The 280,247-nt window shown below is 58.6% G+C and overlaps 3 protein-coding genes, 2 long non-coding RNA genes and 1 other non-coding gene across 11 annotated transcripts; 3 read left to right on the top strand and 3 right to left on the bottom strand.

Moving 5' to 3' along the window:
• Positions 1 to 35,493: 35,493 nt before the first annotated feature.
• Positions 35,494 to 35,578, top strand: TRNAW-CCA. Its single transcript has one exon. It is a non-coding gene; the product is annotated as a tRNA-Trp (tRNA).
• A 19,161-nt stretch (positions 35,579 to 54,739) lies between these two features.
• Positions 54,740 to 130,768, top strand: JPH3 (junctophilin 3). The gene is made up of 5 exons (XM_030298162.1): positions 54,740 to 55,473; positions 87,478 to 88,255; positions 126,593 to 126,717; positions 128,147 to 129,045; positions 130,627 to 130,768. Exons 1-5 carry the CDS (start codon positions 55,092 to 55,094, stop codon positions 130,705 to 130,707), a joined length of 2,265 nt encoding a protein of 754 aa, XP_030154022.1. The 5' UTR covers positions 54,740 to 55,091; the 3' UTR covers positions 130,708 to 130,768.
• On the bottom strand, positions 129,019 to 131,299 carry LOC115502618. Its single transcript, XR_003965146.1, has 3 exons — positions 130,868 to 131,299; positions 130,608 to 130,703; positions 129,019 to 130,410 (listed from the first exon to the last, which is right to left on the bottom strand). It is a non-coding gene; the product is annotated as an uncharacterized LOC115502618 (long non-coding RNA).
• Positions 131,300 to 139,837: 8,538 nt separating this feature from the next.
• Positions 139,838 to 193,842, bottom strand: KLHDC4 (kelch domain containing 4). Of its 6 annotated transcripts, XM_030298858.1 has the most exons (11): positions 193,692 to 193,842; positions 189,209 to 189,300; positions 181,827 to 181,905; positions 180,990 to 181,088; positions 169,358 to 169,494; positions 150,535 to 150,627; positions 147,650 to 147,809; positions 144,542 to 144,617; positions 142,863 to 143,071; positions 141,953 to 142,355; positions 139,838 to 140,131 (listed from the first exon to the last, which is right to left on the bottom strand). In XM_030298858.1, the coding sequence occupies exons 1-11, from the start codon at positions 193,788 to 193,790 to the stop codon at positions 139,938 to 139,940; spliced, it is 1,641 nt and encodes a 546-aa protein (XP_030154718.1). In that variant the 5' UTR covers positions 193,791 to 193,842; the 3' UTR covers positions 139,838 to 139,937. The 6 variants fall into 6 exon arrangements, with proteins under 6 accessions (XP_030154718.1, XP_030154719.1, XP_030154723.1 ...); XM_030298859.1 differs by lacking the exon at positions 169,358 to 169,494 and having other exon boundaries at positions 181,822 to 181,905; XM_030298863.1 differs by lacking the exon at positions 181,827 to 181,905.
• Positions 193,843 to 217,518: 23,676 nt separating this feature from the next.
• LOC115503412 lies at positions 217,519 to 218,483 on the top strand. The gene is made up of 2 exons (XR_003965365.1): positions 217,519 to 217,639; positions 217,815 to 218,483. It is a non-coding gene; the product is annotated as an uncharacterized LOC115503412 (long non-coding RNA).
• Positions 218,484 to 234,816: 16,333 nt separating this feature from the next.
• SLC7A5 (solute carrier family 7 member 5) lies at positions 234,817 to 266,401 on the bottom strand. The gene is made up of 10 exons (XM_030298694.1): positions 265,858 to 266,401; positions 253,120 to 253,245; positions 244,288 to 244,393; positions 243,289 to 243,333; positions 242,707 to 242,830; positions 241,681 to 241,784; positions 241,158 to 241,254; positions 239,694 to 239,843; positions 237,615 to 237,792; positions 234,817 to 236,534 (listed from the first exon to the last, which is right to left on the bottom strand). Exons 1-10 carry the CDS (start codon positions 266,399 to 266,401, stop codon positions 236,479 to 236,481), a joined length of 1,530 nt encoding a protein of 509 aa, XP_030154554.1. The 3' UTR covers positions 234,817 to 236,478.
• Positions 266,402 to 280,247: the final 13,846 nt, after the last annotated feature.

Raw genomic sequence — 280,247 nt, 5'->3', positions numbered from 1 at the left:
GGGCCCTTGAGACTGAGGTCAAAGGTCGCACATCACGTCCGCCGCAATGTGTGGGCCAAAGTCCTTTGCAGATTTTCAGTCACATTGCCAAAGAGCAGGTACGCAGGCCAGCATACTGAGAGGCCACAGCTCCATGCTGAGAATCACCTTCTCCAACCGTGTGCTCCCCTTGATAACCTCCCCCAAAATCTGCAGACTTCGCTCTAAAGAGTTTCCCACTGCCATCGTCACGAGTTACCACCCACCTAGTGACTGGAAACTGCACACTTGTTGTAGAGTTCCAGAGGTCACAAGTCTAGAATGGTCTGTAGGCCCTTGGTTCTCCCGGAGGCTCTAGAGAAAAATTCCTGCTCTTGCTTTCCCCACTTTCTGGAGGTGCCACGCTCCCTGGCCTGCGCACTGCCCCCATCTTCCTGGCCAGCGGCCCCATCTCACCCCCCTGCCTGCCTCTCATATGGACAATCGGGGTTGCATTTAGGGCTTGCCTGAATCATCCAGAACAGTCTCCTCGCCTTGACATCCTTCGTCACATCTACAGGGTTTGTCTTGCCAAGTGAGGTAAATATTCACAGGTTCCGGAGCCTGGGATGTGGGCGTCACTGGGGGAGGGTATTCTGCGTAGTACAGATTCTCACATGCTTTCTTTCTAATCTGGTAGTTTCTAGACTTTTTCTAACATTCCAATATGAGGTTAAAAAAAAAAAAAGGAACGTCAACCTGGGTGGCTCAGTCTGTTAGGCATCTGACTCTTCGTTTCGGCTCAGGTCGTGGTCTCCTGGTTCGTGGGTTCGAGCCCCACAACATCAGGCTCTGTGCTAACAGCGAGGAGCCTGCTTGGGATTCTCTCTCTCCCTCCCTCCCTCTCTCTCACTCTCTCTCTCCCCCCCCACCCCTGCCTCTCTCTCTCTCTCTCTCAAAATAAGTAAATAAATATTAGAAAGGAGAGAGAGCATACTCCACTATATATAATTAAAAGCCTGGGCTCCTCACCCACACTCCCTGGATGCAAGTCCCAACCCCCCCCCCACCCCCAGCCTGCTGTCCTGGCCACACTCCTTGACCTCCTCATACCCCCGTTTCCCCACCTGCACAATGGGGGGTGCTCGCGTCCATGGCTGCCTTAACAAAGTACCACACCCTGGGTGATTTAAATAGCGGACTTCGTCTCACCGTTCTAGAGGCCAGAAGTCCAAGATCAAGGTTTCTGGGGAGGACTCTGGCTTACAGGCCTCCGCCCTCTCATCATGTCCCCACACGATGGAGGGAGCAAGCGTGCTCTGCGACGTCTCTTCTGACGAGGACACTGATCCTCTCGGGTCAGGGCTCCCCGTAGGACCTCATCTCATCTTTGTCATTACCTTGCTGCCAATTCAACCATTTTGGGGGTTAGGGCTTTGACATGTGGGTGGGGCCACGGTTCTGTCCACAGCAGGGGTAGTAACATCTCGCCGAGTTGTGTGGGGTAAGGGAGCGTGTGTCTGGGAGAGGCTTGGCGCAGGGCAGGCAGCGTGAGGGCAGCGTAAGGGCTGGCCGCTGTCGCTTCATCATTTAGAAGGCAAGGGTCTCTGCTACGCTGCTAGCGTATGCACGTTATCAAACATGAGTGAGAAGCCTCAAAGAGATGAGATGAATCAGAGTGGAAAGGATGATGGTTTCTTCGTGGGCCAGCAGATTATCCTGCGAACGCCTTGGGGTGCATGAGCCCTGCTGTGCTAGCCTGAGGGTTCAGTCACTCGTGGCCCTTCAAACACAGCTTCCTGAGCCCCACCTGAGAATCTGCCTCTCAGATGGTGGGGCCCAATATTTGCATTTTTTTTAAGTTTATTTTTGAGAGAGAGACACACACAGAGTGCGAGCGGGGGAGGGCCAGAGAGAGAGAGACCCAGAATCCGAAGCAGGCTCCGGGCTCCGAGCTGTCAGCGCAGAGCCCGATGTGGGGCTCGAACCCACAGACCGCGAGATCATGACCTGAGCTGAAGTCGGACGCTCAACCGACGGAGCCACCCAAGCACCCCCAATATCTGCATTTTAAAAACATGTTCCTGATGTTTGGGAAACTGCTCTTGCCTCCTGGGAAATCACCTGAGACCCCGGGACATCCCTCGTAGCACGAGGACCCTGAGTCACGGTCATTCCCGCCTGTCCCGGCACCGCTGCGGCTGAGGAGCATGGAGATCTTATATCCACGAGGTCCACGCCCCCGAGCCCACGTCCCAACCAACCCCACCCCTCTTCCCATCTTTTCTTCCCGGAGACGCAAAAGCATTTTGGAAGTTTGCCCTTCCGTGTAAAGAGGGTTCCTTCCCATGTTTTCCGTGTCCGGCGACTCTGGCCCTCGGGCCTTCACCGCTGACGTGAGTTCTCCCTCGCCGTGAGCCCAGTGGGTCAGAGAGACACTAGTTCTTGAGGCCCGACTACCTGGGACCTGCATTCACTTTGGAAGTGTGAGGGACACGCTTCCTCATTCCCTTCGTTCGTTCGCCGGCACTAGGTCAGCGTGCAGGCCTGTGGGCCGCGGCTGCGCTGGGGCAGGGGGGTGCCTGGTGCGGCCGTGTGGAGAGCTCTTGCTTCCCTTCACTCAGCTTCTCCGGAATCTGAAGCCCCAGCCCCCACTCCACTCAGTCAGGGGGGAAAACAATTCACAGTTTGCTCTTTGCCCTCCAGGAAGCTTTTACCAACAGCCCAGGGGCTGACACAGGCCGAGAAAAACACTCTCAGACCTGATTTGCAGTTTCATTGCCCGTGCTGGGTCCCAGATTGAAACCCAGATGGAAACCGTGCTGGGGCCCCTGTCGCCTGCCCTCCCAGCCACACACCCCTGAAAGCCAGAATGAAGATTCCTGCCTCCCCTACTACTCTCTTTCTTTTTCTTCCATTCATCTTTTTTTTTTTTAATTGGAAAGTTAATGTATGCAAATGACAAAACAAAACCCAAACACTGCAGAGAGGTATGCAAGGAAAAGACCTTCTTCTACCACAAACCTTCAGGGTACCAGACCCACCTTTCCAGAGCTAAGCCAAGTCATGTTTCTTGTGTCTGTTTTCAGAAGTAGCCTCTATGCACACGCATGTGTGTACGTGCACAGGTAGGATGTGTGTCTGCACCTGTGTGTGCCCATACACAGGTGTGTGTTGACAATACACTATGCATTTCTTCTTAGAGGAACAGAAGCATCCACGTGTCTTGTTCTTAATTTTTTTTTTTACATTTATTTATTTTTGAGAAACAGACAAAGTGTGAGCAAGGGAGGGGCAGAGAGAGAGGGAGACACGGAATCCTTAGCGGGCTCCAGGCTCTGAGCTGTCAGCACAGAGCCCGACTCCGGGCTCGAACTCACAACCTGCGAGATCATGACCTGAGCTAAAGTCGGAGGCCCCACCGACTGAGCCCCCCAGGTGCCCTCCATGTGTCTTGGACAGACACCCCCCCCCCCGCCTTCCTTTCCTCTAACTGTGTGCTGCTTGTTGGTATATGGGCACCAAGCTGGGTTTATCCGCTCCTAGCTCCAGAGAGACATGAGCCCCTTCCCGGTCTTCACTGTAGTAAACAGAGCTGTGCGGAACGGCACTCCTGCACGCCCATGGAACGTGCCTTGGCACACGCATGCCGGCGCATCAGACAGCAGGGGCCTCAGACGCAGAACCGCACCCGGGAGCACGCCGTCGTGCACCTGCCCAGGGTGTGTCAGTGCAGCGCCCTGCCACTCCACCACGCAGCAGGCCACGTGCCCGGGACCTGTAGGTGTCACGCTGCGGAGCTCACTCTCATCACAGAGCAAAGGTCTTGAATCGGCTTGATTTTCAAACGACTTAACCAAAAACCCACCTCCTCAGCCCTGGTTTGTGAATGTGAGTCCTTCCCTGGCAACACTGTTATAAAAAAATAAAAAATAAATAAAAAAAAAGAGGGCTTGTGGGGAAGAGCGTCCTCAAAACACGGACAGCGTTGCTTCCGGCACAGAGGGAGCCAGACAGACTAGAACCCACACCCGCAGACCCCAGGCCCCTTGTTCCGCCAGAGCTCCCCCGGCACAAGGCAGACGTGAAAGACATATCGTCCTTGCCAGCTCAGAGACACTGAGATCCATGCGGGTGCTCCCCTGAGCCTTCCTCAGTCCCCGAATCACCGGAACGGATTTTTAACACACACACCGCCACCCTGCCGTGGTGCAGCCCGTTGGGGTCTGAACATCCCTGGGGTTCACGGCTGGGATGGAACAGCCCCAGGTCTGTTCTCGGAAGCAGAAAGCCTGCGGGATGAGGCGAGGCTGTCCTTGCCCAGCTGGAGAGAACAGGGCTTCAGACAGACTGGCAGGCTGCGACCCGGCTTCCCGAGCGTGGCCGTGTCCCGCAAATGACGACCCGGCTGCCACCACCACGAACCGCCCTGCCGAGCCCACCCCGTTCACTCCACAACGACTGATGTAGGAATTATTTATAGATCCGAACTCCGCAGAAACCATTGTGTTTGCTGTTGCCACGGCAACAGGGATGTGGCGCAAGCCCTGGGCTTGAAGGGGCCACGGGGGCCAGCGAAGGCGTTGATTTCCAGCCGGGAGCCCCCAGCTCACATGCGCCATCGGGGGGTCACCGGGAATGAAAGGAGGCTTTCAGTCGCGTTTCCAGCGCGGGCTGGCGTGTGTCCCGGAAAACAGCACCACCTGGGTGTTCAGCTGCTGGCTGGTGGTTGGGTTTTGTTCAAACCTCTTGACGAAATCATCCAGAACAGCATCCCCTTGGCTGGCTCCCCACCCGGGCTCCTTGGTCAGTGGGGCCCAGGGATCTGTACGTTACCTTCTGGGCTGGTGGAAACGCACGTGACTCAGTGATCTAACCCTGTAGACAGTCGCACACGCACCCTTGTGCCCCTCACCGACCTAGGCACTTTTGTTAGCATCTTAATTTCTGCTGGTTTTCTGGATGGAGATGCAAACACATACCATAGAAGTACTGCCTTCCCCTTTCAAGAAATAGGGATCCTGTATCCACGCTAAGCGCCTTCCTTTTTTCACTCAACGATGTATTGTCAAGGTGTCCCCAAATCAGTAGCTGCTGCTGCTGCTGCTGGGATTTTTTATAACTGCACAGAGCTGCCCCCTCTTGTGTGGACATCCTGGATGCTTACCTGGATCTTTTCTCTTGGTACAAGTTGCCCAGAAGCAGAACCTAACCTGAAGGTCTGTTTGCAGGTGACTACTAGGAGTGCCCGTCCCCTGGAGAAACAGGCACGGGTGTGGGGGAGGCAGGACAGGAGGGAAGGAGGCCACACAGGATGCCCACATCTTGGTGAAGGGCTGCCTGGGGTGATATTAACTCCCAGGCTTTTCCGCTGCTGAGGGCAGCGTGGCTGCAGGAGCCAAAGGCATCCTCTGAACAATAGCCACAGCACTGACCTTTGGAGCTACGAACACGCCCGAGCTTCAGGTTCACAGAAATGGCAAGAACGGCCGCCCAAGACCAGGGAGGAGCCCGAGACCGCTGTCCACGGAACCAGAGCCAGTTCTGGTCTATTCGGTTCAGACAGGCAGCTTCTCAGAGGCGCCCCCTAGCTCAGGGACCATCCCCGTTCACGGAGTACCTCTGCGAACACGGGAGCCCGAGGGGCCCGCCAGGTACAGAACAATGCTTCTTCCCGCCCGAGGCCTGGTGCCCAGCAAGCAGGTGGCGATCAGACACGCTGGCCCCGTTCGCTTCGCCCTGTTGCAGGTGCTCAAGATCAGGCACCCTCTGCACCTGCTGGCCGTGGTGCGCGCTTAGCAGTGTTGCAGAAATCGCTCCAGCGTCGCCACATTTTATGTATCTGTTTGTGTAACCAGTGTAAAATACACTTATTGGTAATAACTTGGTGCCTGCTCCCTAACATCAAGGTCTTTCAGATGAGCAGAATCCTGAACACGCTGGCGTGCGTCGCATTGTCCAGGGCCTCTTAACGGCCGCCGGGTTCATCCGTGCCGAGACCCACTCAGACCCGCTGCGTGCTCTCTGTAAACCCCCTACCGCTGCAGGCCCGCAGTGGTCCTGCGTGAGCCGCCTGCTTCCCGGTCGAGATGCGTTTCTGTAGCAAGTTCCACATAAGGACTTTTTACTCTCCTGGCCACCTGTTCGTGCTGTGACCAGCTTCACCTGCCTTCCCAACCCTGTGCTGATCGTGCCCTTGGCAGGCGGGGGCCCTCCTCGTCTTCGTCTTCTCCCTCGAGTGTTCAAGGCCATGCGGCGTGTGGGGCACGAGCCTTTCCGTGAGATGTCTTAGTGCAAATGTGAGAAAAGCACGGCCCTCTGGGTGCAGGAACCTTGAAGGTGCACGTGGTGACAGGGACTCAGTGCGCCGGCTGCCTGTGCGTGTGTGCGGCCTGGTGTATTAACTCCAACAGAGAAAACCAGAGCAGCAGACGTGAGGTTTCTTTCTGCCTCTGTCACATCAAAGGCAAGCCGGTGCGGTTCAGGTACCTCCTCATGATCACTCTCCGAGTCTCCCAGTGTTGTTCTTATTCCCCAGAAGGGGTCCCCAGGCACTGCCAGGCAGAGGGGACATCTGCGCCCTCATTCAGCCTCATTCACGGGTCTCAGCCGACCCCGCAGGGAGCTCGGAGGCTGTAACGGCCCTGTGGGGGTGTCTGGAGCAAGGGCGAGGGCCGGGCCTGGTCTCCACGCAGGGACCCCAGGGGCCGTGACTGTGGACAAGGACCCTGTCCTCAGCTGATGGTGTCTCCGGACAGGTGGGGAGCAGAGGGCTGGCTCCCAGCCGTAGGCAGGATGAAGTGGGGCCTGGCCCTCACTAGGGCACAAAACCGAGCGGGCTGGCCTCTGGCTGCGCCCCAGTGTGAGGGAGGGCACTGCCCAGGCTTGAAGGGGCCACTCAGGAGCCGCACCCTCACCTCTGCTCCAACTCCTGGCCCGAACTCAGTCACGTGGCTGCAAAGAGCCCCGAGGTGCAGTGTTTACGGTGAGCACCGTGAGCCTGTTGCAAGCCAGCCAGGGGTCTCTACTGTGACAGCGGCTGGGAGGCCATGACACCTGCACTGACCCAGGCCAGCCCAGAGCCAAGGGCTCCGAACATAAATGATGGCAAAGGAGAGATTAAGGGCTCACTGCCTGCTGCAAGTAGGAAAGGTGAGATTTTTCTTTTTTAAGTTCATTGATTTATTTTGAAAGAGGAAAGGAGAGAACGAGTGGGGGAGGGGCAGAGAGTGGGGGAGAGAGAGAAGCCCAAGCAGTCTCTATGCTGTCACAAGGAGCCCAATGTGGGGCTCAAACTCATGAACGATGAGACCATGACCTGAGCCAAAATCAAGAGCCGGACACGTAACTGACTGAGCCCCCCAGGCGCCCCGGGAAGGTGGGATGCTTAAGAGGACTCAGAAGGAAACGGGTCCATTTTCTCTGCTGCATAATAAATTACCACCAGTTGAGTGGTTTCAAACACCCAGTTATCGAGGGTCAGGAATCCAGGCTTGGCTGTGCTGGGTCTCCCTCCAGACCTCCCAGGCTGCCGTCACCGTGTCGCTGGGCTGTGCTCTCATCTGGAGGGTCAGCCGGGAAGACTGATTCCAAGCTCACTCACTTTGTTGGCGGTATTTTAATCCTTGTGGCTGAAGCCCCGAGGACCTCACTTCATCTCTGGATCTCACCTGGAGGCCACGCTCAGGTCCTGCCTCTCGGCCCTCCCCGTGGGCATTCCCTGGCATGGCTGTTTACTGCTGCAAGGTCCGCAGGAGAGTCTCTCCCTCCGTCTGCTGAGACAGAGCCTTATGTAACTAAATGAGATCCTGGGAGTGGCATCCCACAGTCTGTTGGTTAGAAGCGCGTCACAGATCTTGCCCACACTTGAGGGGAGGGGATCACGCAGGGCGTGGTTCATTGCCAGTCACCCTAGGATCCGTCTGCCACAGCACAAGACTGAAAACAGTTCAGAAGGCCTGTGCTCCAGACCATTTCTGCTACTGCTGTGTGACCTCGGGCAAGCTACTCACCTTCTCTGGGCCTCGGTGTCCTCATCCATCAAGCAAGTGGTAGAGGTCAATGGTCAGTAGTTTCAACATTGAAACGGATGCACGTTTTTCTTATGTTCAGAGAGCATCTTTAGCAATGCTGTCTTTTGTGTCAATCAGGAGTGTTGCCAACTGCGGCTGGGGGGCTAACAGTCACTAAGGACTTGCCATGGTTGAATGGCTCACACACACATCTGTATGATTCTACAAGGGCAGGATTGCTGCCCTTGCTTCCCGGGCCAGGAAACCTGGCTCAGAGAGGCCAAGGGACCTACCCAAACCACCCAACTAAAAAACAGCCGGGCTGGGCACTCGGCCGAGGCAGGCCCGACTTCAAAGCGTGTGCCCTTCCCACTGTCCCCTCTATCTCTAATTGGCAGCTGTCACTGCTCTCTGATGGAGTTTAACTTTCCAGCGGGCAGGTTGGGGGGGGGGGCGGGCAGAGGCTGCCTCCCCTGACCTTGATAAAGTGCCGGAGAAAAGCCTGGGCCTGTGGCCACGCCCTCCCACTGACCCCTCCCCTTCCCCCACCTTGCTGCTTTCATCAGAGCTCAGGGCCCAGCCGCTGCAAGGAAGAGACAGTTTGACCTTCTGGTGGCAGGTTGCCCATCACCATACATCTTTATGACGTCCTGTCTCCACCGTCATCGCCTGCGAAATTGTCCTTGGAACCTGCTGGTGCCTTTCTGACTCTTCCCGGGGTTTCTGAAGGAGGGAGGCGGCCTTCGCACACCCAGAGCAGGACAGCTCGAGGAGACGTTTACAGGGTGTGATTTACAGCGACGCGGGCAGAAGGGGGCCCACGAGGGTAACGTGGTTATTCTGCGTGGACAGGGGCACAGCTGCTTCCACACTGAGCACCTGGAGGTGAGTGGTGCTGGCCCTTGGGGGAGCGCGTGGAGCCACAGCCTTGAGGCGCGTGAGCTTCAGGTGAGGGACAGCCGGCTAGAGGCGACCCTGGGGGAAGGGATCTGGAAGGGGAAACACTCAGACCTCCTTGCGCACCTTCAGGCTCCTGTCGCACCAGGGCACCCTGTGGGCAACCAGAAGCCAGACAGCAAGGATGGCTGTTTTTGCAGAAAGTACAGGTCAGCTCCTGGGGCGGAGAGCAGGGTGGACAAGGAGGGAGTGTGGACAGGCAGGGTGGTTTGGGTTACACTGTGCGGTGGCGGCCATCCGAGCGGGTGTTTGTGCAGCGTCTGCATCACGTTTTGTGGCGCGTGTTTGTGGCAGGCCGAGAACGCGGCCCAAATGGTACAGTGAGCAAGTACCCGAGCCGCTGCGTTGGTCCGTCTCTGCGACAGCGGCCTGGGGAGAGCTGTTCTGCTCTGTAGATGGAGAATTGGGGGGGGGGGCAGGCTCGAGGGAGGACGTGAGGAGGGATGGGGCAGGGAGGGCAGAAGGGAGCCAGGGGGAGGCTGGGCTGGGAAGCAGGGTAAAGAGCAGTCTGACTCTGATGGCAGCCTGCCTTGAACGGTAGTGGCCTATGACCGCCAAGTGCAAACTGTGCACAACTTCGGGGCAAAAGCCATATCCTCGTGACTTTATGGTCGAGAAGGAATTTATTTTTTCATTTGAGAGAGAAAGAGAGAGAGAGAGAGCTGGGGAGGGGGGCGGAGGGAGAGAGAATCCCAAGCACGCTCCACACTCAGCACAGAGCCTGATGCAGGGCTTGATCCCACGACCCTGGGATCACGACCTGAGCTGAAATCAAGAGTCAGATGCTCAACAGACTGAGCCAGCCACCCAGGCGCCCGAAGAGGAATTCTTTAACAAGATTCCCAAACTGTGGAAGAAAATATTGATGGCTTTGGCATTAAAAATGCAAAATTTTCTGTTAGAAAGAAAGGCCGTAAAAAACAGTGAAAACACAAGTCACAGATTAGAAGGTGCTTGCGGCATAAATAACCAGTGAACAGAGGAACATCCACGTCTGAAGAGCTTCTGAAAATCTGTGAGGAGAGGACAAGGAACACGATGGAAAGACGAGCAAAGGACACAAGCCAGCAAGGCGAGTCGAAGAGAGAACGTGCGTGGTCCACGTGCGCGTGCACACCGCGGGGCTCGCCGGTCCACGGAAATACACAAGTCACATCACAGCGTGATGCCTTTCCGTGCCCGGCAGCTTAGCAAGCGGAAAGCCCCTGACCACACCAGGCGCGGTGAGGACGGGGGAAGTGGGCGTCTGACGCCCTGCTGCAGGGGGAGTCCCTGCGCGCAGCGCCCGGCAGAGGGGAAGCCACGCCCCTGTGATGACCCAGCAGTCCTCTTTTGAGGCCAGGCCGCAGAAAAATGCTCCCAAATGCGCAAAGACACACCCACGAGCGTTCACTTGTTTCTAATAGCCAGCGGCCTGGAAGGTCAGTCGGCGGGGGGACGAATCACTCGCTAAGTTATGGTAAATTCGTACAACGTGATACTGGAGCCGTTACCCTGAATGAACTAAAGCTGTTAGGCCTCCGAACACAGTGAGTCAAAACGGCTGAATGGCAGATGTGACGCCCCTGGCATGAAGTTTGAAAGGATGCCCAGAAAAGGTGGTCCAGGGTCTCCCGGGAGCTGTTTGCGGTGCGATTCCCCCCTCCCCCCCTCGGGGAGCGCCCTCTGCACGGGCCAGGGCGGGAGCGTGGGGGACAGGGAGGTGTGTGTGAGCAGAGGCGACGGGATGTACGTGTCAGTGCGAGTGAACGTGCAGGGACAGAGGTGCACAGGTGACGGGAGGTACACGTGAGCGCGGGTGAGTGTTGGTGTGGAGCAGTGTGTGAGTGAACGCATGGGCACATATATGGGTGAGTGTGAGTGGGTGTGTTTATATGAGTATGTGGGTGTGTAGGAATGTATGTGTGTGACTGTGTGAGGTTGAGTGTGCATGTATGAGCGTGTGAATATATGTGAAAGGAAGTGCGAGTAGGAATATGTGTGCCTTGTGATGAGTGTGAGCAGTGTGTCACTGTGGGTGTATGAGTAGCTACTAAGGTGGGCCGAGTCTCGGGGTCGCAGGTGTGAAACCCTAAGTGGCCCCCCAATGCCGGTGAGTCCTGGGCCATCACCGAGGTCCCCATTACAGGGCACGGGCCACTGTGCCAGCTGGGGCCAGGAGGGGGCCACCCGCGGAACAGGGTCGCTGGCCTCTGTAGGAGTCGCCTTTGACAGAGGAACACAGTGACGGGACCCAGGCAGGAGGACCTTGCGTCCCCCAGGTTTATAGGAAGGTTCCTACCACGTGCGCTGCCTGGGCCGTCCAGCAGGTGGCGATGCCTAGGCAGGTTGCAGCAGGATGTCAGGGTCCCCGGCCAACCCCCTGCGTTCAAGCTGGGGAAACTGAGGCAAGAGGTCTCCTGCCCCTGAAGCTTTTCCTTCCACAGCAGGGAATTCATCCCTGTAGGTGCCACGTGTTCATGGGGACTTGCCTTGTGCTGGGGGCCGTGAACAGCCGTGAGCAGGGCAGGTCAGGGCCCCCTCTGGAGCTCATGTCCCTGAGACAGGACAGGTGCATGCCCAGTGGGAAGCGCCTGACTCTGAATCAGTGCCCACATCCCACACCCTGCACGGTCTGCCTGTAAGCTCCCCTTCCCCCCACCCGGGGTCGGCTGACCCTGAGCCCCCTCTGGGATTCACACTTATCACTCTGTACCTTCATCTGTCATTAGCCCCTATTCTCTTCGTGCCTGTGTGTTTCAGGGACAGGCAGCGCATTCCAGTGCACAACAATGCACATCCTTTGCCCTGCAAAGGCACTGGGACCCCTCTGCTTTATTGGAAGGTGTGATGGGTTGAATTGTGTCCCCCCAAAGGAAGTCCTAACCGTTACCTGTGGATGTGGCCTTATTTGGAAATACGGTCTTTGGAGAGGTCATCAGGTTAAGCTAAGGTCATGTTGGACGGAGTAGCATGAGCTTTAAGTCCTCAGTGTCAGGTGTCCTTATAGGAAAGGACAGAGACCGACACACACGCCAGAGAGGCCACGTGACAACAGAGGTACAGAATGGAGGGACGTCCTGGGCTGCTGGTGAGAAACGAGAAGAGACGGGAAGGATCCTCCTCCAGAGGGACTGTGGCTCTGCTCACCCTTGATCTCGGACTTGTGGCCTTCGGAATGGGAGAGAACGGACTTCTGTTGTTCTAAGGCCTGCGGCCTGCGCTGCTTTGCTCTGGCGGCCCCGGGGCGCTGGTGCGGAGGGCATGCCCAGGACTGGGAAGGAGCCTCCTGGCTCACCGCGGCCCTGACACGCAGGCTGGCTCCCTGGCCCGGCGGCCGCCGATCGTGGGCCAGGGGGGCACCTCTGGGGCAGGGGGAGCAGGCGGTTCCCGCCCAGACTCAGCCCAGGCCTCTGCTCAGAAGCTGCATGCAGATCCCTCAGCCAGCACGTTCGTGCGCACGTGTCCCTGTGTGTCCCCCGTCCCTGGCCCACGCGTGCTCTGAGCACACACCTGAGTGCTGTTCCAGACTGAGCACGGTGGGGAGCCCTGGGTCTGCCACTGGCCGAGCAGGGACTTCAGCCCTGAGCCTCAGCTTTCTCATCTGTAGAAGGGGCTAGTGAGAGCAGGCTCACAGGGCCGTGCTAGGGACGAAACCGGACACCGGCGTCCCGCACACTGGGCAGGTGCTCAGTAAACGCTGAATCGCTTCTGTGGGTACCGGGCACTGCTTCGAGCAGAGCAGGGGTGGGCACGGCAGCTCCTTGATCCCCCTCCCCCCCCCCCGGGAGGTGGCCCCCCTCAGCAGGGGTGCTGGCGGCTGGCGGGGCAGGCAGAAAGGGCAGACCTGGGGGAGCAAGCACTCGGGCGGGGAGGGCGTCACCAGAGGTTCGAGAGAAGAAAGTCCACCCGAGTATGGGATTCACACATAAAGCGCCCACGTGGTTTGTGGGTTAAAACCCGAGGATTTAAGAGAACACAGAGGTTCCAATAGAGGAGCTTTGGAAATGGACGAACAGATGCCATGAGGTTCCCGAGTGGGACATGAGCACTCCGGAGGCACTCAATCCAACCAGAAGGCTCGGGAAGTTGGGGTAGAGCGAATGGCACACGGTGGGGGGGCGGGGGGGGGTGGTGTCATGTGATTTTCTGACAACACGTGTCAGAGATCCAGTTTCAGAGACCTTAAAATCCATTCATGCGAGGATGGGGACTCACCATGGCCCCTCGGGCAGCAGCAAGTCTGCTGGACAGGGGGTGGGAGTCCAGCCGGCGGGGCAGGGGTGGGGGGGACACCGACAGCGGCCCTGGGGAGCCCGCTGAACCACCCTTTGCGGCCAGAAGTGTTCGCTTCCACTCGTAGCAGGACTAGGAGCCCCGGGGGAGAGACGTTCAGGTTGGCCTTTTGTTGCCTTTTTTAACGTTAGATATTTGTGTAAGGCCCCCTGCTGGGCGCCTGGTGGGGTGCCATACCGTCCATGTCGGGACACACAGACCACAAAATGACGTGGTTATTCATATCAGATCCGTCACTCCAGTTTAAACTTTGGTGGGGTGGCTGTTTGAAACCACCGGTCAAACGCGGGCCTCAGGGTCCCTGGGCACCTTCTCTGTAGCCACCTGGGTAAAGCCAGGCCGGCCAGAGAGCAGTCCCAGACACAAAAGCCACTTCCCACGAGCAGGTGTTCTTGTCGGCGTTCTTCACCCTGGAAAACATCGGAGGCGGTGGACACGTCCAACAACAGGGGACAGCAACGTGAACAGTGCTGCCTGCTCCAGACAGAACATCCGGGGACCGTCCACAGAGGCGGCTAGAGATGTTAGCACACGCCCTCCGAGACCCAGCGACTTGACCTCCCAGAATCCATCTCAAAGACACCCCCAAGGGAGAGCACACGTGTTTCACGATCATTGTGAAAAGCGGGAATCCGCCTCCCTGTCACCCAGCAGAGACGTGCTTGAACGCAGTTGCACACTTGGAGAGCAAATGGAAACGGATGGGCACGTTCAGAGAACGTAGCGGAGGGTCGGTTTGTGAAGGTGCGTGTGGGGCTCACGGTGGGTGACAAAGGCTGCGGAAGCCAGCGGCCCCAGCCTTCCGGGAACGCAGCCCCTGCCCGCCTTGGGGGAGGAGGGAGGGGCCCCCCTCGCGGTGCAGGGCCAGCAGAGCAGGCGGTCCGGGTCCCCAGACATGCAGCTACAGCACTTAAAAATGTATATGAGGGGGGCACCTGGGTGGCTCAGTCGGTTGGGCATCCAACTTGGGCTCGGGTCATGATTTCGCGGTTCTTGGGTTCGAGCCCTGTGCTGACAGCTCAGAGCCCGGAGCCTGCTTCGGATGCTGTGTCTCCCTCTCTCCCTCCTCCCTCTTCCTCCCCCTCCCCTCTCTCTCTCAAAAATAAATAAACATTTAAAAAACCTATATGAGGGGCGCCTGGGAGGCTGAGTTGGTTGAGCATCAGACTCTTAACCTCGACTCAGGTCATGATCTCACAGTTTGTGGGTTTGGGCCCCATTTCGGGCTCTGCACTGACAGCATAGAGCCTGCTTGCGATTCCCTCTCTCTGCCCCTCCCCTGCTCTCTCTCTCTCTCTCTTTCTCTCTAAATAAATAAATGAGCTTAAAAAAAATGTGTATATGAGTATATCCAGAACTGCTAAATGTGATGTATTTTCGTGTCTTTGCTCTCCTCTCTCGGTGGGGGTGGGGGTGAGACTATACAACCCAATGACGTTGTATGAATATAGGCATACATACATATGTACGTATATTTTATGTATTTATACATACGTACCTACATATGTTTAAAGTGAAAAATATAACAGCAACACATATGTAGGTATGACCTTAGGTTTGTAAATAAGCAAACAAATTTATACAGAGACGGTTTTTGAAATTCACAGTCTGGGGGCGCCTGGGTGGCTCAGTCGGTTGAGCGTCCGACTTCGGCTCAGGTCATGATCTCACAGCTTGTGAATTCGAGCCCCGCGTCGGGCTCTGTGCTGACAGCTCAGAGCCTGGAGCCTGCTTCGGATTCTGTATTTCCCTCTCTCTCTGCTCCTAACCCACTCGCATTCTGTCTCTGTCTCTCTCAAAAATAAATAGACATTAAAAATAAATAAATAAATAAAATAAAATTCACAGTCTGGCCTAGTGAGTAGCAAAAGGTTATCAGTGACAACCCCTAGATATTAGGGTTAAGGGTGATCTTTTCTTCGTCTCTCTCTTCATTACAGCTTTTCACTTCTGAATATTTTGCAATGGCTACGTACCGCTCTTACCACGAGAAAACTAGCTATTTGGCAATAAATACATAAATAAACGTTGCAAGGAAAAGCAGTGTTTACCAGGATTACGAAATAGCGTGGACAGACTCTTACCGACATTTGGTGGATAGTGTGTGACAGACGCAGACTTAAGCCACCCTGCCTGGGAAAGGAGACGCAGGGTGGCCCTCTGCTGGGAAGGGGCCGCTTCCGCCCTCTGTCTGCACTCAGCTTTTCTTTAAGATTCCTGCACAAAAATGAAGCAAACAGGCTTTAAAAAGAGGGTAGGACAGCTCAGCAGCAAGGAAGGGAGCTGAACTCCGTTTCTGGATAAGAGGAAGGCGTCACGTCGGATGTAGACAGTCCTGTAAGGCAGAGCAGAGTCCTCTGTCCCTGTTCCAGAAGGGTAGACCGAGGCCCAGAGGGGCTAACGCTCCTTCCTCGCTCACTGTGTTGCATTGTCTCCCCGCAAGAGCTCTTACGACAAGATGCTCTTATGATCCCCATAGCATTGAAAAAGAGCGGTTGTGCAGCTCGCCCAAGGCCGCACAGCCAGAGGCAGGCTTTGAATCCCAGAGCCAGACTCCACCAGCTCCGTGCTTGCCGCCTCCAGGAAGGGCTCGCCCTCCCGGGTCCACGGTTCAGACCTTACTGCTGACCGCCGCCGTCCTGCCTGCGCCCAGGCCGTTCCCCTGGCCTGAAATGCCCTCACGTCTCCACTCTTCCCCGCGGGGTGGTGGCTGGGCTAAGTGGGCCATGTCCCTTCCCACACACGCTGACTTGCCAACCAGCTTTGGGCCATGCCCCTCACACCCAGCCTCCCAGGCCAGCGGCCGCTTGCTCACAGCTGGGTACCATCTCCGCCTGCCGGCCGGCCAGTATTTCCCCATCCTGCCTCCACTTCCTGGAAAATGAGTGTAATGGTTGGTGACTGGAGGGGCCTGGCCCGGAGTGGCCTTCCTGGCCGGCTGGGCCCCGGGGACATGGTGGGCACAGAGACAGCCTAGCTCCTCCCCAGCTGCAGGCTCAAGGTCCAAGTGCCTGCCAGTCCTGTGTCCTCTGCTCTGGCCTGGTCCTGTTTCCCCTCCAGGCAGAACTGAGAGCACGGAGTCGGCCTGTGACCCCGAGGGTTTCCAGGCTGGGACCGGGGTGGGATGGGGTGCGGGGCAGAGGCCGTTGCTTCCAACAGCCTGGACATCCCCACCGCCACCTGGGCTCTCAAAGTTTCGTAATTCCCACTGTTCGGGAGGGCCAAGAGTCCCCGGCAGCCCCGCAGTGAGGCCTAATTCCCACTGGAACAGGGATTCCTATGGGGTTCCCGGAGAGACTCAGGGGTCTGTAAACTCAGATGGGAAGAAGAAATTACACCTTTCTCCCACCAATCTTTAACTGATACGTGCAGCCCCCAGCCTCAGCAGGGTTAGCCGGGAGGCAACTTTGCTGTCCGTGGAGACCTCAGAGGGAGTCATGTCAGCCAGAGTCAGGGCATCTCAGAGTAACGCTGTCCTCACCTCCAACCTTCCAGGCAGGTGCTGTGATCATCCCCACTTTACAGATGAGAAAACCAAGGGTCGGCAGGGAGACATCACTACTCAAGCTCGTGAACTTGAACGCAGGTCCGTCTGACCACTCCTACCCATGCATTCTCTTATTTTTTGACACATTCCAGAGTATGTACATTTCTCCCTAAATACTTCAACATGCATATCACACAAGGCGTCAGTGTTTCAGACACTTAATTTTACTTCTGCAAATGCAGATGTCCTGCCTCCTTCTTGCCTATCCCCATTTTCACCCTCCAGCCACAGGCTGAGAGACCTGGGCCGGGAACCTGCAGGACCCTCTGAATTCCTCCTAGACCCCCGGTTGCTGGAGGACCCTCTTCCTTGGGGAATCTGAGGACAGAAGCAGGGGTCTTAGTTTGCTGGGGGCTCGTTCCTCTTGAAGCCTTCAGTGCGAGCCCAGGGCCGCCTTTCCGCCGCGGAGAACGATGTGCAACTTGTTTCTTTGGATGTCCTGCCAGCTCTGGCGCTGATGTTGAGCCCCTCACCATGGACCGGGTGCTCCCATAGGTAGTGAGCCGTCCGTCACTGGAAGCATTTAAGCAAAGACTGAAACAAGCTCTGGACAGGGTGGGAAGATGTCACAGAGTAGATGGAAACCTGGGAACAGGGCTTAAAGTGCATCAGGGGTTCTCAGCCTCCGCACAGTTGAGGTTCTGGGCTGGATAACGCTGCTGCGGGGCCTCCCTGCACCCCGAAGGCTGTTTCACGGTATCCCAGTCTCTGTCCACTACATCCCAGTAGCACCTCCCACCCAACCCAAGTGATGGCCCCGCGTGCCTGCAGGGATCTCACACCCTGTGGAGAAGCCCTGGGGTAGAGGGGATTGAAGGTCCCTTCTGTCCTGAAATCTCAGGATTTATTCTGTTCCTGGGACAACCCCCTCGGTCCTCTCTGTTCACAGTGCTGCCGCCTGTCCGTTGCTATGGAAACTGGGAATTTTCTAGCCTCTCTATCTCCTTGCCCCCCTCATGTACACACTTTCAAAGCCTGTGTGCAGAGCCCAGGGGACAGCCCTCAGTCTCCTCTTCTGTCAGATGGGAGCAGCAGTCTTCTGACCTCCCGAGATGGAGTCAGGGAGGATAAGGGAGTGGTGCCGGTAAAGTGTGCACAGGGCAGTCGACTCCTAGAATCAGGACGAGAGTCTGCGCTGGTGGGAGGGGTGGCGGACCAGAGGAGGGGAGGGGTGTTGACATCCCACCGGAAGTGAGGGGAGGGGGTGAATGTGCAGAGGTGGCAGGCTTGACAGCGTGCCCCTGGGGGCAACAAGCCCCCAGGCGGCTTTAAGCAGGGGTGAGTGACATACTGGGAGGGAGAAGGGGGTGGGAGAGGGGCTAGGAGACAGGCTGGAGGCGGTTACAGCGGTCCTGGAATTAGACAATGAGGGCTGGGCCCAGTGTGATGACCAGAGGAGGGGCTGGGCAGGAGGAACGCTAACAGAGGGAGAAGCAGGTTCTAAAGGAGCATGAAGAGCCAGGGGTGGAGCTAGGCCTCCTGGGGGTGGGACTGGGCCTCCTGGGGGTGGAGCCAGGCCTCCTGGGGGTGGAGCTAGGCCTCCTGGGGGTGGGGCCGGGCCTCCTGGGGTGGAGCCAGGCCTCCTGGGGGTGGGGCCGGGCCTCCTGGGGGTGGAGCCAGGCCTCCTGAGGGTGGAGCTAGGCCTCCTGGGGGTGGGGCCGGGCCTCCTGGGGGTGGAGCCAGGCCTCCTGGGGGTGGGACCGGGCCTCCTGAGGATGGGACTGGCCCTCCTGGGGGTGGAGCCAGGCCTCCTGGGGGTGGGGCCGGGCCTCCTGGGGGTGGAGCCAGGCCTCCTGAGGGTGGAGCTAGGCCTCCTGGGGGTGGGGCCGGGCCTCCTGGGTGGGGGGCCAGGCCTCCTGGGTGGGGGGCCAGGCCTCCCGGGGGTGGGGCCAGGCCTCCTGGGGGTGGAGCTAGGCCTCCTGGGGGTGGGACTGGGCCTCCTGGGTGGGGGGCCAGGCCTCCTGGGTGGGGGGCCAGGCCTCCCGGGGGTGGGGCCAGGCCTCCTGGGGGTGGAGCCATATATCCTGGGAGCCAGGCCTTTGATTGGAGGAGGGAAACAGAAAAGGTGCTTTCCTTGCCAGCCTTCTGGCTGCCTCCCAGCCTGTTTGTCACAGGCTACCTCTGTGTTTCCATCAGAGTTTTAGCCATCTGGCCGCATAGTACCTTTAGAAGTCATTGCCAAAGTGCGTGCCTGGAATGCTTGGAGACAGCCTGGTTGTCCATCGGTGGGGGTTCTGGTTACATCACCTCAGATGATGTCACACATGAAGCACGCACATCTCCCGTAGCGTGGTCTGGGAGGGTCTAGGCGCCCCTGTGGAGTGCAGATCCGTGTGCCATGTGCCACACTCGGGGGAGAACAGCAACCTGTAATGACATGGGCTTGTGTGTGCATCTAGATTTCTGGGATGACCCCAAGAGACTGGTCATACCGTTTGCCTCTGGGGAGGCTGGGTCCTGTGACAGGGCGGAGAAGACCCCCCCCCCCCCCCCCCCGCTTCTTGCTGAGCTGGTTGGGAACCGCATGTGCGCACCGCAGGGAACAGAACCAGGCTCAGGCACAGTGGATAAGCATGTTCCAGCACGGGACCCAGAGCTGAGCAGATGTGGGTGACCTGGCTGCAGCCGCAGCTCCACGTTCAACAGCGACCTCATCCAGCTCCCGCCTTCGTGGCTGCAACAGTGGCCACACCACCGGCTGCTGTGGCCTCCACACAGGAAGGAGGGTGGTGCAAAGTGCAGAAGCCACTGAGTGGGAAGGGCTTTTCCAGAAGCCTCTTCCTGACATGCATGTGCAGTCAGCAGTGCTGGGTCCCACAGCCCAACCCCGCTGCAGGGAGGGCTGGGACATGGGGGTTTTCAGCAGGGACCTTGGTGCCCTGGATGGACCTGGGGCCCTGGTGGGAAAGACGAAGGAAGGAAGGCATGGAGACCGGATGGGCGCCCTGTGTGCCTCTTGAATTTTGTGCTAGGAAACTCTGTCGCCTGTGTAAAACAAAGTCCAGCACTGTGTGAGGACGTGCCAGCTGCCCCCACGGCCCCCAGCTCACGTCTGTCCCGCAGCCTTGGCCTCAGCACAGAGCCCCCCATGGGAGCAGGATGCATGGTTTGGAGAGAGGAGGCCCGAGGCAGTAGGGGCTCCCCCTTCCTGCAGCGGGAGGATGGGGCTATGCCAGGGACAGGTGAGATGGCAGATGGTGGCCGAGGGGGGTGGCAGTCTGCAAGGTAATGAGGTAGCTCATTATCGGGCAATTTTTCTTGGTGGCTGAGAGCCCAGCTCCAGGGTAACTCACCCAGCCCAGGGAGGTGAGGTCTGGACCTGGCCCTCCCTGCCTAGAGAAGGCACAGCGCCGTCTACCTGCACAGGGTCCTGCGATGCCCCTCCGTGATGGGCCAGCGCTCCCGCATCTGCTACCTAGAGACAGGTGTGCTTCAAAGGCAGATCCTGGGTTCCTCCGCCCAGAGAGGAAGATCCGGTGAATCAGAGTGGCCCAGCCACCTGCCTTTTTAGACAAGCTCCCGGGTGATTGTGATGCAGTCCAGTCCCTGGCTCGGCCTGAGAACCATATCCAGAGGTTTACTGAGCGCCCGTGGGGGGCCGAGCACAACTCCCTTTATATGCATTAAGTTTTGTCCAGTCGTCGGGATCACCACCCAGGGGGTAACACTGTCATTAGTCCATTTCGCAGACAAGGAACTAGAACCCGAGGACATGAAGTCCTCTGGTCAGGGTCCTGCAGCTGTCCAAGAGGAGCGTCTGTTCTGCTGGACCGGCTTGCTCTCAGGAGCAGGCAAAGCCTTGCAAAACCCCGTACCTGTGTTGCCCCGTGAAGTCCCAGCGTTCTGGAGGGCAAGTCCCGGCTGCTGCTCTGTAACAGAACGGCAGACCGAGGCCTTGGGCTGTGTCCCCGCTGGGAGCTCCAGACCTGCCACACAGTAGGCGCCTGTATTTGTCGGAGACACAGAATTAACATTACGTAACCGATGTAGGTTTATGTATATACACGTTATACCCACGTGTACACATATATATACTTATAAATCTTTCCAATATATACTTATATTTTGTGTATTTATATACCTGTGTATATGCACACACACATGCATGTATATTTAAAAAAAAATTTTTTTAACGTTAATTTGTTTTTGAGAGGAGAGAGCATGAGCAGGGGAGAGGCAGAGAGAGAGGGAGACACAGAATCCAAAACAGGCTCCAGGCTCCACACTGTCAGCGCAGAGCCTGACGCAGGGCTCCAACTCACGAACTGCGAGATCATGACCTGAGCTGAAGTCGGATGCTCAACCGACTGAGCCCCCAGGTGCCCTCACACACGTATATACATTTAAGAAGGACTTGGCTCTCACGATTATGGAGGCTGGCATTCCGGGATCTGCAGGGTGGCCTGGCCCAGGCCGGGGGCCCAGAGACAGCTGGTGCTGCAGTTCTGGTGTGTTGTGTGCTGGCACAACTCCGTCTTACTTGGAGGAGGTCAATCTTTTGTTCTAGCTAGGCCTTCAACTGATCGGATGAGGCCCACCCTCATTATGTCCACCGGTTTAAATGCTAGTCTCATCTAAAAATATCCAGAATAAGGTTTGACTGAATAAATATCTGGGCGCCATGGCCCAGGCACCTTGACACATAAAATCAAACATCACAGTGCCCAGTACATATTTGTCGAGTGAATAAATGAAGCCCGTGGGGGCCAGGAAGGCCCAATTGTGTTAGGGCAGATTCCTCTTTAATGGGCATCAGCCTGGACATGGGGAAGCCTGCTGTGTCTGAGGCCAGCCCTTGCCCTGCTGGCCACCTCTTGCTGTGGCCTCAGCCCTGGGCTCCATTTTGCTCCCCTGCTGAGGGAGCCAAGTGTAGACCGGGGCCAGCTGGGCACCTGCTCTGCTCTGCACCGGCAACTGTGTCCAGCCCTGCAGGGCGGGGTGGTGGCCTCCCCGGGGCAGCCGCCAGCTTTGCCCGCGGTGGGAAGCGTCCGCGCCTGGGCACTTACCACCCCTCTGGGAGACCGTGGGGCCTTGTGTTCCACGCATGGACGGTGAGCCTGCCAGCTCGACCTCTCTCTCCCGTTATGCAACCTGCCACCCGGGAGAGGGTTCCCAGCCGACTCTGCCATCCCCAGGGGGCACATTCAGTGCCCAGGCTACCTGTGGGGAGGCAGTCTCGGGCAGGCGGCTCTGGAGCCCGGCTTCCTGGGTTCAAATCCACGCTCTGACACTGGTCGCTGTGTCCTCAGCTGTCAAGGGAGAGCGCACCGTGTGGCTGTGAGAACCCAGTGGGTAAAGCTGCGGGCCCTGGGAGGCCTGACGCGTGGAAAGGCGCCCGGGAGCCAGCACCGTCACCGTCATCGCTGCTGTGCCATCTACAGGGGCCAGCCTTCCCTCGGTCCTGCCACGGGCATCGCTGAAGTGAGGCCGTCCCCTCCCACCGTGCTCTCCCCCACAGACACCTCACCTAAGGGCCACATCAGGCCAGCCGTGAGTACGAGTTCTGCCCCCCTGCCTGCAGGTGTGGCCTCGGACAGACTGCGCGAGCCCCATTCTGCTGCTCGTCCGGCTGGACGGGAAGCACGGCCTCTCGGAGCGTCTGGTTCCTCATCTGTGACATGGGCGCGATGACAGTCGTTACTCCCTAGGATGGTTTTGAAAACGAAGTAGGACACGGGCTCGCCCTGGAACTTGCACGTAGCAAGGACGTGAAGCACACGCTCAGGGACCGTCGACGGGGCGTGCTGACTGGAAGTCCCAGCTCCTGCTTGATGGTCCCACTTACTTTCTTACACACCCGCTTAAAGTGTGCCTTCGGGGGTGCCTGGGTGGCTCACGGGTTGAGCGTCTGGCTCTTGGTTTCAGCTCAGGTCACGACTCAGCTCTTGGGTTCGAGCCCCACATCCGGCTCTGTGCTGACAGCCAGGAGCCTGCTTGGGAATGTGTGTGTCTCTCTCTCTCCCTCTTCCTCTGCTCCTCCCCTGCTCGTGTGCTCTCTCTCTTTGTCTCTCTGAAAATAAATAAACATTAAAAATAAAGTGTGCATTCAGTGGCGATTAGCACATTCTTGGGAGTTGTGACAACTGTCACCACTACGTACTTGCGGAACTTTTCATCACCCCAGAAAGAAACCCCGTCCCCATCAGCAGGCACTCCCCATTCCCCTCCCCAGCCCCCGGCCACCACGACCCTGCTCGGTGTCTCTGGAGGTGCCCCACCCCCCGGCACAGCTCATGTGGATGGACTCATACAGGATGTGGCCAGCATATCCGCGTTAAGTTTTCCAGGCCCCTCCCTGTTGTGGCAGAAGGGTCAGCCCATTGTTCCTTTTTACCGACAAATAACATCCCGTCGTTCCCAGACCTTGTCTATCCATTCTTCGGTTGATGGACACTTGGCTTGTCTCCTTGCATTAACTCTGAAACATATTTTTATCAGCAGACCTTTTATTGAGATACGTTGTACTGGCAAAAAGCGTGCATATCCTCCACGTGATGTGCGTTGGCTTCTCAGAACAAACACACTCATGGGACAGCACCCAGATCAAGGAATAGAACATCACGGCCCCCTGAGCCCCCTTTCCTGTCCCCCTTGACACTGTCCCCCGACCCCCCACGCGTAAGCATCAGTGTGCCCTCCAACACGGACGACTGGTTTCTGAGGTTTGCACAAATGAAAGCAGACCGCACGCAGATGCTGTGATATGAGATGCAGCCCTGCCGTGTGCAGTTCTGGTTTGTCCCTGTTCGCTGCTGCGTAGTATTCCGTCGTACGGCTAGACCGCATTTACTAAGCACCCTGCTGTCGATGCACAGCCAGTGGCTCCAGGTTAAGGCTGTCCCCGTCTGTGTTGCTGTGGATGTCCACCGTCGGGTGCACGTGTTCAGCCTCCACAGAGATGGCTGGTCCCACAAAGCTGTGTAACTAAAGATTCCAGAAGTGTCTGACAGGTCCAGCAACCCCAGGTCCTTGCCCTCTGTTAACGTCTGCTGTGTTTACAGCTTTACTGAGATACAAGTCACAGACCGCGCAATTCATCTGTGTCGAATGTCAGTCTGGTGGCGGTAGTGTTCTCACAGGGCTGTGCGACCATCACCACGGTCAGTTTTAGGGCATCTTCATCGCCCTGAAAAGAAACCCTGTGTGGCCTCAGTAACATCCACAAGCCCCCATTCCGCCTGGCCCGGGCAGCCCCTGATTTACCCTCTGTTCCTGCATAAATGCAATCACCCCCGATTGTGTTGTCTTCGCTGGACAGAATGTTTCCCCCACGCATGGCCCGTGTCAGGACTTCATTCCTGTTTTTGGCCGATTAATATTCCAGTGTGTGGACTAAGGTGTGGCTCACGCTTGGTTCATCCACTCAGCAGTCAGTGGTCACTTGGGTTGGTTCCACCTTTTGGCCGCTGTGAGTAATGTTGCTGTGGACATTCTGGTACAAGGCTTTGCGTGGGCGCAGGTTTTTCATTTCTAGCCAGGTGGACGCTGGTGGGGAGGGGTGCCGGCCGCAGGGGTGTGGGCAGCCCGGGAAGACTGGCGTCTGGGGGGTCAGCAGTGTCTCGAGGCGGCATCTGGCCTAGAGTCAACGGTGGGATTTGTTGCCCGTGGCCACAGCTCTGCCCCCTGAGCTGTTCTGCTTCTCTGGTGTCAGGAGTCTCCCACAAAGGACTGTCGGTGCAAATTCCCCACGCAGGTCCAGAGGCGGGGGGCAGCCTTGACTAGGTTTGTTGTTTCTAGGGAACTCCACAGAGGCCCGGCCGGAATGTTGTCCAGCCCTGAGTGGCAGTCCCATATGCTCACGTCTCGCCAAAGCCCAGCTTTTGCTTGTCGGGGAAGGTGGGACTGACACAGCTCCTTGGTATTCAGCCACTCACAGAAAGTTCTAGAAGTTGCCTTTGCTGTGGAGAAATGCCTTGGAACAGAGGAAGGGGCTCTGGCTGCTGTGACTGCAAAGAACACCGAGGCTGCCGGCGGGCAGGTGCCACTTGGACAGAAGCATGGAGGGGTCCAAATGGGCTCTGGTCAGCGGGGGCCGCGGCTTCAGCATGAAGGCAGTGGGTGACGGGCAGTGATCACCGCTGTGCCCGCAGAGGAGGCCCTCGTCCTCGCCTGAGCTCTGTGCCTCTTGTTCAAACAGGGCACAGAGTCTGGTGGAAACCAGGCTCTGCTCAGTGGCAGGGGCTCGGACTCTGCCCCCAATTCCCTAGTGGCCTTGGGCAGGTCACTGGCCATCCTGGTCTCAGTTTACCCATCAGCAGGAGCACGGGGTCACCCCGGTGATGTTCTGGGCTCTCCCAGCTCTCGGGAAGCGGGCCCAGGTACACAGTGTCTTTGGACAGCAACCCTCCCGGTCGGCTCACGGGGCCTGTGGCCTTCCCGGAGGCCGCATGGAATGTGTTTATACTCTGGAGCCGAGGAATGCCTGGTCCCTGGAAGCTGGCCGCCCTGGCCAGTGCACGTGTCCGCTGGGGACCTCCTGGCTTCCGTGGAGCCCTTGGGCCTCCCAGTGGCAGGAGGGAGAAGGGACAGCTCCCAGGAAGCCCCAGACATTTCCATCTCAACCAAGTCAGGAACTTGCCCAAAGCAGTGAGATTCTGTTTCCTCGGTTTCGTCTAAGTAGCTTTTTGTTCAACAACCTACACTCGGTGTGCATTTGGTCAATTCACTCGCTCATTGACGCCGTGAAAATGTTGGAGTCTAATCTCAGAAACTGTGGCTGCAGAGGCAGCGGGGACTAGTTTGTCACCTGCCCGCTGGGGTGGCCGAGTTGGGCCAGGCCTGCACCTCACCCTTGTGTGGCCTCCACGGAGTCCTCGAGAGGCCGGTATCCTTCTCTCCCCTAAGAAGGAGGAAATGCCAGGGGCAGAGTGGCCAGGCTGTGGACCCAGGACTGACTGCCCCCCAGGACCTCTCTTTGCTCCACACTGCCCGTCCCCCAGACCCAACCAGGATGTGATCCTCACCTGCCTGTGCTCTGACCCCGGCCCAAGCCAGGGCAGTGTTATGGGGACCCCTGTGCGCTCTGGAAAAGCTAGGAGGGGTCCGTTCTGCCCGGAGGAGAGTGGGGAAGGCAGCACCGAGCAGGCCACCTTGTGCAGATGGCCAGATGTGGCCTGGTGACTTGGAGAGGCCGTCTGCACTGTGGCCGTGACGCTGGGCATTTAGCTCCATTTAAAGAGGTCACGTTGGGCCGCTAACTTTGTAGATGGGAGGGGGCCGGGGGACTCGGGTCTTGGGGCTGGTGATACTGAGATAGTTTAGCGGTGAGGACAACAGCACCACTCACCATTGGCGGGACCCGCATGTCCCGACAGCACCAGGGCTCTGACCCGAGTAGCTCCTGGGTAGGGACTTGAGGAGAACCCCAGCATTTGGAGCCCAAACCCACCAAAACCTCCGCTGCCTTGTGAGAGTGGCGTGTAGGTGGCTGTGTGGGCGTCCGTGGCTGCTACGGTGTGCGCCCACGGACTTGGTGGCTCAGAACCACACAGCTCATTCTCCGGCAGGCTGGAAGTCGGAAGTCAGGGGTGGCCTCGCCGGTCCAAGTGCCTGCAGGACTGGCTTCTCCTGGCGGCTCCAGGGGGACTGTGTCCTTGTATCTTCCAGCTGCCGAGGTGTCCGCACTGCTCGCCTCGTGGCCCCGGACCACATGGCCTCTGCTCTCCCTGCGTCCCCACCATGCTGCCGTCTGCCTCTCCTGCAGTCAGACCCCCTTTGGCCTCCCTTTTATAAGGCTCACCTCCCACATCCGGATCCTCATTCCCTTGGGCACACGCCCTTTGCCCTGCGAGGTCGCATATCCACAGTGCAGGGATTGGGACGTGGGCGTGGTGCCAGGCTATTATCCAGCCGACCACAGTGACATAATGAACCCCAGGAGGAAATGCGGCTCTATACTGTTCCTTTCCACTGACAAAGACTGCAGGTGGCCAGAGAAGGATCTGGAAACACAAGAGTCATGGCCTGTTCTGCCTGTCGTGTAGGGTGAGCCCCAGAGCAGGCGCCCCTCTCTCAGGGCACAAATGAGCCAGAAGTGACCCCAAGGTGAGGCCCCAGGGAGGCTGGAGATCCCAACGGCAGGAGCCCTTGCTCGCATCCAGTTTATAACCACCCCCTTCCTCGACCTCACTTGTCCCCGATGGGCCTCCTGGGCTGCCGGAGCCTTCGTCCCAGTCCCAGGGCTGGCTGCGGGCCAGTTCCTGACACTGAAAGGCATCTGTAAAATGGGTGCAGCTGCGCACTTCTTGGCGGGCTGGAGGGCGTGGGACACAAAGTCAGAGAGAACCGGGCGTCCTCTGGAAGGACCCCACAGCCTCTGTGACCCCTGTTAGCCTCCCCTCCTTCACAAAGGCACCTTTCCTGACAAGGGACAATAACGTGCTTCTTGCTCTCAGCCTGGACTTGCTCAGGGGACTTCACAGCCAAGGCCACCAAAGGAAAACCCCCTGCTGGTTCTCCTCGGACTCGAGTCCTTGAGTCGGGCTACAGGGGGCAGCTCGTCCCTCAGGGAGAGGCCTTGGCACAGAAGCTGTCCGGTGACAGAGACAGACCCACTGGGGACACAGAGCCCCCGGGGTGGTGGCTGTGGCTTGCAGGCATCTGAACACCGTCCACGCTGCCGCCAGTGTGCCTGTGTCTCTCTGGGGCCGCGTCCCAGCCGGGACGGGATCTTTTCTTACGAGGCGGACGCGCTTCCTTGTGGGTGGGGCAGGCCCGCTCAGCTCCGGGGGCGGGATTACTGGCGACCAGAAGGACCGCGGTTCAGAGGAGGATGGGTGAAGTGGGGTCAGAGGATGGCACGGGAAGTTGGGCGCAGATCATTTCTTGGGGCGAGACCCACAGTGGGGACCGGGAGGGTCCCACTAGGCCCGGGATGCAAACTCAGGCCCCCTTGAGGCCACATTAATTGCCAAGTTCAAGGTTTCTATGATTTGCACTCTGAAATCTCTGTCTCCAGTATTTCCCTACCGACCCCCGAGCATCCTTGTCGTGGCCTCTAACCTCTGACCTCTTCGGCTTCCCATCAGTACTGGTAACAACCACCACACTGAGTGGTTGAGGGACTGCCTCGTCCCACAGCCATCTGCTGCCTCGTGCCGGAAGCAGGCCTTGGTGTGGCCCTGCCCCCGCGCCCCAGCCTGTGGCCTGCGCCCCGGTTCCCGTCTGCCTCCTCTCCCGGGAAGAAGCCAGGTCCACGGCTTCTCGGGGGCACCGATGGCCCGGGAGACCCCGGTTTGGGTGACCACTGTGGTCTCTACCCACTCAGGCTTGGACGCTTGGTGCCATCACGGGGGAGAGGCACTGAGTGGGCCATTTGGCTGACCTGCCCTAGCTAGCGCCCCTAAGGCCTGGTAGATTGCCCGATGCAGTGGGTGCTGCTTCCCCTGGGGGCCGAGTCGGAAGTCTCTGGAAGGAGCTGTTTGTCACAGTGATCAGCCCACCTGCACTTGGGGGGCTATAGTTAAAGTCACCTCGTCCCTGCCAGTGTGGACAGCACATCGAGTGGAGAGATGTCCTCAGAAAGAAGAGCTGCTCACACAGAGAAGGACCAGCAGCCCTCCTTTCCTCCGTCCGCTTCCTCCTACCTGCTCTCAACTCAATTCCCTGCTGCCCCCAGCGGGCCTGACTTATTAATTACCTCTGCCTCCCTCCCGAGCCGCCGCCTCCAGTGCTCAGAAGCACTCCGCTACCTGCCATCATCCCCTGCTTTAATGCCAGTGGCCCCCGGGTATTCACACGTCAGCCACTGGGCTGTGCCCCCTGACCCCTGGTCAGGTTGGCACGCTGCAACTCTCCCCAGAGGCAGGGACGGTTCACCAACCAGGCTTGGAGAACTTAGTAACGGGCCCAGGCGCATGCCACTGTTTAAGCTCCGAGGCAGGATTCAAACCACAGCAGGGTCTAATGCTCACGCCCGTGGCTGTGGGGTCTTTTTTTCACTGATGGTTGGAGCAGCTGGATGGAGGTGGACACTTCTGTTTCTCTAAGTTTACAGTTGTTGTTTTTTTAAACAGTGTATTTATTTATTTTTTTTTTTTAATTTTTTTTTTCAACGTTTATTTATTTTTGGGACAGAGAGAGACAGAGCATGAACGGGGGAGGGGCAGAGAGAGAGGGAGACACAGAATCGGAAACAGGCTCCAGGCTCCGAGCCACCAGCCCAGAGCCCGACGCGGGGCTCGAACTCCCGGACCGCGAGATCGTGACCTGGCTGAAGTCGGACGCTTAACCGACTGCGCCACCCAGGCGCCCCAACAGTGTATTTATTTTTGAGAGACAGAGCATGAGCAGGAGGAGGGCAGAGAGAGAGGGAGACACAGAATCCGAAGCAGGCTCCGGGCTCCAAGCTGTCAGCACAGAGCCCGACGCGGGGGCTCGGATCCACGCGCTGTGAGATCGTGACCTGAGCCGAAGTCGGAGACTTGACCGACTGAGCCACCCGGGTGCCCCTGCTTCTCTAAGTTTAGATGAGCTATATCGGGGTTGGCAAACTACGGCCCAGAGGTCAAATCACGCTACTGCCAGGTTTGTGAATAAAGTTTTATTGGAACACAGCCACGCCTGTTCATTTACTTCCGGCTGCTTTGGTTCTGCGACCCTGGAGCCCAGCAGGTGCAGCAGAGACCGTGTCTGCAAAACCGAAAATATTTACTGCCTGGCCCTTCGTAGGAAAAGTTGGCTAAGCCCCGAGCTGCACATTTTGCAGGACAAAGAAAGAGGGAAAGGAGCTTTTCCCTCCTGAACCTGAGTTACTTAGTGGCTTCTTCTTGAACTGGCTCGGAGAAGGATTCCCTCTTTTTCTGGAAGGCAGACGGTATTTGATTGTCCCAAGTGTGGGGGGCACATGAGTGGCCATTGTGCACTTCACTCCACTTTTTATATGAAAATTTCTGAACTAAAAAAATAAATAATACATATAAAACATATCAGGCTAAAAATAGTCACCTAACAATCATGTCATTGTAGGTCAGTCTTACAATAATTTTACTTTGAACCACCCAGTTTATTTGGAAAACACACCTTCTTCTGAAACGACCTCCAATGAGGCTAGACACGGGCCCTCATGGGGGTAACAGGAGGGAAGCGATGAAAAAGGACACGAGCAATTCACAGGGATTTAGCAAATCTTCCTGTAGGGAGGACCTCCCAAGGGTAGGTGTCACAGTGAATAAGCCTTCCAGAGATCTCTTTCAAGAGGAATATGTAAGCGCTTAGGTTGTGAAGACAGAGCAGCGAAACCCACAAGTCAACTGGGGAGAGCCCGACCCCGATACATCGTCGGGGGAGACGTGTGTCCTGGCGAAGCGATTATCAACAGCATCTGGGATGGATCCCAACCTCACACCTCGAGGTGAGAACGAGATGGCATCTTGGGAAACCGAGGATGACGGCTCAGGAAGCGGCTCTTGACGAAGACGCCGATGTCGACCACACATGCAATGAATCTGAATAAAATTGACTCAAAAACTGTGAGTGGAATAAGCGTTACCTCTAAGTTAACGTGTTGAGTTAGAGCCGGTCAAGGACCGCATGGAGCCCTTGAGACGTTCACGTGGGTTCGTCCTTTTCTCAGATTAGTCGTAGTCGGGTGTTTGGTGGGTGGCCTTCAGAGGCCCAGGGCCCTTCGTGCAGTGGGCCCACTGTCCCCTGGGGTGTCCAGACAGCAGATGGTCTACAGGCTGGGGAAAGCTGGACGTGGGAGGTTTCTGAGGCCAGGCCTGGAGCCACACACGACCTGACTGCCCGATTTCCACCGGGCAAACTGTTGAGTGCCCGTGCTACCTGCCAGGGAGGCTGGGAAATGGGGTCAGCCTGTGTCCCCAGGAGTAAGAGGGAATCGTGCCCTGGACAATTCGCCAGCCTCCAACACATGTTCTATGCGATCTCACTAAGGATTCTAAAACTGCCTTCCTAAGGGGCGCCTGCGTGGCTCGGTCGGTTGAGCATCCGACTTCGGCTCAGGTCATGATCTCTTGGTTGGTGAATCTCAGCCCCGCGTCAGGCTCTGAGCTGTCAGCTTGGAACCTGGAGCCTGATTCGGATCCTCTGTCCCCCCCTCCTCTCAAATAGAAACATTAAAAAATGTTTTAAAATAAAAAAATAAAAATGCACTTCTAATTTAATTAAAATTTTATAAGCATTCCTGTGACTACTTCATGGACATCCAAAACACTTGTATATTCATGTTGGCCCAAACCATTTGGGAGGGTCCCATACTACGCGTTTCCCCGGATTTGAGGCTCCCTTATATCCAGGCACAGGTGTGATTTCTTTTTTTTTTTTTTTTTAATTTTTTTTTTCAACGTTTATTTATTTTTGGGACAGAGAGAGACAGAGCATGAAGGGGGGAGGGGCAGAGAGAGAGGGAGACACAGAATGGGAAGCAGGCTCCAGGCTCTGAGCCATCAGCCCAGAGCCCGACGCGGGGCTCGAACTCGCGGGGCTCGAACTCACGGACCGCGAGATCGTGACCTGGCTGAAGTCGGACGCTTAACCGACTGCGCCACCCAGGCGCCCCACAGGTGTGATTTCTTGATTGGGAAAGAGGTCTGCCCTAGGTGAGGTGGAAAGGACAAGCTGACGAACGAGAGGTTCCTGTGGCTGCCTGCTGGCTCTTGCCCTCCCTCGACGTCCCAGGGGACCTGCTCAGGGGGCTCGTGGCGGGACTGCACGCGTGCGCACTCGCAGTCTGACCAGCGAAGACATGGGAGGCAGGCAGATGGCATGTTTCCACGAGAAAAACACACGCCGATATGCACGCGAGAAGGTCTGTAAGGAGACACCGCAGAGGGGAATAGTGGCGATCCCTGGGAACAGAAACGGTAAGTCTCTATTTGGTCAAGGTGTGATTGAGCGCGCACGTGGAAAAGCCACAAGTTGTAAGTCAGACAAGCACAGACGCGCAGCCTCCCTGCTGGGCCACCACCCCAGCTTCTGGTGCTGCGGGGTAGTTTCACCTGTTTGAACTTGGGTGCGGATCATGGAGCCTTAGCGCGTCTGGCTTCCTGCTCGGGTCGGCCACCGCCGTGTGCATGATCAGGGCGGCTCATTTCCTCCCTGGGCAGTGCAGTCGGGAGGTTTTACGTTCTTCATCATGCTTATCTGTATTTTCCCATTTTTCTACAATGCATATACATTACATAATGAAACACATTTTTAAAAATCAAAGCAGGGGGGAAAGGCAAATTGGCTTCAAGGAGAATTCAAACGACAACAAAAACGGCACTGTCCTGGGGCTTCTGGTTCAGGAACAGCTTCAAAACATATAATTTCTGGCCAAGGCCAGCCTGTCTGGCGGCCAAATGGGGGGAGCGCAGGCAGCTGTCACCACAGGCGACGTCCTCCTCCGGTCCCATGACCCGACCCTGGCAGGCAGAGGAGGCCTGAAGCCAGGAAGGAGGCTGCCTCGCTCCTCCGCCCGGCTAAATATACGCGCCAGAGGCCCCGCTCCCAGCCTTCAGGTCTCTCCTGGCCTTTTTCTTTCCCACCCAAGCATGCGGCGAGGAGAGAAGGGGACCCACCCTCCAGAAGAATGAGCGGCCAGGCAGGAGCCGCCGCGGGGAATGGGCACGGCTCCGTGTGCCGTGGGCAGAGGCTCACCTGAGAGACAGAGCTCGTCCTGACGGCCGTCGTCAGAGAAAGGACGAAGCTTGTGCGGGCAGGGCCAGAGGTGGCCCTGCAGTCTGGCGGACACGTGGGGTCCGCCTCTCCTCTGGGGCCGCCGGGCTCCGGGAGGGTCTGGACCCATACCTGTCTCTTAGGGCTGTGTGAACTGTCTCCCTGGAGTCCTTCCTCTCGGTTGTCGAGTGAGCATACGCAGCGGATACACTCTGGGATTTCTTACTCGTCTGGGCTGCAAAGGAACCAGGAAAAAGGAAAGATCATCACTGACGTACAGCTCAGAAAGGAAAAGTAGATTTATGTCTTCAAATACGCGCCCCAGGGGTTCAGAATGTGGGTTCCAGAGTCAGGCTGTCTGCTCTTGTGTCCTGGTCCCACATCTACCAGCTGTGTGGCTTGAGGAAAACCACTTTGCCTCTCCGGGCCTCAGTTTCCCCGTCTGCAAAATGGGGATAATGGTAAGACTTACCTTAAAGAGTTGTGCAGATTAAATGGGCTAATAAATGTAAGGCCCTGAGGATGATGTTGGGCCTGTGATAGATGCTCAATAGTATTGTGAGGTGTGCAAGCACATACACACATGCACAGTTCACTTATGCACACACATACACACACAGTTCACTCATGCACATGCACACACATGCACACTTCACTCATGCACACACATACACACACTTCACTCATGCACACACACATATACACACAGTTCACTCTTTTTGCACACACACATACACACACAGTTCACTTGTGCACACACATACACACTTCACTCATGCACACACACAAATACACACAGTTCACTCATGCACATGAACACACACATGCACACTTCACTCATGCACACACACTTATACACACAGTTCACTCATGTACACACATACACACAGTTCACTCATGCACATGAACACACACATGCACACTTCACTCATGCACACACACTTATACACACACTTCACTCATGCACACACACATATACACACAGTTCACTCTTTTTGCACACACACATACACACACAGTTCACTTGTGCATACACACACAGTTCACTCATGCACATGCACACACACATACACGCACAGTTCACTCATACACACGCACACACATGCACAGTTCACTCATGCACACACGTGTACACATACATTCACACTTCACTCATGCACATGTACACACACGCACAGTTCATTCATGCACACACATGCACGTGCACACACCAACATAATATACTCACCTAGACACCCATGTATACACATGTATACACACATGCACACAACACACACCAACACACATATACTCACGTACCCATGTATACACACACGTATGTACAGATGCATGTGCACGCACCCACACAAACAAAAACATGCAAACACACAGTCTACAATACACGTACACGTGTCTGCATATACACGTACGAGCACACACATGTACATCCTCACACATGCGTGTGCACATGTGTACACAGGAGAGTTCTCTACAATCAGGACCAGGGCCACCAGGACGAGGGGTGATCCCCTCTAGGTGTAAGCTTGCCCTGTGGGACCCTGAGTGCGGGCGCCTCTTGACCTGTGCCCCCTTGGTGCCTTGCCCGCCTCCCCTGGTCCCAGCCTGACCTGCGTCTTCCAGAGGTGATGCAGCAGCTTGCAGCCCCACGGAACCAGAACGTGGCTGTGCCTAGAGCAGCAGCCTTGGGAAGGCCTCTTGATTCTGGTTAGTTAATCCTGGGTGAGTCTAGGTGATTAGTCATTGCTCATAATGGCGAGGCTAGTCCTCAGCTGGACCAGAGGGCACAGCTTCCCGTCTTAGACTGGGTTCCGGAAGCAGACCCTGAGTTCGTTCTAACCGCAGTGGTGGGAGGACGTGGTGGAGGCCCTCCACCCTGTCGCCTGCTCTCTGAGGGCCGCCCCTGTGCGGGCACCCCCAGCGTTTCAGCCTCCCCGGTGCCGCACCAAGCGTGCACCACACCTGCCGGGTGGCCCTGCTCCCGGATCCTCGGGCTTCCCGGCAGCAGCTTTGGTGGCCCGGCGGCTCACACCCGCGCTGCATTCTCACACTTGCAGCTGCTCGCTGGGTGTCTTCGTGCACCAGGCCTGGGCGCGGGCTGAGCAAGCCCCTCCCTGCTCACCTGGGGCTCGCAGACCTCTGTCCAGACCTTGCCCCAGAGTCACGTGGAAAGTGACTCCTGGACAACGTGCAGGCATGAAAGCACTGCGCTCTGAGGGCACGCGGGGGGCCGGTGGGCGGGGGTGGGTGTCCCCGAAAGCAAACAGACCCAGTGAGTCCACACCCAGGCGCTCCCCGGGAGAACTGAAGCCACAGGTCCACACGGAAATCTGTGCGTCGTGGTCACAGCGGCGTTATTCCTAGTAGTCGCAACGTGCAAACAACCAGATGTCCGTCCGCCGAGGAACGGGTAAACAAAGGTGGCCTACCCGAATGGCGCCATGTCCCTCTGACACAGGCCGCAACGCGGATGCACTGGGAAACGTTTTCCGGAGGGAAGAAGCCAGCCATAGAAGGTCACACAGAGCAGGATTCCTCTTAAACGAAACGTGCAAAGAGGCAAATGTGTAGACAGAAAGTAGAGTCATGGTTGCCAGGGGCTAGAGAGGGGGCGGGTTTCCTTTGGGTGATGGAATGTTCTGGAACTGCATTGTGGTGACAGTTACAACGGCTCTGTGCATGTGCTAAATGCCACTGGATTGTTCACTTTAAACAGTTAATTTGATGTTATGTGAACTTTATCTCGATAAAAAAGGAAAGAAAAAACAGCATTAGCAGCGGGTAGGAGGCAGCACGGTTCCATATGGAGCCCAGAGAAGGCCCAGGTGGGACATAGCAGGGACCGTCCCTGCTCCGGAGCACCTCCCTGCCCCACCCTACCACCTTCCAGCCACGGTAGCCACAGGCCAGCCCTCCTCAGGGGCTGGCCCCAAGCGCCTCCTGTCATCTTATTAACACAGTGACGATACCCGCACAGCACGCTCTCTGCTAAGCGCTGGCCCTGCTCTTGGACCTCAATTCTCTCACCGTCCTGGAGACAGGATTGATTATTGAGCCCACTCTCCAGATGAGGGGAGTGAGCCCGGAGGCAGCGTGGTGGGAGGAGATTGGAAACCCAGGTCTGGGGGCGCCTGGGTGGCTCAGTCGGTTGAGCATCTGACTCCAGCTCAGGTCATGATCTCACGGTCCGTGGGTTCGAGCCCCGCGTCGGGCTCTGTGCTGACCACTCAGAACCTGCAGCCTGTTTCAGATTCTGTGTCTCCCTCTCTCTCTGCCCCTCCCCGACTCGCGCTCTGTCTCTCTCAGCCTCTCAAAAATAAAGAAAACGAATTAAAAAAAATTAAAACAGGGGCGCCTGGGTGGCGCAGTCGGTTAAGCGTCCGACTTCAGCCAGGTCACGATCTCGCGGTCCGTGAGTTCGAGCCCCGCGTCGGGCTCTGGGCTGATGGCTCAGAGCCTGGAGCCTGTTTCCGATTCTGTGTCTCCCTCTCTCTCTGCCCCTCCCCCGTTCATGCTCTGTCTCTCTCTGTCCCAAAAATAAATAAGCGCTGAAAAAAAAAAAATTAAAAAAAAAAATAATAATTGGGGGCGCCTGGGTGGCGCAGTCGGTTAAGCGTCCGACTTCAGCCAGGTCACGATCTCGCGGTCCAGGAGTTCGAGCCCCGCGTCGGGCTCTGGGCTGATGGCTCAGAGCCTGGAGCCTGTTTCCGATTCTGTGTCTCCCTCTCTCTCTGCCCCTCCCCCGTTCATGCTCTGTCTCTCTCTGTCCCAAAAATAAATAAACGTTGAAAAAAAAAAATTAAAAAAAAAATAATAATAAAAAATAAAAAATAAAAAAAATTAAAACAAACAAAAAAGAAACCCAGGTCTGCCTGATTCCAAAATCTCTTGCTATGGGGAAAAATTCTAAAACGCTTTTTGTGCCAAGGATTGCTGGATTCTGTGATACGGTCTGAGTTTATTCCGTGGCAATATAGTCCCTGGAGGGCAGACGGTGGGCTGGAGGGCAGTGGCTGAACAAACAGGACCGGGAGGGGGCGTTTGCCGTGGGTGCTCACACAGACGTGCTTCTGGGGTCGGTTGTCCCGGGTACGGCTCAGCATGCTGGGTCAGGGGGCCGCACTGGTGACTCCTGGGTCATCACACTCTGACACCAGGACAGTATGAGGAAGACACACCTGGAGACTGCTGGTGGTGGAGCCAGGGGGATGCCAGAATCCGCCCGTGTCCTACACCCCGCCCCCAAGTGTGTGAGTCAGCCGTTGCCTCGTAACAAACACTCCCAAGCTCAAGGACTTAAAACAACACACATGCATTAGCTCATGGTCTTGGTGGGTCAGGAATCCGGGAGCTGCCTGGTGTTTCTGGCTCCTGGCGTCTCCCTTGGCGGTGGTCAGGAGGTCACGTGGGGCTCTAACTCGGGCACAAGGGTCCACTTCCCAGCTAACCGTGGTTGTTGGCAGGCCTCGGGTCCTCGCTGGCTGTTCACTGAGGCCTTTACTCCTTGCTATGTGTCTCCATAGGGCAGCTCCCAACATGACAGCTGGCTTCCCAGAGTGAGTGATGGTGGGGGGGGGGGAGAGGGGGAGAGGGAGGGAGAGGTAGGGAGGGAGCAAGAGAGGGAGGGAGCAAGAGGGGGGGGGGAGATAAAGAGAGGAGAGAGAGTGCTTCGACTCTAACTTCGATCCCCTCAAAAAACACTCAAAGCAAATAAGAACAAAATTAGCATTTGTTCGATCTGGGTACACAGGCGTCTGGTACGTGCTGAGCTCTTCGTAATTTGGATCTGGGGTGCGTGTTGACAATGGAGCCGCTCTGGGGGTGCTCTGGAGAGGTGGGTTGAATTCACCCCCACAGTTGCTGATGCGCCGAGACTCCCAGGGGTCATCACGCTCCCCGTGCGTCATATGTGCACGTGGGTGTGCATGTGACCGAGCGTCTCGCAACCAAAGGCAGGCGTGCCCACGTGCGGTGGCATCTGATTCCATCTTAGACTCTGCGCCGCTGGTGGCCGTCGAGCCCTACCCCCTCTCCCTGTGCCCCACGTCCCGCCCCAGCTGCTCCTCTCCTGGGGGAAGAGCCCCCACCCTCCAGCCGCAGTAAGGCCCCAGGCCCGTCTCCTTCCCTTGCTCTTTCCAGCCCTTTTGCAGCAACTCAGGGGCTGCCTGGCTCTCCCCAGAAAGCCCCATCACAGGAGTGACAACCTGTTCCCGCCCTCTGAGCGTGTGTGCGCCTCATCACTCTTGACGTCCGAACCCAACTTTGGCGGGGGTCCCCCCTGTCCCTCCAGCGTGGCCACAGCACAGCGACCCCTGGAAAGTTCTCACCTCCAGATTCTGGAAGGCTGGGGCCAGGTGAGTCGGGAATCTGGCCACGCGTTAGCATATTGGTGCTTTTGTCTCCTGGAGCAGGAGGGCTCCACCCCACCCTGGGTTAGCATTCTCTGGGGGTGAGGAGCCCTCCGTCTGGCCTCCCTCCCCACCCCACCCTGCTGGTCTTTCCCGGAGCTGACCCTCAGCATCTCGGTGGGAGAGAAAAGCGGAAGAGGAGGGGCCCCCGCCGACACGGACAGACGCCAGCGCCCCCCACCCCGGGGCCTCTCCCCCATGTTAGCCCCTCACCGGCGTGTGGCTCTGAGAAGCATACCATGAGGCACAGCAGCGCTCTTATGCTGGAAAGAAGAAACAGGAGCCCTGGCTCCCTAAAGTCCCCAGAGCTTCGTCCAGAATTTCTCAGCTGTCAGAGGGACAGAGGGACACAGAGCACCCGGCACCTGTTGGTAGCAATATGTGCGAAATATGTGATTGCATACAAATATACCAGCTTTGCGTGTTCCGAGGAAGGGGGTGGGGGGGGGGACTGTAAAAACAACCCTGAATCTGTTCTTGGGATTAACACCGAACTGCGTGAAACGGCCCTTCGGGAGCACAAAAATGGCCCAAATCGGCAATTTCGTGTGGCTGTAATGGAAAGCAAAACACTCTTTTTGTGCCCTCCGCCCACCTTTTACCAGGATTCAAGTTATCTGCTTGTTTGTCCGTTTGCCTCTGGCCTCCCCCGACCCCAGTGCAAGGAACGGGCGCTTGCAGCCTGGTGGGGTAGAAGGGAAACGGCATCTAGTCTTGTGTCTCCGTCTCCGGTTGGTTCCCCGTTGCCGGGGTTTGCGGCCGAGAGAGCCGGCTTCCGCGCTGCACGGCCGCTCCCGTCCAGACGGGGTCTCCCTCGGCCCGCCATCCTCTCCGGACCTGCTTGCTAGCTGCTGCAGGAAGCCTGTAGGCCCCGCCGCGTGCGGGGCTGGACGCCCGCCGCCTGGCCTTGGTGCAGAGAGCTGGTCTTTCCCATCCTCTCGGGGTGGATTAGATTCGCTGAAATTGGCTGCATAAACAGCCCGGCTGGACCGGCGACTAATGGCAGAGGTTCAGGCTCCTTGGGGCTGGCGGGAGCTGTGCCAAGAACCAGCCTTCTCTAGCCCCCTACGGGGACATTAACACCCTGCCTGGGGCTGTGGTCTGTGGGGCCCCAGGGGCACCAGGCTTCCTGCAGGAGGACGGTGGCAGAGAGCCCATGTGCGCCCGGGCGACCCCTACAGCTGACAGGGTGCCCCTGGACCAGCGCATCAGAAATGCAGAGTGCCAGGCCCCGCCCAGTCCTGCTGAACCAGTGCCGCCGTTTAACAAGAGTCCAGGTGACTCTGGTGCTGTGGAGGGTTGAGCAGCGCCGTGACAAAGGGGACCGTCCGACGACAGCAGCAGGTTTGCAAAATGCCCTTGACCTGGCCCTTGTACGTTTCCGAATCTATTCAACAGAAGCGAGCGGAGGGCACACATGGGCACGTTTGATCTGGTGGCACAGCTCTTACTGTGGGCGTGTCCCGTTCACAGCAACCTGGGCAGTGGCTCTCCGGGGCCCATGAATGTTGAGGAGGCCAGAGTCGTCCACCTAGGACAGGGCAGGGTTAGCAATTCGGGTCAGACAGTCGGCAGACCATTCTCCACCCCCAAGCCCCCCAGCGGCCCCACTGTGTGAGCCGTGTTATCTATGCCCGAGGGCAGGACGGTGCGTCTCCAGTGCTGGGGGCTGGCCAGGGGGGATGCACTCTGTCTATAGAACTGGGGGTCCTACTGTCCAGTTTGGGGGACCCGCAAGGACACGCGAACACCCTTCCATACCGGCCTGCAGCCTATGCCTTCTTCCCTTCTTCCCTTACAAAGTCCCAGAACCTCGGGGGCTTATGTGGCTTCCCAAGGGAAGGAGGGCCTGTTCTGTCAGTCGAGGCCCTTGCTGATGTGGCTGCCCCTGGAGTTGCTGGTTTCCACGACCAGCGAAGCCCCCGTCTGAGGCAACACAGGCCAGCATCACGATCGGCAGCCTAGGGCATTCTGGAACGTGATGCTTGAGACCAGAGGGGTCGGGAATCATTACTGCAGCTCATGCTGCTGAAGCTAACAGCAGCTCCGTGGTAAAGGGGTTTCCAGCACTTCTCACAGGTGCCAGAGGGCGCATGTGGCCGCGCAGACAGGTGCAACCACCTTCCCCACCGCAGGCTCCCGGGAACCGTGGGCACAGACGGCCTAGCATCGGTGATACGCTGGGCGCGCAGTCAGCCGGCCCTCCTGCCCCCCGTCAGGATGCCTTCCGGAGCTCCAAAGGGGAGACAGCCCGCCCCTCCTCCCCGGGGCCATCCCTGCCCCGTTCGTGCCCAGTGTAGACTCTGGAACCAGACGCCTGGGCTCAGATCCTGGCCCCCGCCGCTTAGCGGCTGTGTGATCCTGGGCAAACGGCTTTACCTCTCTGCGCCTCAACCTCCTCCTCTGTAAAATGGGTCCTAATAGGATACTTAGCTCACGCAGGTGCTGTGTGGGTTAAATGAGCTGGTATATGAGAAGCACTGAGAACATATGAGCACGAGGTAAGCCAAGGCCTCAAAAGCACAATAGAGACACCACACACGTGTAAACGTTTGCTATTATTAACGGCCACAGACGGACACCAGCAGCTATTAAGCTGGGCTGTAGAAGACAATGTAATGAAACAGGGAAATGTCCGGGACTTACTGCTGCCTGAAGAAAAAGCGAAGTTCAAAGCAGCCTTTTCCACGTGACGCTGAGTTTGTAGAGTAGATGCGTGTTCGCTGCGCACCGAAGAAAACAACCTGAAGGAAATAAATCGTTATTCCTAATATGTGTGACTGCTGGGCCCTGGGCGAGTGGTTCTCATTTCTTGTGTGTGGTTTTCCACATTCCCTAGAACGTGGGTAGTGAGTGTGACGGCTAACACAGGGACCGAGCACACTGTTAACATCTGCTCTGCAGAGAAGATGCTATAGTTCAAGGGTCCCCAACCCTTTCCACGAGGGAGCCTTGTCTGGTGCCCCCAAAGCCGAGGCCCCGCTGCAGGGCGAAGTGAGGTTGTGACAGCCAGCTCAGCGAGCACGGAGGCTCTGCGCCTCCCACGCTGGGGTGTCTGCTTCCTTTTCTGGGGGCCCTCCCACGTGGGGTTGTGCACAGTTCCGGAGTAATGCCTCTTCATAGACGGAGGGATTGTCTCCACCTCCCGCCAGGTCAACGTCAAGGCTCCCTTACAGTTGTTGTGTGCCCTTGACTCCTTACTACCCAAGTCGGGGGGCTCCTTGATGGACACGACTCCTTACTACCCAGACCTAACTGCCATTTGTCGTCAGAGCGTGTGGAGCCTCGAGTGTGATCGCTTTCTGGCCACGTGGACCCAGACCACGCCTGCTCTGCTCTCTGTACCCCTGACCCTAGCCTTCGGCTTCTCGAATGCATGTTGAGTGGTCGGGGTGACAGGTCTGTGTTTTGGAGGCAGGAAGGTGGGCGGGGAGGGAGCGGGGCACAGGAAGTATCCGATCTGCTCCACTCTTCAGGTGGCAGAGGGCAGACACTGGCTCCCGCTAGCGCTAGCTTGAGGCCGCGTGTTCTCTGGGGTGGATGGAGCTCACAGGAGCGATAATGGGCCGGGAGAGCCCCTGAGTCAGCAAGCTCCAGGCCCGTCAGCCCCCAGAGGGGTAGAGTGTGACTGGCGCCCGTGCTCTGTGGTTGTCCAGCTTCCTGCCACTGCTCCCTTCCTGCCCTTCCTTCGGGAAGCCCTGGAATGTCCATCAGCTGCAGCCACCGTGGGGGGCGTGGCTCAGAGTCTGGTCATTCCGGGTGCCTGAGATGCTTCCTCTGAGAACACACTGTTTGCGGGAGCAGGTGACCCCGATGTGGTGGGCTCAGACACACCCCCTCCTCAGGTTGTCCCTGGGAGGCCAGGCTGCCTCGCTGAGAGGACAGAGGGCAGGGGTGAGCAGTCCTCTCACAGAAGGTGGGTGTGTTCAGACTCTTTAGCCACGACCCCAGCAGCACAAGTGACACTGGGCGTGACCAAAATCAAAGTCCCAGAAAGGAAGACATTTTTTTGCAAATCATCCATCTGAGAAGGGATTTGTATCCGGAATATACAAAGAGCTCCTACAACTCATAATAAAAGCACGAGCTGCAAAAAGGAAAGGGGTTTGAATGAATATCTCTCCGGAAGACATGCGAATGTCCAACAAACACCTGCAAAGAGCCTCTGTGTCACTAGGCCTGGGTGGTGGGGCAGCTGGTCCAGAATGTGGTCTGGGGGCCCCTCAGAAGGTGATACAGTCACCACATGACCCGGCAATTTCATTCCAAGGTTTGCACCCACGAGAAATAAGAACGCACATGAAGACTTGAACACACGCGTTCAAGGCAGCTTTATCCACCGGAACCCAAGGTGGAAGCAACCCAAATGCCCAGCAGCTGAGGAACAGACAGACAAAATGTGCCCCATCTGCACAGTGGGGCATTACTCAGAAGTGAAAAGACGGGGAGTTCTGACACCTGCCACAACATGGATGAACCTTGAGGACATTGTGCCGGGTGAGAGATGTCCGACATCCTCTTGGATGATTCTGTTTTGATGAAATGTCCAGAGCCCGCACATCCATAGAGACTGAAAGCCAATCCGTGCTTTCCCAGGGCTGGGGGGTGGGCGACGGGGAGTGACCGCCAGGAACTTGAGGTTTCTCTTTGGGGTGACGAGACGGTAACATCACCCTGTGGTGGTAGTTCCCAACTTTATGATTATACTAAAAACACTGATTTATACGCTTTAAATGTGTGTATTACATGGCATGTGAATCACATCTCAATAAAACTATTTAAAAACACACACACACACACACCCCTTTGCAAGGAAAGGAAACCCAGCTCCAAGTGATGTAACCAGAAAGGGGATTGTTAGCTTCTGTGCATCAGTAAGTGGCCAGGTTCAAACATAGGCTGGCTTCCGGTTCTGTGTGGTCCAGGGGGTAAAAGAGGTCATCAGCACCTGGGTGGAGACCTACTAAGAGTGGGGCTGAGAACTGGGGGGAGGCGTGAACGCTTTCGCCGGAGTGGGGGGTAATGGATGCCGAGCAACCTTCTATCCGTTGAGGCTTTCTGTTCAGAAAGTAGCCACTCAAGAGGCGGAGAAGGAGGCCCTCCTGGCTCGCCTCTCAGGAAGGCAAAGTTGGGGGACAAGGCTGGAAGAGGGCAGAATCTGTCCCCACACCTGGTTACCTCTGAGTCATTCCCTGATGCTCTGCAAATACTCGATCACCGTATTCATTCAGTCACCCAGAACGTATTTACTGAGCACCTGTTATATACAGACAGAGCTGGGATAGGGTGTGAATGCCGTGGCCACGGTGCCTGTTGTAAGTCATTCACAGAGAATGGTGCTAGGGAAACAAGCCTGGGCCATACACTGTGCCCGGTGCTATGACTCAGAAGGTCTGGGAGCATCTGTCCTGGGCTTGGACAGGGCGGGAGTCAGGCAGGCTTCCTGGAAGAAGCAGTTATTAGCTGTGGCACGCAGGGGAGCAGAAACAGTGAGGGCAGAGCCAGCCGAGGCAGGGTGAAGTAGAGGAGGGAGAGCGGGGAGGCAGAGGGGTTGGCAGGCGCCGGTCAGGGAGGCCTTGTAAACCGTGTGAAGGAGGCTGGACGTCATCTGCAGGCCAGCGGTCTCTGTCATTAACAGGACAGTCGTGAACGCCCCTGGCCAGGCCTGTGTGTGGTCTACACTGGCCGGGCTCCAATCCACTACTGTGACTTCTGGGTGCATATCCCCAGCCTCTGAGCCTCTCCACGCTGCCTTGGACCCTCAGAGACACCCCTAACCCATGGGAGCTCAGCCCCCTGCCCACACCCCTCGCTCAGACTCTACAACTTCCGTCTTCCTTTTCGGTGAAGACGCCTGCCGCCACCCAGCTCACTCATTTTCTGGGGATGGGCGGGTCGGATACGCGGTGGGTAAGGAAGGGGCATGGGGAACCACTAGCCGCCTCATTCCGAGGAGGTCTAATCCCACTTATTAGCCCTGGGAAGTAGAGGAGGAGCAGAGGAGAGCACTCCGGCCGGGAAGCGCTTTTCTGGATGTCTTTATGTCCGACACATCATCTGCTGAGCAGGGAGAGAGTGAGGCCTCTGTCACCTCCCCGCTCCTCCACTGTGGACTACGTCCCCCAGTGCCATGTCGGTGATATCAGCGGGTGTCCAACAAGGTCAAGATGCAGACCGGAAACAGCCACGGCCTTGCGTCTTAACAGCGCCTCCGGGCTCTACCGTTCACTTCTGTGACCTGCTCCGATTCAACAAATGTTAGGGGAACGCTGACTGTTCATTCATTTATTGGTTTTTTTCGTTCACCATTTACTCGAAATTCTATGATCAGATTCCTAGTGCCGGACGTTGTGCTGGGCGCTGGGTGGGGAGGAGAGGAACCCAACAGGGTCCCACTGGGCCGCACGCCTCCCCGCCCCACGTGAGTGGATGAGGCCTTGAATCAAAAGATAGCTACGTGGCAGAGTGACATATGCTGTAATGGGGGAGCACAGGTCCTACTGCAGCTCAGAGAGGAGGCACCTGCTGGGCGGGGATCCCTGGAGAGGAGGGTTTATGGTGAGTCGTGAGAGCAGTGAGTGTTCCTGTGCACACAGAACACACGGACTATGGCCCCGAACTGGAAACAACCCAAGTGTCCAATAACAGTGGAATGGACATCCAGACCATGGAATATTGTACAGCCAGGGGGACAAAGGACCCCAGAGACACACAACCACGCGGATGAGCCTCAAGCATAATTTCGGGCAAAAAAGTATGAGTCTAGTCCAATTCCAGTCGCATAAAATTCAACAAGAGGCAAAATGAAACTACAGTGTTTCAGGACACAGAGTCACAGGTGGTAACAACAGAAGGGAAAAAAGGATGATCGTGTAAATTCGGATGGATGGTTCCGTCCCACAGGAGGAGAGGGTTATGACTGGGGAGGGGCACAAAATGGGTTTTGGGGTGGGAATAATGTTCAGTTCGTGGGCCTGGGTGGTTGATTGCTCATGGACATTTGCTGTCTAACCATTTATTAAATTATACCAATATGTGGCTCAACCACAGACAACAGGTCATCTTCCCCAGTGAGGGGACGTTGATGCACTTGAGACAGAGGAACATGGTTGTTACATGCCGTACTCTGCTGGCAGCTGCTTGGGTTCGTTTCTACTTGGGCAAGTGACTTGACCTGTCTAAGCCTCAGGTTTCCCCATCTGTAAAATGGGGATAATAACAGTAGCAGCCTCATAAAGTTGTTTTAGGATGAAATGTGATAGTGAACGTAAAGTGCTCAATACAGAGCCAGGCACAAAAATGTGAAAATTAGTCATCATCATCACCATCATCACTACCATCCTCCTCCTCATCACCACTATTATCACCATCATCATCACCATCACCATCATCATCATCACCATCACCATCATCACCATCACTATCACCATCACCACCATCATCACCATCACCACCACCATCATCACCATCATCACCACCATCACCACCATCACCACCATCACCACCATCACTATCACCATCACCACCATCATCACCACCATCACCACCATCACCACCATCACCACCATCACTATCACCATCACCACCATCATCACCATCACCACCACCATCATCACCATCACTACCACCATCACCACCATCATCACCATCATCACCACCATCATCACCATCATCCCCACCATCCCCACCATCACCACCACCATCACCACCATCACTATCACCATCACCACCATCATCACCATCACCACCACCATCATCACCACCATCACCACCATCACCACCATCATCACCATCACCACCACCATCGTCAACATCATCACCACCATCACCACTATCACCACCATCATCATCATCATTACTGTCACCATCCTCATCATCACCACCTTCCTCATCACAGCCTCCCTTTTCTTCTTGCTAATCCATCCATATCACTTCTGTATTATCCTCATTTTCCTCTTCCTTCTTCCTCCCCCACCTCTCTCTTTTTCATTAGAAATTGAATGGCCAGGACAGTGCTCCCTGGCATCGTAGACAGTTGTAGATCTTGGTAAATAAAGAAGTATAATTACGCCTACCATTTTTCAAAGCTCTTCCATTCTTAATTCCAAATCATCTGTCCCATCAATGGAACATCCCAATTTTTGCCTCAGAATGTGCTTCCTCCACTTGTGCTAGAAAGGCCAACCATGTCCTTTGCTTGCCATCGCAAGGCAAGCCCCCACTCCCTGACCACGGCTTGTGGTCAGAAACGGTGCCTGACTCAAGCTGACCCTAGCTGAGTCTCACCAGGAATCTGGATCTATAGAGTCCAGTTTATTGACTGTCAGGGACTGGGAGCAAAGGAAAGAGCAGAGTGTGCAGACTGTGGAGAGCAGACACAGAGAGCAGTCAGGCGAGAGCAGAGACGGGGGGCCCAGGACGAGGGAGACACTTGCTTTCTGACTTTTCAGCCCCTGGCTTCTGTCTAGAGCCTGCTTTCACCTCTACCCCCAAGGCTGGAGAGATCTCTACTCTACCCCCAAGGCTGGAGAGGTCTCTACTCTACCCCCAAGGTTGAAGAGGTCTCTACTCTACCCCCAAGTTTGGAGAGGTCTCTACTCTACCCCCAAGGCTGGAGAGGTCTCTACTCTACCCCCAAGTTTGGAGAGGTCTCTACTCTACCCCCAAGGTTGAAGATGTCTCTACTCTACCCCCAAGTTTGGAGAGGTCTCTACTCTACCCCCAAGGCTGGAGAGGTCTCTACTCTACCCCCAAGGCTGGAGAGGTCTCTACTCTACCCCCAAGTTTGGAGAGGTCTCTACCCCCAAGGTTGGAGAGGTCTCTACTCTGCCCCCAAGGTTGGAGAGGTCTCTACTCTGCCCCCAAGGTTGGAGAGGTCTCTACTCTGCCCCCAAGGTTGGGGAGGTCTCTACTCTACCCCCAAGGTTGGGGAGGTCTCTACTCTACCCCCAGGGTTGGAGAGGTCTCTATGTCTCCAACAACTGCCATGTTCCCATCCGTGCTGGCCTATTCGTTGCATACTATTTCTCTCTAAGTGGATCTCCCCTCACCTCCTTTCTTTTTTTAAAAACTTGGATGGATTCATCTTCAAAGAAAACTTTACATTAGTAATCTAAATAGAAAATCAGTGGCATGTGATACTCTCAGAAGGAGACTGTAAAAATTAATACAGCAAATAAGAAATAAGAAAAGATACGTTTATATCTATTAAGTTGAAATTAAGTAGTGAGCTATACGTAAAAAAAACAAGCCTAATTAATTTACAAAGTGTTTCAGAAACTCAAATTAGAATCACAATGGTATACCACTAAGGCACACTACACTGGCTAAACTTTTGAAGGCTGATATCACCAAGTGTTGGTGCGGACAGGAAGCAGCTGGAATCCTCACCCTCTGTTGGGGGTGGGGGAGGGGGCTGCAAACTGACCTGACCACTTTGGAGAACAGAATTCTAAAAATGAAATATATGCCTAGGCTAGGCCCCGGGAAATTCACTCCTAGGCATATGCCCAGGGGAGATGGGTGTCTGACAGAAGACACACATACAACAGTGCTCAGACCAGCTCCGCTCAAGACAACCCCCAGGCTGGAAGCTCGGATTCTATCCACAGGAGAAGAGGGAAAGGAACTGTAGTATATTCGTGCAATGGAATCCCATACAGCACTGCGAAGAACAAAGTGCTGTTACCCAGAGCCCATCAGATGAATCCGAGATATAATGTTGAATGAGAGAAGCAAGACACAAATGTATGAGGTCCAAGGACAAGAACTAATCTATGGTGACATAAGTCAGCATAGCTGTTCCCTGGCGGGGGCGGGGGTGGGGGGGGAGGGGGCAGATACTGTAGGAGCTACCTGAGGGAAACGTACGCTCTGTATCTTGAAGATACGCTCTGTATCTTGAAGTGGGCGGTGCTATTTTCGCCCCTGGGCTTGTCACCTGCATGGGGGGGGGGCAGGCAGAGAGAGCAGTGGCTGCAGTGACAGGCACTACTGCTGCTCCTCCTGATGCCATCATTCCGGTGGCTGTGGGGGGGGGGCGGGGGGGACATCACAGGTCAGCAGGTGGCCACATGTCTGCTGGGAACCCGGACCGCTGCTTGCTGCAGGTTCGCTCGTTGGCCCTAACCTCTGGCTCCTCACCTGTGAAGTGGCGCCCACCCTACAGCGGACGTGTCTTGGAGGAGGTCGGGTTTCGGGGGCACTGAGCCCAGTTGGGAGAATGGCCGGGGATCCGGGTTCCTGGCACTCCAGCTGGGAGGACCGTTAGTTTGGATGAGTCTGGAAACAGCTGGAATTGGAATGCCTAGCTTGGAGAACCGATTCCTGGAGAATTGACTTGCGGATCTCGGGCAAGGCATTTACCTGCCCTCTGCCTCAGTGTCTTCATCTGAAACGTGGGGGTAACAACATCGCCTTGGAGTTGTCATGAGGAATAAATGAACTAACCACTGGCACTCTGTTAGCACCCCTGTTAGCCACTGCAGCACCCACTGCATTGCCGGGGACTAAGATGCGGGGCGGGCAGCATAAGGGAAAAAAAAAAAAAAAAAGAAAGAAAGAAAGACTCTCCCAGCAGGGGGTCTGGGACTACAATTGCAAAGCTCAGACTAGGTTTCTCAACTTTTCTCCTTAGCAGACTTTCGACTCTGGAGGTGGTCATCAACTAATCAAGAACAAAGGATTCTTCTGTATCATGTCCACGTCGATCCATCCCTGGGGATGGGATGCCTGCCCAGAGGGCCAGGCGCTGGCAGCGGGCAGCACCCCAGGAGGACATTCCCCTCAAAGTTCACCTGGCTCTTCTGGGGTCAAGCCCCGACGCTGGCACTTGCTAGCTATATGTCACCGGGGGCCAACTCGCTTTACCTGCCTGACCCTCAGTTTCCCCATCTTGAAGAAGAAAGAGATGGTCAGAGTCTGGATCCCAAAGGACTGGATCCCATGCCAGGACTCAGATGAAATAAGGCATTCAAGGTCCCCCTCCCACCCAGGACTGGCACCGTTTTCTGCCTCTGGTCTGGGGAGAATCGGGAGCCCCAGCACAATCTCATGGGTGCCTCCAAGTGACCGCCATCTTGTATGGTAGGGCACACTTGGCCATACAAGTATGGGCAGGTGAAGTCCTACAATCAGGTGGTTTGGGAAGAGGACAGGGGGCACAGCACCCTCGGGGTCGTCTCCGTTCCTGGGAATGACCACCCCTGAGGGGGCAAGGAATAACAGCTGTGAGTCATCGGGGACCAGTGAGGCAGTAGGGACCCCAAACCACCTTACTCACGTGGGCTGAGCCGTGTCCTCTTTGCCCCAGCCCTCCCTGCACAGTAGGAACAGGCGTTGGTGCCATTTTACAGATGAGGAGGGAGGGGCACAGAGCCATGTGCCAGAAGCACTGGTCGGGGCGCCACTGCTCCGTAACAAACCACCCCAGAACTTAGTGGCTTAAAACAGGGTGTTACGGACTGGATGCCCGTGCCTCCAATTCATGTATCGAAGCCCTAACCTCTAGCGAGGCTGTATTTGGGGTACGGAAGTACCAGAGGTTCAATGAGGTCATAAGGGTGGGACCCTGATCCCATTGGATTAGTGTCCTTATAAGAAGAGTCACCAGAGAGTTTTCTCACTCTCTCCCTTCCCACCCCACTGCCATGTGAGGACACAGTGAGCGGGCAGCCAGTCACCTGCAAGCCGGGAGGAGGGCTCCTCCCCGAACCTGAGCTCGGTTTCCAGCCTCCAGAGCTTCGAGAAATACATTCCCATTACTGAAGCCGCTCAGTCTGTGGCAGTCTGTTACGGCAGCCTGAGCAGACGAGGACACAGGGCTCCGCGCGTTTCTCCTCTAAAGGAAAAGGTGGGGAGTATTTTAGGCTTTACGGGCCATGTGGTTTCAGTCGAAACTATTCAACTTTGCCGCTGCAGTGTGAAAGCAGCTGTCGCCGTGTGTTTGCGGATGGTCACGGCTGGGCTCCAATCACACCTGGTCTCTGAAGACCAGCCTTTGGTCCCTGAGCTGTAGTTTGCATGCCCTCTGCCTGGCTTAACATAATAGCAATCGCTTATTCTGTTCAGAAATTGAAATTATGATGGAGACGAGTGTCCACTGAGGGGTGAGTGGCTAAAGAAAATGTGGTTCATGTCTATAATGGAATATTACTAAGCCATAAAGAGGACATCTTGCCATTTGTGACAACATAGATGGACCTTGAGGGCATCTTGCTCCGTGAGATAAGCCAGACAGAGAAGGACAAGTACCATATGATCTCACCTCTATGTGGAATCCAAAAACAAAACAAAACAAAACAAACTCATCTCATAGATACAGAGAACCGATTGGTGGTTGCCTGAGGTGTGGGTGGGGGGTGGGCTGAATGGGTGAATGGACTCGAGAGGCACAGACTTCCAGCTCCAAGAGAAATAGGTCACAGAGATCTAATGAACAGCATCATGGCCGTAGTTAATAATACTGTCATATTTCAAAGTTGCCAAGAGAATAGATCTGAAAAGCTCTCATCCTAAGAAAGCGAAATGCCATTAACTATGTGTGGCAATGAGCGTTAACTAGACTTACTGGCCGTCCTATGGGTACATATGTCAAATCGTTACGTCGTACCCCCGAGACTAATACCGTGTTGCATGGCATTGTACCTCAAGTTTTAAACACTGCAGTTATGGGGCGCCCAGGTGGCTCCGTCGGTGGAGCATCTGAGTCGATTTCAGCTCAGGTCATGATCTCATGGCTCGAGAGTTGGAGCCCTCAGGTTCTGTGCTTGGGATTCTCTCTCTCCCTCTCTCTCTCTCTGCCCCTCCCATGCTTGATCTCTGTCTTTCTCAAAATAAATAATCTTAAACAACAATTTTTAAAAATTGCAATTACGACCAGGCATGACGAGGAAAGCCCCATGGGTGAGGTCCCTGCTCGGCGTGGCCACAGCTGGGGTGACCGGCCTGGAGCTGGCGGATGCCGGCTGTGGGCCGGGGTCCAGCTGCGGACATGGGCCGGAAGCCCCGTTTCTCTCCCTGGGTGCCCCTCCGTGGGCTGCACGGGCTTCCACGGTTTCAAGCACCAGCCCCTCAAGCACAGGGCAGAGGCCGTGTTGCCATGTACCTGACCTTCCAAGTGACTCTGTGTCACTTGGGCTGAACTCAGCAGCGGGAGGAGAGTCGAGGGCACACAGAACGGGGCATCCCAGGGTCCTGGCGAACATGGGCACAGCCAGAAAGACAAACAAAGGTCTGTCGCAGCTCAGTTCGTTGAGGGAACGAAACAGGCTTCTGTGGACGGAAGGGGGGGGGGCCTTTAAGATGGGGAGCCCAGGAGCCTTTCCGGATCTGAAATCGGAAAACTTGTGGCCGCGGGGAGAGGGAGCAGGCAGGGGAAAGGCAGGGCATGTGCCTGAAGGCCAGGAAGCTTCCAGGCTGGAAGACTAGTCAGCTTGGGTAGCAATCCTGCTCGGTCGCTCTGTTCCCTTCAGCCAGGCAGTTCACAGAGGCAGTCCCCAAGTCGGTCTTTCTGAAAGGTGAGTACAGAAGCCCAGGTCACCTGAGGAGTGCCCGCGAGGTCACTAAGGCAAGGTCCTCATCCCAGAGCCTGGTGCACAGAGCTGTGAAATTCTGCATGGTGCTATGGCTTTTGTTTTTATTTCTGGATTTTGTTTTGAAATTGCTGGGTGGTACTGTGTTTATAGCCTTAGAGAGTTTCCTCCAAAATGAAATCAATACCACCGGCCGTACTTTATGGGGGAATGATTTCCAAATTGCACAAAAGGAATGCCTCTAGGATCTGCATTTCAGAGAATATAAAGTCCGTCACTGCTGGAGCTAAACGTGACCACGCCTGGGAGAGGAGGGAGGGGTGGTTAGGGGAGGTCAGAAACAGGGTCTGTTGGAATTGCTGGGGGGAAGGGTATGCATGAGCCAGAGGCATAAGATGCCGACCAGTAATTGCTTGAAACCAGTCACCATTTCCAACAAGATCTCAGTTGCAATCCACTGCTTATGCGAGGAAGGGCTGCTGAATCAGCAAAAGCCGGTTTGGAAATAAAATGGAAGAAAGCAAGTGCAGAGTGTACAAAGGGACAGCAATTTGATGTCAACGAGGTTTGGAGGGAGCAGGCACAAGGTTGGGCCCCCAGGTGGGAATCCACAACCTTCAAGGAGGGGCTGGACTCCTTAATAGCACCACCGTTGCCTTCTTCACTGCTTACTACGTGCTGGGGGTCAGGTCCTTGAATCCTCATGGCAACCGTATGGGAACTAGTATCTGCCCATTTTACAGATGAGAAAACTGAGCTCAGCAGTATTAAGTGACTGCCCAAACCACACAGCTGGCCAGCCCTGGCGGCAGGATTTGAGCCTGAATCTTTTTCTTTTTTTTCTTAAGTTATTTAAGTTAAGTTATTAAGTTATTTAAGTTATTTATTTATTTATTTATTTATTTATTTATTGAGAGAGAGAGAGAGAGAGAGAGACAGAGAGAGACAGAGACAGAGCGAGCACACGCCTGGGGCTTGATCTCATGAACTGTGAGATCATGACCTGAGCCAAAATCAAGAGTCAGATGCTTAACCAACTGAGCCACCCAGGCATCCTTTGAACCTGAACGTCTGCAGCCTGTTTGTCTACACGTTCACAATATGTAATTTTTCATTTACACCAAACAGCCCCGAGACACTGCCTCTTTCCATTTAGATTAACAAAAGAAAATAAATGGAAACATAGTAGGAAGTCTGGTAACAACCAACGGGTGGCCAGGGCTGGGAGAGCCAGAAGGGGAAGGCACAGCAGGGTGAGAAGGGACCAGCTCCAACCCCTTTAAGCCCAAGATGTGCTCTACCCAACAATTCCACCCCTAGGCATCTAGAGAAACCTTCCAGGTAGCCAGGGAGGCAGACAGCAACCAGAGGCGCATTGAATCATTGTAATTGCAAATCACAAAGCAACACTGGAAACTCCCTAAATGCCCTTCTGCTTGTGGGGTGGTTGAGGAGGTGACTGCTCTGAAGGCCAGGCCCTTAGAGCTTTAGGTGGGGTGTGGGGCTTTGGTGCCCAGGGCAAGACAGAAACTTGAGCTTGAACGCTGGGAGTCTTGGGGGCCGGGGGGGGGGGGGGGGGGGGGGGGGGGGCGGGGCGGCGAGTTTTCCAGCAGGAGCCTGTTTAGCCAAAGATGGGACCAATGCAGGCACGAGAAGGTGTGAGCTGGGCCCCTGGCTGATTGGAAGGCTTCAAATCACGCCTCTTCCGTGGGCTACATCTCCAGCTCCACCGCTGGCTGGCAGTTTCTGTCTCCCCGCCGGCGGAGTCTCGGGCGCACTGCAATTAGCCCAGACCCCGTGCAATCTCCCCCCTCCCCCCCCCAGCACTCGGGCAGCGGCGCTGCCGTTTGCCGCACACGTTCCGGGGGAGCTGGGAACCCGGCTCCTGCCTGCAGATTTATGGTCCAGGAAATGCATTTTAAATTGGTCCCAGGATACTCGGATCCAGGAATCAGACACCATCGCTTGGGGGTGGAGGTGGGGGGAGTATCTGTGGAGAAAGTAACGCCCTAGTGACAATCCTACTTTGCTCCCCCAAAGCGCAACCGCTCCGGGAGTTGGGGGCTACCTGTTGGCCAGGGAGCTGGGAAGGGACGGTATTTGGGTGTCTTTACTCCCAGACATGCGTGTGGCTCGCCTTTCTGTTAATTTTTGGGGAGGGGACATTCATCAACTACATGTTTTCTGGGGCAGCTGCCTCCCTTCCTCCCACATGTGGCCCCCAAACTGTCTGTAAGGAAGAAGGATGGATTATTTGTCCTAGGGGAAACCAACCACCTGTGGTCTGCCAAGAGCCTCTCCAGTGAAGCCAGGGACAGGTGTCGCAGATAGAAGCCAGGCGCCAGGGGCGAGGTGCAGGGTGGGAGAGAGGAAACGCGAAGGGCACCCCAGAACGCCCCAGGCCTGCTCTGCCAGGCTTCACCTCCCGACTCCCGGGAGGGGGCAGAGAGCGCCCTGGGTGCTGGGCGCCTTCCCGTTACGCAGTTCCTGTCCCTTTAAATCTAAGTCCCGGGAAAGGGGGGGTGCTGGGGCGACCTGTCTGGACCCCAATTTCCAGGCCGGCCCGGCAAGGGGGAAGCGGGGCGGGCGGGAGCGCCGCGTAGGGGGTGCGGGAGGGCGGGCTCCGGGGGTCCCCGCCCGCGCCCTGCGCTCTCCGCCCCGGCGCCGCAGCGCCCCTCTCCAGATCGCCCGCGCGCCCGGGGCAGGGGGCCGGTTCGGGCGCGCGCGGGTCGGGGTTGGGTGGGGCGGGCGCGCCGGCGGGAAGCTGGTGCGGGGGCGCGCGGGTGGGAGCCGCTCGGGCAGCGGGCTGGGTCGGGGGGCGGGTGGGGAGGTGCGCGGGCGGAGGGCCCGGTCGGGGGCGCGCAAGGGCGACTCGCGAGCCGGGGAGCCGGGGAGCCGGGACGCGGGCGCGCGGGCGCAGGAGGGGAGCGGATCGGGGGTGGGGGTGAGGGAGCGCCGGTGGGGTGCGGGGCGCGCGGGCAGGGTGTGGGCCGGGGGCGCGCGGGTCGGGGGCGCGGGTGTGGTGCGGGCGCGCGCGCCGCGCCGGCCCGAGCGCGCGAGCCGGGCCCGGAGCGCACGCCGCCGCCGCCGCCGCCCGCCCGCCCGCCAGCCCGCCCCGCCGCATTGCTGCTGCTGCCGCCGCCGCTCCGCCTTCGCCGCAGCCTCCGCCTCCTCACGCCTCCCTTCCCGTCCCGCTTCCCCCAATATTTTCAGCCTCCCTCCTCCGTCCCATTGCCGTCCTCCTCCCTCTTCCCCCGCTCCTCCCTCTGTCTCCCTCCTCTCGTGCATCCTCCTTGTTTGTTTCTTCTCCCCTGTCCTTCAGCCTCCTCCTTCATCCTGCCCCTTCCTTCTCTTCCCTTCCCTTCTTTCTCTCCTCCTCTTGGCCCTTTGCCGCTGAGGTGGAGCCGTTTGCACCAGACGCTCCTGCTCCTGCCCCCTCCCTCCCCCTCCCCTCCCCCCCCCCCCCCTCCTCCCCTCCGGTCCTGTCTCCAGCGGGAGCGCGAGACGCTGGTCAGGCTCCGCGGCGCAGCTCGAAAAGGAATAATCGCCCCCAATTGACTTAAATTCCGCCGAAGCCGGCGCCGCGGCCTCCCGCCGCCCGGGATCTGCTCGCTGTGTTTTTTCGCTTTCTCTATTCTTCCTAAAAAAAAAAAAAAAAAAAAAAAAAAAAAAAAAGCAAAACAAAACCAGCCAGCCAGCCAACCAAGAATCCGGTTTGTTGATCGCCTTGTTTTTTTTTTTTTTTTTTTTTTCACCGTTTGCGGGATTTGCAAACCGAGTTACATGCATGTCCAGTGGGGGTAGGTTTAATTTTGACGATGGAGGGTCCTACTGTGGAGGCTGGGAGGACGGCAAGGCGCACGGCCATGGCGTCTGCACCGGCCCCAAGGGCCAAGGCGAATACACCGGCTCGTGGAGCCACGGCTTCGAGGTGCTGGGCGTCTACACCTGGCCCAGCGGCAACACGTACCAGGGCACTTGGGCGCAGGGCAAGCGCCACGGCATCGGCCTGGAGAGCAAGGGGAAGTGGGTGTACAAGGGCGAGTGGACGCACGGATTTAAGGGGCGCTACGGGGTGCGGGAGTGCACGGGCAACGGGGCCAAGTACGAAGGGACCTGGAGCAACGGCCTGCAGGACGGCTATGGCACGGAGACCTACTCAGATGGAGGTAGGTGCCGCCCGGGGGGAGGGGGGTGGGGGGGGGGGCCGGGCCAGGGGCTGAGGGGAGGAGGAGGAGGGACCTTCTTCTCTTGCCTCTTCTGTTTACCTCTGGGGAAGTTGAGCTTCTCCCTCCAGCGGGGGGGGGCCGTGAGCACCCCGGGCATTTCCTGGGGCTTCCTGGAGGCCACAGTTGCCCTGGCTACAGGTTGCCCCATGGCCTGGTGGGGGGACAGCGCCCCTGTGCCAGGGGAAGGGTATTGGGGGCTTTCCAGGAGCAGAGCCAGCCCCGGAGCCGTGGAGCTGAGTGGAGGGTCAGTGCATCATCCAAGCGCAGGCCAGAGACCTGCTGGAAAGGCCAGACTCGCCCTGGGCCCTGGGCTCACGGCCTCCTCTGGGACCCACCAAGGGCAGAGGGGAGCTGGGAGAGGGCCCCTCCCCCTTGCTGGCAGAGCTCCCTCAGTGCTGGCCTCCGGGAGTCGGGCCCCAGCTCTGCCTCTTGTTTTCCTGCGGTGCCGAGAGGCCTCCCTGAGTCCTCATGAACCCAAGCCAATGGAAAGGGAGCGATTGGGAGAGGAGCACAAACCCAAAGCAACACAACACGGCAATAAACTTCTAGGTGGTTGGACGCGGGCTAGCGCAGCCGGAGAGGCTGCTGGAGGGAGGGAGGAGGAGGCCCAGGAATCTCGCCTTCCAGTGGCTGAATCATTTTCGCCGTTAGTTTAGGGAATGCTCTGTGCCTTCGTTCTAACATGCCACCACATTCAGGGCTGAGCCCGCCCGCCTGTCCTGGCTGTAAGATGGTTTCCGTGCAGGGAGCCTCGGCCGGGGCTCCTTTGCAGCTGTGCCCCTGTCCCGGACACCTCGGTGTCCACTCCTCCTTGCATCCGACAGGCATGGAGCATTTTCTGTTCCTGGAAGCCAGACCCCGAACAAGCCTGCTCTCCAGATGCCCCCTTCCCCCACCTGGGAGCTTATCCTCAGAAGTGGCTCTGTGCCTCCCTCTTGGCGGCTTGCTAATTTTCCAGGCATGGATGCCTGGGAAAGGCGTGGGGCGCAGCAGTGACTTGTGTGCTTCTGCTGGGCATGGAAATCATGAACGGACGTGTGGTCTTCTCCCTGCCTGCTTGCTGCCTCCACATCTTAGGAAGCAGGCACTAGACACCTGCTCCCTGGCCACATCCAGGAGTGATGGAGGGCTGGAGAGTAATTATTATTTTGGCTTATGCAACTGAGAGGCAGGGTTCATCATTACTCAAAGGGGAGGAGGCGTGGGGGGCAGTTAATTATATAATGCTCCTGCCTGTCAAAGCCGTGCCCAGCCCCGTCCCAGGCGGCCTCTTTGCTGTTGTTGTTTTCACGGAGCAGGTTGGAGAGCCTTCTGGACCCTGGAGTGCAGGGGCTGGACCGAGCAGACAGCCTTCTCCGGGTTCTAGGCCGTGTGTGTGCATGCGTGCGTGTGTGTGCGCGCGCGTGTGTGTGCGCGCACGCGTGCACACGGCGAGGCTTGGGCAGCAGATGTGGGTGGCTGAGGTGGGCGGCTCAGCAGCCTGGAGCTCCCAGCTGGGCTCTTTGGGAGCCCAAGGGTAGTTGTCACCCTGGGGGCTCTGCCCATGCTGCTCTGCGCATCAGTCCCTCCAGAGGTGTTCCCAGCTGTGCCTGAGCCGGGAAAGCAGTTTCTAGGCCTCACATGGGAGCCTGGGGAGGCGAGGAGCCAAGCCCCTGTCTCTGTGGAACTCCCTGGAATATCTAAGAGTGAGGTCCAGCTCTCTAGGCTGCCCAGCTTCCCCAGACATCTTGGGTGGCCCACAGAAATCCGTTCTCCGTTCAACAGATATCTACTGAGCACTTGCTATGAGCGGGTGCTCTGGGCTCTGGGAAACCAGCCGCGAGTGAAGCAGACAAAAATTGTTGCCCTCAGAGAGCTTCCACTTTAGAGGGAAAGGTGATGATTCCATTGTGTTTACCGGGTGGGGGGGGGTGCGGGGAGGGGGAGAGGATCTGATGCTGTGGCTGGCCATGAGTTTAGGGTTCAATATGTTGATGTGAGAAATGTTTCCTCCCATTGGTCAGTGTTCTCGGATCTCTAGCTCCTAACGGTTGGAACCTTGATGTGTCCCCACATTACACCACCTGTAGGCCAACCGAGGCAGGCTTACAGGCACAGGACGCCAGGGCCGACTGCTCCCTTCTGGTTGGGGATACGGCATGATGGAAAATCGAATTGACCCTTTTGGCCTGGGATAATCAGGCCAGACATCTGGGGCCACCTTTCTGCAACACGGTCTGTGCTTCTCATCAGGAAGGAAGTGACTGTGGAGAATGTGTGCCCTCTAGCAGTCCGTCAGGCCAGCGGAACCAAAGTGGGGGTGTCGCAGCTCTGGGTCTGGATGCTGGTGGGCGTGGCGGCTCATGCTTCCAGGGAGGGCAGGCGGAGGCTTGATGAGTTCACGGTCCCGACTCCAGTCTGACGTTTCCTTTGCACAAGGGGTGGGAATATGGGGCAGGTATCAGCACAGCTCCTGAACCTCAGCACAGGTTCCAGTGCTGACTTGGGGAAACGGCGATTTTCATGAATGATGCACTCATGGCAAACATATTCTACATTTGGCTGGAATTGGTATGGACTCCATTTCAACTGGGGCCGCTTCTGCCAACTCCTCCCCTTCCAGGTTTATCCTCCCCCAAGTGCAAGGCAGGCGTTTTCTGTGGACGTGGGCTGAGTGACTTCTGCGGTCTGTGGGGTGACCCTGTGGAGAGGGTGAGGCCCTGGGGGCACGGGGCGGCACGAGCACATGCTGTATAGAGTTGCAGCCATTTGGGCTTTGTGAGCCCAGACAAGCTACTTGACTTCTCTGAGCCTCTGTTTCTTCATCTGTATGAAGGGCTGGTAATAATGTCTGTGAAGTAGGTGGGGATTAATTGAGGTGGCGTGTGTGGCTGTGCCAGGGATGTAGTGAGCATTGACTTTTACTTATCACTATTCTTTTAACACAGCACACGTGCAACGAGCGTCGCTTACGGTGACCGTTACCGGGACCGATAGCCAGGTGTGATCATGGTAATAACGAAAATGATGATAAGTGGCGATACTAAACACTTACCGTGTGCCAGCCGTGTGGCCAGTGTTTGCAGGATGATAGCACTTCATTCCCGTACCTGGGTTGATGCAGGGTTGATTTTCTTGTCCTTCCCATTTCCCACACTGGGAAGCAGAGGCGTGGAGAGATGAGATGATTTGGCTGGTGGGTGCAGGGCGGCATCAGGATTCGCACTCAGGACAGCGATTCCAGAGCCTGTGGTTTTGTGGGGAACACGTTCTCTAAACTCCCTTGTGCAAAACTACCTCCTCGTTCCTTCCTCTTCCTCCGCACCCTGCTTCTCCTCTGGGCGCGGCAGCCAGGAGCTGTAGGCAAAGGCACAGGCGCCCACCCGGGTGTTCCCCCCGCTGCCCCGCCTGCACGCACCGCCCCTTCTCCACTTCTCTACACCCCTGCGCTTGGCCACACAGGTAAACATTTCCTCCTGGTGCCATGTACACAGGACCCCTCGGACCAAAGTTACCCCCACAAATAAACCCTCCCACAGCCCGAAAGATGTGAGTCATCTCACGTACCAGGCCTCCCCCCTCAAATGCAGATTCCGTTCACTGGCCCAGATCCCTCGGCCCACACAAATCACACACGCCCACAGTCAAAATCCCAGGCCCTCTGCGCCTGTGCGCACACACACGCACAATACACCTGTCACCCGGAGATGTTTCCACCCCGTCCCCCAAAACACAGCCACGTGTGCCCTCCAAACCCCTCCCGACTCCAGCTCCGGGAGCCCCTGTGCCTGTGCGGGGAGAGTGCCAGCCTTACACGACGACGAGGCTCAGGTTACAGATGGAGCGAGAGGCTTAGTTTCCACTTTAAACACACGTTTATGCAGGTCATGCCCCCTTTTAAGGGGGAAGAAGCCCATATCCAATCAAAATAAATGACCGTTGGGCATATTTTTGATGCTAGGCCGTGAATATGTGAAGGCAACCTTTTTAAAAAAGAAAACCCCAGTGCCAGGTCCCAGGTTAGGGAGGAAGCAGGTCGGGGACACCAGACATAGGCCAATGGGAGTTCGTTTCAGAAACAAAAGAAGCACTCAGCTATTGGAGATAAAAGCATCTCCTCAGAGATTCTGGTTCAGCCACTTTGGCAAGGGAAAAGGCTCCAGGAGGTGAAAGCAGGAAGAAAAAGCAAATAACTAGTTCTTTGTTGCCAATAATAGCTGAGGAAGAAGTGTTACTGAGCACCCCTCACCCAACATAGCCAGAGTTGGGCGCTTTATATCAGGAGCTCTACCCAAGCTGGCAAGGAGGCCAGGGTCAGCACCCTCTGGAAATAGCTGCCCCACCGGGTAGTTAGTGAGCAGCCCTGGCTGACGGAAACAGTTAACACAGCTGTCGGGCAGGGCCAGGAGCCTCTGCTGCGTCTCTTCGGGGCTCTTTTCCCTCCCCGGTTTCCCCCCGGGCCTGCACAACCGTAAGGACAGCTGGCTATCGATTATGGGCTGATGGCTGTGGATGTAACACTCACAGTGTCCTTTGATGACCACATATCACAGGATAAGTGGATTCGTGGGATCCACAGGGGGCGATGTGTGTTTGGAATTTCCACAGTGGTCACCCTCTCTTAGACCAGCCACTTCGCCAATTTGTAGTCTCCTGGCTTGTGTGAGGCACGTGGTGGGTGAAGGCAAGGGCCGCCTGGGGTCCTGGCTGTGCTTCAAACAGGCTCTAGGCATCAGACCAGGGGTTTTTCTGGGTCCACCGAGTCTTTGCGTAGGATAGGGGAGCGGCCGGTCTCTTCAGCACCTTGGAGAGCGCCACACACATGCCGCCATGGCTTTGCTCTCCTTCCTCCCCCACACCACCTCTAACAACCAGGGTGCCCAACTGAGCCTCCCGGCCAGTGACTGCCTGGCCCTGACCCGTCCAGCACATTTGGCCATGAGAAGTTTGCCCGTTCCCACCCTGTCGGTGTCTGGGGGCCACACTCCAAGGAATGCCACCACCGGGGCATTGGCTGTTTGCATCTCAATACTGTCCTGTTTTCCAAAAAAGTTGGGTGCCTCCAGGTGTCTGCTGGTGACCTGAGAGAGCATCTCCTGGCTAGCGGGGTGGGTCCAGGTGAGGTCTTTGGTAAGACTTGTACAAGGTGCTCTGAGTCTGAGGTTCATCTCTACCTCAGGTTGTGTGTGTCTCAGTTCTCACGGACTGTGCATGGTTATAGGTGCACCAGAGGCAGGCAGAGGAATGGTCTTGTCTGTACCAACCCGCGAAAGACTGCTGGGCCACCTTCCTCCTTAAATCAGCACCACTGGAGTACTCATCTAGAACAACCCTGCCCAGCACAGTGGCTGCTGGCCACATATGGCTATTTCAATTAATTATGATGAAATGAAAGTTAGATATTCAGTGCCTCAATCTCAGCAGCCACATTCCAAGTGTTTGACCATGCGGAATGTGTCCACCGCCACAGAAGGTTCTGTTAGAGTGTGAGCTTCACGCAGGGAGGGGTGGGTCCATGCTGGTCACCACTGTGTGTCCAGTGACTACAGTGGTGCCAGCATGCTGTTTGTGGAGTGAATGAAGTGTGCCAAGGCCGTATACAGGGTAATTTCACTCACCATCCTGCCACACGTCCATCTCATTACAAGAACTTACACCCGGGCATTGATAGTTAAAGGGAAAATGTTCCCTGAGACCCTCCTGCCTCACTGAAAGGTCAGCCTCACTGAAAATTCTCTGAAGGCATCACTGTTACAAGTCCCTGATGGGGTTTGTTTTGCTCTTGGTGCTGTCATTGCTGGTAAGAGGCCCTGCCAGTGTTTCCCATGAGTGAGGCGGATGGCATAGAATGAAGTGAATCCGTCCCAAGGGTGTTCTCATGATGTGAGGCTGCGATGCAGCCATGGCTAGAGGACACGGCTGGAGCACTGTGTAGTGAGCAGCGTCCCAAAGTGCTGGAAAAGATGCAGAAAAACAAGCAGCCCTTTATCTACCCGTGTCGTAACTCTCTTTACCGCTACGGTTGCCTTGGCTCGATTTGTTGGGTTGTTGAGAAGCATTTACTGAGCCCCTACTACGTTCGAGGTGCAAAGACAGAACAGTTCAGGTCGACCTTCAGTGAATCAACCTGGAAATAGTTGCTGAGTCTGACTGTGTCTTCGTCTGTTCGAGCTGTTGCAAATTACCACAGGTCGGGGCGGGGGGGGTGGGGGTGGGCGGTGCTTCTAAATGACAGTGTGTGTTTCTCCCAGCTCTGGAGGCTGGGAAGTTTGAGATCAAGATGTTGGCCGATTGGGGGCTCCTTTATCAGGACACTGATCCCATTCATGAGGGCCCCACCCCCATAACCTCACCACCCCTGAAGGTCCCACCTTCTAACACCATCTCATTTATGACCTCTGAATTTAGGGGACACAGACATTCAGTCAGTAGCAGCCAGTGTGCCGAACATAGCTTGCAGGAATGTACAAGAAACAGGGGGATGTGACTTGTATCAAAAAGTCTGGATGTGAGACAAAAATGTGTACAATAATCAGGGGTTTCTCATTCCAGAGTTTGGGGACTGATGGAAACACTGCAGGTGAGGGTTCTGAGAAGCGAAGGGGGACGTCTGTGTCCTTGAGCAGCAGAGGCATCCCAGGGGAGGGGTCCGCTGAGCTCCGATGGTGGGAAGGGGATTTTTGCCCCAAGTCTGTTGACCCTGCAGGAGGCATGTTCTCTGTGATGGAATCCTGACACTCCTTGTCAACACGTGCCGGCTCCCAGCTTCCCGGGGGTGACCCAGGGGAGCTCCCTGGTGCTCCTGGAGGCCTCTGGAAACACCCAGGGTCATCTGCACTGCTGGCTGGGCTGCTTGTCCCCCACTGTTGCTCCTCGAGGCCAGTGCTTTGCAAACTTGACTCTGCGTCAGAATCACCCAGAAGGTGCAGAAAGCAGATTGTTGCCTCACCCCTGCATTTCTGGCCGGAGATGCTGTCTGATAATGTCCATTTCTAACAAGTTTCATTGGGTGCTGCTGCTGCTGGTCTGGGGACTGCACCTTTAGAAGCACGGCTGGAGGCTGGTGCTTCTTTATTTAATGTCCACTTATTTTTGAGAGAGAGAGTGTGAGTGGGGGAGGGACAGAAAGAGGGAGACACAGGATCCTAAGTGGGGGAGGGGCAGAGAGAAAGGTGAGACACAGAATCCAAAACAGGCTCCAGGCTCTGAGCCGTCAGCACAGAGCCCAACGCGGGGCTCAAACTCATGAGCCGTGAGATCATGACCTGAGCTGAAGTTGGACGCTCAACCCACTGAGCCACCCAGGCGCCCCAAGGCTGGTGCTTCTTAACCCCAGGTGCACAGCAGAATCCCTGGGATGGTCCCCTTGAGATCATCCCCTTAGAAATGCAGAATCTTGGCCCCTCTCTCCCACCCCTGGAATCTTGGTCCCTCTTCCCCACCCCTGCACGGGGGTCTCCAGGGCCAGAAGCTGCATGTGTGCAAGACGCCCAGGTGACTCGCATGCGGGAGCTCCTAATCTGGCTCCTAATCTCTGCTGCACACGGAATCTGGCTGCTTGGGAAAATGCTGATGCCTGGGCCCCACCCAGAGATGCCGACTGAGGGGGTCTGGGATTGGGATTCTTTTAAAACTGTCCCGGAGATCCTAACGTGTAGCTGAGGTGGGGGGGTGGGGGCACTCGTCCAGGGCATCACTGAGAGGGTGGCCGTGAAGAGCCTTGCTGGGGTTCTGCCTGGCACCACAGCAGCCTGGCTCTGGGAGGGTGGCCTCCTGGCCCAGGAACGTGATGGGAGCCGTCAGGGCCGAGAGCCGCTGCTCTGGACAGTTCTTCAAACTCCGGGTCAAGTGGCTCATGAAGTACATGTTGTATTTCATTAAAAAAAAAAAACAAACAAATAGACTTGCAGATTTTTAAGCATTGTGCCCATGTTACAGCAAGGAGGAGAGCTGCCATGTGCCGGCCTGTCGCCACGCAGCCCCTCCTGTCTCTGCCCTCTCCTCCTCCTTCCTTACGGCCACGCCAGTCCCTGGATTTAGGGTCCAGCCCAAATCCAGGACGGTCTCTCGAGATCCTTAACTTCATTGCACCTACAGGGACCCTTTACCCGTGTGAGCACACATTCACAGGCACTGAGGTTAGGGTGTGGACGTGTCTGTCTGGGGGACACTGGCCAACCCGCTACAGGGTCTCACGGACTTCAGTTTGAAAGTGCTCCGAAGCACAAGCATGCTCACGTCGAACCCCAGAGCCGTGGAGATTCCTCTGCAAGAAGGACACTCCCAGTTTTTGAGCGTCCGCTTTGTTCCGGGTACTGGCCTATGTGCCTTCCCAGAGTCCTTGCTCCTTTTGTTTATTTTATCTTTTTAAGCTTATTTATTCTGAGAAAGAGAGCATGAGAGAGCATGGGGAGGCAGAGAGGGAGGGAGAGAGGGAATCCCAAGCAAGCTCCACACTGTCCACGCAGAACCCAACGTGGGCCTTGATCCTGCGAACCTGAGCCGAAACCAAGAGTCGGATGCTTAGCCAACTGAGCCACCCAGGCGCCCCAACGTTGCTCCTTCTAGTTTTTAAAGTAGCGCCGTGAAGCAGGGCGTGCGCTCCCATGTAAGACAGGAGAAGGGATGCTCCTAGGATGGCCGGGCTTGGTGAGGTCACAGGGCCGGTGAGGGGAGGGGGCACACTAGAGCAGTCTGCAGCACCCGCTGAGGGCGCCTCCTGACAGGACAGTCATCTCGGCCACCCCCTGGCTCTCCAGTTGAGGACGCTGAGGCCCAGGGAGGCGCCCGCGGTCTCACAGTCATGCAGAGGTAGGGAAGGATGGCCCGGTCTCCTGAACCCCGGCCTTTGGTGACCCTTTGCTCAGCATTTCATAAACTTGTGGGTTCTCCCGGGTTCCTCCGAGAGCATGGCGAGGCTGAGGGTCCTCTCCCAGGACACACGCAGGGCCCTGCACACATGTGGCATTTTGTCGGTACTTGTGGGGGTTCATGGACTCCCTGAGACTTCTCTGTGGACCCCAGGATAGGAACCCTCCCGTTCTCCACAGGTGCCCAGACACACGGACGTGACCATCACCGCACACGGCAGGTGGGACACGGGAGGAAGGCCGGAGCCAGCAGGCTCTGACCTGTGGGTACAGAGAAAAGGCTGGAGGGGGCAGAGCTGGCCTCCCCACCTCCCCTCCCCTGAACACACCCCTTCTCTCTCCAAGGCCTCAGAGTCCTGAGTTTGTCCTGCCGGGACTCGGCCGTCTGCCCCACCAGGCAGCACGTGATCCTTAGAACTTCATCCCGCGCCCTCCCCACCAGGTCCACAGGCCTGGTGTCAGCAGTCTGGCCATGAGCTGGGAGCCACCTGTGCCTTCTTTCACTCGGTCCCTCTGGGAGGAAGGCATGACTCCTCCATTCTGCAGGGGAAACTGAGGCCCAGCGAGTCGTAGGAAGTTGGGGTGCTGACACGGTCTCAACATCTTGTGGTCCGCTTCAAACCTCCCACCCAGGGCCCTTGGATAGACTCCCCAGGAGGGAATCTAGCCCAGGGCACACATCTGGGGCCATCCAGGGCAAGGGTCCTGAGGACCAGACCTGAGAATCACCCACCGCTCCCCGTCCGCCTCTTTGGGTTGGGGACAAACAAGGGCAGGAAAGGAGCCTCTGAAGGTGGCTGAGGGGAGGTCTCACCGTAAGGAGCCCAGGAGGGATTTTCAGTGGGGTGTTCCCAGGAGCACCAGGTGGGGGCCTCCCTGGGAGGCCTGTATGATAAGCCAGTGCAGGCTTTCTTGGTCCTCGAGGGGCCGCGAGCTGGCGCCCCACTGTCCACCTGGGGACCGTGCGTGACCTTTCTGGGGCCCCGCCCCTGGCCAGCTGGTTGCTCGCTGGTGAGTTCAAAGGCCTGGCTCCCTGTGGGTGGATCTGGGGAGCTGTGGTTGAAACGCACTTTGGGGAGGATGGTGCGGGGCGCCCCTCCTCAGACCCCCAGAGTGCCTCTGGGCCTCTGTGCGTGCGTGCTCCCGGGCACTGTAATTACCGGCCTCTGTGGCTGTCCTGTCCCCCTCCCCATGCACTGGAGTCTCTGAGGGGGCAGAGACTGGCTCTTGCGGGTTCCTCCCTGTGGCCTTGTAGCAGGGAAAGCTGCAGAAATTCTGGTTGGCTGATGCATGGATGACAGTCCCTCCAAAAGCAGTGGGGGCAGGGGGCGGGGGGGGGGGCGGTGTGTGAAGGGAGAACAGCAGGGCAAGGGCCCTGAGACTGGAACGGGTGTGGTTCTGAACTGGAGGAAGAGGGTGAGAGGAGGGAGGGTGTGAGCACATATTCCAGGCCACGGCAGGAAGGGCAGGAAGGGCGCTGAAGGGTTTAGGCAGGTCAGCAGCACCCCGTGGTGTTCCTGCTTTTGAATAATTAAGTTTTAATTTCAAGATGCCCCTAGACTCCCACGGTTGTGCCCTCCACCCTGTCTCCCCAAAGTAACACCTGACGGAAGGGCCACGCAGCGTTGAGGCCGGGATATCAACATGGACACTGGGTTTCAGCAGCCGGGACCCCTCCACCCCCCGGCCTGCCACCCTTTCAGAGCCGCACCCTCCCCCCTCTCATCCCTGGCACCCACTCCTCTGCTCCCCATCTTGTCATTTTCTCATTTCCGGAATGTTCTATACACGGAATCGTGGGGTATGCAACCTACGGGGACTGGCTTATTTCACTCACTGCGGTTCTCGGGAGACCCATCCAGCTCGCTGTGTGCGCCCAGACTTCGTTCCTCTTCACTGCTGACCGGTGTCCGGGGTGAGCGTGTGCTTGGACCATGGCTTCCGTACCCATCACGGTTCAGGGGCATCCGGGGCGTTTCCCGTTCGGGGCTATGATGGACACAGCGCCTGCAGACTCTCACGGAGAGGTTCTTACGTGAACGTGAGCCTTGGTCTCTCTGCGATACAACTGCTGGGCCCTTGCTGTTTGTGCCGGTGTCTTTGGGTAATGAGTCTGGCTGCTGGGTGGGGAAGGAAATGGGGACCAGAGTGGAAGCTGGGGACCCCCAGAGGGTGCTCGTGTCCAGGGGAGGGGAGATGATGCCCTGGGTCTGGGTGGGGGCAGTGGCTGGGCAGGTGCGCGGTGTCCGGGACGGTGTCTGGGGGCAGGAATTGGTGTGGAAGGTGTGTGGTGTGAGAGGCTGCGTGCTGGGTGAGGCTGGAGGGAGCAGGGGGTTGTGCATCTGATCTGAATGGGGGCACCGTCCGCTGGGAGGTGGCACAAAGTCAGGAGAGAGTGGCACTGGAGGCGAGAAGCGCCAGGATCAGAATCGGGCCTAAGAAGGAGGACGGTGTGGAGGATGTAGACGGGCCGAGAGGCAGGTGGCCCTGAGGGGTGGGGGTGCGGAGGACAGCAGGAACAGAGACAGGACGTGGAGTTGTCCCAGCCCTGTGTTCACCCCTTGCATCCAGTAGGTCACCTTATGGCCCCACCACCCCACGAGGCCATTTCACAGACAAGGAAACGAAGGCTGGGGGATGGAGTGACTTTCCCGAGTCACTTGGAAGGTTTGGATTCCAGAAGCAACGGAATCACACGAGGTGGGACTGACCCCAGCCGTCAGGTCCTTGGTCACGAGCCCCGCCTTGGGGGCTCCCGGAGGCTGGATGGGAGACCAGGTGAAGGTTTGTGCGCGCCTGCCTGCTGCACGCAGATGCTCCGTGAGCGAGCTGCCGTCACGTCACGTGGTTGTTTACACCTGTGGAAGTCCCCAGCGGTGGATCGTGGCCCCGCTCTGCCGTCACCTTTTCCCTGCTTGTCATTATGCCCCCGAGGTTGTTCCGTATCAAGCCTGCACCCCGAGAGCGGATGAATGATGCCGTTGTGACGTGGTTTTGCGTAAAATTTACCTTTTGAAGCGTATAGTTTGGTGGGTTGTGGTGTGTTCACGGGGCTGCGCAGCTCCGCACCACCTGTTCTAGAACGTTTTTGTCACCCAAGAAAGAAACCCCTGGTGCGTTAAGCCATCCCGCCCTCCACAACCGCCGGTCTGCTCTCTGTCCCTGGATTTGCTGGGTCTGGACCCTTGGGGTGGACGGCGTCACCAAGGGGCCCCTGTGGCTGGCCTGTCCCTCAGCACGGTGTTTCTGGGTGCGGCCAGGGGCCCACGCCAGAGCCCGCGCCAGGTTCCGTTCCTTTCCAAGACCCAGTGATGTTCCCTGGCGTGGCCACATTTGCTTGTCTGTTCATCGGTCGGTGGACATTTGGGCCGTTGTGAACGGTGCGGCCGCCAACACTCTCGTGTAAGCTTTCGTGTGGACACCGCTTTCTGTGCCCGGGGGTGGGGTTGCCGAGTCCTCTGGGTCCTACGGCGGCCCCATGATGAACCTCACAAGCAGCTGCTGCCCCATTCTGCATTCCCGCCAGCCGTGTTGCGAGTTCCGGCCATGCCACATCTCTGTCGCACGTGTCACTGTCACCCCGTGATCGCAGCCTCCTAGCAGGTGTGAAGGGACGTCTCCCTGCGGTATGGATCTGCATTTCCTTAAGGATTAGTGACGTTGGACATCTTTTCACGTGCTCACTGGCCGCTGGGATGTCTTTGGAGACACGTCTGTTCGGGCCCTTGCTCGCTTCGGGTTGTCTTTTTATTGTTGAGTTGTAAACGTCTTAATGTATTGTAGACACCACGGTGACGTAAGCCCCAGCGTCTACTCCTGACCCCCCGGGACTCCCCGCTTGCCGGCTGCCTCTCCCATTGGATGGTGGATTCCTTGAAATAAACTGCGGATGCCTTTCTCTTGCCTGTTGAGTACCTAGCACGGTGCCGGGCACACAGTAGGTGTTGAGTAAATGTTGACTCGGGCCACTGCCCGCCGGCTAGGAGGTCAGAGGATCCTGTCCAGTTCCCGCAGCGCAGGCTTTGATGGGCTGCAGTTAGGCAGCCGTGGTGTCTGCAGGGTAGCTGGGACCCACACAGGTATTTATTGAGCACTTACTATGTGCCTGGCAATGAGCCGGCCCCGGGGATAGCAGCAAATAGCCCCAGGGCAGCGTGGGACCGTTGGACTGGCTGAGGGGGCCGTGTCCATGCACCTGTCCCATAGGTCCCCCTTTACTGCTGACGGGATGGAGGGAGCTGAACCGGGGCTGACGGTGAGACCTGGCGGGTGTGGGAAAGCCTTTGGGGGAGGGACTTCCCCACAAGCCCAGAGGATGGCAGGGCGAGGTCACAGAGGCTCCATGGGTTTTAAGTGCAGGGAGGGGGAGCAGGGCCGCCCTGGGAAGTGCGGGAGCCACTCGAGGGGCCGAGTCAGGCGGGTGGTCGGGCCTTCCCTGGCTGTGGAGGCCACAGCCCGACCCTTTGGGTCTGCACGGAACCAACCTGTCAGGACAAACAGGAGATAAACATCCTGGGGATGAAGGGCCCAGCCCGCAGCCTTGCCTGGAGGCTCCCTGGGGATCCCACATCACCCAGACAGCGTGGGGGCTGAGTGGCTGTGTCTGCGGTGTGGGGCCCGATCTGGAGGAAATTAATTGTGGATCCCCAAGAGAATGCGGCAGAAATATAGCAGAGGTCAGGGTTTTCTCGGGGCTGGAGGCGGCCCTGGTGACAGTGGCCATGAAGTGTTCACAAGCACAGAGTGTCCTGTTAGCTGGAGGCCTGAGCAGGACCGGCGGGGGGTGGGGGGGTGGGGGGGTGCAGGAATGTGCCAGACAGTGGAGAGACAGACAGGGAGGGAAAGACAGAAACAGAGAGGGAGAGACGGAGACAGAGGAGAGGCAGAGATGGAGAGGGGGAGAGGGAGAGGGGGAGAGGGAGAGGGACAGAGGGAGAGACAGAGACAGAAGGAGGAAGACAGAGAGGGAGAGGGAGAGACAGACAGAGGGAGACAGAAGGAGGGAGAGAGACGGAGAGGGAGAGACGGACAGGGAGGGAGAGACAGGGAGAGGGAGGAGCAGAGAGGCCACAGGCAGGGCAGAGGGAGGAGGGACATGTCCCTTCCTGCGGTCAGGTGCACCTGCTACTTCTCCCTGGCCCTTTGTTTTCAAGCAGCCGCCTCGCGCTCACTGGCGCCCAGCACCCTGCGCCTTACACACCTTTCTGTTGAGTCTGAGCACCAACCCCCTGGAGCTTGCTGTCCTGCTGCTCAGAGGGAGGGGGCCACACGCGGCCCCCAGCGCCCCGGGCAGGCACCCTGCCTCGGTCTCCAGCCCTGCGCCTGCCTGTCAGGACTGTGGGGAGCCAGAGCCTTAAATGGGATCGAGCTCCCCGGACGTGGGGGGCTTGGAGGTGGCGCCCGTGAACGCGGATCTCCAGCCCCGGCTGCCGGGGCTCAGCCCCCTCCAGCTAGTTCCCGTTTGGCCCCGAGTGGAGGGGGGACAATGCGGACCCTGCCTCCACCAGCCGATGGAACAGAGCCCTGGGCTGGGGACACCCCACGTGTGTGGGGGTGCAGAACCCCAGGCTGGGGACCCCAGCCAGGCAAGCTGGAGCCAGGGTGTCTGAGCTTGAGAGGCCTCGGGGCTTGGCACTGGGGGCTTCTGAGTCCCCCTCAGGGAGGCCAGCAGACCCTTGCCTCCAGGCCTTCCCTTCCACTCACAGCAGCCAGAGGGGAGGGGCTCCTGCAGAAGCATCCGGAACTCCTTCGGGGTGTCGAGCCCTCCAGCCCTGAGGCGGTCCAGTTTACTCCTCGTTGCAGGGAGGGCAGACCCTCCGGTGGGAACTGCGGTGTGAGCAGGCGTTAGAGCCTTGGGTGGGCAGTTTGGGGAGGGTCTCAGAGCGGCGTCCCCTCTGCTCTTCCTCTCCGAGCCTCAAGGACTCTGGCTGATGGCTGAGCCAAGTAGTTTCGGGAGAACCCCAGCTCAAGGGCCTGTCAGCCTGGGCTGTGACAGGCATCTGGGACTGGGGTGGGGTCTGGCCAGCTTTCCTGAGGAACTGGGCCCTGGGCCCTGACGGAAGAGCTAGGTGAGGGAGGGGACTCCCAGAGAGAGTAAGCCTGTATCAGGCCGCAGGCCAGTCCCTGCGGGGAGCCGGAGTCAGGTGGGGCTGGAAGAGGTTGAGCCAGGACCCGTCCCCTCCCCAGACATGCCCTGTGGGCTACCTCCCAGGGGTGTCAAGGCTTCTGGGGGCCAAGAGTCGTGTTGGGTGACTCACTGTTACCCCAGGTCCCCTAGGGCTTGAGGTCAGAGGAAGACCCTGGCAGGGGAGTGGCAGGGAGGGAGTGTGTGCCCCTCACAGGCCTAGCCCCGTGGACACTGAGTCATCAGGGAGGTGTAGGTGGAGGGTTCTGTGCCGGTCACCGCTCAGCCCCTCCTGCTTCCCCTCTGCCCTCCAGGTCTTTTCTCAGCGCCGCTCTGTCTGGAGACACCTGCACAGCCCCAGCGTCCTTCCCAGCATGAGCCTGGAGCTGGCATCCATGGGGTCAATGGGGACTCGGGCCCCGTGCGTCCTTGGCACAGTGCTGGCACCAGCAGGGTGGGTGTGAGGGTCCTCCTGAGCACTCTGGCCCTGCTCCGGCGGGGGCAGGCCTGGGGTGTAACCATATCCCAGATGTTTGCAACCACTCTCCCGGGACGTGCCGTTTCTATTGGTGACAAGATCACGGGTTTGGCGACCGACTGCTGTGATTTGCTGCCTGTCTAAATCTCAAGTAGAGGCCAGTGAAAATAAGGATGTAATTTCTTTCCCCACGACTCTTGATTCTTTCTGTGGCCCCCCTGGGAGTCTGCACACCCCAAGTTGGGGGCCCCTGCTCCCACCCTGCCCCTTGGGAGCAGCTGTCACGTCTGAAATCATACTGTCCCCCTCTGTCGCCTGGGGAGTCCTGACCGGAGCATTCTTCCCCCGCACGGTTCTGTGGAGGTTTGGACACCACTCGGAAACAGTCCCAGGGCAGGAGCCCTCCAGGGAGCCTGGCAAACAGGGGGATCCAGGAGGGTGGTTACTGGCAATTATGGGAAGTGGAGGTGATGGCCGTCACCCCCCTTCCCAGGGCAAAGGAAGGCTGGGCTGCCGCACGCCTCGGCCCCCTCCTTACTGGGGCTCTGCTAACCCAAGCGCAGGCTTAGTTCACATGCCACACAGCGCACCTGCTCCGGGTGCACAATTCAGTGGTTTCTAGTGTGTTCACAGGGCCGTGTGCCATCCCCCCAGAGGAACCTTGTACCCCACTGTCCTTTCCCTACCCCCCCCCCCCCCCACTGTCCCGTTGGTGGCCTCCGAAACTCCTCTGTCTCTGGATTTGCATCTTCTGGACATTTCACATGCAGGCATCGTACATGATACATGCCCTTCAGGCTCTGGGATGCTTTCTGGGTCCATCCGCTAACATGTGCCCGAGCTCTGCTTCTCCTTAAGACTCATGAGCTTTCCAGGGCGTGGACGGACCACATCCGGTTCAGCCAGCCCTCTGCTGATGGGTATCCTGTTTCCCTCCACCTTTGGCTGTTGGAACCTACTGCTGCTGTGAACACTTGTGCGCAGGTGTCTGTGGGACAGGTGTTTTCATTTCTCCTGGGTCCGTACCTAAGGGTGGAATTGCCAGGTCATATGGTCATTTGAGGAACTGCCAGATTGTTTTCCAAAGTGTCTGCACCAACGGACGTTCCCACTTATTTTTAAAAAGAATCTTCTGGAAGCTGAGAAGTCCTTACCAGCCTCCCCCCTGGGGGGTGGATCTATTCCTGGACTTGGCAGAGTTTGTGTTTGGAGAGAACCCTAACAGGGATGGAGATGGCCGTCATTCCAGGCACGGAAGCGCTCAGTGCCCACCCCCCACCCCCACCTCCACCCCCCACCGGAGGTGGTCCCGACCACGTTTCTGCCCCTCTGCCTCCATCCAAAGCCCTGCTCCAGTCCTCTGCGTACCGGTGGTGGCCACCTAATGTCTCTCCCTCTGAGTCTCAGATCCAAGGGGTTCTTTGTTTTTGGCATGGTTTCCATCTTGGCACGTGGTGGGTACTTAGCAGACTGGTTGGGTGAACGAGGGTAAGGGTCTTCTCTCTACGCTGCAGAACTGACGCCTAGGGGTGTGGAGAGGGGCCTGAAGGAAGCTTCATAGATAGCAGAGTGGTGCCCGTGACACTGTGATTTAGGGAAGGGTCGTGGAAAAGGAAATGATGTTGCTGTAGGAGGTAGCCCCAACCACTGATCAATCTCTCTTTCTCTGGGAGGGCTGACTCTGGGGGACCCCGGCGAAAAGATGGCAGGCACTTGCAGGGACCCCCAGGAGGAGATGGCAGGCACCTGGGGCCTCGGGGCCCTTCATAGTAGGAAGGTAAGGGCCTCCATGTGGTTGTACCAGGCACGTGGGGCCTCCATGGGGCTATAGCTGGCAGGTGGGGGCCTCTATGGGGCTGTAGCAGGCACGTGGGGCCTCCGTGGGGGTGTAACAGGCACATAGGGCCTCTGTAGGACTGTAACAGGCAGGTGGGGGCCTCCATGGGGTCTCCATGGGGCTGTAACAGGCATGTAGGGCCTCCATGGGGCTATAGCCGGCAGGTGGGGGCTTCCGTGGGGTCTCCATGGGACTGTAACGGGCACGTGGGACCTCTGTGGGGCTATAGCAGGCAGGTGGGAGCCTCTATGGGGTTATAACAGGCACGTGGGACCTCTGTGGAGCTGTAACAGGCACGTGGGGCCTGTGGGGTTATAGCAGGCAGGTGGGGTCCTCCCTGGGGCTATAGCAGGCAGGTGGGGGCCTCTGTTGGGCTATAGCAGGCAGGTGAGGGGACTCTGTGGGGCTGTGACAGGCACGTGGGACCTCCGTGGAGTTATAGCAGGCAGGCAGGGGCCTCCCTGGGGCTATGGCAGTCAGGTGGGGGCCTCCGTGGAGCTGTAGCAGGCAGGTGGGGGGCTCTGTGGGGCTGTAACAGCCACGTAAGGCCTCTGTAAGGCTATAGCAGGCAGATGGGACTTCTGTGGGGCTATAGCAGACACGTGAGGCCTCCGTGGGGCTATAGCTGGCAGGTGGGGGCCTCCGTGGGGCTTTACCAGGCAGGCGGGGCTTCCACAGAATACAAACACCCCGGGCTCCTTCTTCACTCTTCTCTCGGATCGTCTTCGGTTTTCGTGTTCGGTCCCTGTTCTTGCTGAAGTCCCACTGGGTTAGGTACTCCTGTCACCATCTTACAGACGTGCAAACGGAAGGTAAGTAATTTCCCCAGCCTCATGGTTGGTAGTGGAGCTAGACTTGTCCCCAGGGGGTTCGGTGGGAGTCCTGGCCCCACTTCTCCCTCACCTCTGTTCGGCCCTTGGAACGGGTAGCCCCACACAGAGGCTTTGGTCCTCCCCCTGCTTCGGGTTCTCTAGCCCAGAACTCTGGAAGCTAAGGCCTGTGGAAGTCTCCCTGGGGCTTAGAGGTGGTCTCTGGGGGTGACAGCTCTTGTTTCTGGCTGAGGGTGCGTGTCTGCCTGGGGTGAAGGTTCAAGCCCTGTCACTAAGCCTTGTCTTCACGTGGGCCCTTAGCAATGGCCCTGCTGTACTTCTGGCCTGTGTATGACGTCCTGATCCTGCGAAGTGACCCATGGGAGGGTGGAGATCTTCTGGGGAAGTGTGCCGTGGAGGCTGCTGTCTGAAGTTCGATGGAAGCTTAACCAGTAAGTGACTTTTCGGCACCGAGATCGTTGGTTCTCCAACAACATAACGTGAAAAAGGAGACATTGAGAGCCCTAAAATAGTCGTTCAAGAGGTTTTTAAAATGCTTTCCTGCCCAGGCCTCCCCCACACCCACCGAGTCTGTGCCTCTGGGTAGGCTGGGTGTCTGTGAGAACGCCTCAGTTCTCCAGATGATTCTAATAGAAAAACGTGGCTTCTCGATTTTTAGCGGCATCAGTCACCTGGGGGCTGTGGCACGTTCCAGGGTCTCTGCCTCAGGGGCTCTAGGGGCCTGGGAATCTGGATCTCCGTGAGTTCCCAGGAGAACTGTGGATTGGCAAAACAGTAGCCACTCCTGATGTAGGGCTCTCCAGCGCTGCCTCTGTGCTTGGTCGCCTCTCAAACCACCAAGGCCTTCTGACGGATTTTACACGAACGGCGTGACTGCTCCGTGCCCTCCCCATCTTGAAGTACTGACCAGTATATTCCCCATGATGACCACGCAGGGTGCTGTTCTCGTCCCTGTTTCACAGATGCGGACCAGTGAGGCTCAGAGGCCGGAGATCTCCCTGGGCTCATGGGGCCACACTCAGACCTGCCTGGTTTCTGACCACTCTGGCGACGAGCCCTTTCCTGAGAGGGGCTCATCCCTCCCTTTTTGCCCACGCCCGCTGGCTCCCACCCAAGCGTTTCCGTGAACTCCTGACCTCGGGCTAACCTTGTGGGCCTCTGGGAGTATGGGTCCAGGCAAGGTGCTCGCCAGATGGTGGGATTCAGAGTAGTTGTTTCTTCCTGCTGCATCCGGTTCCGGCCAGCCTCCCTTGTTCGTGCCCAGAGGAGAATGAGCGGGGCAGCTGGGGGTGGAGGAATCAGGGTTGGGGAGCAGGGGCGTTCCTGCTCACTGAGGCCCGGCAGGATGTGGGGCTGGAGGCTGGTGGGTGAGATGCCCAGGTTTGTCAGCCTGTGTGTCTGAACCGTTCCCCAGTCAGGGCGTCAGAGGAAACAGCCGGCCTCCTTTCTTGTGATGGGGGTACCGCTACCATGTTGGGGGGCTTCCCTTGGGGTGCATTCCCTTGCCACCTGCCTCTCCGCCATCCTGTAGGAGCGGCTGTGCACACTGTGGGCTTGAGAAGCACACGGCCTTGGTGGGGAGCCGGTGGGTGGTTGGAGCCGGAGCCCGCATTCCTCGTTGCTGACCTCACCCTTCTCTCTCGGGGAGTAGGATAGACCGTTGCCCAGAACGTGGGCTCGGGTATCGGGCACACCTGGTCGGGGCCCTAGCTCAGCTCCTTAACGTCAGGAGTCTGGGCAAGTGACTCTGGGCACCCGGTGGAAGAAGCCCTGGGCGTGGGGTGGACCTGACGCACAGTGCACCTAAGGTGCCTCTGCCCTTTCCGCGAGGTCAGGATGGTGCGAGCGGAGTTGGTGTCCCCAGGGGGTGTGGCTCGGAAGGAACCACGTGGGGCCATCTGGCTGCGGTCTACAAACCAGCTAATACTTAACGTTTGCCCTGCTGACCTCCGGGAGTGTGGACGTCCCCCGTGACGGGGACCACGGGGGGATGGAGGTTCCTTCCGGCTCTGAGGACAGCCGAGTAGGGAGACTCGGATCTCTCCCTTCCTGCTGTGTGGCCTTGGAAAAGCGTCCGTCTCTCTCAACCCCCATGGGCCCTTGTGAAGCCCAGAATCTATCGTGCGTGCTCCGCTGCCCTTCAGACGCCGTGGTCAAGGCTCTGGACGGCCGGGCTCCCCAGCAGGGCGATCCAGGTGCCCCTGAGCTGAGAAGGCAACGGATCCGGGGCAGTCTTCGTGAACGTGATAGACCCTGGACCTTAAAAGCATATCCCTTGTTCGGAGATTAGGTTTGTTTCCTTCTGTGAGAAAGCGCTTTTCCGTTACTCGTAACTGCTGAAACTCGGAAGCAACGACACTGCCCTTCACCAGGGGGTGGGTGACGGCACCGCGGCCCGCAGCCACCGGACAGCCGGACGCCTCACGGGCCGGGTGCTGCATGCAAGAGGCAGGCCCGGAAGGGCTTCATCGTGCACGACCCCAGCTGGCCCCCTGGAAGGGTGATGCTCTGGCGACGGGGAGAGCGTCCGTGCTGCCCAGCATTGGGGGGAGAGGGGACTAGGCGGAGTGCAGGATTCCGGGGCCGTGTGACGACTCTGTAGGGTGCCGTGATGGTGGATACACGTACATCTGGCCAGCAGCGAGAGGGACCCCCGCTGTGAGCTGTGGATTCTACGTGCATCACTGTGGGCCCAGTGATCGGAACAAATGCGTCGCGAGGTGACAAAATGGTGTGAAGGGCGCCGTGAGGGGGACGTACGGGAAATCTGTGTACTTCCTGCTTTTTCTATAAGTGGTTCTATAAACGGTTAAGTTTATAAGCCCTTCCCAGGATGAACGGGTGTGGGGAGCAGAGGGGCACCCCCAGGGCCGCGGAGGGGGCACGCCTGGATGGCTCCTCCTGTCCCCCTCTCCCCCCAACACGAGGCCAGAAGCACCGCCGGCGCCTGGGTCGGTCTCTCCGGGGCGGGAACTGCCTGCCGCTCTCCTCTGGGCGCTTCCTGCCTGGCGTCCTAAACGGGCTGCTGGGGCCGCCCGGCTCGGCTTCCGGCCTCCACTCTGCACGCTGTGTCTGACCCCTCGGGGAAGCGTCTCCCCTCCATCCCGAGGAGCCCGCTGGCCTGGGGCTTTGTGGCCTCTTCCCGGCTTTCCTTACCAGCCTTCTAAGTGCGGTCTGGGCGCTCACCAGGCTGGCATCTTCCGTGGGGAGCGGGGCTTCGCGTCGGCACCTCCACAGGCCCTGAAGCCTCCCTGAGCCTAGGCAGCCCGAGCAGGGTGGGTACCTGGACTGCTGAAGAATCTTCTTACGGAAGTTCCTCCCCTCTCTTCCCCCTCCAAAATGTTTCACCATTAGGGCGCCTCGGTGTCTCCATTCATTAAGCGTCTCTTGATTTCAGCTCAGGTCATGATCTCCCAGTTCATGAGATCCAGCCCCACGCTGGGCTCTGTGCTGCCAGCGTGGAGCCTGCTTGGGATCCTCTCGCTCTCTCCGTCTCTGCCCCTCCCCGGCTCATGACCTTTATCAAGATCATCTGTGCCCATAGTTGAAGGTATCCATTCGTGCCCCAAACAAAATCCTGCTTCGAGCAGGGGGTGCCTGGGTGGCTCTGTCGGTTGAGTGTCTGACTTGGGCTCTTGTGATCTCCCGGTTTGAGGGTTCCCACCCTGCGTCGGGCCCTGTGCTGACAGGTTGGAGCCTGGAGCCTGCTTCGGATTCTGTGCCTCTCTCTCTCTGCCCCTCCCCCCCTCAAACAAATGAACATTAAAAAAACCTGCTTGGATCAAAAGTCCACAGAACCACCCCCCCTTTTCCCACCTGCCCACAAATTTGAGCTAACTGTGCTTCCTGTTTTCTTCATGCTCGCAGCCGTCCTGTGTGGACTTGTTGCTGTGGTTGACGAGGAATCTTCAGTCTTCGGGACCCCATTCCCCTTCTTAAGCTTTCCGACGTCAGGTCCCATATTCGTTAACCCCATGTTCTGGGTTCTTTCTCATTACAAGACTGACGCTTGTGGAGCTAGTCGGTGCATTCGGAGTCCCTGTGCTCCTCCCGCGTCTGTCCTCACAGGGCAACGGACTGTCTAATTGCCACCTCTCTGCGGCCGCGTAGTTCTTAGATCACTCGTTCTTTCCCTGCCTTCCAAAGGGTCCGGAGAATACCTCTCCGTGCAGCTGTTCACATGAACGAAGCCTCCAGATTCCCTACCGGTCTACACCTATATGCAGCCACACGTTCTACATGACCTACGTTTTATAGCTTTTCCTCTGGTTTTTACAAGTCCTGTAGATGTTCCCTACTTCCCTCTGCTTCCTGGAAAGTCCCTTTTGCCCTTCTTGTTGGCTGGGTCTTGCTTTTTCCTGGTTTACTCCCTTGTTTTGGTGGCATACGTCCTGTAGTATCTTCCTAAGGAAGGCTGCCTGAAAGCTGGTTTTTGGGGCTATGCTGAGGAATTGGTCGTTTACAGGATTCTAGACTGAAGTCCAGGGTTTGGGGGCGGGGGGGGGGTGACTTCCGCTGACTGCTGGGTTTCACTGTTGCTGTTGAGAAGGCTCTTCCCGGTCTGATTCTCAGCCCTTCATGTGGGGTCGTGCCCCCCTCCAAGTGTTTGGGGTCTTCACTCTAGGGTGTATGTTGGGGGGGTGGTCTGAAATTCCACAGTGCCGGGTCTTGGTAGGACCTTCTTCGTGCTGGTGTCCTGAGCCCCTTCAGCCTGGACCCTTCAGTCCCAGTCGCCTTCCTATCCTGTGTCTTTGGTAACTTTCCTCCGTTGCTTTTCCGGAACTCCTAACATATAGACGCGGGGCCTCTGGCTTAGCCCACACAACTCACATTTTCTTCTATTTCCCAGTACTTTGCCTGCCTCTTCTTTTCCAGTTTCTGATTTTCTTGACTTTGTCTTCCAACTCTCTTCCAAAATTTTTATTTTGGTCATCGCACTTTTAATTTCCTGGAGCTTGCTTGTTTAATCTGAGTTTTCTGTGTGTGTGTGTGTGTGTGTGTGTGTGTGTGTGTGTTGTGTTTGCACTTTATGGATACAGTGTTTTCTCTTCATGGCTTTACTTTCTGGCCTCCCTGATGCCTGCTGTACCCTGCATTTTCCATGATTGTCTCCAGTTTCCCCCTTCCCTGTCACTTATTTGTATGTTTGGGTCCCTTTTCCTCCTGGCAGCTTCTTCCAAATGTCTGATGACCCTTGGCTGTTCATTTATTAAAGGTCCCAAGAAGCAGACTGGCCAGACTCGACCTCTTCAGAGGACTTCTCCCCTCCTGCCTACATGTGTCCGTGTACCTGCCCGTGCCTGGATCGGCCGGGAACGGGGGCAGGGTCTCTACTCAGAATGTGGTCTTCCTCCTAGATGTCCTGTGTCTGGTCCCACACTTAGCCCCCGGCTTGTCTCTGCCCGGTGTCCCCCGGCTGTGATTTTCTGGTTCTGTTTCTCCAGGAACTTTTGTGCCCTGCCCGACGAGCGTTTATATGTTCTTGGCAATCTGGTTTTTATCCTTTCTCTTGGTTTATCCTCCTAACTTCTACAGTTCTGTCACCTGGTTAGAGACTGAGAATGTTCTATTGGCTTGCGGGGCCACCGTAACCAAATGTCACACACTGGGAGGCTTAACCACTAGACCTTTATTCTGTCTCAGTTCTGAGGCTGGAGGTACAAGGTCAAAGTGCCAGGGCTGGGTTCTTCTGTGGCTGCTTTCCTGGGCTTGCAGGTGGCCCCCCTTCCTGCCTCTTCATCTGGGTGTTCTCCTCTGCACACGCCCCTGGTTTCACTTCCCTGGTTTTTTTTTGTTGTTGTTGTTGTTGTTATTTTTGAGAGCGAGCAAGAGAGACAGCATGAGCAGGGGAGGGGCAGAGAGAGAGAGACACACACACACAGAATCCCAAGCAGGCTCCAGGCTCCGAGCTGTCAGCATAGAGCCCGATGTGGGGCTCAAACTCACGAACTGGGAGATCGTGACCCTAGCTGAGGTTGGGCGCATAACTGCGCCCTCCATGAGCTCCCCACTTCTTATAGGAACATCGGTCCTATCGTATTGGGGCCCAGATGAACAGCTGCGTGTTTTTCATCGTGATAAACCCCCAAAATTTACCATCTCGACCATTTTTTTTTCAACGTTTATTTTTTTTTGGGGGGGGACAGAGAGACAGAGCATGAACGGGGGAGGGGCAGAGAGAGAGAGGGAGACACAGAATCGGAAACAGGCTCCAGGCTCTGAGCCATCAGCCCAGAGCCCGACGCGGGGCTCGAACTCACGGACCGCGAGATCGTGACCTGGCTGAAGGCAGACGCTTAACCGACTGCGCCACCCAGGTGCCCCCAATCTCAACCATTTTTAAGTGCACAGTTCACTCGTGTCAAACATCCTGAGTGCTGTGCACAGCTGTTCCCAGCACCCCCCTCCAGAAAGCGGGTCTTGTAAAAATGAGCCCCGGCACGCCTTAACCACTCCCCTCCAGGCCCTGGCACCTGCCGTCCTACTTTCGGTCTTGAATTTTAACTACCCGAAGTATCTCCCGTAAGTGGAATCGTACGGTAATTATCTTTATCCGGCTATTAGCACAGTGTCCCGAGGGCTCATCTGTGCCCTAGCTGGTGTCGGGGTTCCCTCCTCTTAAGGCTGAAAAACGTCCCATTGTGTGGACAGACCACCTTTTCTTGATCTGTCCGTGGACCCTTGGGTTGCCTCCACGTCTTGGCCGCTGTGAGTAGCGCTGCCGTGAAGGTCCTGGAGACCCTGCCGTCCGCTCCAACGGGTCTGGAGACGGGGCTGCGGTGCTTTTCTCCACGGCGGCCGCTCCGTTTCACGTTCCCACCGACGGTGCGCGGTCCCCACGCCGTTTCTTATGGTGTTGATCGTAGCCGTCCTAGTGGCGTGAGGCGAGGTCTCGCTGTGGGTTTGATCTGCGTTTCTCGGATGACCCGTGATGCTGAGGATCTTTTCGTGGGTCCGTCGCCTCACCCCGTTTTACCTTAATCCTCTCTGCGAACGCCAGGTCTCCCAGTACGGTTACCTTCTAAGGTCCTGGGGAGGGTGGGAGAGGGGTGGGTAGGACCTCACCATGTGGGATGAGTCGTTTCCCCGGAATCCAGAACACGTGCTAGTCAGTAGCTGTAGCTCGTCAGAGCCCAGCTAAAACTGATTTTTTAAAATACATCCTGGGGCACCTAAGTGGCTCGGTCTGCTACGCATCCAACTTCGGCTCAGGTCATGATCTCACGTTCGTGAGTTCGAGCCCCACACTGTGCTCTACACTGACAGTGTGGAGCCTGCTTGGGCTTTCTCTCTCTCTCTCTCTTCCCCTCCCTGGCTTGCACGCACACACTGTTTCTCTAATATTTTAAAAAACTCAGCAATAAAACAACTTATTAAAAAAATACTTCCTCGTGTTGGTGACGATGGAGGGAAATGGTCACTCTTTTTTTTTTTAATTTTTTTTTTTTTTTATTTTTGGGACAGAGAGAGACAGAACATGAACAGGCGAGGGGCAGAGAGAGAGGGAGACACAGAATCGGAAACAGGCTCCAGGCTCTGAGCCACCAGCCCAGAGCCCGACGCGGGGCTCGAACTCACGGACCGCGAGATCGTGACCTGGCTGAAGTCGGACGCTTAACCGACTGCGCCACCCAGGCGCCCCTTATGTGGACTTCTCCATGGGCAATTTATCAAAAGCCCTAAGTAAAAAGAAACTTCCCTTTGAGCAAATTCATTCTAGGAATCTATCCTGAGGCTATAACTTGTGTTCAAAGATAAGCTATCAAAAATGAGGAATGACCTAAGTACCCACAGAAGCTTGGCTTGTAACTTCTATGTTGTGGAATGTTTGGGTTTTGGGCTGGCTGTCCTCACTAATGTAGAAAAGGTGGAAAGAGGGGCACCTGGTGGCTCAGTCGGTTAAGCATCCGACTTTTGATTTCAGCTCGGGTCACGATCTCCCGGTTTGTAAGATCAAGCCCTGTGTTGGGCTCTGTGCTGACAGCACGGAGCCTGCTTAGGTTTCTCTCTCCCCATCTCTCTCTCTGCCCCCTCCCCCACCCCTGGTCACATACACACTCTGTCTCGAAATATTTTTAAAATGGAAGGAGGTCCAGGGTATGTTGTGAAAGAAGGTTCCAGAGCCTACTATGCCTGCCTGTGCTGTGATGCTGCTGCCCTGACCCGGTTGCTTATGAGCTGGGTGTCCTTGGACGAGTTTCTTCACCCCTGGGTCCTCCTCTATCACAGGAGATGCCCCAACCACTGCACATCACGTGGTCTCCTCTGGCCAGCCTGATTCAGTAGGTCAGTTAGGGCCTGGGATTGTGGCTTTCTACACACACACACACACACACACACACACACACACACACACTACGAGCACAACAGGTGGCTTTCATCTAAAGCGACATGTGGGCGGCACTCATTTCCGAGTCCTGCCTGCCTTGGAGATTCTGGGTTGGGCCCAGACGTGGACGTGTGGACATGTGGAATTGCTGGGGTGGTGGTTTTCACTCAGGGTGCAGTGCATTCTGCTATTGTTTCCAGAAACTCTGGGAAACCCACTTTCTGGGTGAAGCAGGAAGCAAAAGTTCGGGGTACAACCTGACTTCCCAGTGTGTCCCCTGCTGGTGAGATGGGGTTTGGGGATGGAGGGGCCTCCACGCATCCCCCCCCACCCCCGGGCACGAATGTGGGGACACAGGGCATCCTGTGCACCTGAGGAAAAGGGGCCTGGAGCTCTGTGAATGCCTTCTGTTCCTCCCAGGGAGATGCCTGTTCAACACGGGGCTCTCATGCCAGGCCTGACACCCCAGGCCTATTGGTGCAGGGGTCCGGGGGCACACGGACCCCAAGGAGAGGGGTTCTGGGTGTTTCAGGGACCCCTGGGCTCACTGGGAGGAACGAGGGGCGTTCTGGTGGAGCCAGCATTGGAGAATCAACTGTGTCCCCCTCTCTGAGGGAGGAGACTCTAGCTGCTTCTCTGGCCCCTCTTTCCTCCTCTGGGCAGGAAGCGATCACTCGGCCTTTCTCCCCTCTCAGGCCAGCGTCCCAGAGGGAGTCAGCCGTTGGCCACATTCTGGGATCCAGTCACCTGCGATGGGGGAGGGGAGGGGAAGGGCTGCACCCTGTGCGCACTGGGGGTAGCCGACCTCTGGGAAGGAGGCCCAGCGCAGGTGGAGTGGGAGGCTTCTGGACGGGAGAATAGGAGCTGGGCTGTGGCACCGGCCCCTGGGTAGGCATGTGTGGTGTGGGGCTAAGGAGAGGGGGGTTCAGCCACCTGCAGGCCTGAGGCCCTCCAGGCAGGCAGGCTTTGAGATCAGCTCCAGCTGGGTTCAAATCCCCCACTTGTCAGTAATATCGGATGGCTCTTTTGCTCCCAAGCCTCAGTCTTCCGTCAAATGGGCACAATGAGTCCTGACTTCACAGCAAATGTTGTTCCTTCCTCTCCTTCCATTGACCCTGGGGCTCCCAGCTGGTCTCCTGGGTGTGCCCCCAGGAAGATCTGTCCCTGCCCAGGGCATGCTCTCAGGGTGCGCTCAGGAGGGCATCTCCGCCGACGTCCAGCCCTAGAGGCCGGCCTGTGGCGGAGACTGCATTTTCCACCAGGGTGGTCCTCTGGGTTGTGTGACAAGTGCTTTGGAAGAGTGTCAGCTGATGGGCAGGGGCTTCAGATGGGAAAATAAAAGCCTGTGAGAGATGTGTGGAGCTCTAGGGAGCCACACAGAATTCGGCAAGAGCTGACTGTCCGCCCGGCCCCAGCTGCCAGAAGCTAGGGGTTGGGGCTTGCCTGGGCTCTGGCTTGCGGAATTTGGATGGCATGCCAAGCCACGTATGGAGCCTCCATGGGGTTCCAGATGCAGCGGCAGGGTCACCTGGGAGCTTGTTAGGAATGCAGAAGCTCAGGCTGCACCGCCTGACTCATTCAGGGGGTTTTATCCTGCTCCTCGGGGGATGCTGATGCTGCTCAAGTGTAAGGCAGTCCCAGGTCCCACAGCCTTGTCCTGTTGGCTCTTCCCTGCGAGTCTTGCCGGTTCTAGATAGCATTTCCCAGGCAAGGATCGGGGAGGTTTGCTTCCTCACCTGCAGTCCCCTCGGATCTCCTGATTCCAAGTTCCAGGTGATGGGGATGGAGCGGCCAGCCCATTATCTTCATCAGGATAGGCAGGTGAGGTGGGTGAAGGTGGAATCCACTCGAGGGTGCTCTGCCTTACTGAGTTTGCCTGGAGAGAAGTAGGCATGCCCCCAGCTGTCCATCTGCGCCTGAGTCTTTCTGTGACCGGTGGCCCAGGGTCAGGGTGGAGGTGCACACAGGAAGTTTCCCCTGCTCTGGGGCCCTCACAGCATCCTGCAGGGACAATACCTGTCAGGGTCACTTGGTCTTCCCATTGTACTGGGCATGTTGGCTCCTGCCTTCTCACACACAGGCTGCTTGGGGTATAAAACAAAACACTGGATTTAGGGTTTTGCAAATAACTGATTGGATTCAAATGTTGGGAGGGGCTTGAACCCTTTGTCTCCCCTGTCCCCACCCTGCCAGCCCCGGCAAGGAGGGAGAGGGCTGAGGACTCTGGGCAGAGAGGCTGGGGAGGGCAGGGGGTGGGGGATGGGAGCCTCCCCACGGCCTCTCTGGTCGCTGAGCTGGCCTGGGTCTGTTCTCTTGATTCTGTCAGCCCTTTGTGGGGAAGGGAGGAGGCTGTGCTCCCAGGCCGGTCCTAGCAGAGCTGGGCTGTGGTGTTTCCTTGATGTTGAAATCCAGTTTCTTGCCAATGTCGACTGCAGCCTTGTAGAAGAGTTCCCACTGGGGGCAAACATGCAGATACAGGGGCACCTGGGTGGCTTAGTCAGCTGAGCATCCAACTTCAGCTCAGGTCATGATCTCGTGGTTCATGGATTTGAGTCCCGTGTCGAGCTCTGTGCTGACCGTGCAGAGCCTGCTTGGAATTCTCTCCCCCGCCCCCTCCTCCCCTCTCCCTACTTGTGCTGTCTCTGTCTCCCTCAAAATAAATAGTTAAAAAACGCAGGTCCATCAAAACTGCACACTCTGGCCAAGGAACCTTCCTTGGATGTGGGTGTGGACACTCGCAGCTTGGACTGGGCACAGAAGGCCTTCAAGGGCCTGCTTGCCCCGCCCTCAGGGAAGGAGCCGCTGGGACCACTGAACCTGCTCCTGGTGTCCTCCTCATGGCCTTGGGTTAGTGGAAGCCATGGGCGCTGTCCCAGCGTGGGCCCTGGCGTGCTGGGTGGCACAGAGTCAGCCACCGCCTTTGTCCGTCCTGCCCCGTGCTTACAGCCAGGTTGACCTGACTCTGGGAGGGGTGCGGTGGATGCCATGGGGCACGTGGATAAAACCCATATCCTACCCTCCGGAGGACAAGGTACCCACTGCCTGGCACAGGCAGCCAGCCGGAGGCAGGGAGAGCTCTTGGTTGGGGCAGGGGTGGGAGGAGGGGAGAGCCCTTACTGCACTATATTTCCCCGAGTTAAGGCCGTGGGCCCGGGGCTGCTTCCCCCAGCGGGGTGCACCCCCACCTGGCTTTGCGGTTACCAGATGACCGACCTGGGTGGGGGTACAGAAGCCCTCCCCTCCGGGTGGGATGAGTTCCATGGGATCGGGCTGAAGTGCATGTGCAGCTGAGGCCGCCCTCCCTCGGCCTGCCCCATAGGATAGGTTCCCAAGAACCGTGCCCTGCTTCTAGAAAGCACCTGTGTTGTGGGGCACTTTTTAAATGGACAGGCTGCTGTCTGCTGGAGCAAAAGGCTACCTGGTCCTTTGTCCTGGCCCCGGCTGCATCTCTTCCCCCCCGGGCATGAGTCATGAGAATAATGGGTCTAGAATACAAGGCCCTTACTCTCTGGGGAGCTGGCAGCCTGGTTCAGCAGGCGGATGTGTCCTGCAAACGTGGAAGGACCCAGGCACTCTCCAGAGTCCGCCTGTGGAATGCCGGACGTCCTGTGCGGTGGGCTCCGTGGGCTGGGGTAGCCTAGGTGTTGGGAGGGGGCTCCAGCTGGGCTGGGGTGGGTGGGATCTGGACGGCGGGGCTGGGGATTAAGTAAGGGCAGGCTGCTCGGATAAGGTCTCAGACGAGCCCTTGGAGGGTCAGGACCTGTTCTGACTTGGGGGCTGTGGGTGACCGTGGTGGGTAGTGGCATATGGATGGCTGACGTCCTTTAGGGATGCCCTGTCTAGAGGACCAAGATCCAGGGTTGCCAGATCCTGTAATTTTTTTTTAGGAGAAACCAGAACTGAGTTTTCACGTGGCAATCCCTTGATTTTGAAATGTTGGCTCTTCCAGTTTTTTTATGAAAACACTATGGGGCAGATAAAACCTGTATGTTGCTTCTGTGACAGGGAGTTGGGAGAGGAAGGGGAACAGCCCCCCCCCCCATTTTCACTGAGAAGCCCTTCCCGGGTGGGGAGCCCCTCAGTGGTGCCTAGCTGAGGCCTGGCAGTGAATCTAGGAACCCTAGGGTTTTCATCCCCCCCCCTCTATCGATGAGGAGACTGAGGGTCAGAGAGGTTCCCATCACACAAGTAGAGCAACACGAGCCTGGTTTTGCCGCTTTATTTTTCCTTTTTATCCTCTTCTGTTAGGATATTACATATATAATAAAATCTGCAATTTTGATCCCTCTTCAAGCGCGCAGGTCAGTCACGTTACATTGACGATGCTGTGCCACCGTCACCCCTGTCTACTTTCAAAACTTCTCTGTCACCCCGAATAGAAACTGACCCCATTCAACAACTTCCTGTTCCTCCCTCCGCCCCCACCCCCACCCCTGGCACCTGCCGTTCTTCTGTCTGTGAACTTGACTACTGGAAGGGCGTCGTGTAAAGGTGATTGCGGTATTTGTCCTTCTGTGACTGGCTCATTTCACCGAGCGTAAAGTCGTCACGGTTCATCCCTGCTGTAGCGGGTGTCAGAGTTTAACGGCTGGATAATAATCCACTGTATGGATAGACCCTACGTTATCTGTCCATCCACGGATGGACCCTCAGGTTGTTCCCACCTGCTGGCCATCTGAATTACACTGCTGTGAACGTGGGTGTGCAAATGCTTCTTGGGAGCTTCTGCTTTTAATTCTTTTGGGGACGTCTGGTCTGCGGATTGCAATACCTTAATGTTCCCAATTCTCTTCCAAACCCTTCCTACCCACCCCCCCACCCCCACCTGCTCGTACTGGGTTTGTGGCCTGGACCTGTGTCCCTGTAGCTGGACTCCCGGACCCCACGACTGTTGGGGTCACTCGCTAACGTGCTTCCCTCTCCTTGGCTGCGTCCTCTCCCTGTCTTCTCAGGGCTGGGCCTTTGTCCCTGTGCGGGGAGAGCTCTGTAGTTCACAGCTGACTCTGTATGAGACTCGGCCACCCCCCTTCTCCCTCCCCAACTTGTAAGAGCTCGAGGTGCAGCTGTAGGAAGCAGGGCTCAAGGGTTCTCCGCCATCGGCGGTCCGTGTGCCTCAATGCAAACCGTGCCAAAATGTCTCAGGCAACCCACGGTGTCCCCCCCCCCCCCCGACTCTCAGGCAACCCACGGTGCCCCCCCCCCCCCGACTCTCAGGCAACCCACGGTGTCCCCCCCCCCCGACTCTCAGGCAACCCACGGTGTCCCCCCCCCCGACTCTCAGGCAACCCACGGTGTCCCCCCCCCCCGACTCTCAGGCAACCCACGGTGTCTCCCCCCCCCCCGACTCTCAGGCAACCCACGGTGTCTCCCCCCCCCCCGACTCTCAGGCAACCCACGGTGTCCCCCCCCCCCGACTCTCAGGCAACCCACGGTGTCCCCCCCCCCCGACCCCCGTGGCCCTGCGGGGGGCTCACCCCTCTCTCCGCTGTCTCCGCAGGGACCTACCAGGGCCAGTGGGCCGGCGGCATGCGCCAGGGCTACGGTGTGCGGCAGAGCGTCCCCTACGGCATGGCGGCCGTCATCCGCTCGCCCCTGAGGACGTCCATCAACTCCCTGCGCAGCGAGCACACCAACGGCGCCGCGCTGCACCCCGACGCGTCCCCGGCGGCGGCCGGCAGCCCGGCCGTGTCCCGAGGGGGCTTCGTGCTCGTGGCGCACAGCGACTCCGACAGCCTCAAGAGCAAGAAGAAGGGGCTGTTCCGGCGCTCGCTGCTGAGCGGTCTGAAGCTGCGCAAGTCCGAGTCCAAGAGCAGCCTGGCCAGCCAGCGCAGCAAGCAGAGCTCGTTCCGCAGCGAGGCCGGCATGAGCACCGTCAGCTCCACCGCCAGCGACATCCACTCCACCATCAGCCTGGGCGAGGGCGAGGCCGAGCTGGCGGTCATCGAGGACGACATCGACGCCACCACCACCGAGACCTACGTGGGCGAGTGGAAGAGCGACAAGCGCTCGGGCTTCGGGGTGAGCCAGCGCTCGGACGGGCTCAAGTACGAGGGCGAGTGGGCCGGCAACCGGCGGCACGGCTACGGCTGCATGACGTTCCCCGACGGCACCAAGGAGGAGGGCAAGTACAAGCAGAACGTCCTCGTGAGCGGCAAGCGCAAGAACCTCATCCCGCTGCGCGCCAGCAAGATCCGCGAGAAGGTGGACCGGGCCGTGGAGGCCGCCGAGCGGGCCGCCACCATCGCCAAGCAGAAGGCGGAGATCGCGGCCTCCAGGTAGGAGGGGCGCGGGCGCGCAGGGCGGCGGGGCCCGGGCCGCTCGGGGCGCGGCGCTGGTGTTTCTGGACTGTGCCCGCTGGCACTCGGGGCTCCTCGCAGGTTCTCGGGGAGGCGGTGCGCAGGAATTTGGGGTTCCTCGGTGGTTCTCGGGGAGGGCACAAGAACTCGGGGTTCCTCGGAGGTTCTCGGCGCAGGAACTCGGGGCTCCTCGGAGGTTCTCGGGGAGGCTGTGTGCGGAAACTCGGGGTTCCTCGGTGGTTCTCAGGGAGGGCACAAGAACTTGGGGTTCCTCGGAGGTTCTCGGCACAGGAACTCGGGGCTCCTCGGAGGTTCTCGGGGAGGCGGTGCGCAGGAACTTGGGGTTCCTCGGTGGTTCTCAGGGAGGGCACAAGAACTCGGGGTTCCTCGGAGGTTCTCGGGGAGGCCGTGCGCGGGAACTCGGGGCTCCTCGGCGGTTCTCGGGGAGGGCACAAGAACTCGGGGCTCCTCGGAGGTTCTCGGGGGGTGGGGAGGCTGTGCGCAAGAACTCGGGGCTCCTCGGAGGTTCTCGGGTGGGGGATGTGGGGGGACACAAGAACTTGGGACTCCTCAGAGTTCTCAGGGAGGTGGGGGGGGTGCAAGAACCGGGGGCTCCTCGTAGGTTCTCTGGAGGTGGGGGTGGCATGCAAGAACTCGGGACTCCTTGGAGGTTCTGGTCGGGGTGGGGGGGGGGGACACGAGCTCGGGGCTCCTCAGAGGTTCTCGGGGAGGCAGTGTGCAGGAACTCGGGGTTCCTCGGTGGTTGTCGGGTGGGGGATATGGGGGGACACAAGAACTGGGGGCTCCTCAGAGGTTCTCGGGGAGGTGGGGGGGCCGCAAGGCAGTGGATGATCTGAGGAGGTTCTGGGCCCTGCGGCCTTCCATCCGACAGGACAGCGTCTCCTTTATCTGTTTTGAGTGCTGGTGTTCAAGGAGAGGTGTTGAGGGATAAAGGAGGTGGGCTGTTCTGGGAAGACAAAAGTGTGATGTCCCCAGGCTGCGGGCCTAGCCCCGCAAGGACATGGGAGAGGGAGGAAGCTGTCTTGGCTGTCCATGGGCCCCAGGACACAGTCCTAACTGCAGGGACTGGCCGGGGGTGCCTGGAAATGGGTCCGTGTAAGACTTGGTGCTGTGGGCAAAGGCTGTTGTGAGACGCGGCCCTTCCTGAGTTCAGGGTTCCGCAGGGCTGGCGGGCACTTAACATCGGTTTCGAGTTGGCTGTTGGCAGGTGCCATGTTGGAATTCAAGGTGGCTTTGGTGTTGGTGCAGGGTGGGGGCTTCAGAGCTGGAGAAGGGGCTCAGGGCCTGGCTCCCTGGGAGCTGCAGATGTAGGTGCGTGAGCGGCGAGGCCGTGGACGGCAGGGACCACTTGCGGCTGGGAGGAAGTGGCCCTGTTGAAAGCCAAGACCCCCCCGGAGGCCATGTGCCTGGGTTCTAAAGAAACCATTCCTGATTTGAGGTACCTGAGAGCTTCCTGTCCTGCGTGTGCTTTCCTGGGTCGGGGTGGGACCTGGGGGTCTTACCCCGAGGCGCTCAGGGATGGAGCCCCCCGCTGCCTGGGCAGGAGGCTTCTGGGAGGACGGACCCCAGCGTCTTTCTGGATGATTCTGTGTTCCTGGCCGGGGGCAGGAAAACTTCCCAACTTTGCTAATTAAGGTTTTAGTGTGTGTGGTTCTAGTTTTCAATGAGCTTTGAACAGTGCGAACAAAACTGGTAGGTGCCGTTTATTGCCAGAATATGTACTGCTCCCAACATCCCAGGTTTTAGAGGGAAACGAAATCCTTTCTAAGAAGCCAAGAGAAAAGCGGAGTCCCTGCCTGAGCACCGAGGTCCAAGATGGCTGTTCGCCCCCTCTCGCCTCCCCCCAGGTACGTTCAGGCCTGGAAAGAAACAGAAGCAGCATTTATGACCACTCCCCTGGGGGGTTAAGATGAAATTAGGTTTCATAGTTATTTCTTCCGGTATAAATGTGACAGTCGCTCGTATAGAAAAATTGGAACACAGATCGTAAGAGGAAGGCGGCGTCACGAGCCCCGGTCTGCTGCGCCATCCAGACTCTGGCTGGCATCTGGCTGTATTTCCTGCCTTCCTGTCTGTCGTTCATTCCTTCACCTTTTGTATTTGGTTTATTTCGTTGACCTCCGCGGATGAGAGGTAGTTACAGGGCTGGGGGACAGCGTCGTCGAGGACCCGGGGTCCCCTCACGGCAGCTCGTCTCTGGCCTGTGGCTTAGTTCTCGGCCCAGGGTCCGTGAGGTAGCGTGAGGACGCGGGAGAGTCTGCAAAAATGACTTTAAAGTCTAGCGACCAGGAGAACTTCCTCGGGACTGAAGACATGGGACACAGGGTGGTTTTCTGACAAATCCCACAGAAATGGGGCTCTGGGTCCCATGAAGGAGTCGAGCCCGTGTTGTGGGCAGAGCTCAGAGTCCACACGCCTGAGGAGCTCCGCTTGGGGCTGGTTTCAACCTCTGAGCCTCGGTTTCCTCGTCTGTGAAGTGGGACTAATGGCCCCTGCCTGCAGCGAAGGTCTGCGAACCCGGGTGCCAGCTCAGGGAGCGTATGGACCCTGGTCTGGCTCAGGCCCATCACTGCTGAGCAGCCTGGGGAAGATGCTTCCCCTCTCTGGGCTGGGTTCCCCGTTGAGGGACGGGATGCAGTGATACGCGGTGCCCTCAGCCTGCGTGGGGCTGGTGCACGGCACTGTCACCGTCCCCCGGACCATGCCAGCCCCTCCCCTTCCCCTCCGACCCCAAGACCTCTCGGGGGGGGGGGGGGGGAGTGGGTGTGTCTGCACGTTTGCACCGTGACTGAGCTGTGTGGGCCTCTTGGTGTCCGGGGCCACCCACTGGAGGCAGGGGTGACCACGTCCTCTATCCCTGCAATAGGGTCCGGGATAAGAAGCCTCCCTTCGAGGCGCAGGAGGAAGCCCTGCTTCCTGCGTTGTCTCAATGGGCTGACGGGCCAGTTCCCTCTTTTTTTCTAACTCTGCTTGGACAGCACGGCCCACACGAAAGCTGGGTCAGCGTCCCAGAGGCCCCAAGGCCCGCCCTCCACCGGAGCGTGAAAGTGGCCTCGGCGGCTGCGGCGTGGCTAAACCCGGGAGGACCCTGGTCATTGTCACAGCCAAGAGACGGCCAGGCCGAGACAGCAGGAACAGAGAGGGGCCACCGCTCCCTCCTTGGGCCCTGGCCGGGTCCTCATCGGGGTGCCCAGGACCCTCCCCGGGGGGCGCGGGGGTCAGCTCGGGGGGGGGGGGCAGCTGTGGAGGGAGGGGACAGGCACACAGGCTTTGCTGGGAAACGTGGTGGGGGTGGCATTCTGACCCGTGGTCCCGATCTCTGGGTCATACAGCCAAGGGGGCTGTGGGGGTGGGGGCGTGTCTGCAGCCGGATCTCAGCCCCCACCTCTGTACAGGGGATCGCCCGGGACCCCCAGTCACCCTGAGGCCAGCCAACCAGAGATGCGGGGACCTTGTCAGGTGCCGCCTTGGCTCCGCTCTTCAAAGCTTTCCAGGCCACGCCCGGTGTCGCCAGCACCTGGTGGTGTATAAAACTCGCACGGCCGGGCCCAGAGCTGCTGATTCGGGGGGTCCAGGTGGGGCCCGAGAACCTGCATTCATTCTTCATGAGCCCCCGGGGGATGCTGGGAGCCTCCAGCGCTTCTGACAGGAGGCCCGCAGGGCAGAGGCGTTGGAGGGTCCCAGGTGGGTCTGTCTGGGCCGCCGAGGTCTGAGCGGAAGGCGCTGCTGTCCTTCGCCTGGGACTTCCTGTCAAGTTATGTCTGCCTGGTTGTGCGTGCCGGTGACAGGGTCCGTGATGGATGGATGCCACCCTGTCGCCAGTGGGACACCCCTGAGCGCCCCCTGGGAACTCTTTCCAGCGTGTGTGTTCTGGCCGCCCATAGCATAGACGCCTCCCGTCCTCATACGCTCGGGCGCTCCCCTGGAGCGTCCTGAACGGGATGGCAGGTCTGTCTCTTCCGTGCCTGCCTCCCTCCTTCCACCCTCCCGGTGCCCGCGGCAGGCATAACCGGTCCATCCCGGTGCTCCTGGCAGCGCCCTGGCCCGGGGCACGGGACCGGCCGGTCTTCCCAGGGCCCAGCCTGTGGTGAAAACGCAAACCCGTCCCTGCTAGTCAGGAAGACGGTGTGCAGGACGCCTGGCCCGAAGGCCGCCACACGTGAGTGTCCAGCAGCTGCCCTGTGTCGTGCAGCGATCCCGGCCCCCCCACCCCCCCAGGAGGAAAGAGCTGGTAGAAACCGAGCTGGGGGTGGGCCGGTCCACCTCCTGCCCTGTGGTGGCCCCGGGACACCTCCCAGCGGCCGGGGCTGGTGGATGGTGCTGGAGAAGGCGGCAGGGCGAGCGCTGTGAGCCCCCAGCTGTGACCACTAGGCGAGGGCGGGGAGGGGGCACCCCTCGCCTGGGGAGGGAGAGCCCGCACCGGGGTGGTGGTCGTGAGCCGGTGTCCCTGGCCGCTGCCTCTGGCGGTGGAGGAGAGCTGTCAAAGGGGGCACCAAGCCTTTGAAGTGTTATCTTGTTCTGTTGGAACATAACGTCGGGGCCAGGTGTGGTCTTGTCCCTGGATGCCTGGGTCCCTGGTGCCTGGGACCGTGTGTGTGGCTCGGTCACGTGGCGTCTGTGTAACAGCCGTGCTTTGGATGAATGTGTGGCTGCTTGGGGCCCACCTGCTCTCAGCGTCGGGGACAGCTTCCTCTGGCGCTGGGAGGTGGCAGCTTCCCGGGGGGTGTGGGGCAGCTGTGCCGTTTGAGGGGGACTCTCGCTCCCGCGGGAGCAGCACCAGCTGGGCCTGGGCGTGTGGGCAGGACACGGGGCCGTGCTGGGATGCCCTGGGGGTGAGGTGGCTGGGTGGCTGAGGACGCCTGTTCCTGGGCACTGAGCTGGCTGGGTCATTGGGGCGGACCGGTGCGCGTGCTGGCCGTCAGCTGGGGTCCGAGTGGTGTGACGCTTGGCTGAGTGAGAATCGTGGGTGGGGGGAGATGGGAGGGACCCTGACGGGGCACTTAGGTGGCCGAGGCCATTCTTGACACGCAAACGGCTGTCCCCCTCCCGCACTCAGGTAGACGGGGCTCCCTGCTCACCCCTGTCCGGATCCTTCCGTCGGGCAGACCGGCTGCTCTGGGCGGGAGCTGGGGAGGTGAGCCACGTGGACGGCATAGCCGAGAGCCGCCCCGATGCTGAGGGTGGGGTGCCCAGGTCTCCGAGCCGGGCAGCGGCACGGTCAGGACTAGATGCACCGCCAGGGTATTGCCCCTTCGGGCCTGGGCCGCATTCTGGGACCCCCCACTTGTGGACATGGGGGGGCTGGCTGGCTTCTGCAAAATGCTCTCTAAATAGACCGTGGTCGCTAGGACAGGGAGGACTTGGTGTACAAAACCTCAGGGAGGCCTGTTCTAGGAGGGGCTCCCAACTCCCCAGCCCCTGCTTGAGCGCCCGCTGTATGCCCAGCGAGCTGGTGTGTCCGCACCGGGGCCTCGGCGCCCTCCGCCGTGCGCCCTGGCTTCCCAGCCTCTGTGAGATCCGGACCTGCTCTAGGCCGTTCCTGAGGGGTCGGTACAGCATGCGGGCAGGGAGGCGGAGTCCTCCGCCAGGAGATTACCTGAGGCATGTTTCCTTCTTGAAGGAGACAAAACTTTCCAGGATCTGAAGTTGGGGGCCGGGGCGGGGGGGTTCTTTTTTTAACGTTATTTTTTATGAAGGTGATACTCCACAAAAAATATATTAAAACCATAAAACGGATTGGCATAATGTAACTGTCATGCCCAGGCCGGTTCATCTCCTTAGAGGGAATTAGAGCGATCCCCCACCCCCAACCGACCAGCCACAGGGGGTCCGTTCCCAAGACCCGCAGTGGATGCCTGAGACTGTGGATAGGAGCCAACCCAACCCAACCCTGTCCACGCCGCGTGTCTTCCTGGACGTCACACCTACGAGGAAGTTTAGTTTACGAGTCAGGCTAAGGCAGAGACGAACGATAAAACAGAACATCCGCAGCAACACTGTAAAAGTTACGTGAACGTGGTCTCTCTCAGAACCTCTTGTCCCCTTCTCGTGACGCGGATGCTGAAATGCCCCCAGAGGAGGCCAAGTGCTCCGAACGACAGGGGTATGTGACAAAGCCTTAGGCCACCACGGACCCCGGACCACACGTCAGAAGGGGATCCTCTGCTTCCAGACCTCGGTCGACGGGCTCACTGAAACCGTGGACGAGGGGACCGTGCACATTTTTGTCAGGCTTCTCTCCGCCTGTATGCAGGTGCGGATATCACCCCCTCGTGGTTTCCCGTTACAGGCATGGGACCGCGCCGTCCGCCGCGTTCTCTGGTTTGTCTTTTCTACTCCTTCTGTCAAGGACGTCTTTCCGTTTCAGGGTGTCCAGACCTGTGCGTTTCGCTAACGGCTACACGATACTGGGGAACACGGATGCACCGTGCCGGTCCACCCCGGACTCTGAATGAGTGTTGGGGGTGCGTCTGATCGCTCAGTCTTGCGGACGCGGCTGCAGGAGCCGTGGTCACCCTCCCGCCCGCCCGCCCGCCCGCCCGCTGGGCTGCCGGCTTGCACGTTCCTGCAGTGTAGCCTCCCAGAGCAGCCGCTGCCGGCTGGGAGCCGCGTGCGTTTCAAGTCGGTGGTGGTGCTGCCAGGTGGCCTGGCAGGAAGGCTGCCCTGATTTACCTTGGGGGGGCCCGCAGGGCAGCCCTGGCTGAGCGCCGTCATCCAGCGGTTTCCATCTGCCGCAGGCTGACCGTGCCCCAGAGACCCCGTCCTCCCAGTCCCCTGGGCCCGGTGGGTACGCGACTTTCCGTGGCAGGTGTGGTGAAGGATTTTGAGAGGAGGGGGTCATGCAAGATGAGGTCCCCACAGGAGGAGTGCACGGGGTCACAGAGCTACCCCCCCCATGTCCCCCCAGCCTCTGGAAGGAACCAGCCCTGCCCACGCTGTGACTTGTACCCACTGAGACTCTGGTTTCTGCCCTCTACAGTCAGACCGTGAGTGCGCGTTAAAGCCACCGTGTGTGTGGAGACCTCTGCCTGAGGGCGGGATGCGTCACCTGCGGTCCCTCTCCAGAATGGTCACGCCTGTCCCCTTCCCACCCCCCCGGGCGGCCAGCTCTCCTGGTCCCTGCGGAGCTGGGCTCTCTCTGCAGGGTACACGAGCTTCCTGCTGCGGGGGGAGGGCCGGCCACCTGCTAGGAGAGGCCTTCGGGTGGGCGAGAGCCATCTGTTCTGGCCCTGGCCTCCCGACGTGGAAACCAGAGAGACTGGGGAGTGGGGTGCCGGATCCCGGGAAGGGGCCGGGTCAGGGCCGGCCGCGTGCACCTGCAAACCTTGGGTTCGATCCCAGAGGTGCGGGGGCTCGAGCTCGGGCCTGTGTCCAGTGCCTTCTGTCTGTGTGCCTGGCAGGTGCTGGGGACCTGGGGAGCCTGCACCTCCACCCTGCACCTCGCCCTGTGGTGCCCCACCCTTGCACGTGGGGTCGGGACATGGGCTGTCGGACGTGATTGGGCTCGTTGCCCGCTTTGTTCCACTTGTGCCGCTTGACCGAACGCACGGAGCCTGGGACTCTGCCACTGGCAGCCTGGGTGACGCGGGAGACGGGAAGCCAGCCCCATGCTGGCCGAGGCCAGGCGAGCCCGGGGCCAGGTGTCCTGGGGGCCGTTTAACCTGCCTTCCCCCCGAGTTCACCTCCTCTCGAGAGAGCCCGGTGCCTTTGACGAGGCCCTGGGAAAGGGACGTCAGGTCGGTCTTGGTGATCTGTCCCCAGACTTGGTGATCTGTCCCCAGACTTGGTGAGTCCGGGTATTCCCCCTAAACTTGCCCCCCGGCCGTCCTATTGCAGCGGGAGCCCGGTTCTTCGGGAGAAAGGGCGCGTGGCCCTGCTGTCTGCAGCCTCAGGCCAGGCTCCCGGGGCCTGTGTTTCAGCTCTGTAAACCGGGTTGTAACGAGCAGGTGCCTGCCGGGTCCCAAGGAAAAACCAGGGACACCTGCTCTCCTTCCCCCGACATGCCAGAGGAGGCAGGGAGAGGGACAGAGAACTCCCCTGCCCTTGACCCTCGGCAGGCCCCGAGCCTCGGTTTCCCCACCTGAGTGGAGCACACACCCAGCGCTTGGACAGCCGTGTCTACACTAGTCAGACCTGGAGAGTTTTGTTTTATTGAAGCTTATTTCAGTCCAGCCTGGAACCCAGTAGGCACGTGGGGCAAACTGCACATTTGTTCCTGATTCCAAGCCCCGCCCCCCCCGCCTGCAACTGACCGTGCCCTTTGCCGTGTGACTCTGGGGTCCCTCCTGTTGGAGGCTCTGCCACGTGCTTTGGTCAGCAGCGTGGGGTGGGAGGGGTATCTAGCGCCCCCACCTCACCCCTCTTGTGCCCCTGCCAGCACATGACCGTGTGACCTGGGGATGAGCAATGCCAGGAAGACCCAGATGCACGGGTGAGAACGATCAAGTCCCCTCCTTTTGGGAAAGGATCGTTACGCAGCACTGTAGCTGACTGATACAGCATCCGTGAGTGGTTCTTTTTTTTTTTTTTAATCTTTACTTTTTGAGAGAGCACGAGCAGGGGAGGGACAGAGAGGGGGACACAGAATCTGAAGCAGGCTCCAGGCTCTGAGCACTCAGCACAGAGCCCGACACAGGCCTTGACCTCATGAACTGCGAGATCATGACCAGAGCCAAAGTCGGATGCTTAACCAACTGAGCCACCCAGACGCTCCGAGAGTGGTTCTTGAAGGAAGAAAGGAGTGTTTCTGCTGAGCTCCAGCCACGTTGGACTTTTGGTTCTTTTTCGGGAACATTCCCGACCTTTCCTTGTGTGAGTGCCCTGGGGCTACCATGACCACGTGCCCCTCACTGGGAGGCTTGAACCAACAGGAGTCCGTCTATTCTCTCCCAGCTCTGGGGACAGAAGTCTGAAATCAAGGTGTGGGGTGGGGATGTGCCCCCCTCCAGAGGCCCCAGGGAGGATCCTTCCTGCCTCTTCCAGCTGCTGGGGGCTCCAGGTGTCACTTGGCTGTGGCCACATCCCTCCAACCTCTGCTTGTGTCCTCATTTGCCCTCTCCCTGTGTCAGTGTTCCCTCTTACAAGGACAGGTTATCAGGTTTAGGGGCGCCCTAACTCAATCTGACCTCCCCCTAATCAGGTCTGCAAAGACCCTGTCCCGAGTGAGGTCATGCTGAAACTCTAGGGGGATGTGAATCTGGGGGTCCCCATCCAACCCACTGTACTCTGTGTGGCTACACCACAGCTAGGCTCTTCCCCGGCTCATGGACGCTGTTCCTTTTGCTCGGGGCGTCGGTAAATCACAGCTGCTGTCCGTGGAATCCACCTGCCTCCAGAGAGCTGGGGTCAGAACTGCCCCCTTGCCCCCCTCAAAAACTTTCCTTTCTTCTCTGGGTCTGTGTTCTCATGGGCCCTGCTTCAGCTTTCCTGGAGTTTTCCATGAAAAACCACCTACCTGAGGCGTGTCGTGTGATGGGAGTTCACCAAAGGCTTGGCGAGACAGAAGGGGGTTGATCTCAGTTACAGACAGAACCTGCCGTGGCTCACAGATGCCACTGTGCTCCAAACCCTTCCCCCCCCCCCCCCCCCCCGCTGCTCCTTCTACTTGAACTTCAGCCTTTATGCTCAGCGCCCCTACTGCCAACTCCCCCCGGGCTGTGACCTGGGCCTCCCCTGCCCCTCCCAGGTCCCACTAATGGGCTCTGCCAGGCACTGGGGCACCCAGCACGGCTGGTATCCAGGGAGGGCCCACCACTTGAACGTGCAAGCCCCCACCAGCTCGGGGGGAGGGGCGGTGGTGGATAGAAGGAACAGGATGGGAAATGGGAATTTCCCATGAGCACGTCGCTGACATTAGCCTCTGCTGTGGAAGGGTCTGCGTGACCAGAGCTCCGAAACATTTGCTTTGGGAGACTTTGAAGAGTGATTCTGGCCACGGTGGTTCCTGCAGACGTATGTCTGTAAGGCGGGACTTGGTGTCGGAACCAGGACTCCACTGCAAACGACAGAATCCCAACTCAAACTGGTTCAAGAGGAAAAGGGGCTGTGTGGCTCTTGTTCCGTGGCTTGCTGTCAGGCACGGCTGGATCCAGGGGTTCAGATGATGTCCGGGCTCTTGTCTGTCCCTCTCTGTGTCCATCCCCTTGTCTAGCAGGTCCCCTGCAGGAGGTGGGAAAGACCGGCAGGTCCCTGTTCCCCTGACCCTGCAGCTCTCAATCCAGAGGGAAGGAGCACCCGTGTCAGAATGATCTGGAAAGGCTGTGAGTGACCATGCTGGGTCACAGGTGCACCTCCAGCGGGGGGGGGGGGGGGTGGTCGAGGATGGACACCCCACGGGACACGGAGCGGGGGAGAACTCGTCCCTGATGGGGGCGCTGTGCTAACGAGCCCAGCCCAGACTTCGGAAGGGAGCAGTGCCGGGATCCGTTTCCTCGTGTGTGTGATGAAAGTCGGGAGTGCCTCGGTCCGTGTCTTCCTGTCGAGATGCATTGGCATCGCGTCCTCAAGGCTCATTCACGTTGTGGTGGGTGTCAGAGCTTCGTTACCCTCTGTGGCCGAGGGACATTCCGGTGTGTGGATCGCCGCGTGTGCTTAGCCACTCGTCCACGGCTGGTTTCCACCTTTGTGACGGATCCTGCTGCTGTGAACGTTCACGGCCAGGTGTTTGTGGGGACGGGCGTACCTAGGAGCGGAATTGCTGGGCCACGTGGCGGTCCTACGTTTAACTTTCTGGGGACTGGCCACACAGCCACGGCCCCGTTCCACGTCCTGATCGGCAGTGCAAGTGGGTTTCGGTTTCTTCCCGTCCCTGCCGGGAAGAGAGGGAGGAAGAGAGGATCCCAACCAGCTGAACCACCCAGGTACCCAAGCGTCGGACTCTTGATTTTGGCTCAGATCATGACCCCAGGGTCGTGTGATCAGGCCCCAGGTTGGGCTCTGGGCTGAGCAGGGAGCCTGCTTGGGATCCTCTGAATCTCTCTCAGCCCCTCCCCTGCTCACACTCTCCTGTTATTGTCTGTCTCAAGGACCCCCCCCAGCCCGCCTCGTGGTCCGTGGGATTTGGATTCATGTTTCCCCGATGGCAAGAGAACGATGTACTTGGCCATTTGTGCATCTTCCCTGGGGAACCGCCTGCGATCTGGGGCTTTAACGTTTGCTCACTCCTCCCCGTCAGCCACGTTTGTTTGTTGGAATCATTCCCTCCCCCCACCCCCACCCCCAGCTGAGCTGGAGGCCTGGCGAGTGCTGCCCGCGTTCCTTGTTGTCCATCCCCCCACGGTGTTCCTTGGGGAGCCTGGGGACAGTGTCTCTGCTGGTGTCGCCTGGGGGACTCAGTCCCTCCCTCCCCCCCGCCCTGTTGAGCTCATCCACTAGTGGTGTTATCACTTGGCCTCCCCAGCGTGGGTCCCTCGGGGCAGGAGACTGAAACTGCTCGGGACCTGGACCCCTTCCTGCACTCCGGTGCCACCCAAGCACCCTGGACGTCGTGAGCATGCCAGGGAGGCGAGAGGACCTCTGTTCCCATCTCCCCTTAGTGTCTCTGGCTCCCACACCCTCCTCCTTTGAGCCCCTAGCCCTGGGCCCCCAATGGGTGTAGATGTTAGAGCCCCAGCTCTGCCCCCCGGGCCTCCCGTGGCGGGAGGACACCTCCCCCTTGTGGCCGGCGAGAGGCCGTGCCTACGGACGGGGCCCCCAGAGCCTCGGATGGGAGTTCCACCTGCTGTGACCCCTTTACCCCATTGCTGGGGTGCTCGGCCCCTCATCTTCTCTGCTGTGGGGGAGGCCTCACCCTCAGGTCCCAGGGCACATGGGACCTGGCCTTGGCTTGGGCAGAGTCCTCCCTTCCTGTCAGCTTTGAAGGCTGCCTTGAATAGGAATTTTCCTAGGGTGACAAAGTTAAAAGGAAGCCATTTCCCTCCCTGCCCTGTTGGCACTGGGTCCAGCGTGGCCGTGCAGGGCTGGCTTGCAGCCCACGGACCCGACCCCTTCTTCCCGAGGGCACGGCGGTCCCTGTGGCTGGGGTGGCACAAGCCACACGTTCCCGGAGCAGGAACCGGAATGAAACGACCCACCCCCAGATGCCCATGGCAACCCAGAGAGCCAGTGTTGAGGATCAAAGGCCCTGAGGTCCTTGTCCCCACCTGGAAGGGAGCCACCGCCAATTAGGAACCCTTCTTCATTTAAAAACTTCGCGGTAAAACACACGTGACATGCGCTTTTCCACCAGAACGACTTTCAGGTGGACGGTTCAGGGGCTGTGAGTACGTTCGGAGTGTTGTGTAACCCGCACCACCGTCTCCGGCCCGGCTCCTCTGCCCGGACTGCAGCTCTGTGTCCGTGAAACCGTGGCCCCCGGCCCCCCGTCTGCTTTTCTCCTCCAGGGGCCTCGTGTAAGTGGAGTCCTACGGGTGTGTCCCCTTGTGACGGCTGGTTTCACCGGGCACGGTGTCCTACACGTCTGTCGGTGTTACGGGGGGCGGGGGGCACTTCCCTTTCATGGCTGAGCGGCCCCCCGTTGTGCTCGTGGACCCCGTTTTGTCCACCTGCCAGCGGGCACTCCGTTTGCTTCTACCTTCTGGCCGCTGTTGTGAACGTGGGCGTGTCTTTGCGTCCTTCGTATCGTGGAAGATCTCAATTATGTGCAAAAGTGGAGGGAAGATTCTGTGACACCGTGGACGGCTCACCTGGCCTTAGCCACTGGGAGCTCCTGACTCCTCTTGTCCGCTTGAACCCTGACCCGCCCCCCCCCCCTTCCCCGGGGTTACTTTTGGAGCAAATTCCAGGCCTCCTAAAACCTTGTCTGTAAAGATAAAAGTAATCAGGAGTGCCTGGGTGGCTCAGTCGGTTAGGCATCCGACTCTCTTTTTGGTTACTTATTTTGAGAGAGAGAGTGCGAGCAGGGGAGGGGCAGAGAGAATCCCAACCAGTTGAACTACCCAGGCACCCAAGCGTCCAGCTCTTGACTTTGGCTCAGGTCATGATTCCCAGGGTCATGTGATCAAGCCCCAAGTTGGGCTCTGTGCTCACAGCGTGGAACCTGCTTGGGATTCTCTCTCTGCCCCTCCCCTGCTCACGCTCGCTCTCAATAAACATTTAAAAAGATAAAAATAATTAGAAATGTAAGCTTAATATCCTCCCATCTGAAAAAATAGCACCAACATCTAATAGCCTTAAAAATCCAGCCAAGCCCTCATACTACCTCGCTTTTCCATTAGTTATTTTAATCCTGATTTAAGCACAGACACCGCTCCAGCTGTGGTCACCGGTTCATCTGCCTCCCGGGTCTCGTGTCCGCGACAGGCTCCCTCCTGGCAGCGTGTTTATTTGGGCAAGCCAAGTTCTGGAGAATTTTCCCAAGTTGGGGTTTTGCTGAGCGCATCCAGGGTGGGCTTGACCTGTTCCTCTGTCCCGTGGATTTGCTAGAATGGGCAGACCAGGAGGCTTCACCGGATACCGATGCTGTTTGCTTGTTTCCACGAGAATGCTCCCCAGGTGGACGTGCTCCGAGGACAGCGGGCACAGAAGGGCCGTCGTGTCTCGGTGGTGTCGGGGGTCGGTTGTGGCCGCCGTCTGCCCCGTTTCAGGAGCACCTGGTTAAGCTGAAGTCCATCCTGGTGACAGCCCAGCCCTCGGGGAGGCTGCTGGGGGCTCTCGAGGCCGCTGGCCGGTCCCCCAGGGCACCGGAGGGAGGAGGCTCCTCCGTGCACCGGCTCATGTCCAGGCGGGCCGCGACCGCCGGTCCCTCTGGAGCCCTGCGTCGTCTGGATGGAGCCGGGCCCAGCCAGCCCCGCGTGGCGTCAGAGTCCGCGTGCTGTGACCCGGGCAGGCAGAGGAGGGGGCCGTGCTGGCGGGTGGGACCCTGTGCCCGGGGCTCTGGAGCAAGTCCCCCGGACAGCACTGCTTTTCTTCACTCTATCTCAGGCCGGTCCGTGGGTCTCCAGCCTGTTCTGATGCTACGGTGTCCTGGCTCCCAGGTTTGACACGGTGACCTACAGGGCCAGGCCCCACGGCAAGGTCTGTGGGGCCCGCTCCTCTCCAAGGGGCCGAGCGCCTGCTGCTGGCACTCTGGGAAGAGGAGGGTTTCGGGGACCAGAGAGCTCAGGCAGTCGGGGTCCAGCCCCACCGGGCATTTTCAGGTTGTCAGCCTGGCCGCCAAATGCCCACAGAGGTCCAGAACGACCAGGAGATTAGCTGGAAACCACGGTGGCGGCCTGTCTCGGGGGTCTGGGACCTGAGTGGGGGATGGGCCCAGCTGCGTGGAAGGTCTGTGCTGGTGCGGAGGGGGGATGACAGCCACCTCTGCTGGGGGAGCTCCCCTGCACGTCGTCAGTGCCTCCCATCTGGTCATCTCTGCAGTCCGCAGATGGGCGCATCAGTTGTAAGAGGAGGAGTCTGCTCTCCGGGAAAAGGTCCAGATTCTTCACCCAAACGCAGGCCCCCTTGAATTTTGGCCTCGGATCCTACCGCCCCCTGGCGGACGTCCGGCACTGGTGCCCCACCACCCTCTGGGCAGCCTTTCCCTCCGCACATTCTGTTCCTTCCTGGAATGCCCTTCCTTCAGCCCAGTGAGCTCCTCTACAACCCTCGAGACGCAGTTCAGATGCACCTCTCTGAACTCAACCCCGACCCTGAGGAGGGAGTCGGCCACTCCCTTTCTGTGAGCCCTCTGTGTTGGCATGTGTCTTGAGGCGCGAGAATTTTTAACTTGTTGGGACTGTGAGCTCCCTGAAGTCAGGACTTTGCTTTTCCGCGCAGCAGGGACAGTAAGGAAGCAATTCTTATGCCGTTGACCGCATGTGAGGAGCAAGCATGGTGGGCCGCAGGGCCAGAGCCTCAGTTTCCTCCTCTGTATGTCAGGCACCACTCCTGGGGCAGCAGAACGGGACAGGAGGATGTTCGTGGAATGCTCAGCACGTCCCTGCCACCGGGAAGCCCTCGGGGATCGCGCTAGTCAGCATCACGGTTTTCACCGCGGGATCCTGCAGGCTGGTGTGAACCTGAATGAAACCCAACAATTCTCCAGCCAGCCAGGCTCTGGGTCCCATCTCTGCACACAGATGCTGTTCCCGCGGGTTCTGACCGCTGCTCCGCCCAGCCCCAGGGTGACCACGCATGATCGCTGCTCACCTGGCAAAGACTCGCAGTAGATTCCCGCCGAGTCGGGAAAGCCTCCTCCCCGCAGACAAGCGGCTCTTTGTTGCGAGCACCTGGAGGGCGTGTCTCATGGGTTGCTGGCGGTCACCTCGGCCGGGGCCGGTGTCAGCCGTGAGCCTCGGGGCTCCGAGGGGTGGTGCTCTGGGCTAGATGGGACTCGGTCACTTGTGGTGGCCCTGCTCTGCCTTCTCCTGGAAGATCTTGTCCCACATGTGGCGGGAGGGGGACCTCGGTCGGCGGCTGTCCTGTCACACGGAGGCCACCAGACTGGCTCCTGCTCGGGCCCTCGCAGAGGAACTTTGCCGCTGAGGCTCTGTCTCCCTGCGGGCCGGGCACCCTCCACTTCTGTTTGATTTTTCATTTCCTCTTTTGCCTGTGTCAGAACCTTCTGGGTAGCAGGGAAAGTATTTAACGGCCTAGCACTGGCCAGGGTCCTGGGTCCACACTCCGCTGGGCTCGCCTCCTAGGAGGCGAGATTAAGTGCAGGCACCGCCTTCCCTGAGCGCCTGGGGGCTGTGCTGGCCCCGTCCCCGCAAGGCAGTGTGGCCCGCTTGGTCTTGCCCACCCGCCCCTACGTCGCTCCTCCCTCGGCCGCTGAGGCTGCCTGTGCGTGAGGCTGTGTCTCGGGGCCTGGCGCGACCCTGGCACTGGGCAGGTGCTCAGCTAATACTTAGCACTTGATGAGCAGGGGCCGGACAGCGAGCGTGACTTCGCGAGGTCACAGACCCTCCTGATGGGCCGGGCTGGGATTTGAACCCCACGCACAGAGCCCCCGGGGGGAGAATTCTGTGTTCTCTGCCTTCGGGAAGAGCCCAAGGTGTTGGGACAGGATCTTGTCTCTGTCTCCACCTGGGGAATTCTGACAGGGCCGAGGGGGCCGTTCTTCCCAAACCTCATCCTACCTCATGCTGCCTGCCTGGGGGTCTGGACCTGAACCCCAAACCGCCATCGGCAGGCGGGTCTGGAGCTTCGTGTCTGCTCCCTGCTGTGGCCCCGGGTTCCTGCCCTTCTGGCTGAGCACCTGTTTGTTACCTGGTCAGCAGGCGGCTTGGCCGGGAGACAACAGGCTCTCTGTCGCCGTGACCTGTGTCAACACTGCGGCGCCTACGGCCAAGGCCTGAGGCGGTCCGCCCTGCGTCTGGAGTGGCTTCTCGGGGGGCGCTGGCCGCCGTCCACAACCGGTGTGGCTGCCCAGGGCCCTCGGTCGAGAAAATTTGGAGGCCAGGTCGGGGCTCGGGGGAGGGGCCCCGATTGACAGGGGTCAGTATGCGGGGGTGGGGGGGAGTATATGTGTCTCCACTTGGCTGTCGTGGGGGGGCGGGTTCAGGGCAGATCTCTCTAGAGCGAGCTCCCCTCTCTGGCCCTCGGTGCCTGTGGTGGTGGTGTCCAAAGTCCAGTGTCGTGGCGTGAAGTTTACCCCCGTGCGGCTCTTCTCGAGGCCCCCCGATCCCGCGGGGATGCGCCCGAAGCAGGACGGCCGGGACCCGCCGTAGTTCTGGGCCCCCTTCCTTGAGGACACGGCAGCCACGCCACGTTCTGTTCCTGCCGACAGGGAGCCGGGCTCCTCGTTCTCGCCAACGCTAGTTTTCCGTCTCTGACGGCGGCCGTCCTCCTGGGTGAGCGCTGGTGGTTTGCGGCTCTCTGTTAGATCTCGGCTTCCGGTCTGGGTAGGAGCCCCACCGTGGGCCCGGCCTCCTCGCCTGCCCGGGCCCTGCTGGGGTCCCCGTCCTGCCCCACGCGCTCCCCTCCTCCCCGGCCGCCGTCAGGTTCCCGAGAGGCGGACGCTGTGCTTCCCGCCTGCAAGAGGTCGGGCCCCACAGCTCTGGCAGTCCTCCCACCACCCTGCCCGCTGGGCGCTCTGGCTGGGCGTCCCCTCTGAGGCCCCGTTCTCCCTACCTTCCCTGAAGTCCCAGCACCGCTCCATCCGGACCCCTGGAGGTCTGTGGACACCCGTGAGGGTAGGTCAGGTCTCAGACAGTGCTGTGTTCCTGCCGTGGGGGTGCAGGATAAGCGGGCCCCCTGTCCGTCCCCCTTCTAGACCGCCCTCTCTACTTAGCGGGAGAAGGCTTCCAGGCCTCCAGGAGGTAGGAGGGAGCTCAGGCCCTGGGGCTCCACTCACCGCTCTGGGAAGGTGCCATCGCCTATCTGAGCCTCAGTTTCCCAGTCTGTAGAGGAGCTCGTGACGGACCCATCCCCGGGCTGTGGTAGAGGCCGGAGACGGTGGCTGTCTGGTTAGCGTCACATCCCCCCGCCCCCCCGAGGCAGGGCTCCCGGAGCCTGTACAGGGTGGTGGGCCTTTCCCCGAGTACGTGCTGCAGTGTCCCCGCAGGTGGGCGGCTGGGTGTCTGCGGGGAGGGTGGACCCGTGCAGCCGGAGCAGAGGCAGAGCTAGGGGCGCCCGAGACTCCCTCCCAGACTCTGTGCCAGAGGTGGCCAGGCTGATCAGGCCTGCCCTCCCCTCTTGCCCAGGACCCCCGAGGGTCTGTGATGTCAGCTTGTCCTCGGGCAGAACCGGGCACTGCGGCCCCCGCCGCTGTCCCGTGGTGCCTGGTGGCCAGGCGGGTGGGGACCCGTCCACACTCTGGTCCTCACGACAGCCCTCCCCTCGGAGAGGAAGCCGCACCCTCCCGGCCGGTCTCCGGCCCGGGCACCTCTTCCCAGACACGAAGCTCTCACGCCTCCCGTCACCTCCCTGAACCACGCAGTCCTGGTCTTTTTCTTTAATGTTTACTTTGGACAGAACGAGCTGGGGGAGGGGCAGAGAGAGAGGGAGACACAGAATCCGAAGCGGGTTCCAGGCTCCGAGCTGTCGGCACAGAGCCCGATGCGGGGCTCAAACTCACAAACCGCGAGATCACGACCTGAGCCGAAGTTGGACGCCCAACCGACTGAGCCGCCCAGGCCCCCCCTGTGAGCTCAGTGTCCTAAAAGCATACTCTTGCCGTTCTGGAGGTCTGAAGCCTGGCTCAGGTGTGAGCAGGGCCGGTTCCTCCCGGAGGCTCCGGGGAGCAACCGCTCCTTGCCCTGGGCTCGTGGCCCCTCGGCCATCACCGCAGCACAGCTGGTTGCCAGCGTGCCCTCCAACCTCTGTCCCGACTCCTGCTCTGACCTCCTGCCTCCGATGAGAACCTTGTGGAGTCACGGGGTCCCCCTGGAGAGTCCAGAACGTTCTCCCCACCTCAAGATCCCAGACTAAATCCCCTCTGCGGAGGTCCTTGGGCTGAGGGGATGTTCATGGGTTCCAGGACTGAGGGCGTGGAAGTCTTGGGGCCGTTACTCTGCTGTCCACACCGCTTTCTGGGCCTGCCATCTGGACCCGTGGGTGACAGGATCCTCGCTGGAGGGAGTGAGGCCTCGGCCCCGAGTGTGGACTGGCTTTCTGGGAATCAGGTTGGGGGATGCCCCTGTTTGGGGGCAGCTGTGGTGAGGGCTGGGTGTCTGGGGGCCTGAAGGCTGAGGAGAGAGTGCCCCTCGCCCCCAGAATGCCCAGCCCACCAGGGGTCACGACCAGCTCGGCTGGGAGGAGGTCACTGGCCTCAGTGAAATGTGTTTTCCCGGCCGGGCGCTCTGGTCCCGCAGCTTCAGCAGCGGAAGCCGCCGCGTTCGTGCCGCCACGGGAGTCAGGCTGCGCGAAGAGGCGTTTACCCGGCACCACGGAGTCGCACCCCCAGTCAGGCCGTGACCGGGCTGGGGTCACGTATGGGAGCACAGTGCGGGCTCTGGTATGATTTGTAAGTCGCGTTTCCAGGTAACCGGAGCTGACTCCGTGTATCGAGAACCATCTCTTGGGGGGCCCACGGGCCCGTCTGCCACCCCCCACTAAGCTTCCCCGCGGCACTGGGACAGCACAGCCGTCGAGGCAGGGGCGCCTTGGGCAGCACCTGGCCCTGGAGGTGCCCCGTGGACCTTTGAGAACCCTGTGACCTGGCGGGCCCGTCATTTCTGTCAATGGCAGACTGGGTCCCCGTGAAACAGGAGGATTTTATTCCCCGCCGCCTGGTTTTGCCAGGGTCGTGTCTGACTTCTTGAGACCATCAGCGAGCAGGCTTGGGTTATGGCTGTTTTTGGTGGAGTCAGACACTGGTCTGCCGTGTCTGACTCTTCTGTCTGGGGTGTTTTGGGTCAGGGTCCTGTGAGGTGCATGAATGGAGAGCAGTGGAAAGTGAGCCTCGACCCCTCCACGGCCAGCCCCGGGTCAGGGCTCCGAGTCCGCCGAGACTCGCTGAGGGTCTGGGGTCAGGGGCGGCTGGATGGTCCTCCCCCACTTGTCCCTAAATAAAAAAGCTGCTCAGACCCTTATCACCTGCCACCCGAGGGACCCTCTGGGACCGCCCTCACGGCAGCCCCGGGACCCACGATGGCTCGGCCGCCGGCAGGGGTGAGGGCAGGCCTCTGCAGCCTCTGGGCCCCACCTCGGGCCCTGCCAGCCTCCCGGCCCGGCGCTCAGCAGCCTTGCCGTCACGCTGTGCCGCTGGGAACAAAGGGGACAATTAGGTGAGGCGTGATCCTGTCTGCGGACCAGGTGGTGGGACAGTTTCAAGGTGGCTCTTGTGGCACAGCTTTGTTAGAGATTAGGGGGCAGTTTGCATGTCAATTGTGTGTTTTACACACGATTTCATCCGCCAGGAGCACGGGGTGAACGGACAGGGTGCACCCCGAGCTGGAGAGCCTCCCTCCCCCCAGCACCCGCCACGGCCGCCCGCCCGGGGCCGCATTCATCGTGATCCTTACGTGTGTGACCGCAGAACGTACTAGAAACCGACTAGTTTTATCAGGCTCCTGTCTGTACGTGTCCCTCACGGTGTTTGAGTTTTGTGCCCCAACTCTGTTTCCCCCACAAGCCCCACGGGTTTTGCCGTGGGAGCTCACACGGCACGGTGATCTTTAGGGACACGTGTGCTGTGTCCTAGCACTGACGGCACTGTGTTTACACCAGGGGACCCCCTTGTTCTCAGGAAATGCTGAAGAATTTAAAGCCTGAAGATAATCTCTCCCCGGCCCTGGACCCCACCTCTCTCCCCAGCCTGAGGGTGGCCGGGGCGCAGCAGGGAGTGGGGGCAGGTGAAGGCGCAGGGGCCCAGGTCACTGCCGGGGTCCCCAGTGCCTGGGGAGGAGAGTGCCCCGAATGGGCTTTGGGCAATCTGGGCGGAGACCCCACACCTCCTGGCATCTCCCGGGGTCCCGTGTCTCCTGACTTCTCTTCTCCAGATCTGCTCTCTCACTTAAAATGTGTAGCAATTAAACATCTTTACCGGTATTGAAACTTTCTGAAAACAAGTCCTTGTGCTCCCGGGCGTGGTGGTGACGACAAGAGGGACGGCCCTGGCACGTGTGTGCCGGCAGGCCCCGTGCCCGCCCCGCTTAGGCCCGCGACCACCCTCAGCGCCTGCTCGTGGGTCCTTGTGCCCCCCCCCCCACCTCCGCCCCGTCCTGGCCGTGAGGCACCTGACAGTCCGCTGATGGTCGTCCTGGCCACGTGTAATGCTTGTCCTGTCGCAGCTGCTCACGTGTATGACCCTCTCATCCCATCACTGACCTCCTCAGACGAGGAGGTAGCCGCGTGGGTGCACAGCCAAGGCCAGGCTGGGTCCCCTCCCACTTCTGGGCCCAGGTGTCTGGCTTGGGGTCCCCCCCCCCCACCCCCCCGAAGGCACAGTGAAGAGCAAACCAGCACATTCTTGTGAAGGGAGGGGCGGAGACTGGTCCCCGCAGCCGTGGTCAGAGACGCCCCGGCCCCCGCCGCTGGACGGGCCTATGTCCCAAGGGCCACCTAGTGGGTGGATGGCTGTCCCTGAATGAGCAGGACAGAAGGGACTGCAGTCCTCAAGCCCAGGGCTGGCCACACGCCCTTACTCCTGTCAGGCCCGCGAGATGGGAGTTGTGGTCCGTTGCACATGGGGGGACACTGGTCCTTGTGAGTCTGTCCTTCGCACTGAAGTCGGATCGTGTTGTCGACTCTTGACCCCGGGCGGCCGCCTGCCATCCCGCGGTGTTGGTGTACAGCTGGCGAAGACAAACCAGGACGCCCGGCTGTGTGGGACTTGCACACAAACCATTTTTACTTATTTAAAAAAAAATTTTTTTAACGTTTATTGTTTCTTGGAAGACAGAGTGCAAGCAGGGGAGGGAAAGAGAGGGAGTTACAGAATCTGAAGCAGGCTCCCGGCTCCGAGCTGTTAGCACAGAGCCCGACGCGGGGCTCGAACCCACGGAGTGCGAGATCATGACCAGAGCCGAAGTCAGGCGCCCAACCGACTGAGCCCCCCAGGTGTCCCATAAACAATCATTTTTAAAGTGAGTGTGCCCTGTGGTGATCCTCACCCAACTGTCCCAGTGACCCTGGGAGGCAGGCGGCTCTGTGTTCCCATTCTACGGGTGGGGAAACTGAGGCGAGGAGGACCGTGGCCCTCAGAGGCTCGGCCGGGATTGGGCCCGGGTGGTCTGGCTGCAGCCCGTGTGTGCCTGTCGGGCTGTGTGTCCCTGTCACCTCCGTCACGTCCAGTGCAGCCAAGCACCGTGGGCTCACGCCGTCTCCGGCTGCCACACCCTCCTCTGTGCCTCCTTCCCCTTTGTCTCTCTTCTGGGGACACTCCTGATGGCACCTGGACCAGGACGGTCTTCTACCCAGCACCCCTAATGTAATCATGTCTGCAATGACCCCCTCCCCAAATAGTCACGTTCCCAGGTTCTGGGTGCTGGGACAGGGACATAACCTTTTTGGAGTCACCGCTCATCCCACCGCGGGGCCCCAGGTCAGCCGCTGGGCAGTGGCAGGATGAGAAGGTCACATCTGATCTCAGATCCCTCCGTTTGTTGTCTGCCTGTCCCCCCAACCCCAGAAAGAAGGCAGAGTGGCCCCCCAGGCTGAAGTCGGGGGTGTGCGGGTCCCTCCTCTGATCTTTGGAGGCCTGGGGCGGATGGGGGGCACAGGACGGGCTCGCGGGCAGGGCCTGGCATCAGGAGACCCGGTTTTGGTTCTCGACGGTGACGGCCGTGGGGTCTCGGAGCCTCAAAGATGAAGAGGTTAGGCCCCGGTCCCCAGAGTCCCCTCGAGCAGGTGCGCACGCTTTCCGTCGAGAACGGGACAGCACGCCTCTCGGGCTTTGCTGGCTTTAGGGCCTCTGTCGCACAGCCGCCTCTTTTCTGCAGCCCCTTCAAATACAGAGCCCGGACCGCTCCCTGGATCCAGGCCTTGGGCCCCGTCTGCCCCCTGGGCCGTAGCGGCCGGCTGGCCTGGTCCGTAAGTGTGGTTTCCAGGCTCCGTCCCTCTGGTCTCGGGGGTGCCCTGTCTCGGACTGTGCACCTGACACCAGAGCACCCTGGCCGCGTCTGACCTTTGCCCCCTGCCCTCTTCTCCCGCTGCGCTTCCTCCGGGAAGTCCTCACGGTGTCCCCACCCCCGACCTGCTGCTTCTGGCGCCTGAACGCCGCTCTCGGAAGCTGGGCCTTCCGCCCCTCGCTGGGGCCAGGGATTGCGGGGCACAGGGTGCCCCCGACGTGTGGCCCGACATCCCTCACGGCAGACGGCTTCCTCCTCTGTAAAGCTGGGCGGGGGGGGGGCACCGCCTGCCGTGTGTCTGGGGCACTGTTGTTGACTGGGGTCCAGGTGACGCTCACCCGTCAGGCCCCGTCTTCTCCCTCTGCCACGAAGCAAGGCCCCTGGCGGCTTGGCCGGATGGGCGGTCTCCGAGGGGTCCTTTCGTGGCCCGGCCGTCACGCGCTCACCGCTGCCGACCGTGGCTGGGCTCCAGAGGCCACCCCCCTCCCTCATCCACCTTGAGGCCGGGACCCCAGCCACCGAGCCCGCGCTCCTCCCGCCGGCTGCCTGCACTTGCCTAGACCTGGTCTCTGGGGAGCTGCAGGCACTCGACAAACACGTCGTTAATCCCGTCCGGGTCCCGTGAGGTTACCTCCTGCCTTCGGAGGCCTGCACACCAGCGCTGAAACGTCTCCCAGCTTCTTGGGGGAGGACTTCAGGGAACCCGGGCCGCTCCCGGCGTCTCTTGCCAGGTCGGGTGGGTGGGTAACCCGTTTGGGACCCGGGATGCCCACCTGCCGGGAGGGGTGGACGGGTGAGGTCGATGTCCTCCTCGCCTGACTCGGGAGGGGCTGAAGAAAGGGGGACTTGGGTCCCTTGGGGCTAACGCTGGTGCCCTGACGCGTGCTCTATCATCGTGGGGAAGAGCGGGCCCCCGGGTCAGACCCGCGCTGCCTCAGTCTCTCCCCTCGGGCGGGTCGTGGGACGTCCGGTGCCTCGGTGTCCTTTTCGGTAAACCGGGGTGGTCCCGCTGCAGCCTGTGGCCCGGGGCGAAGGCTCTGGGTGGGCTCGGGGAGGAGAGGAGGCCAGGCTGTAGCCTGAACAGCAGCGCCCCACACCGCCAGGGCCTGTCCGCAGGGCTGTGTGCACGCTCCCTGGATGCCCGCGGTTTCGGGCCTCTGGGCCCAGAGAGGCTGGAGTGTCCGGCTGCACGGGGAGCCCGGCCACCTGCCTGGGAGCTGCCGCGGGGCCAGCTCGCGTGCCGGCCTCCAGAACACGTCTGCCCTTCCGGGGCTACAGACGTGGCGGGTCCGTATCAAGCCGGGCCTGCTGCTGCAAGGCCCTGACGGAGACTGGCCTCCCTCCCTCCCTCCCTCCCGCAGAAAGGAGGGCAGGCCCTAAGGAGGGGTCTGGACGGGCACGGGTGGGCGGCTGTTGCGGGATAGCCGGCAGCAGGGGCGGTGGCCTGGGGGGAAAGTTCTGGAAAGGTGGCACCTTTGCCTCTCTTTGTCCCGTGACTGAGATCCTGGGAGAAGCAGGCTAATGGGGAAGCTCCGGGGGGCAGAGGTGAGAGCACAGGGCACGGCCCCGACTGGCATCCGTGCTGCCAAGGGTCCCCTAGGGCCTGGCCTGTCTTCATTGGTTCCGCAAACACACGCTCGTTGATTCTGCCTGTGAACGCTGCTGTGCAGGCACCAGGACCCAAGTGGGGGGAGCACAGGTGAGCGTCTGCCCGCCCCCGCCAGGAGGCGCCTGGCCTTGGCTTATGCTGTCGTCTTCTCCTTTCCTTCCTCCTGACCTTCCTTCCGGTGGCTCCGTGCACCCGCGCTGCCTGCCGCTGGTCGGGCACGCTGTTCCGACGGCCTGCGGGTAGGAGGCGTTCCTGGAAAACTGCAGAAGTGTTCTGTCAGTTCAACAAATGCCCGTGCCGCGGCCTGCCCCGTGCCAGCCACCGTTCTGGGTGCAGGGGACGACGGTCCACAGTCTCGTGGAGCTCACGCGCTGACCAGGAATACAAACTGAGCTCGAAGTCCCTGTGGCTCTGGGAGCTTCTCAGCAGGGTGGAGAGTGGGAGGGGACCAGGCCAGGAGAGCCGTTTGGTCAGAGATCGAGGAGCCGGTGGGATTTAACCGGGGCTCTTCCTGAGCCAGGCAGCATAACGGTCCCCAGAGAGCGGCAAGGCGGTATCCGGGACAGGTTTCACGGGATGGCGGACGGCGCGGTCACCCCACCCCACACCCAGGAGGGCCCCGCACTGGGGGATCCGGGGCTCGGCATGGCCGTCTCGCAGTTCCCAACCCCAGCCGTCGCGGCACGTAAGTGTGGTCTCGACTCCCGTGGGACGGGCGCTCAGCTGCCAGCCCCTGGCCTCTCCGGCCCCTGGCATCCTCGTCGTCATCCACGACGGTGACCAGGTTGTGCTGGTGAGGGAGCTCCCGTTCCACCATTACCCGCTGCCCCAGTGGGGGCCTGGAGGGCGTGGCTGCTCAGGGCCACCCTGAGCCGAGGGGCTCATGGCACATCTGGTGGGCCACGTGGCAGGAGCCCCTTGTTCGGCCCCATCGGACGGTGGCAGATCAGCGCACGGAGAGTTGCCGGCCCGGTGGCCTGCCCGCTGGCGGGAGGGGCAGACTGACCGCCAGGCCCACCTTTCACCTGCGCTGGGTCTCCTGCTGGTGACGGCTGATGCGTCCTCCGCTTTGCTGCCCCGTTGACGTGGTCCCGGAGGGAACCGTGCTGGGCCCCCGCCCGGTGCTGCCCTGCCGAGCTTTCTGGAGCGCGCGCCCTTCCTCTCCTCTCCGACCCGCCGAGGCCAGCGGTCCTAGGCCCGGTCCGGACGGGTTCCTTTCCTAAATGAACGTGACGGGGTTCTTCCAAAGAGGATGTTTCAGGCAAGACGTCGAGTCCGCAAACCACAGAGGACACGGACGTGAGCTTCCCCAGCTGGCCTTTAGGTAAATGTGTGTGTCCCGTGGGGGGGGGCCCTCCCCAGCCCAGCCTTTTGTGCCCGAGGAAGATCACACCCACCACTTGGCTCTCCCTGGGGTCAGGATGTGCCGGGGCCTCTGCCTGGCTCCTTCCCCTCCCCCACATACCGCCGCCCCGTCCCCGGCCGGTGCGCCCGCCCGCGGGTGGAGGTGCGGCACCCAAATTAGCCCTCTTTCCACTTGCTCAATGGGTGTGTAGGCTACTCGCAGGGTGGCGGTTTGCCTGCTATTCCTGGCGCGTGGGGGCTTGGGTGTGGGGTGAGGGAGGAGAAGAGGGGGCGCTCCGTCTAAACATAGACCGCGGCAGGGAGGGGTGGCGGAGAGAAGGGCAAGATGATGTTGGAAAATCAGCTCCTTGAGAAAGCGGGTGCCTGAGGAGAGGAGCCTGCGGGTTGCCATGGCAACTGGGATGAGCCCCCCCCCCCTCCCCGGCAAGAAGGCTGGGCCCGATGGGCCTGTTCTCTGGGCTTCCAGCCGCAGAAGGTCAGTGCGCCCGCTGTGCCCCCAGGCCGGACTTGCCTGCGGGAGCCTCGGTTTTCTCACCTGTGAAATGGGGTCGGCGGTGGCAGCCTGCCAGTTTCTTTGTAAACTCCCACAAATTAACGAGGAAGCACCCCGCCTTGCTCCGAATAACCAGAACGCGAATTAAAACAATGCGGTGTTTCACCTGTCCGCTTGGGAAAGATTTCTTAAAAATCGACAGTCTGCCTAAAATTAGCGCAGATGTGTGGAAGCAGGCAGTCTGGAAGCGTGTCCTGGAAGGTGGATTTGCGTGTGAAATACCCAACATGCAGAGATGCCATCAGACCGCGTCGATCGGCAGGGGCGGGCTCGATTTATTTCGGCACAAAACCCGCTAAAGAGAACAAGAGAGCTCTGTGTTTGCTGGTGTGGAACAGTCTCCAGGATACAGTGTTGGGTTAAAAAAAACAAAACAAAACAAAAAAACCAACAATGAAAAGGCAAGAGGCAGAACCGAGTGGCGTGCAAACGTCTGCGTTCGGAGTTTCTGACGCGTGTGACCGTGTGAAGGTTGCTGCTTGGCCATTTGGCACGCTGTTATGCAGGCACTAAAAGCCATGAGAAATACCTTCGTAAACTTGTAAGTAGGTGTCCGTGACATATTAGCGGCAAAAACAACTAACGGGAGAAAACAGAGTATGGCCTCGTTTATATTTCGAAAATAAGGCACCGGTGCTTTTAAGTACAAGGACAGTGAGCCGCTGAAGAACGTACCGGAAGTCGGAGTGGCTACCTGTGGGACGTGAGTAGATGGGGACGCTTGAAACCTGCGATCCTCAGGCCTGCTTCCACACCGCCCGCTCCCTCTGGACTTCGCCTCCTTGTTTCTGACCTGCGAAGCCTCCCCTGCCCCTGGGCCTTTGCACCTGCTGTTCCTTCATCCTGGAACTCTTCCCCTGGCCGCGCGCCCCCGCCCCCCGTCACCTGCAGCTCGGGGATGCCCGTGTCCACCCCAGAATGCTGCTGCCGCCTGCCGCTCTGAGGTTCTGTCCAGGCCAGTCGTCGCCATCAAAAGTGCTACCTCCTCAGGGCAGGGCCCGCCCTGTGATTTGAGTCCCTGGTGCCAGCCTGTGGTCGTTGAGGTCACCAGACCCGCTCGTCCTGGTCGGGGGGAGGCTGGTGGCCTGTGGGGGCACTTGTGTGCCTGGGGTGTGTCTGTACCCCTTCTGTCTTAGCCGTTCCGGGAGGGTGGCTTTCTAGAGTTCTGTTTTCATAGCAAAGAGTTTCTTTTACTCCAACAGGAGCTCCCTAATGCAAGTTGAGAGGCGGCCTGGGTGCTGTGGGGGAGTGGGGAGCGGGCGTCACCGGGTCCTGCCCTCCCGTGCACGTCGTGTCCCCACCTGCCGGCCCAGCCCAGCCCTCTTGTCCTCAGCTCCTGCCCAAGAGACGTACTTGCAACACCGCAATGAAAACAGCTTGGGGAGCTGGGGCGTGAGCTTGCTTCTAAGGGCAGAATCGTGAAACTAGCTAATGGGGCTGGTGGCATCGAAAACCGCTGGGCTGTCCCCTCCGGGCAGCGGAGCGTTGTGGTGTACAAGCTGTATCTTGTTAGTGCTACAAAACCCACAAAATACCTGCTAACAAGAACCACCAGGCTGTGCGCCGTTTTCCTGACCCTCTGGAGGGATCCTTCGAGGATCCTTATTCTGTCCCTTCTTATGGATGAGGGAAACTGAGGTCAAGAAGCCAGACCCGGTCATCCTAGGAAGCCGGGGCACTGGGGGTGTACGGCGGGGTCAGGACCACTTCCTGGGGTGAACCTGGCCTGGGTTGGAGGTTCACGAAGGGCAGAGCGCTCACGCCCTGTAGCAGGTGGGACGGCGGTCCTCAGACTGTACCCTTATTTGGAATAAAGGAACGTGACTGCGGCTGTAATTAAGGTAAGGATCGCCAGATGAGGTCATCCTAGATGACGTGGGCCCTGAACGCAGGGACAGGTGTCCTTAGGGAGAGACGGGAAGGCCAGGGAGAATGGAAGCCGAGATGGGAGTGGCATGTCTGTGTACAAGGACCCAGGTCTGCAAGCACCGAGGATTACAGCAACACCGGAGTCCCCCAGCAGCCCTGCGGCACCGCGGTTCTGACTGCGGGCCCCCAGAGCTGGGAGAGAACACTGCTGTTCTCCCCAGGACATTGACACGGCCCCCAGCCCACCCACCCCCACGCGGGGCAGGGTCTCAGTGTCCGGCAAAGGCCACTCCTGACCCCAGGTCTCCTCAGCCCCGTCCCTAGACCGCCGGCAGCCGGAGCGCTGGCGGCTGGACGTCCATCTCCGACAACACTCCTTGACCCCCGTTGGTGTCTGGCTGCCTTTGTGAGTCAGCCTTGCTCGACCCGGCTGGTGCACCGGGCACTATTTCCTTCGTTAGTTTGCATTTTTCTCTTCGAGGATTTTTTTAATAGGAAAAAAAAAAAAAATTGGGGGTAGGGAGAGATGTGGCAGAAGAGAAGCCCGCTGTTGTGGCTTGATCTAGAATGTTCTCTGGCTTTGGAGGCTGCTCCAGTATCTGACCAGGTGACATCTGCTTTGCAGAGACCCCGGCGGGGTTCAGGCTCTACAGAGACCTCCCCCTGCCCCAGATCCTGGCTCCGGCAGAAAACCCCCTTAAAATAACTGCAGCAAGGGGCGCTTTGCTTTCAGATTATACCATCTGGCTCCGAGTTCGTGTTTGACTTGAGTAGCTCTTAAAAATCCCGCCGATCCCCCACCCTGCTGGCACACCTGAGAACTCCCAGCCTGTCTGCTGGGCTTCAGGGCTGGTGGCCCACATGATGCAGTGACACAGCACGTGTGACAAATGGTGGACCGCCAGTGCCCAGGGTGGCACGTTTCCCGTGGGGCGCAGGGCTGGGGGCCCTGGCTCAGGCTCCCAGCTCCCAGAAGAGCCCCAGGGCTGTGTTTGGCAGCCCCGGACAGAGCACCTGCCCCCCACCCCCACCCCGACAAGGTGGCTCCTCCCCCCGGGAAGGAGGGACCTCTGGGGAAGGTTTCTCTGTTGGACGAGGGGACTCGGGCTGCTATAAATCGAATTACGTGATGACTTCCCTCCACCCCGCGTGTGCCTGCAGGCGCGGCCCCTCACGCTGGGCGCCTGCCTTCCATACACCGCCCTGCTGCGCCCCCTGCACCCCTTGGCCCCAGAGGCGGGTCCCCAGAACTAACAGGGCTTATCGGCAGCACCTTGACAGTGTGTCCTCACGGGCGGTTTGTATTCTCCGTCTCAGGGAAGCTCCCCCACCCCACCTTCTAGGTTTGAGGGAACACAGGCCCCTCGTGTGCCCCCAGCTGGCAGCCTAATGGGGACTGAGGTACAGCAGGGAGCACTGGGTCAGCCTTGCTGACTCCGCGGGGCTGGGGGGCCTGAGGGTTTGTCTCCAAGCGATGCCGATGCTCCAGGTCCCGGGACCCCGCTGCGGGCAGCACGGGTGAGTGCTGGCCTCCGGCTGGTGTGTCCCATCCTGGGGCGAGCGGTTCCTTTAGGCGGGCGTCTACGGTGCGTTTGGGACCGTCAGACGTGGCCAGGGTTCCCCGCGACCTTCTGCCGGGGAGGAAACGCATACCCGCACGCCCAGGGAAGGCGCCTGGCTCTCAGCTTGTGCGAGGACTCTGATGGCTGGTCGGAGTGGCCGAACACAGGGTTCCCGGACTGTGGCCAGAAGCCCCTGGGCAGAGTGCAGTCCGGGACTGCTGGGAGATGCCTGCCCTGGGTGGGGGGAGCAGCCCCGGCCTGAATCCTAATTTGCTTTCGAGGTTGCCCATGTGGTTCCTGTAATCAGCCTCGGGGTTATGCCAGGAAGGGACGTTCCACTGTAGATGGGAGGGACCCCACGCGAGGACCCAGGACCGCCACAACCCGGGGCCCCTCTGACCGAAGCAGCTTGCTCCTATGTCTTTCATGTTTGTTTATTTTGAGAGAGAGCACCAGCAGGGGAGGGGCAGAGAGTGCGGAGCAGGCTCCACACTGTCACCCGGAGCGCGATGGGGGCGGCTCGTTCCATCTCACGAACCTGAGATCGTGACCTGAGCCCAGGTCGAGAGGCAGACGCTCGATGGATGAGCCACCCAGGCACGCCCTCCCTGCCAGTCCCTTGGGTGGGCCTGGCCCCTGGTAGCGGGGGTCAGCTCTGCACCTAGAGGTCCACGGGCCCCGGCCGGGGGCAGGGGTGGGGCATTCTGAGGGCAGCAGGGAAGGGGCTGGGAGAGGGAGCAGGGCTGACTCGAAGCTATAGCCCCCTCCCCGCAGTTGGGTGGGGCTGCCGTCCAGGGCTCCCTGCTGCTTTAGTGCTGGGGTCTCCGCGGTCCCCCGCGGGGAAGCTGGGGTCTGCCGGGGCTTGGGGACAGAGGCAGGGGGTCAGGCCCTGAGCCCAGGCCTGTAACCCACACCCAGGACTCCCTGTGCTGGTCTCTGGGGAGGCCCCATCTTCCCGGCACCCCTGACTGACCGTGGATGGAGTCCTGGTCTCCGGGGCAGCTTGGCCTTTCCCGAGCTGGGTTCCTGTGATTCTGCAGGTTGGTGGGGCCTGAGAACCCGCGTTTCTAACCAGCTCCCGGGTGGTGCCGTGGCTGCTGTCACTTGAAAACGCTCAAGCCAGCCCAGCCCCGGGGCGGTGGTGGGGCACAGTCACACGCGGGGTGCCCTGAGCACCGGCTCCTGCCCCTCCCCGGATGGGAACGTGGGGTGGGGCGGGGGCTGCGCGGAGTGGGGCCTTCTGGGAGGGAGGTGTGTTCTCGGCCACAGGAGGGGCCTTCTCCCCACTGGGCAGAAGACCCAGTGGTCTGGGCCGGACGACCCAGTGGTCTGGGCCGGACGACCCAGTGGTCTGGGCCGGACGACCCAGTGGTCTGGGCCGGAAGGCAGCTCCCGGCAGGTTAGTGACCGTAGACACAGGATAATGGCACCAGCGTGTCCCCCGGGAAGTAATGGTTCTATAAGTGTCCACGCCTGCATCCTGGCTTTGACCTGCCAGCGCCTGCTCACGGCTCTGCCAGGGCCCCACGCGGGGCGGGCTGCACACAGGTTCTGCTCCACGACCCGGGTAGTGCGAAGGCGTCTCCCGCCGCCGGGCCACGGGCTGAACAGTGACCCGCACACACGTGAGCTGTGGAGCGTGCGTGGCCCGGACCCTGAACCTGAGCTGGGTGCCCGTGTGGCGCAGGACCCTGCTCACGGGAGGGGGTGACTGCTGACGGGGACGTGGGTTCTTGGGGGAGTGGAGATGTTCCACAACTAGTGGTGGTGGCCACATAGCCCTCTGAATGCACTACAGGCCCCAGATCGTAAGAGGGTGAACTGTGTGCTACAAGAAACCGGGGCAGGGGCGCCTGGGTGGCGCAGTCGGTTAAGCGTCCGACTTCAGCCAGGTCACGATCTCGCGGTCCGTGAGTTCGAGCCCCGCGTCGGGCTCTGGGCTGATGGCTCGGAGCCTGGAGCCTGTTTCCGGTTCTGTGTCTCCCTCTCTCTCTGCCCCTCCCCCGTTCATGCTGTCTCTCTCTGTCCCAAAAATAAATAAACGTTGAAAAAAAAAATTTAAAAAAAAAAAAAAAAAAAAAAGGGGCGCCTGGGTGGCGCAGTCGGTTAAGCGTCCGACTTCAGCCAGGTCACGATCTCACGGTCCAGGAGTTCGAGCCCCGCGTCGGGCTCTGGGCTGACGGCTCGGAGCCTGGAGCCTGCTTCCGGTTCTGTGTCTCCCTCTCTCTCTGCCCCTCCCCCGTTCATGCTCTGTCTCTCTCTGTCCCCAAAATAAATTAAAATGTTGAAAAAAAAATTTAAAAAAAAAAAAAAAAAAAAGGGGCGCCTGGGTGGCGCAGTCGGTTAAGCGTCCGACTTCAGCCGGGTCACGATCTCGCGGTCCGGGAGTTCGAGCCCCGCGTCGGGCTCTGGGCTGATGGCTCAGAGCCTGGAGCCTGTTTCCGATTCTGTGTCTCCCTCTCTCTCTGCCCCTCCCCCGTTCATGCTCTGTCTCTCTCTGTCCCAAAAATAAATAAACGTTGAAAAAAAAAAAAAATAAAAAAAAAAAATAAATAAATAAAAAATAAAAAAAAAAAAAGAAACCGGGGCAGGTGACAGTTAGTGTCCAGATGCCATCTCCACGTGACCTGTCCGGGTCGCCTCTGGGGGGTCGGGGGTCCGCCTCGCAGATTGCTGGGAAGGAAGGCTGTGTAAGCTCGAGGGCAAGGCCAGTGTCCTCTGTCCACAGGCTGTGGGGGTATCATGCACGTGGACACCCCCAGTGGGAGGGGAAGGTGTGGCGCTGGGCAGGTGCCCTAGTGTCGCAGAGGTGTCCCCTGCACTGAGGCCAGGCTCCCCACGATTGCCCTGAGGCTTTCGGGGGGTCACTGGAGAGGAGGGACTGGGTAGCCCGGCAGCCTGCCTTCCTAAATGTGCCCCAAGTGTGTCTCCACTTGTGAAAGATGCTCCTCCACGTGGCTCAGGACCGCGTCTTGCACCATTTTCAGCTACAGCCCTATCGCGGCGCCCCTGGGCCATGCCCCTGGCCTGAAGCAGTGTCCTGGGGCTGCCCTGACAAAGGATCACAAGCAGGAGCCTCTAAACGACAGGAATGTGCCCTCTGCCAGCTGGAGTCCAAATCCCGGTGCCACAGGGACACATTCCCTCGGAAGGCTCCAGGGGAGGGTCCTTCCCGCCTCTTCCAGCGTCTGGTGGCCCCACCCCTCCATCTCTGCCCCCGTGGCTGCCTCCACTGTGTCTGTGTCCCCTCGACTTGTAAGGACACCAGTCATGGGATTTAGGCCCTCCCACAACTAAGTACTGAACTAAGTACATCTCAAAGACCCCACTTCCAGATAAAGTCAAGGTCCCAGGTCCCAGACGGATGTGAATTTGAGGGCAGGGGATGCTGTTCATCCCCTACAAAGCCCTTTCCAAAGCAGATGTCCTGGGAAGGTGGTGGCCTGAGTCACTTATCAGAGACTCCTGGCACCTTTCTGAGCTGGAAGAGAACTTGTGTCATCAGGCCAGACCAGTGAAGCATGCGAAAGCCCAGACCTCTGTGCCTCAGTTTCCTCCTCTGTCACAGATGTGAAAACAAGTCCTCTGTGGAAGATCCCTGACCTCAGGCCAGGGTGTCTGCGCGGTGGCAACGAATCAAGGGCTAGTGAAGGGGGAGTCCCTCCAGCACGGGGCCCCTTGGCCCACCTGTGCACGCTCAGCAAGGACCCTCCCTGGGTGCCCCTTGGTCCCACCAGAGACCCTCAGTTACCAGCACTGGTGACAGCTGGGTGCCCAGCAGCTATGTCCCACGGGGACCTGAGCGCTGAGGCCTACGTTTCGAGTAGACCTGCCCTCGGGTAACCAGGAACGGGGTGCTGTGAAGATGGGCAAATTCTGACTCGGGTGGGAGGGTCTGGCGAGGCTGGAGACCTGAGGGCAGGGGACCCATCACAGGGTGACACAGGCCCACCTCTTTGGGTCTGGGGTGGCACTGGGGCGGGAGGCCCCCGTTCCAGGGTGTGGGAGGGGGCCGCTGTCTGTGGGGTCTGGATCGGGTGCAGGGGCCCAGAAGACGGGGGGCCGTCCGGGAGGGCTGGATGCGGAAGGCAGACAGGGGTGCGGACTGTGGTCGGGGGCAGCTGGAGGGCTCTAGCCTTGGGCGCGGTGGTCCTGAGCTGGGACCAGCAACGTAGATTTCCGGGCCCGGGCCCAGACCCAGACCCTCCGAGGCCGACACTCTGGGGTAGCCAGGCTCTCTGGCTGTGTCACGCCTCACAAAGGACCAATTTCCCAATATGGTCACATTCACAGGTTGTGGACGGACGGGGGTGGGGGCGGGAAGCCAGTCCAGTCCAGGCGGTAGCGGTGGAACTGGTTGGGCGGTTGGGACGGGCACGGGCTGGTCCCCCTACGTCATGTCACCGTCCTCTGCCGCCTTGTCTTAAGCAGCCCCCGAGGCTGCCTACCCCGCGTCCCCCCCGCCACCAAAATGTCCCTCCTGCACTGCCTATCCCACGTCCTGTCTGCGCGGTCTGCCCCACGCCCTTCCCGTGCGGTCAAAGCGAGGTGGTGTTGCGCATTGGGAGGGGACCCCGCTTCCTTCCCGCCTGCTCTCCAGGTCCCTGACCTGCTTGTGGGGGTGGGGGCCTGGGGCGTCGCTCTCACTACTCCCCCTGAGACAGACTGGCCAGCCCAGCCCTGAGGGTCACAGGGAAGATCGAGCCTCATGATGTGCTGGGAGGTCTTCTCTATTAAACGCGCTCACTCTTCTCGATTCCATTTTATTTTAGGGCTGGCACGGCTGATTCTTCTTCTATATGTGTGAACGTATATATGTAAATACACGTACAGTGTTAGTGAATTAACGTTTGTGGTATTTTTACTAAGCGGAGAGGTGGAAACCAAACAGTGGCCCCTCCAGGGCTGCCGTGTGCTGGGCCGGGGACGCAACGTGTCCTCCTCTCCGGGAGTGTGCCCGCCACGGGAGGGTCAGAGGTGGGGGCGAGGCCCTGTCCACAGGGTCACGGGGCCGCACCCCACCATGCTGGCCTGGAGGTCGGGCGTCCACAGGGCAGTCTGAAAGCAGTGACAGGCTCTCACCGTCCACTGGGGCTCAGGCCACAGGAGTGAGGCGTGGACGCTGCCCGCAGATGCTGTGTCCACCTGCCCTGCCTGGAGGCACACTGGTCTCACCGGGAGGTGGGGAGGGGGGTGACTTGACTTCCCAAGGTCTGGGACAGGAACGGAAGAGAACAGCAGTCTTGTTCGCTTTTCAGACAAGCCCCCCCCACCCCCCACCGGCCTGGGAGAGGCTGCCGTGGCCAGGCCGCATGTCCCCTGGGGACACAGGACCCGAGGTGGTGACACCCACGTTTCCATGCGCGTCGCCGGGGCACGTGTGTGCAGAAACGCTTACAAACAGTGCCCCGTTAGCCCGAGTCTTGGGGGTATTTAAGTGGAGTCCTTCGGCAGGATGCCTGTATGATCACACGTGCACGCTGCTCCTCGGAATGAGGGGCCCCCAAACTCGCTGCTTTAAGCAGCACAAAACCTCGCTCTTGTTTTCCTGCGACCTCAGCCTGTGAGCCGCCTCGTCCAATCCATCAGGCTGTGCTTGGCTGTAGCTCCGAAGGCTCTAACCTCTCCTCCTCAACAACCATCTGTAGCTGCCCATTACCTCCCGTGGCCTCTCCTCTAGTGGCCACACTCGGTAACCCGTTTCTGCTGGGTGGCTGGTCCCATCTGTTGGTCCAGAGCTGTGTGGGCTCCACGACCACCCACATTTGTCTGGTCGGCAACAGTAACTGTTAGGAACGGAGAGTAGCAGCTCGGAGAGGACGTTCCCACGTTCTCGGCGAGGAGTCTGGGCAGGGGGTGTGTGCCTGCCCTAAGGTCCAAGTTCAACTTGGAGGAAGAGGAAGAAAAGAGCTACTGTGGAATAGCACGGAGCCCCGTTCCAGACTCTCGCTGCTGGTCTTTGGGTCCTTCCAGCCCCTTCTGGTTGTTTGGCCAAACTCTTTGTGGGGGCCCAGCAACCTAAACCTGTGAGGCTGAGAAACTTCTTCCAGGTCCCAAGCCTGGCCCTTGCTGAGCCACGGGTTTTTGTCTGACGTGTGCCCCAGATGGCATCCTTGCGGTTCCCTGCTTGCCTTGGCCTCCAGGGAGCTCAAGCCCTCAGGTACGTACTGTGTGTTACTGTCAGCTCAGCTGCTCTCCTTTGTTCGGGCTCCTTGTGCCCAAACCTATCTGTCGGCCTTTTACTAGAAGGTACCGGGGGCCAGGCCCGGTGAGCGGTATCACGGTCCATGGGACTGCAGCCACGAATAGGCCCGGCCATTGTCCTCAGTCTTTCCAAACTTCACTGTGCCTCCCGGTGGGTCTGGGGGCCCCTGTGCCCCTTACATGACTGTCTCTGGGGCTCGGTTTACAGGCCCCATAACATACTCCCTTTTCAGCATTCTGTCACACCGATGGCAGCCCGCCACGCACCCGAGGGCCAGGCCTTCCCAGACTTGTTGCGCGAGGGTGTCTGAGAGGCAAGGGTGGTCGTCGCCTGCTCGGGTCCCACGATTCACGCTCCTTTGCCAGACGATGACCCCAGGTCCCAGGATAAGGGCCACACCCGGTGTCGCATGCAGCAGCCACAAGCCGTCAGGCCGAGACCATGGCGGGTGCTTTGTCCACAGCAGCAGGTGGCTCACAACTGCCCACGCTGGGGCAAGGTGGGGGCGGGAGTGACAGAAGGGCCGTGCCTGTGCTCCGTGTGACAGGCACGGACCCCTCTGTGACGGACGCGTCCTGGAGCCAGGCGGAAATGGTGGACACACAGCTCAGTGAACACAGTGCCCCAGCTGTGCACTTGTGTTTCGTCATGTGAACTTCACTTCAGTTAAAATAAGTTACAGAACAGTCAGCTGGGTGGGGAGCACCCAGAGCAGGTCCACCCGGTGAGGGGGAAGTGGTGTGGTGGGTACCTCGGGCTGTGGGGAGGGGGTGACTGATGATGAAGGACACGGGGTCTCGGGGCACTGAAGGTGTCCTAAAAACGACCGTAAAGACGCTGAAAACCACTGCATCGTAGGTCTTACACGGGTGAACGGTGTGGTTGGAGTTACAGCTTAATGAAATGGTCATTATCCCAGATCAGCCCGTGGAACATTCTGTGGAAAAGCTGTATCATTTCCCCAGAGCCAAGCTCAGGGGCGGCTCTGCTTCTGGGGAGGGGGGCGTCGAGAACACTCCATCGGCAAGAGCGCCTCTCTCTCCCGGGGCCGGGCCTCCTCTCTCCGTCTGTGTTGAGGCGCCTGTCTCTGTTTCGGGGGACACGGGGGCCCATGTGAAGGCCCCATGTCAGGGTTGCTGGGCAGCGTGTGGCAGAAACGGCTTCTCTGGGGCTTCTGGAAGCCCCTGGCATGTGGGGAACAGGTCCCCAGGTAGCAGTGATCGTTTGTCAACTCATCTGTTACTGATAACAGGCTGCCTGTCCTGGGGACAGGCCACGGTGTGTTGGTTTCTCTGGGGTTGGGAAGCAGTGCCCCGGAGCCAGGACACGAGGCAGGTGAGACGCGTGGACCCCTGGTGTTATCCTACCCTGTTTGACGAGGGAAAGAGGGTCTCCTTTGGGATCGGCCGCCGAGACCCCGTGGAGGCCGGAGTCGGAGCCGCTGGGACGGCTGGGTGGGAAGGTCCTGCTCACAGCTACAAGGTGCTGTCCTCAGGCTCAGCTGGGGGCCCGTCACCGCACCTGCAACCACGCTGGGCTGGGGCATCATTGTCTGGTGTGGGCTGTCAGCACGTGTGTGTCCATGGAAGGTTCACGCACCTGAGCGCAAACCCCCTTTGCTGGAGTCCCCACGTCAGGCCTGTGCGTAGGGGCTGAAATCAGTGCTGCCTGAGTCCGTTTGACTCCCCGGGCAATACAGCTCCTCCACAGCAGGGCTGTGCCTGTGCTCCACGTGACGGTCACCCCCAAGTTTAGAGCTGATGGGAGCTGAGCCTCCCCTCTGGGCAGAGCCTGTGGGAAACCAGCTCTCTCTCAGCAGCTGGAAACCATGATTCATACAGACATAGAGAAGTTTCTCAAACTCTCTGATCTGGTCTCTTCCACACATAGAGGGCTAGTGATTGTGCTTCCAGAAGGTGCCACAGGATGGCTGGGACGATGGGCTGCGGCGACTGCCGAGGGTCAGGGTGGGTCAGGGTGGCCCCGGGGCCTGCCACGGTACACCCAGCCTCGGCTCCCCGGGGCTCCCTCCTCAGAGCCCAGAAGGTGCCGGTGATGGGAAGAGGGAGGCCAGGTGCACGCAGGGCCGGGCGGTGGGGCAGCAGCGTGTGGGGGCTTCTCTGGCGGCTGCCAGGTTGGTGCTGTCTTGGGAGGCAGGTCTGGCTCCGACGCGGTCTCCAGAATGGCCAGCCGGTGCCCTCCCTGGGCCCGGAGCCAGGCCTGGGGAAGGGGAAGGTGTGCTTTGTTCTTTCTGCCCTCAGACCCGCTCCTGACGGCCGCCTGGCCCTGCCCCCGAGCCCGGCCAGCCAGTCGCTCAGCCCACACGTGTGGCTGGGCACAGCTCTCCCCCGATTCCTTCCCGGGCAGCCCAGCATTCGCCAAGCTGCTGCTGCTCTCTGGAGGCCCAGAGCCGAGTCGGCTGTGCGCTCGGGCCCCTATCTAGGATGCGGCCACGACGCAGGGAAGGAGGAGAGCTTCCCGCAGCGGGTCCCGGGGCTCATGCAGGCTGACTGCTGCTTCAGGCCAGGCCCTGCCCTCGCCGGGATGTGCTCCGTGCCCGAAGGCGCCGGCAGGCACTCAGGCCCGGCCACACGGGGGGCAGTGTTTGCTGAGTGAACGAACGAATACGTGAGATCGGAGGCCACGGCCCTCCCCGTCTTGCTTCTGGAGCCCTTACCGCCCTCCCTGCCTCTCCCTGCCAGGACGTCGCACTCCCGGGCCAAGGCTGAGGCCGCCCTCACCGCAGCGCAGAAGGCCCAGGAGGAGGCGCGCGTCGCCAGGATCACTGCCAAAGAGTTCTCCCCTTCCTTCCAGCACCGGGAAAACGGTGAGTGCGCGTCCTCCGAGGGGCATAGGTGTGGGGCCGCGGCACACGCCTCAGACGTGCCGGTCAGGGCGTGAGGCTTCTGCACGTTCCGCCTCCGCGTCTCAGTGCGCTACTGCTGCCTTCCCCGGAGGTCACCGTCTGCCTGTTCTCCCTGCCCTCCCCACTCCTGTTGTTCTAGAACTTTCTTCTGGAACCAATCGGTCCGACCAGGTGGCTGCTAGGAAGGTAGGAGCGTTGCTAGGGCAGTTGAAGTAGGGCTTCAGTATTAACGAGCTGTGAACCGCCCCGTGTGACCAGTGGGGGCGGGTCGAGGCGGACAGAGGGGCTCTAGAACAGTGAGGGGAGCTCCTGCCCTGTCCTCCGGGAGAAGCTGGAAGTCACTGTGCGTCAGCCAGACGCGTGACCTTCTCCGTCCCTCGGGAAGCCGGCAGCCTCCCTCTGCTGGGTGGAGTCCACAGGGCCTGGTGTCCGGGCTCGCCCGGCCCCTGGGCTTAGAGGTGCAGGACAGGGCAGGGCCTCGATCACTGCGTCCTGTCCTAGGGTGCTCTAGGGACCCCCATGCAGGCGTTAGCTCTCAGTGTGGTGCTTCACAACGCTGCACTTGAGCGGTGCACTGTGGCCCCGGCCCCGTGTGCCCGGCCACAGAGGCATTTCCTGGCCACACTGTCACGTGATGGATGGGGTATGCACGGACTAGGGGGTGGGGGCTGACTCCATACCCCAGTGCTCACGGGTCTGAGGACCCCCGACCCTGCCTCCAGGACCACGTAGGGCCTCCCTTGGTCACCCTCTGTGGAGGAGACACCCTTTCAGGTGGCTGCAGCTCTGCCTCGTTCTGCCCGCTGGCCCCACCTCAAAATCCCCAGAAAGGAGACTGGGGCCGCTGTGCCTGCGGCCGACAGCATGGGGACTGGGCCCAGCCCCACCAGACCGTGGGGGGCTGTGTGTCCTGCGGCCCCTCCCGCCCAGGCTCAGAGACTCTGGCACGGAGTTGGAGAGAAGACCACTCCTGTCACGCTGCACCCAGGGAGGCCGTGAGGCCCTGGAGAAGGTCACCTAGAGCGAGAGGCTTCCTTCCACCTTCGGGAGGGAGCTGTCGGAGGTGCGGCCTAAGCCTGGAGCGGGCCGGCCTCGCCCGTGCCTGGCACCCTTGCCTGCTGAGCCTCGGGTCTCTCCTGTAGCCAGGGGGCAGGACCGGAACCTCTGCCTGCCACTGCCCCTCCAGACCTGGTCACCCTCCCGGTGGGTGTCGGGTCGGGGGCTCCCAGATCTGCGGCGCCCACCCCCCAGTGGAGAGTGCCCCGTTGCCTGTCGCCCTGGACCCAGGCCCCGTCTTGCTCCCCCGCAGCCCTCTGGTGAGGTCAGGCCTCACGAGGCACAGAGGGTCCGAGTAACCCAACCTCTGTGTGCTTCCTGCCCCCACATAAAGGGCTCGAGTACCAGCGGCCGAAGCACCCGATTTCCAGCAGTGACATCGAGGTGGCCTCCACGGGGACGCCCCTGCAGCAGGAGAGCCCCGAGCTGTACCGCAAAGGCACCACCCCCTCGGACCTGACCCCCGACGACAGCCCCCTGCAGAGCTTCCCCGCCAGCCCCACGGCCACCCCGCCCCCGGCCCCTGCCTCACGGAACAAGGTTGCCCACTTCTCCCGGCAGGTCTCTGTGGACGAGGAGCGAGGCGGGGACATCCAGATGCTCCTGGAGGGCCGGGGAGGGGACTATGCCCGCAACAGCTGGGGCGAGGAGAAGGCCGGCAGCTCCAGGGGCGTCCGCGGCGGCGCCCTCCGCAGCGGTCAGCCCGCAGACGACTTCCGCTCCCGGAGCTCGGGCCACAGGCAGCCCGGCAACCCCAAGTCCCGGGAGCGGCGGACGGAGTCGCCCCCCACCTTCTCCTGGACTTCCCACCACCGGACCGGCAACCCCGGCTCGGCGGGCGCCAAGCTGCTGGAGCTGGAGGAGGAGAAGTTGAGCAACTACGAGACGGAGATGAAACCGCTGCGGCGGATGGACTCGTGCGCGCAGGAGGCGCACCCCCAGAAGAGGCGCTCCAGCAGGGGCGGCGCCTGCCGGGGCCTGGGCGAGGACCACCGCCCCGAGGAGCGGGGCTTCGGGGCGCAGAGGCTGCGGTCCAAGCCCCAGAGCAAGGACGGCGCCAGGCCGGCCTCGTGCACGGAGCCCGCGGTGCAGAGGCTGGAGAGCCTGCGGCTGGGAGAGCGGGCTGAGCCGCGGCTGCTGCGCTGGGACCTGGCCTTCTCCCCGCCCCAGAAGTCCTCCCCGGTAGCGCTGGAGTCGGACGGAGAGGACGGGGACGAGCTCAAACCCAGCACGGTGAGTGGCGGCGCTGGCCCTGGGCCCGCGGTCAGCACGTGGCCGCCTCCAGCCGAGGGCTGGCTCCTTCCCTCCAGGAGGCCGGGGCGGGCGACGGGGTCCCCCTCCCTTTAGGTCTCAGAGAGGGCTGACCCCAGGCCTGACCCCAGCCGCCAAGGTGCGTGGGTGGTTCTGGAGGCGCCCAAACCAACTGGGCAGCCCAGGAGCCCCGTCCTCACCTAGACACCCCCGCGGTCCAGGAAGGTCAGCCCCTGCTCTGGTAAGGAGGCCGGGGCTCGCGCCTGCTTCCTCCCACGGAAGGCAGCGTGGAGGCACCTGGACTGCGTGGTGCCGGGGTGGGCCCACCCCCAGGAGGGACTTTCTGGGACCCTCTACCTGTGAGCAGACGTGTCCTGCCCCTCCCCCGGCTTCTCAGACCCACCCCGGGACTGATGCCCCCGTGTGCTCTGTGCCAGGACCTACGGCCCCAGTCCCTCAGGGCCTGATCACCTGGCCGAGTGCCACGTACCTGCCCCACGGGGACACTTCTGGGACCCCGCTGCGAGGCAGGGTCCGTGTCCACCGTCGGCCCCTGGAGGAGCTACACCACTGGCGTGTCAGGGCCCCGTGCTCCTTGAGAGAGACGCTTTCTGTGGACAGGTGCCCCCCGAGACCACCGTGAGCATCTTGAGAGCAGGCTGGTTCCTTAGTGCTCCTGCCTTCCCGCACCCAGGTCCCCCCAGACAGCAGCCCTGTGGTCGGCACTGGGAGCACCCGTGGGCTCGCTGCTCTGTCCCTGTCCCAGCAGCCAGAACCATCTGCACGCATCTGTATATGGAGCGTGTGCAGCGTGCGTGTGGTTACTTTTGGGAGCCAGATGACGGCCGGGGAAGGGACGTGGGAGGAGGTTCCAGATTTGGCCTCCTTCACCACGTTGGTGCTTCCCAATGAAGCTCCCTTGGGGTGAGGTGCCAGCCAGCGGCTGGCCTCCAGCCGGGCACCTGTATCTATTCCGTTGGGACGGCCGGTGTCCTGTGTCCTCCGAGGTCCTCTTGGGGTCAGCGCGGTGCCCTGTCCGATACGGTGGTCTCTGCACCCATCACCGCGGAGGCTCCAAGGAGAGCCGGGCCCAGGAGGCACCCGAACCTCTGCTCCAGGGACAGGAAAGGCCTGGAGGCGGCCGGTGGCCGGGCAGGGACAACACTTAGCACAGAGCTTGAGCGGCGACGGGGAAGGAGGCGCCTGCTGAGGCGCGTGTGCTTAAAGGCTCACTCGAGGGCTCGGACGTTGCCGGGTGGTGTGGGCTCTCGGGCTGAATGCTGGGGCCGTCCTGGGTGGGCCGCATCTGAAATCCCGGGCCGGTGTTCTCTCGTCCCAGTTGCGGGGCTGGGGGCGAAGGTTAATACCGGTGTGGGGATGCTGACTTAAAGCGACCTGGCGTGCTGGGAGGGAGGTCGGCACTGGGCATTCCGGGCCCAGTCGCTGCAGCTCGGGGAGCAGGAGGACCCTCTCCCGGACTTCGGTCGTCCTCTGGGAGCTCCTGGTTTGGGGGGGGGGCAGGGGCAGGCTGGGCGCGGGCTCACCTCTCCTGTCCTGTTGCAGGGCTCGGCCCCCATCCTGGTGGCCATGGTGATCTTGCTCAACATCGGAGTCGCCATCTTGTTTATTAACTTTTTCATCTGAGGAGACGTCGCGTGAGCAAAAACAGTGGTCGATGTACAAAAGGGGGACGTTAAAAAAAAAACAAAAAAAAAAACGACAGAAAGGAAAGGATGGTAACTCAGACGGCCGGACAACCACTTCTGAGACTTTTCACAGAACAATGTGATTGGGTATTACTCACAGTTTGCCTTTTTTTCTGGGTAATGTTTTTTGGATTTTAGCCAAAATTCTTTGCTTGTATAACACGATGCTGTGTGGCATGGCAGAAGGAGGCCAGCACGCCGACCCTCCAGCTTGGTGTGGAAAGGAAAGGGACCCCGGCAAATCAATGGCCAAAAAACAAAACGGTCACCGTCCTCGCCGCCATCACACTCCATCTGGGACTGGAAAAGGAGGCGGCCGGAGGAAGACCCCGGCGCGTCCAGCTGTGCCGTGAGGCTGAATGCGGGAAGTCTGTCACCTGCGCCGCTCCCCTGGGTCCTGGAATAGCGGGTGACAAGTAGGGGCGGGGGGCGGGGGGGGGAGTGGGCGCGCCTTCCCAGCAGGCAGCAGCCGAGGCCGCTTCCGGTTTTGAGTCTGTGCCGTGTACCTGAGGAAGCAGGGATCTGCCCCCTCCCCCACCACTCCCCCCTTCGTCCCACACCCCCAGCAGCAGTGGTGCGGACGGGACAGGGGGCAGGGAGCGCCGTGGGGCCACCTGGCTGCCACGCCCGGCTCCGAGTGTGCGGCCTTTCTCCACTTGGCATGCAGGATGTGTATCCCGGCTCCCCTGTCCCTGTCAGACGTCCGTGGCAGTGACCTGGCCCGCGGCGACATCATTCCCTCTCGCGGTCCCCGGGCACATGGGTTTTCACGTCTTTGTCCTGTGCCGGCCTCCACTTCCCCCACAGATATGCACACTCTTTCCAGATGCCTCGTTCATACTCCGGAGCTGGTCTGGGCCCAGGACAGGAATGTGGGTGAAACCCAGTGGCTTCAAAACACCTGAGCACTCGCTGCTGCCCCCTCTCCCCCAAAAGACACAACTCTGCCTTCTCGACCAATGTTGCACCATCATCCAAACGAGAGAACAAGGTTCCAGAATGTGCGGGCGCCCCGTGGTCCTAGCGCTGGAGCCAGCCCCGGCCAGGGCGTATGGACGTGTCTGTGGGGCATGGCCACGTCCATACCCCAGCCCCTGCGCTCACGCCCGGGACGGCCCTGACCGTGAGCTTCCACAGCCGTCCTGGGCACAGCCCGGCTATGGACTCTGCCTTGCTTTGCTTATGTTTAGCTGTTCCTCTGCTACCTTTCAAGCAGATTTCTTTACTACACTGCACTGGATTGCTATATTTTTAACCAGAAATAAACTAAAGATTAGAGCATGTTCCAGTAAAATCCAGTTTTATTTTTTCCGTTCTACATTCTCTCTCCCCATTTCTTCTCACAGTTTGGCTTAGTTTGGGGTCTTTTTGGGGAGTGGGGCACAGGAGAGGGAGGGTCCGTAAGAAATGCGTTTCTGGTAACGTTACTTTCTAAAGGGATATTACATCTTTTGTACATCTTACTCTCCGTTCTTTTTTAATATCGAGTGGTTGCTGCAGACCTGAAGTGAACCAAATAAAGATTCCTGCTCCTTGCAGCTCAGAACCCTCCATGTGGGACATGTGTTTTCTAACTGTTTGCACCTCTTCGTAAAGACCACAGCCTTTTGTACGTTCCGGTAACTGCACGACACCAAACGGTACCTCGGACCGCAGGTTACACACGCACGTGCCGCCCCGGGAGGAGATTAGGGAAGTGTGTGTGGCCCAGTGAAAGCAACATTGGTTTCATGCCCAGGGGCTCCCGCACAGGTGACTGGCTCGTGTCCCCTCACACGTCCAGCCCCTGCTACCACAGGTGTGAAAACCAGACTGCACACCCGGGGTATCCCAGCGGATCCCACCGAGACCACCGCTCCGGGTCTGAGAGAGTCTAGAAGCCGATTAAGGAGCGGGACAGCTCGGCACGGGGGAGTGCTCCTGCTCGCCTGGCGGGCTGGGCTCGTCCTACCGGCCCAGAGGCCCAGCTTTTCCCAGTGGCTGTGCCAGTCCCGGGCCGGGGCCAGAGCAGCCGACCTCCTCCCGTGCGCTCCCGGTGGACGTGCACGCACAGCAACACCAGGCCACGAGGGACGTGTGGGTCAGGGCCGGCCCCCAGGGGGGTACAAAGTGACAAGTTTTAATTAGTCCCAGAGCCACCTCGTGAGAGTCCTTTCCTCCCCTGACAGCTGCTTCCACGCTCTGGACGTGAACGCCAGAGGCAGAGATGCTGAGCCAGGGCCTGTGGGTAGGTGGGGCCGAGAGGCACCGCTCCACACCCCCCCTCGCGCCGCCCTCCCGAGGCTGGGAAACCTGCACTCACACCCTCCACCCCACCCCCCACCCCGGGGTCCTCAGGCGACTCGTCTGTGCCCACAGTCCGCCTTCACCAACGTGAGGAAACTCGCACACTGGGTTACTTGTGCTTCTGGGCACGTGCTCGATGCCCGAAGCACTCGGGTGACTTCGGGCACGTGAAGAACGATCCATTCTTCCAAGCTCCCTGATCAACAGCACCCAGGATTCCTAAAGACACAGAGCAGGGATGTGACACACGAGCCCGCGAACTTGCAAAGAGGACGTCGACGCGGAAAACCTGCGGGTAGCCACGGCAGTGCGACGCCTGCTGCCAAAACCACTCTCCCGAGAAGTCCACAACCACGTTTACCAGACCACGAACTCCCGTGTTGCAACTGCCACACAGGCGCTGAGCAAACACGTACACTGTAGGATGACGGGCTCCCCAGCGGGGCAGGAAGAGCACGGGCCGGGCTCCCCCGTCCCCGGACGCCCCTCGGTGCCAGGCTGGGGGCCCCGGGCACCCAACCCCTGACGTCCCAACCTGGCCCTAGAAATGCTCCCTCTTGTACCGTCCACAAGTCCCGGTCTGGACAGTAGATTCCGCGGCCGCCCCACTTGAAGCCAGATGACGTGACCGAGGGCCCCGAGCAGACGCATCACGGGCTTGACCTAGATGAACATCTGGGGGACTAATGGAAATAAAGTGGTGTTCACGTTTTTCAGTTTGGGATCTCGGCCACCTCGCTCTCATCTCCCCCCGGCTCCGCACCAGTGCTGCCACTGCGGGCAGGGGTCCCCTCCGAGGTGAATCTCACACCTGTAGGTGGACGCCAGGTGCCCAAAGCGGCCTCCTCCGGGAGAGGTGCTCGCTTCGCCCCCACATGCACAGGACGACACCTCTCAAGACGGAGGGGAGGGGAGAGGAGGGCCGGCCTCCACTCGGCATCAGTAATCCCGCTTTCTCCGGCTCAAAGAGGTCTCGTCTTCCGGGTTTTCTTGCCTTCGGTCTCAGAAACTTAAAGGTGCCTACTAGATTTGAAGGCCTCTATGTCCGTAGCTGCACGTGCTGCCGACCCTACAATTAACGGACGGCACTGAGGACCGCCGACGATGTCTCGCGTTTCCACTGGGTCTTGCCTGGACAGGACCTGCTCGTGTCAGTAAAGCGTAAAAGTGATTCCAGACAAGAAACGGGAAGAAGGGTGAAGTGCTCTTGTCGGAAAACCAAGGTGTCTCTTAGTTTTGTTCCCTGCCCGGGGAACCGTGTGTCACGCGATACCGTCCGTAAGCAAAGACTAGAAAAACGACCCGTCCCCAAGTGTCCTCAAGATCTGTCCCTGAGAAGTGTCGCTAATTCAGCCTTAAAAGCAAGAAAAAGTGCAGTTGCCTTTGTTGAAAAACAAAACAGCGAAGCTGTATTTTTGCCATGTTCCCATACGCCGGGACGGTCTGAAAGCTGTGGGAAGCACAGGTGGCCGTCACCGGAAGGCTGCGGAAGAGGGCGGGGGGCGCGCGGGCACCTGGAGGCGCTGCACTCGGGTGGCGCTCAGACCGTGAAAGCCCCCGAGGGCGCAGAAGCACCTCGCCGCGGGATGGCCGCGTGCTCTCCACCACCGGAGGCCGCGAGCCAGGAACCGAGGGCGCCTCTGCCCGAGAACCCACGTGGAGGGGGCCTGACGCACACGTGGGCAGCCACGTTCCAGCCTGTTCCTCGGCCTCAGAGGGGCAGGCAGCCCTGCCAGGAGGGGCGGATCCACGTGTGGCCGCGAGCAGTCCAGGGCGCGTCTGGGTGCGGCGGCCCGCGCCTGGGGCTTCGGGGACGGCAGGGAGCGGCACACCTCACACCTACCTCATCTCCGTCCGCCCCTAACACTCCCCCCGCCGCCGTGTGTGCGCACGCCCTCCCCGCCGCCCCCACAGACGCGCGTGCGGGCCTCTGGCCGTGCGGCCTCCAGCTGGTGCCACGAGGACCGCGGCAGCCCCGGCCCAGAGAGGCAGGAGGCCCCAGGGGATGGCGAGACGGGTCCCGGCCGGGCCCTCACTCCCCTCCACCTTGCCGGTAGCACCTGCCGCGGCGACTCACCCCACGCCTGCATCGAAGGTCGGACAGAGACGGGCACCCGAGCTGCTCGAGCACGCGTGAGGACACACGTCGCAGACGAAGGGCCTTCCACCAGACACTCCTCAACCGCGTCTCCCTCCCCAGCCACGATCGGCTCCCTGCGGGGCGCACCACGCAGCCGAGTGCGGCTCAGGGACAGGCACGCCCGCCAGCGGCCTGTGGAAGGCGGGACGGGGCAGGAAGGGGGCTGCTCTCCAGTCCACCCGGCCCGGGCTGCCCCGCGGGGGGGCAGGTTCAGGGAGGAGACCGGTCTGCGGGCGCGCCCCACGACCCCCGAGCGGGCCCTGCGCTGGCCAAGCACGGTCACTGCCTCCACCAGGGCGGCGTGGCCTGCTTCTCCCGCCCCTGCACCCGCTGCTGGTGGCCGGCCCTCGGCGCTCGCCCGTGAGCGCCGAGCCGCTGGTGCGTCCCGTGCACTCAGCTGAACCCCACCGTCCTCTCCGGCCGACCCCGCCTATGTGCCCCATTCGCCACGTCCAAAGAAAGCCCACCCGGTGTAATGTAGCCTGACAGAAATACCGCCCTCACCGCCCGGGTGAGCAGCGTGTGAAACCCGGCCCTCACGCCAGACAGCAGGCCGCTGACCCTGACACAGATGCCTTTTCGCGAGTTCTAACCGAAACCGGTCTCGATCTGCATTTTCTTTTTTCCACCTTTTCCCCTGGTGCATGTAAACTGTTTGTTAACACAGTGCAATCATTTGTGCATTGACGAAAAGGGAATGTCGACTATGTTCTGATTCTTCTTACTGACGAAGCAGCTAAAAATGTTACCTCGCCATTTTATCTTTTAGCTGGAAAAAATAGCTTGGTTACTTACAAAATGAAAATTCAATACTTTTCTTTAATGAATGTAACAGTTTGAGTCCTACCACTATTCTGTATTTCGCTCTCTGAAAGCAAGGGCCGCTGTCCAGGTTTGAAAACATTTTGCTCCTTTTAGTAATAAACATCATCGTTTGACAGCTGTGGGTTCTCTGCATCGTCTCCTCACAAGCCAGGGTCTTTATCACGGGGTCCTTCTCCTGCCCAAAGTCTGAGATGGATAAACGCAAATCCCGCTCGGGGCGGAGCTCTGGCGGGAGAGCGCTGTGGGCAGGGGCGGAGCGCAGCCCCACCTCCCCGAGCCCGCCCTGCCCCCGGCGCCCCCCCCTCCCCTGTGCTAGTCCCCAGGGGCCTCACGGCATAGTTTTGTCCCACCTGTTTTGATTTTCTTAACCTTCAACATCCACGCTTCTTGTGGGGAGCGTCCCCGGCCTTTCTTTCCGACTGGAGTTTCCCCCACCCCCGGATCCCCCCCCCAACACACACACACCTGGGCCTTCCCAGGCCCGCCCCCACACTGCTCAGGTCCGGTCCAGAGGACGACGACAGGCCCCGGCCCCACACCCGCTCGACACCAGCAAACCAGGCCCAGCACCGGATGCGCCCGCGGCGCTCCCCACGCGCCGATGGCTTACATCCTTGGCCCCTGGCTGTGCTGGTTGGTGCCTCGGCTGCCCACGGGACACCGTGGTCACACTGCGGTCACACCGCCGGTGGGTGACCAGACCCAGCTGGAACCCGGCACTGCTAAAGCTCTCTCCCAAGACAGCAACGAGGTGCCTGTGGCCTACGACTCAGGAGCTCCCTGGGCCAAGTAAGATAACGCTGGTCTCTGGTGACCAAAGGCCTGCACACAGCTTGCTTCCCACTTTCAAACATCCAGGAAAAGAGCAGTTACTAGAAAGCCCCTTCAGTGCTCATGCAACTTACCAGTGGACAGACGAATCTCACGCTCCCTCGAGCCGAAGCCAACCACCCCCTCCCCCGTGCTAGGGAGCGGCTGCCCCCTCTGCAGCCCCCGCTCAACACCGTGTCACCACCTCCTCACCCCAGCACGCTTGGGGGGGCTGGTTCCCAAGTGTGACCTCACTTGTGTCACCTGCTCTGAACCTGAGCTCGAGCCTCACCTCCCCCGGGGGGGCTGCCTGAGGGTCCCTCTAGCCCCAAGGGATGGCCCTGCGGAGATCATCTGTCACCGGCAGGGCCTGGCCAGCCTCTGGCCCTTCCATGAAGCTGTCAGCCGGCCACTGACTCCTCGCTTGTACGACTTGGTTTACAAACAAAAAGCAAAACAGAACAAAAAACCCACAACGTGTTAAACTGCAATAAACACCACTACTGCGCCTTTTAGAAACAAACAGAAAGCGCTTTGAATGATGAGGATTTCCGGGCTTAATTGGTGGTTTCCTTAGTTTTTGTTCAATTCAACCCAAGGCCAGAAACCTCCCACCTCTGACCAACTACCCTCTGGCAGCAGGACCCAGAGCGCCGCCACCACTCCTGGGACTTGGGGACACGGAGAACTACTCACACTCAAACCCCCACTGACCCCGCTCACGCAGCTCTGCCAAGTCGGGGGGGGGGGGGGGGGGCGTGGCCAGCTGACGCAGCCTAAGAGAAGGGGGTGGGTGGTGCGGGGCTTACCAACAGCTCAGCCCACCGAGGAGCAGACGATACAGGTGTACGATCGCGGGGCCCTCGCTGACCCGAATACAGCCGTTTCCAGCTGTTCCGGCTCCAGCACCCACCGGCAATGGAGGCCCCCGGCTTCAGACGGGCCACTCGTGCCCGTGGTGGCCCTCAGGGGTCCAGAACATCCAGCTGGGCACACCAGTCACCAACAGAGAACTGGGGTGTGCTGGTCCCGCTCCTGGGGGGCTCTCGCGGCCCTAGAACGCATCCTTTGCCTCTCCTGCCGCTCAACATCTAAGGTGCACCTTACCTGGCGTCTCCATCACAGCAAGGAGGCAGCAGAGGCGAGAGCGGCTGTTTACCCGTGTGAACTCAAACCAAGCTTCTAGCAACAACCCTACGGACACGACAGCAAAACAGACTTGTCTGTATGAGGAGTTTCTTCTTCGGGAAATCTGTTGGATTCAAAAACATCCTCTTCCCTCAAACCTGCCGTGTCACCTCAACCAGGAGGATGAGACACCGGCCTCTGAAACAGAAACCTGAGGCAGAGCCGGCAAGCCCTTCCGACAACCTCCTCCTAACGCAGCGGCCAGGAGAGCAGCAGCTGCACGGTGGGGGCTGGAGGGCACGTCGCAGGAGCGGGCAGCGTGGGCCCCGGGAGGACCCGGGAGGTCCGCGCACCAGCCATGGCGTTCCGCCAGCCCTGCCTGAGAATCTTCCGGCTAGATTCCGCCCAGAGTATCCAAGGAAGGCCCAGACTGCCCCAGCAGCCAAGAGGGGTGCCGCTGATACGCCACCCGAGCCAGAGCGCCAGCTTTTCTAGCCAACCCAGCCCCCGTTGGCCAAGGGGTGCCGTGCTGCCCGACAGCCACACTGGCCTCTCTCCGATGGCCGGGGCTCCGGTGGGCACCCCCCAGAGGCAGGCTTCCCATTTCTGAGCTGCTGGTGAGAGCACACCCTGGCGGGTCCTGCTACAGAGCAGCGTGCAAGTCCGACGAGAGTGGTCGCACCGGGCACCATGAGGAGGCGAGGTGGGGCGAGGGGCTGCTGCTGGGGCACGTCAGCCCTCCTCCTTCCACAGAAGCCTTGCTAGGACGGGCCCTGCTCCGCCACCCGCGGCATTCCCACGCTGGTCTGTGAGCGTCCCAGCAACGGACAGGATGGCCTGGTCCAGGACACAAATGGGCTGATCCTGTTACTACACACTAAGATACTACTTTCCCGTTACTGCAACTATCGAAGATAAAAAAGGCACCAAGTGTGAATTCAAACCTAACATCTGACCCCAGTTATACCAATGAAACCTGGTCTCTGGCCATCAACCCTGGAGCAGGCCCCAGACGGCGTGCGAGCAGTCCGCAGGCCTCCCCCGCGACGGACTCCCGCTCCAGAGGCGCTGGATGGCGACACCGCGTGCAGACAGCGGGGTCCCTCCCCCTGGCTTCCCCTCCTCCGGTCACTTTGCCGAGGACAACCTGGGGGCTGACCGGGAAAGGAGCAGGGGTGGCCCCACCATCTCTTCCCAGGAAACGCTAACGGAGCGGCTCTGAGTCGGGTCCGTGGGCTCACAGACCCCCGAGCAAAGCCGGTGGCATGACAGCCACAGAGCCGACAGGAGCTTTACTTCAGAGTCGGGCAGAGACACGACGCGTGGAAAGGTGGCTGGTGGGCTGCGACCGAGAACTTCCGGAAATCACAGCAGGGGCCTCCGGCCTGACGACGCACCGCCACGCGGGAAACCCCCGGCTCCTTGTCCGGCGGAAGGGAGATCGCCCGCAAAGCATAAGGCACCTCTCTGCCTCGTACTCACGGCACCGCCCCTGCCGCAGCTTTGCTCTACGTCGTCATGGCCCACGCCAACACCGCGGAAGGAGCCACACCACGCAGGATGCCCTGCAGCGCGGGGGGCACTCCCCGTCTTCAGACGGCAATGGCCTGGGCGTGGCGCCCAGCGTCATCCAGGGCGAGCCGGGCAGGTGCCACCGAGGGTCGTGGGCTCTTCCGTGGGGAAGAGGGGGAGGCAGGCGGGGCGGGCAGGCAGCCGCAGAGGCCACAGCTCACTGGCTGACAGGGTGAACACCGGAGTTACAGAAACCATGTCGCGAGTGCGCTCTTCACTCAATCAAAAAAAGCGACCCGGCGCGGCCCAAACGTACTCGAAATACAAATGTTCTCGCAAAAACTTAGGCTCGCCTTGAGAGGGCGTCTACGAAGTAAAGCCACGTTTTAATAGAACTTTACTGAAGCATGAAAGTCTCTCATTACCAGCAAAAATCGGGGCTTTGGGAGCAAAGCGACCCCTGAGCTCTAGGTCCGGCAGGGGGTGCTTGGCTCCGGAGCTGCTCTGCCGTGGGTCTCCTGCCGCCCGGCGCCGACATGCGCACCACACTCACCCCCAGCCTCCCCGCCGCTGTCGCCACTGTCCTCGTCGTCACTTCCGCCCTCGGCGTCCTCGTCACTGTCTTCTTCTGACTCCGTCTCCTCCAGCCACTCCTGAGCTCCTTTAAATCAAAAGCGAACGTTCAAAACGTCAGTGCAGGGAGTTTCCAGCCTCTCATCAAGAAGCGCACCCTGGGGCGCCTGGGGGGCTCAGTCGGTTGAGCATCCGACTTTGGCTCAGGTCATGATCTCACGCTCGTGAGTTTAAGCCCCGCATCAGGCTCTGTGCTGACAGCTAGTAGCCTGGAGCCTGCTTCGGATTCTGTGTCTCTTTGCCCCTCCCCTGCTCACGCTATTTCTGTCTCAAAAACAAAATAAACATTAAAAAAAAAAAATTTTTTTTTTTTTTTTAAATAATCATGCTGTCAAAGTGAGCCTATGCCCCAGTACCTCTGGACACCGGAAGGAAACGCGTTGTTTTCTCCAGTTCTGAGCAGAGGCGAGGGGAGACGACGGAGAGCAGAAGCAAGGGGAGGCTGACTGAGAGCAGAGGCGAGGGGAGAGGATGGAGAGCAGAGACGAGGGGAGAGGATGGAGAGCAGAGGCAAGGGGAGGCTGACAGAGCGGAGGCAAGGGGAGAGGACGCAGAGGGGAGGGGAGAGGATGGGGAGCAGAGGCGAGGGGAGACTGAGAGCAGACGCGAGGGGAGACGACGGAGAGCAGAGGCGAGGGGAGACGACGGAGAGCAGAGGCGAGGGGAGACTGAGAGCAGAGGCGAGGGGAGACGACGGAGAGCAGAGGCGAGGGGAGACTGAGAGCAGAGGCGAGGGGAGACGACGGAGAGCAGAGGCGAGGGGAGACGACGGAGAGCAGAGGCGAGGGGAGACGACGGAGAGCAGAGGCGAGGGGAGACGACGGAGAGCAGAGGCGAGGGGAGGCTGACTGAGAGCAGAGGCGAGGGGAGACTGATGGAGAGCAGAGGCGAGGGGAGAGGATGGAGAGCAGAGGCGAGGGGAGAGGATGGAGAGCGGAGGCAAGGGGAGGCTGACAGAGCGGAGGCAAGGGGAGAGGACGCAGAGGGGAGGGGAGAGGATGGGGAGCAGAGGCGAGGGGAGACTGAGAGCAGAGGCGAGGGGGGGACGAAGGAGAGCAGAGGCGAGGGGAGAGAACTGAGAGCAGAGGTGAGGGGAGAGGATGGAGAGCAGAGGCGAGGGGAGGCTGAGAGCAGAGGCGAGGGGAGACTGATGGAGAGCAGAGGTGAGGGAGGACGACGGAGAGGGGAGAGGAGGGGATGGAGAGCAGAGGCAAAGGTATGAGACCCATCCCCCGGTCTCACCCTGCAGCCCCTGCTCTAACCTAGCCTCTCTGGAAAACTAAGGAACCTCGCAGGGCCACGCAGCGCCTTTCTCTGAAAGCGTGGACTCAAGCTCTGTTCAGTGTCCAGTGGCCAAGAAAGGAGTGGTGGCTGGCATCCAGCAGCCACCCGTGTACAACGTGGACGCGAGGGACCGAGCAGTGCGGGTCAGAGCAGAGGCGGCCTGGAGGTTCCCCCGGAAGGTGTCCCCCAGACGCCTGGTCTGCCCTCGCGTGTTCACAGAGGCTGCGGACATTGGACGAGGAGGCTCTGTGAGATCGGTTTTGCTACGACGCACCCCGAGAAGCACCGGGACGGGCCTGAGCCCCCCCCCCGCCCCCACGCAAAGCAGGCAGCCGCCCCCTCAGCTCCCAGAGCAGGGGCGGACGTACGCAGGAGGGGGCGCCTCGCCGTGACCAGGGCCCGCCCTCCGGGAGTGGCCACGGGTGAGGGCACGTGGGTCTTGCTCGCTGCAGGCTCCGTGGCACAGGGCAGATCTGAGTGGGCCCTCGTGGACAGATGGGACAGAGCCGCTTTCGTGGGGCTCCCGCCCCAACCTGCGGAGCATCTCCTCTCCACCCCAGCTCACCTGGGTCCGCCTCCACCAAGGCCGTCCACTCCTGCATCTTGTGGAGATCCAGGCAGTACAGGTCACCGAGGGTGACCTGGCGGTCACCTGCCTCAAACATGCCCCCGTACAGGTAGAGCCGCCCGTGCTTCACGGCCAGCATGGCGTTGGAGCGGGGACCGGGCTCCACCACGGGGCCACCGGCTTCGTCGGGGCTGTCCTCCTCCTCGGACTGTGGCTGTCCCGCCGGGACCGGGGTGGCAAGAACCTGTTTAATGGTGACCACGGTCCCGTCCTCTGCGACCACCTCTCTGACCACCTCCGGGGGCTCCTGGGCACCGGCCCCCCCGCGCTCCTGCTTGTCGGCACCTTCGGGCTCTGCTTTTCTGCCCCTCCTCCGTTTCCTCTTCTCTGACTTAGGTCCCTGTCGGAAAAAGCAAGGCCGTGCACTTCAGGGGCGGCCGGCGGTCAGCGGGCAGCGTCCTCGAGCGACGTGGGGTGCGAGGGCGACTGGGCCACGTGGCGGAAGCCCCCTGCCCTAATCTGCCCGTTCAGGCTGCGGGCACAGAGTCTCTACCTGGTGGGACCCCTCAGGGCAAAGGGCAGGGGGGCCACGAGTCCAGACCCCAGCCGCACGTCTGCCTGATCCCCGGCAGAGGCGCCAAAGCTCTCCAACCAGGGAGGGGTCTCTGGCCGAGTGGGCCACCTCCTGAGGCCTCAAGGCCCCTGGCGCCAGCAACTCCTCTAGACCTGAAGTCCCAGGGGGACCCCAGTGCCGGACGGCCTGCCCCTGCCCACAATGACGGCAAAGACACTGAGAGCTCCCGGGGAGCCCCACAGAGGGACGGGGAGGTGGGGCGGTGGGGAGCACAACAGGGCTGCGTGTCTGACGTACGACCGCCCCGGCACGTGCTCAGGAGCACGGCTCTACCTTCAGCTGCCCCGCAAACCAGCGGTTCCTGGTGGCGTCATAGAAGTGCAGGTCATTGAGGAAGTCCCCCTCCAGGCTCTCCTCCTCTTCCTCGTCACACACGCCCCCAAACAGCAGCGTCTGATGATTCGGGGTCACGGCCACCGAAAAGCCAGACCTCGGGGTGGGCTTGGCTCCCGCAGGGTTAATACGCATCCATCCCCACTTGCCTGTCGGAGAGAGGACGTGGGGTAAGCGAGCTCTGGCCACGGGCACCCCCAGTGTCCCCCGGCCTCCGGTGACCGGCACACGAGCGGAAACACAAGACTGCAGGCAAAAGCGCACCGAGTTTACTGATTTTGATCCCTCTGCAGAAACCTGACACGGTTCAACGCGCCCCAGAGGTTGACCCTTCCCCTGAAGGTCCTGCGCGGTGTCCCCAGGGCCCCGCTGACACCACCTCCGCCGAGCGCTTCCCAGCTTGGCGCACGGGGCGCGTGCCAGGAGACCCTCACGCCGTGCCCTCCCCGCAGTGAGGACCACTGTCCCAGGGCCGCTGCTCAGAGGCGCAGATGCCCCAGCTCTCCCCAGGAGACCTCCACACCGCACTCCTCTCTCGGCACCTGCAAGATTCACATGGTATAAAACCCTCAAGACGTGACCTAGTGTGAAGCGTGGGGAAACGTCCTCCCGCCGCGTCTAGAGAAAGGAACGGCGATTTTTCCTACGGTGAGCGTTTAAGAAAAGCTTAACGGAAGCGACAAATGGCCATGGTGGGCCAGCGGTTGTTCCTCAGCACACAGCCCGGGGGTCGGGGGGCACCCACTGCTGGGCCACAAGATCAACCTGTCACGGCCAGCATTTTACTGCTTGAAGGAAAGAGAGGAGGAAAACCTCCCGAGGGCCCTGCACACAGTCAGGGAAGATACTTTCCTGGGTTGCAGGACACAGGCTCAAGCGTGTGTCAGCCCACTGGGCCCATCCGGGCCCAACGCCGGATAAGTTACTTCTCAGCACCAGACCTCGGTTCCCGCTGGGGAAAAGGCAGGCGCCCTCCTCGGTCACCGCAGGGTGGTGTGGCTGGCTTCCTGAGAAGTGCCCGGCTTCCTGAGAAGTGCCCGGCTTAGCGGAGGCTAGGGTCACGCGGAGGGGTCCCGTCCTTCCACGGTGGACGGCGGCCTCACAGGGAGGGGAGACCCCGCTGCAGGGCCCGGAGCAGACCGGGCACCAGACCCGATCTTCTGGGTCTAGCCCAGCCTGCTCGTCCCAAGACTCACAAACAGGCCACCGCCTCACTTTCTCACTTTCCCGGACCCGTGAAACCCTTCCCAAAGCCCACACCCTAGCAGCCGCGTGCTCTTGGGCGAGCACAAGGGAACGAGTGGCTCCCGCCCTCTCAAGCAGGGGGGCTCCTGGCTCGACACCAGCTCCTGGCTTGTGCTTTTAGCTCAGGCCGTCCCAACCACCCCAGAGGGTGAATGTTCCGGCTGTCCCTGCTGTGCAGACGGTCACCGAGGGTTATTCACAGAACGCCTGGTCTGCCCGCTCAGGCGAGGACACACCCACACCCCAGCCCAGTGTGCAGGGGCCTGTCGCCACCCTCTCTTCCCCATCCCCCAGCCACAGGGCGGGCAAGGCTTTCGGGCAGGACCCCGCAGACCACTGGCCGCCAGGACCCACCCTCCACCCAGCGTACGCACCTTCCCTTCCATCCACAGGCTGCAGCAGGAACATGTCGGAATGCTGCGTGCCTCTGTCCACGTCCTTCTTGACTCTCTGCAGAAGGAACCGGGAATCTCGTAAGAACTGGCCAGGCACCACCCACAATGCCCCACAGGGTCCCCTCAGGCTTGTGGTCTCACTTCTTGCTGGGAGGCCGGGTGGGGCAGAGGAGGGCTCGGGAGCCTTCCTTTGCAGCAGCTTCAAAGAAAGTATGAACCACAACCAGGTCAATTCTGACCTCACCGAGCAGACAGAATAAAAAATGTTGGTATCAGTTATTAACTGTTCAGAATAGATTTTAAATTAAAAAACCCACCGTCCTAAAGACTGCCATCGTGCCAGGAACATTCCAGCACTCTGTTGCCAGTGAGTCCATGGCCTCTGCAGCCAGCCTGGTCTAGGTGCGGGGGTTGTACCGGAGCCCATGGGGTCTTCTCCCGAGGCCGTAACAAAGCCATCTTCCATCGGCAACCCCCACATCCCCGACCCCCTCATCTTCCAATTTGTGTGCTCAGGCTTCACTGCAAGAACCGAATTAACGCTCTAAGCAGAAGCCAGCCGGCCCCGGACTCTCTGCGGCGGTGCCCTGCGGGGCTCACGCGGCACCTGCGCCTACCTACAGGTTACAGTGTCTGGAAAACTGTGCAGCAAAATGGCTTTCCTGCGGGGAGGGCTTGGTAATGTTAATTTCATCTTTGTATCTACCCTTTAACTCCCTATTTCTAACAAATTTGAATTTCAGGTGAGTTTTACATTTACAGACAAATTGAGCGCCCGGTTTCCCTACTAATAACGCCCTCCATGTGTTATATCTGCCGCTAATTAAGGATGAAATGATGATTAAGCCCTATTAATGAAAGTCCACAGTGTATTAAGATCTCCTCGGTTTCCCCCAGTGTCCCTTCTCTGTCCCAAGGCCCCGCCCTCTGATGACCTTCAGCGGCTGTGAGGTGCAGGTCAGCTGTCCCTCTACGGACACTTGTCTGACCTTCTCTCACGACTGGACATGGGCTTCTGGGTTGTGGCCCCTTCTCACCCATCACACCGGGGGTGCATGTTGTCACTGTGACTTATCACTGCTGCTGACCTTGGCCACAGGGCTGTCAGGTCACCGCCCCCCACCCCCGCCCAGCTCTCCACAGTCCTCCCTGGAAGGACATCACTCTGCACAGCCCCACATACTCCAGAGCTCAAGGGCAGAGTGGCTACGCAATTTATGTGGAACTCTGCACAGGGACTTGTCCCTTTTCCCCGATCTATTTATGCTTTCAATCATTTGCATCTAAACGTACAGACTCATGGACTCTGACGTCATATTGTGAGCTACAATCCAATCCACTTTACTCACTTGGTTGCTGGAACCTGGTTCCAGCCTTGGCCATCGGAAACCCTTCCAGCGGCTCCGGTGTCCCTCTGACGCACCCCATCGGTGAGGGTTTCCCATAAGCGCTTCCTCCGGTTGGACAAAATGCTCCAGCCTCGCCCTGTACACCCCCAGCCCCAGACTCAGCCATTTCCCCAAGGAGCCCCGGGTCCTGTCTCCAGAGGTGGGGTCAGAAGCCAAGATCTGGGCACCAGCAGGGCTCGCGGCCGCCAGGAGCCTTTACCTCCGGGCCCTCCCGGCAGACAGAACCAGGAGACACACACACACGCTTCTTTTCCTCTCAGCCACGGGCATGTATTCGCTGGAGACAGAGAGCTAGTTTCCTTCTGGAAAACAAAGCCCACGATCCCGCTGTCCCGGGACTGGACATGTGCCCTGGATGTCCTAAGGCCAGGGAGGCTCCATGTGGGCTACATTGTGGGGAGCAGCCTGAATCTCAGGAAATGAAAACTAGGGGATAGCTCAGGTCATGATCTCACAGTTTGTGGGATCGAGCCCCGCGTCAGGCTCTATGCTGACAGCACGGAGCCTGCCTGGGGTGCTCTCTCTCCCCCTCTCCCTGCCCCTCCCCCACTCGTGCTCAGTCTCAAAAATGAATAAAGATGATTATTTTTTTAAATCACAATGAGACCCCACACATCCACCAGCAAGGCCAAGAATAAAAAACTCTGGTGGGATCAAGGGCTGGCAAGGGTGTGGGGCAACCACTGCGGGACGGGGTGTGACGCTGCACCCTGGGACCCAAGCAGAACCACTCCTGGGTCCCTGCCTCAGAAATGAGAACGTAGAGCCATACGGCGACCTGCACGAGAATGTGCATCGCAGCTTGGTTCATAACGGTCAGAAACTAAAAACAGCCCTGGGTCTGCAAACAGAAATTAGAGAAACCAACCGGGGTGTCCTAGTGGAAAACTGCTGGGCGCCAAGAAGCGAAAGCAGCTAAAACATGCAACGGGGACGGATCTCGAAAGCAGGCCGAAGCGATGCCTGTGCTTTTCTCTAAAACACGCCCAGAAATATGGGTGGAGAGCAGCACAGATGTGAACGACCACAGAAGCAGGGACAGCAGAGCATGGACTACAGAAGAATCCAGGTGGGGGTACAGTAAGTGCTCGCTGACTCTTAAGTCACATCGCAGAAAATTTCAAAATACGAAGGCTAAGAAAGAGCCTGCAGTGAGACACGACCTTATCCCTCTCGGGCTCGCTGACGCGTGCAAGCTGGAGCGGTGCCGCCTGGAGGCTGCAGCCACTGCGAGTGGCCCCTGCGTGGACGACACACCCCAGAGCCAGCAGGAGCCACCCTGGTGTAGGGCACCCAGACAGGCGTGCAAGAACATTTACTTCCGCGTGTCTGCGCGGCTGGAAGAAGTGGCCTGTTCTACACATGAGCCCCCCCCCCATAGCACTTGGGGTCTGTGGTTAGGAGTCAAGACCCTCCCCCCCCCCATCCCCCACGCGGCTCATCCCAATACGGAATTATTCACAGTCCCGCGTTTTCAGAGCATATGGGTTAGAACATAATACGGCTGCAAAAATCTTGATATGTTCACGGGGGAGATTGATACACATCCATTTCTACTCTAATAAAAAGTGTTTCTATTGAGCCAACATGCAATTCTGTTTGGAAGTTTTCATTCTTGGTGACAGTGAAAAGGGCAATACAACACAGTATGTCTGTTTCCATCCACGCCGCATCTTACCTGCTTCGAGTAGCCCCCGTAGATGACAATGCTGCCCTGGGGAGTGACAGACATCTGGCAGCCCGATCTGGGGGTGGGCCCAGTCCCCGAAGGGCACAGTCTACTCCACGTGAACGTGTCCAGGTCAAAGGCGTACACGTCATTGTAGTAGATGTAATCTCTGGTTGTAACATGGTGACACAAAAAGGCAGTAACATTAAAATGTGAACCTGATTAACTTCGAGGTAAACTTTGTACCGTCTGAAACAAGTTCCCAGCTGAAAGTTGAAATCCACACCAAAGGGCTGGAGGCAGGTGTGAGTTTGTATCTGGAAACTAGAGATAACGCTAGCTTACAGAAATTCATTAATTTGCCTGAATCTGAAAGCCTTTCTAATCTGGAAGTGATGCTTCCTCACACAGTTTACAAAACCACAGTCTCACAAATAATTGCATCAGGTTACCATGCGTATAAGCTTAAGCTCATGAATTAGAGATTCAAGTGAATCCTCAGAACGGAGATTCCTGCAGCTGGGTCAGGGCCGTGAAAAGACCCCGAGCCGGGCAGGGAGCCGAGCCGGGCTGAGCTGGGCGTTGCGGAGACTGACAAGCCAGAGGCATGGCCCTGGCGCCCCGCAGCGGGACAGCGGCAAGGGGGCACGCGGCCCTGGGACTTAAGTTGCGAAGGAGTCAAATGCAGAGGGCCTCGAGAAGGGGCCCCGTGCGTGGGGCGGCAGCAGCCCGGCCCGAGTCGTGGGGGGAATGCCGCCTCCTGCTACCATTTCACGGACAGCCGGGACAAAGCCAAGGGGCCTCGGGTCAGAATTACACGGGAAGAGGAAGAGGTGCTCCCCAGGTACTCAAAACAGACAGCCAGGCTTCAGGTGGGAAATTCTACCACAGTCTGAGCAGTTTTGTCTCTCCTACTAGAGCTAACCCAAGTCCGGCCCCCTGCAGCCAGCACACAGAAGGGCCAGCACAAGGCCGGTTTGCTGCGCCGCTCACTTGAACGCTGCGCACAGCGTGGGACACGGGACCAGTCGCCTGCAGGGTGGCCTCCCTGACTGGCACCCAGAGATGCGCCTTCTGTAGGATGGCTTTTCGTACATGAACTGAGGAACGTGGAAGTGTTCGGTTCTAAGAAGACTTCGTTACATTCTCCCGTCTCCTCGGATTTCACACTGCAGGTGTGCAGTAAAAAAATTCTATCCCGCACATGAATATCAACCGTTGTTTGGTTTCAAAAAGCCCAACTAACTTGTTTAATACGGAAGGTTTCTTTACTTGTATCTCCTGCTGTCCTGTGTGTTTGAAGACTTCATAATTTTAAGCAAGATTAACAGGTAATACTTTGAGAACAGTTCTGATTTTGGAAAAGCTGCAAATCACAACCATCGTACAACTTGATCCACTTTATAACCCGTGCCTGCTTCAGCGACACATACACCGTAACCTAGGAGTTCCAAGGAGCAAGGCCTGTGTTGGTCTCCCCAACTGTTTTGGGCCGTTTAAAAAAAAAAAAAAAGTGTGAAGTCTAAATAATAGGTAACAATCCCTTAGGAATAAACTTTTAAAAACAGCCGGGGCTTCCTCATCCAAAATGGCTATAATCAAACGAACACCTGCAAGGCAGGAAGCGGCCCCCTGGAAATGAGTGATCTTTCCTGGAGGCCACAATCCACTGGGCATTCGTTCACCTGGTTTCCTCGTCCGGGACGCGGGACCACGACCTGCCTGCCAACAGTATGGTCTTTGAGACATACTATTAAAGTGCCATTACACCTGAGTTACACCTTTAACAACACAGAATCATCCCTGTTTAACTTCAACTGTGCTTTCAAAATCCTCTCCTAAAGCATGTAAGAATTGATGTCCCCTTGTCAATAAAATACCTTTCTTCACAAAGAAAAACTGCAACTTTAATTGAGCCAAATCTACACCACAACGCCTCAACTAAGACCAGGGTGAGAGGGGTATGAAAAACAATAAGACTCGGCCTAACTCACCTCCCCCTTTGTATCCATGTACGATGACTTCTTTAGGAGCCAGGAATTATCAGAAAAAAATTGTGCAAATGGACCCACAATGTGACAACACTGTTAGCGGTGCCATGACAACTAATAAACTGATTATTTCTTGAAGGATTAGGAGAGGGAAGCGTAAAACACGGCCAGAGAGACACCCCTATCCACCCTCCTCCACATGGGGTCCACTCAGAGGAATGGCCTTCACCAGACATGACAACAGCCCAGACGGATGTCGACACAATACAGTACCGTATTAGGATGGTGACAGGCACGCTAACCTGTCACCACGCGTCTTGTTTCTCGGGACCGAACTACGGACGCTCCAGAGGCTACCATGTGGACGACGGGCTCTCAACCGTCAGGGAACCCGCTGGCCCGACCTGGAGCGCGTACACGCGGGATACACGAACGCGGCAGCTCGTAGCAATGCAGCCACAACACAGGGGCGCACTGCAGGCCCCTTTTTAGACACCACTGCAGAACGCAGGCTCTCACTGCGGGCCCCCCTGGCCAGCCACATCACCATCACCTGCGAATTTGCAGACCCTGTCCCAGGCCTACTGAGTCAGCCACCAGAGGGTGGGGCTCGGAAATCAGAGTTTTAACCAGCCCCCCGGGGGATTCTGTGCCAGGCTGAAAATCCTGTGGTAGATAGGTCTGGCCACACCACTGGCAGGGCACGGCGTAAAATAAAAACACAGAGCCCCTGGTTCAGCAACTATTGAGAATTTCAAGGCTGCCTCGGCTGCGTATCCGTGAAGCTGGCTCTGGTTTTGGGGCATGGGCGGCATTTTCCAGGAGCATTCAGAATGGTTCTTCCCACAAAAACCCACTCCTTTCTGCTTCAGGAAACAGAGAGGTCCTCCTATCGGTACCAACCTCGTACTCTCGTGGAAGCCACCGAAAAGTATTAACTGTCTCTTCCAGGCTACCATCCGATGTCCACTCCGACCTGAAGGGCCTCCTGTTGCCCTAAAATGGAAAAAAAAAAAAAAAAAAAAAGAGAGAGAGACAGCACTTTTTACACCAACTTGTGTTTCACAAGCACTTACTGAGTACAACTTAATTGGACCACAGGCTACCAAGGCCATCCCGAGTCCAGCTGGCTGCTGTAAATGTGGGCAGCCAGGCCCCACGACCTTGGAGTGAGGATTTCTCAGAGGCAGCAGGGACTTGGACACAGAAACCGGACTCCATTAAGACAGCAAACCTCAGCTCTTCAAAATAAACCATTGTACAATCAAACAGCAAGTGACAAAGGGGAGGCTGATTTCTGCAAACACGCACCTGACCAATGACTTGCGTCCAGAAAACAAAGAATTCTTACTACCTCATGAGTAAAATAAATCCAGTAAAATTATAGGCAAAAGACTGGGACAGAACATTGAAATAAAAACAGGAAAGAAAAGACACACAGATGGCCAATAAAAACAGAAAGAGACGGTGAGTACATCGCTCATCGGTGTTCGGTCAACAAGCCCAAAGCTCAGCGCGTCCCGTGCCGAACACCGCCAGCGGCCCTAAGCAAACGGCGGCACCGAAGCTGAGCAGGTGTAAGACAGCACGACCAAGGGACTGTTCCTCACACCGTGAGATGCTCCTGGCACACAGCCCAGCAACGGGACACCAGATACTGACTCAGATGTGACAACACAAGGGCACAGAAAGACACACACACACACACACACGCACACACACACACACGTTTAGAGAAGTTTTATTCATCACTGTCAAAAAACCGGAAGCAGCGAAGAGATGCTTCAACGGGGGAAAAGAGTGAAAGTGCGGTATATTCTCATGATGAAGGACTGTCGGCAACAAGCAGGATACACACGGTATGCACAGGTCTCGTAAACGTCACGCTCGACAGAAGTGGCATCAGAAGGGCATGTACTGTATGATTCTGCTTCTACGTAGGAGATTCTTAAACAGGCAAAATCAATCTATGGTGATGACAGTAGCTGCCTGGGGCCAAAGATTACAAGGGGAATGACGGCAAGCGGGCAGGAGAGAACTTTCTGGAGTGAGGATCACCTTGTCTGTCCCGGGTGTGGTAGTGGTTACACGGACGTGCGTATTAGCTGAAACTCCTCTAACCGTCCACCTAAAAGGCAGGCATTTTATTGAACATGATTCTATCTCATTAAAACTGATATAAAAAAATACGCATCAATAAGTGACCAATAGAAGGGACTTCTGAGTTCTGGCCTGGCATGCAAGGGACTTGGAAGTCACCAGTGTGTCCCAACAAGTAACCGGGAAAGTCAACAACTCCTCTTAGACCCCCCACAAAGGGAGGGACGCAGGTCAAACTGGTGGCCCCCAAATTAGGGACAGACAGGTGCGTGCAGGAAGTCACGCTTCCAGAAGCAGAAGCTCATGAGCAGAAACTGCAGGAACCAGAGCTTGACGGGAAAGCCGCCAGAGGCTCAGGGCAGCAGCTCAGAGAGTGAAAACCCCCAGCGCGACCCAGCGACAGGGCCCCCACGGTACTGTGAGATGTACTCCTAGGAGTTCGAGCGGGTTCCCGCAGGAAACGTCCCAGACGCTTCCCCTCGTGCTCCTGGCAAGGAAGGGGAGGAGGGACCACCGCAAAGTGTGCCTGAATGAGGCCTGCCTTCAGGGAACCCCAGCCAAGGGGAGCCCAGCCGTACCCTGCGGGAGTACAATCAGAGCCAAGTCGACCTGGAGGAAATCCAACTCCCAAACTCCAAACTCCCTCTGGGCGTGCCGGCCCGCCCAAGAAGCGGCGGGCCTGTGCAGTGAGCAGCAGCCCGGGCTCCACAAAGGACACGGACCTCATCGCAGGGCTGGAGAGGGCCCCTTCCAGCGCCTCACTGCCACAGGCCCGACCCATGGACAGCAGTTTCTTCTAACTGGCCCATCACGTCCTGCTAGTGAGAAACACAAAGCACCCCAAAAGGCAAAAAGCACAGTCTGAAGGTTCCCAGCAAGCACCAGAAGCAGACAGCGGTGCCGGAATTATGAGACCAGGAATTCAGCAACTGTGATTCATGCGCTAAGGGCCGCAACAGCTGAAGTAGACAGCAAGCAGGATAGGTGGGCAAGGTCAGGAGCGAGGAGACGGAAATCCTGAGAAAGAGCCACAAAGAGAGACCAAACCAGCAACAGAAACAAGGGCCACCGAGCACGCCTCCAAGGGGCTCGCGAGCAGGCTGGACATGTTTAAGAGCCTGGAGCCACAGGGCACGGCAACACAGAGCTCAAGAACCGAAGACCAAGGAGAAGTAAGCCTGGGGGAAAAACAACAACAAAAAACAGAACAGGATATCCGAGGACCGTGGGCCACTCACGCTGCAAGGTGTAACAGAAGCACAGCGGCACTGCCAGAAAGAGAAGACAGAGGAATGGAAGAAAAACAGGAAACAATGAGAATTTCCCCAAACTAAACTCTGACATCAAACTACAGACGCAGGAAGGTCGGAGAACACTGAGCAGGACGGGTGCCAGGAAACGATACCTAGACGTGGCGTTTCCAAGTTACAGAAAACCAAAGACAAAGGAAAAATCCTGGAAGAAGCCGCAGGACAGTACGCCTTACCTGTCGAGAAACAAAGATAAGAATTACATCCAACTCCTGCTCAGAAACCGAGCCAGCAAGAAGAGTGCAGAGAAATATTCAAAGCAGGGAGAGAACTCTGTGCTCCGCAAAATCAGCCTTCAAAAGTAAAGGAGAAAGAAAATGTTCTCCAACGAACCAGACTTTAGGGATCTGGCCCAGCAGACCTGCCTCGCAAGAAATGTTAAAGTCTTTTAGAGAAAAAAAAAAAAAAATATATATATATATATATGGGTCAAAAACTCGAATCTACGTGAAGGAAGGAAGACAAATGAAGAAATTAGTGAAGTCAAAATAAAACCATTTCATTTTTCTTATTCTTCACTGATCTAACGAGTAACAATTTGTTCACAACAGGAGCACTAATGTATTTGACTGTGTGTCCCTCACTACACACACACACACACACACACACACACACACGTTCTCACGCATGAGTAGGTGTCAGTGAAATGAAAGACAGCAGTCATACAGGGAGGGGCCGACAGAAGGAATTAGGACTATTTTGCTATTTCAAGGTATCCACACTACTCACGAAGTGGTACAATGTTATCTGAAATTGGACTCAGGTTAGCTAGCTGTCAATGCAAGCCACTAAAAGTAGCAAAAAAATAACTGATGCTAAGAAAGGAGAAAAACTGGGATCTTATGCTGCATTAAAACTACAAAAAAACAACAAAAAAAGTCAAAGACAAACAGAAGAACAAGGAAGAAGGGCAACAAATAGAAAACAGTAACAAATACAGTAGATATTAATCTAACATATCAATAATCATTTTCAACGTTAATGGTCTAAATACACCAATTAAATGACAGAGGTTGTCAGAGTAGATCAAAACACAAGACCCAGCTATGCGCTGTCCACAAGTAACCCACTTTAAACATAAAGACACCTGCAGATGAAAAGTAAACACAAGGAGAACTAATTAGCTTTGATTAGCTGACAACTAATCAAAGAAAAGTAGGAGTAACTACATTTCAGACAGCGCAGACTTCAAAACAAGGAAAGTCACCCGGGACTTCAATTGCCATTACATAAGCGTAAAGGGGTCAGTTCTCTAACGAGGCATAACAGTTCTTAACATGGACACACCCGACAACAGAACATCAAACTACGTGAGGCAAAAATTAACAGAATTGCAAGGAGAAAAGAGACATCTGCTATCACAGTTAGAAAATTCAACGCCCCTGTCTCAAAACTGGACACAGCAGCAAAAATCCACAAGGACAGAGCCGAACTCAACAACACCATCAATCAACTGGATATAAAGGCCATCTACAGACTACTTCATCCAACAAGGGGCAGAATACACATTCTTCTCAAGCTCACACAGAACACTCACCATGACAGACCATATTCTGGGCCAGAAAACACACCATTAACAAATTGAAAAGAACAGAAATCATACAATTTCTGCTGTTAGAGCACAGTGAGAATAAACTAGAAACCAGTAACAGAAAGAGAGCCAGGAGGGGCGCCCGGGTGGCTTAGTAGGTTAAGCGTCTGACTCTTGATTTCGCCTCAGGTCATGGTCTCACAGTCTCGTGAGTTCGAGCCCCACGTCAGGCTCCACGCTGACAGTGCAGAGCCTGCTTAAGATTCTCCCTCTCTCTCTGCCTCTGCACCTCCCCGCCTCGTACTCTCGCTCAAAGTAAATAAATACACTTAAAAAAAAAAAAAAAGATAGATGGGAAATACAAAATACACAGATCAAACAACATATTTATAAACAACATGTGGGTCAAAGAAGAAATAAGGAGAAAATTTTAAATATTTTGAACCAAATGAAAATAAATATACAATTTATCAAAATTTGTGGGATACAGTGAAATGTATAGGATTGAATGCACATGTTAGAAAAGAAGAAGGATTTAAAGCCAATAATCTAATTTTCCACCATAGGAAACTGGAAAAAAGAAGAGGAAACTAGACCCAAAACAGAAAAGAAGACATAATAAGAGAGCACAGCGGTACCTGGGTGGCTCAGTCAAACGTCCAACTTTTTTTTTTTTTTTTTTTACCTTTAAAAAAAAATGTTTATTTTTGAGAGAGCACAAGCGAGCATGCAGGAGTGAGGGAGGGACAGAGAGAGAGAGGGAGACAGAGGATCCAAAGCAGGCTCCACGCTGATAGCAGCGAGCCCAATGTGGGGCTCAAACTCACAACCGGCGAGGCTATGACCTGAGCCAAAGTCAGACGGACACTTGACCAACTGAACACCCTGGTACCCCAAACATCCAACTCTTGACTTCAGCTCAGGTCATGATCTCACGATTCGTGGGAATGAGCTCCATCCACATCCCAGGGTCCATGCTGACAGCAAGGAGCCTGCTTCAGACTCTCTCCCTCTCCCTGCTCGCTCGCTTTCTCTCTCTCTCAAAATAAATACATACTTAAAAAAGGGAATTAGAGCAGAAATTAATATTTTTTGAAAATAGAGAAAAATCAACAAAACCAAAAGCTAGGTCTTTGAAAAGACTGATAAAATTGATAAGCCTCTAGCCAAGCTAAGAAAAAAGGGAGAGAACACAAATTACTAATATCAGAAATGAAAGAGGGGACGTCACTACAGATCCCACAGAAATTAAAAACATTAATAACAACAAAAAAAGCAATACCACGAACAACTCCATGCCCACAGATTTGATAACCTGGAAAAGGTGGACTAATTCCTTAAAAGACAGAATTTACCAAACTCCACATTAAAAAGTGGACAATCTGAACAGGCCTGCATCTATTAAAGATATTAATAATCTTCCAAAACAGAAAGCACCAGGCCCAGAGGCATTCATTGGTGAATTCTACCAAATATTTAAGGAAAAAAATTGTACCAATCCTCTACAATCTCTTTCAAAACATAGCTTCTGTCCTCTATCCAGCACTACCCTACACCCAAACCAAAGACATCACGAAAAAAAAGTCTACAGACCAGTATCTTTCAGGAACAGAGATGTAAAAACCCTCAATATTAACAAATCGAGTCAAAAAAAGTATGAAAGGAATTATATACCATGACCAAGTGGGATTTATCCTGGGTTTACAAGGCAAGTTCCACATTCTAAAATCAGTTAACGTAAGCTTACATCATATCAAGAGACTAAGAAAGAAAAATCACAGGATCATACTGATAGAAGCAGAAAAACTATTTGTCAAAATCTAACAACCATTCATGATAAACTCTCTCAGTAAACTAGGAACAGAGGGGAACTTTCTGAACTTGATAAAGGTCTACAAAAAACCTACGGCTAATATCCTACACAATAATGAGAAACTGAAAGCTTTTCTGCTAAGATCAGGTACAGAGCAAGATGTCCCCTCTCACCATCCCTTTCAACATTGTCGTAGAAGTCCTTGGTAATGCAACAAGGCAAGAAAAGGCAATAAAAGGTATAAATATTGGGAAGGAAGACAGAAAACTGTCTTTGTTTGCAATTGACATGATCTATGTAGAAAATCTGAAAGAACTGACAAGAAACTTCCTGGAACTAATAAGTGATTACAGCAAGGCTGCAGGCAGCAAGGTTAACACATAAAAGTCAACTGCTCTCCTAGATACCAGCAATGAACAAATGAAATTTGCAATTAAAGACAATACTACTTATATTAACATCCCAGAAATGAAATACTTAGTGTAAATATAACAACATATACAAGATCTATTTGGGGAAAACCACAAAACTATGAGGGACAAAAATCAAACAACTAAATAAACAGAGGAACGTCCTGTGTTCACGGATAGAAAGACTCAGTATTTCAAGACGTCAGTTCTTGCCAACTTCATCAATGGTTTCAATGCAATCACAATCACAATGCCAGCAGCAAGGACAAACTAATTGCAAAGTTCATATGCAGAGAGATAAAAAGATGCAGAACAACCAACACGATATTTAAGAACAAAGTGGGAAGACAGACCTATCTGACCTCAAGACTTACTGCAAAGCCATAGTAGTCAAGACAATGTGATGTTGGAAAAAGATGAAACAAAGAGATCGATGGGTCAAAGCAGAAAGCCCAGGATTAGATCCCCATGAATACGGTCAACTGATCTCTGGCAAAAGAGCAAAGGCAATACAATGGCGCAAAGACGGCCCCTCCAACACATGGTGCTAGTTACTCGACACCCACGTGCCAAAAAATTAATCTAGACACAGACCTTACATCCTTCACAAAAACGGATCACAGACCGAACTGTAAAGCAACAGATTTGCTGGACTTGACTGAAATTTAAGCCTTCCGCTCGGCAAAAGACAGTATCAAGAGAATCAGAAGCCACAGCCTGGGAAAAAGTATTTTCAGAAGATACACCCAAAAAAGGACCGAAATCTACAAACAAGTCTTAAAACTCAACAGCAAGAAAACAAGCAACCTGCTCTAAAAGGAGCTGACGCATCTGGGCACGCCTCCTAGATTCCTATGGATTACAAGCCTTGACTCCTACATGGGAGCCAAGCACTCCAGGTGCCTCTGCTCCCCGCATGCTGCCTCGGCAGCTCTCAGGGCCCGGCTCTCCGTCGAGTCCACCTTCCACAAAGACCCCAACGAGTCCCGGCTGCAGGGGAGGGCCACAACCCGAACCAAGCTGCGCAGCACTCTTTCTATAACGCGTTAGTTTCATTTCCTCTTGTGCGCTCTACAGAGCTACCCCCAAAACCAGGTGCCCTAATAAAATACATCAACACACAGACTCTCAGAAGAAAATGGAGCTCGAACTACCCAACCAAATGCCTCCTCCTTGGCAAATTCCTGGCGAACAGCTCGTCCCGCATGGCTGGGAGGACCCCCAGGGTCTTCCCTCTTCCAACCCAGATCCAATTCCATTCTCCTCACCTTTCCTCAAATGCCTCATCACCTGCTTTCTCTCCCCTAAGGCCCTCAGTTTCTGAACGTCCACTCAAAACGTGTCACTCAAAAGGACCACCTCCTCAGCGGCAGCAAGTCAACCGAAGGTACGCGACACCCGTTCTCGGACGCCACGTCCTGTCACCCAACCTTCAAGCACTGGCCTCTGGGCAGCCTAGCACATGCTGATGCCACCCAGGATTACAAGTTACTAAATCCCTCCTCTTCTACTAGCAAGGACAGCTGTTTTCAGTCAGCTCTCTTAATCCTATATTTGCATGCAACCTACGAGGGACGCTTCTCCCACTTCAATTACATCTTGCTGGATTTGGTCCACGAAGGTAATTTTGGATGCTGGATTCGTCAACCAATTTATTTGCTCTCCCTCCCGGCTTTGTATCACCCACAAATTTAGTGAGCGCATTTTCTTATCCAAATTCATGATAAAAGTACCAAACGAGCAAGGCTCAGAAGGAGCGTCTGGGCCCGCCACAGGTTCACGCAGTTGCTGGGCGCCGACCTCAACTGGCACTCTGCTCCGCACGGCGGCAGCGGTGCCCTGGGGGCTGGCCACACTCCACACTCCGTCCCTCCGTGCCAGCTGCCGAGGAGACCACGCCGCAAAACCGCACATCACATTAGAGAGGCCGGGTAAGAAGAAAAACACCGTGCGTGCTGGCAACAAGCCAATTCGCTTTTGAGGAATCTTCTGATATCATCCTTTCAAAGTACAATCTGGGGAACAGGTTCAACAACTAAACTAGCATGGTCACTTCTGATCCCACTTCAAGAAAAGTTACGCAGGAGAGCCCGAATGCTCCGGGAGCCTAAAGGCCGTCGTTACACGCCTCCCCGTGGCCAAGATGCTCCCTCCAGGTTAAGGGCCTCCTGTCCACGAATCTGAAGGGTGTTCTGTCCTCTGGTGAGCCGGGCACGAAAGACTCAATTCCCTTTCTCTGGCAGCAGCCAAGTATCACTGTTTGGTAACCAAAACGGGAAAGATTTTCTATAAAAAGACTGCATATACCCCTTTAGAAAAATAAAGCCAACCAAAAAAGCCTGTTTATATCTGAATCCCCAACAGGCTCTTTTCAATTGCCGTCACTCCTAAATACGGCGTCTTAGAGAATTAACAAGTCCTACTCAGCCAGATCTGTGTGTGGCACAAAAATACATGTGTGACGTTGTGGGAGTGAGTGCTTTTAAGTGCACTGGAGCTACGTGCAGCGTGGCATTCCAACAGGGCAAGGTGCCACTCGGCATCACCCGGGCCCCTCTGTGGGGACATTTACAGAAGACGTGGAAGCGTCAGCTAGCTCCACGGCTCAGCGCGCAGTGTTGAGCGCTTGGTACGCAAATGCTTCCTTCCGTGAGCGCTCTGAAAGCTGACACCGGACGAAACCACACACTGCGGTCCCGAGCCAGCCGGCCCGGAGACATTTAGTGAGCAAAGGAACCACTTCTCTCTTAATCCCTGAGATTCAAGGTCACACAGGAGGACCCAACAGGGAACTCAGTCCAGTGGTGCATCCTCAGAACAGAAAAGGTCCCCTCCCCAAGAATGGTTGCAGCACGGCCTGGGCAGGAAGCATGTATGAGAGCATTTCCCTCTTCATTTCACACAACGTACCTTTGGAATTCGGCCCCGCTTTTCCACGGATCAACTCAACCGACCAACAAATTTTGGGCTTGGTAAGTCTAACGGTCTTGAATCGCACTGTATGGAAAAATCAGTGGCGGTCTCTAGAACCCGGGCCGCCTATCAGGCTGCATCCCTGTTTTACTTCACTACAGTCGATAATAAAACTACTATCTGTGGGTGTCCATCCTCCACTAGGTGCTCCTCTCACAGGTTTTCAATCCTCACATCGACCAGATGAGCAGATGTTACCTTTTCTTAATTTTTTAAGTGTTTGTTTATATTTGAGAGAGAGAGCGCGCGTGCACGCGCATGAGCACGCCCAGGGGAGGGGCAGAGAGGAAGGGAGACACACAACCCAGAGCAGGCTCTGGGCTCCGCGCTGTCAGCACAGAGCCCGACACGGGGCTCAAACCCACAAACCGTGAGATCATGACCTGAGCCGAAGTCAGACACTTAACCGACCGAGCCACCCAGGAGACCCTGGCAGATACTATCTTTAATCCCATTTTACAGATGAGAACATCAAGACCTGGACGTCAGGAAACACACTAGGCTAGTCAGTGGCAGAGCCAGAACGAAAATGAGACAGTCGGGCCCCAGAACTCACACTTGCAAGCACGGATTCAGACGCTGAACTATCCTGAATGAAGCTGGAAGTCGCCTGACCACTTACCCTAATGACAGTTTTAAAGTCTCCCGTCCTCTGTGTGTGTGTGTCTGACTCCCTTCCTCTCCAAGCACGGTGAGAGTAGACTGATGGTGAGTCAGCAGGAAAGGAGCAGGGGGTCTACGCACACTCTTGCTCCCACTTCTCCAGGTACTGGCTCCACTCACAGCTGTGGGGGAGGCCAGGGAGCCCCCAGACCACGAGCCCCACGGCTCACCACAGAACCTGGAGGGCAGGACGCGCGTATCCGCTTTCACCTGCGTTTCACGTCCCCAAATTCACACTTTAAAGTTATGAGGCGTGGTCTGATTTCAGCTGACTCGTCACTGTCCTTCCAACAGGATCAGACAAATAACTCTGACCCCTCTGCTAACGATTCTTCTTCCCCGGGATGCTTGTTTTTCTTAGACACCGCGTGAACACATACACACGGAGTGTGTGGGTTTCGCTGAGGGCCAAATGCTGGCTCCTTTCTCAAATCAAGAGAAAACAGTGTGCGCACATGTGCACATACACATTCTCTTACACGCTTCTGTGTATTTTTTCATTCAACCAAATTTTATTGCCTCTCCTAACTGCTCTGATGCCTATAAAAATATATTAGTTGTACACAAACGTTCCTGACAGCACTGCTCAGAGATGGAAAAGTGGAAACAACCCAAATATCCATCAGCGAATGGATGGATGAACCAAATGTGACCCATCCGCAGTACGGAGTATCTACTGATACAGAACGACCTTAAAGACTGTGTGAAGAGTCGGTGACAAGGGCGCAAAGGGCGCAAAGGCCGTGGGCCTGTGGCTCTGACAGAGGCAGGCTGGAGGTGGTCGGGGATGGAGGGAACGAAGCATCTTCTGGAGGGAGGTGGCAGGGCTCTAAACTGAGACAGCAGTGATGGCCGCACCGGTCTGTGAACACGCGGAAGGCCGGGGAACTTCACGCTGTGAGAGGGTGACTTCACGGTACTCGGGCGGCACCCGGAAAGGCAGAGTCTGTGAACAGCCTGGCCTCCCTGTGAGTGGTCTTCGAGTCACAGGTAACTGGCTATGGCGGCACCAGATCCAGAAACAGACGGAGAAGGCGCCAAAATCTTTGTCCCCGTGCCCAACCGCGCCTCCTGGTGGTACGGAGGAAGGCAGCGGTGGACTCTAGAAATGCTGCCTCTTGAGTGTGGCAGGCGGACCCGACCCGGTGTGGCAGGGGAAGGGACGAGAGCGCCCGAGGGCTCTGTGCAGTGGCCCCGGCCGTTCCTCTTCCCCCGCCCCTGCTCTGCTCGCTCCCGCGGAGAAGCCCCTCAGTGCAGGGAGTGCCTACGGGAAACGGGGTGCGGGGAGGAGAGGCAGGCTCAGGGCGCACCCCTCCCCCATGGCAGCCCCCGAGCCCCAGAACCTCCCCCGTCTCTCGGCCTGGCCGTGTGAGGTGTCCTCTGGCCGTCCCCGAATGCCCTGCCTGCTGAATCCCGCCGGTCTGGCGTCTCCACCACAGGGGTGGCCAATTTCCATCACGCTGACCTGAGGAAACCCTCATACACACTGATCTCGGCAAACACCACGCACCAGCCGTGATGGGCTGTCTGCGCCCCTGCCCCCCATTCCTGTGTTGAACCCTGCCCCCTGATGCGACAGATGGGAGCAGAGGCCTCTGGGAGGTGATGAGGGTTCGAGGAGGTCATGAGCGTGGGGCCCCAAGATGGGAACCTCGACCTTTGGAGAGGAAGAAGAGAACTCTCTCCACGAGCAAAGGCTACAGGAAGACACCACACGAAGGTGGCTGTCTGCGACCCAGGAAGCAGGCCGTCACCCGTCAGCGAACCTGCGGACTTCCAGCCTCCAGGGTGGTGAGGTCGGCCTCTGCAGGGAAAAACCCCGGTCCGCTGCCACTCGTGCCCGCCGCCTGAGCAGACCAGGGCGCTAACCGTCCGGTGGGTCGCGGTCTCTGGAGAGTCTGCTCCGGCCAGTAACCCGACAAGCCTTCCACGATCCGGGGGGAGGAGGCGACTGCTCGATCGCGGCCCCTCCGCCTCTCCTCTGCCGTTAAACGCGACGCGGGCCCTGCGCCACGAATGACCTGCCCTCAATTTCACACAGGTGCACCCGCATGTGAACACACACCAGCCCCGTCCCTGCCCCTGGAGGAGATGCAGCTGGGAAGGGGGAAAGACTGCGTTTTCTAGAAAAAACAAACCCAACGCTGTCAGAATCTATCGACCGAACCAGCAGCCCCCATCAAGGGAGAAAAACCCAGGACAGCTGTGCTGGGGCCTCCCGGCGAAGACAGAGACCGAAGGAAATCTCAACAGGCGCGTGCAGGCCAGTCATCCGCGCGCACACGCGGCGTCACGGAGGCAGCCGCCCAGTGCCGGCTCTGCAACTTCAGCCTTCCTGACGCAGTAACCCCGTGACCTCTCCTCTCGCTCTCAAACCGCTGTGATGTCAAGCCAGCATCGGTCGCTGCAACCCAGAACGTAAGTGGAGACGACAGAAGACCGCTGAGGGTCCGTCTGGCGTCACACGGGCCCCAGAGGTCCCAGCGGAGACGGAGAACGCCCGGCCCCGGCGCGACAGCTGGAGCTCACCTGGGGGGCCATGGGCTGGGCCAGTCGGTACCGGCAGCACGCAGGACGGCTTCCCAGGGCATGCCAGGGCTGAACGCACACACGCCTCACGGCCCCGTGGCCTCACTCCGCTTGGACGCACACTCGACAGGAGTGCGCACGCTCACCGGGAATGCTGACAGCGGCACCCCTGCCCTTGCGATAACCGTGGAACCGGTGACTCTGCGATGCCCGCCGCCGACCAGACGCAGTGTCCCATTTCCAGAACAGATTAAACAGCCCCAAGACAAATACACCATGACCACAGGCAACACAGACAAATCTCACAAAAACAGTGCTCAGTGCGAACGCTGAGGCAAGAGTCCGGGAGAGGCAAGAGTCCGTTTACGGGACGTTCAAAACAAACCTCATCTGTGCTCAGGGTGGGCACAGGGGAGTGACCGCAAGGGGTACACGGGGGCTGGAGGGACGGGGAGAACTCTCTTCTGCATCTGAGCGCAGAGGTGCGTTTGCCTTTGTAAAATTCACTGAGCTGCCCAGGACCACGTACATCCATCAGAGTTTACTTTTTAATAAAGGGCTTTCACAGAAACCAAACTGGCATCTGGTCCCTTTTCGGCCATCAGCACCACGTGGAGAGGCCACCGTGCAGTAACTCTGGTGGCTGCAGAGGTGCTCCCCACCAGGCACGGCACCGGACAGGGCGCAGGCGCTGGGGGCTGCATTTGGTACCTGTCACAACCACCCGGGCACTGCGACACTACTCGGGGCAGTGGCTGGACCCGCTCAGGTCACACAGCTCCGGGTGGCAGAACGAGGCATGCGGTGTGATGCGACTCAGGGCCCGTGCTCTTCTCTCCACGCTAAGCATCCAGGGCTGTGAAACAGGGACACACGCAGACCCAGGTGGATGAAGGCCCCCCCTTCCGGTGACCCGACTTCAGATCTCAGAAGAGCGGCTCTTCCCTGGCTCCCCTCCGCGGGCCCTGAGCTTTCCCGCTGGCGAGCTGCAGTCGTTTTCCCCTGACGGGCCCATGCATGCCAGGGTGGGTGGGACACGCTTGCTGTGTTATGAGAAGTGACCAGGCAGCGAGAGGGAATCTGTCCCGCCCTTCCACCAGAGAAACCTGTTTGGCAGCCAAGAGAGGGGTCGATTTAGTACAGCTGATGCTGGCCTTTACCAACGCGCAACCCTTCTCTCGAGGCCTCCCCGACTGTAGAACTACCCGCACGGCAGTGGGAAACGTTTACTGAAAGATGAATGCACGGTGCCGGGCCAGTCCTGGAAGAGTCAAGCTCACGGCGGGCTCTGCCTGTTCCTCCTGAGCGATACGAACCCACAGCCCCGTGGGTTCTCCTGAGCTCGGAGACCTTCCCCGGAAACAGTACGCTCAGTCTGCGTTTTGAATGCCTCTCCCTACTTTTCTTATAGATCAGCAAGACAAGACCAGGGAGGACAGCGGCCCTCTTCCAACGGCAGCCACTGCGCCAGGGCGTGGACCACACCCCGTCACAAGGAGCAGCAAGGAGCAGCGGCCGCAGCCTAAGGCCACAGATGGCAGGCTTGAGCCGGCGGTGCATGTGCCCTCTGGCACAGTCCTACTGGGCCCAGCCCCTCGGGCCAGCACAGCCCCACCAGGAAACAGGTGGTGCTTTCATTTTGCCACAATCAGCGAAATTACAAAAGCACTATCTACACGACCTTACTTGTTAAGGATCTAAGGAATCTAAAGGAGCTCTCTTGCTTACGAAAGGGCAGCAGGCGTTCTCACATCAGTGAACAAGGCTCAAAACTGGCACGAGACCGAGACCAGTGGACAAGTAAGTGGGGCTCCCGCTGCCGTCAGGGTCACTGAGTGGGGTGGGCAGAGGTTAAATACAATGCAGATTCCTGCTCTGAACCAGACTCGATGTCTGGGGTGAGGGCAGGGAGGCGTGTTTGTGAAGCTCCCGGGGTGCTCGTGGGTGCAGGAAAGCCCAAGAATCAAGAACAGAGGCATTAGCTCTGGGCCGCGTCCCCAGGCTGCCAGGGCTCCCAGCCACGACGCCACCGACGCTTGCTGGGACCGCCTCAACCGTTCTCCGAGGAACCTCCCCGAGTGCCAGTAAGGACAGGAAACCGCCCCGCGGCAGCGGGAACTGCCACCCCCGAGGGGGAGGACCGCCAGCAAGTGGCCGGGGCCGGGGACGGAGGGCCGGGTGGAGTCTCTGTGGGGGGAGAGACGCCAGGTGAGGGGCTCAGAGACACCCGTGCCCTCTGACTCCGCAACCCTCCTTCCAGGCACCTCAATGTTACCGAAGGGTGAGAATTAAGCCTACCTGGAGAGAAGGACGACCTCCTGATCAGAAAGACAGGACCAGAGAGACGGCGACTCTCCCGGAGTGCAGTCATTACAAATGCAAGCAGTCCAACCAAAGTCCCACTGGGATGTTTAAAAACACAACCTGAAAATCGGATTCCGGAACTCACGTGAGGAAAACGCACAAGAAATGCGTGAGGGGAGAAGACCCGGGCCGCGGGAGCGCAACGGAGGGGTGCTGAACAGGTGCGAGGGGCGGCGAGCCAGCACAGCACCCGGACCCGCCGGACCTCCGGCCGCGCGCGCACAGGTTCTCCGGCGCCCTTGGCGGACACACCCCGGGCTTTCCTCTCAGGCGCGTGCTGTTCTGCTTCGTGGGCTTTCCATGGATGTTTCCGCGTTAAAACGAGAGGGAGCGTTTCTCCGGGGCACGCTCCCATCAGTGCGCTCGGGGCCGAGGCGTGCGCACGTGTCCCGTGACAGCGGAGTGACGGTGCAGGCGACACCAGCTGCGGCTCGCCTTCTCCCGTCCTGGGCGCGGTTTCCCGTCATGCCGCTCGCCACTTTACAGGAAGCCTGGGCTGCCCTCGGGGCACCGCCTCCCACACAAAAAACTTCACGGGGTCACACGCGTCATGTCTCGCGGCTCCCGGTGCGGTGGGACACCCGTCTGCAGCGCACCGGGGCCGTGGAAAGCTGCGCCGGCGCGAGAAAAGGCCGCGCCTGCTCACTTTCCTCACCGGTCTCGGGACAACCCCGGGGGGGCAGGCGGGGTGGGTGGCGGGGCCGCACCCCGAGGGCCGAGGCACCAAGAGTTTCGGGAAGGCTGGGGCTCAGCACCCGAGATGATGAAGGGTGGGAGACGACACGCCAGAGGCAGGGCAAACACGAGCAAAAACGTACTGGGACCTCATCAAGACAAAGAGCTCCTGCACGGTGAAGGAAACAACCAGCAAAACTAAGGGGCGACCGTCAGAATGGGAGAGGATGTGTGATACCCGATAAAGAATTAGTGTCCAAAATCTATAAAGAACTTACCCAACTCAACACCCCAAAAACAAATAATCCACGAGGAAATGGGCAGAAGACCTGAACAGACGCTTCTCCAAAGAAGACATCCAGGTGGCTCACAGACACATGAAAAGATGTTCAGCATCACTCATCATGAGGGAAATACAAATCCAAACCACACTGAGATACCACCTCACACCTGTCAGAACCGTGAAAACCAACCACTCAGGAAACAACAGATGTTGGTGCAGATGTGGAGAAAGGGGAACCCTCTTGCCTCGCTGGTGGGAATGCAAACTGGTGTGGCCGCTCTGGGCAACGGTATGGAAATTTCTCAGAAATTTAAAACTAGAACTACCCTACAAACCAGCACATGCCCTACTAGGTATTTACCCAAAGGATACAAAAATGTAAATTCAAGGGGGCACATGCGCCCTGATGTTTATAGCGGCATTATCTACAATAGCCAAGATACGGAAAGAGCCCAAATGCCCACTGACTGACAAACGGATAAAGAAGATGTATAGACAACGGAACATTATTCACAGACCAAAAAGAAGGAAATCTCGCCATTTGCAGCAACATGGATGGAGCCGGAGGATGTCATGCTAAGCGAAGTCATGTCAGCGAGAGAAAGATACCATACGTGTTTCACTCCCATGTGGAATTTAACAAAACACATGAACACACGGGACAGCGAGTATCAAGGGAAGCAAACCACAAGAGACTCTGAACGATAAAGAACAAGCCGAGGGCTGATGGAGGGGGTGGGTGGGGGTGGAGGGCACGTGTCGCAGTGAGCACTGGGTGGTGTATGTGAGTGATGAATTCTACTCCTGGAACCAAAACTACACTATGTGTTAACTAAAATTTAAATGAAAATCTGAAAAAGAAAAAATTAAAACAAGTACCTGTCTCTGGCGCTCTGCCATCTAATCAGAAAAAAGAGTAGGGGACAACAAAGACGAGGAAATGGACATCTGTCACCAGGTACTGTCTTGTGACACCACTTGGGACTTTCTGCTCCACCAGCAGGCTCGAGACAGACGACACCTCCTAACGATCAACGCGCGAAGCACCAGAGCCCAGAAGCCCGCTGGTCATTTAAGTCTCCTCGCAAACAGAATCGGGGGCAGAGCTGGCGACAACCCTCCACCTCGTGACTCCCAGGTCTGTGCCCACGGGCTGCACCTTCTAGTCAGAGGATGCTCGCGCGTGGCCCAAGGACCGCTCGCAGCGGCGCTCTGTCCCTCACCCACCAGAGCCGAGGTCCTCACCCAGAAGGAAGGCCGGAAAAGGGACAACTTAGACGCAAAGGAAAGTAAAGCCCACGCTCTTTTCCCGCCCCATCACTCCATCCAGACTAAAGCCCGGAAGCCTCACCTCCGCGGTTTCCCGCTAGTTCCGAACAGGCTCTACGACACACCGCGTACTTCGGCAAGCGTTCAAGCACCGAGGGACCGCTTTCTCAGGGACCACTTCCAACACGGGACAGAGGCCGTGAATGCCGTGCATGCGTGCTGGGGTGACAGCGGGCCCCGGGCCGCATCAAGGCAACGGTGGCCACGGCAAGCCCCTCCGAGGGCGCATCCCCTAGCGGCCCTACGTCCACGGTGCCCCCCTGCTTCCGTGTGACAGACACCTGCGGCACGTGCCACACAACCGGGAGAGTCTGAGGGCCACGGGGAGGTGTGCGCACCAGCGAACGGCTCGGGGCGGCACCGCCGGCAGCACGGGCCCCGCTGAGCCGCGGCCAGAGAGCCGTGGGTGCTCGCGGAGCCCGTTGCTGTCCCTGGCCGTTATTATGGACAAAAAGCTACTCAGATGGACAAAAATGTTAAGAAGATGTCTTGAATCAATTCGCCAGACACGGACAGGCAACAAATAACGAGTGGGTTTTTAAAAGTACACAAGCAAAGCGAGAGAGGCGACGAAGAGTGCGTGCTCTGGGCCTAAATACTTTGAAATGGAGGCTAAAAGACGAAGTTTCAACAAATACGTAACAAAATCCATTTTTCATACGAAAACCACTGGACTGCTGTGCCCACCAAGACCAGGATCCTTTCCCAAAGCAAGTAAGAGAAAGGGAAACGAAGTTGGTGGCGGGTGAAGTGCGCAGAGGCGCTCCAGTGATCACGTCTCCTGCAGCAGGGTTAGCGGGGCTTGCGGTCTACACTTGAACCGGCATGGCGGCCTCCGCGGGGTCAGCGCCCAGGCCCCACGCTGGTCGGAGCTGGTGGGAGCCGGCCCCGACAGCCTGGCACGGGCAGTCTCCTAGGAGGCTCATCATCACATGAGTGAGCACAGCCTCCAGAGTGACAGAGTGACAGACCCTCCCTTGGGCCTAGGACCCGAGAAGGGTGCGGCCCCACGCCCGAACCCTGCAATCCGGCGCCTGCCCCGGCCGCTGAGGAAGCTCCGGTCTGCTGCTCTGACAGCGGAGACAGAACCCCGCACCTGGGCTGTGCGCGGCCCCGGCAACTGGGCACGTGCACCCCCGAAGGATAAAGCCAACTAACACTACTTTCCACGTCGTTCCGCTGTCATTCTGGTGACGTGCAGCTCCAGCTCTGACCAGCGGAGAACGTGCAGTACGACGTGACACTCACGTCGTCATCGTCACCGACGGGGGCAGAAATCAAGCACCGACGACGGCAGAGCCTGGGATATTGAGAACATCAGGAAGGCTCTGCCAGCTTTCCTCTCCTCTTTCCAGCTCTGCTATGTCAACCTGACCCAGACAGAGCACGCCCTTGGGGGAAACAGCAGCAAGCTGAAACCCAGAGCTGCCTCCGACGGCCCAGGACGAGAGCTGCGCCCCAAATGACACATGCAGGTGCCGCCGAGGGCGGACGGGACGGCAAGCAGGGACGCGGCGCTGGCCCCCGCAACACCCTCAACAGAGTCCGGCGCCGGGCAGCTGTTGAGAAGGAGCGAGAGGAAAGACAAGCTCTGCCTTCGCTTCGGTGACCGCGGGGCTGGTCTCCCGGCGCTCTGACATCGTGCTCTGCGGAGCCCGGGGATCTGACCGCGTCACTGCGCACGCGGAACGCCGGCACAGGACAGCGGCCAAGGCCAGAGGTCGGGCCCATCACCCGGCACCTTACCTTACTTGCTCCCAAGTCTTGGTGGCCAAATGCAGGACCCAGAGATCCTTGTAGTGGTAGAACTGCTCTCCGTCGGGAGAGGCAAACTCCCCTCCGAAGATCCACAGCTGACCCCCACCTTGGGGCACCACCACAGCCTGCGGGAAGAAGGCAGAGGTCAGGGCCGGTTCCGCGTCCGCGAGGTCCACCAGAGCAGTGCACCCGGCAGCCGCGGCCGGCGCCCGCACTCGGCCACCACCTTCCCTTGCGTCTGAGGGGGAAATTCCTCAAACCTCCTGCATCCGGCAAATAAGCTTCCACAGACTCCTAGGTTGCAAAACATATCTAGATGACCTCGCATCTCGTTAAAATGGACAAAATTATGTCAGAAGCTTACGTCAGATCTAACACAAACTGACAGAGGGCTTCCTTTTTATTAAATATTAACGTATTTGTATGTATAAATGGCTGTCCTCGTTAATCCCTTCCCTGGCTATCTGGCACGCACGCCTGACACCGCACTAACACACATGTGGTATGTAACGTTTACACGCTCATCTTTAAAAGACGTAAGCACAGGGGCGCCTGGGTGGCTCAGTCGGTTGAGCGTCCGACTTCGGCTCAGGTCACGATCTTGTGGTTCACGAGTTCGAGCCCCGCGTCGGGCTCTGTGCTGACGGCTCGGAGCCTGGAGCCTGCTTCTGATTCTGTGTCTCCCTCTCTCTCTGACCCTCCCCCCTTTCATGCTCTCTCTCGGTCTCAAAAATAAATAAACGTTAAAAAAAAAGTGTTAAAAATAAAAGACGTAAGCACGACAGTAACGGCAAGCAAAAGCAGGGAAGTGCCCTTGGGCCGCACGCCCAGGAGCCCTGGCAAGCTCACGCCAGCGGGCGCAGGAAAGGAGGGAGTGTGCCGACCAGGCACCTAGCAACGCGAAGCTTCTCAGGCCGACGTGAGCACACTTCGGAGTATCGCGGGGCCTAGCAGGGTATCCGAGCTCTCAGAACAACGGTCCACGGGGACATCTCGTGAACCAACGGGCCCACGTGAGGCGGAGGCGAGCGAGGACGGGAGCTCCGGGGCTCACATCACTACCCGAGGTTCCTCGCTCACTGAATGAAAATGAAGCAAGAGGGGCGCCTGGGGGGCTCGGTCGGGTAAGTGTCCGACTCTTGGTTTCGGCTCAGGTCACGATCTCAACGGTTCACGGGTTCGAGCCCCACGTCGTGAGATGTGCCAGCGCAGAGCCCACGTGGCATTCTTTGTCTCTCCCTCTCTCTGTCCCTTCCCCATTCGTGCCGTCTGTCTTTCAAGATAAATAAATAAACTTCAAAGAAAGAAAAAAGAAAAAGAAAATGAAGCAAGAACAGCCAGCACCCCAGAAACACAAGCACGAAAACACACGACTTTTCCAAGCCGTCCTGGGGGCTCCCAAAGCGAGCACGCGGTAGAATTCCCCGCCACCACTGAGGCCGATCTCCAGGGGGTGAGGACAACGCTCTGGACGCCAGACCGGGGATCGCCGTGCTAGACCCCCCCACCAGAGGGGAAAAAGCAAGTCAAAGCACGTGATTAAAAAGGCCTTTCCCGAAAAGGCAAAGTACCGTGTAAGGAAACGGATTTCAGAAAGCCAAAACAGGAGAGAATGCTACTCCACATAAAAAGACCTTTACAGATGCAAATACAAGAGACGTGGATTTGGAGGGTTCCAAAGGCAATTTCTAGACTATCTAGCCCAGGGCTCTGGAGCTTCGGGCTGGATATTTTGGGGAAGCAGAAGAACTCTTCTCCAAACAGGAGCGTCAGTGCGGACTGAAGGGCGACGCAAATCGAAGCGGAACCACCGCCCAGAACCCCAGAGCCCGCCCACCTCGTCACCCTGAGGACACGCAGGCTCTGCGCCTGGACCCCACTGCAGAATGCCTGGCCCGGGATCTGGCTGAAGACCCAGGGCTCAGAGGACACACGGGAACCGGCCGTGTGGTTCACGGTCGCCTGAACCCACCCCCACCACAGCCACACACCTCACAGGCCGCCCGGCGGCTGCAAGTCCGCCTCCCGTGACATCCCGCTCCGTGACACACACCCCCCAGCCGACGGTACCGTTTCGTGGACAGTCGCCATCTGGCCGGTGCTACGGCGACCCGAAAACCGCGTGTCTGAGGGGGCAGACCCCACAGCGAAAACCTCTGCAAGCATCCCGCAAACCCGGGCTGCGGTGCTCACTCGGGCAACAGCCGGCACAGACCAGATGCCGCGCTGGCCCACCCTGGGATCACCAGCCACGGGTGCCAGGCAACGAAGCAGACAACACAGGCGTGTCCTTCACGCCAGGGGGCGGGAGACGGGAACACGACAGGGGTCCTCTGGCCAGAGAGCTCAGAAGCGGTCACCGCAGCGGCAGGAGGTGGGTGGGGTGGGGGCACCCGGGCAGGCGCTTCCGGCCCTCACAAACCTCCATGAAAGAGTGCACGCTGGGTGGGTCGCACAGTTCTCAGGAAGCACTGTCCTCTGAGCACCCCAGGGCTTCCGCTGCAGTGCGGGCTCTCGGCCCTGCCCGGCACTTAGGACACGGCAGGACGTGGCTCCGTCACCGATGCCACTCCTGCCTAGACTAGCTGGAGGGTCCCGGTGGCATATTAGGGCGGCACGGCCCTCTCCACCTCCCATTAGTAACCAGTTTTGAATGCACTGTCTCTGCACAGATCCTCCCCTCTCGGGACAGGTCAGTTTCCCGTCACTCTAAAACACCAGTCCGTCTACGGGAAACAAACTGATCATTTCACGGCATGAAAGCAGATGTGATGATTTTTGGAGTTTAGTGAGGTCAGGTGGTACAGTCAAGCTACGCAATACGATGGGGTCCTGAGACATCACGTTACAGAAGGCCATTGTACACACACACACGCGCGCACGCGCACACGTGCACTCGCACGGATTTGTGTACATTCCAGCTAATAAGAAATACCAACGTACAAGAAGAAGAAGGACGTGTTTAGAGATACAAATATATGAAATAGTTCTGGAAGAATGGACAATGGACTTACTTCCCTTTTTAATTCTTGTCATTTTTTTGACAATGAATACTTACTATTTACGTAATCAGTTTTGGGAAGCTTTCTTTAAAAACAAAGTCACGAGGCGCCTGGGTGGCTCAGTCCATTGAGCGTCCGACTTCAGCTCAGGTCATGATCTCACAGTCTGTGAGTTCGAGCTCCATGTCGGGCTCTGTGCTGACAGCTCAGAGCCTGGAGCCCACTCCAGATTCTGTGTCTCCCCCTCTCAATGCCCCTCCCCTGCTCATGCTCTCTCTCTGTCTCAAAAATAAAATAAAATAAAAAACATTAAAAGAATTTAAAAAAAATAAAAAAATAAAAACGAAGTCACTCGGGAGCCTGGGTGGCTCCGACTTCGGAGTGTCCGACTTCAGCTCAGGTCATGATCTCGCGGTTTGTGAATTCGAGCCCCGCGTCGGGCTCTGTGCTGACAGCTCTGAGCTTGGAGCTGCTTCGGACTCTGTGTCTCCCCCTCTCTCTGCCCCTCCCCCGCTCGTGCATAAAAAATTTTTTTAAAAAGTCACTCCCCAGGAAGGAGACAACGACTGAGGAGGAGCTCACCATCCACAACCCACCCCCAACTCCACTGCAGCAGCAGGCCTGGCCCAGGGAGAACCCCCTCGACGGTAGGAAGGTGGGTCCACGGTCAGCGACCTTGAGCTTCATCTGACCTACTCCCCAGCGACCGTGAACGCCTAGAGAAAAGTTAACATATTAGTCAAGAGAAGGCTAACCCTAAGGAGATAGGCATAAAACCCGCACTTGTGAGCAGGAGGGAACCCCTGCCGCACTCTTGTCCTCCCTCTGCCAACACGGACAAAACCGGACAGGATCCGTGAAGCAACTACCATCGGACAACAGGAGGAGCACGGGTGGGGTGGGCCCTTCAATGCTGGAGGCGGTTCCTGCACCTGATGCAGAGAAAGGAGCCCAACGGAGCAGGTGGCCTTACCGAGCTGAGGAGACAGAGGCCAGAGTTCAGGGACACTGGCTGAGGACTGTTAGAATTTGCCAGGGCAGGATATGGAGAGTGCGCACCCTGGACATCCATCCACGCAGGAGTCAGGAGTCCTGCCGGAGCCTTTCAGCACTCTGCTGCACAGGGGGCGGGGCCAGACCACGGGGGCGGGGTCAGCACCCACCAGAGCCAGGTTGCGCTGGTGCAGAGACCAGCAAGTTCCAACTAGACCGAGTGGAAGGTGTCACTGAACACCCAGGGCATTCAGTGGAGACCCCAGAAAGACCACACCCTAGAGCTAAGCCATCCCAAGGGAAAGCCTCAAAAGGATCCCAATGATCTGCAAGTGACTGAACCACCTGCAAGGACAAAACTCATCATTCACTGAGAGAAGAGAACAAAATCCAACAGGCAGCAGTCACAAATCTAGCCAGGTGCTGCTGACGGCCAGGAGCACCACCCGACCGGCACCTAACCGTACGCTGCTAGGGGGAAGATGTGCCCCATCAGAAGGTCGGCAGAAAGAGACCCAGAACTGAGATGAGAGAGCTAGCACATGAGGACTGGAGAAGAGTTATAAATATGCCCGAAGATTTAAAGGAAAATATGAATGTGATAACTAGACGGGAGAACAGCAATCAGACCTTAACAACTCAGTGTGTCAGAAACAGCACTGGTAAAACAAGAAGTAAACAGGTACACAGCACATCTACCGTAACGGGCAACAGAAACTTCCAAAATGAAGCCAAACACAAAAAAGACTGGAAGAAGAAGAAGGAGGAGGAGGAGGAGGAGGAGAAAGAAGTAAAGACTCCTTGCCTGCTGGACGATATGAAACAGTCTAACATACACATAACTGGATTCCCGAAAAATGAGCAGGTGCCTCAAAATCAAACTGCTAAAACGCCAAAGGTAAACAGAAAATCATTTAAGCAGCCTTACAGGGGAAAACAGACCCGTCACATATAGCAGAACAAAGATGAAAACGACCACTAACCTCTCGTTAGAGCAATGTAAGCCAGAAAACGGAACAGCTTTGAAGCGCTGTCAGTCTAGAACTGTGTATCTAGCAAAAATATCCTGTAAAATGAAGACATTTTCACTTAGAAAAAAAGATGGAAAAAAGCTGATGCCAGCCGACCTGCACTTCAAGAAACAGTAAACCAAGTTTTAGGCTGAAGGAGAACCTTAGCGAGTGAAAACACAGAGGAACGAAGTGTCCCAGAAACGGTCAATTCGTACATCAACAGGAGATATTTTTCTCTCTCCTTTTAAGACTTCTTTACGTAATAGCTGCTTAAAGCAAAACCAATCACGTTGTATCGTGGGGACAATAGCACAAAGGACAGAAGGAGAAAATGTGGATGTTCTCCTGTATGGTTCTGACAGTTTATGAGGAGGGGCACAAGGTCGCTGGAAGGGAGACGATGTAAGTGCAACCCTAGAGCAACCATGGAAACAAGGCAGAAAGAAAGAGCAACAAATAAGCCAAGAGAGAAGATGAAAAAGGCATCTTAAAATACAATCAACCCAAGAGCAGCAGGAAAGAGAGAAAAAGGAATACAGAACAGATGGGATAGTAGAAAACAGCAACATCAAAGCCATCGACCGCCACATCGATAACCACATGAGACGTAACGGACAAATACAGCAATTAGAAAGTAACAACCGCCTGGGCGCCTAACTCAGTCGGTTGAGCATCAGACTCCTGACCTCGACTCAGGTCATGATCTTACAGTTCATGGGAAGGAGCCCTGCATAGGGCTCTGTGCTGACAGCACAGAACCTGCTTGGGATGCTCTTTCTCCCTCTCTCTCTGCCCTTTCCCCAGCTCATGCTCTCTCTCTCTCTCACGAAATAAACATTTTAAAAAAGGAAAAAAATGTACATTTAGACAATGTATAAATTGAGAAAAAAAGAAAATCAAGGAACCCAACGTCAAGAAAACAGGAAAGACGATACAGATCTACTTGAACTAAACACAACTCCTGTATGGGATCTCGTGTTGAGATTTCTGAGTCACCAAGAACTTTTTCTACCTTCTTTTAAGAAAAGGGGCGCCCGGGTGGCTCAGTCAGTTGAGCATCTGACTTTGGCTCAGGTCACGATCTCAAAGTTCATGGAATCGTGCCCCGTGTCGGGCTCTCTGCTGTCAGAGCAGAGCCTGCTTCGGATCCTCTGCGCCCCTCCTCCACTTGTGCACATGAGCTCCTTCTTTTCTCTCTCTCAAAAAAAATAAATAACTACAAGAATGATTTCAAAACTGCTAAATGAGAAGCACTAGGCAAATTACTTTCCTACCAACTTCAAACCAGGGCCATCTTTTAAAGATCGGAAGGCACTTTGACCACCAAACACAAGCCCAGTCATCCAATAAAATTAGGAAATTCAAGTCAAAGAAATCAAGCAAAGGGTAAGTCACAAGTGCACTGCTCACGGCAATGTCAGCTACCACCCGGGGCTCTGTACCCAGGGCTCAGCACCTCGGATCCACAGCAACACAAACCAGTATCCCGGAGAGAAGCCTTTAAAATCTATCAGTTAAAGATAAATTATGATAAATCACATCTGCACTTCCTACTAAACTGCTTTTTTTAGGTTCTTAAGAAAATACAGGATTAAACAAATCTCCCTTTACTTGCCACCCCTGAAGATGAAGAAAATGGAATTTAGGGTAAAATAAATTCATCTTTTCCCCTTCTGCAAAAGCAGCACATGGACTGCACATCCGGAGGCGCTGTTGTGCAGCATTACTGATGGTGCGTAAAGGAAAGCCTCTTACCAGTCGTGTCTGTGGAAGCTAGTTTGCAGGCATGTGTCAAAACGCACAGCAAGGAAGTCACACGCCACTATAAAAACACACCTTCGATAAGGTAGGTTTTAAAAGTCTAGTTGCAAAAAAAAAAAAAAAAAAAAGTCTAGTTGCTTCGGGTCCCCTGGATGGCTTAGTCGGTTAGGCAACCGACTTTGGCTTGGGTCGTGATCTCGCGGTTGGTGGGTTTGAGCCCCGCGTCGGGCTCTGTGCTGACAGCTCGGAGCCTGGAGTCTGTTTCGGATTCTATTTTGTAGCTGTTAAGCGAATGGAAGGGAACGCAGTAAGGAAGGGATCTAGGCCAGGTTACTGACCCATACTAAATTTCCTCCAAAAATGTATTTTTATCAAGGTCACTGATCTCAGAATAAACACACAGTAGCTCTAAGATGTCCTGCGGCGTAAGGAAAAAGAAAAGTATTTCCTAAAAGATACCTGCAAAATGCACACTCCCCTGAAAACATTACACAAAAATAATAGGTTCAGGCCCAATAAAGAGGTCTCAGAGAGTTTACCTTCTTCTTTTTTCTTTTTTTTAATTCAAATGTTTATTTTTGAGAGAGTGAGCACACATAAGCAGGGGAGAGGCAGAGAGAGGGGGACAGAGGATCCAAAGTAGGCTGTGCTTTGACAGCAGTGAACCCGATGTAGGGCTGGGACTCACGAACCACTGAGATCATGACCTGAGCCAAAGTCGGACACTCAACCGACTGAACCCTCCAGGTGCCCCCAAAATTTACTTTTTTAAAAGTCTAAGCACGAATGAAATTACTTCCTATGATAGGTATCTTAAGGTAAGGACTCTTCCTGGAGAAGACATCAAGGCAGGAGCTCGACTACCTGACAGCTCACAGGAGAGGCCTGGCTGGACGGGACAGGGGAGCGAGGTCACCGGGGTGGAGGCCGGAAGCAGGCTCTAGGCTCCGAGCTGTCAGCACAGAGCCCGATGCAGGGCTCGAACCCACCAACTGTGAGATCACAACCTGAGCCGAAGTCAGATACTTAACCCACTGAGCCACCCAGGCGCCCCCCCAAAATTTTTGTGTTTTTTAATGTTTACTTATTTTTGAGAAAGAGACAGAGCATGAGTGGGGGGGAGGGGCAGAGGGAGAGGGAGACAGAGAATCAGAAGAAGGCTCCAGGCTCCGAGCTGTCAGCACAGAGCCCGACATGGGGCTCGAACTCATGAACCATGAGATCAGGACCCGGGCCTAAGTCGGCCACTTAACCAGCAGAGCCACACAGGTGCCCCCCTGAGTGATTATTTTTATATCTGGGATATAGAGCAATAAAGTTCAAACTGTTAGGGAAAAATCTGTTATATGATGGCCAGCAGGACTGATAAGGGAATTTCAGTCCCCGCCTGAAGACTGCCCTTCCAGATTCTTGTTCCCACCCTGCTTGCCTCAGGCGCCAAAATACTACTGCTGGGAAAATAAGTAAAGTTCTGCACCGTAAGATGGCCGATGGGACTAAAGCTCTAATTCCCAGCTTAGAGAGACTCCTCTTCTGGGTTCTTCCTGCCCTGTTTGCCGCACGCGTGCAAAAGCCGTCACGAATGCGGAAGAGGACGCTATACATTACCCTTCCCGCCTGCATTCAGTGCTCAGATCTCTGGAGAATGATCTCTTCTCTGAGCCCACCAGTGTAAAATAAACCTCCGTCCTTCCGAGATCTCCGAGAGCCACTTGGTTCTTCTGCCGGGTGATCCAGACCAGTTTCCATGATAAAACAACTTTAAGCTTATGTATATTCACACACACGGACACGTACACACAGTGGCTTTGAATAACCGTTGAAATGGACAACCGCACCTCACGAAGACAAAGCCCCGCCCGGTGACCGCGCGGACGAGGCAGGACAGCACCACTTTCTGACCTGTCCCACAAGGCCGTGTGCCTCCCAGGCACTTGGGTCTATTTGTTGTTGCATTAACTGGAAGAAAGTCATGTTTCCCCAGTCTCCCTCCAAATGCCAAAAAAAAAAAAAAAAAAAAACCATCGGAATCCAAACTAACAGACTCGAAATGGACCGGACACCAGCATCATGCTTCAGCTTCGTGAAAGCTGAGTCCTAGAGGCGCATGATGCCATCAGGACCAGAGAAGACACAAACCACGGGACGTCTTCGGGAAAAGCAAATTTGTCTCTTTGGTCGCCATATCCGAGCCCCAGAGGGTGCCTGGAGCGTAAAAGACGCCTCGTATTTCCTGGGGGAGCAGTCCAGGACCCCTGAACGCCTGCTCAGACGGGCCGGAGTGCAGCCATTATTTAGATGGAGGCTAACACTTTCTGCAGCTCACATGGACCATCGCGGATACTGTGGGGGCATTTTCTATAGACCAACCCTTCTGTGTAGCCCACTCCTGCTCGTTAATGCACCAGGCCAGTGAGAACACGGGTAACGAGTATCCAACCACAAGCCGTTCTCTGTTTTAGGAGAGAATGCCTTTGGTCTCACATGCATTTGACTTAGTTACTACTTCGGGAGAAACCATCAAGGAGACATGATGTCACAACTGCCGCGTCCTCGTCACCCTCCCCCACTTCTCCACGGCGCACTCCCGAGGGTGGCGGCGTCCTTAAGGGTCCAGGCGGAGGGGTGTGGACACTCCCTTCTCTCTCCGGGGAAACGGAGCAGCTGAAGCCCGCACACATCCGGCCACACGTTCAGCAGGCGCTACAGCCCTTCCCTCTCCCTCACTCGGCTGCATTCTCTTAGAAAGCCATTTAAACTCTCCAATTACACACTAAAATAAACCTCACCCCCCAAAACTCCAGAATCTAGAAGAAAAGAAAGAATGGTGTACGTATAAGCTTCCGTTTCTACTCTCTTAGTCCCAGTTAAAGAGAAGATAAAAAAATGTGACTTCCGACATGTTAAATTAGTCTGTAAAAAGTTTTGGTTTTTTGTTGTTGTTTTTTTAATTTGAGAAAGAGAGACAGCATGAGCAGGGGAAAGAGGGAGGGAGAGAGAGGGTGGGAGAAGGGGAGAGGGGAGGCAAGGGTGGGAAAGAGGGGGAGAGGGAGGGAGAAAGGGTGAGAGAGAAGGGGAGAGGGGGAGGCGAGGGTGGGAAAGAGGGGGAGAGAGGGAGGGTGGCAGAGAGGGAGGGTAGGTAGGAGACAGAGGAGAGGGGAGGGTGTCAGAGAGGGGGAGAGGGGGAGAGGGGAAGAGGAGGAGACAGGGAGGGAGACCCTGGGTCCCACGACCCTGGGAGCATGACCTGAGCCGAAATCAAGGGTCAGATGCTCAACCAACTAAGCCACCCAGGTGCTCCAGAAGGAAAGTTCTATGTCTCAGAATTTAATGTAGTAGAATTTGGACTATCAGGAACCTTAGGCAAAAGACCTTACAACAAATTTTCTGTTTCCCGTTGCTGATTCGTTGTGAAATTCAGAGAAAACAGCAAACTAACCTTAACTACAAGGATAGTATTAATCCCTCCTAAGGAAGGCATACGAATCAGAACCTGCTGAGCACCCTCGCAAAATAACTGAATTTAAACGTCTCAAAGACTTTCGCGACCCTAATTCTTCAAGGACACAGTTAGTAACTGTGAGTAAAATGGGTAAGAAAATAAACTCCCTAGGGGCACCTGGGTGGCTCAGTTCAGAGCCTGGAGCCTGTTTCAGATTCTGTGTCTCCCTCTCTCTCTCTGCCCCTCCCCCGTTCATGCTCTGTCTCTCTGTGTCTCAAAAATAAACTTGAAAAAAATATAAACAAAAATTAAAAAATAAAAATAAAATAAAATAATTTAAAAATAAAAGACACTCCAAAGAAGCCCGAGCCCGCATCACGTGACATGGCATGCATGGGACCGCTCCATCAGAACGTGAGTGCTCTTGGGGTGCAGGAATCCGATGAGCCATCTGGGAGGGCTGGGGGCTTGGGGAGACCACGGCCGGGACAGGACAGGACTCCTCCGTGGCCTGGAGGCCTGGCACATTCTCAGGAACTGGGGCAGCTCCGGCGAACGCATCAAACTCCTCAAGCTCCGTTACATACTAAAACCCAAGCTTACTGAGATCTGACCGTGAACCCTCCAAGGACATTCTTCTTTTCACAAGACACACCAGTCCAAACGCCCTCAAGTCTCTACGTGCACAAGATGATGGTGCAGTCCCAGCAGGCAGGCCCTCCTCCCAACTCAATCCCAGGTCAGCAGGCTCCCTGTGAGCCAAGAACCAGAGAAGGGACCCCCACATCCCGTGCACGGGGTTCACTCTCACCACGGCAGACTCACACGAGCATCCTTCTCCACGCCGGAAAAGTGTCGCCCAAATTGTTTTTTGCGCCCTGACGCTGCTCAGAGCACGGGGCTATGATAACGAGCAAGACCGAGAGTCTGTCCCCGTGGAGTCACAGCACCTGGAGGCCCCCTAGGGTGAGCAGAAACTAGCCGACAGCACGCTGACTTCATTAGCCTTAGCTGCCTCTGGCTACGACCCATCTGGTCCCCCAACAACCACCTGAACGTTCCGCTTCTCCTGAGGAATCCCTCTCTCTCGCCACCAGGACTTGGGCCCACGGGAGCCTCTCGCTCGAACGGAGGGCGTTTCGCCAAGTGGCCGCTACACGCCAAGCACGGCACTAGGCATCTTTGCCTGGATTTCTTCACACGACCTTCAGGCTGCCTGCAGAAGGCGTCCAGCCCCGTATCGTGAGGGAAGCAGCTCAGGCACGAGTCCAAGTTAGGAACGGCCAGCGAGGACCCTGTGCAGGTCCCGGCCTCTCCGTGCCGGGCGGCCTGTCACGTACAAACTCTCCAAGCACGTAACAGGGCCCTCCCAGGGAAGGAGGGAGAGCTGACGGTCGATGCCGACATACCTGGTGAGCACAGCGCCTCGGGGGCGGATTGGGGATCTCCACTTTGGTCCAGGCGTCCTTCCTGATATTGTAGGTGTAGAGTTCATTATACACAGACGTCTGCGAAAAAGAAGAGGGATTTAGTGTCACGAAGGATGCCTCGACACAAGCGACGGTAGGTGGAACATGAGATCTCGATCACTAGCTGTCCCCGAGAAACGGGTTTCGTAAAGCCATGCAAATCACACCGATGCAGGAGGCCTGGGGCTGGTCCCCTGGGAGCCTTCGGGATAATGACAAAGAAAAAGACTTCCCATCATCCCTACTAGGGCCTAAGATACCAAGATCCCTTGCTGCTCCCAAGTTGTCTTTCTCTTCAAGTCAAGCCTGGTTTTTAAAATGCATGAAAATTCAGAGTGGAAGATGAACAGGTTAAGTCAGACTCACAGGGGTCCTCAGCACGGAGGGAAGGGGAACTCGTGCTTTTCTAACTGTTTATACTCAACTCTGAAATACAGGTCTTTTTGGCCCGCTCAGAAATGAAAATTAGCTCTACAATTTACGAGCACTTTCCTACCCCACTGGTAGGGGTAGGAAACAACCCTGGAAACGCCTCACGGGCACGAACGTCAGCCCGAGCGAGCAGGGTGCCTGTCTAGCTCAAGCAGGCAATACGAGGAGTGACCCTAGAGGTCACTAGAGGGTCCTGGTGGCTGGTCCAGGACAAGGTCACGTGCCAGCCCTGTAAGGTCATGAGGCGGGACCGGTGCGTGTTTGATATCGCTGCTTTAAATCAATTTTGCTCAAAATGAGACCCATGGAAATTTGAGGGGAAAAGAAAAAAAATATATACTTTACTTTTTGGCCATCGAAATATTCACCTCCGAAAAGGATTAATTCATCTCTGTCAGGATGCGCAGACAAGGAGGCGTGCAACCTACACGAGACAGAAGCAGGGGCCGGTCAGTGCACAATCCGGCCACGCAGAGCCCCGCTGAGAGCCCGCCTCCCTTCCCATCAGAGGCCTTTATCGCCTCCCCGAACTCCCGTAGAAGAGAAGCCCGGCAATCTGAATGGAAGCTAAGGCCCCAACCCTTAAATGCCACCTCACGGCCACGACGCCAGTCTCCCAGGACAGCCCTGGACCTGTGTGACTCACATAGCACTTGGCTGAAGACCATCAGGCAGTGAGAAGTCTAGGAGCTCCCGCCTCAGTGCCCAAATTTCCAGAGCAGACCTACACTGTAAGGGTCTATGCCCTTGAATCACAATCAGAACCGTTCTAAAAAGTCCAGTGTTTGAGCATTTCAATACAGTATCTCCTTCCACCTAAAAAAATACAAATAAGGGGCTCCTGGATGGCTCAGTCCATTAGACGTCCAACTCTTGATTTCAGCTCAGCTCATGATCTCACAGCTTTTCGGTTTGAGACTCACAATGGGCTCCGTGCTGACAGTGTGGAGCCTGCTTGGGATTCTCTCTCACCCTCCCTCTCTCTGCCCCTGCCCTGTTAGCTGTGTCTCTGTCTCTCTCTCAAAAACAAATTAAAACATTAAAAAAATTTAAAATGTCAGTAACTTTGTGCTTATGTTACAAAGGAGCAGCAGTAAGGAATCTGTAAACACCCCAGACCATCTCAGTAGGAAGTACTGAAGGACAGGGGCGCCTGGGTGGCGCAGCCGGTGAAGCGTCCGACCTCAGCCAGGTCACGATCTCGCGGTCCGGGAGTTCGAGCCCCGCGTCGGGCTCTGGGCTGGTGGCTCGGAGCCCGGAGCCTGCTTCCGATTCTGTGTCCCCCTCTCTCTCTGCCCCTCCCCCGTTCATGCTCTGTCTCTCTCTGTCCCAAAAATAAAATAAAAAAACGTTGGGAAAAAAAAATTAAAAAAAAAAAAAAAAAAAAAAAAAAAAAAAAAAAAAAAAGGAAGTACTGAAGGACAGGGGCGCCTGGGTGGCGCAGCCGGTGAAGCGTCCGACCTCAGCCAGGTCACGATCTCGCGGTCCGGGAGTTCGAGCCCCGCGTCGGGCTCTGGGCTGACGGCTCAGAGCCTGGAGCCCGTTTCCGATTCTGTGTCCCCCTCTCTCTCTGCCCCTCGCCCGTTCATGCTCTGTCTCTCTCTCTGTCCCAAAAATAAAATAAAAAAACGTTGGGAAAAAAAAATTTAAAAAAAAAAAAAAAAAAAAAAAAAAAAGGAAGTACTGAAGGACAGGGGCGCCTGGGTGGCGCAGCCGGTGAAGCGTCCGACCTCAGCCAGGTCACGATCTCGCGGTCCGGGAGTTCGAGCCCCGCGTCGGGCTCTGGGCTGGTGGCTCGGAGCCCGGAGCCTGCTTCCGATTCTGTGTCCCCCTCTCTCTCTGCCCCTCGCCCGTTCATGCTCTGTCTCTCTCTCTGTCCCAAAAATAAAAAAACGTTGGGAAAAAAAAATTTAAAAAGGAAGTACTGAAGGACAGGGGCGCCTGGGTGGCGCAGCCGGTGAAGCGTCCGACCTCAGCCAGGTCACGATCTCGCGGTCCGGGAGTTCGAGCCCCGCGTCGGGCTCTGGGCTGGTGGCTCGGAGCCCGGAGCCTGCTTCCGATTCTGTGTCCCCCTCTCTCTCTGCCCCTCCCCCGTTCATGCTCTGTCTCTCTCTGTCCCAAAAATAAAATAAAAAAACGTTGGGAAAAAAAAATTTAAAAAAAAAAAAAAAAAAAAAAAAGGAAGTACTGAAGGACAGGGGCGCCTGGGTGGCGCAGCCGGTGAAGCGTCCGACCTCAGCCAGGTCACGATCTCGCGGTCCGGGAGTTCGAGCCCCGCGTCGGGCTCTGGGCTGACGGCTCAGAGCCTGGAGCCCGTTTCCGATTCTGTGTCCCCCTCTCTCTCTGCCCCTCGCCCGTTCATGCTCTGTCTCTCTCTCTGTCCCAAAAATAAAAAAACGTTGGGAAAAAAAAATTTAAAAAAAAAAAAAAAAAAAAAAAGGAAGTACTGAAGGACAGGGGCGCCTGGGTGGCGCAGCCGGTGAAGCGTCCGACCTCAGCCAGGTCACGATCTCGCGGTCCGGGAGTTCGAGCCCCGCGTCGGGCTCTGGGCTGGTGGCTCGGAGCCCGGAGCCTGCTTCCGATGCTGTGTCCCCCTCTCTCTCTGCCCCTCACCCGTTCATGCTCTGTCTCTCTCTCTGTCCCAAAAATAAAAAAAACGTTGGGAAAAAAAAAATAAAAAAAAAAAAAAAAAAAAAAAAAAAAAAAAAAGGAAGTACTGAAGGACAGGGGCGCCTGGGTGGCGCAGCCGGTGAAGCGTCCGACCTCAGCCAGGTCACGATCTCGCGGTCCGGGAGTTCGAGCCCCGCGTCGGGCTCTGGGCTGGTGGCTCGGAGCCCGGAGCCTGCTTCCGATTCTGTGTCCCCCTCTCTCTCTGCCCCTCGCCCGTTCATGCTCTGTCTCTCTCTCTGTCCCAAAAATAAAAAAACGTTGGGAAAAAAAAATTTAAAAAAAAAAAAAAAAAAAAAAAAGGAAGTACTGAAGGACAGGGGCGCCTGGGTGGCGCAGCCGGTTAAGCGTCCGACCTCAGCCAGGTCACGATCTCGCGGTCCGGGAGTTCGAGCCCCGCGTCGGGCTCTGGGCTGGTGGCTCGGAGCCCGGAGCCTGCTTCCGATTCTGTGTCCCCCTCTCTCTCTGCCCCTCGCCCGTTCATGCTCTGTCTCTCTCTCTGTCCCAAAAATAAAAAAACGTTGGGAAAAAAAAAATTTAAAAAAAAAAAAAAAAAAAAAAAAAAGGAAGTACTGAAGGACAGGGGCGCCTGGGTGGCGCAGCCGGTGAAGCGTCCGACCTCAGCCAGGTCACGATCTCGCGGTCCGGGAGTTCGAGCCCCGCGTCGGGCTCTGGGCTGGTGGCTCGGAGCCCGGAGCCTGCTTCCGATTCTGTGTCCCCCTCTCTCTCTGCCCCTCGCCCGTTCATGCTCTGTCTCTCTCTCTGTCCCAAAAATAAAAAAACGTTGGGAAAAAAAAATTTAAAAAAAAAAAAAAAAAAAAAAAAAAAAAAAAGGAAGTACTGAAGGACAGGGGCGCCGGGGGGGCGCAGCCGGTGAAGCGTCCGACCCCAGCCAGGTCACGATCTCGCGGTCCGGGAGTTCGAGCCCCGCGTCGGGCTCTGGGCTGGTGGCTCGGAGCCCGGAGCCTGTTTCCGATTCTGTGTCCCCCTCCCTCTCTGCCCCTCGCCCGTTCATGCTCTGTCTCTCTCTCTGTCCCAAAAAAAAAAAAACGGTTGGAAAAAAAAAATTAAAAAAAAAAAAAAAAAAAAGGAAGTACTGAAGGACAGGGGCGCCTGGGTGGCGCAGCCGGTTAAGCGTCCGACCTCAGCCAGGTCACGATCTCGCGGTCCGGGAGTTCGAGCCCCGCGTCGGGCTCTGGGCTGGTGGCTCGGAGCCCGGAGCCTGCTTCCGATTCTGTGTCCCCCTCTCTCTCTGCCCCTCGCCCGTTCATGCTCTGTCTCTCTCTCTGTCCCAAAAATAAAAAAACGTTGGGAAAAAAAAATTTAAAAAAAAAAAAAAAAAAAAAAGGAAGTACTGAAGGACAGGGGCGCCTGGGTGGCGCAGCCGGTGAAGCGTCCGACCTCAGCCAGGTCACGATCTCGCGGTCCGGGAGTTCGAGCCCCGCGTCGGGCTCTGGGCTGGTGGCTCGGAGCCCGGAGCCTGCTTCCGATTCTGTGTCCCCCTCTCTCTCTGCCCCTCGCCCGTTCATGCTCTGTCTCTCTCTCTGTCCCAAAAATAAAAAAACGTTGGGAAAAAAAAATTTAAAAAAAAAAAAAAAAAAAAAAAAAGGAAGTACTGAAGGACAGGGGCGCCTGGGTGGCGCAGCCGGTTAAGCGTCCGACCTCAGCCAGGTCACGATCTCGCGGTCCGGGAGTTCGAGCCCCGCGTCGGGCTCTGGGCTGGTGGCTCGGAGCCCGGAGCCTGCTTCCGATGCTGTGTCCCCCTCTCTCTCTGCCCCTCGCCCGTTCATGCTCTGTCTCTCTCTCTGTCCCAAAAATAAATAAACGTTGAAAAAAAAAAATTTAAAAAAAAAAAAAAAAAAAAAAGGGGCGCCTGGGTGGCGCAGTCGGTTAAGCGTCCGACTTCAGCCAGGTCACGATCTCACGGTCCGTGAGTTCGAGCCCCGCGTCGGGCTCTGGGCTGATGGCTCGGAGCCTGGAGCCTGTTTCCGACGCTGTGTCTCCCTCTCTCTCTGCCCCTCCCCCGTTCATGCTCTGTCTCTCTCTGTCCCAAAAATAAATAAACGTTGAAAAAAAAAAATTTAAAAAAAAAAAAAAAAAAAAAAAGGAAGTACTGAAGGACAGTGATGGGGGTGAGAGGACAGGACGAACCATCAGCGGAAAATACTTCTCTCAAAATCCCCACGAGCGGGGTCCCCGGGGCGCGTACTGCAACCTAATTCCGAAGGAGTTCATCAAGGAAAACAAAGGTTTCAAGGTCAAATAAGTTGGAGAAATGAGGCAACTCTATCTTCCCTCGGGGATTTACTGTCCACAAAACATTTTAGACGCTGAGAAAGTTTGCAGGAAAGAAACCAGTGTTAAAATAGTGCTACTGCTGTGGCAAACGGCCTCACAATTAAACACGAAATCACCACAGGACCCAGCAACTCCGCCCCTTGGTATGTGCCCAAGAAGACCGAGAACAGGCTCACCCAGACCCCTGTATGGCGACGTTCACACAGGATCGCTCACGACAGCCAGGAGGTGCGAACAATGGCAGGGTCTGTCACGAGCTGACCGGACACACACAACGCTGTGCCTCCACGTAACCGAACGCTACTGCTCTCTGAAAGGAAAGCAGCTCAGATTCCCGCTACAGCGTGGATGGGCCTCGAGGACGTTGTGCTAAGTGAGCGAGAAAAGCCAGACACACAGGGACAGACTGACTGCACTTGTATGAAACACCCAGGACAGGCAAACCAAAAAACCAGAAAGTGGAGGCCACCGTGGGCAGAGAGGAGGGGGACGGGAGTGACTGCTAACAGGTCCAGTGCTCCCATCGGGGGTGATGGAAATTTCCGGAAATGGATTATTGCACAGCACCGTGAACGGAAGTCACCCCAGTGAGCTGTAGAGCTGAAAATGGTGGAAATGGAAACTTTCACATTAGATATCTTTCACTACGATTTTTTTTTAATCTCAAAAGGAAACCGGCTTTTCCCAAAGCTCTTTAACGCAGAATCTTTTCTTCACTTAACCTACTACGCTTTTCTGTGGTGGGGGCGCCCGGGGGGCTCAGTGGCTGAGCGTCCAATTCTTGAGCTTGGCCCAGGTCGTGATCTCACGCTTTGTGCGACCGGGGCCCAAGTCAGGCTCTGCGCCGACAGCACGGAGCCTGCTTGAGATTCTAGCTCTCACACTCTCTCTCTCAAACTTAAAAAAAAAAAAAATGTTTCCCTGTGGAAAAGTAACAAGCACCCCCAGGAAAGAGCACCCAGGGCAGGCCCGGAGTGTCACAGGGCCGCGTCCGCCTCCTGGGGCCTGCGTCCAGAGCCCTGCGGCTCTGAGGGAAAGGAGTGTATGGCCCTTCCTTCCCCCTTAAACTACAGCACGGCCAACCCCTGCGGGCACACGCGCTCACGAAACTCCGTAGTTTGCACGGTGTTTCCCAGAACACGATGGAGAAGGAAGAGGTGACAAGCCGCTAGGGTTACCGACCGGAAGACCTCCTATCTCAGCTCCAAGCACCACTCCCTTCTGCCAGAAAGTGTTCCCAGCGGACCAGGGAAGCACTAATATTCCAAATGACATCCTAACATTAAGCCCGGCTCTTGGGACGACATCACTTGAGGAAAAGTTTGAAAGTGTCAGCAAAAGGGGGACGAAAATCCATCCACGTTCAAAGTGGCTTCCCCCCGGGTGCTGTGCACACGAAGCCTTGGGCTCCCAGGACTCCTCTGCTTTAACGATTCAAAGGAAAACGCACGTCTACCACACGTGGAACGTGCCGATACGCGGGAAAGCGAGCCGGACTCCTAACGTCGTTTCTCACGCGAAGACAGGAACAACCCGCAACCCTGGGGGCTGCTGGGTAGCTGTCTGCGTCACGCCGCTCTGCTCGGGGCCGGGCGCGCTGTCCCCCCACCTCGGAGGAGCCGAGGACTAAACCCCGTGTCCCAGGCAGGTGGGATCTAAGCGTCAGAGCCGTCACCTGCGCCTCCCTTCCGGAAGAGCTGGCCCCCAGGCCTCCACTCTCAGGCCGACGACAGCCCCGGTAAAACTCATCTCAACTGCAACCATGGCGCGAGGAAGGGTAGTTTTGATCCTGACGGAAAGCAAACAAATCATTTCTCAACCAGTCTCAGGTGCTTGTGACGTTAACGCACCTCTCCCCTTCTCTGAAGAAGGCGGGACCTTTTCTAGGGTCACCTGGCCTTTCCCGGTTCCCAGCTCAACGCAGGCAATGTTTTCCCCCTACTCTGTCGGCAGCGAGCGGACCCCTGAATCAAATCATAACACAACCCGAATTCGGACGCGGGGGGACAGGGATTGGCACAGAAGAGGAAGAAGTCAGAGGAAAACCAAAGCCCGCTCATCCCGGCTCATCCGAGAGGTACCTGAAACCCTACGAGACCGGAGTCCCTCACGTAATTCACAGATTGTTTCAAAACGACGTACACACATTGACGTCCGAAAGTCCCACTCGCCGTCAGGAACAAACAGCAACAGAAGATGGATGTGGAGGTCTGTGCCTGTGACACACAGCTTTGAAACGTTTTAAGAACCGGAGAGCTCACTGGGGTGACACTCTAGTCCGTGAGAGCTCTCAAACGGCACGGTCCCACCGAGCAGCTGAGCTGGGGGACCCAGCTTCATGTTGCTTGTGACAACCGGGCAGAAGAGCCTCAGTCCCGTTCTTCAGAAGAAAAGTCAAAAACCGTTGTGTGGGAGCTTATCCGGAACGGGAATGGGTTTTCATGATGAAAACGTCCCACGTGCCTGGTTATTCATGACAGCACGCTGCCACTTTACTTATTTTCTTAAACGTTTATTTTTGAGAGGGCGCAAGCGGGGGAGGGGCAGAGAGGGAGACAGAGGATCCTGGGTGGACTCCACGAGGACAGCGCAGAGCCCGACGCGGGGCTCGAACCCACAAACCGTGAGATCACGACCTGAGCCGAAGTCGGACGCTTAGCAGACGGAGCCACCCTGGCACCCCAACATGGCGCCAACTTAAAGTGCTCGTCCAATGTACGCAAACCGTCAGAAGCCAGAACGAAGAGCCCTGGCTCACTTACCTTGGAGAAGGCGGGGGGCACGGTGTCTCCACGACCTGAGTCTTGGTGGCGTCCAGGGCCTGGAAGTGCGCGAGGAGAGCTTCCAGGTCTTCCTAAAGGCAGACAAGCAGTCACACCTGAGACATGCTCTTAAACTCCTCTTAATGCTTATTTATTTTGAGAGAGAGAGAGAGAGAGACAGGGAGGGGGGGGAGAGGGGGAGAGAGAGGGAGGGAGAGGGAGGGAGAGAGAGAGGGAGGAGGGAGAGGGAGAGAGAGAGGAGGGAGGGAGAGACGGACGGGAGAGAGAGAGGGAGGGAGAGAGAGAGGGAGGGGGAAGAGGGGGGAGGAGGGGGGGAAGAGGGGGGAGAGGGGAGAGGGGGGAGGGGGGAGAGGGAGGAGAGAGGGGGGAGAGGGGAGGAGAGAGGGGGGGAGAGGGGAGGGAGAGAGGGGAAGAGGGGAGGAGAGGGAGGGAGAGAGAGGGAGGGAGGAGAGGGAGGGAGAGGGGGGAGAGAGAGGGAGGGAGGGGAGGGAGGGAGAGAGAGGGAGAGAGAGGGAGGAGGAGAGCGGAGGACGAAGAGACGATAGAGAGGTATTGAGAGGAGAGCAGCCGAAGAGGAGAGAGAGAGAGAGAGGGGGAGAGAGAGAGAGAGAGAGGGAGGGAGAGAGAGAGGGAGGGAGGGAGAGGGAGGGGGAGGGAGGGAGAGAGAGGGAGAGAGAGAGAGGGAGAGAGGGAGGGAGGGAGAGGGAGGGAGGGAGAGGGAGGGAGGGAGAGAGAGGGAGGGAGAGAGGGAGGGGAGGGAGAGAGAGGGAGGAGGGAGAGGGAGGGAGAGAGAGGAGGGAGAGAGAGGGAGGGAGAGAGGGAGAGAGAGGGAGGGAGAGGGAGGGAGAGAGGAGGGAGAGAGGGAGGGAGAGAGGGAGGGAGAGAGAGGGAGGGGAGGGAGGGAGGGGGAGAGAGGGGAGAGGGAGGGAGGGAGAGGGAGAGAGGAGGAGAGAGAGGGAGGGAGAGAGAGGGAGGGAGAGAGAGGGAGGGAGAGGGAGGAAGAGAGGGGAGAGAGAGGGAGAGAGAGGGGAGAGAGGGGGGAGAGAGGGGGAGAGGGGGGGAGAGGGGGGAGAGAGGGGGGGAAGGGGGGAGGGAGAGAGAGAGAGAGAGAGAGAGAGAGGCAGGCAGAGAGGGAGACACACGGGGCTCGATCTCACAACTGTGAGATCATGACCTGAGCCTAAATCAAGAGTCGGATGCTCAACCGACTGAGCCCCCCAGGCGCCCGTCAGGCCTGGGTCACCTTTCCCACTGTCTGACCTGACCAGGGGCCAGTCACATCTGAGAATATGAATGTGTTCCTCCCATTTTAAAGACACAGAATCTGACATTTGCAAAAGTACTCAGAGCTCGACCTTAGAGGCGGTTTTCTCGCAAGTATACTTAGATGCACGCACGCTGCACACAGCACCCCACCTCACACCCTCACACCCCGCACAGAGGGCCCCCCCTCCATTCAGACAAGCCGGCCCTGACTTCCTGCCAGCACTTTCCACCGCTTCTCAGAAAGCCAGGCCGGGGCCGCCCGCCAGCACGCTCCGCTGTCTGCACAGCAGGCTCTGAGACTTCCCTCGCTCATTTATTTGTTTCCTCCTCCTTTCCACCAACATAATAAAGATAAGCTCCAAGTAAGACCAGTCAGTCTGTTCAGAACGGCGCCTGCACGCGGGGGTTCTGCAACTATCACCTGCAGCCAATCTGGGTTTATTTTCACAACTGCAGAAACAGACTTAGAAGTCAAGGTGCCAACTGACCTGCACAGCTGGGCGGCCCTGGAACCTGGTCTTCCTCCTCCCAGTCCAGAGTCTGCATCCCTGCATTCACTAGTGACTGCACACCCCCAGTGTGTCAGGGGAAAGTTACCTTCTGTCCTTGTCTCTTCTTGAAAGCTCACTGTCCTCACCTTGCTTGTGCTGGGATCTGAGATGTGTCCCCGCCTCCTTTCATGCTTCTCTCCCTCCCCATCCCACAGCCCTCATCCCGCAATGTAGGCAGATGTCCTTCCTGCGCTTAAACACACTTCCAGGGGCGTGTGGGTGACTCAGTCGGTTAAGCGTCCGACTTCAGCTCAAGTCATGATCTCACGGTTCGTGGGTTCGAATCCCACGTCAGGCTCTGTGCTCACAGCTCAGAGCCTGGAGCCTGCTTCCAATTCTGTGTCTCCCTCTCTCTCTGCCCCCTGCCCTGCTCACACTCTGTCTCTGTCTCTCAAAAAGTGAATAAGCGTTAACGAAAAAGAAAAATTAAAAAAAAAAAAAAACACACTTCCAGACCATTCTGCCCATTTCATTTCCCACCCCACCTCCTCCCTCTAAGCTCCAAGGGCTTTCTCTCAGCTCCTTTCGTCAGAACGCCACAGTCCTTGGCCTGAACAGCCACCTGCAGCCCTCCGCCTCCCCACCGCGCACCCCTGGGCCCCCAGGAAGCGGCCACTACCTGGAACAGAGGGCGCCTTACTATCGAGCCCTTCTTTATACTTTCACCACACAAACATCTCCCTAAGTGACCCATGTTATTCCTCCACGCCACTGACGTCGTACTGCGTATTCTCTTGCAACCTGCCGTTCTGCTCAACACTGCCACAGCCTGATAGGCTGAATCCCTTCACTTCCGCCGTGGCAGAGCTCCGACTCCGTCCGGCGTCTCTACCCACCGTGCTGCTCAACGCCTGGGCCAATGCCAACGTTCTGTCTTCACAAACAATACTCCTAGCGCCACATTTGTACCCGTCTTCGTGCAGCTGGGGAGTTTTTCCAAGACAGGCCTTCCGGTGTGTAACTGCACGTGGCACCTTCCAATTTTCTCCGCGAGGACAAATTAGGATTCAGAGGGGTTCTACCAAGTCTCACCCTCACGCGGCCCACGAAAACACCCATTATCCTGCCACTTTATGTGAGCAGTGGCCTAAAGGCTACAACCCTAACGCAAAACCGCTGTGTGTTAGCTACGCAAGACGACCGACCCGCCGGAACTTTACAGAGACCTGGGTGGAGAAGGGGGTGTTGGGCGTCACAATCACTTCAGGGCTCCTGGTCCAATGTCATTCACCTGAGAAACTATCTTCCTGGAGGCAGCAGGGCTTCAATACCGACAGCGTGGAAGGGGGAGGAATCTGCGTAACACCCAAGTGGAGTTGTCCACCGGGTATGTGAGACACGAGTTCTGTGGCAGGCAGAATTCCAAGCTGTCCCCAAGATCCCCCCTCAGTCCCCCGCCAGGAAAGGACGGGACGCACTCTCATGAGGTTACGTTATATGACACAGCTGGCTTTAAGAAAGGGAGGTTATCCTCTGTGGGCCTGACCTAATCAGATGACCAGTGATCCTGAAGGTCAGTTGTGAGGATGAGTGGAGGCAACATGCAGAGTCCCAGGCCCCAGGCCCGACAGGTTCTCTGCACGGGGGAGCCGCTGCTACCGCCATCTAAGTACTGGGCACTGCAGAGAGGTGTGACGATGAGTGAACACCTGTTAACAGTTACCGAGTGCCCACTACGTGCCAAGCACCGGTCTAAAGATTCCCCCAAAACTAACTGTCTTTCTGTGCACAACCCTACCCAGGCACACGCGGCCACTAGCCCTACTTCACGCGCGAGAAACTGAGGCACAGACACTAAGCAGGCAGGCCATGCTCCTCTGAGGTCTTCCGGCTCGTTGTGGCAGAGATGAGATTCAGACCCGGACCTGTGGATGCAGGGCCCAAGGACTTAACCGGTGAAGAGCCTGAGAGCATCAAAGCCCAATCCCACTGTCTGACAGAGGAGAGAGCAGAGACGTGAAAGGCTCAGGAAGAAAAAGGGCAACGTGGTTTAAGAGCCCTGGAATGGGAACATCTGGTCAGATTACAGCCCCGTGCTGCTTCCCAGCTCTGGAACTTGTCAGCTGCTGATTTCCTAACTGTCAGGTGGGCATGCCAAAGCTGCCTGCCTCACTCGGTTGGGAGGACCGGAGCCCAGGCAGCAGAGCACCTGGCACACGGCAAACTGTCACTAACCACCGTAGATCACCCAGGTCGGGAAGTCCATGTGCAACCGCCGACGGAAAGCAGAATACTCAACGCTAAGTTCAGTACTGATCCATTCGCAGACCCGGAGGCGCGGAGACAGAGGGAGATACAGCGAGAGGCCAGAGGGAGAGAGAAAGAAAGGAGAGAGCGAGAGAGAGAAAGAGAGAGAGAGAGAGAGAGAGAGAGAGAAGTAGAGAGCGGGAGAAAAAAGGCAACACTGTTGCCAACAACCGTTCTGGAATCCCCACAGTTGCACTTGCTCCCACTGACGCTCACGGCTACGGGCGGCTGTGAGGGGCATGCACCCTACTTTTAAGGAAGAAGAGCAAGGCTCAGAAGCGGAGGCCCTCGCCAGGTCCTCCCGCCTCCCGGCCGAGGGAAGCCCGACGGGACCCGCACGGAGGGGGCGGGTGGCTCGCGTGGAGAAGGCGCCGGGCCTGGCCGCCGGCCCCGCTCACCTCCTCCTTCCGCGAGCGCTTGGACACCTTCTTCTCCATCTTGGCGGCCGTCTTCTCCGCCCCGCGGCCCTTCTTCTCCTTCTTGCCCTTCTTGCCCATCGCGCCGGTCCGAGGTGGAACCAGGACTCCCAGAGGGGCGGGCAGCGAAGCACAGCGTGGCGCGGCGCGGCGCACCGGAAATACGCGCCCCGCGGGGGGCGGGCGCGGGGAAGCGTCACTTCCGGCGCGCTACGCGCGTGCTTCCGGCCGGCGGCCGAAACTCCCGGAGCCCGGGCGCTGGGGCTCTGGGGACGGGCTGGGCGCCCTGGGGCTGGGGGGCGCGTGGGTGGAAAGCTGCCGGCCCGGCCGTGGGAGGCCCCGCCTGCCCTCCCCCTGGGGCCCCGCCGAGCGAGCTGAGGTGGGCTGCGAGTGTTTACTGGATGCGGCCAAATTACTTAGCCTCGCAGAGTGACCCGGTTGGGTGACTCGGGACGGGAGCCACATTTTGCTCCTAACCTCGGACGGACCCTTTTGCGGGTTTAATTATTGCTTCGACTTCCCTCCCCAGGCAAATGTTCATACATTTGCAAGGATTTCCAGGGAAGACAGTCCCTCCTCCCGCACGGGGTTAGGTGCTGAGGATCTCGTGCTGAACGAGGAAACACGTCCTGCCATCCGCTGTCCACCGAGTTTCCTCAGATGTCCCGCGATAGAGGACTTGCTGCTTCAGCCGTGGGGGAGGGCTGATGATCCCCCTCCAAGAGCAGTCAGCTCAGCAAGCCTGAGAAACTGAAACTGCCTGCTAGGAAATTGTGCTCTAGGATTGGACTGAAATACCCGTATAAATGGGAAATTTATTTGTAGGGCATGGAATACTATGGCTTGGACAGGGTTCAGTGAAAATTCTTACCATTACTTAGAAAATTCCATCTTTGGGGCTCCTACGTGGCTCAGTCCATTAAGCATCTGACTCTTGATTTCTGCTCAGGTCATGCTCTCAGGGTTCATGAGTTCCAGCCCCATGTCTGGCTCTGTGCTGACAGCTCAGAGCCTGCATGGGATTCATTCATTCTCTCTCTCTCTCTCTCTCTCTCTCTCTCTCTCTCTCTCTCTCTCTTCCCCTCCCCACCTCAAAATAAATAAATTTAGAGAAAAGGAAATGTCATCTTTTGGGCTCGTGATCAAGGAAATAGAGCAAATTAATGACAAAAGCAAGCAAGTATTTGGCAAAAAGAAAGCATAAGTCAAGAAATGATCTCGTTGCTTATTGTGCAAGTGAACTGCTACAGGGATCAGCCTCAAAGAAATTACCTTGGGGGGCGCCTGGGTGGCGCAGTCGGTTAGGCCTCCGACTTCAGCCAGGTCACGATCTCGCGGTCCGGGAGTTCGAGCCCCGCGTCAGGCTCTGGGCTGATGGCTCGGAGCCTGGAGCCTGTTTCCGATTCTGTGTCTCCCTCTCTCTCTGCCCCTCCCCCGTTCATGCTCTGTCTCTCTCTGTCCCAAAAATAAATAAAAAAAAAAAAAAAGAAAGAAATTGCCTTGGATCTGTGAAAATTAATAAAAGGAAACCTCACTAAAATGGAGTGGGGAGGCTAGACGGGGGAGCCACACCACTCAAGGTCAGTTACAGGAAGAATTCTCAGTTATAGGCCCCAATAGAAGAATCATCAAGAGGAAAGGATCATCAGTTACAGGCCCCATAGGGAAAGATGTACACTTCCATTTTCTGCGAGAAATAGACCACCCCGGCAACTCAGCCAGTGAGAAGTCATCATCACCCTGGATTCCTGGTTTTCTTCTATGGACTTTTGTTCAAAACAACCCCTCCCAGCTTCCTCCGCCATAAAATACGGTTTTGCCATAGCTTGTGTGTCCTGAATTGCAATTCCTCTGCCATTGCTGAATAAACCCCTTTTTGCTAGTAAAACAACGGGTTTATTTTTTTTAATGTTTATTTATTTTTGAGAGAGAGACCATGAGCCGGGGAGGGGCAGAGAGAGAGGGGGGCAGAGGACCCAAAGCAGGCCCTGTGCTGACGGTAGCAAGCTCAACGTGGGGCTTGGAATCGTGAACCGTGAGACCATGACCTGAGCCAAAGTTGGATGCTCAACCGGCTAAGCCACCCAGGTAGATTAACAGATCCAATCAATTACTCATCACCAAAAAGGCAGGGATAAATGCTTTTCCAACCAACCCCAACCCTTGTCCATAAAGCTACTTATTTAAAAAGAGAAATGAAGTTTGGGGAAACTATGGGAATAAGAGGTCGAGAAGGATTCCGGCTGGAACTGTGTCCAGTGCTGCCTGTAGGTGATTAGGAGACCATGTGTGATAAAAGGGGGAAAAAACAAGTATATCCGAAAAGAGCTACAGCGTCTCACAGTGAGCTGGTTCCTGAGCCTCCAGACATAATCACCTCCAACAATGAGCTACAAAGGGCCAAGTCCTTACTATTGCCCCACTTTCCTTCTAGTGCAATATGACTTTAAGAACATACCTAATCCTTTTGTACTTTTCTAAGAATATCGGGTGGCCTCGAGGCAATGCACTTGAAGCCAAATGACCCTTGAGTCCCAGCGCATCTGTAGGAAATTCATTACAGTGTTCCCCTCTTGAAGGCTGAGAAAGGGAGAGCATATTCCCTTTTAAGATTTAGAAGGGTCTGGTCGATGTAGGGCTTAATGCTTTTATTATCCGAAAGAATCTTGAAGCCAAGTTGGAAGGTGCTTGGACGATATTTGTCATGGTGATTTACGTGAGGTTGAGATTCTCATTACCCAGACACAGGGAGGCTAGAACATTTAAAATGAGATCAGAATCCTAAAATGGTGACAAGATTAACTACATAGTCCTATTTTAGTGAAATCATACTTTTGAAACTTTAATGGGTTATCTTACATCTAATATAACGTTAATGGCTAGAGTGTATCTTTTGTGTGGACAGGCGCCCTCTGCTGTCTTCAAGTTGAAACCCAGAAGAGAAAACTGATTAACAATGGCTCGACCTCATTACCCTCGTTGCAAATAATCAGTGTAGTTGGAAAGCTCTCCCAAGTGCGGTATGGATGTTGTGGTTCTTTGCATGTTTCCCATCTGGAAAAAATGAGAATATTAAACTAGCCCACTTACTACGCAAAAGTCTTGGGAGAATCAAGCGAGATAACAAAAAAACTTAGAAAAATTTGGCAAATGCAAACTTAAGAGATTCTGTGTGCTGTGAAATGACGGCATGAAATAGAGCTGGCTGACAATCATTTCATGTAACAACATTAACTGGACTGCAGCGCGTGAACGTTGTACCAGAATAGGAAATACAAAACAGAAGTCACGCCCCCCAGCTTCCAGGAAGTTTGGTTCTAACAAGACAGAGAAACATAGATGTTCCTCAAATGCTTTGGGAAGTGAAGCAAGGAATAAGGAGGGATGGAGGAAGGGAGGAAGGGGTTAGGAGAGAAAGGGGAGAGAGTGAAACCAACCCGTTGCTTTGTACATTTGTCCGGTTTTCTAGAAGCCTGAAGGGAAGGGGTAGACCCGGTCTCCTTGCTCCATCGAGGCTGACAGCAAAATTCTCTCCTCTCTGGGGTTAAAATGTGCTGCTTAATTTCCAAGTATTTGGGGACCTTTTCTCCTTTTTTTCTAATTTAATCCATTTATTTGAAATCTTTAAGAGTTCTCGGTCTCCTTTTGATGACGGTTCAGGTGCATCTTACAAATTGTAATGCATTATGGTTTGACTTCCATTCAGTTCAAGATACTGCCTAATTTCTCTTTTGATCTCTTCTTAGACCCCTGGGTTACTTAGAAGTGTGCTACTTAGTTTCTAAAGCCTTAGAGATTTTCCAAAGATCTTTCTGGAAAGTTTTTCCCCCTCTACCTGCTTTTATGGTCTTATCTTCATCCTCATTATCCTACAGTTTCGCTAAGACATATTTAGGTATTAATTCTTTATTTCTCTTGCCTGGGGTTCGGTAGTCTTCCTGAAGCTGGGGACGGAGGCTTTATTGTGTCCAGGAACTTCTCTCTCATTTTCTCTTCAGAGGATGCTGTCTGTTCTCGCTCCTCTTGTCCTGGAGCTCCAGTTAAACACATGCCACCCCTTTCCCGGTCCTTGTTTCAGGTCCTTTAACTCCTGTCCACATTTTCCATTTCTTTGTCTCTTTGTACCACATTCTGGATCATTCTTTCTTTCCAAAGTTCTATTTCTTTTCTCAAAGCTGCTAGGTCACGTGTATAGCTTTCTGTTCTCTGCAGATATTTTAAAGCTTGTCTTCTATTTCCTTAAAGTACGTATATTAATCAGTTTATGCTGCAGTAATGCCGCTCATTTTCTTCAGAGCACAGCTTGTGTGTATCCTTTGAAAGATTGCAGCGGAAGCGTCTTTCTCCAGAGGGGAATTGCCTTAGCTTCTGCCAGAGAACCATGGCGCTGCTGGTTCACGACATCCCGAGCCCAGATTCGTAGCCTAAGTTCTTTCTGACAACCCAGGCCATGCAAACGTAGGCTGAAAAATCCAAGGATGGGCAGGGATATGGTTATAACACCTCAGGATCTTTGCCTCCCCACCTGCTCAGCACTGAGGTGACGTCCTTGTGGTCCCCAAGGTATTGGGGGGCAGGGTTGCTCACTCTGAGGAAACTCAGCTTAATCTGAGATCCTCTAACTTCTTTTAGGTCCCACCTGGGTCAGCCTTGGGCTTGATGAATTTTTGCCCCTGCCCTTTGAGGCTGTCAAAACTGAAGCCGAACATGGCAACGCTTGCTCATGCCTGGAATCAAAAGCCATTTGCAGAATCTAGTTTCTACCCGATGTTTTTGCTTCTAGTTTCTGTTAGATGCTGATCTGGTAACACTTTGCTCCTTGTTCATTTTGCAGTGTCTTTAAGAAGACTCGTTTCGACGTTTGCCCAGCATTCTCAGTTGCTTGGAACGGACAACTGGTCCGTTAACACAATCCACCACGCTGCCGCCCAGCTTCCTGTTTTAAATCGTAGTTTTCAGGATGTAATCTGGAAAAGACAGACAAGGCTAAGAAGGAAACTTCAAGGCCGCCCACAGGCTTCCCTCCCACGTGCAGCCACTCTGAGCATTTGTGGGACTTCCCTGCCGACTGATGATGAACAAAAATCTGCGTTGCCGTTTCCCTCATCTGCTCGGCTCCTTGTACAGGACTCCCCCTTGCCCTGTCCCTCGTTATCACTGGATCTCAGAGGCATCACATGAAGATCAAGGACAGTTCGGAGGTTATCAGATACAAAAACTGGGGAGAAGGCAACACCAAAACCCGGAAAATAATGCCGAAAATGGAACAGAAGCTGGGAGCCATGCTGGATACGGTCGCTGCAAGCGCGGAAGCAACCTTGAACGTCGCACGGATGGCAATGAGTCCGCGAGCAGGTTGCAGTAAAGCCACGGACCGTGCATGCTCTTACACTGAAGGTTACCGGTGGCAGCCCCTTAAGTCCCAGATGCCCGGCCATGAAGTTAGATCACGCTGCTAAAAATGCCTGCTTCTCAAGAAGGGCTTTCCCGTCACTGTGCAACCACGTGGCTCTTACCTTCTGAAGGTGCTGACCCTTTGCAGAAGCAGTAGTGAAACCGCATTCTGGGTACAGAACTCACTCATACTCTCCTCTTGAACATGCTTGTGAATGATGCAATTTATAGAAAGTGTGTGCGAGAAAGACTACCGCATCAGACTCTGAGGGCTGGATCGTTTTCAGACAATCCGAGACTGGTGAGTCGGTTAAGGGTTGCCCAGGTTTTCAATGACACGCCAGGAATATCGTTCATAGTATCTGATTTCCAGGTAAATCAAGATTTTCCCGCTAATGCACTTCCTCTAATGGTCCTGAGAATACACTGGAAACGCATTGTGTTGGAATTACTCGTGTGCCGTTGCTCTCTTCCCCTAGATTTTAATCTCCCTTCCACCATGCCTGGTTCACTTTTGGGCCCCCAGAGAGGTCACACTATTCGTTACATGCTAACGAATAATGCGTAAACAATGAATGAATGAAGTCCCCCGAGGGGCTGACAAGGGACGCGGAGAGCGCTATCTAGCACAGACAAGGGGAGGGTCTCCGTGCGCAAGCGTTTTAGGACAGCACGCGACGCTACACACGGATCATCCGTTTCCAAAGGGCCATAACCACACACATTTGAAAACCCCGCCGAGATGAGAGTGAAGATTTAGAAAGGTCCGGCAGAGGAACATAGGACCGATGGATAAATGTACAGTTTCTGGGATGAGAGACAAGCCATTCTGGTGAATTTTGAGAAAGACGCAAATCCTGTCTTCCTTATGGCTGGACTCTGACCGCATGAGGCGTGATGGTCTCATTGCAAACCTTTAATTCTGATCCTCTACGGCCCCTTACCCCCCTTACCGGATCTGCGGTCAGCTCCCTGGGGAGGAAGCCCTCCCTTGGGCGGAGGGGGGCAGGAACAGGAGTCAGTTAACAAACACTGAAGACAAAAACACAAAGGAGGTTCTTCCGGGAAATGGGTGAAGCTGCTCCAGAGCAAAACCCCAACGCCAGTGACGCTGCCGTGAAGTTGCGTGAGATCATGACCTGAGCCAAAATGAAGAGTCAGACGCCTAACCGACCGAGTCACCCAGGTGCCCCAGTCCCGCTTGCCTCCACTCCCCCCGGGCCCCTCACTTGCCCTCAAAATGTGCCCGATGTCCTAGTCTCTCAAATATCCCCTCTCTACGGACAGGCAGTTAGCTAATGGGTTTATAATTAAGGTAGATTGCTCCCGGCCAGATGTCACCCTGGAAATGCAAAGTAAAACAAAAAGACACCATCTCACCCCTATGACAACGGCCAAAAGCCAGAACGCTGACAATCACCAAATACTGGCGGGGCGTATTTATTTAATGCCTTCAAAAAAAAAAAAAAAAAAAAAGTAGCAAAAGCCTTTAAGACCAGTGCTGGGAGTCAGATTGCAGCGGGTGGGGTCTCGGCAGCCAGGGCCCACCTCCCGGAAAGCAGGGTGAGGGGACACACACCACAGGCTCTCACGGGAGCAGGCAAGGTGCCCTCACAAGCTGCTCACCGGCCCATTGTCGTCCTCGAGTCTTAAAGGTCGCTTCCTGGCTGTCAAGGCCAGTCTCCAGGATGCCCCTGAGTCCCGGCCGGATGAGGAAATTCCCGCTGCCGGGCTTCGGGGCCAGCAGGGGGCGCTGATGACCCCTCTCAGGGAAAAGCGGCTCTGCCCATGGGCACACATGCAGTGTTCACATTGATTTATATTAATAAGCATAATAACAAAAAATAAAGAAACAAACAAAAAAGAGAAAAGCGTTACCACACTTTAAAAAGCCAGGGATTGGGGCGCCTGGGTGGCGCAGTCGGTTAAGCGTCCGACTTCAGCCAGGTCACGATCTCGCGGTCCGTGAGTTCGAGCCCCGCGTCGGGCTCTGGGCTGATGGCTCGGAGCCTGGAGCCTGTTTCCGATTCTGTGTCTCCCTCTCTCTCTGCCCCTCCCCCGTTCATGCTCTGTCTCTCTCTGTCCCAAAAAAATAAATAAACGTTGAAAAAAAAAATTTTTAAAAAGCCAGGGACTGGGGCACGTGGGTGCCTCAGTCAGCTAAGCGTCTGACTCTTGATTTTGGCTCAGGTCACGATCTCCTGGTTCGAACGTCTGAGTCCCACGTCAGGCTCTGGACCGACAGCGTAGAGCCTACTTGGGATCCTGTCTCTCTCTCCCTCTTTCTCTGTCCCTCTCCTGCTCACATGCCCCCCCTTCTCAAAATAAATAAATAATCTTTAAAAATAAAATAAAATAAAATTACCAGGGACTCTGAACTGGGCATCCCTCCCCAGTTCTGACCCTTGGCCCCACCTGGCCCCTCCCGTCCCCACGGGGAAATCACAGGGGTCCGAAATTCTTGTGCCAGCGTTCTTGAAAGTAGAAGGCGGTGTCTCATTTTCTCTCCGGCATCAGACCACTCTGGTCTGCGGCCCGGGTGCCATAGCACAGACACACCCTGACTCTGTTCGGGGCCAAGGACATGGGCAAAAAGGGCCGAGTGACGGAAGGTCAGCTTAGATACAGCTGCCACGGCAGCTAGACCTTCCTTGGAGGTGACGAGCAGGCCGTGGTCCTAGTGGGCCACCAGCTCCCCTAGTCCTCGGCCAGGCCCAGGGCCATGGGACTGTGGACACAGTGCCCACAACAATGACAAAGGAGCCTGGGAGGGGAGCGTCACCCCATCACCCACACCTCACAACCCAGCAGCCTTTAAACGCACTTGCGGGGGGGTGGCGGTGGCCTGGGTCGCACGCGACTGGAGCCGGCCTGGCCTCAGTTTCCCCAGGCTCCCGGGAGGGCTGATAGGACAGGGCTTCAGAGTTGGTCACGAGTCCCGAGCTGGCAAAGTCACAGCCACTAGAGGGCAGTGCTGCTACGTGGACGGCCACGTGCGGGGAAAATTGCATCATCCCCTCGTGCGTGCCGGCATTGCACGCAGAGTCAGGTGTCCTGCAGCCTTCCTGGGCACAGACACGGCCTGCCGTGGCGCTCATGCCAGAGGGCCTTGGTGTGGACGGGGACCGCACCTGCAGGCTGGCGGTGAGGGGCCGGGGTGGGGGGGGGGCGGGGGGGGGGCGGGAGGGAGCTGGCGGGACAGAGTGGCTTTTCTGAATTCACTCTGTCCTCCCAGATGAATAATGTGTTAGACGCTGCATTTTTTGTTTTCCTTTGTGTTTTAAGAGGGGCTTCGGTGCAGGCTTAGCAATAGTTTCACGGGATTAACTGAGGGAGGCAATAGAGCCTCAGGCACGCACGTTAGCCAGGCTGGGGCCGCAGCCCTGGGACCCAGGTGGAGTCCGGGGGAAAGGACTCCAACCAGGTCCCAGGATGTTTGCGCTCTCTGGTGTCACCATGGCCCGGTGTCTATGGAAACCCATAAACTACTGTTTGCTCAACTGTCCTGAAAGCAAACCGTGTGCAGAAAGCATCTTGACAGCTGAGGAGAGTGATGGCCAAGGGCTCAGGGCAAAGGCCGTTGGTCCCATGGTCCTGACCTCCAACATCTCCGCCATCAAAGCGCCGCGGTGCGCTGGAGCGCCGCCCTGGCGGCCAAGATTCCTGCAGAGAGCCACAGGCCCTCCTCCAGCGGCCTTGTGGTGGGCTTTCCGGCCCCTTCCGCCCTCTGCCCACCTGCCTGCCACTCCACCGGCCCCAGGCCCCTAGCACTTTCACCTGTGGTCACTTGATTTTTTTTTTTTTTTTTTGCTTTGTGTTTTTAATCAGACATATTCGCTTTCCTTTTGGAATAATTTTAGATTTGCAGAAAAGTTGCAAAGACAGTCGCGACAGCTCTGGTGTGTTCATCTTCCATGCTGATAACGAGTTGGTCAAGACAGAGAAACCCACAGTGGGGCGTGACTATTAGCTAAACTCCAGGCTTCATGTGGATTTTGCTGGCTTTTCCACAAATGTGCTTTGTCTGGTCTCATTCAGGAGCCCATGCGGGATACGACGCTGCATTTTGATACAGCTCACTTCTCAGAGTCCAGACCCTGAGCCGTCCCACCCAGCATAGGGCATCTGCTCTGGGGAGAGAACACCCACGAGTGGTAATCCCCAGACTCTCCTAGGTGCCTTTGGGCTACAGATGAAGATGTCTGGGGGCATCCATTTGACATTCTTCTCCCTCCCCCCTCCTCACATAACCTTTGTGCATCCTTTTAGGGAACCACCTACCTCCTTAGCAGTCCAGTTGCCTTGCTCTGGAGATTCTAAGTATCAGTCATTCACCAGTTAGTAAAAACCAGACCGCAGTGCTGCACATTGCTGAGAAATAGAGACGCAGAGTCCTCTAGGATGACAATCGTCTAGAATCTGGGGTAGAAGTAGGGATTAAAGCCTCTTTGGGAGTTTCGTTATTTAGACAGAGCCCCCTCCCCCTCCCCCCACCCCTCCGCAGTGACTGTGGCCTTCTCGGACCCCCAGGATGCCCGGAATAGCGTTTCAAAGCATCTACCTACAGAGCCCCTGTGCTCTGCTCCCCGCCTCCCAGATTCTTCCCCAAATCCCACAGAGTGCTGACACAGGACATTTGAGACTCACTTGCAGGCAGAGGCTGGCAGCATGGGGTGTTTACTGAGGCCAGACCCTCTTTAAGGCCTGTCTCCCAGTCACCCCGATGCCTTTGTCCAACTGCCCCCAAATCATCGGGTTCAGCTCAGAAAACTCAAAACAAACCCCGGGTAAGGTGCAGAAATCAACACGTCTCCCAGAAGTGCACCAAGGGGGACAGTGAGTGTTTGTTTCTCCTGCTCGGGGCCACTGGGCACACAGGAGCCAGAAGGGCTGGCTCATCATGTTTTGTCACCGCGGTGACTCGGGGCCAGAGCGTTGAGGGCTCTGAGCTATGCTGGGACCTGAGGGGCACCGCTGCTCTGAACCAGTGTCCACAGGAAAAGCGGATGCCCGGCGGGGCCATCCGTGGACATGCCACTGTGGGGGCAGCCCTGAGTCCCCTCACCCAGCGTCACCCAGCCCTGCGGCCAGAACTGGAGAAACGACACCCTCCTGACCCCAGTCCCCTCCTTTCTGCTGAGCAACACTAGCTCGGAGAAGCATGGGAATCCCTGCAGGGTCCCAGGGTCACCGACCGGACCGCAGAGCCTGCGGATTTGAGAGCAGAGCTTGGGGAGGGTGACCAGGGTGAGCTCCTGGAGGAGACCCCGGTGCAGGGTACTCGCTGCCGGTGTGAGCTCTCGTAGCCCTGCCGGGCGCTGGGGTGAAGGGAGCTGGCCTCTGGTCCCTGTCCCGGGCCAGGCTAGGCCGGCTCCCAGCTCTCCCTGGTCCTGCGGAGACACCGTGCATTCTAGACCGAGCGCCATTGGTTCCCCTCCCCCCCCTCCCCACCCCGCACGCTGGGCTTGCAGAATACCCCCGCTTTATTTTGCAAATCAGGGAACTCAGCACAAAGAAACTGAGCTCTGGCTGGGGGATGTAGGCGGCAGCCAGAACCCGGGTCTGCAGGGAGGCCGACCAGACTGACCAGACTTGCTTAGGCCGCTGGGTCCCATCAGCCCAGGGAGATTCTGTACCCGGACCCTGCGCCCGCCGTCCCCTCCGGCTCTCCCTGTGGCCACCTCCACATCCATCACACCTCCATCTACGCTGGACAGTGAGGCCGGAACAAACACCTTCCTAGCAGGCAGCACTCAGCCCGGAGAGAGAATAAACTTGGTAGCACATGGGGTGCCCGGGGCACCGGTGACGTGTCCGTGCAGGCTCCTGACAGCAGCAGGGGCACCGCGGTGGTGCAGGACTGCGTGTGGGGAGGCCGCGGGTGTGAGGGGGCACGGCCGCGTGGGGATTCTCTGCACCTGCCGCTCCATTCTGCTGTGAACCTCAAACTGCTCCCCCAAATGAAGTTACTTTAAAACAAAAAAAAGAAAAGCAATCCTCCGTAGCTTGGAGGATACTCTTTCCACTGTGGGCTCTGGTTCCTGTCCCCTTGGGCCAAATGTCCCTGCCCCTGCTCCTCTCTCTGTCCACCACGGGGCCCCTGCTAGCGGCACCCACTGGGCAGGTGACTTGGTTTATGGGACACACTGGGGTCCCGCAGCCCCCACGTGCAGGCAGGGCCTATGCGGCCATTGTGGGCTTGGAGGATGCGCCCACCCCCCGCCCCATATGAGTCTGTTGGACGGCCACGGCCAAGTACCGCAGCATGGGGCCTCGGCCCATAGATGCTCATTCTCTCCCAGTGCTGGAGGCTGGAAGGCTGCGGTCAAGGTGTGGGTAGCGTTGGTTTCCTGACAGGTCTGTCCTTGGCTGGCCTTCCCCTGGTGGCCTCACCTGGTCCTTCCTTCGTCTATGTACATCCCAGTGTCTCTGTGGATACAAATTTCCTCTTACAAGCACACTAGTGAGATTATGGGTTTAGGGGCTCAGCTTCATGACATTTCAAAAAATATTTGTTTAATATTTATTTTTGAGACAGAGCACAAGCAGGGGAGGGGCCATGAAAGAGGGAGACACAGAATCTGAAGCAGGCTCCGGGCTCTGAGCTGTCAGCACAGAGCCCGACGTGGAGCTCGATTCCACAAACTGTGAGCTCATGACCTGAGCCGAAGTCAGACACTTATCCAACTGAGCCACCCAGGCACCCCATTATTAATTCATTTTAAATAGCAAGAATAATGTTATTACCTGTTACCATAAACCACCTATTTTTAATGAAAAGCAACTATATTTCTCTTTAATAAAAAGTAACCACATTTAGTGAGAAGCCGAGCTCTGTTCTTTGTTTTTGCAAATGTCTTACTGTCTGGCTTCATAGACAACTGATGGAATTCTTAGATGTGCTTGTGCATTTAATCTGTTGGGCCGAGCATGTCCTGTGGCCTCTGGAAAACTCCACTGTACATTCACGAGAGTCCCTGAAAGTTTTGTTTTTGTTTTTAGTTGTACTATCTGCTTTTACGTGGAGCCTTTGTAATATCCAAAAACTATTCTGCCACGGCCATCTCTCCAAAATCCTTCATAGACTTTGTGATGAGGGAAGGAGGTAAGAAGAAAGAAAGAAAGAAAGAAAGAAAGAAAGAAAGAAGAAAGAAAGGAAGAAGAAAGAAAGAAAAGACATAAGGTTTAAGAAAGAGATAAACTGTCATTACTCACACACAACATAGTGTAAAAAATCCAAAGGCATTTACCAATAACCTATTCAAAGTAAGAGGTAAAATTAGCTAGGTTGCTGGATACAAGATCAATATACAAAACTGGTTGTTGTTTTATATGTCTATACTAGCAACAAATAAATACAAATTTAAAAAATCTTTAAAGTTACCATTTATAAGAGCATCAAAAAACACCAAATGCCTAGGAAAAGACTGAGCCAGAGATGTGCAAGGCCTCTGCACTAGAGACTATGAAGCACCACTGAGGAGAAAACTACGTAGTTCTGCAAACTACGTAGTTCTGCATATGGAGGGATCGGTCTGAGTAACGAGGAAAGACTCAATGCGAGAAAGGTTTCCATCTTCCCACAAACAACCTAAAGATTCAACAGCACCCCGACAAAATCGCAGAGGGCTTTCTGTGTGCATGTGTGTGCGCACTCACAGACTGACCAGCTGATTCTAAAATTTAAATGGGGGACTAGCTATCGTGTATCATTTTCATTTGAAAACAAAACAAAAGACTAATGACTCTTTGGGGCACAGAGCAACTCAGAGCTGTTGGTGTTCTTTGCTGAGGGGAGGTGCTGTCGGAATGGCCCACGAGCCTGCACTTGGCAGTTTCCCTGACTTCTGAACCAAGACTCTCACACACTGCCTGAAATCTTTGGCAAACTCTTGAAAAATGACAGCATGAACCAAAGACCAGAAGGGAAGTCAGGTTGGTGGAAAGCAGCTCTCCAGACTTGTTTAATCGTGTTGGGGAAGCCATTAATCCATTGGAGTAAGAGCCTGGCAATTCTTGGGTCCCTCTAAGTGCTTCATTCCTTGGGAATTAACACACAGGATCCTGCAGGTTTCAACAAACAAACCCAGAAGAGGGGGACGGGATACACCCCGGGCATCCAGGGCCAAAGGCCGGGTATGGAGCAAAGGGAGTGCTGCCCCGTGGACACGAGGCTCAAGCGGCCACGCGAGGTCCCTCCACCCCCGAGACAGTCAGGGGTTGCTATGACTCTAAATTGCCTGATACAAACACGCGCTTAACAAGGATGCAGAAATTCACTGGACAGAGTGTGACCTGACACGGCTTGTGCGAATGGTGCTGTGGGCGGGGAGGCTTCTGATGGTGAGCTCCCGACAGCAGCCGCCAGCCCAGGGCCCCAGCCGCAGAGGCTCCATGCGACCCTGTGGCCTCCTCACACCCTCCATCACCCCCTCCCCGGGTGTTTGCTTCTGACCTCTTCGCTCTGTTCTCTGGGGTCTCCGGGGTCTCCAGAGGGCTCCTCCCTCTGGCACTAACAGGGGTTAGCTCGCATTAGGTGTGCCATTTTTAGGGGCCCGGAGAAGACTCTTGCTTCACCGGCCTTCTGTCTGCTTGGCTAGCGGACGCATCTTTCCAGCCCTGGGCAAAATCGGGCAATGCTCTAAGTCTCCCGAGATAACTGTAGATCCCGTAATTAACAAGCACACCGGAACCGAGCGGAGGTCGACCCCGCCGTGCGGGGCCGGGAGGGCGGACGTGCTGAGGCCCGGCTGTGCTTGTTGCCTCCTGGGCTTGGCTGCTGTTTGTCTCTGGACATCACCACCTTCCTGGCTCCCGGAGGCTCTCCCGCCCAGAAGGGACGGACCATCCCTTGCTGCCAAGAAACAGGCTAGCACTTATCTCACGCTCGCAAAGCTCAGCCAAGCGGAGGCACCCTGCCCACGAATGGTATCCCGTGCAGCCCACGGCCAAGGCCAAACTCGGATTTGGAAGTGGCGGGTCAAAGAAGCCAGATTTCCAGAGCAGGAGCGGAGGAGGCCCGGCGGACGAGCACAGCTCCTTGATCCACTGTCATTTTGTTACAGCTGGAGGGAACTTCATCTGTTCAAGTAGCGCCATGAGCACCCCAGAGCCCGGAGCCCCGGGCGTCCCCACAGCACACTGTGCCCTCTGTTTCCTCCAGCCGCGGCCAAGAGCGCTTTGTGTGTCTGAATAACTGGCCGGGAACTGGACAGCAATCCCGTGCCAAGACACAGACGACAGGGCTGGCTTTAACTCCTTAGCGGCTGCCGGAACGCCTCGTTCGTTCTACAAGTATTTGTCGAGTGCCTGCCATGTGCTGGGCCTTGTCTAGGCTCACGGGACCCTTGGCCGCGGAACCCGGTTTCTGGAGGAGGCAGACAGGAATCTCAGATGGTTTGGAATAAGACAGGCGTGTGAATGAACGAAACAGGGAGGACGGGGGTTCGTTCGGGAGACGGCCTGATGAAGGAGAGATCTGGGTGTGAGGGGCTGCTCTGGTGTAGACGAGGGTGGGTGAAGAGGCAGGGCCCCCTCCTCTGGGGCTGCCGGCACGGGGAGGGGTTTGGATTTTGTCCTAAGCACCATGGGAGCTGCTGGCAGGTGGTGAGCAGGGTGGTAACATGAAGGGGGGAAGCCACCTTCTAGAGAGAGAGCACTGTGGCCCCCCATGGGCTGAGGGAAGGATGGTGACTGGGTCAACAGGGTAACCGTGTCCCGATTCCCAGAAGGAATCTGTGGCTATGTGACATTGTCTGCGGGCAAAGCGGACTTCGCAGGTGAGGCTAAGTGGGAGTCTTGAAGTGAGAGACCATCCTGGGCTATCACGCTGGGCTCAGTGTCATCACGGGATCCTTACAACAGGGGGCGGGAGTCAGAGTCAGAGGGAGCTGGGAAGGCCCCCTGCTGCTGGCTCTGGACATGGAGGGAGGGCCACAGCCAAGGATGCGGGTGGAAATGGCAGAAACAAATGGTAAGGAAAATACAGAACAAGCAGGTGGGTGCACAGTTGCAACGTATTAGAAATATATTAGAAATAAGAACCAACAGGGTGTGCGAGGGTCCTGGGGCCACCGTTACAAATGGCCACAAAGTGGGGGTTTGAAACACAGAACTGTCTCACAGTTCTGGAAGCCGAAAGTCCAAAATCCAGGGGTTTCTGCGGCTGGGCTCCCTCTGAAGGCTCTAGGGAGGACCCTTCCTCAAGCTTGTGGCGGCCAGTGATCCCTGCTGTTCCTTGGCCTGCGGCGGCTTCCTGCCAGGCTCCACTGGTCTTCAAAGGGGCCTCCCTGCATCTTCAAAGGCACCAGTGGTTGGGGGTAGGGCCACCTTTATCCAGTGTGAAGCAGTGAGTTGAAAAGCATCCCCTAAAAAGAGTCCTCACCCCTGCGCCCCATGAACGCGACCTTATTTGGAAATAGGTCTTTGCAGATGTGATTAGATTACAGAATCCACGGCCGAGCCTCCTTGAAAGAGATAGGAGAGTGAGATTTGGGGCATGGGGACACAGGTCATGTGAGAATAGAGGCAGAGACCGGAGGGCTGTGACCACGAGCCCAGGGATTCCTGGAGCCGCCAGGACCTAGAAGAAGCAAGACGTGGGTGAAGAAGTTCCTGTGCCAACTGGTGTTTGGTCAAACATTATTCTGAGTGTTTCTGGGAAGACCGTTTTGGACGAGATTAACGTTTAAATCGATAGAGTAAAGCACTTGGTTTTCAGGGCGCCTGGGTGGCTCAGTCGGTTGAGCGTCCGACTTCGGCTCAGGTCATGATCTCACGGTCTGTGGTTTCGAGCCCTGCGTCAGGCTCTGTGCTGACAGCTCAGAGCCTGGAGCCTGCTTCGGATTCTGGGTCTCCCTCTCTGTGCCCCTCCCCTGCTCATGCTCTGTCTCTCTCTCTCTCTCTGTCCAAAATAAATAAATATTAAAAGAAAAAATTAAAAAAAAAAAGCACTTGCTTTTCTGTAAGGAGAGTGGGCCTCATCCAATCAGTTGAAGGCCTGAAGGGAACAGAAGGTTGGCCCTCCTCGGAGTAAGAGAGTTTTCTTCCTGCTTGATGGCCTTTGAACTGAAACTGACACATGGGTTGTTCCCGCGTCCCCAGCTGTCAGCCCCCCTGCGGCTCTTGGCACCTGCCGGCCTCCGCAACAACGTGAGCTCGTTCTCTAAGACCGATCTCTTCCCGCATCCGCACACGTCCTCTGGCTGCCATGTCTCCAGAGGAGCCTGAAGGATCCGGCTCAGGGTCAGAAGGATCCTGCCCACACCCTGCCCAGCCTCTGGTGCCTCATTTCTGTTGCTTTATTTTATTTTTTTAATTTTTTTTTAATATTTATTCATTTTTGAGAGATAGAGACAGAGCACAAGCCGGGGAGGGGCAGAGAGGGAGGGAGACCCAGAATCCGAAGCAGGCTCCAGGCTCCGAGCTGTCAGCACAGAGCCCGACGCCGGGCTCGAACCCACAGACTTCGGTGAGCCGAAGTCGGACGCTCGACCGACTGAGCCACGCAGGTGCCCCATCGTTCCTGTTGCTTTAAACCCAGGTTGGTGGGAACATGTAACAACCCCAGGGTGCTCCCAAAACAAGGAACCAAACTTGAAAGGGAGGCCACACGCAGCTCCCTAGTGACGTCTTATCTAGAACCTCGCTCTTCCTTCGAAACGCAGCCTTGCGCATGTGCACCGGTGACCCTCGGAGGGAGGAGGTTCACCCCGTAGCCCGTGTCCCGCAGAAGGCCGGCTGCTTGGGCTCACCCCTCCCCGGCTGCAGGGGAGAGGCCGGACGGCTGTACCTCACTGTCAGCTTCAGGTTTTTCAGACTAACCGCCTCAAGTTGCTTCCCGCCCAACAGGAGGGAAGGCTTGCGGGCCTCTTTGCCTTTCAAATGAGAGCTTTGAGAAGGGACCTGTCACAGGCCCGCTCCCCACCTGGGCAGATCCCGAGGCCAGGGCCTTGCGACAGGAAAACGGGGCAGCGTGCCCTGGCTGCCTGCCCCGGGTCGGGTCGGCCTGGCCTAGAAACGAGCAGGAAGCAGGGAGACGTCCGGAGGTTTCCCCAGGTGTGACCCGGGAGGTCACAGCTTAGCGACTGTCAGGGCGTGTGTGCATCTTCCGCTCCCGGGTCTGCGTGGCCCCCTGGGAAAGTCCCCAGTTGCGTCAGTGGATGAGGAGGCGGGGCCCCCACACCCCGACACCCCCGGTGGCCTGGGGTCCCCTCCAGGGCACCCAAACGTCTAAGAGGACGGAAGTCTACATTCTCGTGGCTGTCTCCTCTCAGTCTGAGAACATTCCAGCAAACAGCACAGCTGCCTGTTTGGGGTCGTGGGCAGCAACACGTCGACAGGAGGGGGACCTTCCCGGTGATGGAGGCCCATCCCCCGGACCTGGGGGCCCCGCGTCCCTACCGCGGGCAGTGTTGATCCTCCGCTCTGCACGGCACCGGCCGCTGTCACACGCTGACCTCCGCGGCGCCCCGAGGCTCCAGCCTCCTCTGCCGCAGAACCTTGTCTCTGCCTCGCACACGGGAGGCAGCTCGCGGCCATGCCCTTGACACGTGGGAAGGCGGGAGGTTCCGTCCACCCCGGCCGACCACACAGGCGCGGGGAGCCCAGCTTCCCCAGAGGGAGGACAGACGCTTCATTCTCCACGGGGTTCCCACCACAGACCGCCAGGCCCCGCACAGGATGATGCACTCCGGGTGTGATCCTGTGGTCGGCCCACACACACTCTTCTGCCCGGCAAGGCCGGGGGCTCTCGGAAAGCAGGGCTGGGGTTTATCCATCGCGGGGTCCCTCCAGCTCCGAGTGCTGGGTCCCGCCACCTGGTCATGTGGTGCAGTGCGGGGTCCACAAGGGACCCACAAAGCCTTCCTCGGTCCTCGCAGCAGGGGGTAGGGTCTGCGACCCCAACACGGTGCCGGCTCTGGCCGGCGGCTTCCACTTCCCGTCTCTCGGAAGGGTTGTCCTTGGAGCCCAGAATCCCCACGTAACCAGTCCCACCACGGCGAGACCGGCGGGCTGTGGGGTTCCTCGCGCCAGTCCCGCGGGCAAGCTGCGTGGAGAGAGATGCCCGAGCAGCCCTCGCGGTTCCAGCCATCCTGCGCAGGGGGCAGACGTGTGGACCAAGAGGCAGTGCGAGGACTCTAGACCCAGCCGTCCTCTGATCGCAGCTGTGCGTGAGACCCCAAGCAAGGACCATCCAGTCGAGCCCGAGTGCCCAGAGCCAGGAGCCCGTCATAATGAATTGTCTTAAGCCGTGAACTTTGGGGCTGATTTGTTACATGGCGATTGCTAGAGCAGGTGGCTTGGTGGGAACGAGAAACTCTTCCCCTTTCGGGGGATACGCTGTTCAGCAGCACTTCCTCTGGGTGGGCACCGTGGACGGCATTCTGTGCAAAGAAGCAGATGCCCCGTCTCCCAGCTGGAGGACGCCCGGATGAGGGTACGCAGGAGGCACACAGAGCATGGGCCAGCGCCGTGCGCCTTTGTGCAGTGTACAAACTGTGCAAGTGTACGTGACAGCCCCGCATGGAGGCCTTACTACCAACAGAAGGAGGTAGAAAGCGTCCATTTCGGATGGGTGCTCCATCGCTGTTCCTCACCACGTCTATATATGGCTGTCCATCGCTCAGTCAGTCACACCGGGGCCCCTTCCTTGTGCCAGCCTACTTGGGGGCTGGGGAGCTCAGCCAAGTAGGGATTTGGACAGAAGCGGCTCCAGGTGCCGGGAGAGCACAGAGCAGGGTGCCCGCGGAGGTGCCAGCACGGCTCTGCAGCTCTCTGATCGGGACTTGACCCCACCGCCTGGGCTTGTCCAGCCCTGTGCGGCCCGACAAGCGCGCTTTTGAAGTCTGCTGCTGGGGATGATCACAGGGGCCCCGATCCGGAACCAAGCGCCCACACCCGCCCCTCTAACCCTTGGCCGCCTCTGCTCCAAGCGGATGTGCGTCTCGCGCCTCTTCCCCGGTGACCCCAGCCCACCTGGAGCCACCTGACACTGGAATCCAGCCTGCTCTGCCCAGGCCTGAGAGGATCTGTGCGGCCGCCGCCCGTGGCCCCTCCAGGATCCCCTCTGCAGCTGCCCGCCCCGTTGCCCCCCGGCCGCTGCTCGGATTTGGCCATTGGGAGTACTACCGTGGGAGCCTGGAGGCCTGTGCTGGAAGGACAGTGAGGCCAGGGAGGGACGTGGCCCCGTCCCCTTCCCGCGGGCCGAGGGGCACTCGGCAGGCGGCCCCGCCCACGGCCACGGGAATCTCCGGGGCCCCTGACGTGGGTGTCCCTGCTCCTACTCCTGCGGCCCCAGGGCCCCCCGTCTGGGTGCCCAGTTCCTCGGCTCCACGGGGGCCGCCTGTCCCACTGGGACCCCGCTGGTGTGGAATTAGAGGGGAAACAAACTGGCTTCCACAACCGGTGAGGGCTCGGTCCTCCCTCGGCCTCAGAAAAACCCTGACAGAAGGAACCTCAGGAAACCCCCCCCCCCCCCGCCCCACCAGAGACAGTTGTCCGATGTATCCCACGCTTTGGGGTCCGACGGGGGCAGGGGCCATCTGTGCGGCAGGAAGGAGAAGCTCGCCCCTCCGCCCCCCTCATCAGACTCCAGCCCGGCGTAACCCGGGGGGTCTGGCGTGGCCGTGCTGGCCTCCAGTGCCCGCCGGGCCACGCGCTGGGGGCCCTGGGCCAGTGACAGGGCTTTCTGCGTCCCCGCTTCCTCCTGTGTAACAAGGGCAAGAGACGACCACGGGGTGCCCGCGTGCTGTGACAAAGATTCCTTGACCACGGCCCAGCGGGGCTCCTCCGAGCACCTTTTCGAGGAGGCCTCAGCCTGGGGCACATCCTCAAGAGCCAGTTTCAGCAGGAACCCGGCTGAGTCAGTTAGGCCAGAAGCCCCAGCTGGATATCCGGGTCACCTCACCTCGGTGCCAATCGGGTTCCCCCACCCCCAGTCCCCCAGGGCACGAGGCCGCCTTCAGCAAGAGTCTGGTCGGGCCTGTTTAGCGGGAACGTCCCTCACCCCAAGTTCCTCTTGGAGATTTGCATCTACTGACCCAGAAGACCCCTGGGCTCTACATCCCCACACCGTCCTCAGGGCAGGCGAAGTCTCCCCCCTGCCGCAGAACCCCTGCTCCGGTCCCTGGGCACCCCCACCAACATGTCTGCCTCTCCACTTTTGTCTCCACCGACTGTGGCTCCCTCGGCACAAACAACGCAGCCGCTCGCGGAACCCCACACGGTGGATGAATGAATCTCTTGAGTTTCGGGAGGGAGACCCCTGTTCTGGATGCCCGAGCAGGGGCCTCTCTCCCACCCTGGGGGTCTCCCAGCAGACCTCTGAGGGGACCCAGATGAACCTCTGGTTTTGAGATTCTGTGTTCACCCTGGACAGTGGGCGGGGGGTGGGGGGGTTCCCGGTTCCTGTGGACCTTGAGGTGAGAGGCCTTCCCTGGAGCCCAGCCCGGCAGAGGTGGGACAGAAGTGGAGGCAGGGAGGCCTGCAAGGAGGCCGAGGGACAGGGAGGCGTGGGCGTGGTGGGCCTAAGGCAGAGCTGGGGACTGCAGGGACAGGAGGAGGGGAGGACAATTCCTGGGGATTCGCTCAGCATGGGGGCCCTGGGGCTGGCACTCAACTGGGGTCAACTGTGCCTCCCAGGGGACACTTGGTGACATTCGATGACATTGTTGGTTGTCAGTATGGGGAGGGGGTACCAGGGCACGTGGCAGGCGGATCTGCTCAACGTCGTGCATCAGTGATGCAAAGGCCCTGTGCCCCACCCCCGAGAATTACCAGCCCTGAATGTCGTCTGTGTGGTGACGTGAAACCCTGCAAGAAAGGGCACAGCTTCCTGACCGCTGTCACCGTCTCCTCCTCCTGGGGGTGGCGAGCCCCTACTCAACGTGAAGCTGAGCACAGAGAGGAGGGTGCTGGGCAAACACAGTGTCAAGGCCGCCGGGCCCCCTGGTCGGCAGCCGCCATGCGCCCACACCTCCCCCAACTGCGTTCCAGGCCTCAGAGTCTCCCTGCAGCCCTGGCCAGAAAACTCCCGTTGCTCAGGCCTGTGAAGACTGGGGATGCGTTCCTGTCCCTCTAGGGGCCATTGTCCCTCCTCGCAGGCCCCACCCCCACCCCAAACCGGGCTGGGCTCTTGCAGTGGGTGTGGGGAGACACGGGCACTCACTTTCCTTTCTGCCTTCTGTGCCCGCAGCGTTTGTCCCGTTTTTGTGGGTCCCTCTCGAGTCTCCCCTCCGCAGAGCCCCACTAGGTCCCTTCTGCCACAAGCTGGCGGTGGTTTTTCTTTTTTTTTAACAAGTCACCTGCGGTTTGCAGGCCTGCTTCCCCCTCAAGTGGCATTTCCCAGTTGCGGGGAGCAGAGCAATCCTGGAACCTCTTGCATCAGCCGTTTTGCATGAGGGGTGGAGTGAGGACAGCCAGAGCGGCGGTCGGTGCGTCCACCTGGCTCCCGGGTTCACTGAGGCGAGGAAATGAACAAACGTGCCCCGGGGGTTTCTTTCCCAACAGAAGGCGCTCAGCCTTCTCCGCGCAGGCTGCCACTTGCTTAAGTGGAGGTGGCGGTTGGGTCGCGGTTGGCCAGATGCTCCCAGCAGTTGCTCTGACCCTGCCCCGCCCTCACCTGGGCCTGTGAGTCACCGATGGGGGGCGGGGAGGGCAGGGGATCTGGGAGTGAGGTGCCGCCACCTGCCTGTTGATAGGACGCAGCCTTGGGGTCACTGTGTCAGAGCGGGAATGTGCAAACGGGGACACTCTGCCCCCGGCCGGGACGGCAAAGAGGCCACCCCGCCCCCCGGGCCAGCTCTGGTCAACGGCCGGGCCCCCGAGGGGCCTCTGGGCTTGGTTCTCGAGCAGGGGGACGCTTGGCGGTGTCTGGAGACATTCTGTCCATCACGGTTTGCGGGGGGGGGGGGTGTGCGGCTACTGGCTTCTAGAGGGTCCAGGTCAGCGGTGCCGTCCAACATCCTTCAAAGCACAGGTCGGGCCCCCAACACAGACATCCACGAAGAATGACCTGGCCCCAGATGTCCACAGCCCCCCGTGAGAAACCGGCTTGGGGGCAAAAGGAGCTGCCGTCCGTTCCTTCTGCTTCTCACGTCTGCCCTTGGCACCTGGGCTGTTCACTTGTGATCCCAGACCCACTGGGCAAACCGTCCGAAAGCAGCCGGTGCCTCCCCCTGCCCCCGCCCTTCCTCTCCGGACCTTTTACTCCCACAGTCTCTGTGCGGTTGGCTCCAGGAGGGCCCGGGGCCGCGGGGGATGCTTGGACCCGGGCCGCGTGTTACACAACCCAGGGTTTCATCAACCCGGTGGCCTTGTACGGATTGCTGTTTTCTTGGGGATGGTTTTTATATGGGCAGGAGTTGAAATCTCACATGCCTCCAGGGGCCCGACCAGAAGAGAAGGGACTTGAACGGGCAGGTGGAGGCAATGGTTCGGCGCCTGGGCGGCTTAGAGAGACGGGGCAGCTGCCGGGAGGCTCCAGCTTCTTCCGGCGCCTGCAGACTGATAGCCTCAAACTGCTACATTTTTGAATTTTTTTTTTTTTTTTAAAGAGAAGTCAGAAATTTGGTTTTTGTTTTTGCTTTTTTTTAAATCTGCTATTTCCTCATTTTTAAACGTGGATGCAAATTGTTTGAAAATAAAGCGTCAGTGGGTCCAGCCAGCCCCCAGCTGTCCCTTGTGCACCCTCTGTGGCGCCTCAAGCAGGGCCCAGCTCCCCAAGTCACGGCGATGTGCACCTGCTCCAGTGACATCACACTGCCCACCTGGCCAAGGATGCACCCTCGAGGGGGCTGGGGCAGAAGACAGCATGGCGGGCGAGGAGGGAGGGACGGGACCCGGAACGAGTTCCAGGTTGGGCTTTCAGACCCTGACCCCAACCCGGCACCTCCCAGCTGGCTCCCCCGTGGCTCCTTCCAGGAGCCCCTTAAACTCCGGACCCCAGGATTCTGCCCAAGCCTTGCCGAACCGGAATCCCGCAGGTCTGACCAGGAATATGTGCTCCAGAACACTTTCTAGTAACATTTTCTATCTTCTTGGGGTGTTGGTTTACCAAGTGTATGTGTTTGTCTGAACTCACCAAGTGCCTTGCTTCATTGTGTTTAATTTTATAGAAAGAAGGAAAGGAAGGAAGACAGGGAAAGGAAGAGGGAGGCTGAGCCAACACCCACGTCTCCGCCTCCTGGTCCCGTATGACTGATGCCCGGGGTGTCTCAAACCTTTCGTCTCGTGGTCTCCCCATCACTGTTCCCGTACTCACTATTTCTCTTTAACGTTTATTTATTTTTGGGACAGAGAGAGACAGAGCATGAACGGGAGAGGGGCAAAGAGAGAGGGAGACACAGAATCGGAAGCAGGCTCCAGGCTCTGGGCCATCATCAGCCCAGAGCCCGACGCGGGGCTCGAACTCACGGACCGCGAGATCGTGACCTGGCTGAAGTCGGACGGTTAACCGACTGCGCCACCCAGGCGCCCCACTCACTATTTCTCTTTAAATAGACTCACGTAATGGGAAAACCAGCCACAAATCCAAGGTAGGCGTAAAAACAAATACAATGTAACAAAATACCACATCAGGGGTCCAGCAGGTTCTCTGACTGTCAGAGGATGGGAACCAGGTCTACGGACACAGAGAAGGAAAATCACGGGGGTCCACACCTGATGGGGGCGGAAGCTTCTCGCTACACAATTCAGCGTCATTTCACACAGGGTCTGTGATCCCGAGTCGCCTCTGGGGATCGCCTCTGAGGCACCGGTCTGTGCTTCAGCAAGGACGCCCTGCACCCCACTGACCGCGGGCCGCTAGCCTGGGAATGAGGCCCTCCCCAGCAAGTCAGGGGCTGGGGGAGCCTTGAGGAAACAGGTCAGGTGAGCCGGCACTGAGCGGGGGTTGAAACCTTCCATCGGGTCAAAGGAAAGTCGGGTGACCCAGCGATTCCATTCCCCGGTGCGTACCCCAAAGAGGTGAAAGTTGGTGTTCAAACCAGCACTGTTCACAACGGCTAAGAGTGGAAACGACAATGTCCGTCCGTGGACAAATGGACCAAAAGACAGCAGACCCGCACCGTGCAACACTATGCAGTCACGAAGAGGAACAAGGTGCTGGCATTCGCAGGGATCCACCTCGAAAACATGGTCAGTGACACGAGCCGGTCACCGGAGGCCGCATACTATCGGATTCTATGAAGTGTCGAGGACAGGCGGGTCCACGGAGACGGGAACCAGACGGTGTTGCCCAGGCTGGGGTAGGGCACGGGCATGACTGCTGATGGCTACGGGGCATGTTTCTCGGGGAGGAGAATGTTCTGGAACCAGACAGAGGTGGTGGTTGTACACGACTGTGAATTTACTAAATGCCACCGAATTGTACGCTTTAAAGTGGTCGGACTTATGTTGTGCGAATTTTACCGCAACTAAAAAAAATAATCCTTTAGGGGCGCCTGGGTGGCTCAGTCGGTTGGGCCTCCGACTTCGGCTCGGGTCATGATCTCGCGGTCTGTGGGTTCGAGCCCCGCGTCGGGCTCTGTGCTGACGGCTCAGAGCCTGGAGCCTGCTTCGGATTCTGTGTCTCCCTCTCTCTCTGCCCCTCCCCCAGTTGTGCTCTGTCTCTCTCTCTCTCAAAAACAAACATTAATAATAATAATAATAATCCTTTAAAAAGAGACACCGGGGAAGAAGGGGCTGGGATGGCTTCGTGCTTGAGGCTGAGCCCAGACCCTGGAACCTCAGGTGCCCGATCCCCTCCCAGACAGGAGCAGTCTACGCGAGGTGACAGGCGCCAGCTTCAGGGGGCACGGGCAGTGTGCACACGCAGGACAGCGAGTCCCTGAGGCCCCGGCACCGAATTCCCCGAGGAAACCCTCCTGCCTCACCCTTGCGAAGCACCGGGGACTTGGGGGCGAGCCCTGGGGCCAGGCGGTCTTTGCCACTTCCCACCCCCATCCTCTGAGCAGCGGCTCGTGCTGAAGACACCGCGGGCAGGGGTCAGCACATCTCCAGCCGAGACAGACTCACGGACGCCTACAAAAACCACTGTATCAACGAGTTGACCAGCCATCTGCTGTCTCCTGTGAATACAGGCACTCACTTAATCCTCCTGCCGGACAGATTATTATCCCCATTGGAAAAAGGCACCCACATGGAAATGAGGAGAGGGCCAGGCCCCACAAGGTCAGGGGGCTGGTCCACACCGACGATGGGCTCCCGCAGGGCTGTGCAGAGCTCAAGAGGGACTTGGTGACCCCAGCGAACAGATACGCCAGGAGGAGCTGGTTACGAATGCCACCTGTAGCCCCCGTTGTGGGTGACACAGTGCCTCCCTTCCCAAAATGTACCCTCCACCAGAAACTCAGATGCAACCTTATTTGGAAAGAGGGTCTTTGCAGGTGCGATTAGTTAAGCTTAGGTGAGGTTATTCTGGATCAGAGCAGCCCCAAATCCAGTGACTGGAGTTCATTATATTAGAGACAGAGACTTGAGGCACTGGGTCATAGCCAAGGGCCTGGGGCCACCAAGAGCTGGGAGAGGCAGGAAGGACCTACCCCCCGGAGCCTTTGGAGGGAGCGCGGCCCTGAGACGCCTCCATTGTGGACTCTGGCCTCCAGAGCTGGCAGAGGACAGATTTCTGTTGTTATGACCCCGGCCTGGGGTCACTTTTGCCGTGGCCCCGGGACACAGATGCCCCGCACCCTCCAGCCTCACGAGATGGTGGACTCGCCGTGGCGTCCTTCCTGGACCCGTTTGCTGAGGAGAGGCCGGCTCGGGGGGTGGGAACCCGCAGCTTCCTCCAGCCCACGCAGCAACAGGTGCGGCCCCCTCCCGACGGCCGCCGCAGCCCCACATCCCACGGCGGCCCCAAGCAGGGACTCGCGGAGCCCATGGACCACGAGAAGCGTGGTCCTCATCCCTCATCACGGAAGCAGCTGGAGCTTGTCTGGCCCCAGGGCTGTGACGGGGACGCCGAGGGCAGGCTCGCTCCGAGCACAGCACCTCACAGGGCTGACGGAGCCCCAGAACGTGGGGAGGCCCCTCCAATCGGCAGGGCTGCCGAAGCAAGGGGCAGCCAGCTTTCCAGAACTTGGTGAGCAGCGTTCCAGGAGTGTCCTGGGGCCACTGTGGCGAAGGGCCACAGGTAGGGCAGCTGAGAACAACAGAGATTACTTTCTCCCAGTCTGGAGGCCGGAGTCTGAGTGCAAGGTGTGGCAGGGCCACACTGCCTCCAAAGGCTCCGGGGGAGGGTCCTTCCTGCCTCTTCCAGCCCCTGGGGACCCCAGGTGACCCTCTTCTGTGGCCACGTCCTCCACCTCTGCCCCTGACCTCGCACGGCCCTCGGGGTCTGTGTCTCAGAGCCCCGACCCTACTCCAGCATGAGTTCATCGGAACTCGATGACACCTGCAAGGACCCTATTTCCGAATAAGGCCCCATACACGGGTATCGGGGGTCAGGACGTGGCCGCCTTTCAGGGGGACACGGGTCAGCCCACAGCCACTGTAGAGGAGCCGAGCCACTCCAAGCCACGGACAGGGCAGTGGCGTGGGAACCGCACCCCTGACTCTTCTGGGGTGACAGGCGCCTGGGCCGGGACGAAGCAGGACAGAGCGCTGGGCGTGGCTGGACGGGCATCCCTAGGCCGAGGGCCCCGCGGCGGAGCGCTCGCTCGCTCGCTCGCACGTCTGGAAGAGTTAGGCCCATCCGCACCCCTCGAGCCGGCTCCACGCTGGGCTCCCCCCTCCGACCCCTGCTCCCGGCGGTTTATTCTACAGACGGAACAGGGAAAGTACCCGGGCGAGATCACTGCGCTCTGAAAACGGCGGTGAGGGTGACTCTGCGGGGTCAGAAGTCCGTTTAGGAAGAGGCCTCGCTGAGCACGTGTGGCCCACGCGGCGTGAAGAGGGGCGACAGGTGCGGGGAGGGGTGGGGCAGAGCAGCCCCAGCTGAGCCGGCTCTGCCCCACCTGCCGGAGCTCCCGCCTCCCGCCGGTGGCAGCCCCCCCCCCCCCCCCGGGGCCTTGCTTACCTGGGGGCTTATTTTAAGTGTGACATTGGGGCGGGGTGTGGGACCCGGCACCCGGTGACGGCGTGAGGTGGTCCAGCACACGAGCCCCCCTCAGAGGCAGCCTGGCCCACCGTTTCTGTGTGGGTCTGTGGCTCTGTAACCAAATCACCTGATCGATGTTGATCCAGAAATGGAAGCTGCTGGCATGTCACTTGGGGAGCAAGGTCAGCCCTGCAGGGAGCCTAGAGCTCCCACACTTGTCAGCCCACAGGAGGCCACCCTCGTGTCTGGGGCACAGGAGGCTCCCGCAGGGCCCCTCCTCAGCCTCCTCCTCCTCCTCGCTGGCCGGGACCGTGTGCTTTATCCACCACCCGTTGGCGGTTGTTTGCAGGGAGGGTCACCTGGCCCCAACGTTTAAAGATTCTGGTCTAGATGGGGTTTGTGGTCACGTTTCCTGACGTCCCAGCTTCGCCCCCCGCCCCACACACACGCACGCCACATGGGGTTCCGGTTTCTGGGTGGGCCCCGTCTCCCATTAGCAGACATTTCACCAAATGCCACCGAATGTGCGTGGACAAGTTTGGAAGTGTTCACTCTGGGGGAGAGGACAGGGTCGGTGTCGGCAAAGGGTCCCCTGGAGTCGGGGGGGGGGGGGGGCGGGGGTTTGACCGGTGCCCTCCCGAGAAGAAGTTCACATCCACTCAGGACGTCAGAATGCGACCCTTATCTGAAAATGGGGACATCGCCCGTGTAATCGGGTAAGAATCTCAAGATGAGATCATCCTGGATTCAGATGGGCCCTAAATCCAAGGAGACGTCCTGATCAGAGAGACAGGAAACACACACAGAGACACAGAAACACGGGAGGACCGCGGCCACGGGTGGAGGGACGTGGCCGGGAGCCAAGGGTCGCGGAGCCACCACAGCAGACGGTGGCTGGAAGGCTCGCCCCGGAGCCTCCCGAGGGAGCGCGGTGGTGGCCCTGTGGACGCCTTCATCTCAGACTTCCGCCTCCAGAGCAGGAGCCAACACGCTCTGTCTGGGGTTACGCCTTCTGTTTGCGGTCCTTTGTTACCGCGGCCCCAGGGCGCGAATACAGAGACCTTTGGGCCATGCCCTTTCTCCACAGAGGGCACAGAAGCGCCTTGCTCGGTCTCACTGATGCACCTGACCACACGTGCGGAATGCAGCTCCTGACGGGGACAGTCTCTGTGGTGGGCGGGGGTTGGCCTGCCCGGAGCCCCTTCCCGGAGGGTCCGTTGCACACGAGGAAAAACGCCACCCCTCCTCAGGCTCCCTTTTCAAGCAAAGGTCTGTTTATAGCGGATTCATTTCCCGGCATTTTCCACCAGGCCAACGCCACCCATAGCCGTGCCGAGGGGGAGGGAGCACATCCTGGGTCAAGACGAGTCCGAGGCCCGGTTCCAATAAAGAGAGTTATTTATAAGCAGGAGACCCTGGATGTTCTCGCCGTCACAACATCACACATCTTCACGTCTTCTCGTAGGGACCATTTAAACGCTCTGCAATGGCTTCACTCCAATCCTCCACGGCCTCGTCCAGCGTTTGAATCTGTTCTGGAACAGTCCCACCAAGCACCATGCTGCATCCTGGCTTTTATTTTTAATTTTTAAAAATTGTTTAACGTTCATTTATCTTTGAGAGACAGACACAGTGTGAGCAGGGAAAAGGGGCAGAGAGAGAGGGAGACACAGAATGTGAAGCAGGCTCCAGGCTCCGAGCCGTCAGCACAGAGCCCGATGCGAGCCTTGAACCCACGGACCGTGAGATCATGACCTGAGCCGAAGTCAGACGCTTAACTGACCGAGCCACCCAGGCGCCCCTCTTTTTTTTTTTTTTTTTTTTTAATGTTTATTTATTTTTGACATAGAGAGAGACAAAGGGTGAGTGGGGAGGGGCAGAGAGAAAGAGGGAGACCCAGAATCTGAAGCAGGCTCCGGGCTCTGAGCTGTCAGCACGGAGCCTGCCGCGGAGCTTGAACCCACAAACCACAACACCAAGATCTGAGCTGAAGTCAGCCTCTTAAGCGAGGGAGCCACCCAGGCGTCCCAAATCCTGGCTTTTAAAGCCCCTGGTGGCTCCACGATTTGTGGGGTGACACATCCTCATCACCAAGACCCACCTTGGGCTCGGGGGTCAGGTTGGGCTGCTGGTTCGGCCTGGGTGTGGCTCACCCATCCAGACTCCCCTTCTCTGTCTGAGGCCACATGGGTAGGTAAGAGGCCGGCAGAGTAACAGCCCCCGGGACGTCCACATCCTAATCCCTGGAAGTTGTGAGTACGTTGCAGAGCAAAAGGGACTTTGCAGATGTGGTTCAGTTCAGGACCTTGAGGGGCGGAGACGGTCCTGGGGCATCCACACTGGCACAGTGTCCTCACAAGAGAGGGGCGGTCGGTCACAGAGGAGCAAGTTGCCACGCTGATGGCTTTGCACACGGGGGAGGGGCTACAAGCCAAGGAACGCAGGTGCCTTCCAGAAGCTGGGGAAGGCCAAGAAACGGATCCTGCCCAGGGCTTCCAGAAGGAACCAGCTTTACAGATACCTGGACGTTAGTCCCAGCAGCCCTGTGTCAGACTTCTGGTCTCCAGGACTGCCAGACGATAAAGTTCTGTCTAAGCCACCGGTTTGGGGGCCATTTGTCAGAGCAGCCCCAGAAAGGCGACGAGATGAGCACGTGTCCGTGGAATGAACAGACCTGTATTGTCCTTGTTTGCTTCCTCACCACCCTCTTCTTTAACGTAAACGTGTTACGAAAGGGTCACGCGCACTCCGTACGCCGCTCAGATCCTCGGCGTGCGCGGCTCGATGGCTGTCACGAGGTCGCTGCCGTGGAACCGGAACCAGAAGGCCACCTGCACACGAAGCCGCTTCCGGAACTCACCTGTCTTAGCCCTGCTTCGAGCATCTGCAGAGGTGAATGACATCCCCTGCCCAGTTCACGTCTACTGGAACCACAGAACGTGCGTGGCCTCATTTGGAAACAGGGGCTTTGCAGATGAAACTGCGATCCAGTGAGGCCATGCTGGAGAAGGGTGGGCCACAAATCCCGTGGCTGCCGTCCTCGTGAGGACAGGGAGATCTGGACACAGACGCGCACAGGAGAGACCTCGTGAAGACAGGGGCGGGGACTTGAGGGGCGCGGCCACCAGCCAAGGGACACGAGGAGCCGCCAGGAGCTGGACGAGGCAGGAAGGACCCCGCCCTGGAGCTTCGGGGGGCACTCGGCCCTGCAGACGCCTCCGCCTCCAGAACAGCGAGGCGATAAATGTCTGCTGTTCAAGCCCCCGTCTGCGTGGACGTGTTCCTGCGGCCCCAGGACACTGACACGAAGCATCACTACCACCTGCCGTGCACACTCACTGATCACGCCCCGAGTTCCAGACGTCCCGAGAACAGGAGCAGGTGGCAGGAGGGTCTGGGCGCAGCCTTCTCTCGCCCGGACGTGGGTCCGCGGAACCTCTCCACGTGGCCATGCTTGGCCACCGCCCATCCCCCTCACCAGTATCTGTTACCCCAGCGTGTGGCCACCTTTCTCCTTTCTGGGATTCACGGACTTGTGGGCGCTTCCCAGCGTGGGTCGCTGGGACCAGCACGGCGGCCAACATCCTCGCACACGCCCCGGGGTGCGTGTGCGCACGCCTCTCAGGTGGACACACACCCACAAGGGGGGCCGTTGAGTCACAGGCCCTGGGAAACACTGCCTGAACGTTTCCAGAGGGGCTGAACTTGTTTACGCCCCTTCGCAGAGCAAAGCGTGAAAATGAGGAACGCCGTGGATGGGGGGCGCCTCGCGTCCTCATAGCCGAGAGCGATGAGGACCACGGAGAGAAAGTAGGGGGCGGGGAGGGGTCAGGACGCACGGTGACCCAGGGGAGACGTCTCTGCGCGGCGTTTTCGCCGCCCGCTGAGCCGTGAGAGGCGCACGCAGAGCTGGACTGAGACAGTCCCGATTGCTGGGACGGCAGAGGGTGGTTCCTCTCACGAGAGTCACTGAGGTCCCCCGGATCCCCGGCCCGCAGGCCTCGCGGAACGCGTGTGTCGGGACGCCCGCGGAAGCGGGTTCTGTCGTCTGGGAGGTTCCCAGCGGTGGTCCTGAGTTCCCCGCGTCTGGTGAGAGACGGTTTCCTCTGGGGCCAAAGGAAGGCGGCAGGAGTCAGCTAGTGGCCAGCTCCAGTGTCCAGAGAGGCCAGGGATTCTCGGCCCTCCTGCTTTGCCCTGGGGGTGGTATTGGGAACCCCGTTTTATCAGCCCCCAGACTCCCTGGGCTTCTTCGGACTCCTCACGGGCACGACGGAACCAGAGTTCTAGTGAAGACAGAGAGGAGAGAGGGGGCAAGGGGACAGACCACCTCCCCTTTGTCCCGCGGCCTGGCGTGGGCTCCCCGAAGGCAGGCTCCGAGCCAGAGGTGTGAGGTGGGGGCTGACTGGGGTGGTCCCACTGGGCAGAGGGGACACGCGGCTGCGTGCGGTCATGACAGAGGCCTCGGCCGGCCCCACCGGAGCCTAGGGCTGGGACGGCTGCAGGAATTGTCCCAAGGTGGGGCGGACGGGCCTCGGCACATGTCCAGCCAGCAGCGGACGCCGGTCACCTGCAGATAGGCAAGTGGACCCTCCGGCCAAGGGCAAGTCTGGGGGAGCCCTGCGGGGAGCGGCCAGCGGCCACCCTGGGAAGGCGAGACCCAGGCCCGACGGGGCCCCTGGGCCGCGCCAGACGGCGCCCACTCCCGCAGCCGGGACCGAGCCAGGCGCCAGCGCTGTCATCCCGGGCGGCTCCTGGAGGCGGCGGGAGCTTTCACACAGGACGGTGCACCTGCCTCGTGCCCTCAGCATGGCCGGCGTGCTGCAGGCCACCCCCGGGGGTCTTGGTTCGGGACCCTGCCGCGTCCAGCAGGGAAGCGGCAGGAGGAGCTCAGTTGGTCTCTACCACAACTGGAGCCCAGAGGGAGGGCTCCCCCCACCCTCCACTCCTCTGGGCTCCCCCCTGCGTGTGGGCTGGCCTCCCGGCCCTGCTGTGCTCAGCCGCGTCCGGGGGAAGGGAACCACCTCTGCCAGGAGCCTTCCCCGGGGCCGCCGCGCTTCTCCCGCAGGGCTCCCCGAGCCACGTGCACACTGCTCCTGAAGCAGGTGCTGGGAAGGGGTGTGCGTGTGCCCCTGGGCCACTGTGTCCCCGGCAGCTGGCAGTGGCCCCGGGCTCCTGGAAGGGAAGGGGTTCCTGGAGTGGACAGGGGGAGGAAGGACGCAGCATGGGCCACTTCCCTTAACCCTTACCACCCAGGAGACGGGTGGACACACCTGGCACGCCCACATCACAGGTGGGTAAACTGAGGCTCTGAGAGGGGAGCAATGAGTTGCATAGCTGGAGAGGGGTGGGCCCGGACCCTCTCAGACCCCGGGAGGGCCGACAGGACAGCTCGTCCCCCTCTCCCGCTTCCAGCTAAGCGTCTCCAGGAACCTCCAGAAAATGTAGGTGAGCGAGGAAAAGAAGCCAAAGGCAATTCACAAGATCCCGTAAACCTCGAGGGGTGGAGAGAGGACTCTGTGTACAGGGAGCAGCCACAATACGCCCCGCAGGTGGGAGGGGAGTGGCAGTGAGTAGGCGAGGAGGCAGGGAAGAGTGGCTCAGTGAGGACACAGCATGTGCAAAAAACCCTGAGGTGTGTCCCAGGCACAGAATGTTCTAGAAATAAAAGAAGGCCATCGGGGGGGGGGGGGCACCTGGGTGCCGCAATCCGCTGAACTTCTCACTCTTGATCCCGGCTCAGGTCACGATCTCACAGTTCATGAGTTTGAGCCCCGATCCTCTCTCTCCCTCTCTCGGCCCCTCCCCCCACTTGCTCTCTCTCCCCCTCCCTCTCCCTCTCTCTCTCTCTCTCAAAATAAATAAAATAAACTTAAAAGATTAAAAAAAGAAGAAGAAGGCCACCAAGGACGGGACGCAAGGGGGAGGCGGTTCAACAAAGTTTGGAAAAGGAGGCGGGTGGCAGATGTGTCCTGGGAACCCTGAACGAGTGGGAGCAGCACGCATTGCATCGTGTCCGTTACGTGTTTGCTCCTGGAACCCGGCACATGTTTACTTGCGCTGAGGGTAGAGACGGTGAACAGACAGGGCTCAGGACAGAAGCCTGTGGCCGAGCCCCAGGTGCCGGCGCCCCGAAGATGGACGGGGATGCGCTCGGTGCTCTGGCTCACACAGCGGCACGAACGTACCATCCCGCAGCCGGTCTTTTCGTCTTTGGGGCACGAGGATCCAGGAAGCCTTACCAGACGCCTGCACTGCTCTGCCAGTCCAGCCGATCCCAGGCCCCCAGGCCCCCCAAAAAAGCCAGGCCAGCCCGATGGGTATTTCCAGAGAGCCCCCGGCCCCAGTGGTCACCTCCCTTTGTGACAGCTCACACATTATCCTTCCAGAATGGGCTCTGGAGGTTTCCCAGGCCTGGACGACTTTCCTGCGGGGGTTTGTGAGGCCTCCCCTTTCCCAGAGAGCAACTCGGGTGGTCCCCACCCTTCTCCTTCCAGCCTTCCATAGGTGAGAGAGAGCACTTTCCAGTTCTTTCTGCGTGTACCCTCGAATGCACCCATCTAAGCCCACTGCGTAAGCCCATTACTGATGAAGTTTAGGGGTGATGGGGGTGTGGACCAGAGCTGACGGCCAAGAAAGAATTCTTGGTGCCAAAAGGTGATTTTATTAAAGCACGGGGGACGGGACCCGTGGGCGGGAAGTGCTGCCCTGGAGTCGTGACGGGTGACTCATTATATCCCCTCAGGTTGGGAGCGGGGCAGAGATAGAGTAAGTCTCTAAGGAATTTTGGAAGCAAGGTTTCCAGGACCTTGAGGGGCTAGCCGTTGCTAGGGAAATGCCATTTATTACCATTTAATAAAACCTCAGTCACGAGACCTTCCGATGTATATCAGGGGCCATAAGCTTGGAGTAGGACTGCCAGCATGTATCTTGGGTCAGTTGAGATAAAGAAGTTGACTTACAGGATCCTCAGGTTGGGAGGTTGGATGATGTTAAGCTAAGATTCCCTTCTGCCCCCAGCAAAGTGTCATCACGGAGGCAGCTGAGCTCCCAGAGGGAGGTCACTGCCGGTTTCAAGGACTCGTCAGTGGGCTGTAGGCAGCAAGGGAATTTAATTTTTCATTTGCCTTAGTCTCCCCCATCACCATGGCAAGCCCTTAAACCCCTTTCCTGTGTTCTGGGGTAGCTGGGAGAGTCCAAGGAACATCTCACATATTCCCCTGGGCGGGGGGAGGGGGTGTGCTGTGTTCCCTTATCAATCACTACCAGTTCATCATCACCCCTCCCCGCCCCCCCCAGAAGCCCGGGAAGAGAACCGGGGAGGGGTCAGGACACGCGCTTTTGTACAGACCTGGGACCCTTTGAGCCGTGTACATTTGCATATATCACCTAGTGAATAACATGTAATTAGCGAAAACAATCAGATCGTTTGTGTTTGGTAGAGAGGACAAAATCCTGACGGGGTTCATGCTCTCAGCAGACTGAGGGACTCCCACTCCGGTGCTCACGCTCTCTGCCTCAGTTTCTCCATCTGTAAAATGGCCTTGGTGCAGCCCTTTGTGATCCTAACTCACAGTAGCCTGAGGACACAGCTGGTTCCTTGGGCTGTCTTTGTTATGTTGCCAAGCCCATCAAATCAAATCACATCAAATCAAATCGCAGGGACCCAGCCCTGCAGGAGCAAGCCCGGTCATCCCCTCAGGGAAAGGGTGGAGGATGCCAGGGAAAGGAGGTGTGGCCTCTGGGTGTGGAGCCCCAAAGGTAATCCCAGCGGGAGTTTCAGAACCCTCTCCTGGGGGCGGTAGTAAGGTCCTGAGAGGTCCGCTGACCCTCCTCCCAAGGAGGCCTCGTCCAGACGGAGGCCGAGGTGCACCATCAACCAACTGATGTCTCAGACGCACCTGGCCCCTTAAAGGGCTGGCTCTCAGAGCCTCTGCTGAGGCACCAGGTCCCAGAAGACAGGAGGATGGCTCCAGGCAGCCGGTGACTTCTGGGACCCTGCGAATGTGTAACTGCTGACGTGTTTCTCACCAGCTTGAGGTCTCTGACAGGACACGAGAGTCCCTTGCCCCTCACCCGGCATTACACTGGGGCCCCGTGAGGATCACGTCCAGCCCTCGACGGGCGAGGAGCCCACGGCGGGAGCTGGCGAGGAAGGGGTGCCAATGCCCCGTCCTCACGTGGGGGGTGGGACCTGCGGTCGGCGGGCCACACGGAGAACCCACAGCAAGATCGAGGCGGATGCCAGGCAGCATAGCACCCAGCGTGTGCTGCAAAACCATGTCGAAAAGGGCACAAACCCTGGGGGCACGGCACGTCCCAGACGGCCTGGCGATTTGTAAAAGCTAATTTAAAAAGTACTGTTTCTGTGGGGCTCCTGGGTGGCTCAGTCGGTTGAGCGTCCGACTTCGGCTCAGGTCATGATTTCACAGTCTGTGGGTTCAAGCCCCACGTCAGGCTCTGTGCTGACAGCTCGGAGCCTGGAGCCTGCTTCGGATTCTGGGTCTCCCCCTCTCTCTGCCCCTACCCTGCTCGCTCAATCTGTCTCTCTCCCTAAGATAAACATTAAAAAAAAAAAAAAAAAGGTACAAATTTCCAGGTCTAAAATAAGTCAATCTTGGCGATGCATATCATATAGCAGGGTGACTACAGTTAATAATACTGTGCTGTTGGGGGCGCTCAGGTCATGATCTCGCGGTCCGTGGGTTCGAGCCCCGCATTGGGCTCTGTGCTGACAGCTCGGAGCCTGGATCCTGCTTCGGATTCTGTGTCTCCCTCTCTCTCTGCCCCTCCCCACTCGCTGTCTCTCTCTCTCTCTCTCTCTCTCTCTCTCTCTCTCTCTCAAAAATAAACATTAAAAAAATTTTAAAGTACCATTTTTGTGAGCGAGTGAGTCGTCCTTGCGATTCAAGACACAAAAGGAAAAAAGGGCACACGGCAAAAATCCCTTTTCCTGCCACGTCCCCAGGTACCGGGGTTCCAGATCTAGAGGATCCCAAGGTGACTGACCTCCGCAAGACTCGCCCAGAGATGCTCTGTCGTCAGGGAAATACGTTTGTACGCTCTCCCCCCTCCCCTTCAGTGAAACAGTGGCACGTCCTGTCCAAGGTTTGCACCTTGCTGGCTCCGCGAAGTGATTTGCACTGTTCGCAGGCCGCACGATGTACCACGTACGGGGGACAACCTGGTGGTTTTGGGCACGCTCGCCCGGCTGTGCCGTCACCGCCACCGCGGGGGTCAGGACGGGCTCCCCCCGGGGGTCTGTCGTCCCCGCCGCCTCCTGCTCCCCTTCCCACAACCCGCTGCCTGCGGGGCCACCGGCACTGAAGACACGGGGGACAGACCAGGCGACCTCCGCGCCCGTTTCCTGCTTCCCTGCGGGGCACCCGCGTCTCCACACTCGTCACACTGGGAACTCCGCACACGCGTGGGTTCACTGGATGGATGCGTCCCCCCGCGCGGACAGGAAGTTCACTGAGACCGCGTGCCCCGTGGCCAGCAGGAGCCCCCACAAAGGGAGGAAAGTGAGGCCAGGGTCTCCATGCGTGGGGCCCCATGAGGGGGGGGCTGGCAGGCGACACCGTGGGAGGGTACAGAACACACGCCCCGTCCACATCCGGACGCGGCTGAGACTCCGCGAGCCCCGCCACCCTGGAGAAGAGCCAAGGCTGACAAGCCCTCCCCCTCCGTGTTCCGGAAGCGCCTCACTGCCAAGAAGCCCCCGCCCCTGGGACTGGAGACCCTCAGCCGTGACAGGCCCGATGCGGGCCCTCAAACTGCCTCTGCGCCCCGGCAGCGACGAGCGCAGCCGCTCTACCCCACAGATCCGCCGGAACAAAATGCCCACTAACCAAGCTGTGGTCTGGCCTCCCGTCCTCCCCAGACCCCCGACCCTGGTGCCGCTCAGGGCGAGCCAGCAGCCCGGCCTCTGGGTCGGGGGGACACTCCTCTAGCAGCGCCCCACCCGGCCGCCCTCCCCCCACGCCCACCCCGAACCCTTCCCTTAGCTCCGGGGGGGGGATGTCTAAGATGATTGTAGGAAGACCCCCCCCCAACCACACACACACACACCGCGCCCAGCCCGGTGCCTACAGGTTCACAGTCGGAACAGCGTTCTCTCCCAACAGTGACAGCCTACCCCTTCCAAATAACGTCCCTCCTTACTCAGTCCAGACTTGGGTTTTATTTGACAAATCCCCCCCCCTGTGGGATCCACACCGTCCTCAAGGGACCGGGTGGAGCCCAGAATCAAACAGGAACAGCTCAAATGGAAGAAGTCCGGACTCGGCCCCCAGCCCACGACGTGGCTCTTTGAGGGCGAGGCTGAGCGTCCACGCGGCCATCAAGGCCCGGAGAAGTGTCAGTGAGAGAACAGGGAGGGGTGGCAGTCTCGTCCAGGGACACCCTCCCGCTCCCCCGGCTGTCCAGGAGGGGAAACCGTGGCCCTTCGGAAACGCTGGGGACGCATTCACTGACGAGAGAAGTCAGCTTCGTGCTCGCCCAACGGAGTGCGGGTGGTTCATCAAGACGGGAGAGCGGCCCGGCCAGCCTGGGGGTTCGAGCCCGGCATCGTGGGCCTGACCGCCTCCTTGCCCAGGAGCCCCCCCATGCGGCTTTCCCAAGCGGCCTCCCCCAGAGGGGTGGGCGGGACTGGTTGGGGCTCTGGCGCACAAGGCGGCTTGCAGGGACCACCAGGAGGGCAGGGACAGAGCCACGCCTTGCCTTGGGGCCCCAGCCCTCCTTCGAGGGGGGACGGGCCTTCCCCGGGGCCACGTGCCGCTCTGCGGCCAGCCTGCACCGAGGCCGCGGAGGGAGCGAGAGCTTCTGGAGCCTTCCGTGCCCTCTTGGATCCGGACAGGATTTGTTCTCCAGCGGAGCTGGTAGAGACACGCTTTGTCAGCTGTCCACTCACCCCCAGGGCTGTGTGTGTTCTTGCATTTTTTTTGACTTTAATTACATCGTCGAGCTCCTACTTGCAGGATTAAATCACTCTTTGGATAAGAATAAGATCCGGGTCTTGCCTGAACTGGACCCCGAGAAGTCCAGAGGGCGGCCCTTGGCCTGCTCGGCGTGCGGGCACGCAGGACTTCCGGGCCACAGGGGGGGCCCGTCTAGTGTGCGCAGCCCGCGTGCACGCAGGGGAGAGGGCCTGCCTGCTTTCACCGGGGAGGGCGCCCAAGGACTTGGGCTCCAGGCCCGGGGCCCCTCCCTCCTTCCCCATGTGCAGGGGCTGGTCCGGAGGGGGCCGAGGATTTGGACTCTGGAGGCCACACAAGTTCCTGTATTCAGGGGGCTCAGAAAGGGCCTCGGCCGGAGGCAGGTGCACGCGCAGGGGGAGCTCCGGGCGGTCGCAGCGCCCCCTCCCTGGGGTCCTTGTGACACCCTGGGGCTCCTGAGCTCTGTCACCTGGCCCAGATGTCCCATCCCCTCCAGCTGTGCTCGGAATCCCCATTCCACTTGCCTGACCCCTCTTCTGCGGCCACCGAAACCCCGTACTGCTGGTGCATCCGGCTAATCGCACGGGCAATGGTGCGGGTTTCGCTGTCGCTGGCCTGACCCAGCCCACCCCCTCCCGGGCTCTCCAGACGAGCACCTGGTGAATTCGGCGAGCCTGGCAGGATTTTCTAGAAACCGGGGGGCCACGAGGGGTCTCCTGTGGCAGCCGGCACCCCACAACCTCCCCGCCTCCCCGCCGCTCCTGCAAACACGTTCTTCTCCTGGGACGGTGGCTGAGTAGGTGCCCTGCCTCGTGGACATCTCTCTCCCCGCTCCACCCCTCCCTCTGCCCCGTCTCCCTCTCTCCCACCTTCTCTCTCTGCCCACCCCTCACAGGGAGAGCCGGACTGCTGGTGTGTGGCTGTTCCCCATGGGAGGTATGAGAACTGTCCTTTACAGCGTCAGGACACTATCTCATCAACAACAGAGAAAGGGCAGCTGCCCGGGGCGCTGGGGCCACGGAACAGTCACAACGAGGTTTCCCACGTGCCTCTCTGGGACAGAAGCAGGACTCCTGTGCGAGTGCGGCTGGGCTCCCGGGAGCAGACAGCGGGGTGGCCCGGTACTCGGGCAGGAGTGAGAACCGTCGTGGGCACCTGGCCCCCGGGGGCGGGGGGGGAGGGTGTCCAGCAGGGGTGTAGCGGGGTCCCCTAGGCCGCTCGGCTCTGGGGTTCGGTGTGCAGGGAGCCCGCGTGTGGTTGGGCCGTGGTGGTCCCGGTGTTCTCGGTGGCAGCAACGGGGACCCGCGCCCGGCGGCTTTCGGGGCCACAGGCAGCACCCCCTCCCTCTGGTGGGCCCCCTGTCCGCGGGACAGAGCAGATGCTCTCTTCACGGAGCACCCGAACCCTCAGTCCCACTCTTTCGTGCCCTCGTGCCCCTGACCCGGGCTCACGAGGCAGCTGCCGCGGACAGTCCTGCCTCATTCACCGAGGCACAGGCTGCGGCTGCCCCGAAACACCCTTTCCGGCCCGGCAGACCCCCGTCCCGCCGGTCCTCAAGGCCCCGTACGAACGCTGACGCTCCGAATGGAGTTTGCCGGAATTGAGTGAGTGCCGTCCGTGGGCCCGTGTCACCGTGGCTCTCGGCCCCGCTCCACCGGGGGCCGCCCTCCCTCCCGACCCCCAGCTACTCGTGCCTCCCCGTGGTGCTCTCCCCGCCTCGGGGTCTCCTCCATCCGGACTCCGGCGGCCCCTCCAAGAGGCCGACCTCGACTCTCGCCCAGCCTCTCTGCCTCCTGCCCGGCCTTCACCACACATCCCGAGACAGGGCCCACGGCCCCCACGTCCGGCCTCCCGCTCTGCCGGCCCCAAGGAGGCCCTGCCGGTGAATGAATGAATGAGCGAACGAATGAGGTGGGCCAGGAGGTGTGTGGTCACCCCCGTCTGTGGGGAGAATGCCCAGGCCCGTCCCTACACCCAGAACGTGGCGCTGGAAACAGGACACAGAAAACCACCCGCAGCACTTAAGATTCTGATCGTTTTTCTTTAAAAAACAAACGAAAAGCCCCCAACTCCCCACCCTGAACCAGCCCAGCGCAACAGGTTAGCCATTAACGGGAAAAGAGAAAGAGACACGAAGCGACACCGTTACGCGGCAGGTGTCCCGGCCGGGCTGACGTGGCCGCGACGCCAACAGGGACACGAGACAGCGGGAACACTGTGAAGCAGCAAGGCCATCGACCCCGCAAATAAATAGACATACTGCCAACAGCACCCTGCAAATTAGCGACACGTGGGACAGGATCAAACAGCAGAACCGCTAACAAACGCTCATGGTTATGACAGGGTTTGGTTTAAAACAAACGAAGCCTGACAAATGGGGAGCGCTCGGGGGCACCTGTCAGTAGGGTGGTCGGACAGAGTCCCTGTCCCGCCTGGAAGGTCACCACAGAGGCGCCGTGTAGTGTCTGCGGGCTTGCATGGCGCCTGGGTGGTCCCCGCCTTCTGAGGGGGTCCCTGGACCGGGGGGGGGGGGGGGCACAGCTCCAGGAACTGCAGCCTGGGCTCCGACCCCCCTTCACGGCAGACCTGCCAGCCAGATGCGGGGACAGTCGCATGTCAGAACTACCTGTGACCTCCCGGGGCCCCCTCCAGCACCCCTCCTCCAGTGCCGCCTGTGTGAGACAGGGTCCCCGGGCCCCCGGTCCACCCCCGCAAGGCGACACTGCCCCAGTTCCCCACACCCGCCCCCCAGCCCCCTGCGTCCCCCCAGAGCCAGCGCTGTGCTCAGCCCCCAAGCAGGAGGAATGGCGGCCCGGCCCACTTCTCAGCCTCCGGACGCCTGAGGGCTCAGCTCAGCGCGCCCCTGGGGAGGTGGTCAGCAGTCAGGGACCAAAGCAGAGCCACCCGGGGCCTAAGATGGGGGTCTGGTGGGAGATGCACGACCCTGGAGGGCGGTGCTCCCTGCCCTCACACAGCGGTAACCCGGGGTCGCCAGCCAGAGTAGGACACACTGGCCGGGCCCCAGCTGCCGCCCCTGGGGAAGGCGCCTTGGGAACCACAGAGACACAAGTCTCCGGAGCAGCAGTCAGAGCGGTGACGAGGGCCCGGCCGTGCAGGAGGGGGCCGGGGCTGGGGCCAGGCAGTTGGCTGGGGTGTCGTCCAGCCCGTGAGGTCGGTTCTTCAGGCCCCGGCTGGGAGGCGGCTGCCTTGAGGGACTCCCCGGCTGGGAAGCCCACGAGGGGTCACAGTGTCTGCCTTTCTCATCTGGTCGGTTCTAGAAGATTCCAAGTCTGGGGCTTTGCCTGAAAAAGCTATAGCCCGGTTCTGATGCTGTATGCAGAGCGGGCTGGAGGCGGCGCCACCCACGGCCCACGTCCGACGGGCACAGAAGACGTCCGAGTCCTGCCATGGCGCTGCCGTTGCTGAGGCTGGCGTCCAGGGTGGGACGTACGAGGTCGGAAGCCCTGTGCATCCCGGGTGACTGGGGTCTGGCCCGGAGCTGGCTCTGCACCGACATCCCGGGTAGTGCACACCGGTGGCGGCTCAGCTCGGGGATCGTCCAGCTGCCCGTGACCTCTGTCGGAGGCCCCCACCTACAGCAGGCACCGGGCTCGGGACCCGCCTTGTGTGGAGCTGGGGCCAGCGTCACTCTCTGAAGGCCGCTGTTCTAGTGACTTTCTCTTCTCTCTTCTGGGGACGGGAGAGGAAATCTACCCTTGGGTCTTTAAGGCAAAGAGACCTAAGTCCCGAGATTAGTGTTCGCTAAATCACTACGTCTACGACAACAAGCGACGACAAAAAAAAAAGCCAAGCGTGTGGTCTGGGCCGCCGTCTGTCAGTGCAGCTCTGAGGTCCACGCGGCGAGGCCGGAGTGTTGGGCGCTCTGTTCGTGGGACTGGAGTGTCTGGTGCTCAGAATCCCTCCCTTCCCGGGAGCCTGCACCGAGACCAGGCCGAGGGTCGCGCTCCGCAAACGACCTGGTCCCTCTGAGGCAATCGTGCCGTGGGGGGCGTGAGGGGAAACTCTCCCCGCTCCCCCTCAGTTCTTTAGAAACTAAGCATCATGGTGTTGTCAACTTGACCTAAAACTTAAGTTAAAAAAATAATACAAATAAACCAAGGTGGGAAGGAGACGGGCCCAACGTGGACAATGGTCCGCAGGGCGCCAGGGGCCCAGCCTCTCCTCGGTCCACCGCTCACGGAGGTAAGGGTGGAAGTTCACTTTCTGGGACTAGATTCGTACCAGTTTTTACTGTGGCCCCGGCCCCCTGACCTGGCGGAGGGACGGTGTGGGGCGCTCAGCTGAGCTGCCTGGATGACCGGACTAGAGTCGCTTTTCGAGGTGAGTTGTTTTATCACAATCTTTGTGCGTTTCTTTCCGGCAGCTTCTCGGCCCTTCTCGCTTACGTCTCCTGGGGCACCACTTGCATGAGCTTCTGGCAAAGGACCGTCGTGGAAACTGGTGGGGGGAGGGAATAGAGGAATTAGGCTGGGGGGGCACCCGCGTGATGTGGGCCGCGGCTCCCCCTGCCCCTCCGTGGCCACGCCGTCCAAAGCCGCAAGAGCGGCCACCTTCCTACGTGAACCTTCCCGACGTGCGGCCTCCCTGCCGCTGGGTGCCAGCCTGCACACCCGGCTGGGGTGGCCAAGGAACCTGGCAACAGGCAGGGGCCGGCCCCACCCCTCACCTCGCTTTCAGAGCCCAGGGTTATGAGGAACCACAATGGGGCGCAGGGCCCGCTGCTGGAGGGCTGGGGCATGCCCTCCTCCTCCGGGGCTCGCCTGTGCTCCCGCAGAGGGGCTGGAGCCCGATGGACACCTGCCACCACAGATTCTGGGAACACTCATCCTGGGTGTTGACATCAGGGCGGAGGGGTTCCTGCTCTGGGCCCATGGGGCGGTGAAAGATGACCGACCGGGAGCCGGCGGTCTAGGCTGGAAGCAAAGCTTCACCAACGCGACGGCGGGCGGGCGCCGATGAGAGCTCACGAGGGCCCACGGCACGTGGTGATGGTGGCACAGGCCTGCAGACCGCCTGACTCCTCCAGGGACCCGCCACAGTACAGGCTGTTTCAGTACAGGGTCCTGAAGCTGGCCTGTCCATCGCACCCAGGACGGCGGTGCAGGGACCCTGCGTTCTCCTCCGCTGCCTTTCTGGGTCAACCAGCTGCGTTCAAGCCGGCGACAGACGGAGGGATTTCATCGCTCGTCAAAGGCAGCCTGGTTTTCTGGAATCCCTTGTTCTGAGATTAGCTGCTGCCGAGCTGAGCGTCTTAGCCCCGGACCACGTGGGCTGAACGTCACTGCCACCCACGTCCCAGGGCCCGAACCCTGCTGTTTCCATGGGCCCCCCGCCAGGGATGCATCTCTCCTACGCTGGCCGACCCCGGGACCTGGGGACATCACGCGCCCCACTGCTCCTGGACGGTGGGGTTAGGTCAGAGCGCCAAATGGCCCTACTCTGGGGCGGGGGGGGAGGGGGCGGCGGGCCCCCGGGTGGGGACGAGGGGCGCCCCGGCTGCGGCCCAACGGCACTCACAGATGCCACGGAGAAGCCACTTGGGCTTGTTTGTCCACCAGACCCCGAAGTAGTAGACGGGCAGGCCGCTGAGGATGATGGTGAAGCCGATGCCACACTCCACGGGGGTCTTCCAGAAGGACACGGCGATCAGGAACAGGCAGGCCAGGATGAAGAACACTGGGAGGGCCAGGTTCACCTGGGGACGGGGACGGGGACGGGGAGGGAGCTGACGCCAGGCACTCCCTTCCCACACCTCCCACTGCCCGCTGCGTCACGAGTCCCGTCCACCCGGGGAAAGCACCGTGTCCCCCGAGCCCCTGCTGGAGGCACCCCCCCCCCCCTTGGGACCCCCAGGGCACACGCTGCACCCCAGCCCCCGCCCCAGCTGAGAAGGGCTCCGACCTCTGGGGCCGCTCCAGCTCCTGCCCGGCCGCGGCCCGCACTGGTTTTCGGAGCCGGCCTCGCGCGAGGTGGGGGCTCCTGACCGTGGGGACCTCGCCTCGGTCCCCCTCCCCGACCCCGACCCTCCGCGCGCGGCGCCGGGCGATGACTGCTCTAAGCACAGGGGGTGCTGACAGGCGACAACCAGCTTGGTCCCTGGAGGCTTCCCGAGGTCAGGGAAGGTCGGCCTCACCGGTTCCCACGTCGCAGGGCGGAGACCCTGGCCCGGCACCCCTCCCGCCGTCACCCAGAGCGGGGGCCCGGCGCTTCTGGGAAGACCGCGGCTACCCGCTAATAACACGGCAGCACCTGCCTTCTCAGAGGGCCCTTTGTGGACAGGCTGAGCGGCGGTTTGCACAGCAGGGGGCAGACAGCCCACCCGCAGAGCTCAAGGCAAAGGAGCCACAGACCCGCCCACAGACCCAGGGGGGGGGGGGGGGGGGGGGGGGGCGCCTGTCCCAATTCTGCCTCCGATTCTGCCTCCCCCGTGCCCTCTGCTAGGCAAGCTCATCCTCACGCCGCAGGAGACCCCGGGGGGAACAATGATGAACAGGGGTCTCACTAGGTCAGCCCACTGCAGGCACCACCTGGCTCCACGGGCAGAGCTCACCACGGGCCCCAGATAACACGAGGGCAGTGGCCACCGCGGGCCCCTGCTGACCTGGGCACAGAGCCCACCACGGGCCCTGCCTAACTCGAGGACAGCGGCCACCCCTTGTCCAGGCTGACAAAGAATCAGAGCCCACCACACGCAAGGGCCAAGATGGCCCAGGTTCCCGGGTCCCCCCCGGAAGAACCCTTCCTGGACGCCGCTGGCCTCTGCAGGACCGCTGGGCGGGGAGCCAGGGAGGACGCTCACGGACAGGTGCCCACTGCCAGGCAGGCCCACACGCCACCACAAAGAGGACGAGGGACGGGAGCTGCCACCAGCTGGCCACGATGTGAGTGTCGGGGCTCAGCAGGGGCCCAGCCTCCTGGTCCCCCTTTTAGGAGAAACCAGGTCACCCTGGGCAGGTGACAAGGTGGCAGAGCGCCCACCTCAGGCCGGGCCGGCACCCGGCTTTCTCCCGGGCAGGGCGAGGCCGGGGCAGGCGCCACGGACAGGCAGACCTCGGGGGGCCCCAGTTCCGCCTCCACCCCACCTGGCCTCCCCCTCCCCTTCCCGCCCTGGTGCCTGCTCCTCCCCAGACATGCTGTTCCACGCGGCCCCAGGCCAGTCAGGGCCACCCGCCCACCTGGCACTCAGGTTCTCGTGTGCTGCTTCTCCCATGTTAACAGAAGCTCTAGGGGGCCAGAGACTCAGGGGGTCAGTTTTATCCTTTGATGAACCCCCAGCACCTGCAATCACGTGTCAGCACTTAAGAGATTCCCAAGGAACAGTCACTCTCGGTCTAGCGGACAAGCACGTCCACGTTTACCTTGCTCGATCCTTACCAGAACGCTCTGGACAAGGGGCCCCGACCCCTGGCTTGCCGAGGGAAGACAGAGACCCAGCGAGGGACAGCGGCCGGCCCGGCCACAAGCCACAGGCACAGAACCACCTGGTTCCCAGCCCAGGGCTCTGACGGACACTCGGACCTTGTTTCTCAGGTGCGTGACTGCCAACCCCCCGACCGGCCCCGGGCCGTGCCGACGCCCCAGCGGCCAGGCCCTCACCTTGATGGGCCGCTCCAGCTCGGGCTTCTTGTAGCGAAGCCACAGCATGCCGATGATGGCCAGGGCCACGCAGAGCCAGTTGAAGAAGCTGAAGAAGTTGATGACGGAGAAAATGTCTCTAGAGAAGGCGTACAGGAGGGTCATGATGCACTGCAAGCAGAGAAACGGGGACGCGGTGAGCAGGACAGCCGGAACGACACGGGGAAACCACACCTGCTCGCTCTGGCTCCGAAGGGAGGGCCCGGTCTGGACAACACGTGAGTTCTCCGAGAGCAGAGGCAGGAGCAAATGGGAAAACAGTGACGGCGCCTGGATTTTACGGAAGAGACAGACGCGCCACGGGGAGCAGGAGGGGATGCCCAACCCCGCCCTCGCCGCGGCGTCACTGGCGCACTATGGGGTCGTTTAAACAAACGTGGCGCACCCCGGCCGTGACCACCACGTGGCGGTTTCAACACTGAGACTGAACCCTGCCGTGTTTTAAAACACGTCCGGGGGCGCCGGGGTGGCTCGGTCGGTGAAGCGTCCGACTTCAGCTCAGGTCACGATCTCGCGGTTCGTGGGTTCCAGCCCCGCGTCGGGCTCTGGGCTGACAGCTTGGAGCCCGGAGCCTGCTTGGATTCTGCTTCTCCCTCTCTCTCTGCCCCTCCCCTGCTCACGCTCTGTCTCTCCCTCTCAAAAATGAATGTTAAAAAAATTGATAAGATACAATAAATAAAAAAACAAAACACATCCAACAATCGCTTGATCCTTCTCTCTCCGAGAGGTGGACCTAAACCCTCCGTCCGCTGGGCCTACGGGCTCGCACTCCCAACACAGAAAAGCACAGCAATGACGGGGTGTGACTTCTGAGCCCAGGTCACAGAAAACGTGGCGCGTGCTCCTGCCCGTGGCTGTGTGGGGAGCCACCCGGGAAGAGGCGCCTCCAGCCGCACGAGAGCCGTTCCCCTATGGCCTGGGGGGGGGGGGTGTCAGTCCCGTAGCGGCCAAGAACTAACACCCCGCGTGCACCCACACAGGCAGACGTCGGACGAGCTGAAGAAAAACGCACAACGTGATCGTCAAGCAAGCAAACGCTGTGCGTGCACGGCGCCCGCACAGCTCAGGGAGCTGCCTGTCAACAGCGGTCTCCTGGGAGAGTCTTCTCCTCACCCGCTTCCAGGCTGTTCCGAGGTTTTCTGTTTTACAGCCACTACGCGTAGTATTGGGAATGAAAGAAGCCGGTGCCCTTTGGCATTCGGTGAAAGCAGAACGTGAGGAAACACTGGCGTCAGGGGGCTCTGTCTCAGCGTCCACCTCCCGTCTGCAGCCAGCGGACGCCAGGCGGAGCCGCGACAGGCCTCGCGCAGAGGGAACGCGTGGCCTCCCGCCAGGGAGCCCCCCAAGGCGGGCCCCGAGGGACGCGCCAGTCTCCCGTTTCAACTGGGGCTGAAGACAGGACTCTGGACGGCACAGCCTGCCTACCGTAAACACGAGGGAGGGCATGGGCGTCAGGAGCCGTGGGTGGATCATGGAGAGGACGGAAGGCAGATGGCCCTCCCTGGACCCCACGAAGAACAGCCTGCGGACAGAGGAGCGAGCGTTCAGCCTCTGCCCCGTGGGCCCCCAGGCGGGGCGGGGAGCGGAGAGGGCCGGGCCCAAGGGCTGGGCTTCTCAGGGGCCCTGATGGGCTCAGCTGGCAAAGGGGCAAATTCAGCCTTCCTCGCCTCCGTCCCCCCCTCCGGGCCGTGTGTGAAGCGAACCCATGAAAGATTCCAGAAGGACACAGTCGTGTCGCCCGTGGGCAGGGGACCAGGGGGGCAGGGTAGAGGCCACGGGTCCCGTAGTTCTGCATTACTGGGACGTTTTGATGGCTACGTATTCCTCAGTGAGGAAGCAGGCTTTCGAACACGCACTGGACGGCGGTGGGCAGGGACGGCCCCCCACTCCGCCCCGGCCCCCACAGAGCCCGGGTGACAGGAGGAGGCTGGTCCTGGTGTGGGCTCACCTGGAAGACGTGAAGAGGGACCCATTGACAGAGCCGAAGCAGGACAGGCCCACGAAGACGGGGATGATCCAGGACATGACGCCCAGGTGGTAGGTCCCGAAGTCCTAGGCAAACACGGAGCGTGAGCCCCCAGGCCCCGCGGCGCCTCCCGGCCCGGCCCCCTCCTGGTGAGGGCTTCCTACGTGCTCGTCAGGAGGCTTCTGCACACGGAGCGAGCCCCTGGGGACTGGACTGCGGGGGGGCGGTCCCAGGGACAGGGCCTCGTCTGGCACGGTGCCCCGGGCCTCACTCCCTGTCCACACCTGTGGGCACTTCCCTCGGGCACCTCTCACGGGCACCCACGTTCCCCCGTCAGCACAAGTGCTACCTCTGGCCGGCCCCGCACACCGGGCCCAGAGCGGGGCTTGGGGTTCGTTCAGAAGGTGGAAGGGGTGGGCACTGCAGGTGGGGAGACCACCGGCTCTGGGGACCCCCGTGTGGTCTGGGGGTTGGCAAGGCGCTCAACCGGCCGCCTCTGTGGGACCCGGAGATGCCACGCCCCTCCTCTGAACCCAGCGTCCACGATGCCCAGCAGGGGCAGCTCAGGACGCGACTTCGGCTCAGGTCATGATCTCACGGTTTGTGAGTTTAAGCCCTGAGTCGGGCTCTGTGTGCACAGTGCAGAAACCGCTTGGGATTCTCGCTCCGTCCTCTCTCTGCCCCTCCCCTGCTTGTGTGTTTTCTCTCAAAACTAAACAAACCTAAAACAACCCAATCACTCTGGCTGGGACCACCACAGACGTGCTGACCGAGCGCTGGCCTGGGGGAGGCTGGGCACCAGCATTTTCAAACACCCCGAGCGTGTCACGTGAGCCAGGGTTAAGAGCCGGCACCTTACTCTCTCCCGGGACTAAGCAAGGCACAGCTTGACCCTCCGGGTAGCGTGTGGTTCGAGGACGAGGGGCCCGGTCTGCTCAGCATCGGGGGCTCAGAGATGGCAGGGTGGGCCTCTCGGTGACCCGGCCAGGCTGGAGGGTGGCGTCTTACCACGGCCACAGCCTCTGACGTCAGCATCTGCTCCGTGGACAAGGTGGTGAAGTAGGCCAGGTTCGTCAGCACATACACCAGGGTGACGATGGGGAGGGAGATGATGATAGCCAGGGGCAGGTTTCTGGAAAGAAGGGGAGGGGCACGTCAGCTAAGCGCAGCCCGGCGTGGAGCCAGACCGGATGGCGAGGAGCCGGGTCCTGAGCCTCACGGCGTGGGGAAGGGCCCAGCGGGACGTGTCACCAGCACGGGTTAGCGGCTGGAAGCTGGCCCCTGCGGACGGGCAGCTGTGTGAACCGGGGCTGGAGACTCAACCCCCCATCCCCGAGCCCAGGTCCGTGAAGCAGGAATTCCTGCCTGTCCTGAGGGGGGACCTCGTCTGAGGTCACCTGGCCACCACGTGGCCGGTGTGAGGCTGGAAACCAGCACCCACCTCCCCAGCACGAGTTCTAACCCCAAAGCCCCCCACCCCCACCCCCTGCAAGGCCCCACACTGCTCCCGGCCGTGGGTGGGCCCGTGGGTGGCTGGGAGGCAGAACCTTCTCTCATGAAAATGACAGAAGTCCCTGTTCACACTCGTACCTGTAGGGATTGATCATCTCCTCCGTGACGAAATTCAAGTAATTCCTAGAATCGAGAGAGCAGAATTTAATTATGCTTCCCTCCCACAATCCTTAGGGGAATACAGATCCCACGGGACCCCCTCCTGGCTGCTCTGGGCCCCTGGGGACGAGATCCCCGCACCCACCACCCGCCCCCCCCCCCACCACTTGGTGAGCAGCTGGGGACACAGGGGCGCCTACTGGCACGGCGACACCCTGTCCTGAGGGAAATCAGCCGCCCCCCCAGCAGCCTGTCCTTGACCCGCTGCGTCCCCCACCCCAGGCACCAGCACCGTGTCTGAGGCGGGCGCACGGTCCAGCCTGAACGGCGGCGTCTTGGGCACCGCCACCCGCACAGGCCCGCTTCGTGTGCGGATATTAACGTCCACGCTGAGCACTCAAGGTCAGGCTCAGAGGCCACGCGGAAAGAGACTCAAAGGCGGCCCGCACGGGTTCAGTGCCCGTGCTAAATGGCACCACTCCACTAAGCGTGCCCCGAGGCACCCCTGTCCGCTGCCTGACCCTCTCCAGCGCCTTCCTCACCTGCCTGCCCGCCGGCCTGCCGCACAGCAGCCACTCTCACGGCTCAGTACAGCCTGGCCCAGGGGCAGGGGCCACAGCGGAGGATCCAGAGGGACGGAAGGCGCCGGCAAGGGCCACAGACAGGGTCCCCGCTCCTGGTGGGGAGAGGCCGAGAACCACCCGGCTCAGGGCCTTCAGCCTAAATGCTTTATGCCCGTCAGCAGAGATCTGTCTCCAGGAGCATCTTCTCAGGGGCCGAGGCGCGCTGCGGACAGCGCCCGGGGCTGCTCTGGAACCCTCTCTGTGCTCTTCTGGGATGCGAGGGGCCAGCGGCGGCCCCGAGAGGCTTTCCTGCCACTCTCCAGAACCACCGCGGAGGGCCAGACTTCTGGACGTTTCGGGGCCCACCCAGCCTGCGTGTCCCAAGGCCCAGAGACCCCGACATTCCGGAACCTACCATCCCCCGTAGGCAAAGAGGCCACTGTACAACGCCAGCACAATGTTTCCCACGTCCAGTTTGGTGCCCTCAAACGAGGACTTGGGATCCAGATTGGACACACCACCTGGAAAAGGCCAAACAGAAAGGAATGCTGGTCAGAGAGCACTGCAGAGACCACACCGCAAGTTCTGGAATGTTCCTGGAGCAAAATACGTGCTGAGCCACCTGACCCACGCAGGATTCCCGACTTTGCCCGGGACCAGGAGCGAGCAGGTGAGGACAGCGTGGTCGTGCCGTGGGCCGGGGACCTGGCTGCCAGCCCACCCGGGAGGGGTCGGCAGCTCTGTAGACCCTTGGTCGTGCGTGGTCTGTGCGCCCAGAAGGGCAGGTACGGGGGGGGGGGGGGTGCAGCCCCAGTCACCCCAGAGAACACTCCCTGCAGAGCCCGTGACACGAGCCCCGGGTCAGCGGCGCCTGGGCCTGACTCTGCAGTGCTGGGAACGTGACCCGTCAGCAAGCATCAGCATGGAACTTCCTGAAAATGACTCCGAGGTGTCCCTGGACGTGACCCCGGGGCTGCCCAAGGGTCAGCGTCGCCCACAGCCAGTGGGTCTGCGGGCCCCCCGGGGATGGGAGGGTGGACGATGCCAGGGGAGCCCAAGTTCTCAAGGGACCCCACACCACCCACAAGTGACCGCCTCAGTCACCCCAGGAACAGGACGCGACGGAACGTGAGGATGTTGCCAGAGGGGACGATGGAAGGGAGGTTCCCATAAAGCCTGTCACTCCCCTCCCTGGGAGGCCTCAAAAACGGCACAGAGTTTCCTACAGCAAACACCGCAGTGGGGGGGGTGGAGAGAAGGGACCCCAATTTCTGTTTCTGGGTCCATTTTCCTACGCTGATCTGAACTCTGCCCTCAGGCCTGTGTGTCCTGACCCCACAGGTGTGCTTGGGCCTTTGGTCCCCAGCCTGAGCTGGGAGGTGGATGTGGGATCCTTGAGGTGCCCAGCCCCCGCCCCCCGATGAGGCCACGGTGTCGTGAGGAGCTGAACAGGCCCCGGGGCGGCTGGCATCTCACCCAGCCCTCTGCCCGCATGTGACCTGTGTTGGAGACCCGGGTCGTGGGACTGCCTGGTCACAGGGTGGTCACCAGGCTGGGTGGGCGGGGACAGCGCCGAGTGCTGGCTCGGGACAGCACACCCTTCAACAACACCCCACAAGGGCGCCCGGAGCCCCTCTGGGCTCCGTCCCGGCGGCTCCCCTATGGAAATGGCCCAGAGTGTGTCCTCCTTTACGTCTGTAGAGCTCCGCCGCATCCCGCAGCCCTGTCCGTGTACTTTTGCTGTGCAACAGCTGGGGAAACTGAGGCCGGGGCCACCTGCCCTGGGGGTGGGGAACTGCCAGCACGCAGTGGGATCTAGGATCGTGAGGGCTAACGGGTCTGACCTCAGGGACCGCGTGCGTGTCCACACCACCCTCCGCCTCCCAGAATGCCGAGCTGCTCCAAAGAGTCTGGGGGAGCCCGATGAGACGGCTCACAGGTCCTGCAGAGACTTCCAGAACATTGGTGGTCTTTCACGATAAAGGCTCCTCACGAGTAACGCGGGCTTGTCTCAAACCTGTAATTCTCCCATCGATCTGCCCAGTTTTTTCCTACTAGGATACGCCTCTATGCACCCTGGTTACTATTCAAGTTAAATTTCTTTTTTCACACGCTGGGATACGGGTTGGGGTGCAGTTGTTAGGAGTGGCCCCCACCTGAATTAGAGACACCGTGTGTGTGCGTGTGCACATGTATTCACGTGTGTGTAATCCGTGCACAGTGTGTGTGCACGTGTGGGCTGGAGACGCCCCAGGCAGGTGGATGGCTGTTGCTTTCGGTGACCACCACCCATGGGAAATGCCGGTGGCTCAGAAGGACCCCTGTGCCCTAGGGATCAAGTGCTGGAACAGGGATAAAATTCAAGGCTTCATATACAGCCCTGGGGTTTCCAGGTAAGCAAGTTTTCAGCCCCAGGCCCCGCAGCCTCAGGGTTCTCATCAAGGAGTCACTCGTGCCGCGGTCACCAGCTCAGCGTTCTGACACGGACACACGGTCCTCCGCCTGAGACGAATGTGCTGGGCACGGAACCCCTGATGTAGAACAGTATTTTCTGGGATTTATAAGCTTGGTTTCGCGGGCACCAGTCAAACCTCAGCTAGTTCCTCCAGGCCGTCTCCCGCCCCGTCACCTCCCACAGGCACGGTGGGCCCGGCGGCGGCACACCAGGGACAGAGGGAGGGACAGGAGCCTGAACTGCCTTGAGAGTGGCCGGCTCGCATGCGTCCCCGGCAGGGCTCCTGGCCGTGCTCAGCCTCGGCCTGTGCTGGACGCCGGCCCAGAAGGGAGACCCGTAGCTCCTCCGGGCTCCCGACCAAACGCTGGCCAAGCACGCGGCCCCTCCTTCTTGACGGGCATCAGAGAGTGGGCGCTGGGTCTGCCGGCTCCGTGTGGCACTTGGCCTGGGCGGCCACTCAGGGACACTGGCTGTGCCTGCCCTCACTGTCCTGGTGTCCTGCTGGGGCTGGAGCCCTAACAGCAGGCATTCTGGAAGGAGGTCTGGAGAGCTGGCGGGAGGCCCCGCCTGCCCGTCTCCAGGCCAGCGAGAAGCGGGCGAGACAGCCACACCTCCGCTGAATGATGTGTGTCGGCAGCTGCACCGAGCCCGGCGACGACGGAGGCGGTGAGCAGGGGGCGGGGCGCGGCAAAGAGACACAGACTGCCCTAGCGAGGAGGGTAGACTCTAGACCCCACGCGTGGTCTCCAACACTGGCCTGCCCTCGGCAACCAGGGGATGTACGGCCACGTCTGGAGACACTTGGGGCTATCGTGGCTGGGGACATTTAGGGGGCAGAGGCCACGGGCGCTGTTGGACACCCTGGAAGGCAGAGGGCAGCCCCCAGATGGCAACAATTCGGGAACGGAAGCCCGGTCCACACACCGCTGCTCCCGTGGCCGGGGCAGACGCGTGAGCTGCGCCGGCCGTTCACTCCCCCGGACCCCAAACTGGGCTGCACTGGACAGAGGTGAATGACAACAGCCCCCTGATGGCCACTATGCTCCAAGCTGACCAGTCGGTCTCTGTCCCCACCGGGCCCCAGCCCACTCTGTGAGCAGACAAGACTGATGGCGATGGACAGACAGACGGCACGTCCTGCTGTAGGCTCCAAGTGGGGGGCAGAAACCCTGGGACCCACAACTGACCGGGTCCCCTGTGCCAGCACCCCTTCTCTGCAATTTTTCTGCAGACCTCGAAGCGGCCTCTAACTGCTGCCTCAAGAGAAGGCAGCTTGCCACCTCGGTGGGCCCGGCCCTCTGCTCGTCCGTGCCGCGGGCTAGCCCGGAAGCCCCTCTGCTCAAGTCTGCCCGTCCCAGCCCTAAATCCCCTAAGTCGCAGCCACTGCCAGCGCCCTCCCGGACGGGCCGCGAGGAATGTGCACGCCAACGCACGGCCAGACGTGCCCGTCGGCAAGCCGTGATGTCCCAGCAGAGCCTGCCTCCCACCCACTGGGACCCCCTGAGAACCGGGGTAATTGGCGGGGGGATGCTCAGAGGCCCCAGGGAGCTGCTCTCAGGGAAAGCCAGCCCAGATCTCTGAGTCACACGGACGCAGCCATGGGAGTCATGGATGACGGGTGGGGGAGGGCACCCAGTGGCCCTTTTTCCCACCAGGGAAGTGTGCTAGACCCGTGGCTCCTGAATGAGGACAAGGGCTCCCTACAGGGTCTGCGGCCCCTGAGACCCAGCCCGACCTCTGTGTGGGAGGAAGGCCTGGTCAGGCGTTCCCAGGCCTTCTCTGGGGCCCCGGGAGCCTGTCAACGCCCCAATCTGGAAATGGGCAGTGGGAGGCAGCTGCAGAAAATGCCAGAACTCTAGGTCTGGCCAGGCCCCATCCCCACCCAGTGCTTTCCCACAGCCAGACCAGCCCAGGGGCACCCCTCCTGGGACGGGGACACCACGGGAAAGTCATCCCAAACTGGGGAGCATCCACCGTGCTGGAACCTTCCGCCTCTGCTCCCACTTTATCCCTCTGGGGCCTCAGGGGATGGCCGTTTATGTCAAGAGATGTGCTGAACAGGGTCCCCCCAATTCATGTTAGCCCAGAACCTCTGAATGTGACCTGACTTGGAAAAGGGTCTTTGAAGATGGAATTAAGGTAAGGATCTTGAAATGAGATCGTAGATGAGGGTAGGCCCTGGAGCCCACAAGTGTCCTTACGGGACACAGAGGCCACTGGGAGAGGCCCGGGGGACGAGGCAGAGGGCACAGTGCTGCAGCCACAAGCCCAGGGACGCCAGCAGCCTGAACAGACAAGGAGGAATCCCCCTGAGTTTCAGGGGGAATGCAGCCCTGATTCTGGGCTTTTGTCCCCCAGAATTGTGAGGAGGACAACAGGACACTGTCTGCAGACAGACCGGCGGGCCTCGCTCTGTCTGGGTCAGACTCCCTGGTCTCCACTCTGTGCCTCACGGACGTGCCTGGGATAAGCTGTGGCCTCGGGCTCCTGTTCTGTAAAATGGGCTGTCACCCGTGGGGCCACCAGACCTCCCCGGCAAGTCAACTCTGCACGATCAGAGCCCTCAGTGGGCCTGGGGACAAAGCACAGCGAGGGGTCTCCCGCTCCGTCCAGACACCAGCATCCTCGGAGAGGGTGCATCCTGCCGGCCAGTTCACCAGGTTCCTCTCTCCCACTGCCCCGCCCCGGGGCGAGTCCCAGACGCCTGGTGCCTGTGCTCCAGCTCTGCCTGAGGTCTACGAACCGGGCAGGAATCTGGGTCTGGGGAGGCTGAGAGATCAGTGCTTGTTCACCTGGCCAGCGTCTGTCGCAGACGCCCCCGTCTTTTAACCCCTTGGAGGAGCTGGCCCCTCGGCCTCGAGATCTGCTGCAAACCTCAAATCCCAGTTGGAAGGGGCCCGCTCCCTACTGAACAGGCCGCCAGAGACCCCTGGGAACGAACCGTGCCCAGCGCAGGGCTGTGTGGCGCTCTGCCCCCACCTCCCGTTCCTGCCGCCCCAGGGCACAGGCGAGCCAGCAGGAGCTTTGATCTCCTGCCACCGGGTGGCCCAAGCAGACCATGTGATTTCGAATCTGTTACAACTCTGGATGCTGAGTTAGTGCAGAGGCGTGCAGACCCAAAGAAAAGGCCTCAACTAAAAATTATCAAAGAACATCCACAGGAAAACCCCACCAAGCCTGCCTCGATGGTAGCTTTGCCACGCCTTCCCAAGTAGCCCCGTGACCTACGGCTCTCAACGTTCAGCGGGGAGATAGGTCACGGGCACTGGCCACCAGATGATGGCCCTGCCCCACCCCACAGTCCCATCCCAGTTCCTGGGCCACAGGTGACCAGCGCAGGGTAGAGAACCGAACCCTAGCCCTACATGGCCCGTTATAGGGTCCTGCGGTCCCGGCCCGACCCTGAGCCCCGCTGAAACGAGCCCCAAAGTCCTCTGCGAGGGGAGGCTAGGCCTGGGAACACTGAGGGTGTCTGGCCCCCCACTTTGAGGGGCGACAGCCCACTTCCTCGCTGCCAGGGGCTTGCCCATCCTGCCGGGACCGTCCCCCCCCATCCCGAGACCCCCTGTCACTTTGGGACAGTGCCCAGACACAGGAGATAATCAACACGGAAGCCAGGAGCCTCCACTTGTGGTACAAACCACGGCCAGGTGTCCTGGCAACTGGGACGAACGTCCCAGAAGCGGGGTGAACTTCTGTGAGCTGCTGGGGGCTCGGGAGGGCAGGGGGCTGGGGGGCAGGACTGCCTGGCGCATGGAGACTGCGCCTCCCACGACCTCCCTCAGCAGAGGGCATCGTGCAGGGGGACGCGGCGAGGGAGGAAGCACTTGTATCTGTACAACTGGGCCGTCCACACCGGCCGCTCTCCCCCCTCCCGATGCTGCAGCCCACGCAAAACCACAAGGGTCCCATTGTGTGCCCCCCGGGAGGGGCCTGGGCACAGGGACGCGCCTGTCGCAACCCGCTCCCACCTTCTGGGCTGGGAAACGCCTACTTGGCTTCGGGAACAGCCTGACCTCGGGGCCACGGCCTCTGCACGGTGTCCAGTAAGGAGCCAACAGAACAAAAGACACAGCAGGTGGAGGCGGCCGGCAGGTACGGGCCTCAAAGGGCCTCTGTGGCCTCCCCGGCCAAGCCGCCCACCCACGCTTTGTGCGGCAGCCACTGGGTCTGAAATGCTGACCTGAGTTCCGTCTCCCCTGCGGAGGACGCTGGGAGCAAATGCAGACAACTCGCGTGACGCCGGGCCCGCAGGCCCGACCCCGGGGGGCCCCCAGCCCCAGCCGCAGGGTAGCTGAGCTGCTCCCACGCGGGACGGCTTGGCCCGGGACCCTGCAGAGCAGTCTCTCTGTTCGACTCTGAGCCTGCGTCCAGCCGCCCCCTCCCGCCCTCAGTCCCGGTCCCGGCTGGCGCCTCGTCCGCCCGCCCGTCTGCAATTCTCCTGTTCACGTGCTGTCTGGGGTCCCCAGCCCACGGCCGAGCTCTGGCCAGCAGGGGCCACCGGGGCCAACAGACTTGTACTCGGGGCCCGGGAAGTTCTGGCGAAGGACGGTGTGATGAACAACTGCTCGCAGGTCTCGAGATAACGAGCCCAGTGGGGCCCACGGCCGACCCATGGCCGGCTGGCCTCAAGTCCCTTCGGCGGCCCTTGGGCCCACCTGGGTGCTGGGGGTGGGGGTGGGGGTGGGGGTGGGGAGGACACCGACCACCGTGCCCGGCGGAGCGGGGCGCCCAGGGTCTGCGCGATGCTTGGGCACAAGCAAGCCACCAGCACGGGGACCCAGGGCCTGTGGCAGGCGGACCTACGGACTCCACCGTAGAAGGGGGTCGACGTGTGCAACGTGTCCCCCGGAAGGGAAGGCATTCGTCTGGGAACGACATAAATCTCTTGAGGAAAACCAGGAGACAGAGATTCTGCAGGCGCTGCCCTGTATCCCAAGTTGAGGAAGGAATTGCTCTGGGGAGGAGGAGGCTTTCGACCGCAACACGATTATAAACATATTAGGTATTCTAGCTGAACAAAAGCCCTTTGCTATCCCTAGTGAAATCTGTTTTTACAAAAGTCAGGTCGCCCCCTCCACATTCCTCATCATACCAGCCAAGCAAATACCTTCACGGGCAAATCTTTCGAAGGCCGAGCGTCCTGGCTACACAAAGCCTGGTCGGCTGGGTCCCACCCACCAGGCCAAGCTCCTCACGAGGCTTCAGAGTTATTCAGCCCCGACCAGGGTCCTCGAGACCCAAGGAATAAGGAGAAAGATAAGGTCCTGTCTTAAAGAAGATGCCAGAAGCCGAGCCCCAGGACGGCTCCCGGAGTGCGGCAGGAGCGCCCAGAGGCACGCACTGGGGCACGTCCCGCCCTCGCCCCCAGCCCTGCCCGGGGGGCTCACCCGAGCGTGGGTTTCCCGGGTGATCTGACACCACTGAGGCCGAGGCACCGGTCGGACACACTCTCAGGATGACGTCCAGCTCCTGAAGCAGCGACCTACCTTCCACAGAAAGCGATCTGGAAATCGGCCGCAATTTCCCCTTCGAGGCCGACAGAACCAGAGCCCGTGGGTGCTGGGTGGTCAGAGCTTCCTACACGTTAACGTGCTCGATGACGCCGATCTGCCCAAACTCTCTGGATTCTTGCTGCCACTTTACTAGGTCAGTGTGGACCAGCACGTGGGCCTCTCTTTACCCCCAGAAGAGGGCCCGTGAGGGCAGGCACTGTGGCGGCCACCGCAGCCCCGCGTGCACCCAATTCTGCGGAGTCACGCGCGCCCCCCTGCACAGGCCCGTGGTCTGTGGACGCTGGGTCCCCATAAATCACAGTGCCCCACGTGGCCATTACAGGGAAGGAAACAGGAGAGTCCGGAACCACAAGATGAATTTCTGGGTGTCACAGCAGACGCTCAGAGGACACGGCAGGTGTGGGGCCACGAGGGGTCTTCTACCCACTCCACACCCAGCTAGCCAGCAGCTGGGTGAAGAGGGTGGACGGGAACAAGGACGCCTGCAGCTGCCCACGCGGGGTGTCACAGTGGGGAAGACCAGCACCAGACCTGCAGCTTGGCGCCAGCACGGACCTTGGACAACGTAAACCCGGTCCGAATCCCGGCTCGCCCCCACGACCAGGCGAGTCAGGCTAGGGGGGACACCGGGTACTGCCTTCCCGCACCCCAGTGCCCTGAGGGCACGCAGAACGGGGCCAATGCAGGGGCCGGGGACACGAGCTCCGCCTGTGTGCCCCTCGGCGACCTTCTCTGAAGGGGCCCTCAGGAGCTGCCCTGCACCAGCCGCTGCGGGATCTCTGACGCCCTCCCCCGTCCGCAGGAGAAACCTTACTTCTGTTCCCGGCGCTGCGGGGCCGCACCACCACCGAAAGCCGCCAGACGTCATGGCGGGGGTTGGGGGGGGGGGTGTCCCACATCCTCCCCGGGGGCGGCTACACTTCATCAGACAGGCCCTTAAGATTTGTGCTCCTGGATGCGCGACATCCGCCTCAGCAACAGGCAAACCAGCAAGGGCTCCACCCCGCCGTGCCCTCCACGCGCTGGGCACAGCGCCAAGGTCACTCTGCGAACCCCCACGTCACCATCCGACCCCTGCCCTCAAGTGTGGGTAGGAGAGCGGGGTTCGGAGGGGACGGGGCGGGTCCGTTTCTCCCCATCGCTCGCGGTGGATTTAACTTGTGGGTGATGCTCAGTCTCTCCATCGACGGCTCAAATGAAACCGTGCGCACGCGGGCACGGCGGACGTGCAGGGGCCCGGGGCATTCGGGGACGGGGGCCCAGAGGTTACACTCACCCTTCCCGATCTGGATGAAGCCCAGGAGCACGATGAGGGCCAGCGCCAGGAGCTTGGCGGCCGCAAAGGCGTCCTGGACTCGGGTGGCAGCCTTCACGCTGTAACAGTTCACGGCCGTGAGCAGCACTGTAGAGGGAGGGCAGCAGTGAGAAGGCGGGTTCCGCTATGCTTGACCTTCTCCAGGCCCAAGGTCAAAGGCGGAGGACTGCACCACTTGACTCTCAACGAAGCTACAGTTCCACAAGCCCCCCCTCCCCCCACCGTCATCAAGGAGTTTCAAGGTTTCAAGGGATGAATTTCCACCTCCTACAGGGAGGTCAGCACAGCCGGCCCCACCCCTCCCCCACCCCACCTGCTGCACACCCTGGGCGGCCCCGCCTTCGGAGGGTAGGTTGCAAACGCACATTTGCACTCGGAGGAGGCTGCGCTCGCTGTGCACGCCTCGCAAGGTCTCAGCACGATTTAGGTGCCCGCACAGCCCACCTCACTCCCTGAAGGCAAGGAACCCTTTCTGCAGAGAGAACCTGCTGGAATCCCACTGAGGAAACAGGTGAGATAGCAGTAGCACAAAACTATTTCACAAGCCAAGTACTGGCACCATGGGGCGATTCTGACACGCGAAGTGGGGACTTAAGGTGAGGCCACAGCCCGGGGCGCGGGGGGCCAACACCACTCAGGTGGGTCCAGCTGGTAAAGAACACAATAGGCACTCACCCCCGCCCCGTCCTACTGCTATTTTCACAGCAAACACTGAAGACAAAATCACACCTATCACAGACGGCCCCCCCCCCAGCCCCCCAACACGGAAGGGAGGGGAGATGGGACTGGGCAGGGGGTGCTGCCCAGGCAGGCTGCTAAACCAGGCTCCATAAGCTCGCCTGGACAGGCACACTCAAGCCCCGCCGGGGCTCCCTGTGGGACCCCGGACCTGAGCCAAAGTTGGGATATTCAGGTGTGCAGGAGACACGGGTAAGTAAGTGCTCAGGGACCTCATGGCCACCCCATAAACTCACAGCAAAACAAAATTATACTAGAACGAAGGAAAGAAATGCTCAACACCGAGACCTTCCGATTCACTATTTCTAACTCTCATATGCTCAGGTGGTCTACAATGCAGACAGACGCTCTAAGGGTGAGCTGGTCATGCTCTGGTCCTGACTCTGGGCACGGCACCTTCACGAAGGTGCTAGAAATCGGCTGTGCAGGGACTACTCACACCAGGAAATCCTCGAGAGCACAGGGCTGGAGCTGGGAGGGGCCTCTCCATGAGTCCCCCCCCCCCCCCCCCCCCCCCCCGCCCCCTGCCCTCCCTAATCCTGGAGACAGAGCTCGGGGCTGGTCCTTCCACACTGACCAGCAGGGCTGGAGCTGGGAGGGGTCTCTCCATGAACCCCCCCAGGGCCCCTGCCCTCCCCACTTCTCTGAGGACTGCAGAAAGGTAAGAAACACTGGCAGGATCTGCTCACGTTTTCTCTCTGCCGGTCACAGCTAACCCAGGGCCGGCAGACCCCAGGTGGCTCCTTTCCCCAGCCAGAGTAATTAAATGTAATTTTACAGTTCGGGGAGCAGGACCCAAAGAAATAAATCCACACTAATGAAGTGGATGAGGCAGTTCAGGTAGAAGAAAAACAGGAACTCTCCCCAGCGTGCTCTGGAGAAGATTAAGGCTCGGGGCTTCACCGGCCACCTGCTTATCGCTCCAGGAAATTAACCGACACCTTAATAGCACCCTCCCCCACTCCCTTTTTCCTCCGCTGCCCTGAGCTCTGGCTGATGCAATGGCCTACCAAGATGGGGCCATGCACTAAGGGTTCAGGTGGAAACTGTCCTGAGAGCAGTTAGCTGCCCTTCCTAAGCTGAAACAGAACGTCCCCGCACTGGGTGACAGCGCAGAGCGGCGGCGTTTGGGCCTGGCACCGACCCCGGCCCAGCCCCCTGGGCTCCTCGGCCGTGGTTCTGCACCTGCAACCTGCAACGGCCAGGTCCGCAGTAAAATGAGCTGCCTCAGGGCGGTGGGGCTCAAGACACAATGTCCACATCACCGTCCTGAAGTAGGAGCCGCGCCCGGCCAAGATGAGGGACCGAGGTGTGCCCGGGGCAACCAGCACTGGTGACCTTCACTGTGTGGCCCCGGGGAGCGGGCACAGGCTCCGTCCAGGCCCTCAGAGCCAACAGGGAGATGGCTGTGGCGTATTAACCACGTCAGCCCTGCCGTTCTCAGCACAGAAGACGAAACAGAGGCTCACAGTGGCCCCCTGTGCCCAGGTGTTAGGGGGCAGACCCTCTGGGGCCCTTCTGACATCCCCCAGGAATCGCAGTGAAGGGCAGGGACAGGATGAATTCCCTCTCCCTGCACTGGTACTGATCCAACCTGCCGCAGGGCTGGGATCCAGGATGGAAGGGCCCTGAAGGTGAGGCCGGGCTCGGGGCTGTTCCTTCCTGCCACCCGGGCCCAGGGAGCCTCTGCACACCGAGAGGGTGGGGCCGCCGGGGGCTTTTCCGGGATGGCCTCACATTTCCTTATGTGGGAGTGTGACCACCTTACGGGGGAAGTGGGGGAAGGACTCTGGCGCCTCGGCAGCGAGCATTCCGCCGCTCCCCCCCCCCCCCCCCCCCAGCCCCAGAGCGCATTCGGCAAGAGGCCGGCCCATTGCATCATTCTTCCATTCATGCCCCGGGAGGGGGAGGGGGAGGGGAGGTGTGGCGTAGCCGAGGCGGGAGCCTGCTTCTTCCGCCAGCCCTGCCCCCCTGAGCCGCGCCAGGCTCTAGAAACCCGGAACGGCACTGCCGGCAGAGCCGGCACAGCGCCACCGGCTCTGGCCTCTGGCGGCACGACTTGCTCCCTGGGGTCTCTCCACACCTCTCCCCGTTTCTCAGGCTCCAGGACGGGGAGCTGGCTTGCCCAGAGACCCCAGCTCACGGGGGCAGGACAGAGGCCGGGGCCCCTCCGTCGGGAGTGAGCCCTGCCCGCGCCCAGACCTGACCGCTGCTTCAGCGAGAACATCCTGAGCCCCAGGCAAGGAGGGCCGGCGGGCTGCAGGCTGGAGGGGAAGGGAACTGATCACAGAACAAACAGGACCTTGTAACACTTACTTCTTTTAGAAGAGGGATTGAAACATCTGATGAAATTCTTTTTTTTTTTTTTTTCTCTTTCTTTTTAAATTTTCTTTTCAACGTTCATTTTTTAATTTATTTTTGGGACAGAGAGAGACAGAGCATGAACGGGGGAGGGGCAGAGAGAGAGGGAGACACAGAATCGGAAACAGGCTCCAGGCTCCGAGCCATCAGCCCAGAGCCCGACGCGGGGCTCGAACTCCCGGACCGCGAGATCGTGACCTGGCTGAAGTCGGACGCCCAACCGACTGCGCCACCCAGGCGCCCCACATCTGATGAAATTCTAATGTTCACTTACTTTTGGCCAACGAGTAAATAAATGCTTGAACATCCTCCTTAGTGTTCCTTTTTAAAACAGTTTCAAAATGAAATGTAATCTTAAGTAAATACACGAATTCATCAGGGACCCGCTGTCCTGTGGCCTTGACAGAAGCAGCCCCGGGGTGCCGTCCAGAGCAGTGTCCGTGCATTTCGGCCACCCTGCCTTTAAGCTCCTACACCTTGACAAGATGCCTTCAGAAGGGGGGGGATGCTGGGGCTCCGGGTGGGAGCCCTGCAGGCTAGCTGTGCTGTCCCCGTCCCCCGTGGATTTGCAGCCCTCCCCGGCCGGGAGAGGACAGGTAACCGCGGGGCACTGCCCAGCGGGCCGGCTGACAGGCGGATGCGCTGTCGGGGAGCTCCCCACGCTGGCACCCCCAGATAAGCACGACGGAGTTGGCACGCGGAGGCAGCTGGGGCCAGGGAGATAAGCCGGCTTTGGGCTGCCTGAGGACAGCCAGGAGCGGGCTGGGCCCGGCCGCCAGGCCGGCATCCACACCGGGAGCTTGTCCTTCAGGGGTGCGTCCGTCCCATCCTCGTCCTGCCGTGACCTCCACCACCTCGCAGGCCAGCAGGGCCCCCACTTGCGACGCTACCTCCTGTCCAGATACACCTCGATGGTGGGCAGCGCTGCCCAGTGAAGGGGGACAGCCCCACGGCCTCACAGGACACCTGGTCACAGTCAGAGCCTGCCCCCGGCTCCGAGCCTGACTAGGGGGCTTCCGTTCCCGTCTGCAGACTCCCCCTCCTCGACCCTGAGCACAGGGTGTCCTGGGGGTGCGGCCACCGGTGGTGTCAGATGTGACTCAGGACACGCTCCCCACTCTGCTTCCCCAGACCTAGTGGGGCCACCTTCACAACAGCACAGGTGGCTGTGAGTGGGGGAGGGGGTTATGTGAGCAGGACCCAGCCTGGCCCCACCTGACTTCTAGAAAACGGCCTGTCAGGTGTTCTGTTGGCTCATTCAGCTGTTCCCCTCGCGCAGAGGGGAGGCTCAAAATGCAAGGGGAGCCTGTTTTCATTTAAAAACAGCAAAAGAAAACACAAAAAAAGCACCCCAACTGAAGGTACCATGCTGATGAATTTATCAGGCCCAGCGATCAGGCCTGCGCTTCCTCAGGTAACAAAACCAGCAAGGATCTTAATAGCAAGAACAGTGTATGAGCACCCGCTCTATACTCAGACTCACTCTATCATTCGGTGCCCTCCACGCACAGAAGGTGGCCCATTCCCTCTGCTGACCTGAGGTCAAATACACCAGGGGAGGTCATAAGCAAGCCCAACAGAACCATCCAGAAGCACAGCATCTGGCTACTGGCCAGTACCTGCTGATCAGGAAATCAAGTCCAATGTCCCCCCCAGGGGGCCGCAGTGATGGACCCACCTCATTCCTGGGCCAAGGGTCTGCAGGGACTGTCCACCCCCCCCCCAGGATGGAAGGACCCAAGGTCAGAGCCCCCAAGCCTAGAACCTCACTGCCTGAGTCCTGCTGAAGAGCCGCTAGTGAGCGAGGCTACCTCACACAGGTGGGGGACTCACTGGCAGGAAATGGCCAGATGGCACGGAGACGCAGGCAAATGAGCGCTGTTTGACCAGAGCTTTGCTGGCAGGCGGGAGGCAGGAGAGGAAGTGGCCGTCAGGCTGTGTCAGTTCCAGGAAGCTCGGCCAGCCTGGTCCCCCGGGTGTGCCTGGGGCAGCCCCGGGCCAAGGAGCAGAGCCGGCCTAAGACCCGGGCTCCAGAAAGCGGCCAGGCTGTCCCTTGGAGCCTCCCCCCCCGCCCCAGTCAACATCACGGTGTTCGAACCCCAAGCCTCGGCTGCAGGTGGCAGCTCCCGGGGCAGCAGCCGGTGACCGCACACTTGCTTAGGCACTGCGAGCGCAGGCTGGCATGGCCAGGCAGCGGGCGGAGCAGTCATCCAGGGGCCTGACTTCCGAAGGGGCGCCCAGCCGCTCGGCGGGTCTCGTTCTGCCTCTGCCGTATTTATGCAAGCCCACCCAGCACGCGCAGGGGCCCAGAGCTCAGCAGGTGCTCAGGAGTGTGGGGCTCGCTCATGTCCAGATGTCCTCGGGCTCACTGCGAGCCCCCTTCCAACAGAGCTTGGCAGCCGTGATCACCTGCCCCCCCCTTCCTCCTTTCCTGCCTTAACTTTCTCATCCCTGCCAACGCAGATAGGGTCTCAGGCTCCAGGGAGCCCAGAGGCCCCTGAGGGCCTTGTAAGAGAGCCAGTCGGGGCCCTACTCCAGAGCATGAGATTCCAGCCAAGAATCTGCATTCCTAACTGTCCTGGTCCAGAGATCCCACTCGGAGAACCCGAGGGCGGCTTCACCTTCTTTGGGCTCCAAGAAAATGAGTACGTGGGACCCAACAACACCCCGGAACCATCTGAGAGGGCCGACCTCACTCTGGAATGTGCTAGAACACTGAACCAGTTCAGGTGACAGCCTGGCTCCAAGGAGTTGTTGAGATGGGACCCAGGGCTCCCTCGGCTCCCTTGGCAAAGAGGCCACTGCCTGCGAGAGAGGCCAGCGGGGACACCGGCTCTCAAGCCCCCCCCCCCCCCCCCCAGGTCTTGCTGATTCACTGCTTTTCTGTGAAAAGAAATGACTGATAGGCTAATATCACATTTTCAAATTCCCCAGAACACTTGGCTTTTCAAGTTCAAATGACCAGCCCTGGAGTACATGTTTCCGTATTTTTTTTTTTCCATTTTTAACCAGGGCTGGGTGACAGCTGACCCCACGGCCCGGCAGGCCGGGGGTGGGGGTGGGGTGGGGGTGTCGGCCAGCCCCAGGAACGGGGCTGACGCATTCGTTCCCAAACACGCCAGCGAGAGGCAAATTCGGTGCGCTCCGAAATCTGCCAGCGCCCCGGCAGACAGCGACTTCTCACTTTGGCGGGCTTTTCTGAAGCACGAGTCCTGGAGAATGGGGGAGCTCTGCCTCAGCTCTGAGCGCATCCCCGCCTTCTGACCTGCTGTGCAATCTGGGGCAGGCTACTTGGCGCATCTGGGCCGCCTTCCTCACGGCAGCCGGGGGCGAATTCAACATGCGGGCTCAGCGGCACTCCACCTAGGTCACCGCAGGGTGTGCGGGTCTGTGCGGGACGGACCAGGCCGTTGCTCCCAAGACCCAGTGCCTGGCGATCTCCGCGGTGGCCCAGAACCACTGCCCCCCCCCCCCCCTCCTTCGGCACTTTTACTAAAGAAGGAAAAGGAGAGAAGAACCTGCCGGAGGTGCGGCGCCCGAGGGTGAGAGCACGGCCGAGCATCCAACCTGATGCCCTCCCCTGAGAGTCGGGTAAACGGAGCTCAGAGAGTTGTCTGACTTGCCAAAAGTCACACAGCCGTTACCAAGGGAGTGGGGAGAGACGCTCAGGTGTCCCAAGTCCAACTCCCGAGCTCTGGCCCCTGGAGCGGGGGCTTCGATCCCGGCTCCTCGTGAGAAGCACCACCCAGCCCCCCACCTGCTGACTCGGACGTGCAGTCAGGCTGACACCCACCGATGGGGGCAAATCCCACAGAGACCCACCCACCACACGCACACCCGTGATTCAAGTGTCCTGGGCACCGTCTAAAGGGAGGGGCCGGGTGGGTGCAGGGCAGTGTCCTGTGCTGGTTTAGACCAGAGTCTGAAGCAGGCCGTCCCCTCAGCGTGGGGCCCTGGACAGGCGTCTGGCGCTCTCTGGACGGTGGGTTTCTCGCGCGGGCCCGGAGGGACCGTGCCCAGAAGAGTGCCAGCCAAGAGCATCCTGGGTGGGCATCCCCCCTGCGGGCCCCCCATTAGGCGACAGGGCCTTCCTGGAGCTATAGTGTCTCCCTCCCACCGGGTAAGGTGGCCCCAGGACAGGGTCCAATCCCGACCAGCCAGCCACCCCCCCCACCCCCCTCCCCCCGCTGCAACTACAGGACCCACACCTCACAGGGCAGGGCCACAGCTCCTGGTCCCTCCCCCAGCCCGTCCACTGCTGCCCTCCCCAGGCACATCTGCCCTGTCGTCTTTCATTTCTGGACAGTCCCTGTCACCTGCCCCCGCTGTGATGAGATGGTTGACTCACACCCTCCGCAGGATCGGCCTGTGCGCCCCTGCTCTGAGCTCTGAAACACCGGCCGGGAGAGGCTAAGCGCCCAGCCCCAGGTCACACAGCCCCAGGGACTCACAGAACTTGCCTCTGCAGCAGCCCTGGGTCTTCCAGATAACTCAGGCTGGATGTGAATGTGTCTGTGCCAGGTTCGGGCAGCTCACACAGACCTGGACGAACGCGAGGCCGGCCAGAAGGTCGCAGGGGGCTTCAGGCTCATGTTTCTGGGCAGTGGCCTCGGTTCTATACTGGCTACGTGTCGAGGGACTCACGGACAATCACAGACAATCAGCTGGGTCCCAGCAGCGCCAGATGTCTGCCAGCAAGCAAGGTCAGGCTGACTCGGGAGCACAGATCAGGTTGCAAACACGCGCCAGGAGCAGGAATGGGAAGTTGGTGCCCATTCCTCACCTGGCGGGAGGGGTGGGTGTGACCCAGGTCCACAGGGACAGGCGTGTGTGACGCGGGTGCTGGAGAGCCACCTGGGATAGCCAGCCTCCGAGCAAGAGTCCAGGATTCTGCCGGGAGCCAAGAAGCTGCTGGACCAGGCGGTGGTCTGGGGCGGGGCAGGGCTAGTCCTGTCGGCGGGGTGAAGCCTGGGGGTGGGGACAAGTGCGCTCTGGGTGGCACCCTGGGCCAGCAATCCAGATGAGGGCGCGAAGGTCATGCCCCCTGAGGGCGGGGAACCAGGTACACCCCTGGTTCCCAGCACCTGCTGTGGGTCACAGAAGGGGCATGGGGACTGGAGGTCAGCGTGGGCACGGGAAGGGGCGCACGCTGGGGGGCAGCGGTCCACCCACCCTGCTCCAGAAGCTACTTTGCAAGGAGAAGACCTGGAGGGAAGAGGACAGGCTCCCTAGGCGGCTCTGCATCCAGGCTCTGGGGCTCGGTCAGGGGGAAAAGCACTTCCCAGCGAGTCGGGGCCCACGTCTCCTCACCCCGGCTGACCGGGCGCCCACAGGCGGCGACCCTGGCCTCTGCCGCTCTCGCCAAAGATGTGGCCCGGTGTCCCCACACACGTGGTGAGAAAAGGCAGTTCAGCACGGACGGTGCCATAGCCCCGGGCTCTCGGCCCACCGCTGCCTCAGTTTCCCTGGCCGTGGAGAGGGGAGGAGAACACTGGTTTCCAAGGCCGGGGCAGGCGCCTGTGGGCGGAGGTGTGAGTTCAAGCAGCGCCGGCTTGGAGACGCCAGATCCACCCCCGCCACCGTCCGCGGGCGGGGGCGCGAGAGCCCCGTGACTGGGCGCGCTCTGGAGTTAATGCGCCCGCTACGCATTTCTGCCCAGAGTCTGCACATTCCACCGGGTCATCAAAGGGGGTCCGTGACCCGGGGAAAACAGGGTCAGAAACGCCCACCCAGCGTCTCCCGCTTCTCTTGAGGTCACGCGCTTTTGTGAGGTACCCCACATGCCTCGGCTCCAGTCCCGTGACTCGGCGTGACTGGCTCTGCGGCCAGAGCACGTTCGTGTCTGGCCGGGAAAGGCAGATTTCAGTGCTCATGACTGGGCTGTCATCTGCACTTAGTTCACAGCTTGCGACTCTGGGGACACCAGCTCCTTGGAAACACCCAGAAGCCTTCGCCTCGTGCAGAGAGGGATTTGGCCCTGGCGGCCAGCAGGCGTTCAGACGCCCTGAAGCGGGCGATACAGTGGTCTACACATTGTGCAGTAGGGGTCTCACGCCTCCAGGAGCAGGTCACTGCCCGGAGCTGATGCAGAAGACTGGGGGGGGGGGGGGGCGGGGTACGGCCATGGCCTCCCCTCCCCCACTGGCCATCATCCCAATGGACTCACCCTCGGCGGGCCGAAACCCACAGCCAGCCAAACCCACCCCTTATCTGTGCCCTTCACCTACAGGACAGCCGGTCTTCTGCCCCTGAGGCAGGGAGGGACGATTTGTGCGACAGGCATTTCGCAACTCAGACCCCAGCCCCAGAGGGGACGCTGGTGTTCACCTCTGGCTTTTTCCTGCCTCGTCTCCGTTCTCCCTCCCTCCTTCTTTCTGCCGAACTGGAACGGACCAAGTCCTGAGGTAGCTCGAGAGGTGAAAGGTGAACACCAGACAGAGAGCAGCGTTGAGAATAAGTTGCAGCCACCCTGTGAACTGGGGACTCTGTGTGCCGAGCTCATTAAATACCAGGCAGGGCCGTGACCCATTCCCATTTCACAGATGCGGAGTCACACCGGGACGTCCGAGTGGATCTCTCGAGACGGAACCCAGCTCTGCTCACGTGCAGGGCACAGCCGCCCCACGTGTCTCGCACGAGAAGGCAGGTCAGAGTGCTTTCCAGACCCCACAAAGGCCACCACCCTGAAGGGGACCACTCCGAGTTCTACAAGTGAGTCTGAGCTGTGGCTCTCCCAGTGGGCCCAATACCCACCCCCCCCCACACCCACTGGGAGAGGAGGGTGGGCCCCCAGCAGCCTGCAGCCACTTGCCCGACACCTTTGTGTGCAGGGTAGGGGTCACTATGAGAGGGGTGCCTCTCCCTTGACATAAAAGACCCAAGCAGGCGTCTGGACCTTGGGCCAGCTCTCGCTGCGGCCTCAGCTTAAAAACAATTTTTTTGTTTATTTATTTATTTTGAGAGAGAGAGAGAGAGAGAGAGAGCAGAGAAGGGGCAGAGAGAGAGAATCCTGAGCAGGCTCCGCACCATCAGCACGGAGCCCGATGCGGGGCTCAAACCCACAAACCGTGAGATCGTGACCTGAGCCTTGACCGACTGAGCCACCCAGGTGCCCCCAACACTGGACCCATTTTGCAGAGAAAGCCCACACAGGGAGGTCAGAAAGATTGCCAAAAGCCAAGTGAGGCTGGCGAGAATCTCAGCTCCGGTCGGAGTGACTTCCGCCCAGAAGGCGAGCCCAGCAGTATCGAGGTTTCAAGCAGACCTCACCAACTGTCTGCGGAGCGAGGATGTAAACCGAGACTCAGGCCAGATGCCACAGGGCCATCGGGAAAGGCGAACGCGGCGAGTTTCTCTCACCTTTACGGCCGAGAAACCCCAGAGCCACACTATGGAGGGGCCCCATTATCGGTCATCTCGGACAGACTTATAAGAAAAGGGCTTCTATTCCCACCGATATCTCGAGACAGCAGGACCAGTCTACGCACCAAAGCCAACCTGTTTCAGAACACCACTGTTTAAGCAGCAGAAAGCAACTTACGGTAGGATATGCCCAGGGCACCAAAAGACCGACCAGCAAAATGGACAACTTTGTTCTGGCACCCAGGACACGCTGCTAGAAGGAACGGGACACCAGGCCCTTCCACGGGGTCCCACGGGGATGCGCTAGGTAGGGGCGGAAAGCAGCGCGGAGCGCCCTTCTTCTTGAGTGGACATTCTAGAACCCGGGCCTTTGTGGGATACTTGAAGAACACTCAGACACTTTCCGCGTGCCCCTATAAGGACAGGCCTGCCCCCCTGGACACCCGTAACCTTTCTCCCTGCTCAGTTCAGGGCGGCCTGTGCCAGCGAGCTCTGAGTTCTGTGAGCCTTGGACAAGCCCTTGGCCCTTTCCAGACGGAGTAAGGCTCTAGACTAGTACTCTGCCTGCGGTGCGTCCCGTTCTGTAATGGAAAATCCTCTCTCCGTGGGAGAAAGCCACCCACATCCACCCACAAGGTGCTTCAGAGAAAAAGAGCCACAAGGGCTGATCGCCACGTGGAAACTGTAGCCCCCGCTCACAACTCACACTGGCATTGCCACAGCGCCACGGGGTGGGGGGGGGGGGTTGCCGGGCGGCTGGCAAGGCTGTACCCACCACAGTCCCCCTGCAATCCGTCTACTCAAACCCAAGAGCTTAAAAAAGTAAGGGATTGATTTTTAAAGACTAGAGAACAGGCACTTTAAAGATACTATTTACTTCACTACGTTCTAGGCCCAGACGTTAAATCGTCTTGTAATAATATTGCATCATAAAGTCGTCCTGCCTTTAGACGGGCTTTTCCCTACACGGCCCAATGTGTCATCCCATAAAAAGCCTCATCTCAAACCTACCAGAAGCCACGGGTTTTCCTGTGTTCAAGCAGATCGACTATTGCTGTAACTCTCCCTAGATTTAGACCAAAGTTTTTTTTAAGCTGAGATTCACATCACTGAGCGAGACCGCCCCAAAAAAGGCAAATAACGCTCCTTCAGCCGGCGTGGCTGCTCTGTTCAGGGTCTCAGCAACGCGTGTGATGTCGGGCAGCCGAGCAGAGCTGCACGTGGGGTTCTGCTTCCTGGACTCCCCCCTGCAGGAAACGTGCCTCCCCCTACACCACAGCGTGGCTCTCGTGGGAAACCCGGTCCACAACACGCCAGAATCCCCGTGGCACCAGCAGGCACTGCCGATCAGAAGCCACTCCCAGGGACGGCCCGGTCCCTGAGTCTCCTGGCTGGGACCCTGGCCCCGAATGCCCAGAGCCCTGCTCACCCTGGACCTGTACCCACTATCAACATTCGGGCAAATCCTCAAATCAGGTGGCAGGCAGTTCTGGAAGGCTGGCCGCTTCCACCTTGCAGGGCTCCTAAGAGGGGGGCCGAGGGGCAGGTGTAAGAGCCCCCACCCCCCAGCCGAAAAGGACAGGAAAGTCACATGGTTTCTTTTGAAATCCCACGAGAAGACTTTTGGAAAGCACTCGTGGGTGAAGGACGAACCAGGACTGTGCCCACCAACATACCAAGACCATGCCCAACATTAGGAATATGACCAGGGGCTGTTTCTCTGCACAGCTTGGGACCCCCGAAACCCACCCTCCACCCCCAACACACACAAATCTAATTCGCTGCCAACTCCCCCATTTTACTACTAACTTTGACACTGCTGCCCAACCCAGCAACTCAGAATTCTGTCCCCACCGGTTTTGTATGAGCCAGCCTCTGCTGACTCCTGATAAGCCGCTCTGGAGGGCAGAAATGAATGAATTTTTTTTTTTCTTTGACTACAATTTTTGTGATAAGCGGTCAGCACCGAGAACCTCAAACGGTAAATGTGTTTTCAGACACTACCCGGAGCGGACGCTATCCAGAGGCAGGGACGTGTGCTCCAGCCTCTCTGAATGAAGCGGCTGAGGAAGTGGAACGTCTCGGGGACCCTGAGGGCTGGGACCCTGCTGACTCACCGTTGATTTCCCAAGGCACACGAATGAATGAGACCCACGTGGGTTCTGGGAGCGGCGGCCTCAGCCGCGCGGCGCGGGGCACACCCGCCCCCGCCGCCGCCACCCCGAGGTCGGTACTTACGCACGCAGAGGCAGGCCACGAGCTTGGCGGCCTCCTCGGGCACCGGGCAGGTGGGGAAGAGCGGCTTGAGCAGGTAGGTGGCGAAGACGAGGGCCACGATGTACTGCGAGGAGGGCCGGATGATGAGCAGCTCGATCCAGAGCTTCAGGAAGGCGGGCAGCGAGCCGTAGACCTCCAGCATGTACGCGTAGTCGCCCCCCGACTTGGTGATGGTGGTCCCCAGCTCCGCATAGCAGAGCGCCCCCACGATGGAGAAGACCCCGCACACGGCCCACACCACCAGCGCCAGCCCGGGCGAGCCCGCCTCCTTGAGCACGCCGGTGGGCGTCACGAAGATGCCCGAGCCGATGATCGTGCCCACGATGATGGCCACGCCGTTGAGCAGCGTGATGCTGCGCTGCAGGGTCACGCCCTCCGCGCCCTCGGCGCCCCCCGCGCCGTCCCCGCGCCGCGCCGCCAGCATCCGCTCCCGCGCCTGCCGCTCCTCCTCCTCGGCCGCCGCGGGGGCCGCGGACGCGCGCCGCTTCGGGCCGGTGCCTGCCATGCCGCCGGCCGGGCCACGAGGCGCGCGCGCCGCCGCCGCCGCCGCCGCCGCCCAGCGAGGACCCTCTGCCGGCGCTGCGTCAGGCCCGGCGCTCCGCCCCCTTTATACGCGGCCGCCGCCCCGCCCCCAGGCCCCGCCCCCGCCGCGCCGCCTATCCGCCTCGCCCGCCGGCGTCAAGCGGCCCCGCCCACGCGGCGCCGCGAGCGGGCTGCACCTGCGAGGACCGTGAGCCGGAAGGACGGAGGGCCCGGCGCCCCCGACCCCGGCTCGGGGCTGCGTGACGGCGGCTCAGACGAGGCCCGCCTGCCTGCCCCGCCGGAGGGCGCTCCGGCCTGGTGGGGCGCGGTGGGCCGAGGTGATGGGCACCCCCCCCCCCCCGCGCCCACCTAGGCAGCCTGCTCCTCCCGCGGGCCTGCGGGGGCTTGAGGGTGTCCGGAACCCGCCCTCCTGCGGGAAACTGGTGGTCCAGTTGGGGACCTGGGAGTGGGGGGGCTGAGTCACGGGGCGAGTGAGCGGAGCTCGGAGAAGAGGGAGCCGCTGGGGCACCGGAGAGGCCCACTCGGTTAAGGGTGGACTCGTAAGATCTCCGCTCAGGTCGTGATCTCGCAGTTCGTGGGTTCAAGGTCTGCCGCGGGCTCTGCGCTGACAGCACGGAACCTGCTTGGGATTCCGTCTCTTCCTCTTTCTCTGCCCCTCCCTCCCACTCTCTCAAAATAAGTAAATAAACATTAAAAAAATAAAAAGGAGGGGACCAAGGCCACATTCTGGATCCCTTCCTGGGCTAACAATTAACCATCTTAAGGGGGATCTCCCTGACAAAGAACAGAGTCCAGGGCCGCGCGGCTCTGACAAGCCGGGACTCGGGCTTTGGGAAACCACGAGTCTGCACAGGCCCACTTACATTGACCTGATGGGGCATCTCTGGAAGGAGCAAAATCCCAAATCCCAAACCCCGCGGGAATTCGAGGCAGGCGCTCGTGAAGAGCCTGTAGTCTGTAGGTCCCGAAGAACCCAAGAATGGCTGCAAGGTAGCTAGTGGTCAGGAGTGGGGAGGATGACAAGTCACACCAGGCCTGGAAGCAGGAAAGGATCGAAAATGCGTGCTGATTCCGGTCCACGAGTTCGAGCCCCGCGTCGGGCTCTGGGCTGATGGCTCAGAGCCTGGAGCCTGTTTCCGATTCTGTGTCTCCCTCTCTCTCTGCCCCTCCCCCGTTCATGCTCTGTCTCTCTCTGTCCCAAAAATAAATAAACGTTGAAAAAAAAAATTAAAAAAAAAAAAAAAAAAGAAAATGCGTGCTGATTCAACTGACATGCGCGCCTGCCAGCATCCCGAATCTTGGGGGAGTTTAGCCAAGGGGCGTGGCTCTGGACCACCCTCACCCAGACCCCCCCCCCCCCGCCCCCCCACGGCAGCTGTACACCTGCAATGCCGGAACCGAATGAAATCCTGGCCTCCTAAAGATCACACAGCACAAATATTAACTGGCAAGACGTTGTCCAAACTGGTGGCTTAGGGGAAAGAAAACAGTCTCTCCACTCTTGCTCTTCCCGCTGTCCTTCCCGAGCAGGAGACCCGACTACCGATGGCTGAGCGAACTTACTGAGCCCATGTGAGGCGCCAGGCGCTGTGCTGAGGCTTCCGTGGACACATTCTGATTGAGAGCCATTTTGTAGCTGACAGACAGGCTGGACCGGGTTATGTAACTTATCTGACCAGTAAGTGGGCCGGGACCTACCCTTCTGACCACCCCTGAACCGCAGTGGACTTCTAGTCCTTCCTCCACCCTTCTTGCTGTGCTTTATTCACCTCTAGACTGAGGTTAAATTTCTGTTTCTGTCGCTCAGAGCTGCTAAAACTCGGCCACCTCGAGATGGATTTCGGTTTCTCAAGGAAGGCGATCATTTAGCAAAGATCTAAGGCAAGGTCCCAGGCACCTCGTCTGCATTCCCGCAGCAGACACCTGCAGGGCATGCTGCCCTGGGCTCCAGGCACATGACCGGGAGGACCTCCCTCCTCCAACAAGACAGAGGCGATCGATAATCACACACAGAACTGTAAAGCGGCAGCCCTGATAAGCCGACGGCACTACTAGGACCTGGAGAGCTGGTCAGGAGGAACCAGACTGGTCCGATTCAGCTTTCCCGGGGAAAAGAATTAACGAGAGAGGCAGAGGGACCCACGTGTGCCCGTGGGTGTGCACATGCGCTTGGGTGCGGGGCTCCTGAGAGGATGTGGGAGACCTTCATAACCTGGAAGGGTTACAACGCCCCCAGGAGCGCGTTCAAGCTCCCCCAGGATCCCGAGGTCCCGCTGTTACGCGACACTGTCTGTTGGTTTTCATGTAACGTCCTAGACTCCCTCCTGCAATCATGCTTTGGAATATACATATCTCAGAGTTCTCTGATGTAAGTTGAATGCAATCTTAAAACACCTTACTTGAAACCTGACTCTAAAATCTTAGCAAAGAGTGCCATCTGCTGGTGGCGTCATTAAGGTGCTATTTGCCGCTACAGATTCAAAGGAACTGCTGCCCCAACAAAGGTCTTTTCAGTGGCAGCCAGCGCTAGCTTCTAATTTGTTAGAAGCTGTGTCTTTTATCCTCGTGAGGGCTGGTGGGGAGAATATCTTGAACATTCTACGGAGGAAAGTTCGGGAGTTTCTGTCAAAAGCCTTAAAGCCGTGCGCCCCCTACTCAGTAATCCCCTTCTGGGAATTTCTCTAAGGAAATAAGGCATGTGCTGTATTTCTGGCTACACGGTTGTTTATTATAGCTTTAAAACATAATGGCAAATATCGGAACTAAACCGAACACCCAACAGACTTTGCTTTGGTAGATGTTGCTGTACCCACATGTGGATACAGTGTAACTGTTAAACATCAGGATGTGAAAGAATCTGTTCCTGACTTATTGAAGAGGTCGTTGCGATATAACATCCCAAAGCCCCATCTGACGGGTGCTCTGGTTAAACTGGGGCCCCACTTCCATATTTTTGAGAACTGGGAGACCTGCCATCTTGGAGGAACATCGGTTCCTGTTTCTCAGGTGTGGGGTGTAACTGGGCGTCCAGGCCACTGCCTTGTGTGGGAAGGAACGTTTCCCAGGGCCTCTTGGAACAGGGAGGATCGTCCTCGGAGAAGCGGAACCGCCTTGGAGGAAAACGACCTTGGTGCTTCATCAGGACGGAGCTGTGTCTCCTGTGGGGCTTGTAAAGGATGACCCCTTTTAGGTGGCTCCTCTCCCCTGTTCCGAGCCTCCTGGGAGAAGAGATCCTGTCCCAGGCCCCCGCTGCGGGAAGATAGGCCGGGCGCTGGGCCGAGGCAGCAGTCGCTCTGCACTCTGCGAACTCTTCCTGCTTGCTTTCTGAACTCTCTCCTGTTCCCTGCAAAGCTGCCCTGGCGTTCGGGTTCCTGGTTGCAAAATCTGGGCTTTGGGGGCGGGGGAAAGGGCGAAGGGAGTCAGAAGGCACAAACTCTGTTGTAAGTGCTGGCAATGACGTGGACAGCAAGGAGCTGGAGTTAGTCAGTGTGGTGTATTTGAAAGTCGCTAAGAACGCAGATTTTTTGTTTTTATTAAAAAATTTTTTTTAATGTTTATTTATTTTTGAGAGAGAGAGAGACGGAGTGTGAGCTGGGGAGGGGCAGAGAGACAGGGGGGCACAGAATCTGAAGCAGGCTCCGTCCAGGCTCTGAGCCGTCAGCACAGAGCCCGACGTGGGGCTCGAGCTCACAAACCGTGAGATCGTGACCTGAGCTGAAGTCGGACGCTCAACTGACTGAGCCACCCAGGCGCCCCATAGGAAAGAAAGCAGATCTTAAAAGTTCTCATCAGAAGAAAAAGATAAAAATCTTTCATGTCAGGCGCGCATGTCAGAAATGTAATAAATATTATGTATGTATACACATGTGTACGATACGTACGTATATACATATATACATATATACACATATGTATACATACATATACGTATACGTATATACATGTACAATATACATATACATATACAATATGTACAATATAATATGTAATAAGTATTAAAACTAACTAATAAAAGTAACCAATATGGAAATGTTGGGGTTTGGAGCTGACGGCCAAGAAAGAATTCTTGAGATGTCTTTGGTGCAAAAGGTGGTTTTATTAAAGCACGGGGACAGGACCCGTGGGCAGAGAGAGCTGCAACGGGGTTGTGACAGGTGACTGATCGTACACTTTCAAGTTGGGAGGGGGTCAAGGACAGCACAAGCCTCCAAGGTATTTTGGAAGCAAGGTTTCCAGGACCTTGAGGGGGGGGGTAGCTATTGCTAGGAAAAGGTCACTTATTACCGTTTAGTCAAAACTTAGTCATGAGATCCTTCTGATGTGTATCAGGGGGCCATATGCTTGCAGGATGATCGCCAGCATATATCTTGGGGGCAGAGATACAGGAAGTTTCCAAAGGACTTTGTATTTGTTGGAGGAGACTTATGGGATCCTGGGAGGTGGGGGGCGGGTGAAGACTGCCTTTGCCCTTAACCAAGTGTCGTCACCGAGGCAGCTGGGCTCCTGGAGGAATGTTGCTCTGCCCGTCCCAGGGACTTGTCAACCGGCTGTGGGCAGTAAGGGAATGTAATTTTTTCTTTTGCTTTGTTTCCCACACCAGTAACTCTGTGAGGTGATGGGTGCTAGGTAGACCTACCGTGGCGTCGTTCGGCAGGACATACAAACGGACCATTACACCGAGCCCCCGAAACTAGTCGCTGTGTAAGCGGATCATGGCTCAGTACAGCTGGGGGTGGCGGGTGGGGAGGTCCACGGCAGCAGCGGAAACCTCACTTCAGACTCGGGCTTCCTGAGCTCACCCCCAGGCCCCACGTCCACTGGGCCACCAGCTCAAGGAGCTGGGCACATCTGGCCCCCTCTCTGGGCCTCAGTTTCCCGTGCTCTCGGTGCAGATCGTAGCTCCTACTACAAATGAACTAACGCGCGCAGGGCACCGAGAGGAGTGTCGTCACAGAACAAGTCCCAAGCAGCAGCCGCCAGGCGTTAATAGTGGCTAGAAGACAGCAACTTTGCTGAATTATACACCGAAATGGTGACGGCAGCCATCTGCAATGCGTCCGCACACGGGGGTGGGGGAGGGGTTGTGTTATATGCAACTTGTTACATTTCCCTGTTGTTCCCGAACTTTCTTCCCGAAGGCCTCACGTGGCAGATCCCCAAAGCCGAAAGGCAGTTTCCCACGACACACTCCAGCAACCCGAGTTCTGCTTCCCTTTGCAAGCCGAGTCGCACGTCACTTTGCCAAGCCTGGCCCGCGACTCCTCCCCGGGGGAAGCAAGTAGGAGTCTATGTGAAGTCTCGCCCCTGCTCACCTGGCTTCGTCTCGGACTGCCCTTTTCTGATACCAGTGTTTGGCCTCGGAAAAGAGTTCGGCCCCCTCGCCCAGAGGGCATCGAGGGCCTTACAAACCTTGCATCCGCGGAAGTGGGCTCTGTGTCTTTCACAAACATTCCAAGCACGAGTCGTCACCAAGCGCGCAGTTCCCTTAACGCAAGCCCACCGTCCCCGAAGGTGAATAAAACTCAAATGGCAAAATGGGCCGGTAGGCTGCGTTTCCGCCTTGCACACAGGCCCTCTGCCCCGGCAGACAAGGGGCTCGCTTTGTCTCACGGGGCGTAAGGTGCTTGGACGTGGGCGGTCCTCCCCGGTGTCCTTGCTTTCACCCAGACTGCCCTTGCTTAAATGCAGGCAGACGGGCTAGTGGCCTGGCTTTAAGGGGAAGCTCCAGCACTGTGACCGGGAGCTTGGTCCCACAACGCACCATGAGATCGCGACCTGAGCCAAAATCGAGAGTCGGCTGCTCAACCCACTGAGTACTCACAATTCTAGCGGATCTTTGCTCCTTTTGAACTCACTCTTTTTCCCAGGAGAGAGCAGAAAATCCTTCCCTGTTGTGGAAGCTTGCCTCCCCCCCGCCCCAATCTGTCTATTCTCAGTTGCGTGAGAAATATCTGTGTTCTTTTCACAAAGTTAAGTGTCCTTGCTTCTTCTGGAAATTTGTTTTTAAAAGCCAGGCTTTTGTTGCGCTCGGCTGTGAGCTTTTCCCGTCTGCGCGCTTGACGAGGTGGGACGCCGCCCCCCGCCCCCCCATCCAGGGTAATATGTGAAATGAAGTTCTGTTTCTGAGCCCACGTGTGTGTGCGTGGCACACGCATACCGAGTGTTCAGCCGGGGCCAGGACGTGCTGTTTGAGTCCCGCAACAACATCATTAGGCCCTGTGGGTGGTCCCCGTCTGAGCCTGGCGAGTCAAGGTGCACGAGGTCAGCAGGTGGCCCGGCCCAGCTTCAGACGCAGGCTGGGCCTCAGATCACAGCTGTGACGCGGTGGGCACACAGAGCGCGTCTCACACGGGCAGCCATGCCGTCCGCCCTCGGGCCGCGCTGACAAGCACGGGATTCTTCTGGTTTAGGGGAGCTTTATTCCGCCGCTGCCGGAGGCTCCCGGCAGCTTCACTGCGCTTGGGTGGGAACGCGCCCACCCTGGAGAAGATCGAAGATCGGATCGCCTGACTCCTTCGCAGAGTATTTTTGGCTTCATTCAAATGCTCAGCAAGGCCCCCCCGACCGTCTCAAGTTCACAGGGGTGGGGATGTCAAGTCTCTGTAGCTCCGGGTGGGATCCAAAGCCCTGGGAACTTCCTGGTAATAGAAGCAAAGTTAGAGATCGCAGGGCTGGGTTTTCCTGAAGGGTTCCAACCAGGTGACAGCACAAGTTTGCCTGTGTTTCAGGCACTGGGCTTGGGCCTCACTTCTCAGCCTTGGCCCCAAGCGTGGCCTGGTCGACGTGCTCAGAAGAGCGCCTGATCCTTGAGGATTATGGAGCCGGCAACAGCGGGGAGCGGGGATGAGGGTTCGGGCCCAGCCGTCAGCGGATAGATGGCTAGGTAAAGCGGGGCAGAGCCACACGCTGGATTCGTATCCGGCCTCAAAAAGGTGGATGGACTGGGAACATGTCACGCTCAGGGAACGAAGCCAGGCGCACAGGATCAAAGGGTTCCACGGAGGTGAAATGGCCCGGAAAGGCAAACCTATAGGGACAGAACGTACACTCTGGCTGCCAGGCCCGGGAAGGGGTGTGTGTGTGACCACTGATGGGGGGTTTCTCTTCGGGGAGGTGAAATCTCTTGAGACCCAGTAGAGGTGGGGGGGGGGCACAACGGTGTGAACGTGCTAAGGCCACTGAATTGTGTACTTAAATGGCTAGTGGCCAATTTTGTGTTTCTACCTCAAAAACGGAGAAGAGAGCGGGCCTGGACTCGGGGGCCCTGGGGTCACACGTGGCCTCTCCCCCGTGGCTAGTGGTGCTCTAGGCAGGGCCCCGCCCAGCTTCTCTTCTGTGCAGGGTGGGTGGGAGGCGCCGACGGGGGCCCCGCATCCCAGCTGCGCCGCAGCCGGGACTAGCGCCTGACCGGAAGGGCGTTCTTCCGGGGACTTGCGGCCGACGGCTGGTGAGGTGCCAGGCTCCACGATCGGACGTTCCTTCCAGCACCGGCTGAGCTGGGATGGGTCAGAGGAACCGTGAAAGACGTGATTCTAGCACTACACCCACCACATCCTCTGATGTGGACACTTGTCCAGGCGGGTCACTTCTCCGGGCGTGGTCGCTTGTCCGGGCGGGGTCACTCGCTTGACCACGGTCGCTTGTTCTCCGGGTGTGGTCACTTGTCCAGGCATGGTCACTCGCTCAGCCATGGTCACTTGCCCGGGTGGTGGCCTTGTCCCGTCCAAGCGTGGTCACAACCCACTGAGCGTCCCAGGTGCCCCAGAACCTTTAAACTCCCAGCGACCTGATAGCCCCATAGCCAGTTGGTGCTAACGCCCCCCCCACCCCTGGCCTCTGGCACAGTTAATCACTCAACCCAATCAGGCCTTCCCCCCAAACAAGAGGTTTGGGTTTGGGACTCAGGGCTTCTCCCGGGGTTTATGCCAAAGGCCCGGACTGACAAGTCACAGCGCTGGCTGGACATTTTGGTCCTGGTCGGATTTCTTCCCATGGATAATATGCAACCGATGCTGGGCTTCTATCCTGCACCTCCTTGCACAGGCTCGTCTGGGAGGTGGCCCCCACCCCACTTCACTGATATGGGCTGAATTGTGTCTCCCCCTAAAACGATGGATAGAAGTCCTACCCTCCCCTGCTCCCCGGACCTCAGAGCGGGACCTTATTTGGAAATTGGTCGTTGCAGAGGTAACTAGGGAAGATGGGGCCATCCTGGAGCGGGGTGTCCCCGACCCAGAGTGACTGGCGTCTCTACAAGATCAGACACAGTGAAAATGGAGGCAGAGGCTGGAGTGAAGCTCCAGGATGGCCAGGGAGCGCTGGGGCCACCAGAGGCGGGACGAGGCCTGATGGTTCCTCCCCTGTTGGCTTCAGGGGGCGCACAGCCCTGATTTTGGACTCTGGGCGCCAGAACCCTGAGAGAAGAAACTTCTGTCGTGGAAAGCCCCGAGCGTGCTGCCTTGTTGTGGCCCTAAACCCGTCCCTGAGATACCGTAGAGAGAGAGTAAATCTCTGCCCGGGCCCCTTCTCGGCTCTGGCCCCTCGTGCTGGGCTGTCAAGGGCGCAGGGAGAGCCAGCCTGACCTGTCCACGCCACATTCCTGCGGAATCCTCACCTCACCGAGCACCTGTGGGTCCGTGTGCCCCCAGCTCTGCGGAACGCCGCCCTTCCCTGCCGCACCTCTGAACCAAGTGGGGCCAAAGGCGTCGGCAGCTGGGAGAGCACGTCCGTGCAGAATCAGCTTCTGGCTGGAAGGAGGGACAGACAGACGGAGGCGGGCACGGAGGCCCCACCCGGCAGCCTCCACGACGGGGACCTGTAGACACAGATGCGAGCTCGCAGGTCGTGGGGACACCTCCCTCCTCAGACAGGCCACCTCCGGGCCATCTTGCACCTTGAATTTTCCTCGATCCCGGAGTGCAGGGGTGGGGAAGGAGGTCGCTCCCAGCGGTCAGCCTGGCTCTGGGGGCCAGCTCGGGCCCACAGGAAGGAAGCGGCAAGGAGATCTGTCCCGTTCCCATCACCAATCCCATCCCGAGTGGACACGGAGGGCGGAAGGAAGGTCTGAGCTGCCTCTGCTCCCCACACACGGGCAGGCAGCAGGACGGGCCTCGGGACGAGGTCCTTCCCACCACGCCTGAGAGCCGACACCATCGCCCCAGAGCCATTCCGCTCCCCGAAGCCCACGGGGCTGCGCCTGCCTGCTGAGGGTCTGACCCCGGTCATGTCCACCTTCCCCACTCAGCGGTGCAGGGCACACGGCCATTTGTTTTACTTCGCTTGGCCCTCCTGAGGTTCTAGAAGTGAGTGAGGAATGGAGATACGGAAAGCAAAGTTGTCACCACCGGAGGCCACCGAAAACACGCAGCCAGAGCTGGGGGGGGGGGTCCCTCCCCCTCTGCCCCAGCCTTCCAAGCCGAGTGGCACACCAATGCCCTGACCTTACCCTTGACACCCCCCTTTCTCCGGATCTCACAGCTGGGGGGCTGAGACCACGGTGCAAGTGTCTCCAGCCTCCAGTGCCTCCCGTCCCCACCGCCAGCGTGGTTCACCAGTGAGCTGCGTCTGTTACGTGGTCAACACGCGCCCTGTCTGACGCTCTCCCTTCTCCCCGCAGAGCAAAGTCCCACCTTCACGTGGCCCCGAGGCCCGCCTGGACCTGGCCCCTCTGAGCAGATCTCTGCCCTTCCCTCCTGCCGCTTTGCCCTTGTTTGCTTCATCTGGCCATGCTGTTCTCGCCGATGCTCTGGAACGTTCCAGAACCGTCTCCCAGTATCTGCCAGGCTCACCTCCTCACCTCTTGCAGATCTTTGCTCGGATGCCAGCTTCTCAGGGAGGCCCACCCTGACCCCAGCGCCTGGCTCCCTGCCTCCGCTTGGCATTTTTTGGAGCCCCGGTCACCTCTAGCATATCATATCCCACATTTATTCCACCCCGCCTCCGTGCCGTCTTCCCCGCTGATGCGGGCTCCACCGGGGCTGGGCCTGGTTTGCCTTGTTGTTGGATTCACTGGTGTATCCCAGCTGCCTTGCGCACTAACTGGAACATACTGACGGGAGGTGTTCAGTAAGTGGTTGCTGGACGTCGATCGGAGAGAAGATGTGTGCTTCGTTAGGCGATCACGGATGTACGCGGAAAGCCTCAATGGCGTGCCTGCTGTTTGATGTTCGTGCCTTTGATTTGTGTTTGTGTGTTCAGGGACCTAGAACACCTGTAGGGTGGCCTTTCTGGATTTCCAGGACTCGGTAAAAAGGATCAGAAGATTTTGCTTTACTTAAAAATAGTTTCTCTATTTCAGTGCTGCTAAAAAAAAAAACAAAAAAAAAAAAATCCCAAACCGACACAGGAAATTCGGACAGAATAATTGGAAAAGTACACAGCTTTAATCTTCAATGCAGTAGTCTGTGAACATAATCTTAAGTATGGCGGAAACAGAAGAGCTTTTTTCCTGTTGACATGCATGCTGACATTTCCACGGACTCGGGGCCGGGCATTTCTACTGCTTAGCCTCGGACGTGCACGCCGAACGCGTGGGTAGCCGACGCGTGGACAAGCTGAGTCTCACGCCGAACTTGCTCCCGCCCTGTCCTCATCCCGCAACCCCACGACCCGGCACTAAGCAGGGCTAGGGCTGATGTGTGTGCCCGGGGAGTAGCTCTTATGATTCTGCAGAGTCTGGAGAGACCCACGCTCTGGGAAGCCACGGTTTTCAGAGCTCCTCGCTCAGGCCACTTGGCCCTTCCGCTCACTTTTGGGCACAGCGGTCGCTGGGCAGATGACACACAAACCAGGTCAGGGGAAGGACTCAGGGCCGCAAGGTAGATGTGGGGAGGCGAGAATGTAATTCTGTACCTCAGAAATCTCCAGGAGGAGATCATTCACCACCCTACACGATGCTTTGTATTGAGTCGGCTCGTGCTGTTCCCTTCTACTCCCTACTGCCCCGTGCTCTTCCGTGCTCTTCCATGCTGTTCCATGCTGTTCCGTGCCGCTTCCCACTACTTCCCACTGCTTCAAGCTCTCCCTCGCTCGCTTTCACACACATCCATAGGACACGGGGTAGCAGGAGAGGGGTAGTTCTCTGGGGAGGTGCTGAGGAAAGAGTCACAGCAGAGCAGGCACTTGGGCTGAGCCCGGCGATCGAAGTTTTTGAGCAGAAGCAGAAGGGAAGGGCATTCCCGAGAGAGGGAACAGCACGCCCGAAGACGCCGAAGCAAGAGCACGCACGGCTGACTGGGAGATGGCGCCCGACCTTCGTGGGTTGGGGCGCCTCGCCCGGTCTCCGCAGAGCGGCTGTTTATTCTGTGCTGCGAGTCAGCGGGTACATGGGCACACCACCCTCACGGGGGACACGCGGGGGACCGGCGGACCGGCGCGAGCCCCGCAGACGGGAGGAGTGCCCCGTCCAGGCTGCAGGGAGGCCCGTGGTCGGGGCAGAGGTGAAGACGCGGAGGACGATGAGCGACTCACACAAATGGCCCGGGGACGGCGGTGCGAGCCGAGAGAACCCCGCACACAGAGGGCAACCCGGGAGGGACCTGGGGTGCGGGTGTCACAGGGAGAAGCTTGTGCTCAGTTCCGAGTGTAAAGGAAGCCCCGGTGTTGAGAGGGAAGCACGGTCAGTGGTCTGCTGACGACCTGCGCCGCGGAGAGAAGAGAGGACCGGCTGTGAGCGGGGGCGTCTGGGCAGAAGGGGCGACGGGGAGAGGCTGGCGGCACGGCCGGAGGCGAGGCAGCCCGGGCAGCGGCACGGAACGCGGAGGACAGAGAGCGGATCTGGAACACGGGACGAGCTAGGGCCGCCGCCTGCGGGGGCCCGTGGCGCCTTGGGTGCAGGGGGGAGTGGGGGGGGCAGGAGCTGCGAGGGGCTCCCCGAGGCTGGCCTTAGTGCCGGGGGCGGGGGGCGGGTGGAGGCGCCCTTGACCGAGATGGAGACGGCGGGCGTCCACAGAACTGGGAACGCCGGGTGTGGTCCGGGGCCTCCGGGCGCCTCCGCGGCCCTGGCGTTTCTGCGGAGATGTCAGCGGGCGGGTGGGAGAGCGGAGCGTCCAGGCCCCCGGGAAGGGGAGACGCGGGGTGGGGGAGGTGGGCAGGGCCGCCCGCCGAAGAATTCTCAGTGGGTCCGTCCCAGGGGGGCAGCGTGGAGGGGACTGAGGCCTGCGACGCGTGGGGGGGGTGGTGGTGGGGGAGCGCCTCTGGTTCTGGGTCAGGAAGGGGAAGGGGAGGGAGGGCGGGACCACCGTGTGCCGGGAACTGGCGCTTCTCACACATTTGTATTGCAGAAAATGATAAAGTAACATGAAAGCACGGGGAGGAGTCTTTGGGCTTTCAAGTCGGGGCCAGAGTTTGTACAATACAGACCTCAGGCACAATCGCGCCACCCTGAGAGCCAGGCCCGCAAGCCCGCGGACCTTGACCCCCGCGTCTGGCAGCCACTCGGGACAGGGAGTGGGGGCGTCTGTGTTTGTTTTTTGTACCATTGCTTTGAGGGCTGGGATCAATGTCTTTCCTGTCGGGGTGTTTGTGGTTTGAGTGCAATGTGTCCCCGCTCGCTCAGTGTGGCTCCTGGGAGAGTCTCTGTGTCTCGGGGCGAACGCCGGCTTTTAAAAATAACCGACAAAAGAGAACACCTACCAGGAGACAAAGGCGCTTCTGCACTGAGAGGAAGGACTCACATCCGCATGAACGATGAGGATGGAAACACTCCCACCTGCTCTTGGAATTCTGGCCGGGACACGACATCACCGCGTGGCGGGCAGGACCGAGCCCGGGCGCGGTGGCCCTTTCTCCCTCTTGCGAGGTCCCTCTGGACACCTGGGCCTTCCTCTGCCCCGATGTCCCTGTGGAAAGGGACAGCCCCCACCCCACTCTGACTCAGAGACCCCAACCTCCAACCACGACTCTCCCGTGGTGCCCTCGTTACCCGCCAACGCCATGTTCAGAAACCGCGGGAGGTCTCAGCAGGTGCCTCTCTGGAGGGAAGCGTCCATCAGAATGCGACTGCGGGCTATTGTAGAAAGAGATTTCTCGCGCAAGGGTCACGCCGGGGCTTTATCTTTTCGACGTGAGGCTGCGCTTTTTCTCCTACTGGGCCCCACACATCAGAGGGGGCCGAGTGAACCCCCGCAGGGCGCTGGAGGGCCACCTCCCGAGAGCGGCTCTCTCTCCCGCTTCTGCCTCTTCCTGGCCAAGAGTCTCCACCTCTCGAGCGAGCCTCAGTGTCCCCATTCAGACCTGGAGGTGATGTCCCAGAATCCCACAGAACTCGTTACAATAGCGACACGGGATTGCCGGCCACGCAAAGCACTCATTGGGCCCCTTCCCGAAACCACCGTTCCCCGGTCCGGGGGCGCCGCACGCTTTCGGGCTGAGGGCTGGGCGCCGTGCGGTTCTGACACGCGGTGGGATTGAGGGCTGCGGAGTGTGCCTGCGAACAGCCCGGGCCTGGGCGGGGACAGCCCCGAGCGGTGACCTGTTGTTCAGTAAACTCCTCTTAATCCTGAATTTTGTGACCGGGGACAGCAGCTCAGAAATGGAACAGAACGTGTCCGTTTTGGTGAGTTCCTCGTTCAGTATCTATTTTGATGGCTTCAAGCCAATCCTCTCTCACCTAGCATCACCACTAAATTTGACCCTTTAAAGGGTCAAAACATGTCTATTTTAAGTCATTTTTGTTGAAAATGAACGAGCTGTGTCCTGATCAGGACACAGAGCCACCTTCCCTTGGTGGCTGGTCACCTGGTGGCAGTGAGTTTTGTTAGGCCCTCGGCAGCTAAGGAAGGATACGAGGAGAGGACCGTGTGTACCGG

The sequence above is a fragment of the Lynx canadensis genome, chromosome E2 (assembly GCF_007474595.2).
Source record: "Lynx canadensis isolate LIC74 chromosome E2, mLynCan4.pri.v2, whole genome shotgun sequence".
In the NCBI taxonomy this organism is placed as follows: domain Eukaryota; kingdom Metazoa; phylum Chordata; class Mammalia; order Carnivora; family Felidae; genus Lynx; species Lynx canadensis.
The sequence above is the reverse complement of the archived record's forward strand: the minus strand, read 5'-3'. Positions and strand labels throughout refer to the sequence as shown.

Bases quoted from the DNA above. Each gene is read 5' to 3' on its own strand.
- JPH3 (XM_030298162.1), top strand. From the start codon at position 55,092: ATGTCCAGTGGGGGTAGGTTTAATTTTGACGATGGAGGGTCCTACTGT. The intron at 55,474-87,477 runs GTAGGTGCCGCC...CTGTCTCCGCAG, and splicing joins GGAGACCTACTCAGATGGAG to GGACCTACCAGGGCCAGTGG. The intron at 129,046-130,626 runs GTGAGTGGCGGC...GTCCTGTTGCAG, and splicing joins ACGAGCTCAAACCCAGCACG to GGCTCGGCCCCCATCCTGGT.
- KLHDC4 (XM_030298858.1), bottom strand. From the start codon at position 193,790: ATGGGCAAGAAGGGCAAGAAGGAGAAGAAGGGCCGCGGGGCGGAGAAG. The intron at 150,628-169,357 runs GTAAGGTGCCGG...TTTCCATTTTAG, and splicing joins AAGACTTGGGAGCAAGTAAG to GGCAACAGGAGGCCCTTCAG. The intron at 142,356-142,862 runs GTAGAGCCGTGC...TTTTTCCGACAG, and splicing joins GGTTTGCGGGGCAGCTGAAG to GGACCTAAGTCAGAGAAGAG.
- SLC7A5 (XM_030298694.1), bottom strand. From the start codon at position 266,401: ATGGCAGGCACCGGCCCGAAGCGGCGCGCGTCCGCGGCCCCCGCGGCG. The intron at 244,394-253,119 runs GTGAGTGTAACC...GGCCTTTTCCAG, and splicing joins CTTCATCCAGATCGGGAAGG to GTGGTGTGTCCAATCTGGAT. The intron at 237,793-239,693 runs GTGAGGGCCTGG...CCCCGTCCCCAG, and splicing joins AGCTGGAGCGGCCCATCAAG to GTGAACCTGGCCCTCCCAGT.